This window comes from Neofelis nebulosa, chromosome 18 (assembly GCF_028018385.1).
Source record: "Neofelis nebulosa isolate mNeoNeb1 chromosome 18, mNeoNeb1.pri, whole genome shotgun sequence".
NCBI classification, from domain to species: domain Eukaryota; kingdom Metazoa; phylum Chordata; class Mammalia; order Carnivora; family Felidae; genus Neofelis; species Neofelis nebulosa.
In genome coordinates, this window is record NC_080799.1 from 29,126,531 (window position 1) to 29,414,888 (window position 288,358).

General features: G+C 42.9%; 5 protein-coding genes and 2 long non-coding RNA genes across 18 annotated transcripts; 4 read left to right on the forward strand and 3 right to left on the reverse strand.

The window, feature by feature from the left end:
* Positions 1-23,231: 23,231 nt before the first annotated feature.
* On the reverse strand, positions 23,232-31,728 carry LOC131501062 (uncharacterized). Of its 5 annotated transcripts, none has more exons than XR_009256621.1 (4): positions 30,913-31,728; positions 29,889-29,951; positions 25,492-29,761; positions 23,232-23,975 (listed from the first exon to the last, which is right to left on the reverse strand). It is a non-coding gene; the product is annotated as an uncharacterized LOC131501062 (long non-coding RNA). The 5 variants fall into 5 exon arrangements; XR_009256618.1 differs by having other exon boundaries at positions 29,889-30,237; XR_009256619.1 differs by having other exon boundaries at positions 25,492-26,664; positions 29,667-29,761; positions 29,889-31,728.
* A 15,621-nt stretch (positions 31,729-47,349) lies between these two features.
* Positions 47,350-94,154, reverse strand: LOC131500861 (acyl-coenzyme A synthetase ACSM1, mitochondrial-like). Of its 4 annotated transcripts, none has more exons than XM_058710396.1 (14): positions 94,012-94,154; positions 88,416-88,658; positions 73,097-73,307; positions 70,745-70,952; positions 68,592-68,732; positions 66,482-66,641; positions 62,396-62,475; positions 59,940-60,063; positions 57,609-57,689; positions 56,957-57,058; positions 51,536-51,663; positions 50,156-50,255; positions 49,151-49,270; positions 47,350-47,672 (listed from the first exon to the last, which is right to left on the reverse strand). In XM_058710396.1, the coding sequence occupies exons 2-14, from the start codon at positions 88,605-88,607 to the stop codon at positions 47,586-47,588; spliced, it is 1,734 nt and encodes a 577-aa protein (XP_058566379.1). In that variant the 5' UTR covers positions 88,608-88,658; positions 94,012-94,154; the 3' UTR covers positions 47,350-47,585. The 4 variants fall into 4 exon arrangements, with proteins under 4 accessions (XP_058566379.1, XP_058566378.1, XP_058566380.1 ...); XM_058710395.1 differs by lacking the exon at positions 94,012-94,154 and adding an exon at positions 92,923-93,053; XM_058710397.1 differs by lacking the exon at positions 94,012-94,154 and adding an exon at positions 92,923-92,946 and having other exon boundaries at positions 88,416-88,654.
* Positions 94,155-95,137: 983 nt separating this feature from the next.
* On the forward strand, positions 95,138-121,338 carry LOC131500636 (uncharacterized). Its single transcript, XR_009256394.1, has 3 exons — positions 95,138-95,444; positions 99,983-100,107; positions 120,229-121,338. It is a non-coding gene; the product is annotated as an uncharacterized LOC131500636 (long non-coding RNA).
* On the reverse strand, positions 119,545-234,911 carry ACSM5 (acyl-CoA synthetase medium chain family member 5). 3 transcript variants are annotated; one of them, XM_058709882.1, is made up of 16 exons: positions 234,843-234,911; positions 230,372-230,439; positions 228,536-228,679; positions 141,229-141,447; positions 138,913-139,123; positions 136,136-136,343; positions 134,028-134,171; positions 131,524-131,677; positions 129,072-129,151; positions 127,285-127,408; positions 126,607-126,687; positions 126,363-126,464; positions 123,416-123,543; positions 123,232-123,331; positions 120,873-120,992; positions 119,545-120,478 (listed from the first exon to the last, which is right to left on the reverse strand). In XM_058709882.1, the coding sequence occupies exons 3-16, from the start codon at positions 228,593-228,595 to the stop codon at positions 120,368-120,370; spliced, it is 1,842 nt and encodes a 613-aa protein (XP_058565865.1). In that variant the 5' UTR covers positions 228,596-228,679; positions 230,372-230,439; positions 234,843-234,911; the 3' UTR covers positions 119,545-120,367. The 3 variants fall into 3 exon arrangements, with proteins under 3 accessions (XP_058565865.1, XP_058565867.1, XP_058565868.1); XM_058709884.1 differs by lacking the exons at positions 230,372-230,439; positions 234,843-234,911 and having other exon boundaries at positions 228,536-228,685; XM_058709885.1 differs by lacking the exons at positions 228,536-228,679; positions 230,372-230,439; positions 234,843-234,911 and adding an exon at positions 143,605-143,709.
* Positions 147,274-190,249, forward strand: PDILT (protein disulfide isomerase like, testis expressed). Of its 2 annotated transcripts, none has more exons than XM_058709887.1 (12): positions 147,274-147,382; positions 155,236-155,439; positions 167,749-167,955; positions 173,838-173,971; positions 174,809-174,946; positions 178,095-178,205; positions 178,287-178,412; positions 181,155-181,352; positions 184,421-184,541; positions 186,762-186,940; positions 188,359-188,448; positions 189,890-190,249. In XM_058709887.1, exons 2-12 carry the CDS (start codon positions 155,238-155,240, stop codon positions 190,124-190,126), a joined length of 1,743 nt encoding a protein of 580 aa, XP_058565870.1. In that variant the 5' UTR covers positions 147,274-147,382; positions 155,236-155,237; the 3' UTR covers positions 190,127-190,249. The 2 variants fall into 2 exon arrangements, with proteins under 2 accessions (XP_058565870.1, XP_058565869.1); XM_058709886.1 differs by lacking the exon at positions 147,274-147,382 and adding an exon at positions 153,442-153,460.
* Positions 195,890-210,450, forward strand: UMOD (uromodulin). Of its 2 annotated transcripts, XM_058709880.1 has the most exons (11): positions 195,894-196,035; positions 197,784-197,981; positions 199,133-199,906; positions 200,014-200,121; positions 201,286-201,494; positions 202,448-202,596; positions 204,460-204,705; positions 207,364-207,526; positions 208,123-208,204; positions 208,938-208,979; positions 210,127-210,450. In XM_058709880.1, the coding sequence occupies exons 2-11, from the start codon at positions 197,888-197,890 to the stop codon at positions 210,186-210,188; spliced, it is 1,929 nt and encodes a 642-aa protein (XP_058565863.1). In that variant the 5' UTR covers positions 195,894-196,035; positions 197,784-197,887; the 3' UTR covers positions 210,189-210,450. The 2 variants fall into 2 exon arrangements, with proteins under 2 accessions (XP_058565864.1, XP_058565863.1); XM_058709881.1 differs by lacking the exons at positions 207,364-207,526; positions 208,123-208,204; positions 208,938-208,979; positions 210,127-210,450 and adding an exon at positions 205,268-206,399 and having other exon boundaries at positions 195,890-196,035.
* GP2 (glycoprotein 2) lies at positions 215,049-231,325 on the forward strand. Its single transcript, XM_058709889.1, has 11 exons — positions 215,049-215,097; positions 216,352-216,481; positions 218,833-219,219; positions 220,077-220,187; positions 222,356-222,567; positions 223,065-223,213; positions 224,402-224,647; positions 225,517-225,679; positions 226,530-226,614; positions 228,091-228,135; positions 230,803-231,325. Exons 2-11 carry the CDS (start codon positions 216,400-216,402, stop codon positions 230,859-230,861), a joined length of 1,539 nt encoding a protein of 512 aa, XP_058565872.1. The 5' UTR covers positions 215,049-215,097; positions 216,352-216,399; the 3' UTR covers positions 230,862-231,325.
* Positions 234,912-288,358: the final 53,447 nt, after the last annotated feature.

Sequence of the window (288,358 nt, forward strand, 5' to 3'; positions counted from 1 at the left end):
AATAGGAGAGATAAAGAGTTTCCAAGACAAACAAAAACTAAAGGTGTTTGCGACCACTAAACCAGCCCTGCAAGAAATTTTAAGGGGGGCTATTTGAGTGGAGAAAGACAAACCAAAACAAAAGAGACCAAAATCAACAAAGACTAGGAAGGACCAGAGAACATCACCAGAAATACCAATTCAAAAGGCGACACAATGGTGCTAAAATCTTATCTTTTAGTACTCACTCTAGATGTCAATGGACTAAATGCTCCCATCAAAAGACATAGGGTATCAGAATGGATAAGAAAATAAGACCCATCTATATGCTGCTTACAAGAGACTCATTTTAGACCTAAAGACACATGCAGATTGAAAGTAAGGGGATGTAGAACCATCTATCATGCTAATGGTTGTCAAAAGAAAGCTGGTGTAGCCATACTTATATCAGACAAGCTAGATTTTAAAATAAAGACTGTAACAAGAGATTAAGAAGGGCATCATATAAAAATTAAGGGGTCTATCCAACAAGAAGATTTAACTATCATAAATATTTATGCCCCCAAAGTGGAGAAGCCAAATATATAAATCAGTTAATCACAAACATAAAGAAACTCATTGATAATAATACCATAAGAGGAGGGGACTTCCATACCCCACTTACAACAATGGACAGATCATTTAAGCAGAAAATCAACAAGGAAACAATGGCTTTGAATGACACACTGGACCAGATGGACTTAACAGATATATTCAGAAATTTTCATCCTAAAGCAGAAGAATACACATTCTTCTCGAGTGCACATGGAACATCCTCCAGAATAGATCACATACTGGGTCACAAATCAGCTCTCAACGAGTACAAAAAGACTCAGATCATACCTGACATATTTTCAGACCACAACACTACGAAACTCGAAATCAACCACAAGGAAAAATTTGTAAAGACCATGAATCCTTGGAGATTAAAGAACATCCTGCTAAAGAATGAATGGGCTAAGCAAGAAATTAAAGAGGAAATTAAAAGTACACGGAAGCCAAGAAAATGAAAACATGACAGCCCAAAACCTCTGGGATGCAGCAAAGGCGGTCTTAAGAGGGAAGTATATAGCAATCCAGCCCACGCTAAAGAAGGACTAAAGGTCTCAAATACACAACCTAACCTTACACCTAACAGAACTGGAAAAAGAACAGCAAATAAGGCCTAAAACTATCAGAAGGGAAATAATAAAGATTAGAGAAGAAATAAATGATATTGAAATTAAAAACAAACAAACAAACAAACAAAAAAGCAGAACAGATCAATTAGACCAGAAGTTGGTTCTTTGAAGGAATAACAAAACTGATAAATACCTAGCCAGATTGATTAAAAAGAAAAAGGAAAGGACCAAATAGATAAAATCATGAATGAAAGAGAAGAGGTCACAACCAATACTGCATAAATACAAACAATAATAAGAGAACATTATGAGCAATCATATGCTAACAAATTGGGCAATCTGGAAAAAATGGACAAATTTCTCAACATATATAAATTACCAAAATGAAAACAGGAATTTGAACAGACCCATCACCAGTACAGAAATTGAATCAGTAATCAAAAATCCCCCAACAAACAAGAGTTCAGGGCTGGATGGCTTTCCAGGGGAACGCTACCAAACATTTAAAGCGGAGTTAACATCTATTCTTTAGAAGCTGTTCCAAAAATATAAATGGAAGGAACACACCCAAACTCATTCTACAAGTCCAGAATTTTCTTGACTCTGAAACCAAAGACCTCACGAAAAAGAACGACAGACCAAATTCCCTAATGAACATGGATACAAAAATTCTCAACAAGATACTAGCAAACCGGATCCAACAATACATTAAAAGAATTATTCACCACAATCAAGTGGGATTTATTCCTGGGATACAGGGCTGGTTCAATAGGTACAAATCAATCAATGTGATACATCACATTAATAATAATAATAAAAAAAAAGGACAAGAACCACTTGATCCTCTCAATAGATGTTGAAAATGTATTTGACAAAATACAGTATTCTTTCTTGATAAAAAACCCTCAAAAAAGTAGGGAGAGAAGGATCAACCCTCAAGATCATCAAAGCCATATATGAGAGAACCACTACTAATGTCATCCTCAGTAGGGAAAGACTGAGAGCTTTCCTCATAAGTCAGAAACACGACAAGGCTGTCCACTCTCACCACTGTTATTTTATATAGTGTTGGAAGTCCTCGCCTCAGCCATAAGATAACACAATGAAATAGTAGTCATCCAAATCAGCAAGGAGGAAGTCAAACTTTCACTCTTTGCAGACAACACGATAGTGTATGTGGAAAACCCAAAAGACTCCACCAGAAAATTGCTAGAGCTAATCCATGGATTCAGGAAAGTTGCAGGATATAAAATCAATGTATGGAAATCAGTTGCATTTATATACACCGATAATGAAGCAGAAAGAGAAATCAAGGCATCGATCCCATTTACAATTGCACCAAAACCCATAAAATACCTAGGAATCACCTAAGCAAAGAGGTGATAAATCTATGCACTGAAAACTACAGAAAACTTATGAAAGAAATTGAAAACATAAAAAAATGGAAAAATATTCCATGCTCATGGATTGGAAGAATAAATATTGTTAAAATGTTGATACTACCCGAAGCAATCTACATATTCAATGCAATCCCTATCAAAATAACACCAGAATTCTTCACAGAGCTAGAACAAACAATTCTAAAATTTATATGGAACCAGAAAAGACCCCAAATAGCCAAAGAAACCCTGAAAAGAAAACCAAAGCTGGAGGTATCACAATGCTGGACTTCAAGCTGTATTACAGAGCTGTAATCATCAAGACGATACGGTACTGGCACAAGAACAGACACATCGATCAGTGGAACAGAATAGAGAACCCAGACATGGACCCACAAACATATGGCCAACTAATCTTTGACAAAGCAGGAAAGAATATCCAACGGAAAAAAGACGGTCTCTTTAGCAAATGGGGTGGGAAAACTGGACAGCAACATACAGAACCTGGACCACTTTCTTACACCATGCATAAAAATAAACTCAAAATGGATGAAAGACCTAGATGTAAACCAGGAAGCCATCAAAACCCTAGAGGAGAAAACAGGCAACAACCTTTGTGATCTCAGCCACAGCATCTTCCTACTTGACATGTTTCTAGAGGCAAGAGAAACAAAAACAAAAATAAACTCCTGGGACCTCATCAAGATAAAAAGGTTATGCACAGCAAAGGAAAGAATCAGGACAACTAAAAGGCAACCAACGGAATGGGAGAAGATATTTGCAAATGACATTATCAAATAAAGGGTTAATATCCAAAATCTGTAAGGAACTTATCAAACTCAACATTCAAAAAAACAAACAATCCATTGAAGAAATGGGAAAAAGATATGAACAGACACTTTTCCAAAGAAGACATTCAATGGCTAACAGACACATGAGAAAATGCTCAACACTACTCATCATCAGGGAAATAAAAACCAAAACCACAATCACATACCACCTCACACTGGTCAGGGTGGCTAAAATTAACAACTCGGGCAACAACAGATGTTATTGACGGTGTGGAGAAAGGGTAACCCTATTGTACTGTTGGTGGGAATGCAAATTGGTGCAGTCACTCTGGAAAACAGTATGGAGATTCCTCAAAAAATTAAACAACCCAGCAATTGCACTACTAGGAATTTATCCAATGGATACAAACATCCTGATTCAAAGGGGCACATGCACCCCAGTGTTTATAGCAGTGCTATCAACAAGAGTCAAATTATGGAAAGAGTCCAAATGTCCATCAACTGATTAATGGATACAGAAGATATGATACACACACACACACACACACACACACACACACACACACATATAGTGGAATATACTCAGCAATGAAAAAGAATGAAATCTTGCCATTTGCCACAACATGGATGGAACTGGAGGTTATTGTGATAAGTGAAATAAGACAGTCAGAGAAAAACAGATATCATATCATTTCACTCATACATGGAATTTGAGAAACTTAACAGATGGATATAGGGGAAGGGAAGGAAAAATAAGATAAAAAAAGAGAGGGAGACAAACCACAAGAAACTCTTATATACAGAGAACAAACAGGGTTGATGTGGGGCTGGGCTGGGGGTGGGTTAAATGGGTGACAGGCATTAAGGAAGGCTGTTTTCAGGATGAGCACTGTCATATGTCAGAGATGAATCACTGGGTTCCACTCCTAAAGCCAAAACTACACTGTATGTTAACTAATTTGAGAATAATAATAATAATAAAAAAGATACAATTCTGAAAAGTAATGAAGGTGAAAAGAAGATGGAAGGAAAACTATTAGATCACTTATATAAACTTAGAGAACTCAGCGATTCCATAAAGCACAATAATATCTGTTTCATAGGGATCCCAGAAGAGCTAAAGTAGGAAAAATGGGCAGAAGGTGTTTTTGAACTAATTATAGCTCAGAACTTCCCTAATCTGGGGATGGAAACAGGTATTCAAGTCCAAGAGGCACAGAGAACTCCCCTCAAAATCAACAAAAACAGGTCAACACCAAGACACATCATTGTGAAAATTACAAAATACAAAGATAAAAATAGAATCCTGAAAGCAGCGAGGGACAAAACGCCCTTAACCTATGAGGGGACACATGTAAGGTTAGCAACAGACCTGTCCACAGAAACTTGTCAGGCCACACAGGAGTGGCATAGTATATTCAATGCCCTAAATAAGAAAAATATGCAGCCAAGAATACTATATCCAGCAAGGCCATCATTCAGCATAGAAAGAAAGATACAGAGTTTCCAAGACAAGCAAACACTAAAGGATTTTGTGAACACTAAACCAGCTCTGCAAGTAATATTAAAGGAAACCCTTGAGCAGGAAAGAGAGACCAAAAGCAACAAAGACTAGAAAGGAACTGAGATAATCCAAGGGAACAGCAACTTTATAGATAATACAATGACACTAAATTCATATTTATCAATAATTACTGAATGTAAATAGACCAAATGTTCTAATCAAAAGGCATAGGGTACCAGAATGTAGTAAAAACAAAACCCATCGGGGCACCTGGGTGGCTCAGTTGGTGGAGCGTTCGACTTTGGCTTAGGTCATGATCTCACAGCTCATGAGTTTGAGGCCCACGTCGGGCTCTGTGCTGACAGCTCAGAGCCTGGAGCCTGCTTTGGATTCTGTGTCTCCCTCTCTCTCTGCCTCTCATCCACTCGTATTCTATCTCTGTCTCTCTCAAAAATAAACATTAAGAAAAAAATTTAAAAACCACACAAAACCCATCAATATGCTGCTTGCAAGAGACTAATTTTAGACCCAAAGACACCTTCAGATTGAAAGTGAGGCGGTGGAGAATCATTGATCCTGCAAATAGACATCAAAAGAAAGCTGGAGTAGCCATATTTCTATCAGACAAACTAGATTTTAAGCCAAAGACTGTAATAAGAGATGAAGAAACACACTATATCATAATAAAGGGGTCTGTCCAACAAGATCGAACAATTATAAATATTTATGCCCCCAACTTGAAAGAAGCCAAATATGTAAATCAATTAATCACAAACATAAAGAAACTAATTTATAATAATACAATAATAGTAGGGCTCTTTAACACCCCACTTATAGCAATGGACATATCTAAGCAGAAGATCAACAAGGAAACAATGGCTTTGAATGACACACTGGACAAGATGGGCTTAACAAATATATTCACAACATTCAATCACAAAGTAGCAGAATACACATTTTTCACTTGTGATAAATACCTGGTATTGTATGAAAGTGCTGAATCACTAAACACTAAATTGTACACCTGAAACTGATATTAAACTATATGTTAACTAATTTAAAGAAAAGCTTTTGTTAAAAAGTTCCATTTGCTCCACACCCTCACCAACACTTGTTGTTGTGAACCTTTTAAATTTTAGTCATTCTGGTACGTATGCCATAGTATTTCATTATAGTTTAATATAAATTTTTAAATGCTTATTTGAGAAAGAGAGAGAAAGAGAGTTTGAGCAGGGGAGGGTCAGAGAGAGAGAGGGAGACACAGAATCCCAAGTAGGCTCCAGGCTCTGAGCTGTCAGCACAGAACTCAATGTGGGGCTCAAACTCACAGACTGTGAGATCATGACCTGAGCCAAAGTTGGACATTCAATTGACTGAGCCACCCAGTCACCCCTATAGTTTAGTATGATTTTAAGGGCCATATAGTAGTTCATTCTGTCAAAATGGTAAAGTTTTTTACTTTACTAATCTCTTATTGTTGGACATTCAGAGGGCTTTTTTTTGTTTGTTTTTCTTTTTTAAAGTTTCTTTATTTTGAGAGAGAGAGCATGTGAGCAGAGGAAGGGCAGAGAGAGAGAGGGAGAGAGAGAGAGAATCCCAAGCAGGTCCCATGGTGTCAGTGCAGAGCCCAACTCCAGGCTCAAACTCATGAACCATGAAATCATGACTTGAGCTGAAACCAAGAGTCAGACACTTAACCAACTGAGCCACCCAGCACCCTTGTTTTGTTTTTCAATTTGTTTACTTGACAAACACTCAGATGATCATCCTTTACCATAAAATTTTGGTTTGCCAAAATCAGAAAAAAAGGGGTTATCACTACAGATATCACTTACACATATTAAAAAGATAATAAGAGGGGTGCCTGAGTGGCTCTGTCGGTTAAGCGTCTGACTTCGGCTCAGGTCATGATCCCACCGTTTGTGAGTTCAAGCCCCACGTCGGGCTCTGGGCTGATAGCTCAGAGCCTGGAGCCCACTTTGGATTCTGTGTCTCCCTCTATCTGGCCCTCCGCTGCTTGCACTCTGTCTCTTGCATTGTCTTAAAAATAAATAAACATTAAAAAAATTTTTTTAAGATACTAAGAAAATACTATGAACAGTCTTATGTCAACAAATTCAACAATATAGATGAAATGGAAAGATTCCTTAAAAAATTTATAACTTACCATACCAAATAAAACAAAAAGCCTGAAAAATCCAATATGTATTGTAATAACTGAAATATTTATTAACAAACTTACCAGAAGGAAAGCCCTAGTCCCAAGTGGTTTTACTGGTAAATCCTATCAAAAATTTATGGGAGAAATAACACCAAATTTACAAAAACTCTTTCAGACAGTAGAAGAGCAATTACACAGGATATTATCAGATTTTAAGTTTTTGCCAATGTGACAAGTGAAAAATATTTCATGCTAGTCCTATTTGTTCTTTGATTATTAGTAAGATTGAAATGTTTCTTATGTTTATTGGACTCTCTCTCATTTTAATATATGAATGTTTGTCTTTTTCCGATTGATTTTTAAGAGCTTGCTACAAGGTAAAGATACTATCCCATTAGCTATCAAATGTGCTACAAACAGAAGCTACTTTTTAAAACTCCATATAGTGTAATTCATATGAAAGCTATGTGTGCAAGAGGTAATAACATAGGGTGATGTGCTGATTATGAAATTAAAAGTCCTCAATATATAGTCCTTCCACTTACATGCTATGACCTAAAATACCTGCTCGCCATTAGAGAACTTTGAGTACAGGTATTATTACCTCACAGATCAAAACTGGGGGAGAAATGGATCATTAATCCAGTCATTTCTTTACACGATGAAATCACTTAGCAGATTTTCAGTAGTGCCCTGAGGCACAAGGAGACAGGATAGGTTGGTTTTGATGGAAAAGGAGACACGACATGAAAATCCAGAATATAAAAACCATAACACTCCCACAGGACAGAAGGAGGCCTTATGCAGCCACATAAGGGAGAGACAATGATGGGGCGCCTGGGTGGCGCAGTCGGTTAAGCGTCTGACTTCAGCCAGGTCACGATCTCGCGGTCCGTGAGTTCGAGCCCCGCGTCAGGCTCTGGGCTGATGGCTCGGAGCCTGGAGCCTGTTTCCGATTCTGTGTCTCCCTCTCTCTCTGCCCCTCCCCCGTTCATGCTCTGTCTCTCTCTGTCCAAAAATAAATAAAAAACGTTGAAAAAAAAATTAAAAAAAAAAAAAAAAGGGAGAGACAATGAAGTGAGACAACCCCCAAATGGGGAAATATTTCATTACAGACTAGGGCCTACAGCATATTTGTCTGGGGCTTAATCTATAAAGGGAACCAGAAATGTAATAAGACAAAGAAATATGTAGTATTATAATTCCTCTCAGAGAGACTGAGAGTGTGTGGCTGGAAGTAATATGGGATACTTTGTAAGAATCCTAATGTTTTCACTCTTATGTGAAACTTATCCTGAGAAACTTAACAGAAACCCATGGGGGAGGGGAAGGGGAAAAAAAAAGAGGTTAGAGTGGGAGAGAGCCAAAGCATAAGAGACTCTTAAAAACTGAGAACAAACTGAGGGTTGATGGGGGGTGGGAGGGAGGGGAGGGTGGGTGATGGGTATTGAGGAGGGCACCTTTTGGGATGAGCACTGGATGCTGTATGGAAACCAATTTGACAATAAACTTCATATATTGAAAAAAATGAACAAAAATGAAACAAAAATAAATAAACATTAAAACAAAGGGGAAAAAAAGAATCCTACAAAAGACACATGAGAAAAAGCAAGTAGTTGCAACACACCCAACTATGGAAAGTAGTTCAGACCAACTGCAGAGCTTCCATTCTGGCTAAGAGGGGCATGCAAGTCTGGCGGCACAGCTGATTTGCTTGGAACTCTGGGGATGAGGCTGCATGCTGTCACCTATGCCCTTCTTTTTCACCCTCCCCATACAGCAAACAGCCTTTCCCCCAAACAGATGTTGAGCACGTGTATAACGAATATTGGTTAAATGTTGGTTATAAAGAATACTGGGCTATCAGAGGGGCTACACATCTCAGTCTCACCCTGGCTGCAGGCGGGGGGAGGGAAGAGAAGTGGAGAGACACCACAGTTTTCATGGGATTCACTTGAATCCTCATGCTCTGAAGTTTGCTCCCTCCTCCCTGCCTTACAAAACAAAGAGAAAAAGAAGAAAAGGATAAAAGTCAGAGGATGTGTTTTGTTAACAAACAAACACCAAAATTCCTATCCCCTCCCTATAAAGAAAGGGTGATACAGGTCCAACATCTCTTACCTATCATTCCGAAATCTGAGAAGCTCTGAAAAACAAAAGTGCTTTTCATATCTCATTTGGCAACAAAACCCAACCTATCAGGAAGTGAAACCATGTATAGACTTTATTCGTTCTAATTAATAGGAATATTCACCAATGCAGAAATATTTATGAGTATGATCTCAAGATGCAGCATCCGATCCTGCAAGGGGAGTAGCATGGCTCTAGATAGCATTATCACCTTAATGAAAACTGAAAAATACTGAATTTTAAAACATGTTAGCCATAGAGATTTCAGGTAAGAAATAATATTCAAAGACATTTTATGAGCTGCAAATGAGAAAATGTTCAACCAGAACAGTGCCTGACAGCTGAAAAACAGGAGTTCCATTTTCTTCTGCCCATATTTTGCTTGTGTGAATAGGAGCCCTTCTTCAGAAGTTAGCTCCAGGCTGGTTAATGGGGGTCAGATATTACAAATGAAGTACTGAGTAAAAATATTGGCAAGTTATATAAAAAATATAGAGTTTATATCCCTGATATATCCAGAATTCTTTTTTTTTTTCAACGTGTTTTTTTTTTTATTTTTTTATTTTTTTATTTTTTTATTTTTGGGACAGAGAGAGACAGAGCATGAACGGGGGAGGGGCAGAGAGAGAGGGAGACACAGAATCGGAAACAGGCTCCAAGCCATCAGCCCAGAGCCCGACGCGGGGCTCGAACTCCCGGACCGCGAGATCGTGACCTGGCTGAAGTCGGACGCTTAACCGACTGCGCCACCCAGGCGCCCCTATCCAGAATTCTTAAAGAAGAAACATATCAAACTTGATAGGAAATTAGGCAAAATACATGAATAGACAGTTTACAGGAAAAGATAAACAAATGTTCCTTAAACATTAAAAAAAAAACCTGTAATGTTAATTTTGATTTGGAAATTGTTTTTCTCAGTTCTGTATGCTTAAAAGTTCCTCAAAACAATGGTGTCTAATAGTAATGAATCAACATAGAGCCTAGATCATGACTTCTAAAAAGCATTCCCTTTTCAAGGAGATCCTTTGAGAAATTGATGTTTCCAAGTGTAGAGCAGAGAAATACCAGGTAAGCCTGGGACCTCTTGTTATATCAGAAAGTAAAGAAGTAATCAAATAATGATGGGGGCATGTCAAAGGGCTGTCATTGACCTAACTTGATAAAATTTAGGCATCAAAAAGAATAATCATTGCAATTGGTTAAAAAAACATTGTAGTTTTGGACTGTCCTGGGTGGCTCAGTCAGTTAACTGTCCAACGTTCGGCTCAGGTCATGATCTCACAGTTTGTGGGTTTGAGACCACAGTTTGTGGGTTCAGGCTTTGTGCTGACAGCTCAGAACCTGGAGCCTGCTTTGGATTCTGTGTCTCCCTCTCTCTCTGCCTCTCCCCTGCTTGCATTCTGTCTCTCTATCTCTCTCAAAAATAAATAAATAAATAAATAAATAAATAAATAAATAATAAAAACTATTAGGTGGTCCCTAATAACCTCCCAAAGTCCCCACCTCCTAATATCATCTCCTTGGGGGATAGGATTTCAAAACAAATGTGGGATGGGGGATGCAAATATTCAGACCACAGCAGTGAGGAAACAATCACGCACATGCAGTATATGAGATATTCAACAAGATTACTCACCTGGATTCAAAGGCAATGGCATGGGAACAAAAGCAGAAGGATTCCTCGAGGACAGAAAAGACCAACAAAACATAACAACAAAATGCAACACATGGATCTTGTTTGGATCCTAGATATTAAAAAAAAAAAGACATTTTGAGACAATTGAGGAGATTTTAGTTTGGAATGGGTATAAATTGTATTAAGGAATTATGTTTAATTATTTTAGGTGTGAAACAGTATTATTGTTATACAGGAGAGTGTCCTTATGTTTCAAGGATGAATGCTGAAGAATTAATTAATTAAATTTGTTAGTTTAAATGTGAATGTCTTTGGTTTTATTTATTTTTATTTTTATTTTTTCAATATATGAAATTTATTGTCAAATTGGTTTCCATACAACACCCAGTGCTAATCCCAAAAGGTGCCCTCCTCAATACCCATCACCCACCCACCCCTCCCTCCCACCCCCCATCAACCCTCAGTTTGTTCTCAGTTTTTAAGAGTCTCTTATGCTTTGGCTCTCTCCCACTCTAACCTCTTTTTTTTTTTTTCCTTCCCCTCCTCCATGGGTTTCTGTTACGTTTCTCAGGATCCACATAAGAGTGAAAACATATGGTATCTGTCTTTCTCTGTATGGCTTATTTCACTTAGCATCACACTCTCCAGTTCCATCCACGTTGCTACAAAGGGCCATATTTCGTTCTTTCTCATTGCCATGTAGTACTCCATTGTGTATATAAACCACTATTTCTTTATCCATTCATCAGTTGATGGAAATTTAGGCTCTTTCCATCATTTGGCTATTGTTGAGAGTGCTGCTATAAACATTGGGGTACAAGTGCCCCTATGCATCAGTACTCCTGTATCCCTTGGGTCAATTCCTAGCAGTGCTATTGCTGGGTCATAGGGTAGGTCTATTTTTAATTTTCTGAGGAAACTCCACACTGCTTTCCAGAGTGGCTGCACCAATTTGCATTCCCACCAACAGTGCAAGAGGGTTCCCGTTTCTCCACATCCTCGCCAGCATCTATAGTCTTCTGATTTGTTCATTTTGGCCACTCTGACTGGCATGAGGTGATATCTGAGTGTGGTTTTGATTTGTATCTCCCTGATAAGGAGCGACGTTGGAATGCTGAAGAATTTAAATGTGAAGAGAGTAATGTCTGCAACTAACTTTCAAATGATTCAGAAAAAAATGTGCATATACATATATATGTGTATATTCATACGTGTGTATGTATGTCTGTGTATGTAAATAATGAGAGAAATAACGCAAATAGGGTAACAAGTTAAAGTACCCCCAAGTGACTCTGATTCTAAAGATCCCCAAAACATACTTTGAAAACTATTAAGCTAGGCAATGTTCAAACTGGATTCCCCAAATTAGTATTTCTGATGGTGGCTGGTGGAAGCTCCCAGAAGCCAAAGGATAATCCATATCCCCATGCATGTCTCTCTTAGTGCCTCAATTCAATCATGGTAATATCTGGGATTTCTTAATACACTTTCATGAATGGACTTGTTCCTACTGGTTTTCTTCTCTGGCTTTTATAATCTTATATTCTGCTTTTTTTTAAATCTTATAATACAAGGCTTTCCTCATCATGTATATCAATACAGACAACGTCTGATCTGCCTCAGAAATGTCTGTTTCAAGAGTCAGTAACTCTCAACTGAAATTGCAGTGTGGGAGCAGGTGACTTTTTCCTTTGATTTCACAACCTCTCAAGGCAAGTAGATATTATTTCCTTTTCTTTTGTTGGGTAAAGTGTCTGGAGCTCTATGGTGCCTTCTACTTCTAAAGCTCCATCCTTCAATACTGACTGCTCCAAGAGAAAATTGTACAATGTGAGAGCATGAACAACTTCCTAAAACATGAAAATAAAATGCACACATTTTTATATATTTATTTAGAAGAGTAGGCTGGTACAGTGGAAGAGGTCAGAATTTAGCACCAGAAGACTGATGAAGACTTTACCAGTATGATCCTAATTTTTACCAGTAGTGTGGCCTTGGACAACTTATACCTCAACTTCTAAGATTAGATAGATAACTTCTAAATGACCAAACTACGAGTTGACACCCTTACTTCTCACTTGAAACACAATTTCCTCCCTTAGAAGCAGAAGGCAACATGTAAGGCAGCTGGGTGTTCTCTTCCATAAACAGGTAATTATGACCACCTAGGTAATGTGGCATGTACAAAGGGATAGAAGGAGGTAACTTTCAAGCTCTGAGACTGCAAGGATGTTTTCACAAAAGGCATCCCACATGTTTTCTCACTCATTCTGCAAACACCTGTATGCACTGTGATTAGTCCCGTTTTAGAAATGAGAAAATTGAGTCTAAGTGAGATGAAGTAGAAGGCACAGAGTATTTATACTTGACTAAGGGGAGATTCTCATAGAAATACCTGTATAAAAGCAGTGACATTATTTCATCAAAATCCCAACTATTCATTTATTCAGGTGATCTGTCACCAAAAGCCTCAGTCATTTCTCAGTCACTGCAGCGATCATACACCGTGAACCATGAGGAAGCAAGAAGGACACTTTAAGGGAATTTGAGAAACAGACAGAGGAGTCTGGGGATGACAAGTAAAAGAGCCACCAGGTTCCCAAGGAGGGCAGAAATACAATGAACATGATTGCCTCAATAAGAGGCTTGGCTAGAGTATATTCATGGTCCAGAAGAGAGAAGGATGGAGGTAGGGAGACTGAGAAGGAGATCCCTTCCCTGATTCTTATACAATAGCAGGAGGGACAGAAAGAAATGGCAAAATTCTAAGTGGTATTTTGAATGGTACATCTTTTTAATGTATTTACTGAATCTTCACAAAATACAAGCTAATTTTACCTATAGTTTCTCATTTTATTTGATACAATTTTTTTTTTTTGCGATAGGAGCTATTAGTGTCCTGACTTCATTAATAGGCTCAGAGAGGTTATGTGGTTTCCCCTGATAAGTTTCTGGGTCAAAATTCAAACTCAATCCTTTGACTTCAAGTTCCATGCATTTTCTTCTTCTTAATGATCACTAGAGAGAGGAGTTTAGGGAAAAGCAACTTCAATGTTTTCCAACCCAAGAAATCTTTAGAATGATGGTAACCAGCAAGAGAAAAAAAGTAGGTTCAATGGAAAACTAAATAGGGCAAAGGTCATAGTATAAGATAGTAGTAACAATGGATATGTATCCAGATTGTTTCTTTTTTCTCCCTATAACAAAGAGTTAATATAAATTGTGTAAAGGAGCATGGGACATATAGAAGCTGCAAGACTTGCTTATAAGGAAATAATTGTTTTGTAAATACATCATAAGAATTTATTGTTAAAATGGTTTATATAATGATATCAGTGAACAGCAGACAAAAATAATTTATTGAACAAATGTTTATTTAAGTATCTCTTATGTGTCACATGCTGTTCTATGCCTTGGGCATACTATAGTGAATAAATCAGATAAAGTCTCTACCTTTGTAGATCTCATATAATAATGAAGAGATAGTCAAGGGCACCTGGGTGGCTCAGTCAGTTAAGCATAAGACTCTTGACATCAGCTCAGATCATGATCTCACGGTTGGTGGGATCAAGCCCTGTATCGGGTTCTCTGCCCCTCCCCTACTCACACTGTCTCTAAATAAATGAATAAATAAATAAATAAATAAATAAATAAATAAATAAATAAATAAATAAATAAATATTTTTTAAAAACTCATTAGGATAGTGGTACCTGGGTGGCTCAGTCGGTTTTGCATCTGACTTTGGCTCAGGTCATGATCTCGCAGTTGGTGGGTTTGAGGCCCGCGTTGGGCTCTGTGCTGACTGCTTGAAGCTTGGAGCCTACTTCAGATTCTCATTCTCTCTCTCTCTCTCTCTCTCTCTCTCTCTCTCTCTCCTGCTCTTCCTCTGTCTCTCTCTGTCTCAAAAATAAAAAATGTTAAAAAATTAAAAAAGAATAGCTAGGATATAGGCAGTAAACAAGCAAATTAATCAGCAATAGCTCAAATACCATGAAGTGTTAGAAAGGAAATAATAGGGGTGCCTGGGTAGCTCAGTCAGTTAAGCGTCCGACTTCCGCTCAGGTCATGATCTCACGGTCCGTGAGTTTGAGCCCTGCGTCGGGCTCTGTGCTGTCAGTTCAGAACATGGAGGCTCTTTCAGATTCTGTGTCTCCCTCTCTCTCTGCCCCTCCCCCACTCATGTTCTGTCTCTCTCTATCAAAAAAATGAATAAATGTTAAAAAAAATTGTAAAAAAGGAAATAATACAGGATGAGGGGTGATAATGTGACATTCTGAAAATGTGACATTTGAGTTGATACCTGGTGAACAAGAATCAGTTATATGAAAATTTGAGTTGAAAATTTGAGTTGATGTATTCCAGGCTAAGGGAACAGTGAATGCAAAGGCCCTGAAGTAGGAACAACTTTGGCATGTTCAATGAACAAAGAAGATGACTGGAGCATGGTGGGCAAGGGAGTGAAAAGTTGGAATAGATAAGGCTAGAGAGGTAGGCAAGAGCAAGGATATGTAGAGCAGTGGTTCTCAGTCCTCTCTGCTCATTAGAGTCACTAAGAAGTACTTTCTAAATGGGGCGCCTGGGTGGCTCAGTCGGTTGAGCATCTGACTTGGGCTCAGGTTATGATCTCACGGTCCAGAGTTTGAGCCCAAGGTCGGGCTCTGTGCTGACAGGTCAGAGCCTGGAGCATGCTTTGGATTCTGTCTCTGCCCCTCCCCCACTCACGCTCTGTCTCTATCAATAAATAAATAAACGTTAAAAATTTTTTTTAAAAAAAAGTACTTTCTAAAAATACAGATGACTGTGTCCCCTCTCTCAGAGAGCCTGATTTAATTGGTCTGAAGTGGGACTCAGACGTAGGTGCTTTGAAAATCTTCCTGGAGATTCTGATAGATATTTAAGGTTCAGACTCTCTAAAACTAAGACTTCTAGACAGTCTGAAGTAAGGAGAACATGTGTGGAAAGATTGTGGGTGGATGCAGAAAATTAATGAATTCTAAATGGAGTGAGCTTAAGAATCATTTCAAAAGAACTGCTCTTTCAAGAACATTCTCCCACAGAGAAATGTGAGCAATCTTAATTGCCAGCCCTCCAGAGAACATAAAAGCATTGCCTGCCAAGAACACTTAGCCCAAGAGGCACCAATTCATAAAATATCAAGACTTTTCCATCTCTCAAGCTAGCTAACAGGTATTGAATTGGTCCAAAGGTGTTGGACACCTTTGTACATAACTTCATTTTTTATTCACAACAATTTCATCCTGTTAAGCATTCTAGAAATTAGAATACTAATCTTAGAGACACTAAGGGGTTTTAGAGACACTAAAACCCCTAGTGTCTAGTTTAGAGACACTAAAACACTAAGACACTAAGTGTTTTAGAGACACTGTGGGGTTTTATATAATACCCCACAGCCACTATGCAGCAGAGCTGAAATTTGAACTTCATTGTCTCCGATTCCAAAAAGTCTACGGTTGTCACCACTCTATTGTATGTAAGATCTAGTTTGCTAGGTTTACAAAATGGTAAGTCTTTACTTTTTTAAGTATTGCTCCTCTGGAAAAGTTCTATTGGGTAATGTTATGAAAGACTTCCAAAAATAGAATGAAACTAACATATTCTTGTAAAAGGACAACTATGGTAGTCATTATACAGCTATTCATCCCCCAAGTAATGTGAGAATATGCACTCTGGCCAAGGGGCAAGTTCTGACCAATGAGTAGGAATGATGTCCATCTTTTCTAGGCTAGAACATATAATTGTTTACTCTTCCACATCTACTGGCAACCCTTCAAATAACTGTTGTTCCATCTGCCAGGTCACTGAAGACACATCATGGACAAGTAGCAAGAGCAAAAAAATAAAAATAGAAACAAAAAACAAACAAACAAAAACAAAAAAACAAAGCAAACCTTTGTTATGCCATACACCACCAAGATCTGAGTGATCATTTGATACATAGCATAGCATAGTTTATCCTGATACAAATTGGACCCTCTCTAAGTTTTACTAGGGATGACAAATTAATAGTTTTACTAGGAATGACAAATCACTGCTTCTATTTATGTAAGACACATGCCCACAGAAAACACTTGTATGTGTGTACATGTATGTGTATATGTGTATATATGTATGTTACTAATAAGTCCATTCAAAATTAAAAACTCCAAGTCCATTAGTGGAGCAAAACAAGCAAAACAGATCTCTTGGGGGTTTTAGATGCCTATCTTCTGGATTCTTCTTCTTCTTCTTCTTCTTCTTCTTCTTCTTCTCCTTCTTCTTCTTCTCCTTCTTCTTCTTCTCCTTCTCCTTCTTCTCCTTCTCCTTCTTCTCCTTCTCCTTCTTCTCCTTCTTCTCCTTCTCCTTCTTCTTCTTCTTCTCCTTCTTCTTCTTCTTCTTCTTCTTCTTCTTCTTCTTCTTCTTCTTCTCCTTCTTCTTCTCCTTCTTCTTCTCCTTCTTCTTCTTCAACTTCTTCTTCTTCTTCTTCTTCTTCTTCTTCTTCTTCTTCTTCTTCTTCTTATCCAACCCTGAGGAGTGATTCACAATTCTCAGCCTCTGATCCAATAAGTTTAGCTAAGGGGTTAAGTGTAGATTGTCTATTCTGATATAATTTGCAATCTCCCCCTCAAAACCTATGCTGGATTATAAGTACTACCTCTCATTGCCAGCGATGAAGTATGTTCCCAAAAGGCTTAGCTAATGGTGCAAGCTGCATGTCCATATACTCCCTGAGGTCTCCAGCATAACAAGGTCCCTGGTGATTGTCATCACTGGATGAAATCTTGGCCCTTCCAAAGGAACCATTAGAGGGCTGATGGCAATTTAACAGTGGTGGCTTGTTACCTTGCCTTCCTTGCTTAGGTAAAAAGCTCCCGTAGGACACTTGTGTAACCAAGTAAAAAAGCATAGAGTACATATTGCCCCTTGTAGGAAGGAGAATTCAGCTCTTACAATCCAAATGAAGCAAAGACGTCAGAGATGTTCAAAGAGACAAATGGATCCCAAGTGAACATGGTTGGATGACTGTGCCCCAAATTTTGAATGAAAGCAGTAAGGAGAGAAAATATCTGAGGAGTGGAATTCAAGAGCGAGTCGTCCAGGAATTAGTGATTGTTTTTCATGGCATCCTTGAGAGAGAATACTGAGTACTGTCTCACATCCCCAGCTCCTGGCCCCGAGACTTGTGTGTAAAAAAACATGTAATAAGTGAGGCAGATATCTAGGATCGTCTGCATAACAACCAACTTCTTAGAATAGCCTATCTCCTCAACTATATGACTATCATGACCGCATCCATGTGGAGAAACCTAAAAATCACTACCTCAGCCAGGTGATCAAGGTTAACATCATCAGCGACAGGTCAAGTTAATAGCAGGCACCCTTGATATGGCACTGCTGTGATCTTCTTCCCCAACAGCAGTGACCCCAGTCTAGCCAAGGAAAAAACATTCCCTGGAACTCTCTGTACTGTCTTTGCAAGTTTTCTGTAAATTGAAACTATTCTAAAATAAGAATTCTTACTAAAATTATATTCAGGGAAATAGAAGAAGGAATGGATTCAATCTCTTTTTTTGATAAGAACTGTGTGAAAATCATTGTGGAAGGGGATGATGGTGGCTATCACTAATACGATACCAAAGTGGAAAAGCTGTGCAGTGCCTAATCAGGAAATCATTGTGGTTATAGAGGTATGGAATAAAATATTTTTCTTTAGAAAAAGGAACTGGGGCGCCTGGGTGGCTCAGTCAGTTAAGCGTCTCGCTCTTGGTTTTGGCTCAGGTCATGGTCTCAACGTTCATGAGTTCAAGCCCCACATCAGACTCTGAACTGACATGTGGAGCCTGCTTGGGATTCTCTCTCTCCATCTCTCTGCCCCTACCCTGCTTACACTGCCTCTGTCTCTCTCAAAATAAATAAAACTTTTTTTAAAAACTTAAAAAAAAAACTGAGGAAATGAATACAAAATAGGGTAGGAAATGAATACATAATGAATACAAAATAGGGTAGAAAAGCCAGATCAAAAACCAGAGTGAGATGAGTATATAAAATGTATGCCACAAGGACCTATCCATTTTCCAGAAGTGTGCCAGAAATTTGGCTAGAGCTTTCCTCCATCCAGATGAAAGAGGGAAAGAGGCATGACTGGGCACATGTAGTGTCCATATGACAAATACAGACCAGGTGCCTAGAAAAAAATCCCACTTTTTCCTGATATTCAGGTCAGAGAGAAAGTTTTCTCTTGCATCTTCCTGTGAACATCATATTTGTCATTCCTACACTAAATTCAGCAATGAATTTCTCTTTGGTTCATTTCTGTGCCCAAGACAATATAGCATTTCAGCAATACACAGTTTGATAATAGCAAATTATATGAAGGTTTAGAAGCAGACACATAACAATAACACAGCCACTAAGTCAAGATAGTCCCTTGAGGTGGGAGTTGGACTGACATCCTCTTCAGAAATTCAAGGAGGCTGATAAGAACCATATCAACTCTACACAGAGATAAGCCAAAGGGGGGGGGCAAATAATTAGTGGACACTACAATATTTCAGGCTATGCAGTAGGAATAAAGGTGTCATGGATGAATAAGACATGGCACCTGTCCTGGAGGCCATTACATTCTGGGGAAGAGGTATTTAAAGAAGTTAGCCACCAAACTGTTGCATGTCATGTGACTAGTTTAAAGAGGGAGTAGTTGATTATACCCTAGTGGTGGTAAGGAAAGTGATGTGTGAGATAAGAAATGTTTTTTAAAGAAGAGGTATTTAGGATGGCTACCTGGTGATGTTGTAGTGGATCTATAGGAAGTGAAGATTCTGGGGCAGACAGGAGTTGGGGGTGCCACCCAAGTGAAATAGAAAGATTGGTTGACTTCTAACTCTGTTTCTAGCCCACAAACTGGAAGGAACCAAAACTATACTAGTCAATAACTTTTTTGATGGTAAGTAACTGAATCCCAAACTATATTGCTTGAGGGGAGAAAAGAATGTTCTGGCTTGGTGAATCAAGAATGTATGGATCAGCCAAACCATGGAAGATCCAGGTAGAGCTGGGCCTTCTCCATGTTGTGGTCCCTTTCTGAGATGCCTGCCTGCTCTCTTTTCCACCTACTCATAGTCTTGCCATCCTCCAAAGCCCAACTCAAGTTTCATCTCCTCTAGGAACCTCTCTACACACACACCCTTACCCAGGGGGATGGAATGTGCAAGGGAGGAGATTGCCACCTCCTAATGAGCACTGTTATTGGTTGAACCAGTGCTATTTTCCAGGTGCTGTGCCAGCTGCTATCAGCCTCTTATATTACATCACGCCCACCCAGATAAGCTAGGATAATCACCCCATCTCAAGATCCTTAACACCTGCAAATTCCCTTTTGCTGTATTAGGTAACATACAGTTTCTGGGGATTAGGACATGGATATCTTTGGAGTGCCTTTATTCAGTCTACCACCTTGGGCTTGGCCTTGGCCTTCATTCCTTAAAGGACCAAGGAGCCCTGTTGATGTCTGAGCACATGAGAGATACTCTCTTCTGCATATCATGTGGGGTAACAATGAACTCTGAAGGTGAAAAATGTCACTGTTTGATCATTGTCATCAGCAAGCAACTTTTAGCCACAGACTTCATGAAACCCAATCCTTGTTGCCAGCAACTGACATCCACAAAGGTACAAGCAGGCAAAGTTTATATTCAAACCAGTCAGCAACATTCTCTCAAAATTCTTTCCAAGTGAGATAATGTCAGGACAGTCACCTAGTAGTGAGGTGAGACTTCCGATATGATTCCTTTAGCTGTCCTTTTCCAGGTTTGCCAAGCTACATCCAGCTATATCACAATAGTCAAGCATGCCAATGTTCTAGACTGTTTGGAAATCATGCCGTGAGGCTCCGATTATAGGTCATCGAAGCACAATGGATCTTGATATTATCAACTCCATGGACAAGAATAATCCACTAATGTGCTGGGGCTTAGCACTGAATCATAAAGGGAAGTTGTTCCTGCATTTCCTCTCTCCCCTCCTAGGTGTCTCTTATAAGCTGCTGTCCCTTTAACCACAGGTTGTCCAGAGAAACGTCAACTCCCCTCCCAAGGGATTATGATCCTCCCAATTGTGCACCAGAGTCTCAGGACTACAATGGAACAGATGCCACCAAAAGAAAAGAAGGAAGGAACCAATTTCCTGGCTGATGCAGAGCTGAGTGTTATGAAGGAGTTGAAGGCCTTTCTGGAACAATAATACCATCTTTGGGTAAGAGAAATAATGCATGTGGTAACATGGAAGTAACTCTAATAATGAGAACTTGTGCAAGTGTGTTTAAATGTATAGAACAGCGGTAAGAGAGGTCACACTGCCTTGCTGTAATTGGATAAGTGCCGATCCAACACTGAATAAAAGTCTCTTTGATGGGAAAATTGACTCTTCTACTTTACAAAGATTGATAGAAATATAACAAATATTTATGATAGCATTTCCTTGCATTGCCTTTGGAGACAAGAAATGCAGGCTAGAATTGACGCTGCTCGCTAGATGAATAGCTTTTGGTAAATCACTTACCTCTCAGTGCCTTGGTCACTTTATATGTAAAACAAAATGCCTGCGTCCAAGAGGTGTTAAGAGAATGAAACAAGATAGTGCATAAAAATACTTCACAGTGCTGAGTGCACACCAATTGCCTAAACATCTTTCCACTGTTAAAGTTTCCCTTAACACTTTGGAAATCACTAACACTTTAAAAATCACCTATTTCGAATCTCTCACTTCTAGAGATATCTTCTGGAAATATTTTGTTAAACATGTGTATGTACAAATTTCTACGTAGATAATGTCTTGACCGAAAAAACTCAGTGATTCTCATATTTGACCCTGGAATCATATGGACTTCCCACAGGATCCAAAGCCAGGAAATGGCTATGTTCAATGCAAAATGGCGGCTCCTCGGAGATTCGTGGTCTCCTTAAAGGCCTATCCATACAAATCTCAGAAAATCAAAAGCAGACCAAAGAGATAGAAAGAAGAAATGTTACTGGCAAAACAATTGTACAGTTTAACTGAAAAATCCTACTCTGTGATATCTTGATTTGTATTTTATTAGTAATGATTATGTTTGCATATGCAAGACCTATTTCACTGATTAGGCACATAACATGGGTAATGCTAAAGTGTATATTCAGATCAAATCTGTTTTATGATATTTAGTTTTTGATTTATTGCTAGTTTTTGATTTAGTTTTGATTTGTTGTTGCAATGCATAGCCTCTATCCACACCATCTAGGTAGGTTGCAGACATATGGGAAATCAGAACAATTCATGAAAAATCATTTTTCAATTTGGAGGAGAAGATGAAGGAGATTTGCTTTAAAAACTATCTGCTCTATTATCGGCACTATTCTTCTTAGGAAGCAAGAATGTTCCAAGTATCTCATGTCTTGAGAATCTTTCCAATTCATCATTAAACTAGGACCAAGAAAGGTCAAAATGATGGAAATGAAGGCTAGAATGCTTCAGACTGATGGGGGCTCAGTTCAGCACCAAGAGCCTGGAGCACAGTGACAGGGCATAAAAGAGGCAAAATAAGCCACCAAAATGTTGATAGCTTCAATCCAACAGCTTTTCTAGTTTGGGTTTTTTTGTTTTTTTTGTTTTTTTGTCTTATTGTTTGTTTGTTTTTTTGGATATCAAACAGCTAAAGCCTTCTGCCATAAATAATTTTGAAGTTTGATTCTTAATGTGAAGCATTTACTGAGTCCAAGCCACCCACCAGACACTGTGCTAGAGTGCTCATTTTAACCCCACAGCCAGCCAGTGAAGAAGGTACTTCCATTACTCTCAATGCACAAATGTGATGAAACTTGGAAATGCTAAGCAATTTGCAAAGGGCATGCAGAGAGACAAGCGTGGATGCAAGCATGTGTGGTGTACGTGTGTGTGTGTGTGTGTGTGTGTGTGTGTGTGTGTGTGTGAGAGAGTTTAGGGGAGAAGTGGGGCCTCACTTTCAGTAAAATGCTAAATCATAAACATGGCCCCCAATACTCTCCCTCTCCCTGCTCTTCTCTACTCTTGTTACCTCCACCACACTTGCCCAGGTGATCCCTCGTCTGTCTTCCTGGACATAGTGGAGAGTTTAATACCAATGGTATTGCCATAATTAGCTCTTCCTGGGATACAGTAAATTGCATTTGCACCAAATGGGCTTTCGCTTCTCCAGACGTCTCTCTGAACAGCAAAGAAGGCTTGGCAACAATGAAGGGATGGTACACCCTACACCCTTTGTTCTACTATTTATGTTATCACCATGTGGCAGACTCAGGCACCCTTTGCACCTGCAGATTTTTCTACTCCATACAAGGCAACCAAGTAGGACTGAAAGGCATATTCACATTTAGCCTTACTGTGACATACAAACTTAGGCAGACAAGCATTTCCTAAGACCAAGTTTAATTTCCCAAATCTCCAGCACATTCCTTTCATACATGCAAAAGGCCCTAGAAGGGATGGAAGTTTATTCTGATTTGAGGAGATTGTGCAGAGATTAAAAAAACAAACCCTCCCCTCATTCCTCAAGCATCTTAAACTCTTTGGCCCAGTCAGATCCCAAGTCACATGCAGAGGGTAGCCCCACATGCTTCAGGTGATCCCAAGGCAAAGGGGAGAACCACCCCTTAAACCTTGATGAAGACCCATAAACGCCCTGGTTCAGGTGTTTTCATAACTCATCAAACAACTACGGATGGCTGGTGGCTCACCTGGACAGATACACATTAGGCTGAGCCTCATGCCTCCCATAGCCCAGCACATGGACTGTGTACAGCACACATCTGCTGAAGCCCTATGTCTGCTTTTGTGTCTACAGCCCCATTCCATCTCCACAAGAGACACCTGTACCAACACAGGGTGTGGGAAATGACACAAAGATGATATGTCGATCAAGAGAACCTCAAGGAATGTGGTTATGGCGGCAAACGTTTTTCCCTCGCATTGCAATGGTCTGTGGTACCACCTCTGCACCTTGTCCAAGACTCAACAACAACAAAAATTAGATGAAGGTGCTTTGCAAGTCAACTCATACTGCTCAGATCATCTTACCACGCGGTGTAGGTAGAGAGGTCCGGGGTGGTCCCCAGGGCCACCAAGGTTCAGGAGGTGGACATGCCCTATAGCCCATGGGGGGACCTCTAGGGTAGGGTGTGCAGAATCTTCCAGTTAACAGAGGAGGTCCCCATGGATCCACACTGCCCTGCAGAAGAGAAGTGACAGCTATGTGCATATAGCAGACAAGACAACCAATACCAAAAGCAGCTGAAACCCAGAGAAGAATATGTCAGCACCTGCCAACTTCTCAGCCACCAGGATCCAAGGGAGTAGCATCAGTACCTGAAAACCCCATCTCTCCCACTGGGTACCGTCTACAGCTTAGGCAAATAAATGCTGGAGGTTAAACTACTGTCACCACATGTCCCTGCCCATGTCTTAGAATGTAGAACAAAATGATGCCATTTTAGAGGAATCAAAGAAGTAATTCCAATCTAATGAAGTAGCATATTCCAGACAGTCAGACATCTATGTCCAGGATCACCCTGCATCCCTCCACTACAGTGACTATAGAAGCTCTGGTTTTGGAATATTCCAAACCAAAAAAAAAATTGAGTGCAAATAACCACTTGATTCTCTGCACCCGAAATCACAGCTACTACTGGGGAAAAGTTCTGCCTGCCAGCCCCTCACTTTGCCTGCTCTGCTTCCCTCCCTGAGAAAGACCTCTTCCCCCTCTTTAGTAGTGCTTTCAAAGACCAAGAGGCCACTGGGGAGTTGGAGATGTCTGGAGTCTTGCAGGAAACTGAGAAAGTGTTTGCTGTGAGGAACATATTACTTATCAATGACTACTAAACCCACATGCGTTTATCTGAATTCATAAGGAATTTTGATATTGAACACACCACAAGACACAGAGTAATACATCCTATGGAAAAAAAAGAGGCAGAAATTCATGTAACAGAATTAATGAAAATGTATTTTGATATTGGTATAAATTCCTAGGGATGTGTCAGCTCTAACACTGACTGGAGACACAACAGAACCTGTTCATATGAACTTGTGTTCAGAATATATTTACCTAAGATACAGCTTAAAAGGATTCCACTGAGGAGGGCACCTTTTGGGATGAGCACTGGGTGTTGTATGGAAACCAATTTGACAATAAATTTCATATATTGAAAAAAAAAAAAAGGATTCCAAACAGCTCATTTACCAACAAAGATGTGAAGGTGGTGAGTTATGACAATGACTTTGTCTAAGACCATTCTGAACTGTACAAGACACACAATATAAAAATGGAGAGACGTCTTTTCGAATTCCCAGTTAACAAACAGTCTTAACATGCTAATCACATAACCAGAAAGAGGAAAATAACAACAACACTGATCCCACAGAGAGGCAGTATAGTAGGAGTCAACAAGCCTAGATACTTTAGTATGGACTGCAGTGTATCTTACTGGTGTTATCTCCAGAACACATGGGAAAAGCCATAAGGTCCTCAATCTCTAAGTTCCTTTGGCTACTAAACGTACCAGAAAATGATGACAGGCTGAAAAGAGAGAAACCCGTAGACTCTTGGGTTAAGGCTGTGCCTTTGGAAAATAGAAACAGGCAGACATATCACACAACACACAAAACAGGGAAAAGGCCACAGCATGCTGTACTGCAAATGAGGGTTTCCCGACAGACTTACAACTGAAAATGGCCCCAGCATTTACCTTGTCCTTTTCAGCATTTTTGGTAAAGTGCTTGTTGTGACTTATGGGAGCGACACCAGCTTCTGGATTGGCTAAAGGCTCTGGAAGGAGTGGAGGTTTTTTTTAAATTTCGGTAGACACTGCAGAATTCAAACAAACACCACATTTTGTGACATCTTAAACTTTTCTCCACACTCAGGACCATAAGGAAAGGCAGAGAATATCCCACAAGCCTCAGGTGACCCCAACGATAAGGGGGAGACCCACCCCATCATTTTAATCAAGAAATCATAGGGCCCTGGTTCATGTCCTTCATAACTAGTGAAATAATTATCGACAGGTCAGCTCAAATACAAATCTGGAAATCGTCACCAAAACAACCATTTCTCAATATACATTAGGGGCAATAACTTACCATCTCATTACAGATAAAAATTAAAATGAGAGTGTCAATTGGTAGATAACATCAATAAATCCTCAACAAAAGAGCATGAATGTGTTTCTTCTGGCTCCAGGTGAATTGTTCAATCTTTCAGCTTATATATAGGCTGCCTTCCATATGTGAGTAGGTATCACATAACTAATTTCAAATAAAAATGTACTTAGACTAATATTATAGTCAAGAGAAAAGATCTGACCCTGTCCCTTGAGGACGTTTCCACAGGACCCTGGTTCAGGTGTTTTCATAACTGATCAAGCAACAGATCTCAACTAGCTAGAAATAAAGTTAGGGGTATGTCTCATCCCTCAGTGAGCCCAACACATGGTCTCTATACAAGCTACATCATAAGAAGTGGTATGTATGTCAGCTAAACAAGGCCTGTTTCTTCTGTATAAGAGACATGTGCTTCCCAGCTCACTATGTGGAAATGACAGCCCATTTCATGCATGTCCTGAGAAACTTAGAGAATGTTACAATGTCCTCAGTCCAGCTGACCTGAAAGACCTGTGGTGCCATCACTGCATCTTCTACAAAATACTCAACAAGAAAAAAGATGAAAAATGTTTTATAAGTCAACTTCTACTATTCATATCATCTTACCAAATGGTGGAGGTGGAGGTGGAGGGTAAGGTCCCAGAGGCCACCAGGGTGCAGAAGGGGTGGGTGGCTATGAATGGAGATAAAGTGCAGCCCATGGGGTACAGAATGGAGGGCACCTCTGGGAAATGAAATTTTCTTGAAGCCACATTGATCTGCTGGACAGGAATTAAACTTTTGAGATATGTTAGTGTAAAAGGTGAAAAATCCAACACTGACACCAACATAGCTGAACCCCAATGAAGCAGAAACAGTGCCTATCTCCTTCCCTTCCTCCTGGTTTCAATAAGGCAGGATTAGTGCCACAAAACCCCACCCTTCCCACTGTGTCCCTCCTAGAGCTTCTAGGAGTTTGAGGAGCCAAGACAGTAAATTTCTGGCAGCATGCATGGTACTGGCTGTGCCTCCAAATGTAGGAAGGAAGTGGCCGGCCGTAGAGGATCAGAGAGATAATTCTGGAGTATTAAAGCAAGTTTGTTCTACACACACAGGCATCTATTTCCAGGACTACTCTCTGCTCAGCCTTTCACCACCTCAATAGTTCCATTTTGGCATATTAAGAGCAGAAATAAGTAAGGGGAATTATGATTTCATATCATTCATTTAAATCTTTAATCCATCTCCAGTTAATTCTTGTGAGTGGTTTAACCCCAGTGACTCATGAGAGAACCTTCTACAGGCCTTTCATGTCCGAGCTCTGATTCTCAGAACTCTGCAAGGTAAGTATGGCCACCTGCTCTAAATGTAAGCAAACAGGTTCTAAGAGGAATGAGGGTCAAAAGGCTTGCAAAATGTGAAGCAGGAGTTGATACCAGCTCTGCCTGCAAGGTCCTGCTGGCAGCCTCTGCTCACCTGGCTGCGTCTTTGGACCTGCTGTCCTAAGGCACAAAGATCTATGGGGAGATGGCATCCTAGAGCCCTCAGGGGAATTGGGAAAGTGTTTTCTGCATGAACAATACAGGAGTTAGTTAAGAAAAGTTATAGATATATGTGAATTCACAGGTAATGACAAAGTTTACGTACACTATGACATACAGGCTAATTTTGTCCCATGGAAAAATATGTTTGGAATTTGAAATGACAATTAAAATGAATATGTTCTGATATCAAGGTGGAAAATACAGATAAGGTATGAAGAGAAGATGCCAGCTATGACAGCTGCACAGGCCATAAAAGAACCTGGTTACATGAACATGGCATCAGCTCTTTTCCAGAAACTGGCACATCAGACCTGACTTTCACTCTCTATTCCTTCAGTTCCAGTGTACTTTTTCTACTGCAAATATGTCTTTCCTGATAATTCATAATATTTTGACTGCTTAAACAGCTGCAGTGACTCTACAAAAGCACGTTTCAAAAAGAGATGGGACAACTGATGAATTATTAAAGTTAAAAAAAGATGAACTTTGAATAAGAACATTCAAGATGGCTAAGCACTCCTCAGAAAGTTGGGCTTCTCATGTTTTTCAGTTAGTGAAGATTACAATCGATGTTCTAAACAGGTTAATGACTAACTCTGGACAGAAAAGGAGTAAAATAACAACAATAATTCTGTTTCAGTTTCCAGGTACATTCCCATGAAAGGAGGTCTGGAAGAAGTGAGCCAGGCCAGGAGACATAAGGGTAGAGTGAGGAGTCATCCTCCTCATGTTATTTCCACACACACACAGTGACTGCCCTGTGGTCCTCAGCCTCTAAGCACTTATGGCTTCTGGAGGCACCACCAAAGATGACAAGCTAAGAACAGAGAGGCCCTTAGGCTCTTGGGAAAGAGTTTTACTCTTTGTAAAGTAAATAACACCATAGAAATATCTCAAAATACACAAACTAGAGACAAGACCCGGAGAGAGTGCTGTATAAAGAGTTAAAAGATTCCAGAGAAAGAATTACAACTGAAAATGTGACAACGTTTACTTTGACCTTCTCTGTGTCCATAGTAAGGACAGAATTCTTGTTCTTCACAGAAGCTGCACCAGGTTCTACATTTGATAGAGGCCAAAGAAGGGGTGGAGGTTTATTCTGACTTGCATAGACTGGACGGAAAAAAAAACCCTCCATGCCTTCCTCCACCATCTTACACTGCTTCCTATAATCAGGTCCCTTACCAGAGACAGAGGGTTTCCCACAAGGCACAGGTGACCCCTTGGGACTCAGGGGAGCCTTGAGGAAGGCACCAGAAGGCCTTGGTTGGATACTTGATAATCAACCAACTATGGACAGCTCAGGGCTCAATTCATTGGAAATCAACACTAAAATAAGGGTTTCCTAATACACATCATGGGAAATGACAATTTATCACAGATTAAAAATTAAAAGAATGGTTTAGGATAATGTCAGTAAACCGTCAGCATGAACAGCAACCTGTCCTTTTCTACAAGGCATGGGTGGGATTTTTCAAATGTTTTACTGTATATATCATTTGCCTTATGTATCTGACAAGGGATTATGTAAGTATTCATGAACAGAAATTGCCTTGACGAGACTAATACTATACTAATGAGGAAAGAAAAGGTTAATTCCATGTGGAACGACCTGCAAAGTTTTAGAGTTACACTAATAAAATAACATTAGAGGAGTGAAATTTCACAAGGATTTACTTTACTAATAGGGTACTATAGTTCACAATACACACAAAAAACTTTAAAGAATTAAGGGACTCCAAACAGAGAAAACAAATGTCTGCTTTCTTATAGAAAGCATGTTTTCTATGGAGTATTTATCCAAAAGCCAAATAAAGGAAGCTCATCAGGATATACAGCCTACAATTCTTGCTGTTGTTCATGTTGTTCATGTTATTCATGTGAAACAAAAGAAAAAGCCTTCAACATTGCCTCAAGGTGGAAGGGGGGGATGACCCACATCCGTTCTAGCACCCACTCTCCAGTTAAGTGTAACTGGGAGGTTGCAGAGGGGCCCACAGTCGGTGGAGGGGCGTGAGCTCCACCACTCACAAAGGACAGACCCAAAGAGCCCTGCTGACTGGGGGCATCTGAGGGAAACAGTGTCCTGTCATCACTGTGAGACAACCTGTGCCCTCTAGTAACCACTTGGGACTGTTTGCAGGAGACCAAACAATTATACCCACTGGAACAAGAAACCGATTGTGTGGATGTTGCCCCAGAAGTTAAGCTACTGCATTTCACAACGTGCTCCTTACCTCTCCATGGAGGTATCTCTCTGTCAGGTCCTGCTGCCATTGGTTTGTGCCTCCTGGATTCCTCTGGAAGCCTCTGTTTGTGGATGACTTCCAGTCTTGAAGATCGAGATGAACCAGTTTCACTAAGAGTTACCACACCCAGGCCCCCACTGAACACCAAACAGTTTAGCCTTTTTAAAAACCTCACAATACCCTTAAAAGAAATATGTCAAAATCCTGTACCTGCATTTCAAGTAGGCGACCTCCCTGCTCTGCTCTGCCATCACCTTCTCCAGCTCACAAGCCCTGAGCGGGGAGAAACACATCCACGTTCAGCTGTGGCAGAGTACACACAAGAGGAGGAGAGAAAAACATTCTTACCCAGTTGTCCTGAGACACTTTCTCACAAAGAGCAATCTGAAAGAGTCAGCACATCAATAAAAACCCATGTGGAGGGATTCAGTGTCCCGTTATGATCATCTGCATTAGGTGCTGGAGGACTCAGGAACTACTGGGCAGCGTGCAGGCTACCTGGTGTCCGAAGGTGAGCTCTGACTGCTGCAGCTGTTCTTGTGTTTCTTCTACTCTTCTCCTGGGAGTGCCATTGCTTTCATCAGATGAAGCACCATGTTGAGGGTGATGTTAATTGGCCCAGGTTCCCATTATAAGAACTGAACTCTCATACACACGATCCAATCATATAAGACACATTTCACATGAGGAGGAAGAGTACAGAAAACTCAAAGCCATTGCTACATCATCTTGGATTTATTATTTAATGCCTGTGGGGTTCTGCGTTGACATGGTCTTCTTACCAGTGGCGACAGCTCCCTAATCCTGCAATGAGTATCTTTCATCATAAAATTCAAGTCTTCTTTCCCTTATATCCTTACCAATTTCTCACAGCTACTACAAGTGGGTCTCTAAAATGGGATGGTCATACTTGTCCATGTGATTCGTCCTCCACCAAACTGCTTCCTGAGGTTTGTGATAATTTCCAGCACCTCCAGAAACGTGTGCGGGAACCACATTTCCACACAGTCTGGCCAACAATGGGGATCAGGAAATCTTTAGTGGCTTAACTGGTTTAGAATAATATTTTTAATTTAACATCTGGAAAATGTCACATTCTTCTTGAAGTCTCTATAAAAATAAATGTCTCCTGAATATTTGTATATATTTGTGTGCTACTTGGGTCTAAACCCTGTACAAAGTTTCAAGATAATCCAATGGACGTGTGTGAGCTGCTGGTAGGAGCTGAACTCACTTGTAGTTCCATAGCTCTTCTGCAGCTAATTTCAGTTTCTCCTCTGCAGCTGACAGCTGCTTCTCCCCTTCCACCTGCTCCCGCTCTTTCAATCCCAGCTTCCTACGAGGGGAAAGAAACATAGATTACCTGGTAGCCCATGTGAAATTCTGCCTTTCTTCTCTCCCCCAAATCTGAAGGCAGGACTCAAATGTCCCCTCTCCCTTTCCCCATAAATGTACAGATCCACAAACACAACCGGGGGAAGCATTGATGCCCCCCCATTAAGGGACTAAACAAACTCAAACTCCAGCATGCTGGCAAGTCTTTGGAAACTCTGAGCTTCTCTTCACAGCTCTCTATTCCTACTCATCAATACATCACATAAATATAAAAAAGCCCACATGAGATGCACTAAGTGCCCTCCCAGGCTCAAGCTCCTGTGATTGGGACTGCATAAGCGTATTTCTTTTCAATGTACAAAACCAAGCCTGACCAGCCCATCACAATTAAGCACATAAGGATGAAGCAGGGGTTCCTGACTTGTCTGGTTTCTCCAAAGAGCCCTGAATTTTCAATCAAGGCTGGGGCCATGACATTGCCATAGAGACATCTTTCTTGGACATGGTGTCATTCACACTATACCATGACCTACTGGAAATTTCAACAGTTCACAAGGCAACTCCTGACACCTGCCTCAAAGACACCAGTTGAGAAGAATGCAAAATACACTGATGAAAAGAAAATGATGTGAATTGGCCCACCTTCAGAATATTGTCTTCCAGAAAAGGATTGCAGGGAAGGGAAAGGAAGGGAAGGGAAGGGAAGGGAAGGGAAGGGAAGGGAAGGGAAGGGAAGGGAAGGGAAGGAAGGGGAGGGGAGGGGAGGGGAGGGGAGGGGAGGGGAGGGGAGGGGAGGGAAGGGAAGGGAAGGGAAGGGAAGGGAAGGGAAGGGAAGGGAAGGGAAGGGAAGGGAAGGGAAGGGAAGGGGAAGGGAAAAGAAAGAGGAAAAGGAAGGAAAACTGAATTCACAGGATTCAGTACTGCTGGTGCCCCTGATCTCCTACCAGACATAAACTCCCATCTCATCTGCAGAAAGATACCATCATAGTATACCTGAATTCTTCTCCAAATATTTCCTATCCAATGTCTAGAGTTTAACAAAAAATTATAGACATATGGCAGTCATGTTGCTATGATGTGACTGAAATGTAAAGGACAATGAAAATGAACCCTGAGGTTTCCACAAAGTGAAGGAAGATGCAGATCACAGAAATCAAGGCAGAAGGGAGAAACACAGTTCTTTACTGATTACTATGGTAAAAGTATGGTTGGTGTTAAATGTGCTCAAAGAAAGTATAATTATCCCCATTGTCTCACACATTTGTTCTTACAATAGTGTTTGTAACAATTAACTCCTGAAGGTCTCACTCTTCTGTAAGCTTCTGTCTTTGTCCACACATTCCATCAAGAACATCTACATTCTTCTTCCACGTTTCCCGTTCGGCTTCCTTTGCCTCTTCCACACATCTCAATGTATCACAGTTGTTTCCCTGTTCCCTTTTGCTGCCTGTCAAGCATAAAACAGTTTACTTCTGTGTGTGCATCTGTTCTCATGAGTGTGGCCGTGAGGGGGGAGAGGAGAAAGGACAGAATTCCAAAGGCAGGAAGCCACTTTTTACCTTCCCAGAACAAACTCATTCTACTAAATGCAGTTTTCTTCCCTCCAAGCAAAACCTATTCCAGGTTACATTTATTAGATGTCAAGACTCCCTGCATCAAATCCTTGATGCATGCACTGGTATCTCCTGACTTTAAGACAGATTTGAGAAAGATGTAATGATTATAGAAGAATGTGAATGTACTTAGCACTACTAAAATGTACACTTAAATGTTTATGATGGGAAACTTTCTAATGTATGTATTTTACCACAATTAAAGAAGAGAAACTTAAAAAGGAAGTAATGATGTTCAATTCTCTGGTTTATATAACGTTTGATAGTAAATTTTGTTACCTGATTCTTTCAGATCTTAAGCTGAGCATTTTGTTTCTGCACAGGATGTTCTTCAGCCTTCCGTTTCACTTCGCTGGTCTGAATTTCATTAAGGGGGAGGTGAACCTGAGCAAAACCCTCTCTTTAGTAACTTGGTTCCCAAGAAGATCACTCAGTAGATAACATATAAATCTAATGTTCTAAGGCATGAAAGATTTGTTTTTCTTCAAAGCTAAAGTGTACAATGGAAATCCTGCAGGAAGTAGAGGGAATTTACTTCTGAAACTTCTGAAGTGTTTACTAAAATAGCACCTTTCAAGTTCTTTGTAGGTTTTTCTTTCCCCAGCTTGCAAGTAGGATAGAAACAAAATGTGTACTAGGCTTTCCAAACAAACACTGGACAATGTGTCACAAAGAAGCATTGTCAATAGAACATACCCCACAGTCAGTCCCTGTATCATTAAAAACAGTTGAGGGGTGCCTGGGTGGCTTGGTCGGTTAAGCGTCTGACTTCGGCTCAGGTCATGATCTCACGGTCCGTGAGTTTGAGCCCTGCGTCGGGCTCTGTGCTGACAGCTCAGAGCCTGGAGCCTGTTTTGGATTCTGTGTCTCCCTCTCTCTCTGCTCCTTCCCTGTTCATGCTCTGTCTCTCTCTGTCTCAAAAATAAATAAACGTTAAAAAAAACAAAAACAAAAACAAAAACAGTTGATCCAGTTTGGGCCAAAGAGAAAAGTGAGACACATTAAAAAAATGAAGGGTGAAGAGAATAGTGGAAGGTGTAAATTTTTCAGAGCAACTATCTTGCTTTTGAGACAATGGGACTGTCACCGGATAACAAAGAAAAAGGGAAGAAAGTGTAAAATCTTTCAAGCCAAACAGCTCAAATGAATGACTTTTCTTTATGGAAGATAAATATTGTAACCAGATTCACTTTCAAAACTCTCTGCTCTGCATTAAGAGGAACATAACTGGGGCGCCTGGGTGGCTTGGTCGGTTAAGCGTCCGACTTCGGCTCAGGTCATAATCTCACGGTCCGTGAGTTCGAGCCCCGCGTCGGGCTCTGTGCTGACAGCTCAGAGCCTGGAGCCTGCTTCCGATTCTGTGTCTCCCTCTCTCTCTGACCCTCCCCCATTCATGCTCTGTCTCAAAAATAAATAAACGTTAAAAAAAAATTAAAAAAAAAAGAGGAACATAACTGTTCAACATGGCTAGAAACCTCTAGTGCTCTCTCCCAGCAGCACTGAATGATATAAAAATTAAGCCAGGGTTATGAAAACAAATTCTGCCTAACTCTTAAGTAAAGTGCTATTTTTTTAATATAATAAATAAATAATTAATAAAACCTATTTATTTAGGCACTGTGATGTTACTGCTTGAAACAGCAGTGAACAGCATGGAAGGTTGAGGGGCTCAATGCATCCAATGACCAAAAGGGCTCAAACATCAAATTATGCTAACTCTCAGTAGCAAAACACTCAGGAAGTCCCAATTCTTGACATTCTGATTTACCTCAGATTGCCACAAATCATGCACACTTTGGATGATATCATTAAAAAATTCATTAGTGTGCTCAAGTGCCTCACTGTTATTCTTCAACAAAACATAGTCATCAGGAATACTTATTCATTACTTTTACTTCCATTTTTAAAGGACAAAGAAGGGATTTTAATACTTTTTTTAAATTTATTTTTTGAGAGAGAGAGAGCAAATGTACAGGGGAGGGACAGAGAGAGACAGAGAGAATCCCAAGCAGACTGACTCCAAGCAGACTCCCCACAGTCAGCACAGAGCCCGACGTGGGGCTTGAACTCATGAACCATGAGATCAGGATCTGAGTCGAAACCAAGAGTTGGGTGGTTAACTGAATGAGCCACCCAGGCGCCCCAGGACAAAGAAGGGATTTTTATCTTCATCTATGTGCCTCGTAAGAGGGAAACTTATTTTGCCACATGGTTTCTTGAGCACATTTCTTTGCTCCATTGATCTACACAAATATGTAACAGAAGATTCAGAATTCAAAAATATTAATTATGGTGACATAAAAACCTGCCTCTGGTGGGTAAGTCATTACAGAAATAAAGAATGTGGTATTTTACATATGTGATGATTGCTTTGAATTTAGCCTGGTATAGAATGGAATGAAACGGGACATCAGGATGAAAGAGGAGACAGCAAAATCAGTGAACCAGAAGTGAACACAATTCCAGGTGAAATCATGAAAATGAAAAAAAAAAAAAAGGCGGGGGGGGGGGGAGGATGATTATACCTTCTGTGCACAAATGGATATTTTTTCTGCAAGGTTTGCATTTTCCTTCATGGAGTACTTAATCTTCTCATAAATTTGATCTAAATTAACCAAAAAGATAAAAAAGCAATCTCTTAAGATTAGTACCAAAGCCAGTAAAATCAAATTACCCACTGTGTCAACACCAAAGGCACATGATCTGGCACTGTGGTCACATAAAACATTTGGCATTACTGTGGTCCCTGAAGAAAGCAAGTTTTAATTAGTGGCATTTTATTTTTCTTTCTCTTTTTCTCTCCTTTCTCTTCCCCCCCCCCCTATTTCTTTTTCTTTTAGAGAGAGAGACCACATGAGTGGGTGATGGGTAGAGGGAGAGAGAGAATCCTAAGCAGACTCCATGCTCAGTGTGGAGTCCAACACTGGGCTTGATCCCATGACCCTGCAATCATTACCTGAGCCAAAATCAGAAGTCAGATGCACAACCGACTGAGTCACCCAGGAGCCCCCTAATATCCCATCATTAAGCAACATTCCTCTTAGAATATATGAACAGTTCAAATTGTGCTGACATCACCAGAGGAGAAATGAAGAAAAGTCAAGTATCCTACATACATATATTCCGTCCTTCATGATCAAATAAACAAATCAGTGCAATTACTTTAAAAACAAAAGTCAAAAAGAAAATATAACCCACCTAATTTCTTCCAGGTTTTCCCCCACCTTCACCCACCCTTTAAAAATAATGAAAGAGGCACCTGGGTGGCTCAGACAGTTGAGATCCAACTTCAGCTCAGGTCATTATCTTACTGCTGATGAGTTCGAGTCCCACATCAGGCTCACTGCTGTCAACATAGAGCCCACTTTGGATCTTCTGTCCCTCTCTCCCTCTGCCCCCTCCCCACTTACAGTCTGTTTCTCAAAAAGAAGTAAGTCTTTTAAATAAATAGATTAATTAATTAATTTATTAACAATAACAAGAGAGGTGGGCGCCTGGGCACCTAGTTGGTTGATTTTGGCTCAGGTCATGATCTTACGGTTGGTGAGATTGAGCCCCATGTAAGGCTCTATGTTGACAGCATGGATCCTGCTTAGGATTCTCTCTCATTCCCTCTCTCTCTGCCCCTCCCCCACTCATGCACACACTTTCTCTCAAAATATGTAAATAAACATTTAAAGAAATACTGAGAGAGAAATTATTCTAAATGTCACTTGGCACTCAGAGGCCTCCAATGTCTTTCTGCTGCTCCACAGGGTCCCTTCATGAGAACCAGGGCAGGATGCTCAGGTGGGTATGGTCTTGGAATCAAACACACTTGGGTAAAATCTCAGCTTTACTACGTAGTGGCTAGGACCCTGGATAACTCCTCATCTCCCCAAATCACAAGGTGGTGAAAACCAAAGATGCAAACATTACCACCTGCATTACTGGTAAACGCCATGCAGGAAACACTCACCTTACACGTAGATAGCACATGGAAAGCACCTAGAACAGAGCCCAGGACTCCAGAGTCTTCTGATAGGTGTTTAATTCTATTCGGTCCCAAACTACAAACTTACCTTCTATCTGTATAATGTGAGAGCTCTGCTGCCCTGAGGTCACCCTTCTCTATACCAGCAGTGTTGTATTCCCCATAGTAACACTAGCATTTGAGGACACACTATGTGCCAAGTCACTTAATCAGCAAAGTCCATGAAGCCCATACACAATCCATTAGCCCCATTTTGCATATTGCTCACTTTCACTCACTCTCCACTAGCATTAGAGGCTCCCTCCACCCAGGACTCATAACACATGTTTTAAACCTCTCTAGTGACACACAGCCTGACAATATCTGACTTCTTCTCTAAGCCTTGAGCTTCTTGATAGGCTCAGATAGTGCCTTAATCTGTACATTTCCCCCAATAGGTAGGTCATGCCAAAATACTCCTGTCACTGGCTTCTTAAACATTTCTGTCCAGAATTAAACTCATCCACTTCTCCCTAATTATCTGATTTTTTTTCTACCTGGTCACGTGTCTCAGCTGGGGGCAACTCAATCTGTGCTGTTGCTTAGGATGCAAACAAGGAAAACTAACTGTAAAGAGTTAACGGGCTAACTAGACCAGATAAATCAATGTTTTTACCTCTAGCTGAATTAGAAACCACATTGAACAGCTGTATTAAGAAAAGATTACAGGACACCTGGGTGGTTCAGTTGGTTGAGCATCTGACTCTTGATTTTGGTTCAGGTCATGATCTCATAGTTTGTGAGATCAAGCCCCGCATCAGGATTTTGAATCTTTTTAAAAAAAGATTTAAAAAGAAAAGATTACAAGGAAGATAGAAGCCTGAAATGTTACCTTCATATACTCGAGTCTTTACCTAGATGAGCGATAAACAAAATTAAATTTGATGTAGAAACAATATTTTTTATAAAAGTATAGCTCGTGACAAAAAGTCAAAATCATAATCCAATGTGGTATTATAATAAAGGTGTGGGTCAGCAAAATAAATTATTTTTTAAGTTTTGCAATTCTAGTATAGTTAATATACAGTGTTACATTCGATTCAGGTACACATATAGTGATTCAACAATGCTGTACATTACTCAGGGTTCATCATGGAAAGTGTACTCTTTAATCCCCATCACCCACTTCTCCCATCCCCCCGCCCACCTCCCCTCTGGTAACCATCACTTTATTCTCTAAAATTAGGAATCTGTTTTTTGGTACATCTCTCTTTTTTCCCCTTTGTTCATTTGTTTTGTTTCTTAAATTCCACATATGAGTGAAATCATATGGTATTTACCTTTCACTTAGCATTATATCCTCTCTATCAATCCATGTTGTTGCAAATGGTAAGATTTCATTCCTTTTTATGGCTGACTAATATTCATGTGTGTGTGTGTGTGTGTGTGTGTGTGTAGATATATAGATATAGATATACAGATATAGATATAGATGTCACCTCTTCTTTATCCATTCATCTATGGATGGACACTTGGGCTGCTTCCATAATTTGGCTATTATAAATAATGCTGCAGTAAACACAGGGGTGCATATATCCTTTAGTAGTAGTTTTTTGTTCTGTATCCTTTGGGTAAATACCCAGTAGTGCAATCACTGCCTCATAGGTTAGTTCTATTTTCAATTATCTGAGGAAATTCCATACTGTTTTTCAAAATGGCTGCAGCAATTTGCATTCCCACCAAAAGTGCATGAGGGTTCCTTTTTCTCCACATCCTTGCCAACACTAGTTTTTTCTTGTTTTTTGATTTTAGCCATTCTGACAGGTGTAAGGTGATATCACATTGTAGTTTTGATTTGCATTTCCCTGACCACGAATGATGTTGAGCATCTGTTCATCTGTCTGTTGGCCATCTTCTTTGTGGAAATGCCTATTCAGGACTTCGGCCCATTTGTAAATTGTATTATTTGTTTTCTGGCTGTTGAGTTGTATAATTTCTTCATATATTTTGGGTACTAACCCTTTATCAGTTATGTCATTTGCAAATATCTTCTCCCATTTAGTAACTTGTCTTTCAGTTTTGTTGTTTGTTTCCATTGCTGAGCAGGAGCTATTTATTTTGATATAGTCCCAATAATTTAATTTTGTTTTTATTTCCTCTGCCTCAGGAGACATTCTAGAAAAATGTAGCCATGGCCTAGTATAATAAAAATTTAGAACTATAACAAACTATAGAAAGAATTTCTTTTCTACTTGGTGATATTTCAACAACCATTTCTAAGGAAGAGAATTAAGGTAGATATCTTATTTTTGACCAAAAGTTATGTTTCCATTCTATTAAACAGATACAAAACTACCAATCTTCAATAATGGAAATGACAGACTTATTTTAAATTAATAACTAATGCTCCATTTACTTGCAATTATTTTTTGTAAAGTCCAATAGCCATAATAAAGTCCAGGATCACTCTGTTTCAGAGTTTCAGACAAAACAAAAGTAAAGGCAAAATCTTGGGACTAAAATATGCCTCTGACTCACCAGAAACACTGTAGAAATGTCTTATGCATTCAGCTATTTCCTGAACTGACAATGCCATCAAATCAGGTCCTATGATTTTTCCCACATCACCACCAAGAAAGGTTTTCAAATCAGAAAGGAAGTGGGAGATGGCTAGAGAAAACACACAAGCAGCAACATAAATGACCACGAACATTTCCAGAAAGTGCAAAAAGTGCTTCCTTGACCAGAGTCATTCCCTGAAGACATTATAAAATTATAGCAGGTACTTGAGATGTCACAGAGAGATCTGAACAAAGTAAACAAAATCATACAATGTTCTCAGACCACAGATGGCTCAAACTAGACATCAAGAACAAAGTTATTAGTTGGAGAATGACCAAAAAAATGAGATTAAACAACAAGCTTCTCAAAAACACATGGATTAGAGAGGAGTCGGGTGGGGGGATGGGTGAAAGAGAAGTAGATCAAGAGTACACTATGATGAGCAACTGACAAGTGCATGAAATCACTGAATCATATTGAACACATGAAACTAATATTACACTGTATGTTAATTACAGTTGAATTTTTTAAAAAGCCCATATAGGTCAAAGAAGACATTTCTACAGAAATTGTAAAGTATTTCAATCTAAATGATAATGAAAATTGAATGTAGTAGAGGGAAATTTATAATACTGAGTGCATATAAAAGGTCCCGTGGCTATAATATTTTCTGCTTACTTATGACTACAATTCTATCTATAAGGTACTTGAGTATACTCACAGTGAAAACAGTTCTCCAGAGGTAAATTAGACAAGCACAAGTTCCCATGGAGGCAGTATTAATGTTACGTTTCCACAGAATTTCAAACATATCAGAGCCAAGGGGGAAATGGTCAGGCAAAATATGGACAGGCTGAGATAATATTGGAGACAATAAGGATTCTTAAAGATATTTACAATATATCTGTCACAAAGAATCATCTTTATGAACCCTCTACCAGCCTCCAGGAAGTTATAAGCACACCTCTCAAATGTCTCCTCATAGAGGATCAAGAGGACAGATGGCTTACAAAGGAGCAGGAACAAACTTTTGGGGGTGATTACTGTGTTTGCTATCTTACTGTGGTGATGGTCTCATTGCTACTTACATATGTCCAATATCAACAAACTATGTTCTTTAAAAAGGTGTTGTTATTATATACAAATTATACGACAATGAAGCTGTAGGAAAAATAGACAACACTTAGAAATTTTACTTTGCTGACAAACACATTGCAACTGTGTTTTAATAGTAAGAATTTATAAGCCAATGTAAAACAGAAAAAGTAAGAAAATGCAAATTTATAGTAGATAAGAAGTCAATGACTTCTACTGTACATTCATGAATTATGTGGATAAAATCCTTTGGAACATCTCCAAAATATGCCCCAAATTCATGGAAGAATGGGAGAAAGAAAAACAAAAAATGTACTAGAGATACAAATGAGATTGTTCTATAGAAAGAGGTTTACAGATACAGATATATCTGAGAGAGATGGGCAGCTGTTATCATAATAATATGGGATTATTATTCCAAAAAATAAATAAATTACACATTATTGTTCACTTCTTGATGTTTTCTTTCATTGTTCACTTGATTCTGAATCATAGCTCAAAATGTCAGATTTCTGAGGTACATAAAGATTTGCATAATCAGGTGATCTTGTATATTTTGATAATATCTGTGGGATTTTAAGTTAGTTGAACACACATCTCCAAATAGCCAATGAAAGGAATTCATGTTTCTATTTCATGGTATTGTGCCATAATTAATTGACAGCAACTCTGAAAATTAATTTGTAAAAGATTACAAAATTCCTGGATATGGTCACCAAAAGAGCAGAACACATATCATTCTACAAAAATTGTACTTAGAAGTCTTTTAGGAGCAAAACACTCGTGATGCAATTCATACTAATTCACATACCAAGCTTAATTTTGGCACATAAACCTGTCTAGAAAGTAGCCTCTGAAATCTATAACATTTTTGTATTCAGCTCTCAGAGATGAGGTCATGAAAATGTGTAATGGTGGGAAATATACACTGTCTTTGAGTAGCCACTGTCTGAAAGAAAGCAATAGCTGTCAGCACAATAGTTGGTCATGGGGCTCAAATGCACCAAGGACAGAGGCCATCTTGTCATGAAGGTAAAACATCTTCAGCCATGGGCACTCTTGGTGCATCTGGCAGCTGTCTGGCTGCTGATATCAGTAGATGCTTCTTAACTAGATTAGATCCAATGGGGCCAGTAACGCTAGGTTCTCACAGTCAATGGCCATGAGTAGGTGGAGGTGGGAAATGCAAGACAAGTTAGTTTATGGAAGAATTCAAAGATGATGTAGGGAATGAGCTGATCTCTGAGAGGCAGGCTAGGTACAGGGGAAAAATCCTAATAAAGACGATCAAGAATTTTCCTCCTTCATAGTCTCAAAGGAAAGAGAATAGATTCTATTTAGATTGGGGGCATTCATGTGGAATGATCCTGCCTCAATGCAAGGGTTATTCCTGACTAATGGGACTTTCCAGATCCCACTCTAAGGATCTGGCACATGTCAATCTAAAGAAATCTACTTATCTCTATGGTGTTCCCTGTCTGTCTGTCTGCCTCTCTCACTCTCCTAGGGGTACAAGTTTTGCTTTTCAGTGAAAGAGTGAAATAGTCATACTGGGAACCAGGTATTTCATTATATTTGGGACAATCCTAAGGACATTCAGAACCCTTCTTGCTTTGAGTAAATCAACACTTTGCACATACTTAGCTAAAGAAAGGACAACAATTCATTCACTTCCTGATCATGTTGCTCCTAGTGATTTTCCTATGGTAAATGTCCAAGCAAGATGCAGCCACTTAGTTTCTGCTGGGCTTATGAGGCTCCTATCAACACAGTTGGACACAGAGTCCCTGGGGGCAGCCTCCAAGACCAGAGGCAAAGGGATGATTCAGAAGTTGCTAAAAGTCAACAAACCAGGAAGCACAGAGCTCAAAGACATTTCACTTTTTAACACTCTAGTACTAACACCAATGCTCCAGTTACCACTGTTCCCAGGGCTTCCAAAATTCACAAATATGAACAATGTGCTGATAGGAAAACGAACTACATATAAGATGGACCCTAAGCTTACAAAGCTTGAAGCAGGGTCTTAACATGGCTTCCAGGAGCCAGTCTAATACCCATAGTTCCTATTAAATAAGAGTTCTTGACATTTTTAAAAACAGCTTTAATGAAATAATTCACACATCATAGAAACACCTATTTAAGTCAATCAGCTCAATAGCTTTTTTAGTATCTTCACAAATCTTTCCTTCTTGACACTATAAACCTACTATGTTCGGGTTTACATCCTGTCAACATTGCTCTTTCTGGACCAAGCAGCACAGACAGGACCCAGAATTTGATGTGGACAGCTGTAGCCACAACCACTTCAGGCTGGTGGAGAAACCTGTCCTGTGGTCCTCAGTGTTCAGGAAGAAATGAAGTTCTTCTGAAGGTCCTATCAAAAGCCCCATGGAAAAGCTGTTGTTTAACCACAGTGTGAAAGAACCCAATAGGAAGGAAGAATCCACCAATGTCCCATGTTTACTCACATTTGTGTTTGGGTAACTGGGACACCCAAACACAAGAAAAACAGCCTCTGCACCTTGCTGTCCTGGTCCTTTAAGGGGACTCTAGGGTTCCAGGCAGGAGGTGGAGATGGGGGATGGGGTGTAGGTGGGCAAGGGAGGAGTGGGGAGGGGTGGGAAAGGGGGGAGGAGTATAAAAAGGGGGTGGGGTTAGGGAAGGGGTGTGTCAGGAGAAGAAGGGGGTTAGCAACAGGACCAGGATCAGATCAAGTACAAGAGGGGAGGGGGGAGGGTTCAGACAGGTTAATAGGTCAGCAGGTCAGTAAATCACTAGGTGAGCAGGACACAAACAGCAGGTTAAGTGGACTCTCAGGAGCAGGTGGAGCAGAGGAAGATCCTTCTTCTTCCAAGCCCTCACCAGACTGTCTGGGTGTTGCCTTAGCAACCCAGAACCTTTATATTCTCTCTCGGCCAGTCAGCTGCCCTCACCCCTGGTAGAACAATATGGACACCGCATGTGACCTCATTTTTAAAAAGCCACTTCCCACCTGGTACACCACCACATGCCATCCCAATGACAGTTCCTCTCTGGAAACTTGGCCAACCTTCTGGTTTCTGGGCCCTCCCAGCCCAGCTCCCTGTCACCTCTTCTGAGTGTTCTCTCCTTCCTTTCTGAACTCCCATCTCCCATGGGCAATAGCTGAACAACAGAGAAAGCAAAGGAGGACAGAACTGCAAGAACAATCAAATACACAAGCAGACAGGAAGGTTTAACCCTTTCTCAGCAAGTCAAAGCAGAGAGAACATCCACAAGATAGAGATCTTGATAGCAAACCATCTGAATCCCACAGCTATATCCATATATGTGTCCACATGTACATAACACTGTAGAGGACACATTCACTTTAGGAACAGAGGATACAGTTACAAAAATTCACCCTATTTATTATGGCCATAAGGGAAATTTCAAAGGAATGAAATGATTTCAGAGGAAGGAAATCACACAAAGCATGTTTTGGTAATAGAATGTGCTAGAAATCACTAATAAAGAGGTAACTAGAAATTCCCATATGTTTACAAATTGAGAAGTTCCTCTAGAAGTAGAATATGAATTAAGAAATCCCAAAGAAAAAGAGCTATATTTGAACTGAATGATAGGAGCATGATAAAAATGTAATCAAAAATGTCTCCTGGCCTGGAATATCCTGGAATTTTGGTGTGAGAAGACTGTCTGGTCCCCACATCAGCTCTAATTGACCTAGACATTTTAACACCACAAACAGTGGTAGATCTTTCACTTATCTGTGTGACCCTCTGATCAATTAGCTTGGGCTGTACATTATGAACCTTACAGGGGGAGAATTCAACTGACTCACATGGGATCTCCTGAGGTCTCCAGGAATGAGAGCATTCTAAGAAAAATAGTTCATCAGCTTCCCTCCTGAGGGACCTGGGACAACACCCAGATTGTTGGCAGCACCAGCTGTGCTGGGCAGGGAGGGCCAAGCAGGTGGGCAGGGGCCAGGGACCCAGGTGACTAGACAAACCCACTGTGATCATCTCTCCTGGGCCCTGTCCTGAGCTGAGCTTCCTAAATAGTTCCCTACATGATTGACACAATGTTTCCCCAACTCATTCAGGCCCAAGGCAGCTGAAAATCATTGCTCTGAACCCCCTCACTTTTATTTTTATGTAAATGTATTGTAACAGGAACCATTCTGGCACTGCTAAATACCTAAATACAAAGAAACCATACAAAACAAGCAAAACCAAACCAGAACAGGTGTAAAAACCCAGTAGTGTTCAATTTCGTTTAGATGCTGCTGCCTGCCTAATGGGCCCCAGTGTTGGGCTGTCCTGGTCTCCTGGTCTCAAGGAGAGACCAGCTACAGAAGAGGTAGAGTCCGACTGGCCTAAAAGTGAATGGGAGAGAGGGCCCTGACTATAAGGGGGCCTAGGGAATTCCATGAAGCGTGGCCAGGGTCATCCCGAGTATAACTGCAGCAGGGATCAGGGAAAGAAGAAGCGGTTAACAGAGTTTGGGGGCCTTGAACAAGTGAGATCATTCATGGAGGTGAGGAAGTGTCCCCAAAGCCAAAGTCAGCCTCCCATCTGGGGAGTCCTTCGTGGTCCCTGGGGGTAGGGCCAGGAGCCTAGTGAGATCCAACTCTGCTGCTTACCAGCTGTGTGACCCTGGGCTGGTGTCCTTCAGTAAAATGGGAGTGGCCATGCCGGTGTCCAGAACTGTGCTGAGGACAAGAGAAAGCCACGTGCTGAGCACTAGTGGATATCAGTGTCATCACCTCCATGGGGCATGTGCCTTCCCAGTCTGATGCCTTATATTTGCACAGCTGTTAAAGGTAACACAGGTGGAAACCACAGTTCCCTCCAGTTTCAGGCCTGTGCTAAGCCTTTTCCTTTGCAGACATCATCTCTCAGGACCCAGTGGTCAGTACCATCTCCAACCCCTTGCACAGATGGGGAACCGGGCTCAGAGCCCCACAGGGTGTACCCAGGCTGAGAAAAGGTTCACTGCTGACTTGGGTCTGGGAGGGGACGTTGGGAGAGGGGAAGCTGGGGCCTGGAGACTCCAGAGGGAGGAGGGCCCACGGAGATGCTTGGCACCACAACCCAGCTTTGCTCCAGGTCACCCTGTACAGAAGATGAGCCAAACCAGGCAGCAAGGTCACAGCCTGGCTCCTCCACCTCAGGATGACAGCCATTCATCTGTGTGGTGACCATAATGCTGTCATATACTAGTCCTGATGATGCCATTAGTGCTATTGTTGTGGGAGAGGGCACAGCCCACTCTGACACACCCCAAGGGTCCTGGGGAGACTCACCTCACTTGACCTGGCCCCATGAAGCACTCTCACCTAAGTGTACCCTGTCCCTACCCTGTGCCCCTATCCCTGTGGCCACCATACCCTGGCCACTCTCTGGAGTCTAGGCCTAGGCACAACCCTCAATAAGGCACTGACATGGGGCAGATGCCCAGCAGTGGGTTGGATCCATGAAAACACCCCTTCAATGACAACTTAGATGGGCAGGTCATGCCAGAGTCTGTGCACCCCTTCTTGTAGTGGCACTGGAGTGCCAGAGCTGTCCTGGATGGTGTGTGTGTGTGTGTGTGTGTGTGTGTGTGTAATCTGCATTGCCCCTGTGAGTTCTGTGTCTGTGGGTATAGTGACTGTGGACATGAGTTTTCTGCCTTTCGACTACCCAAGTGTCTTCTGTGTATGCATGTGTATCTGTGTCTGTGTCTCTGAATGAGGGTATGTTTGCTGTGTAATTCTCTGTCTGTGGCTATATTATGTTGTTGGGTCACATGTATCCCTGAGGGAGTGTATCTGTATGTATCTGTGCTTCCTGTCTGTGTGTGTATTGGTTGCATGTGTGTGAATCTGTGGCTCCTTTTGGTGTTCCTGATCATATCTGTATGTGTATGTGTGTGTGTTTTCCGTGTGTGTGTGTGTGTGTGTGTGTGTATGTGTGTGTCTAGTGTGTGCTGAGGTTGTTTCATGGGGCTATTTCATGTGACCCTGAAGGAGTGTGTGTACCCCTTTGTGTGTGTGTATCCCTCTGTGTGTATCTGTGTGTGTGTGTGTGTGTGTGTGTGTGTGTGTGTATTCCTCTCAGGGTGTCATTGGCTATGTCTGCAGTCTGGGTCTGTCTGTGAGCCTGTCCATGAGCCCCATACCTGAGTCCCAGATGATGCTGTGGGTGGTTCCATGCCTGTGTGTATCTGTGCTTGCGGTGTCTGTTTTTTTCCTCTGTGCATGTGTGTGTCTGTGCACCTCAGAAGTAAGTAGCTACAGAGGGAACCCTTCAAGGGCGATCCTGGGGTGGGTGAGCAAAAGACAATATGTGCTTCCCCCACCCTCAGGCTCAGCTCCCTCTGCCCATTTTTCTCCCATCCTCCAGTGCCCCCCATTTCGGGTGCCATCTCGGTCTCCAAGGATGGATGGAGTGAAGGGCAGCTCACAGGACCACAGGCCAGCAGCTGGGAAGGCTGCAGATGGCAGGAGGAGGTTATAAAGTGTGGGGAGGGCTCCTAGACCCTGGTGAGGCTGAGAGATACCTAGGCCCTGGGAAGGGTGAGTGAGTGGGGGCCCCAAGGCAGGGCTGGGGAAACAGAGCTCCTGGACCCCATGGAAGGAATGCAGGATTGGGCACCCCAGAAAAGAGCTGGAGGAGTCCTGCAGGACTCCTGAGTCCCCAAAGGGCAGATCCTTCACTCATCTGTGCTGGTGCAGGCTAGGGCCAGGAAGCAGCAGCAGCAGCCGCAGCATTCAGAGGCAGTGGCAGCAGATCCATGGAATGGTGGATGGAGCAGGGAGCCATGGTCTTGCGAACAAGTGGAATCACCACGCTGGGCTGCCCTCGGCCCTTTCCCCCTTCCCCGGCCACCTCACTAGCTCTGACCCTGGCCTCATCCTCAGCAGAGCATGGTCAAGCCAGACAGAGATGGACACCTGGGGCCACAGGAATGTCCCCCTGACCTCTGTGTCCTAGTTGTTGAATGGGCATAAGGAGTCACCCAGGGTCCCTGGAACCAGGAGGGAGAATCTGGCACCAGAGTTTTCTCTGATGGAACTTGGGAAGAATTATGGAGGGATAGCATTTAGTGCCAGTTTATTCACAGAATAAAACAACACAAGGTCGCCTCGGATGCTGATGTCAATGTTTTATTACCAGACCACATTTGGAGCACTTACCCAGGGATGTGGAGGGAAGACAATTAACATATTAACTTAAGAGAACAAAAATGCTAGAACATGGGCACTCCTGATGCTACAAAACAGTGGTCTACATTCCCCTCCTCACCCTCTCCATAGTGGGGAAACTGAGGCAGCCAAGGATGTGGTCAAGATTACAGAGTGGTTTCTGAGTGTTTTGCTGATTACATCTGACCAAACTCCTTTTTCCGAAGTTCACTTCTCTTAATCTTGCCAGTGATGGTTTTGGGCAGCTCTGGGACAAATTCCACCTGGTTGAGGATGAAGCAAACCCATCCTGACTTAGTCCTGCTATCATTTACTACCAATGCCCCACCTCCCTTCTTTGCCTTTGCACAGTCCCCCAGACAGGCTGGCACCATGTAGTGGCCTCACTAGGCTCCACCAAGTATGTCACATTGTCCTTTGACCCACTAAGCTGGACGTAGCCCTGTGACATGCTCTGACCAGTGAAATGTGAGTGGGAGTGAAGTGTGCCACCTTGAACACAACACTTGGGAACAACTGAGTCTGGTCACCTCTCTGTCCATCTCTTATAGCATCTAGTAGTCACCTATGGTGGGTACTCTTTTATCCTGGTCCCAGGAGGACCATGGTGGACATGTGGTATGAGCAAGGAAGAAACTTCCCTTATTATAAGGTTCTAAGATTTTGGGGCTATTTGTTACCCACAATAACCTCTAGTCCATCCTAACTTTCATGCATCCTCTGTTTTCCTCCTAAGAGGCAGGACAGCCCAACATTCAAAGCATGATCTCTTGTCAGATACACGTGGGTCTGAGTTCCAGCTCCATCCTTTTATTAACTCCAACCTCAGGCAATTTACTGGGAGTCTCTGAGCCTCCGTTTCTGCTCTGTAAAATGGGTGGTTACAGCATCTCAAGTTTGAAGAGGATTAAATCAAATAGTAAAAATGTAAATCTTTGAGTCCAGGACCTGGTACACATAGTGAATGCCAATAAATGTTAGCTGTATAGCTTTATGTCCTGATTGTACACATTCAGAAAATGCAGCAACGTATTATTACAAAAGAAGGAAATGTTAATTTGCGGCACATGTATCCTTTCAAACTGTTGTTTTCCAACAAATATGATATTAGGTATATTCATTTACAGCCTGCTTTTTTCTCTTAATAAGATACTGTGATGTTTTCAAGTTACAAATAAAAGATCTGCATTGTCTTTTTAAATTATAGGACTACATTAAATACCATAAATAATGTAATCATTTCTCTATTCCTGAACACTTCCATAGGTTGCACATGGCCTTGAAAACAAATGAAGTAGAATAAAAACTCTCAGAATGTATTGTATGTTAGAATTAATATTACTTTGTTAGCCTTTATTTGTTATGTATCTATACATGTACTGGGTTGCAATTTAGAATGTATTTCTTACTACGAATAATGTTTTTAAAATGTGTAGCAGTTATTGATTGGAATTTCTTTTCCAAATGTTCAAAGATTACAAATAATCTTGATGTCTCTGGGCACTTGTCTCAATTTATTTCTTTACGTTGACCTGCCAGCCATGTTTTTGACACAGGACAAATGTTCCCTCTGATTAAGTTGGTTCCCCATATCCCTGAGTTGAACTGCTTCTTCTGCTTAGGAAAATGTTCATTCTATTGGCTACATAAGCTTCTCCTTGGCCACCCTAGAGGATTTGGGGCAGCAGAGCCCCAGGAACCACTGGAGGGGAGCACATCCCATCCATCTGCCCTCACTCACCTTCCTCGGGTACTTATATGGGGCTGTCACTGACTTCACATGCTGCTGCAGCTCCTGGGTGAGCTGGTCCTGGTCACGGGAGAGGAATTCCGGGGTCAGGACAATAAATGCCTTCACCACCTGTAGCGCAGAACCAGAGTGAAGGCTCAGGCTGAGTGGCAACCAATTGTATAGTTTAAAAAGTAAATGTTTATTAAGTAAATGGAAAAACAAGGGGAGAGTTGAGCCTTTGCAGAAGAACATGACCAGTTTCCATGCTTCCAATTTCTACTCTTTGTCTTATAAAATAACCTCTCGGCCTCCATTTCCTTCTCAGTGATGTGGGGATAGCATAGCTTCACCCCTCGTTGCATTTATGTCAAGATTCATTGAGATATTACATGCAAAACATGAAGCCAGTTTAAATAATTTGTATTCCTATCATTATCATCACCATTTTTACTATTATTGTAGATAGAGTTCTGTGGGCATGAAATAAATGTTGGTAATTAAATAGTTTTATATTACTTATGTCCCTATTACAGGGCACAGGGCCTTGTACATAGTAGGTAGTCAGCACACACCTGTTGAATCAATGAATGCATGATCCAGAGAAGGATTACTCAAATTCCCATTCCACCTCCACCACTTAAGAGCTTTGTGATCAGGCAAGTTACTTAATCTCTTTATGCTTGTTTCTTTACTGTAAAAAAGGATATCAGAATCCTTAAAGAATTAGGCTGTTATGAGGGGGAAATGAGTTGGCACAGAGCAAGGGCTCATTCAACAGCAGATCGGAGGCCTCAGTGTGCAGGATTCATTCACAAGCACCATTTTGTCACAGTTTTGGCCCAGTGCCCTCTGGTGACCACACAGTGTAAATGCACATGCACATGCACATGCTCTCTGCCCTCCCTTCACCTTAGGTGGGAGACTGGGAAAATAGGGCCTGGGGGATGTCTTTCTTGCACTGGCCTTCCAGGTGCGCACACACAGACAAGATGACCTCTGTGTCCTCCTCCTTACCTCCTTTCGAATCGGGTCTGGGCTGCTCACCACAGCTGATTCAGCCACTGCTGGATGTTCAGCCAGGGCATTCTCCACCTCTGCTGGCCCGATTCGGTACCTGGAGGATCAATGACTCCTTCTTGGTTTCTGAGCAGCTGGCAGGGCTGGGTGACCCAGGCCTTCAAGTGTCATATTTTGCAGAGTCACATCTTCCTTTGCCATGTAGGATAACTGTCTCAGGGAGCCCAGATACCTGTGACCTTCCTCTGTCTTGCACTTCATGTACACAATACAACACTCACATGCTCCCCAGGGTTTCTCACCTCACTGCTGCTGGTCTGGGAAGAGGGCCCAGGTTTAGTCCTCCCTGGGTTCCAGGGCTTGGCTCAAGCAGCTTCCCCTGGCATGAAACCTATTGGCAGCCTCAACTTTTACCTTAAACATTCATGTAAACTCTGTATCCTATTTCCCACTATATTAGCATGTTTTAGAAATTAAAAAAGGAAACAAACTCACTCCCTGAAATCTCCAAGAGGACTTGTTACTCTAGTGTAATATGCCAAAAATCTTTTAAATCACATAAGTGTTAGGGACAACAGACTTAGAGCCAGATAACTAGTTCAAATCTGGGTTGCAGCCTGCTCCCTTTGAAACTTTAGGAAACTTTCTTCACTGGTAACTCAGTTTCCTCATATGCAAAATGGGCATAATTGCATGTACCTTCTAGCATTGAGAGCTGGATTATATAAAGCACTGCAGAGCGTGCCTCCACATAGGAAGTGCTCCATAGAGTTTAATTGCTATTACTTATTATTAAGTTTTTCTGTGAAATGCTGTGTCCGATCAGAGAAGCCAAGCATAGAATAAGCTTCCTCAACCAGTAGGGGTCAAAGTAAAGTTTCCCTTCCAAATCCTTTAAATTGTATAATGTCTTTTTTTTATGTTTATTTATTTTGGGGAGAGAGAGACAGACAGACAGACAGACAAAGTGCAAGAGGGGAAGAGACAGAGAGAGAGGAAGACAGGGAATCTGAAGCAGGATCCAGACTCTGAGCTGTCATTACAGTGTCCGACATAGGGCTTGAACTCAAAGACTGCGAGATCATGACACAAGCAGAAGTTGGATGCTTAACCAGCTGAGCCACCCAGGTGCCCCTAAATTGTATAATGTCTTATGTTCCTCTTGAAGACCTTGTTGAACTTCATTTTGATTGATTCTTCTGGATGCAGGGCTTGGGGAAGATACACAGATAGCCCCAGAAAAGGACCTTATAGACAAAGCTTGTTCAGAATTAGCCTGAGGATCAAATCACCAATGCATGGACAAATGTATGGACAAGCTAGATCCCATCAGGCATGTGAGAGTGATGCTTCCTGGCTCAGATCAATCATACCTACCCAGAGGAATTGATGATGTCATCATTCCTCCCAAGGAACCATATGTAGCCCTCTTCATCCATAGTTGCTCTATCCCCAGTGTTGTAAAAGTCCCCACACTCCACTTCTGCAGTCTTTAGTGGGCTGTCCTGAAAAGATAACAGCACCCGTTTGTTGAAGACAATTAGTTTAAATTAAAAAAAATTTTTTTTACTGTTATTTTTGAGAGAGAGAGAGGAAGGGGCAGACACACACACACACACACACACACACACACACACACAGAATCTGATGCATGCTTCAGGCTCTGAGCTGTCAGCACAGAGCCTGATGCAGGGCTTGAACTCACAAAGTGTGAGATCCTGACTTGAGCTGAAGTCAGATGCCCAACCGACTGAGCCACCCAGGCATCCCTGGAGGCAATTAGTTTAGCGATGATGACCCACAACCTGGTACTCAGATCTGGGTTCAAATTCTGCTTCTTGTTCTACCTGGCACTGAGACAAGTTTTGTAATCTTTCTGAGTCTATTTTCACTACATCCAAGTACTCAATGCACACTACTTGCCAATTAGTGGACAATATTGAGCCAATTTTAAGGACAAATTTTTGTGTGGAGCTCTAGTAGAATAAAATTTCCACTAGAGCATGGACCCTTTTATTTATTGTTCTCAACTTAGCATTCACAGTGTGTCTGAAAAAATGAGAGGTGTCAAAAACTTTTGTTAAAAGAATTTCCTTCCCCCAATACTATCTCACCCGATCCTCCCAGAAAGCCTGTAAGGCTGGTATTTTTCAAATTAAACTGTTTACTTTAAGATAATTGTATACTTGCATGCAGTTATAAGAAATAACACAGAGATCCTGTGTACCATTTACCCAGTTTCCCCCATGGTAGCATCTTGCAAAACTGTACTTCAATATCACAACCAGGATATTGACATTGCTACAATCCACCAATCTCAGATTTCCCAGTGGTTTATTTGTACTTATGTATGTGTGTCTGGTGTATTCAGTACTTTGCAACTTTATCACATGTGCAGGTTCCTGCATCCACCGCCGTGGTCAAGACACAGAAGGCTCCTACAGTCCCAAGGATCATTGCTCTTTTGTATCACACCGACCTTCCTCCTGCTTTCCCTCCCTCCTCCCTCCAAATCCCAAACCCCTTGACAGTGGCTAATCTATTCCCCAGTTTTATAATTTTGTCATTTTAAGAATGTTACATAAATGGAATCCTGTAATGGTATGCAACCTTTTGGGTCTAGCTCTTTTTTTTTTTTTAATTTTTTCATTCCGTATAATTTTCTGCAAATTCATCCAGTTTCTTGCATTCATCAGTACTTTGATCCTATTTATTGCTAAATGGTATTTCATGTTATGGACGAACTCCAGTTTGGATGTCCACCTATTGAAGGGCATTTGGCTTGTTTCTGGTTTGAAGCTGTTGTGAATAGAACTGCTCTGAACATGCATGTACAGGTTTCATGTGGGGCTAGATTTTTACAGCCCATTTAGTAGAAGAAATGAGTGTTCAGAAAAGCACAATAACTTGCTCAAAGTCACTCAGCTGGTCAGTGGAAGGGCTGGTATTTGAATTTAAAATTCTTACTCTTCAGCCTCTGCACTCAACCACTAAGCAGTGTGTTAGCATCATCCCTCACGTGGAACATAAAATGATTTTAAGAGGTTCCAGAAAAAAAAAAGTTTTATTGTTTTACTTTGAGCTTATTTTTTTTTCAGAGAGAGAGAGAGAGAGGCAGAAGGAGAGAGAGTGAACAAGATAGCAGGGACAGAGGGGGAGAGAGAGAGAGAGAGAGAGAGAGAGAGAGAGAGAGAGAGAGAGAAACCTATGTAGGCTCCTCGCCCAGAGTGGAGCCTGAAGCAGGGCTCAATCTTACAACCATAAGATCATGATGAGCCAAAATCAAGAGTTGGACTGAGCCACCCAGGTGCCCCCTAAAAAAACCATTTTAAAAACATTGAATGACATCTCTTTTTAGGTTCCCTTCCAACTGGATTTTAGGCAAGAATGCCAAGACCATTCAGTGGGAAAGTTAATCATTTCAACAAATGGCACTGAGAAACTAGGATGTCCACATGCAAATGAATGAAATTACCATATGCCATACACAGAAATTAACTCAAAATGGGTCAAGAACCTAAACAGAAGAACTGAAATTCTGGAACTCTTAGAAGAAAACATAGGGGAAAGTCTTCATGACTTTGTTTTTGGCAATTATTTATTGACTATGACACCAAAAGCACATGAAACAAAAAAAAAATAGATAAAATGTTCCTTATCAAATTTTTAAAATTTTACATCAAAGGATACTATCAAGAGAGTAAAAGGACAATGCACTGAATGGAAGTAATATATGTGATATATTGGAAGCATATATCTGATAGGAGATTCATATCCAAAATGAATAAAGAGCTCTTACAAATCAACAACAACAGAAACCCCAATTGTAAAAATAGGCAAAGGACTTCAACAGACAATTGGCCAGAGAAGATACACAAATGATCAATGAGAATATGAAGGGGTGCCTGAGTGGCTCAGTCGGTTAAGTGTCTGACTCTTGGTTTCAGCTCAGATCATGATCTCACAGCTTGTGAGTTCAAGCCCAGCATCAGGCTCCACGCTGACAGTGCAGGACCTGCTTGGGATTCTCTCTCTCTCTCTGCCCTCCCCTGCTTGTTCTCTCTCTCTCTCTCTCTCTCTCTCTCTCTCTCTCTCTCTCTCTCAAAAATAAATAAATAAACTTAAAAAATAGTTTAAAAAAGAATATGAATATGGAAAGATGCTCAACATCATTAGCCATTAGGGAAATGCAAATCAAAACCACAATGACATACTATATCACTTCCCACCCATTAGAATGACCATTGTATTTTTTTAAATTTTTTTAATGTTTATTTAGTTTTGAGAGACAGAGAAACAGAACCTGAGTGGGGGAGGAGCAGAGAGAGAGGGAGACACAGAATCTGAAGCAGGCTCCAGACTCTGAGCTGTCAGCACAGAGCCCGATGCGGGGCTCGAACCCACGAACTGTGAGATCATGACCTGAGCCGAAGTTGGATGCTTAACCAACTGAGCCACCCAGGCGCCCCTAGAATGACCATTGTATACACAACAACAAACCTGAAAATTTAACAAATATTGGCAAGGATATGGAGAAACTGGAACACTTGTGCATTGCTGATGGAAATAGAAAATGGTATAGCCACTTGTGGAAAACATTTTGACAATTCCTCAAAAAGTAAATATAGAATTACCATATGATCCAGGAATTCCACTTTTGAGTATACACTCAAAAGAAGTGAAAGCAGGAACTCAAACAGATACTTGCACACCAATGTTCATTGCAGCATTATTCACAGTAGCCAAAAGGTGGAAATAACCCAAATGTCTATTAAGAAATTGATGGATATACAAAACATAGTACATACATATAATGGAATATCATTTAGCCTTAAAAAATGACATTTGGTACATGCTACAACATGAGGGAGCCTTGAAAACATGTGTTAGGTGAAATGAAACCAGACACAAAAAGGCAAATGTTGCACAATTCCACTTAATTGACGTGCCTAAAATAGGTATATTTTTTTTTTTACATTTTTTAAATGTCTGTTTATTTTTGAGAGAGAGAGAGACAGAGCAGGAGCAGAGGAGGGGTAGAGAGAGACGGAGACACAGAATCTGAAGCAGGCTCCAGGCTCTGAGCTGTCAGCACAGAGTCTAACACGGGGCTCAAACTCACAAACCGTGAGATCATGACCTGAGTGGAAGTTGGACGCTTATCTGACTGATCCTCCCAGGTGCCCCTAAAAGAGGCATATTCTTAAAGACAAAAAGTATATTAAAGGTTACCAACACTAGGAATATGAGGAAGAGGGAGTTGTTCAATGAGAACAGAGTTTCTGTTTGGGATGAAAGAAATTTTCTGCAGATGCATGGTGGTAATTATTGCACAATATTGTGAATTTACTCAATGCCACTGAATTGTGTGCTTAAAAATGGTGAAAAGGATAAATTTCATATTATATATATTTTATCTCAATAAAAAAATGAAAGGAAAAAAGCAAACAAATCTCAGTGGAGGGGTGACAACATATAGTCATGAGAGCATGTGAAATGACATACATATATATACAGGTTTGGGCATAGACTGAGGAGATCTTTGTAAAACGAAATATATAATTTCCAATTAAGAAAAAACTGTCATTGCTCTGGACTTTCCCAGTTTAATTTAACCAGAATCTCTGTGGTTGGATCCAAAATTTAATATTTTTAAATCTCTTCAAATGCAGGGTTGAGAACCACTGAAGTATATACGTGTTACTCTGTGTTTACAATTTTCTCTTTTACACACATTTAAAATTGTGCTACAGTGAATAAAGGCTAGGGTCTGCATATTTGCTTTTGGGCAATAATATCTCAAAAGAACCAGTGCCCCGCTTCCCCTGCCATAGGCCATAGAGTGACAACAGTGATACGAATGGCTGTTACTGTGGAGAAAGGAGATGGGTCTGAGGTAAATTTCAAGGTCTGTCCACCCTCCCCTGGCCAATCTTGGAAGCTGAGAATTTCTTCTTAGTGGCCACTACTAACCAGGCTAGGGTTTGTCTGGTTAAGAGTTTCAGGTATCCTTAGAATCTGTCACAGTTTTATGTAATCCCTCAATTTCTTATATAGGTGCTGGGGACCAAAAAGATGTGGGATTGAATCCTAGAGCGGCCATTTATTTGACATGCAGAAGACATACAACTCTTCCAATCTGCAGTTTCTTTCTCTGTGAAGTGCAGACAAAAGTGACCCTTGGAGGCTCAGCATTGTTAACAGATTTGTGGTTGGTAAGTGGAACTGTAGGATGTGAACCCAGTTAAAGCTTGCACTCTCAAACACAAAAGATCATTGTTACCCAAGTATGCTGCTTCTGAAACCAGACTTCTTTCTACCCCATCAGCACTTAAATGCCAGATGGCTTAGGACAGGAAGGGATGTGGGAACACGGGAGATTAATTAGAAGAGGCTTCATTGGGGGCACCTGGGTGGCTCAATTGGGTAAGCTTCTGACTTTGGCTCAGGTCATAAGATCACGATTTGTGAGTTCGAGCCCCTTCATGGGGCTCTGTGTGGACAGCTCAGAGCCTGGAGCCTGCTTCGGATTCTGTGTCTCCCTCTCTCTCTGCCCCTCCACCTCTCTCTCTCTCTCTCTCTCTCTCTCTCTCTCTCTCTCTCTCTCTCTCTCTCTTTCAAATGAACACTGAAAAAAGTTTTTTAAAGAAGAGGCTTCACTGAGTTGGAGTGAATGACAGGAGGTATGAAGAAGGCTCAGGGTGCAAAGCTGATTCACCCCCACTCACTCAGCACCCACACAGCTCCCTGCAGGGATTTTCAGGGCCTGGAAGGGGTCAGGTGAGGGTCACCACTTACCTCATAGCACATGAAGAGGCCAATGGGCTTGGTTGGCTTGATCCTGATGCCAATGTTGCCTTCAGTGTTGAGCGGCAGGATGTTGCCCTTCTCATCAATGATCTGGAGCAAGAGGCCTGTGAATCCCGCCCTGCAGGGCCACCCCAACACACCTGCCACACCCAAACGTTAGCTGACTATTCCTGTGACACCAGTGAGAATAAATGGGGGGGAGAAGCCCTGTCAGAAAATAAATTAAAACTGCCAAAAGTGTTTGAATTCAGCAAATGGTGAAATCCCAGTCATGGGTGTATTTGTTTCATGGATATAGAAGCATTGCAAATGCATCGTCAAGCTGGAAGACACAGGTGAGGAAAAACTAGAAGCACCAGCTGATGGAGAGAGATGCCAGGGTGCTCCAGGTGCTCTGGTCCCATCTGTTGTGTGTGAGGCCTCCAGCTGCCAGGCTCAGCTGCATTCCTGCCCAGGATACTGCAGTTCTCAAACGAAGCCTCCCAAGGAAATCAGAGGGAAAATAGGAGGAGAGGAGGAAGGACGGCAACTGGGGCAGGGGAGTGGGGTGGGAACAGCTGGCTCTGTCACCTGTTGTCACACAATTGTCCAATCCCAGCTAAGCCCTAACTATTCCTGGCCAATGTCTTTAGGACCAAACCTGGATGTCGAAGGGGGGGATACTTATCCCCATGGAACCTGGCTTGATCTTCATTCCCCGTAAAGTGCCACAACTTATTCCCTGTTTACAAAAGAAAGAAAATGGGGTTGGTCAAAGAGTCCTGGCTGATTCTTGATGTATACATCAAGAACCATACACAGCATCCTGGCTCACCAATGTCATTTGACGCTGTGCAAAGAGCTCTTATGAGAAAGCTAGAAGGCCCAGATTCAAGGTAAGGTGCAAGGCATTGACCCAACTCTGGTCTACAGATGTTCACAGCACGTGTGGGCATGTAATATCAGGTGTGGTGGGCCCACTATATGTCAGACATGTGTCCATTTGCTGGAGGAAGGCCATGAAACCATTAATGTTTACTTGGGGCTGTTGTACAGTGACAGGAACCTAGTCGTAATTATTCAGAGCTGTGTTGAGAGTATTCATATTGTTTGTGTTGTCTCTTCTGCTAGAGAACTGCCCCACCCCCTTTATCTTCCTGATGCACCATATTCCTCCTTTATGGTACTCTAAAATATCATTGTTTCTAAAGTTAAGTCAGACTAAGATCTGTTTCATGGATGTGAATCTTCACTCCAGTTGTGTGCCAATTAATCCTCTTTGATTTCTCTTCTGTAAAGGTGGGTAATTATAACACATACCTCCCAGAGTACCTGGGTGTATGGAAAACCCTTCACCCAGTGCCAGGCACACCAGGTTATGTTCAATAAACAACTACTACCTGCTATTATTCAGCCCCCAAGAAAAGTCAGTTGGGAGACTCTTCTGTAGTATTTTCCCCTCATACTTCCATTGTAGCCAACAGAGCATCATACTTATTTTTGCTTGTCTGTTCCTCTCAGTGGATAACAAGCATCCTGAGAATAGAGACTGCCCCCATTCATTTCTATATCCCACCCCCCAGCATTCTAGTGCAACCCCTGCTTAAATACAAGAGTAACTGCAAGGTGAGTATGTACAAGCGGTTGGACACTGTAGCCAGAGCTTTATATACATCCTTTCATCTCCCTTATTACAACCCAGAAAGACTGGATAATATTTCCATTTTGGAGATGGCGAAGCAGAGACTCTGGAAGGTTCAATGCTATGCCTATGGTCTCGAAGCCTGTGATTGGCAAGGCTGAGATCTGAACTTGTGTCTGAGTTCCTGGGAGGGGAAGCTCTTTCCCCTTTGCTATGCTGTTGCTCACAGTACAGACATATGGAAAATGTTCCATAGACGAGGCAGTAGGTATGAAAGTACATTGAGAAATACAGCACCGTCAAGTATAAGGGAGTATTCTGTCTATTGTTGCAAATAATTGTTGTAAAGGGATGTCATGGGTGTAGGTAGTTCCCATTCCACCACCCTCCACCTTGTCTAAATATAAACTATGAACCATACAAGGACAAACTTGAAATCTTAATATATCTCACCCTGAAGCAGACCAATTTACTGATTATTTAAAAGAATTTTTTTTCCAAAAAAAAAGTCAGTGAAGTATATTAATTGAGGCTAAAATAGCCATTTTGCTGCAGCTCCTGAGATGGCAGCCAACCCTCTGTCAGCCTCGGGGATAATAAGGAGGTTGGGGAAGTGGCTCTGTCCAGCAATAGAAGTGGCTTGAGAATGTGTAGGACGAGGGATACCTGCCCCCACTATCATTGATAAAGTTGTTGTGGTTTACAACATGCATGATACTCTGAATGCCCCACCACATGGTTGCTCAGTGACACCTTTGAGAATCACACTGTGTGTGTGTGTGTGTATGTGTGCGTGTGTGTGTATGTGTGTGTGTGTGTGCTTGTGTGTGTGCATGTGTGTTTGGTATATACAGAAAGTCTCTGCTCCCTCCTCCACTCCAGCTAGTGTCCCACAATCAAACCTGTGTGCTGTTCACCTAAACCCCCAGAAATGAACTTCTGGGGCCAACTCCTGGCTGTTGTGGTTGTTACCCTAGGAAGGGATGGTGAAGTGGGCAGAACTTGTGGATGGTGGCCTCCTTGTTACTGGAAAGAACCTCCCATCCCTCCACCCTTGATGAGCTCCATAGAGCTTAATGATCACAGGGACAGTGGCATCATGTCCTTAGACCACTTTCAAAGTCCTCACCCAATAGTTTTCAGCACACTGGCCTCTTGACACATTGATTAGCTGTGAATTATCTTTGTGCAAACTGATTTGGGGCAAACTAGCCTAAAACTCTGAAGCCCCATCATCTTCAGGCAATGCTGTGAGCAGAGTGGGGCCTCTGCACACACATGATTCAGCTCCTCTGCTGGGCTCCATGGCTAAGCACATCCTGACTGGCCCAGAAAGGACTGTCTACCTACTGTTTCTGACTGTCCATAGACCTCGTAGAGCAGAACGCCTGTCCGTCTTCTCCACTCCTCTTGCTCCTCTGGCAGCAGAGCCTCCCCACCAGTAATGCAGTGCTCCAGGGCAGGGAACCTGAGACTAAGGGAAAGGCAAGGTATCAACAGAACTGTGGTCAGGTCTTGGATGTTCTGTCCCAGGCCCAGAGTGTTAAGAGCTCACTCATAGCCTTGCCGTCTGGATCATTTATCCTCCTGCTTCCTCATGTTCTTACTTGCCTTTGGGGCAATTTACTGGAGGTCAAAGCCAAGGGAAAGTCACTCATTTCCTGGTGGTTCATATTAACTCTTCTGGCAAGGGGTGGGTGGTGGTGGTGAGGCTAATGGGTTTGGTCAAAAGTTTGGACCAAATTTGGAAGTTGATGTAAAAAGATGGCAAAGACGTATTTTTCAGGCCTTGTCTTAACATCCTCTGTGGCTAAGAAGGATATTTTATAAACCATAATGGGTGGAAGATAAGACTCCCCAAAAGCTTGTTAGGATGATAACAGAACTGCACTGCCTTCTATGAAGAGTGGAGTCATCCCAAAAATAAATTGAAAAAAAAAAAAAAAAAAAAAAGAGTGGAGTCATGTGAACTGAAGGGCTTTTGTATTTCTGAGCAGAAAATGCAAGTTAAGGGGTGGAAATGAATTGCTCAGGACATCAAGGAAGACCAGGATGAGTGTAGGAAGAGAGAGAAGGGTTGTAGGTAACAGCCCTGAGAGAAGGAATTTCAGAAAGAGCAGAAAAGTTGGCTGTCAACATTTGTAGTAGGCACACTGTGTGACATAAATCCTCTTCATTTTCCTCATCAAATTTTCCATAAATGAGACAAAAACAGACATAAAATAATAATGCATTCCTTGAAAGACATGGGGAGAAGCGACTGAGATCTGATTACCAGCTGGCCTGGGGCTGGACTAGATCAGCTGTTGGGGATGAGAGAGGCAGCAGACATCTTGTCCACCTTTCCATCCTCATCACACTGTCCTGGTACCTTTAGAGTTAGGGGTGATGGACGGGAGGGCTGGTTTTACTGAGGTGTTTTCTTCATTCTTCAGCTTTATTCAAAATAGATAAAATGGGCAGAGTGTGATGCAGTCACTAGTTATGACATGGTTGGATTTTACTGGATTTGGACAAAGATAATCATCTGATGAACACTTCAAAAAGTTGCTAATTATGAGTTTTGAAACACAAACGGAGTCCAACCAGCATGAGGCTTCATGAATAAAATCAAGTTGTGTTTCAGAATTAGCTTTGTAAGGGTAGTCATTAAACACCTTAATATTTTAATTCTATATTTAAAACATGTTACTCTGATTTTTGGAGCAATATTTTAATTTCAGAGTCTTTAAAAGATTCATAAACGCCCATATGTTTCAAAGAGCAGATTCCAGTTTAGCTAAAATTAACTCACAAACATGGGAAAATGCAAAAAGAAAACTATAGGAAGAGAAAACTATGCATCCATCAGATTGAGAAAAATGAAAAACTCTGACAATAACAGATGATGCCAATGTGATGGAACAATGGGAATTCTCCTACCTTGCTAGTGGGAGCATAGATGGGTTCAATATCTTGAAAAATTGGGTTGTAGAATGTAGTGTCAGTGTGAACTAGCAATTCTTATTCCAGAAAAATGTGACAGAAATGCATGCTTATATGCACCAGGGTACATGTGCAATAATTCAAAGTAGCACTTATCATTAATAACCCCAAAATAAAAACTACCTGAGTGTCCATTAATGGTAGAACTGAAAAAAATATGCAATGTTTTAATACAATGGGATATTATACAGCAATGAAAATTAACTACAGCAACATGCAGCAACATAGACATCTTAAAAACATAATGTTGAAAAAAGAAGCCAGATATTCCAGAATAATGTATGAGTACATGCATAAAGTTCAAAGGAAAGTAAAATATAATAATTTGTTTAGGGTTATTTCCTTAGGAGGTTATCTGTAAGGGAAAATAAGGAAATTAACACGATAAAAGTCAAGATATGAGTTCCTTTAGTGGAGATAGGGAGTCATGAAGATATCTCTGGGGTGTGGGCAATATTCTGTTTTTGTGACTCATGTGAGTGGTGACATAGGTGTTTTGTTTTCAACAATTCATTAATCTATAAATTTATGTGTTATGTATTTTTCTGTATGTTTGTCCTTTCATAAGAAAAATGTTCAAAAAATAATAAACCTACAATAATGCAAGACTCACTTAGCATCTCATTTGGATCTCTTAGTCCTGCTTTAAGGAATCAATTAGACTGACTAATGATAATTAGCCAACACTTAACTTAGCACACACACACCTGCACACCCCTCAAAGAACCACAGTTAAAAAGTCAGATCACAGTAGGTTGGATTCCTTAAATTCCTACCCAAAGATTGTTATGACCAGCCAGCCACCACCACTTCTACCATACCTGGTAGGAATCTGCTGTAGAATCATTCGATACACAGCTGGCGCAGCAAGGCACTGGGTGATGGGGTATTTGAACAATGTCTAGAAAGTGAGGAGAGAAGGAATTTTATTCTTATAGTAAGGATTTAAAATATCGGCTATTAACATTTTAATTCGGATCTCCCCTGTAGGACAGCCCAGTAGTCATTTGTTACTTCTTTCAATATACCTATATTGAGCATGAATTTTGTGCATAGCATGTATCAGGCACTGTTGGGGGGAATGAAAAAAGAGTTAGATAATATTCCAACTGGGAGTTTGTACTAATAATAGAGGAGATAAAACAGGACTCAAATGGTAAGACAGAAATTGGTAGATGTCATAAGAGATACTGGAAGGAGAACTTAGCAGAGGGAAATACTCCTTCTGATTGGGTGATCCAGGGACCTCATGGAACAGGTGGCATTTAGTTGCGGTATTTAACAAATGGATATGGTCTCTATAGGCAGAGGAATGGAGGAGGTTCTTGCAGGTAGAACGAGTAACAGGAGCAAAGTCTCCAGGATTGAAGAAACACTTAGGTATAGTCAAAAGATGGTTTATTTAGACAGGAGAGGCACAAGAAGTAACTTTAGGAAGACTGAGGTTAGATTTAGACAGGTGAAGGGCAGGAAGTAAATTGAGGATGATTGACCTTAGCTGGAGATCAGATAGAGTCTAAAATGTCTGGTATTCACCATGGTTTTGCTAGAAGTGGGAGTCTTTCAGTTTCAGGTCAGAGTGGAGGTACCCTGGGAGGGCAAGAACACTGAAGAGGAGAGAATGTGGGTTTGGGGTCTGCCTGCCTGACTTCAATCCTGTTACTTAATTCCTCTGCAACTCTGTTCCCTTATTTGTAAAATGGGAATATATATACCTTCCATGCAGAACCATAGGGAAGAGGAATGGGCACAGAGAGAGAGAATCTCAAGCAGCTTCTCTGCTCAGTGTGGAGCCTGACACAGAGCTTGATCCCAGAACCCTGGGATCATGACCTGAGCCAACATCAAGAGTCAGTCACTCAGCCAACTGAGCCACCTAGGGGCGCCAGTCCCTCTCTTTCTGAGTCCAATCAACTTCCTTCCTTCCTTCCTTCTTTCTTTCCTTCCTTCCTTCCTTCCTTCCTTCCTTCCTTCCATCCATCTGTCCTTCCTTCCTCCCTCCCTCCCTTCCTTTGTTCATTTATTCCTTTCTTTCTTGTCTCTCTCTTTCTTTCCAGTATAATTAACATACAGTGTTATATTAGTTTCAGATGTACAATATACTGATTCAACAATTCTATGTATGACTCATTGCTCATCACGAGAAGTATATTCTTAATCCCCTTCACCTATTTCACCCATCCCCCCCACTTCCCCTCTGGTAACCATCAGTTTATTCTATATAGTTAAGAGTCTGTTTTTTGGTTGGTCTCTTTTTTCTCTTTGTTCCTTTTGTTTCTTAAATTCTGTATGAGTAAAATCATATGGTATTTGTCTTTCTCTTACTGATTTAGCATTATACCCTCTAGATCCATCCAAGGTGTTGAAAATGGCAAGATTTCATTATTTTTTATGGCTGAGTAATATTCCATCATATATATAGACACACATACATATACCACATCTTCTTTATCCATTTATCTATGGATGAACACTTGATCTGCTTTCATAATGTGGCTATTGTAAATAATGCTGCAATAAATATGGGGGTGCATATATCCTTTGGAAAGAGTGTTTGCATATTATTTGAGTAGATACTCACTAGTACAATTAATGAGTCATGTGGTAATTCTATTTTTAATTTTTTGAGGAACTCCATACTGTTTTCCACAGTGGCTGCACCAGCTTGCACTCCTACTAAACAGTGCATGATGGTTGCTTTTTTTCCACATCCTCGCCAACACCTGTTGTTTGTTGTCTTTTTGATTTTAGCCATTCTGACAGGTGTTGGTTTATATCTCCTTGTGGTTTTTATTTATATTTCCCTGACAAGGAGTGATGGTGAGCATCTTTTCATGTGTCTGCTGTCCATCCGGATGTCTTCTTCAGAGAAATGTCTGCTCATGTCCTGCTCATTTTTTTAAGTAGGTTTCATTCCCAGCATGGAGCCCAATGTGGGGCTTGAACTCACAACCCTGACATCAAGACCTGAGCTGAAATCAAGAGTAGGACACTTAACTGACTAGGCCACTGAGGCACCCCACAAGTGAAAAATAAATCAAAATAATTAAACTTTCAAATGCTGCTGTTTGTGTCTTCGTGTGTGTGTGTGTGTATGTGTGTATGTAAATTTGTGTAATTAATAATTTGAACTAATTCAAGCTTAAAACACACTGAGACCTTGGAGACACCCATGTACTAGTGGAGGAGGGGAGGGGAAAGGTGGATTCGGCGTTCTTTGTGCAACTTTAAGCCTCAGGGACTGGCAGGATGTGAGCAGTGAACAATGATGGAGAGGCAGATATTGACATGAGGTGAGGAATGAGAAATGAGAAATGTAGTCTGATGTGCTGGAGGGATCATCAGATGGACCTGGGGTAGAACAACAAGGGGGAATTTGCATGGAGGGAGAAGACTAGACCCAAGGTACAGTTTTGAGATCCCCTTGAATGGATGCCCATGCTGGTGAAATGGAAGTAGAGGAGATTTTTTAGAAGGAAGAGGAAGGGTGAGGACAGACACTTGTAGGGCTGCAGTGTTCAGGAGTAACGTGGGTGAAGAGGATGTGGCTGGAGCAAGCGGAGAATTGTCTATGGAGAAATTTGATACCAAGGGAGGAAAGACTGGGTTGGTCCAGTGTGTAGCCAGGTAAAGGGAAGGTACTTTTCAGGATGAGGAACTTTGAATATGTTTATGGACTAAGGGGGAGTACAGTTCATGAAGATGAAGAGGTTGAAAACATGGGAGAAAAGAGTTAATGGATGATAGATTAATGGAGACGGAGAAGTGAGGGGTTGAAAATACAGGAGAAAAGGTTTAATGGATGCAAGATTAATGAGAAGGGCTCCTAACAGAAGGACAGAGAAAAGAACAAGATCTGCAGGGGCTGTGGGGAGGGGACTTTGAGAGGTGGAGGGGCAGGTGTACCTCTGAGATGGAAAACACATTTTCGGGTGAATGGAAGTACAATGAGAGGGTTCACACGGGTGACTTGAGTTATTACTGTGAGATACACCTAACAGGAACAGCAGCCACCACTGCATGCCGGGTGCCTCTGTATGCCAACTCAGGGCTAAGCACTTCACCCACTTCTCCTGTACCATCTCATTTATATTTCAACAATTTTGTGACATAGGAATTATTAAAACTCCCATTTTACAGATGAGGAAACTGAGGCTCACAGTAGCAAGTAAACCACAAGTAAATGTCAAATGTGGCATGAGAAGCCAGATTTGTCATTTTCTAGGGGCTCTGTTTTTAAGCACTTCATTAAATTGAGCAACAGCAATAACAACAACAAAACACGTACACACACACACACACACACACACACACACACACACACACCAGCTATATGGTCTGGCAGATACAGGGTCCAGGATCCAGGAGACATGAGCTTTCTCTGGTTGGTTTAATCTCTTAAAATGTTTATTCAGGGGGCGCCTGGGTGGCTCAGTCGGTTAAGCGGCCGACTTTGGCTCAGGTCATGATCTCACGGTCCGTGGGTTTGAGCCCTGCGTTGGGCTCTGTGCTGACGGCTCGGAGCCTGGAGCCTGTTTCAGATTCTGTGTCTCCCTCTCTCTGACCCTCCCCTGTTCATGCTCTGTCTCTCCCTGTCTCAAAAATGAATAAAAATGTATTAAAAAAAATTTTTTTTTAAATGTTTATTCAGGGTTCCAAGCCCCAAAATCTGATCCATAGCCCTGGGGAAGGGCTTGGAATATGTATTTTCTTCAAGGTTTCATGTAGTGTTATTCTTATACAGTAACTAATTCAGTGTTCTGCACTTTGAGAAACCCAGAACCAGGGTTATATTATGCTAATGAGACTTTTTGCTACATAAAATATTTCTCAGCAGGCCAGCTTTTGAGTTTGAAACATGAGTTTCTTCTAGGAGTTTGTTGATAGTGGAAGGTTTGTCTTCTTACCTCTTGAATGACCTTGGGGTCAAACTGGGGCAGATGATGGATGAAGAGTGTAGACCCTGATGTCCATGGTTCAAACAGGCACCCCAAGACAGCCAGAATCCAGCCTGGGTCCGAAATGCACCACAAGACATCAGATGTCTTCAGTTGTAGACATTTCCTGCTAACTCCAAAATACAGTGACCTCAGCTAGGTGATCATGAGAATGTGATCAAGGGCTGGGGACTCTGATTTTCAGGGGTGACCCACCTCTCATTCTCAGTGCATGTGGTTTGAGTGGGCTCCAGACACACTGCCACCCCAGGTCCCTAAAGCATGCCAAATCCTATTTTCTGGTCATGTGTGATTTCAATGGGTTTAGTTATAATGATCCTTAAGGCTGGGAATTGACTCTGTTACTTATATAGTCCTAGGTAATGCTGGCAGCCATTTGGGCATAACAAGGGATAAGCCTTTCTTAGAAGAGCAACAAAACACATCAGATGGAGAGATAAAAACCTGATCCAGAGACTCTAGCTATGTCTGAAGCCAAACCCTGGAGTGCCCTGCCTCATGATCCAATAAATTCCTTTATTCACTTTTAGGCTTAAAGAGGTTGAGATTGGGCTTTCTGTCATTTATGATGGAGAAAGAGAGAGAGGGAGAGAGAGATAGAAATAAAGAAAGAGAGAGAAAGACCCCTAATTAATACCCCACCTAATTAATAATCCTATCTTAGTGATTCTGAGGGATGTCTGTGTGCATAATTCCTTGAGAAAACACAATCCTCCCATAGCTATGGGAGCTTTACTAACTATTTACTATTAGTAATAGTTTACTTTTTACTAAACTATGGCTTTGAGGAGCTTTACTATTAACAGGAGCTTTACTATTTACTATTAACTTTAATAAACAACCCACCCTCCCTCATCCCAGCCCTCTTAGGATTGTGGCTCACCCACAGAATACTACTAGCTGGGAAGACCTGTCTTCTCAGTTTCAGACCCAACTACCCACTGAACATCTCTTCTGCAGTGTCCCTCAGGCACCTCAAACCCAGCAGATCCTAACCCCTTCTGCTTCCCTTCATCTTGCAGCCACAGTGATCTTTTCAAAACACAAATCTTATCAGGTCTTTCCCTTGCTAAAATACATCCCATTACTCCAATACCTCTCCATCATCTGCCTAAAAAACTCTAAACTCTACACCAAGGCCCACAAGATCCTGAGCCCTGCTCACTGGTTCCCAACTCCTCCCATATGTCTCTCACCCCACACCCTGAGCACCAGCTATCCTCAAGTGTCTGTAGTTCTATAATGTTACTTTTAATATCTTTGTGCCTGTGCTCTTGTTATTCAGACTGCACAGAAAGCCTTTGCCTTCTTTCCACCCCTATTCCTCCAGGGTTTCGCTACTCAGTTGCTACCATTGCAAACTGCTGCATCTGCACAGATAGCCACTGTCCACAAAAAGCCTTGTCTGCCCTCTGGTCTGGTTAGTAAGTTAGAAAATATATAGAACTTGATCTGGTGTGAATATTACTATCTGAGGTAGGGACAGATGGGAGAAGAGGCTCAGTTAAACGTTGATTAAGTGATTAACCCAAGGCTTCAGCCTCTATGTTCTAGGTTATGGGGAGTGGCGTGTTGTGGCTTGGTCCCAGGTATTCTTTTTCCTGAGAGCTCACGACTGGGTAACTCCAAGTTTCATGTGTTCATAACTGGGAAGAGGAAAGGACCTGCCACTTCAGGTGGCATTGTTCAAACATTGTGTCTTTTACCACCAAACCCTGAGTCAATTGAGAGGGACACAATGGCTTGTCATTTGTGTGGTTTGCTGAATGTGGGCACACATTTCCTACACACCTCTTGTAAAGGTGCTCAGGCAGGACCTAAATGTGTCTCCTTTGTCATCAGAGGCCTCTGTCAGCAAACCGTTAGCATTCCAAGTGTCTACATCTCAAGACTCTCAGGAGTCTGAACCAAAGAGCCCAGAGGGAAGAAACAGGATGGAGTCAATTCTACTTAGAGGTCTTTTCCCAACCCACACGTGTGCTCACACACACGCATGCACACATACACACACCACTCCAGATCTGTGGCCCAGCATCTAAGTCAATGCCTTCTTTCCTACCATGAAGGCAAAAAGGATCGCAAGGCAAGTCCATGACTGTGTTTCGCCATCTTGGGAAAGCCTGTTGTCCCACTGGTGAAGAAGATGGCCATTGGGTCCAGCGTCTTTGACTTAATACAGGTGTGATCTGGGGATGCTGATCTGCAAAGGGATTCAGTACAATAGGGGAGAAGTCACGTTTCCTGCTTTGGGATCCCTGGGGATCCAATATGAGGGGCTTGGAGTCAGAAAAATGGAGGTTTACAACACTGGAGGAAAAACCAGTTCTCCTTGTATTAGGAATCAAACGGAATTTGTAAGTGACTTGGATAAGTAGACTGACATTTATTCATTTACAAAAGGGGGGAAATATAGTGGAATATTTTTTTTTTAATTTTTTTTTCAACGTTTTAAATTTATTTTTGGGACAGAGAGAGACAGAGCATGAACGGGGGAGGGGCAGAGAGAGAGGGAGACACAGAATCGGAAACAGGCTCCAGGCTCCGAGCCATCAGCCCAGAGCCTGACGCGGGGCTCGAACTCACGGACCGCAAGATCGTGACCTGGCTGAAGTCGGACGCCCAACCGACTGCGCCACCCAGGCGCCCCTAGTGGAATATTTTTAACGTAACAAACATTGAAATAGCACTTACTATCTTTCAGGCACTGCTCTAAGTGACTTACAAATAAGAACTCATTCAATCTTCAGAGCAACCCTAAAAGAGAAGTACTGCTTTTATTGTGCCCATTTTGTGGAGGAGGAAACTGAGGCTCAGAAAGGTTACATTACTTGCCTGAAGACATTTGGCCAGCATGTGGCACAGTCAGGATTCAAATTCAGTCTGATCCACAGACTGTGCTCTTAACCACACTGCTAAGCTTGTTATATATATATATATATATATATATATATATATATATATATATATGAAGTAGCTTTATAGGAATTTAACCCCATAACCTTGGCTGTGAGGGGCAGGGAAAAGAAAATGAGGGAGAGTAAAAGAAACATAAATGCACATCTGTCCTGGTGTAAACTTGAGATGGTAGGTAAGCCTGGAGTCCCCCCAGTGTGCCTTGATTCTTGGGGGCTTCAGAATTGACAGTTTCTCCTTTGGGTCTATGCTTATAAATGCCAATTCCCTATGGTGTTCAATCATAGTAACTGCAAATGATCCCAAGGCTGCCAGTAACACCAACTCTTGCTGAGAAATGGTACCATATTGACTTTCGGCAATTTAAGGGAATCTAAAGAATATCCTTTTTTAAGTTTTTTTATTTTAAAGACAGAGAGAGACAGAGAAACAGAATCTTAAGCAGGCTTCACGTTCAGCACAGAGCCCAGTGCGGGGCTCAGTACCACAACCCTGGGATCATGACCTGAGCTGATATCAAGAGTTAGATGCTCAACTGTCTGGGTCACCCAGGCACCCCAAGAATATTCTTTATTTAAGCCATTTTCTTTTAGTTCTCTGACTTTAAAATCCAGTGTAAGATATGACTTCACCCTAATATTTGCTTTTTGAGGCTGAAGTAAAGAACTTTAAAAACTGAGGGGTTACTTTAAGAAAACAAACACAGCATGGTTTTCAGGTGATAGAAAAAATGTCTAAAGGTTTACAGAGTCAGAGTTGTGGGTGGAAGGGGTCTTTCTTACTTCCAACACTTCCCTAACTTTCCCTGGGAGGTGTCCTTAAAGCTATGCAGCACCTAAAAGATGGAAATTGTTTGTTCCCCCAGCTGACTACCAGCCACAGCCTCAATTTTTCTTGCAGTCTCAAGTTTCCCTTAAAAATTCATCTTATACGTTCATTCAACCTCTTCATATATTTGTTTGTTATATAAAAATAATATTTCAGATTCCCTACCTACAAGGAAGATTCAACACAATAACCCTCTGACTCATCTCACTTGCACTAAAGTGTTTAGACTGTAGTGACAGAGGCATAGAAGTTCAATACTCTTATTTTACAAATAAAGCAATTGCATCCAAGAGAGGGGAAGGAACCAGCCCAGGGTCACAAAACAAATCAGGGGCACAGCTGGGAAGAGAAGTCTTCTGGCATCAGTCCAGGTGACCTTCTCCCACTGAATGTTTGTCTACCAGCACTTGGGAGTGAATGGTCTTCTCTTGCCCTTCCTTAGAAAACACATTCATCAGATCTGAAACTTACTTAATCAGTGATCGGAAGTCCAGCCACCCGTGACGGCTATGGTCAGACACCAGGAGCTTTGTTTTCAGAGCAGGACACTCAGAAACTAGGGAATCCACCTCTGGGGCAAGGGTATCTGTGGTCATGATGCCCTGGGCTTTAGACACTTGTAATCGGTAGAGAATGTCCTTGGCTTTCATCTGGGTGGTTCCTGGCATGAAGATTATTCCTGGGGATGAAAAAAGGAACTTTGGGGTTTCAGGCCTGGCTTATCTGCATAGAAATCTGCTAGCTTCTTGCTGTGCAAAGTATGGTCCATGGACCAGTACCATCAGCACCACAAAAATCTCATGCCCCATCACAAACTACTGAATCAGAATTTGCACTTTAAGAAACTCTCCAAGGGATTCCTATGTATATTGAAATTTGAAAAGCCTGACCTAACCTTCTTCTACTCTAGGTGGATCAAGCCAGTAGACAGGTGAATCCTACTTTAGGACTGGGACTACAGACTATGGACGCAAGTAGCACAGTGTCTTTGACACCAGGTTTAGCTGTATCCCTGCCTCCATTTTTCTCCTCTCACTTCCTCCTCTTTCAGTCCCTTGTGTCATCTTGAATCTCCTCTCTTTTCTTCATTCCTCATACCCAAATTTAACTACATTATCCTTTTAACTTTCCTACACTCCCTTCCATCTTCCATCACCAACAGTTTGTTCAGGTCTTTGTGTGCCTCTACTGGGTTCTAATCTCTCCACCAGATGGCTCATCCTGAATCTTGCTACTACCTACCTTCCATTTTATTACCTGTTCAGGTTCCACAGAACACTGACTTCCCCCTCTGCTTTTCTTCTCTTCACCAGCACCTGTGCCCTCTCTCCAGGAAAGCACCATACTCTGAACACCCAACAGTGAAGGCACTGCCCACCCTCCACCTTTTCCTCTTACAAATCTATTCCCTATTTCAAGATGCCTATTCTTCACACAGACTTCTCCTGACTAAGTTTGTGCATGTCTTATGCCCATTCTTGGACTCTCCTTCCTTTACTTCTATTCTTCTTTTATTCTATCCCAGAGCACTCAGCTCTTGTCTTGGATTTCCCATGTGCCATCTCTCAGCTCTACAGATGACATGGCTTCTCTGTACTCTCTCTGCTGTTGCTGTTAATTCTTGATTCCACATGACCTTGATGGATTAATGTAGTATTCTATTCGTGAGGAAATATATGACCATGCATTTTAAAGCAATTAAAAAAAAATTCTGGAGTCCCATACAAATTCTACATTATATAGATACATAAATATGCAATTAAAAGGGGGAAGGGAAATCTCCACAGAATAAATGTGTAGGGAATAACACAATTAGAAAATTCTCATATAAAACCACCATAATAATATTCAATTCAATCAACAATCATCAATGGATTCTCATGTAATAGGGTGAAAGACAGTTGGGGAACAGGATATTCACACAGTCTCAAAAGTATTACAGTACAGATTACTTAATAATTACAAAGGGAAATTGTGCCTTACAAAAGTGTTTGTAAATAATATCATCGATGATAGGATAAACCGACTTCATGTATCTCCTGATGTAAAGCATTGAGATAAGCATGTTGTCCTTTTAGTACTCCTACTAAAAATGTTTATCTGAATATAATCTTGAAAAAAGAGTCAGAAATACAAATTTTGTGGGACCTTCTGAAAAACAAATGGCTTAGACATTTCCAAGATGTTGTCATGCAGAAAAGTTTAGATTAACGGAGATTGAGGAGACCTTACAATGTAATGCAATGCATGACCTTCTATCAGATTTTGGATTTAAACAAACAAAAAATGGGTATAAAATACACTGTTGGGACAATTAAAGAATTCTGGCCACGGATATATACATATATCAAAGTTATACTTCTGGTGTGATAACTCTGTTGTGGTTATGTGAGGAGAATGTCATGGATCATAGCAGATGCATGCTCCAGTGTTTATGGGTATTTATCTGGTATTTATGGATGCCACAATGTCTGCAACTGATACTTAAATGTCTCAGTGTGGGAGGGGAGCAAAATGTTAACAATTGATGTTTTTTAAAAAAAAAAAATGAAACTGTGCAAGAGAAAGTGTGTGTGTGTGTGTGTGTGTGTGTGTGTGTGTATGTGTCTGTGTCTGTGTATGAATTAGAGAGTGATGACATTGTGTTTGAGGGTGTATAAGTTGAGGAAGACAGTGAGAAGTAGCAAAAGAATATTTGAAGGAGTCTGAGAAAGAAAAAGACTATGAAGAATAAGAAAAAAGGGCAGGGAAATGTTAATATTTCAGGACCCATTGGCTCCAGGCTAGACCTAAAGTCTGTTGGGGTCTCTTTGGGTCACTGACCTGCTCGGATGCAGCCTATGACCACCAGCCACCACTCGGGCACTCGAGGCAGGATCAAGGCTAGACGGTCTCCCTGCTGCAGGCCGCAGGTCTGGGTGAAGACGTTGGCTGCACGGCGGGATAAGTCTGTCATCTCTCTGAAACTCCACTTCACTTCATCACCTTGATTATTCACCCACCACAGGGCTGGGTTTGGACCTCTCTTGCCCTCCTGGTCAAGATCATACATCATGTGTTATTTCCTATGTTAAAGGAAAAGGGCACTTATTTGGCCAACCCACTACCTTACCTACATGAAAATGTAGCTCAAGAACTGATATCCAATTTTAAAGCATTTATAGAATGGAAAGTGGGTAGGGTATGATCCAGCCAACTTCTTCTGGTCTACTGTAACTACCTCCTCTCAAGTCACATGAAACCAGTAATAGTTCCATGTTACCTATTAAAACCTTAAAATTGCATTCCCCATGTGTCTGTCTTAGTTCCACATAGATGGTATGTTTCCTCTGTGCTTCAGTTTTATCATCTATGAAATGGGTACAATACTACCTAGAAAGTAGTAAAGTTTAAATTAGTTATTTAAAGAGGTGAAATGTATATGATAGTGCCTGGGAACATAGTAGGTACTCAATGAAATTATTATCATTATTGGGGCACTTGGGTGGCTCAGTCAGTTGAGCGCCCGACTTCGGCTCAGGTCATGATCTCATGGTTCATGAGTTGGAACCCCGCATTAGGCTCACTGCTATCAGCGCACAACTGGCTGCTTCGGATGCTCTGTCTGCCTCTCTCTCTGCTCCTCCCCAACATGTACTCTCTCTCTCTCTCTGTCTCTCTCTCTCTCTCAGTCTCTCTCTCTCTCTCTCTCTCTCAAAAACAAACATTAAAATAAATTACTATCATTATTACCATTATTACAACAAAAGAAGAGACTAATTTAATTCCTGAATATTTGGGGGAATTTATTTTTAAAATTAACATACCTCTGGAGGTGAAATAAGCAAGAAGGCAGACCTGGGAGCTCCAAGGTAGACCTTGTTTCCTCACAGAAACGTCAAGTAAACAACAGACTACAATAGCTGTGTAGAAACTCTAGAAATAGTCAAGGACCTGCAGCAAACGAATGCCCAAACAATAAAAAATCCCTACTCTAAATGGTAAGAAATTCTAGGTTGTTTTCTGCTGCTTACCCTTGTCCCATCCCCTCTCTTGTGTTGTACAGTATGGTCAGGAGGAAGCCACCCAATTTGCAGCCCCTGCCTTGGAATTTGTTTCAGTATTCTGCCCTGTGTGGAGGCTGCCTGAGAGACTGGTTTCTGCCTCATCTGAATCAGAGCTCAGATCGGAATTGTGACATAGTTTGAATATCAGACTGGAGGTGGGTGAAAGCAGTGGCAGATGCCACACTGAGTGGAAACTGTAGAACTGTGGCCACCTCGGAGGGAGACTACAGGCAGAGGAGGACAATAAAACATTTGAGCCCCAAGAAGAAGCAGATATAAGACTTTTAATGCAGTTAAAACATATAAAAGCAGTATTATGTCCAGGAAATTTGAGAAAAAAACACACATGCACAGGCCTAGGAAAGACACATGCCCAAGACCTGAAGATCTAAGAAGACCTTAAGTTTTCATACTGGTCAGATTACTGGAGGGCTTTCTCTGCATGAAGTTAGGCTGCAAAGACAGAGGTGGCTACTTTTTTCAAATGTCCAGTTTTCAACAACAGATCACAAGGCCATGTTGCCCATTCAAAGGAACAAAACAAATTTCCAGAAACTTGCCCTAAAGAGACACAGGTTTCAGTTATTAGACAGACACTTTAAAATGATCGTCTTAACTATCCTGAAAGTGCTGAAGGAAAACAGACAAAGAACCAAAGCAAATCAGAAAAGCAATATATGAACACAATGAGAATACCAACAAAGAGATAGAAATTATAAAAGAGAACCAAACAGAAACTGCGGATCTGAAAAATACAATAACTGAATTGAAAACTTTACGAGAAGGATTCAACAGCAGATCCAAGCAGGAAGAAGAAAGAGTCAGTAAACTTGAACACAAGTCATTTTAAATTATGGAGTCAGAGAAGCAAAGAGAAAAAAAAACAATAAAGAAAAGTAAACAGAGCCCAAAGCACATAGTATACAAACAAGCAGACCAACATACACATTATGGGAGTCCTAGAAGAAGAGACAAAAGGAGCCATCAGCTTATTTGAAGAAAGAATGGCTGAAAAAAAGCAAAACCTTATTTGTATTAAATACAAATTTATATAGTAGTGTTCATTCATTCATTCATTCATTATATGGATGTACAAATACAAGAGGCTCAAACAATTCCAAGAAAACCCAGAGAAATCCATATAGAGACACATAATCAAACGAAAAAGCCAACGACAGAATCCTGAAAGCAGCAAAAAAAAAAAAAAAAAAAGTGACTCATTATGCATAAGGAATCCTCAATAAGATTATTAGTGGCAGGCCAGAAGACCCGCCAAATAAGTGGGATTACATATTTGACATGATGGGTAAAAAGGTGTCAATCAACAACTCCTATATTTGGCAATCCCCATGAAAATAACACCAGCATTCTTCAGAGAGCTCGGACAAAAATCCTAAAATTTGTATGGAACCAGGAAAGACCCCAAATAGCCAAAGCAATCCTGAAAAAGAAAACCAAAACTGGAGGTATCACAATTCCAGACTTCAAAATGTATTACAAATCTGTAATCATCAAGACAGTATGGTACTGGCACAAAAACAGACACTCAGATGAACTGAATGCTATAGAAAACCCAAAAATGGACCCACAAACATATGGCCAACTAATCTTTGACAAAGCAGGAAAGTATATCCAAGGGAAAAAAGACAATCTCTTCAGCAAATGTTGCTGGGAAAACTGGACAGTGACATGCAGAAAAATGAACCTGGACCACTTTTGTACACCATACACAAAACTAAACTCAAAATGGATAAAAGACCCAAACATAAGACAGGAAGCCATCAAAATCCTCAAGGAGAAAGCAGGCAAAAACCTTTTTGACCTAAGTCGCAGCAACTTCTTACTCAACATGTCTCCGGAGGCAAGGGAAACAAAAACAAAAATGAACTATTGGGAACTCATCAAAATAAAAAGCTTCTGCACAGTGAAGGAAACAATCAGCAAAACTAAAAGGCAACTGACAGAATGGGAGAAGATATTTGCAAATGACATATCAGATAAAGGGTTAGTATCCAAAATCTATAAAGAACTTCTCAAACTCAACACCCAAAAAACAAAGAATCCAGTGAAGAAATGGGCAAAAGACATGAATAGACACTTTTCCAAAGAAGACATCCAGATGGCCAACCAACACATGAAAAAATGCTCAACATCACTCATCATCAGGGAAATACAAATCAAAACCACAATGAGATACCACCTCACACCTGTCAGAAGGGCTAACATTAACAACTCAGGCAACAACAGATGTTGGTGAGGATGTGGAGAAAGAGGATCTCTTTTGCACTGCTGGTGGGAATGTAAACTGGTGCAGCCATTCTGGAAAACAGTCTGGAGGTTCCTCAAAAAATTAAAAATAGAACTACCCTACAACCCAGTCATTGCACTACTAGGTATTTATCCAAGGGATATAGGTGTTTTGAAAGGGCACACGCACCCCAATGTTTACGGTAGTGCTATCAACAATAGCCAAAGTACGGAAAGAGCCCAAATGTCCATTGATGGATGAATGGATAAAGAAGATGTGGTATGTATGTATATATATATATATATATATATATATATATATATATATATATATACAGTGGAGTATTACTTGGCAATCAAAAAGAATGAAATCTTGCCATTTGAAATTACATGGATAGAACTAGAGAGTATTATGCTAAGTGAAATTAGCCAGTCATAGAAAGACAAATATCATATGACTTCACTCATATGATGATTTAAGATTCAAAACAGATGAACAAAAGGAAGGGAAGCAAAAATAATATAAAAACAGGGAGGGGGCAAAACATAAGAGATTCTTAAATATAGAGACCAACAAAAAATTGCTGGAGGGGTTGTGGGAGGGGGGATGGGCTAAATGTGTAAGGGGCATTAAGGAATCTACTCCTGAAATCGTTGCTCTATTTGCTAACTAACTTGAATGTAAATTTAAAAATAATTAATTAATTTTAAAAAAGAAGAAATTCTCTATTTGGCAAAACGGTCCTTCAAAAATGAGGGAGAAATTAGGTCATTCTCAGATAAACAAAAATTGAGGGAGTTCATTATGGTTAAACTTTGTCTATAAGAAATACTAAAAGGGGACACCTGGGTAACTCAATTGGTTAAGCAAACAATTTTGGCTCAGGTAACGATGTCACGGTCCATGAGTTTGAGCCCTGAGTCAGGCTCTGTGCTGACAGCTCAGAGCCTGGAGCCTACTTCAGATTCTGTGTCTCCCTCTCACTTTTACCCTCCCCTGCTCGTACTCTGTCTCTCTCTCTCTCTCAAAAATAAAACATTAAAACATTTTTTAATTTAGGGGCGCCTGGGTGGCGCAGTCGGTTAAGCGTCCGACTTCAGCCAGGTCACGATCTCGCGGTCCGTGAGTTCGAGCCCCGCGTCAGGCTCTGGGCTGATGGCTCAGAGCCTGGAGCCTGTTTCCGATTCTGTGTCTCCCTCTCTCTCTGCCCCTCCCCCGTTCATGCTCTGTCTCTCTCTGTCCCAAAAATAAATAAAAAACGTTGAAAAAAAAAAACAAAAACAAACAAACAAAAAAAAAAAACCATTTTTTAATTTAAAAAAAAAGCCTAAAAGGAGTCCAATTTGAAATAAAAGGATGTTACAGAGTAGCCTGAATACAAAAACATAAAGTTCTTTGATAAAATACATGGACAAATATAAATTTTTTTTTCAACATTTTTTATTTATTTTTGGGACAGAGAGAGACAGAGCATGAACAGGGGAGGGGCAGAGAGAGAGGGAGACACAGAATCGGAAACAGGCTCCAGGCTCCGAGCCATCGGCCCAGAACCTGACGCGGGGCTCGAACTCACGGACCGCGAGATCGTGACCTGGCTGAAGTCGGACGCTTAACCGACTGCGCCACCCAGGCGCCCCAACATGGACAAATATAAAAACAAGTATTATTATAATTTTGACTTGAAACTCCATTTTTTATTCTTTCACAGTATATAAAAGACAAAAGCATAAAAAATAATTATGTCTATGTTAATGAGTACACAATATATAAATATCTAATTTGTGATATCAATAAAACAACATGGAGGGGTAAGAGGGAGCTGGAAAAAATTAGGATTTCTGTATGCAAATAAAGTTGTTACTAGTTTAAAATAGATTGTTATAACTTTAGGATGTTATATGTACTCCTCATAATAACCACAGAAATTATCTACAGTATATATACAAAAGGAAATGAGAAGGGACTGAAAGCATATTACAAAAAAATTAACTAAAGACAAAGAAAGGCAGTAAGGGAGGAAATGAGGAACCAAAAGCTATGACATCAAGAAAACAATTAACAATATAGCAATAGTAAGTTCTTCCTTATCAGCAATAACTTTAAATGGATGTGCACTAAACTCCCCAGTGTAAAGACATAAACTGGCAGAATGTATTAAAAATGAAAAAAGAATCCAACTATATTCTGTCTACAAAATTGCTATTTCCACATGATAGATTATGATAAAACCATCAAAAAACTTGCAGAAATTGTTTTGGAATAATAATTTCACAATACAATATTAATTAAAAAGAGCAAAACCATATTTACATTATAATCCAAATGTATATAGTAGTAACCATTCATTTGTTCAATTAATATATATATATATATTTTTTTTTTCAATATATGAAATTTATTGTCAAATTGGTTTCCATACAACACCCAGTGCTCATCCCAAAAGGTGCCCTCCTCAATACGCATCACCCACCCTCCTCTCCCTCCGATCCCCCATCAACCCTCAGTTTGTTCTCAGTTCATTTGTTCAATTAATATATATTTACTAAATTCTCATTATTTGTTAGGGACTATTCTTAGACCAAAGGATACAATGGGGAACAAGACATACATGTACATACATGGTTTTAATATTTATTGCCAATTTTCATTTTCTTGTTTAAATACACTTTCTTATTTTCCCCCAAACTTTCTATAATGAGATGTTTTTTAAAAAGATTTCATTTTTAAGCTAATTTATTTATTTTGAGAGAGAGAGACAGAGACAGAGAGACAGAGACAGAGAAAGAGAGACAGAGACAGAGAGAGCACAAATGGGGGAGGGGCAGAGAGAGAGGGAGAGAGAGAGAGAATCCCAAACAGGCTGTGCACTGTCATTGGGGAGCCCGATGTAGGGTTCAAACTCACAAACTGTGAGATCATGATCTGAGCCAAAGTTGGACACTTAACTGACTGAGCCACCCAGGCACCCCAAAAGATTTCATTTTTTAAAAATTAATTTCCAAAAACTGTCCAGAGTAAAAGTTCAGGCAATGCAGAATCTTATGAACAGAAACATTTCTTATAAATAGAAAAATGTCTTCAAATATCTCTTCACATTTTCACTCTCTGAAGGTCAGCACTGATAATTATCTGGCGTATATTCTTCCAGCAATCTTTTTCCACATATGTGCAAACATGATCCTACCACCTTTGTCCCATATGATCGGAACAAAAGAGTGTATCTCACTTGAGAAAAGATAAGATTAATATATATGTATATGCATATGTAAGTATTCAGATCTATGAAAAAAGCAGTATGAAAACGTTCTTGCCCAACAGATGGAAGAATATTAGCAAGTGTAATCACTAGTTATGCACTGCTTATATAAAGGGAGCAGAGTATGTAATAGTCTTGTAGGAGTTTGAAAAATGATGGAAAAGCTTGTGTATCAAGGTGGAAAACATTTGCTGCTCGGAACTCTGTTTTAGACCTTACCTTTGCAACTTGAAGAAGATACTGCTTAAATAATTATAGATTTTTGTGTTAAAGATTAACCTGATAATGTGATGTTGAGATAAAACTGTTTTCAAGAAGAGAAAAACAGCTCCTAAACTTAGATTTGAAATTTAAATTTTTATGAGATAAAGTTTGAAGCCAAAGGAAATTGAGAAACAGTTTCAAAACATAAAATGTTTATGGGGCTCCTGGGTGGCTCAGTTGGTTAAGTGACTGACTTCGGCTCAGGTCATGATCTCATGGTTTGAGTTTGAGCCCCAAATCTGGCTCTGTGTAGACAGTCTGGAGCTTGGGATTCTGCCTCCCTCTCTCTCTCTGCCCCTCCCCTGCTTGTACTCTCTCTTTCTCAAAATAAATAAATAAACTTAAAAAAAAGAAATCAGATAAAAAAGGGCACATCCTGCATTATTCCATTTCTATGAAATTCTAGGAAAGAGAAATATAATCTGCAAGGCAGCATATCAGTGGTTCCCTGGGGCTCAGAGTGGGGGTAGGGGCCAAGAGAAAACAAAAGGAAACTTCTTAGATGATGGAAATGTTCTAAAACTCAAACTTTACACTAAAAAGGTGTGCATTTTATTCTATGTCAATTACATATCAACATAGTTACTCTTTGCTAATACCTAACTAAAATATACTTTGAAGAAGGAAAATTGGAAAAGTTTGCAAGATCAAGCCCCATGTTGGGCTCTACATTGACAGCTTGGAGCCTGCTTAGGATTCTCTCTTCCTCTCTCTCTCTCTCACTCTCTCTCTCTCTGTTCCCTGTTCCTCCCCTGATCATGCACTCTCTTTCTCTGTCAAAATAAATTATATATATATCTACACATACATATACATAAATATATAAGAGTTTATGGCCTATAGAAAAAATTTGCCTCAATCTTATTTCCAATGAATTTTAAGTTGAAATTCAAAGAGTTCTGTAAATTAATGCTAGAATATGATAGACTAATAGAATTTATATCCTAACTGACATAGATAGAACACTTTACCCAATGATGATATAATTCTAATTCTTTTCCATTGCATTTGGAACATTTATCAATCTCAAGAAATCTCAAAAGTTTAAAACAGAGTATGTTTTCTAACCACAGTGGAATTAAGCTAGGAATCATTAACAATAAGATAATGAGAAAACCATCCCCAACTATCTGGAAAATAACTAGTACACTTCTATATAATCTAGAGGTCAGAGAAGGATCAAAAAGGCAAATAGAAACTATTTCCAACAGAATGATAATAAAATACAACATGTCAAAATTTGTGTGGTGCACCTAAAAGGAATGCTTACTGGAAAATATATACTTTTAAATACATACATTAGAAAAGAAGGCAGGCCAAAAAGTAAGAACATAAGTTTGCATCAAGAAGCTGAAAAAGGAAAAGCCAATCAAATCAAAGGAAACTAGGAAGAAGGTAATAATAAAGATAAGAGCATGCATCCGTGGAATGGAAAATAAATATGCAATTGAGAATATCAGTAAAGCCAAAGCTGGTTTTGAGAAGATGTATCAGATTGATAAACTCTTATAAAGACTTACCCAGGGAAAAAAAGAAAAATAACATAGTAACAATATTAGGAATGAAAAAGTGCACACAAATGCAATTCTTACAGACATTGAAATAGCAACAAGAGAAAATTATGAATAATTTTATGACAATAAATATGCAATTTGGATGAAATTAACAAATTACTAAAAAAGCAACTTGCTAAAACTGATAGAATCAAAATCTATTTTTTAAATTTTATTTTCTATTTTTTTAAATTTACATCCAAATTAGCATATAGTACAATGATTTCAGGAGTAGATTCCTTAGTGCCCCTTACCCATTTAGCCCATCCCCCCTCCCACAACCCCTTCAGTAACCCTCTGTTTGTTCTCCATATTTATGAGTCTCTTCTGTTTTGTCCCCCTCCCTGTTTTTATATTACTTTTGTTTCCCTTCCCTTATGTTCATTTGTTTTGTCTCTTAAAGTCTTCATATGAGTGAAACTATATGATTTTTGTCTTTCTCTGACTAATTTCACTTAGCATAATACCTTCCAGTTCCATCCACGTAGTTGCAAATGGCAAGATTTCATTCTTTTTGATAGCCAAGTAATACTCCATTGTATATATATACCACATTTTCTTTATCCATTCATCCATCGATGGACATTTGGGCTCTTTCCATACTTTGGTTATTGTTGACAGTGCTGCTATAAACATGGGGTTGCATGTGTCCCTTCGAAACAGCACACCTGAATCCTGTGGATAAATGCCTAGTATTACAACAGCTGGGTCATAGGGTAGTTCTGTTTTCAGTTTTTTGAGGAACCTTCATACTGTTCTCCAGAGTGGCTGCACCAGTTTGCATTCCCACCAACAATGCAAAAGAGATCCTCTTTCTCCACACCCTCGCCAACATCTGTTGTTGCCTGAGCTGTTAATGTTAGCCCTTCTAACAGGTGTAAGATGGTATTTCATTGTGGTTTTGATTTATATTTCCCTGATGATGAGTGATGTGGAGCATTTTTTCATGTGTCTGCTGGTCATCTGGATGTCTTCTTTGGAAAAATGTCTATTCATGTCTTTTGCCCATTTCTTCACCGGATTATTTGTTTTTTGGGTGTTGAGTTTGAGAAGTTCTTTATAGATTTTGGATACTAACCCTTTATCTGATATGTCATTTGCAAATACCTTCTCCCATTCTGTCAGTTGCCTTTGAGTATTGCTGATTGTTTCCTTCGCTGTGCAGAAGGTTTTTATTTTTATTTATTTATTTATTTATTTATTTATTTATTTATTTATTTTTAATGTTTTTATTTATTTTTGAGACAGAGAGAGACAGAGCATGATCAGGGGAGGGGCAGAGAGAGAGGGAGAGACAGAATCTGAAGCAGGCTCCAGGCTCTGAGCTGCCAGCACACAGCCCGACGTGGGGCTCAAACTCATGGACTGTGAGATCATGACCTGAGCTGAAGTTGGACACTTAACCAACTGAGCCACCCAGGCACCCCAGAAGCTTTTTATTTTGATGAAGTCCTAGTAGTTCATTTTTGCTTTTGTCTCCCTTGCCTCTGGTGATGTGCTGAGTAAGAAGTTGCTGTGGCCAAGATCAAAAAACCATATAATACCAAGGAATAAATCTCTTAAAAAAATTTTTTTTTACACTTATTTAATTTTTGAGAGACATAGAGAGAGCACAAGTTGGGGAGGGGCAGAGAGAGAAGGAGACACAGAATCCAAAGCAGGCTCCAGGCTCCGAGCTGTCAGCACAGAGCCCGATGTGGGGCTCGAACTCACAAACTATGAGATCATGACCTGAGCCGAAGTTGGAGCTTAACAGACAGAGCCACCCAGGTACCCCAGAATAAATCTAACCAAAGAGGTAAAAAGTCTATATGCTGAAAACTATAGAAATCTTATGAAAGAAAGTGAAGAAGACACAAAAAAAATGGAAAAATATTCCATGCTCCTGGATAGGAAGAACAAATATTGTTAAGATGTCAATACTACCCAAAGCAATCTACATATTCAATGCAGTCCCTATCAAAATAACACCAGTATTCTTCACAGAGCTAGAACAAAGAACAAATAATCCTCAAATTGGTATGAAACCAGAAAAGACCCCGAATAGCCAAAGTAATCTTGAAAAAGAAAACCAAAGCAAGAGGCATCACAATCCCAGAGTTCAAGCTATACTAAAAGCTGTAACCATCAAGACAGTATGGTACTGGCACAAAAACAGACACTCAGATCAATGGAACAGAATAGAGAACCCAGAAAAGGACCCACAAACGTATGGCCAACTAATCTTTGACAAAGCAGGAAAGAGTATCCAATGGAATAAAGACAGTCTCTTCAGCAAGTGGTGCTGGGAAAACAGGACAGAGACATACAGAAGAATGAACCTGGACCACTTTCTTACACCATACACAAAAAATAAACTCAAAATGAATGAAAGACCTAAATGTAAGACAGGAAGCCATCAAAATCCTTGAGCAGAAAGCAGGCAAAAACCTCTTTGATCAAAATCTTTTTTTTTTTAAGTTTATTTTCTGAGAGAGAGTGTGCAAGTGGGAGAGGGGCAAAGAGAGAGAGAGAGAAGGACAGAGGATCTAAAGCAGGTTCTGTGCTGACAGCAGAGAGCATGATGTGGGGTCCAAACTCATGAACTGCAAAACCATGACCTGAGCTTAAGTTGGACACTTAAGCGACTGAGTCATCCACGTGCCCCTAGAATCAAAATCTTAATAACCTTGTATCTATCAAAGAAATTAAATCCATTACTAAGAGCTTCCCTACAATGAAAACCCCATATTTTATGCCTAAAAATTTTGGTATGCATTCTAGTGTGTTAAGAATTTGACTTGAGGGGCGCCTGGGTGGCGCAGTCGGTTAAGCGTCCGACTTCAGCCAGGTCACGATCTCGCGGTCCGTGAGTTCGAGCCCCGCGTCAGGCTCTGGGCTGATGGCTCGGAGCCTGGAGCCTGTTTCCGATTCTGTGTCTCCCTCTCTCTCTGCCCCTCCCCCGTTCATGCTCTGTCTCTCTCTGTCCCAAAAATAAATAAAAAAAAAAAAAAAAAAAAAAAAGAATTTGACTTGAAAAACAGATGCTTTTAGATAAGTTGGGATAATCTTGTTTTTATACCAGTGGTTGTAAACTCAGAGGTTACAGGGGACAGGCAAGTAAAATAAATGAGAGAAGCCTGCCATGTTCTTCTGGGGTAAACTGGAGAGCCATGAGTCTCTCAACAGAGAGCTACCATTCAACTCTACCGACTGCTTCGGTAGAGGAATGCTTGTTTAGTATTATGAGGCATGACTTTACAAAAGAAGCACCACAGACTGATTCTGGTTTCTGTACTCTAGATTTCTCCACATGAAGCCACCCTGTGCCAAAGCTTCCCTTCTTCCCATGTACATATTTACAACACATCCACGAGAAAGTTAATGGTTCATTGTTAAAATACAACCATGTTATGGCCATCAACATTGCTGACCTTGTGCTGGTTGTGCTGCTGCTCAGGGTGCATGCATTCAAATTCAATCAACAACTAGTTGAATGTACCAGCATGTTCTACATGCTGGGGATACAACAGTTAACATAACAGTAAAAATTCCCCTAGCTCATGGAACTGACATTCCAGTGCCAAAGACACTATATGTGTATTAGAATTACAAAAGATAAACACTTTTTGTGAATATCATGAAGGATTCCTTTATGGGATACTGGGACAAAAGTCTAATAGTTTCAAAAGAACACAAAGACCCTTTTAAACTGTACCAGTCCTCAGATTGTTATTAATTTCTTACATAAAACTATAGAATTAAATTCAGGAGCCACTAAACACAGACACGCTGACTCAGAGAAATCTCAGCAGATCTGACTGTTAAATGTTAAGGAACTTGGAATGTTTGGCAGCACATAATTTATTTGGGCAAATATTATGGGACAAAGAGCCAGGCAAATGTGGGGCAAGGGCATTCAGCTGTTGTTGTTTTTTGTGCTTTGTGATTAACTGTGACGAATCAGCTTAGGAATTCTCTGAGTCTGCACTGATGGCATGAAGAATTAGAAAGGCATGAAGAAATTAGAAACTATACACACCCAAGTTTAGGTAAACTTGAGTAGATAAATAAGATTAGGTAAAGTGGGGCAAAAGTCCCAGTATAGAACAAAGGTATAGGAATAGGGAATCTCAGGATGAAAACATCCCAGATGAGGTAAACAAGATTAGGTATTCAGGGTGGAAATGCCCCCCAACTTAGTACTATAGCAGAAAGGAAGGAATAAATTAGATAAATAGGTAAATAGGGCTATAGACCACTGCAGGGCGAAGTTGCCCAAAGTGGAGCTAATTAGCAAAAGAAAGGTGCCTTGTTGACCCTGAGGTAGAATGCTCTGTCTTTCTTGTCCCATAGACCAGTTTAGGTAAACAGAGGTGGTGACTCATGTCTACTATAAACAACCTTCAGCCCAGCACCAGGATTCTGTTTTGTATTAACCCAAACCCCTAACACCGAGTATCTTCAAAATCCCATTTCCCTCACATCCATGAATTAATGTTCATGATTTCATTGTCTTTTTGTGCACACCCATCACCATGTTTGTAAGCCTTCTGATCCTAATAAAAACAGAACGAGGACCCTTACTCGGGATTCTTGTCTTCCCCTGGACATTAGCCACTCTCGCATTTTTAATCCTGCGTCCCGCTTTCTTGATGGATAAGAAAGAACACCAGATCCAGAGTTTAGAATTAATATCTATTTGACTATATGTATTAAGCAATGTTTAATATAAAATTGCATCAGGGGTTGATAGGAAGAAATTGTTTGTCATGAGTTTCACCAAAACAAACAAAACGTAAGGTTGCTGACGCTGTTTTCACCTCTCCTAGGACATGAAGTGGGGAATCACACTGTCTATAGAGGAAAAATAAAGAGCTGCACATTTTGTCTACTTTCCTATCTCCATTACCTAGAATAGTAATTGGCACATGTTAGGGGCTCACTAAGTTTTAGCGGAATGGATGAATGGATGGATGGATGGATGGATGGATGGATGTAGTATCAAAGGGAGAGAATGAATGAATTTGGACAGAATGCAACCTCTCATGAACAGATTTGGGAGGCTTCTCTAGGAATCAAATCTAGTTGTGTGTACTATGTTAGGAGTCTAGAGTAACAAAGGGTTTAATTTCTAAGATGAGTCAGGGGTTATAAGTTGGTGGCCTGTATTCCACCTCTGGACATAGGTTGTCTGGCTTACCAGGTACTTTCTTTTGTTTTATAACCAATTCTTTGCCGGGGCACTGGGCGGCTCAGTTGAGGGAACACTAGGGGAGAGGCCCCATGCATCACTAGAGACACAATGACCATGATCAAGGCAATTAGCAAAGTGGCAACAGACAGATGAGAAGTGTTGGCAGAATAAATATTATTGGCATGAGGACGCTGGGGGTGGGGAGAACTTGGAAACATGGATAAATGGGCAAGGTTCAACAAGGATGATATAAAACGCAACAAAGATGAGGCATCCTGAGGTCATATTTACTTGGTGGTTCCCTCCATGGGTTGATGTGTTAACTACCTATAAGGAATATAAATCAAGGGGAAAGTGAAGGCATCACTTCTTGCTCTCTCCACCTCCTCCCTCTCCAGCCAATCTCATGGTTCAAAAGTTCTTAACTAGATTACTGGTCAGGGCAGTGATGAAAGTCAGTTTAGAATCTGAGGGAAGAGATGTTTGGCATCATCAAATTGTGAGACCAGGTTAAATAATGTATTGCAGAATTAGATAGCCTGGACCCAAATCCTGTTCTTTCCCTTATTAGGCATGTGCTGGTTTCTGTGTGTTATTTAAACCCTTGACACCTCAGTTCCCTCATCTAGAAAATGGGGGTGATGAAAATGCTCACCTACTCATAGTATTAAATGCCAAGTGCACTTTAAAAAGTGCCTATGCCCTCCCTTGGCATTATTATGGAAATTCAGGAAAAGGAAAAAGAAGGAGGTGGGGAAGAGGCCCACATGTTAGTTGAATACTAACATATAATGCAGGTGCATGGGAAATTTAAAAATTATATTAACTCTCTGACTCCATCTCAGGTAAATTCTGTCCAAAGACAGTGTTGGGTGAGTTTTCTCACTGTGGACATCACCACCTAGGACTTAGTAGCTGGAGCACCATGAACTGTCTATCTCAACTCCTAATGTCCCTACTTCACCTCTCTTGGTCTGTCTCTTGGAGAGAGATAAACTGAACACTTGGGTTTTTCTGCAGACATGTGTAATCTCTAGGGGCCATATGGACTATTTTCCCTGTACATACCCTAAAGACACACTCAAGTAGGTAGTTGATAGGGAGGAATCCAGTTACACATGCCATCCTCAAAGAATGACAGATGACATGACCTAGCTACATGTGTCAGATGCTCATGTGTACAGTCAGGTGATCTGTCCCTTCCCTCTGAGTGTAGCCTGAAGTGAAGACCAAGTGTAATGAGACAAATTCCTATTAGGCTCATAGTCTCATTAGTTGAAGGTAAGAATTCAGACTAAGGTCAACTTACCGACCTTAGAAACTTTGGTCACATTATGTGACTGTGTACCAGATATTTTCACCTGCTATCTTGTTTCCAAAATGAGATCATCACCATTTCATAGATAAAACCACTGAGGCTCAGAGGATTGAGAACATGACTAGGCTGAGAATTGAACCCCCAAATGTAAGCTTTTCCCACAACACTTCTAAGCTGAGGCAGAAGCCATTTCTGGTTCTGTGCCCCTCAGTCTACTAGGATCATGATAAGGTCAATGAGGCCATTCTTGTTCTCACCTCCCATCATGAGTGCCTCCTTACCTGCTCCATTTGAGTCCAATAGTCCAAGACATCACTTGCAAAGTTAAATTCCTTAGGTCTATCGTAGTCATTCCATCTCAGGGTTCCAGCTCCTGATAAAGACCGGCAGCAAAGGTACCAAGGGGCAGGGTGAAAGCCATGGTAGGATTTGCGAATGCCCCAGAGGACTTGGAGACTCATCAGCCTCTGCATGGTGGAAGAGGCCTCAGGAAGCCGACACAGAATTCTCAGGTCAACACCTGCCTTGGGAAGAGATGGTACTAGATTGGCCATGGAATAGTAATTTCCTCCACAAAATGAAGGCAATAGCTTTGTGAGAGAAATAGCTTTGTTTCAGATCACCAGAATGTGGACGACACAAGACCCATCTGCATCGCTACCCCTCTCTTGTTAATATTTTCTCCTGGATTCTGTGAGCCAACAATTTTTCCTGCCTGAGATTGCATTTCTGTCACTTGAGACTATAAGAATATTGACAAATATACAGCACCATACTCAGGAATGATGAGGCTAATATCACAACACCTGTGCTAGTGGACTGATATCTGGCCAGACGGGGGGCAGGGAACTTTCCCAGGACATCATTCCAGGCAGCTATCACCAACCCATCAGAGTTGACCCATGAAATGAAACTTTTTGCCACTCCAGATCCCAACAAAGACCCTTCACGTGGAAGCAGAAACTTCATTTATTATTATTGATGACTGTGAAAAACTGCCTTAAGCTAGAACTATCTTTCCATGAGAATGCTGGCTGAAGGAAACCATTTCACAAGCAGTTTTGCGATCCAAGCACTTTATGTCTGCAAACAATAAAGTCTCCTCCCCCTTGGATTCAGCAATCATGATGACAGACCACAGAATAGATGGATAAAACCTGGCTCAATTTACTTTAAGGTGCTTTAGACCAATAATAATCTAACCCCAATTTTGAGGCTGCCCCCAGAGCCCCACTTTGCATTCCTAGGTGGGGAGGCACTGCTATATATGCAATAGAGTGAATGTCTGCATAAAATAGGATACTTGAAAAGTTCATCCCTTAGAGTTTGCTTGTCAGCATGGATCCTTGGGCCACATGAACTAAATAAAGTATGCCCCTTTCTTTTTACCTCCTGTCAATCAACAGTACCATCTTTTGTTTTATCAGAGCACTTTTGGGCTAGAAAGACCCTAAGATATCAGCTGAGCCAGACCTGGCCCTTAGACATACTCCTGTTGGCTCTTGGTCTTTGTAGGGAAATTTAAAAGTTTTTTTTAAAGTTTAATTATTTATTAATTTGAGAGGGGGGGGGAGAGAGAAAGAGGAGAGAATGAATGAGTTTGAGTGGCGAAGGGGCAGAGAGAGAGGGAGCGAGAGAGAGAGAGAGAGAGAATTCCAAGCAGGCTCTACACTGTCAGAACAGAATCCAACATGGGGCTTGGACTCATGAGCTGTGAGAGCATGACCTGAGCTGAAACCAAGAGCTAGATGCTTAACTGACTAAGCGTCCTGGAGGGAAATTTTAAATGGTCAACAGTTAAACCTTGGGAGGTTTCATTTAAAAGCCCGGAAGGTTTCTCTTGAAAATGTAGGAGGTCTGGCAATACTGGGCCTTTATTTCAAACTGGCACTGACTGAAGCTGAGAATTGTATGCTTCATTTACATGGAATGTTCTCCAATTTGACATGGTTTTCACCATGCTTTTTTTCCCACACCAGCTTGCTTCTCCACTTACTGTACCTGTCAAGCCTCTGTGCATATTTGAGCTTAAAATCGTTCATTTGGGCCAACATCTCCAAAGGGACAGGGATTTCCCCAAGGTTGCAAGGCAAGTGTAGTAGCAGAGCTGGTTCTAGAAACATGCCTTTCATGTTCTTTTGTCCAACACATACCTGCCTCCACAAATGTGAACTGATTCAGAGCAGGAATACCAGATTCATCTGCGATTTTTATGCATGGTTATATAAATGGCCTCAGGAATCTTCCTTAAAGTGCTCAGGGTCAGTGCAAATGACCCCTGAGTAAGTGGCTAAAGACAACAACAAAAGCAAGAGAAATAAGGAGGAAATTAATTCATCCCTTATTAGGGGCTAATTGCATCTCCTTAAAATTCATATGTTGAAGTCCTAAGCTCCCAGTACCTCAGAATGTGACTATATTTGGAGACAGAATCTTTTCAGAGCTGATTAAGCTAAAATGAGGCCAGTAGATGGACTCAAATCCAGTATGACTGGTGGCATTAAAAGAAGAGGAGATTAGGACACAGACACACATAGCAAGGAAAATGACATGCAAACATGAAAATAGGTATCCAAAACCCAAGGAATGAGGCCTCAGAAAAACCAACCCTGCAGACAGCTTGATCTCAGGCTTCTCACCTCCAGAACTATGAGAAAAGACATTTGTGTTTGGAGCCCCCACAGTCTATGGTACTTTGTTATGGCAGTCCCAGCAAATGAACACACCTCTCTTAATCAAATAAAAAGAAATTACTTTGGCATCATCTTATAAATGTGTTTTCAACTCTAATTTAATCTCCACGAGAAGACCAAACACAGTGCCCAGTGAGGACTGTGGTAGCCGAGAGTGTGCCCTTAGGAGTCAAACATCATAGCTTCAAATTCCAGCCACTTCACTCACCACCTAGGTAAATGGGCAATTTTCTTAACCTCTGTGTAAAATATGGAAATACTGGCCGCACCTGTTTCCTACACTTGTGGTGATGAATGGCTGACATCCCACCTAAAGCATTTAGGCATGGACTCAGTGCAGATGAGTGCTCCAGAATCAGGAGCTATTATTAGTTGTTACTGTCTCTGGGGAAACTCTCACATGCTTAATCTTTGGAATTAGAGTCTAAAGAGAAGGAACAGGAATAAATTAATGAACAATCTTTTGAAGTGCTTTAAAGTAAATGAACAAATCAGGAGACTATAGATGCTGGAGAGGATGTGGAGAAACGGGAACCCTCTGGCACTGTTGGTGGGAATGCAAACTGGTGCAGCCACTCTGGAAAACAGTGTGGAGGTTCCTCCAAAAATTAAAATAGATCTACCCTATGACCCAGCAATAGCACTGCTAGGAATTTACCCAAGGGATACAGGAGTGCTGACGCATAGGGGCACTTGTACCCCAATGTTTATAGCAGCACTTTCAACAATAGCCAAATTATGGAAAGAGCCTAAATGTCCATCAACTGATGAATGGATAAAGAAATTGTGGTTTATATACACAATGGAATACTACGTGGCAATGAGAAAGAATGAAATATGGCCTTTTGTAGCAACGTGGATGGAACTGGAGAGTGTTATGCTAAGTGGAATAAGTCATACAGAGAAAGACAGATACCATATGTTTTTACTCTTATGTGGATCCTGAGAAACTTAACAGAAGACCATGGGGGAGGGGAAGGAAAAAAAAGTTAGAGAGGGAGGGAGCCAAACCATAAGAGACTCTTAAAAACTGAGAATAAACTGAGGGTTGATGGGGGTGGGAGGGGGAAGAGGGTGGTGATGGGCATTGAGGAGGGCACCTGTTAGGATGAGCACTGGATGTTGTATGGAAACCAATTTGACAATAAATTTCATATTAAAAAAAATGAAAATTGAATAAAGGTCAAATCTATCCATAAAAAAAAGAAGTGCTTTAAAGTATATTTTGAAGTCACTATGGAATTGTGGCTTTGAAAGGTGGCTAAGCCCACCATTATTTGCCTAGGTACACAGTGCTTGAAGAGTTCCTGGAACTGACCTTTGATTTCACAAGATTTTGGACTGAAAAAGCTATTTATTTTATGAGGCAACACACTTAGCATGGCAAAGGAGATCCTGGAGTTACAGAGCCACGTTTAGTTCCACTGCCTACCAGCTCAGTAAACTTGGCCACTGTTTTTATGTCTCTGGAATTAAGGGCACACTAGTAATATCTACCTTGGGGCTTCCTGCAAGGATTAGTGATATAATATGTATACACTATCTTGCCAGCATTGTGCCTAATATACAATAAGTGCTAAATAAATATTGAAGTGCTAATTCCCAGCAAATTCTGAATCCAACTCCCCATTAGATATTAAAAATATTTTTTAAATGAAAGACATTCACTTTATACAATATGAACTAACTTCTGCATAGTGGAGTTTTCTTTCACTTGTTCACTTTCTGGGTCATTCTTACTTCTCTATGTACCCTCCTTCACAGCCCATCACATTCACATTTGCCTAACATGAAACAGATCACACTCTATGCCAGCCACTGCACTTGGCCTATCCCATGTATAATCTCCTTTATCCTTCTCACTCGATACCCCCATTCTCCTTTTGCAATTAAGGAAATTAAATGTGAAAAGAGTTAAGAGCCTTGCCCAAAGTCAGCCAACCTATAAGTGACACAGTCAGAACTTGAAATTTGGTCTTCATATTTTAAACTATGAAAATACTTTCCTGCCCTACGTACATAGACACACACACACACACACACACACACACACACACACACACCTCACAAAGATGCTATCGTTCATCTGTCTTACCTGGTACTCTCTAGGCAAGAGGTGGGCTTGGTCCTGGACTAGTATAGAAATGGGAACTTGGCATATTCAGTTCTCTCTGATCAGAAAAGTCCCCAACACTGTACACACAAAAGAACTTTCCACCTCTGGGGCGGAGAACTTGGCAAGAATTGGATGATTTAGAAATAGGAGGAGATGCTCAGATAGAAAAGGGCAGAAAACAATCACAGTCCTCCATGGGAGCTAAACAGTTGGGTAAAGAAAGTATTTGAAGTCATCCCAGTTCTTATGGGATGATGACCTGTGGTGTGAATAAATAAATAAAGTCAAATGGAGAACTCTCACTAGCTCTCTGTGGCTAACCTGCTCTCTGTCCCAACCCTGTACCTCCAATGCTCACATTTAAGTGACAGCCAAGTGGCACAAAGCCTGTGCTCTGGAAGCAGAAAGGTCTGAGTTTAAGTCTCCAGTCTGCCACCTACCATCTCTTTGACTTTCACTGACCTCCTTTATCTACCCTTGTTTCCTTATGTGCAAAATGGGAATGATAATAAGGATACCTGTCTCTTAGGGTTGTCTTGTCTTTGTTGCCTTTGTTAGGATTAGAGAATAATTTATGATGAGCATGTAGCACAGTGCTTGGCATAATCAATGGTGGCTGTTTTTATTAATTTGGGATTTGGAGAGAAATACTTTGGTGTACTAGCAAAATGCAGGGTCTTTGGAATCCCAAGGCCTGAGCTGAAATTCTGGCTCAACCTCTTACAAAATGGCTGATGGACAAGTCATTTGCTTCTTCTAACCGTTGACGTTCTCATCTGAAAAACAGAGGAGTGGGGTTGTTAATCAGATTTGTCCCTTGAGATCTTTGAAAGGACTGCACCTGGTAAAGTTTGTACAGCACTTGGCTGAGGCATGTAGATGCTGGATTGATATTGATGCTGTATTGAATAAGCCCAAATTGCTGCATGAAGTGGCTTGCACTGTTAGTTTTCTACTAGAGACATTTTTGGGGTGTTGTGGGGGGATGGGGATCTCCAGAACCTTGACCCAACTTTCCCAGACCCTTTTTTACCCTCCCACCCTCCAATGAACCAAGGACAAAAATACCTCTGCTTGAAGTCACCACAAAGATTGCTGGAGACACGCAGAATATCCCTGCCAGGGCTGACAGGCAAGCCTGGTTTCTGAAAGGTGAGTTGTCCTCCTCCTGGCTGATTCACTCATGATGAATTCTCAGCTCAAGATAGGCTTTTCTACAGAGAAGAGTGGATGAGAAGGCAGTGATAGTTGACTGGGCATAGATTAAAAATTAAACAGCCAAAGTATCAGAGCATAAGAGACCTTGATATTCAAGCAGAAGATGCAGTCACTTTTGGGAAAATGGTGGGGACAGGAGGAAAAGTCCACAATACACACTCTGGATCTCAGTGGATCTCCTATATGGAAATGTAACACTGGTGTTGTGGTCAAGAAGACCAACTCTGGAGCCCGGCAGCCTGGGTTTTGGTCCTGCTTTACCAGTTACCAGTTCTGTGACACTAACCAGCCTTCCTATCCCCATGTGCCTTAGTTTGCTAACCTGCAACAACGGGTCGATGGTACAGATAGGGGAATTCTCTAAAGATTCCATGCACACTTCTCTTTTCATTTTGAAGCCTCTCTCACAGTCAGAATAAGGCCATTGAATTCCAGGTCTTGGACAATGAACACTAGGCAGACACTAGTCACGTCTGGTCTAGGAAGTTCTCTATATTCTCTTCCCCTGACTCAGTAGTCCCAGAAACCCCGTATAGAGATAATAACATCAAAATATGTCAATCAGCCTCATTCTCTCTCGGGCCCATTCTGCATTACAGCTTTTAGATACCACATTGTCTTACCTCTCTGTACAGTTTGCTGGGATTTCTGGACCTCCCAAAACCAATTGTGAGATAGGCTCTGCATCCAGCTCACAGCCCAAGGGGTCTCTGTATCTCTTACCCCAGGATCCCCTTCTTTTCAGAGTAACCAGACCCTAGAGGCATGCGAGAGATGGAATGTTACCCACACGTGTGTAGAGAAGAATGACTGAAAAAGAAAAAACAAAAATCATGAGGGCATCAAAAAGCTGGATCTTAGTTTCTGTAAATTAAACAGAAACTTTTCTAAGCAAACACCCCCTTCCTGCTCAGGCTCAATCCTTCCCCTCTATCCCTCCTTCTGTGGCTGACTGGCTCTGTTGGCCACCTGCAGGTTTAATTGAAGGTAACTAAAATTAAGTAAGAGGTTACTTCTGATCCGAACTCTCAGAGCCGGTTTGCCACGCCCAAGCTGACTGTGCCTCTGATTGCTGAGACAGCATTTATTCTCTTGGCACCCACTCTGCCCCTCACACTGCACCTCTCCTAGTGGTTTTCCTGAACCCCGCCAGGTGCCTCCACAGGCCTCATCTCCGCGGATCTCTATTGTACTCGTGTAGTGATACTAGAGTACAACCGGTTCCCGATGAGTTGTCCGCTGCAGCAATGGACCAACTCACGCTGGTGCCTTCAACTCTAAAGGTTGGCTCCTTTCTGGTAACCATCAGTTAGTTCTCTATAGTTAAGTCCGTTTCTTGGTGAGAGGGGGTGAAGGGTGAAATAGATAAATGGGGATTAAGGAGGGCCCTTGTGAGGAGAACCTGATGTTATATTTAAATAATGAATCACTAAATTGTACACCTGCAACTAATATTACAATGTATGTTAAATAACTGGAATTTAAATTTAAAAAACTTAAAAATATATATTCTTTAAATAGAAAAAAAAAAGAAAATTTGGCTCTTTTCCCCACCGATCCTTGGCTAGCTACTTCCTTGTAGGTAGGTGACACTACTTGCCTTTTCTCTCAGGTTTTCATTTTGGTCTCATCCTTTTCTTCTTCTCTGCAATCCTGCCCCATTCTTACTGTATCTCAGACTTAGCCATACCTTGCCTTCCTTTCTTCCCTCTTTCTTTACTTCTTTGTTTCTTTCCTTCCTTCCCTCCTTTCTTCCTTCTTGTTTACTATAACCATGCACTATTACCTCTATTCTTATTTATTCAGTATTTTTCTTTACATCAATTCCCTTTAAAAATTAAACGAACAAGAAAAAGCCCAGAGTAATCCAAACAAAACTCTGTACCACTACTATAATTAAGCAATTATTTTACTTGTCACAGGCAGGAAACTAAAAATGAATACAATGAAAGCAAAAATTGTTGCTGTTATTAAGCCCCATTTCCAGTACAGTTCCCTGCCAAATATTTGAGACCAGTCTTGTTCTCTTTTGTTAGAAAAGGGAGAAATTAAGGTTTGATCAGTTATTTATTGCTATGATAATATTACATAATAAACAGTGGCACACATTTATTTAACATACATTTACTGCTTTCTCTCTAGTCTCAGACCAGTGGCTCTTTTTATAGTGGATAGCAGAAGCACCCCAAAATCAAGCAAAACCCCGTAAGAGCATTTAAAACTTCTGTTTGTGTCCTTTCTGTTAATGTTCCATTGGCCAAAGCAAGCCACAGGACCAAGCTCAACCTCATCAAGCAGAGAACCATTTTCCTTCCTGAATACGGTGTGTGGGAGTAGGGAGTGAGTACAGAGTGAATATTTGCTGAATAATAAATCTACTCTACCACCATAGAGTAGAGGACAGAGAAGTAGCAAACTGAGACTTTCTCTTTTTTTAATTAATTAATTAATTTTAAAAATCTTTCTATGTCTTTTATTTTTTGTTATTTATTTTTTTTAATTCTCAGTTTAGTTGACATACAGTGTATTCTTGGCTTTAGGAGTAGAACCCAGTGATTCATCACTTACATATAACACCCAGTGCTCATCCCAATAAGTTCCCTCCTTAATGCCCATCACCCATTTCCCCCACCCCATCAACCCTCACTTTGTTCTCTGTATTTAAGAGTCTCTGTGGTTTGCCTCCCTCTCTGTTTTTATCTTATTTTTCCTTTCCTTCCCCTATGATCATCTGTTAAATTTCTCAAATTACACATGAGTGAAGTCATATAATGTCTTTCTCTGACTGACTTGTTTTGCTTAGCATAATACCTTCCAGTTCCATTCACATTATTGCAAATAGCAAGATTTCATTCTTTTTCATCACCAAGTAGTATTCCATTGTATATGTATACCACAGCTTCTTTATCTATTCATCAGTTGATGAAAATTTGAGCTCTTTCCATAATTTGGCTATTGTTGATAGTGCTGCTATAAACATTGGGGTGTATGTGCCCCTTCGAATCAGCATTTTTGTATCCTTTGGATAAATTCTTGGTAGCAGAATTGCTGGGTCCTTGGGTAGTTCTATTTTTTTTGAGGAACCTCCAGTTTTCCAGAATGGCTGCACCAGTTTGCATTCTCTCCAACAGTGCAAAAGAGATCCTCTTTCTCTGCATCCTTGCCAGCATCTGTTGTTTCCTGAGTTGTTAATTTTAGCAATGCTGACCAGTGTGAGGTATCTCATTGTGGTTTTGATTTGCATTTTCCTGATGATGAGCAATGTTGAACATCTTTTCATGTAACTGAGACCTTCTAGTTGACTTAGTTGAAGAGAAATGGACAGGGTGAGCTCACTCTGGTTCTGGACAAAATCAAGGTTCCTTTAGCAAGGAACAAGGTGGTGTAGAGGTGATTGTGCGGAAGGCCACTGAGTGGGTCAATTAGCCTGCTAGGACTGCTGTAACAAAACCCTACACACTGGGTGGTTTAAACAACAGACATTTATTTTCTCACAATTCTGGAGGCTGGATGTCCAAGATCATGGTGCTGGCAGAGTTGGATTCCTCTTGGCTTGCAGATGGCCAGCCTCTTGCTACCTCTTCACATGGTCATCTGTCTATGCATGCACTTCTGGTACCTTTCTATGTCCCCTAATCTGCTCTTCTTTTGAAGACACCAATCAAGTTGCATGAGGGCACTCTCTAATGCCTTCCTTTTAACTTAATTGCATCTTTAATTTTTTTTTTAATTTGATAGAGAAAGAGAACATGAGCCAGGGAGAGAGGCAGATGGAGGAGAGAATATTATGCAGGCTCCATGCTCAGCACAGAGCCTGATGCAGGACTCAATCCCAAGGCCCTGGGATTGTGACCTGAGCTGAAATCAGGAGTCAGACACTCAACTGACTGAGCACCCCAAGCACCCCTTAACTGCCTCTTTCAATGTCTTATCTCCAAATACAGTCACGTTCTGAGGTAATGGGGGCTAGGGCTTCAGCATACAAAATTTGGGGGACACAATTCAGCCCATAACAGCAGGAGAAAAGCTATGTTGGCCACACTTGTTGAAGTCCCTCCCTCCTCCAAAAGTTGCTTCTTTGATTCTGTATCTTTTCTTCTGTTCCTTCCCCTTCCAATTAATGTTTATTGGATATAGTAGACTACATTAGCTGTTTCCATCTTTTTTATCTGCTACTGATAATCCAAAGCTAATTTTTTCTCACTTAATCACTCACCAAAACTGCTTGGGTTTTGCTTGTTTATTGTTTGTTTTCTGGAAACATGTTTTCTAATGTGCTTGCTACCAAATGCAATAGGTCCTTTTCAGTTCTGACTCATGGCCATTCTGGGTGATGTCAAGAAACTCTTCAACTGCTCTCTTCTTTATGCTATCACATCCTGTCTTTTCTGAGTCTTCTTTGTCAATATTGTCCACAGGGCCCCCTTTCTATTTCTTCTCTTTAGATATTCTTGTTCTCCAAGGACCCATCCTCAGCAAGTAGCTCCTCTCATTCCCTATGAACTTTCCATCTCATTCTTCCTTTGTCTGGGTAATTTCCTAAACCACATTTAAAATCATGACCTTTCCCCTGAGTTCAAACTTAAATATTCAATTGATTACTAAATACATACCAACCTCGGTATGACCTATATTAACATGACCACAACTGAAATCAATGTCCCCACCTTCAAACCTGTTCCTCTCAGAAAGTTTTACAGTCACCTACCCCAGTATAAGTAATCAAAAACCTAGACATCATCCTTAAGCGCCTGTTTTCCCTTAACTCCATTTGCCTTATGTAGTCACAAAGTCACCAGGTTCCAAGAAGAAATTCTTCTGATAATTTCTCAAATTTGGGGTGCCTGGCTGGCTCTGTTGGAAGAGTGTGCAGCTCTTGATTTCGGGGTTGTGAGTTCAAGTCCCATATTCGGTATAAATATTAATAAACAAATATTTAAGAAAACAGTTTCTCAAACTTACCTTTAATACATTCACCTCTCACCTATCAAGGTAATCATTTAGACTTACGTTGTTGACTGAATTCATTATTCTCCAGATGAAGTCCAAACCCTTTATCATGTGTTACAATGACCACTCCTGTCATTTCAAAACTTGAACTTGATGTTGAAATAATATTGAGTGCACCTTCCCAAGGCTAAGTACAAATAATGGCAGCAATCTTGGGACATATTATGTCACCAACACATATGCAAATTGGTTAGTCTGGGAATCTCCTAGAGCTATTGATTGCCCAGGGAAATTATACACCTCCAATACTTGGCCACTGGGACTTGGCAATCCTTACTTCTTAATTCCTGGGATTACGGGGGTATCATACAGGCTTTTACTAGATAAGGACAGGAAGGATGAGGTTATCTATCTTTATCTCATCCTGAAAAAGACGATATTTGGTGATTTCATTATAAACCCAGGAAGCCAATCTTTGTGAAAAGGACAGGCTAAATATTATGACTACATTTTCCAAGCCATACAGAGAAGGGGATGGAGTGAAGGGAGGAGATGCAGATTGCTGATTTTGGGTAGGTCAGACATTTCCCCTAAAGATATGGGTTCCCATCATCAATCATTCCTGAGCATTGAGAAGATAAGGAGATTGTGGGCTGGGCAGTGAGGAAGGGGAAATGATAAAAAACAATAAAGATAGCAGTGAAAGTGTCAAAATGAACAATCTGCCAAATTTAAAATTTTTGGAAGCTGTCAATTAAATGATATTCCCTTAAACCTGGATAAATCCAGATTAAGAAAGACAAAGTTGTGCTATTTGATTAACAGATTGTGTTTCTCTACTAGCCCAAACATAAACTCTGGTGTCTTTCAGTGGATTGCAGGATATCACAGTATGTACACATTGGAGTGGGAATTTTAAGATGACTGCAAGAGAAGTACTTTGTCAGGGGCTGGAAGAGATGGCAAGTGAAACAAAAGGGTGCATGGGTGTTGTAGGTATGTTTGAACCTTCTGCTGTCATTTACCAGCTATGTGGTTTTGGGGGTTATCACTTAATCTCTCCAAGTCTTTGTTTTCTTCTCTGTAAAATGGGGAACATAATATTACCCGAATCAGGGGTGTCTGGGTGGCTCAGTTGGTTGAGCGTCTGACTCTTGGTTTCAGTTCAGGTCATGATCTCGCGGCTTCATGGGTTTGAGACCTGCATCAGGCTCTGCACTGGCAGTGCAGAGCCTGCTTGGGATTCTCTCTCTCTCTCTGCCCCTCCCTCACTTGCACTGTCTCTGTTTCTTCCAAAATAAATAAATAAACTTTCAGAACAACAACAAAAATAGTACCTGAATCAAAGGGTGACTATGAATTTTAAGTGGGATCATTATCTGTATTTTCTCGGTATAGAGCCTGACACTTGGCAAGAACTTGATAAGCGAGTGATATTCTAACTACTGCTGTTGCTGTTATTACTAAGTATTCTTAAGGAGAAGAATCTAGACTCTCTGAGGTCCTTTGCTTGCTTCTCCAACTCACTTGAAACTGCTACGAAGGTTTATCCTCCATCTCTGGGTTCGAAACAAAGCCCCCCAGAGGCCCCAGAAACTGAGTCTGTGGTTCATCATTCAACAATGCCCCTCTCCCCTTCTTTATTGTCTCCAAAGACAATCCCCATGGTCTTGATTTAAAAATGATTTTAGGGGGCACTTGGGTGGCTCAGTTGGTTAAGCATCTGACTTCAGCTCAGGTCACAGTCTCACAGTCCGTGAGTTCAAGCCCCATGTCAGGCTCTGTGCTGACAGCTCAGAGCCTGGAGCCTGCTCTGTGTCTCCCTCTCTCTCTGCCCCTCCCCTGCTCATGCTCTCTCTCTGTCTCAAAAATAAATAAAAACATTAAAAAATTTTTGAAAAATGATTTCATTACTTGATTCTAGGAACACTCGATATCCCCACAAACACGAGCCATGAGGAAGGGACACTTCTTTGGAGGTGCCTACACTGTTCTCATACCTACGTTCTAAGGTCTGTAGATGCCACAGGACAGACAAAATCCCTAGGCCAGTGTCTGGCATGTGGCAAATACTCAATAAATGGAGATTCCCCTCCTCTGATCAAGCCTGCCCTGAGGTTTGGGGTGACTTGGGGAGGCCTCCAATGTCCCAACCACGTGCACATGCCTCTCTGTATAGAGGCCGGTCCAGGGGTGAGATGGAGGGTCTTGACCTTTCATTTCCTTCCTAAGATCCAGGATTCTGCTGGACTCTGCCACTGTCTGTTTATCTGCCTATCTGTGGGAGTCATTATCAGTCCCCCTCCCTCCTCCCTTTCTCCTACTTTTCCAGTCTTCCATCATTTTTCTTCATCAGTCTCTCTTATGTTTATCAAGTGTTTTATTTCCTTTCTCCCTCCCTTCCTCCCTCCCTCCCTTCCTTCTCACCTCCCTTCCTCCCTTCCTCCCTCCCTTTCTTCCTTCTTTCTTTCGCTCTAATTCTTTCTTCCATCCCACCTTCCCTCCCTCCCTCCCTTTCTTTCTCAATTGCTTTCTTTTGCTGTTTTATTTTTCTCTCTTATTTTTCTTTTTTCTCTGTTCCCCTCTCCTTCCCTCTCTTTCATTCCCTCGCTTTATTCTTTCAATATCTAACATGAGATTTTATGCTAGTAGGCAGGGAAAGACAAATATTGGATGTCTTGTCATAAGGAATCTCATATACCCAGAAGAAGGCAGAAGGCCCAAAGGGAAATGGAAGTAAATAGAAGAAGGGCAGGGCCCAAAAGGGTGTCCTTGCAGGTCTCACTGGGCCCCAGCTTGCCCAGAATTCTACCACTCCTGTTCTCGAAGCTTCTTCTGCTGGATTTTCCCTGTGACAGTTTTGGGCAAGTCTGAGACAAACTCCCCTGTTGGGAGAGGTCAATCCAGTGTGGGCCATCTGTGACCCCAGTGGGGCTGAATTTTTCAGAAGAACTGCTCAGGGGAAGCTCTTGAGGCTGGAGGCTGTAGGTGAGTGAGGGCAGCCTCTAGAGAATAAGGAGCTTCAGAAAGTGTTCTGGGACAAGGACAAGAAGAGAATGACTGGAACAGTACATAAAGGTCTACTCCATGGTGTCTGACATACTCTAGAACAGGGGAGAGCAGCACAGCAAACACAACACTGCACAGTCAGACACCTGAGCTTTGACCTCACACTCTCTGGGCTGCAGTCTCTCCCCTACAACCCACCTGACTTTGGACAGGTCACTTGACTTTTCTGAGACAATTTCCCCACTGACTTAACTGGAGGATAGTGACAACTTTGTTGGGTTGTTGTGAGGATAAAATAAATTTACACAGGCTAAGTTCTTAGCATGAGTAAACACTAGAAATATCTTAGCTGTAGTAATTAGCTTGGACTAGGGACACTAGATATTTAAGAGTTACAAAACCCAACTTTGAATTCCAGCTCAGCCATTTCTTGTTGGTGTGCCCTTGGCAGAACTATAAAATCTCTCCAATTTCATTTTTCTTACCTGTAGGGGAAAACATGTTTGATGTCGGGACCCTTCCATCTCTAACATTCCTGAATCCTAGGACAGGGGTGATGAAGACAGTTCACAGAGACTTCCTGTTACAAGGCTCAGCTTTGCCAGGGCTTTGGTCTTAGAGTCAGATGGCCTTAGGTCTGATAAATAACAACAGGGATACTGATATGGAAAAAGTTACCTTCTTAACAGCTGATGTGGGAAATTTCCAGAGCCAAGACTGACTTTGTGGATGAAGGAGTTTGTTAAAATCACAATGGGATGGAGCAGAGATTGGCAAACTATAGCCTGTGGGCAAAATCCAGCCCTCCTCCTGTGTTTGTAAATAAAGTTTTATTGAAACACAGCTATACCCATTCATTTCCAATGGTCTCTGGTGGCTTTAGCACTACAAGGGCTGAGTTGAGTTCCTAAAATATTTACTAGTTGGCCCCTGGGGTGTAGGTAGATAGAGGGTAGAGAGTAGCCTCACAGGAGACTCGGGGAGTTTTTGGTCCCTGGAAGGAGGGAAGAGGTAGAAAGAATGCTGCCCAAACATTCTAGAGGAGAGACTTGTAAAAACACACATCTATTGAGTAATATGACTGTGGATCCACTGGAGCCTCCAAAATATTCATTTATAACTCAAAATTCATAATATATTGGGTATGATTGGATTTTTAGTTTCCTTTTAAAATACTTACTACATGCTTAGTATGTGCTAGTCTTCTAAGTGCCTTATGTCTTACAAATATTAGCTCTTCTTAACAACCTGTGAAGGAGTAACATCATTATCCCCATTTCACAGATAAGGGAGCTGAGGCACAGTGAGATTGTTAAGTAGGCAATGGAGATAAATTTTGGATGCAACTGTCTAATTCCAGAGGCTGTGCTAGGACTGACTGCCTCACAATGAATTTGAGGCTGAAAGTCTGTGGTAGGCTCTTTGATGTGCTGCCCACTCCCCCCCCAACCCCCCCCCCACCCCCGTAAGAATGATTTAACCCTCCCACCCCACTGCCAGACCTCTTAGGGGAGTGCTGCAGCCAAAGAAAGCTTCTTCTCCCAGGGCCATATTCCCATCCCAGTGCAGCCTGCAACCATGCCTGATCTACATAGGGCTATAAAGCACCCTCCCAACCTTGCCTGAAGCTCAGAAAACTCTGAAAGGTCATCCTACCTGCAGAACTCCCCATGGGGGTGTTTGAGGTCCCCAGTGTGACTACATCACAGTGCACCTTCGCCTGTTGCCCAATCCTGCTCCTTCCCTTCCTTTCATTTCCCTTCCCTTCCTTTCTCTTTCTTTCTTCAAGTGTTGATCCCAAAGCACTCCCTAATAAACCTCTTGCATGTTAATCTCCTTCCCAGAGTTGATTTCTCAGAAAATCCACGTAGGACAATTAGCCTGTGGTGACAAAGCATCAGTGAGCTTCTGGATTATGTACAGATTTCATTAGCTTTAGGCTTAACATAGCTGCTCTCATCTCTACCCTAGACTCAAAAATACTTTTTTTTTCCCTTTCCCTGGGGCAAACTCCTATCTTGCGCCCACTTCCAAAAACTGGGTCCCCCTTCAGTGTCAACCACCATGCTTTAGTTCCCTGCCCTAGAGTGAACACAGGTATATAGTGGACTCTGTGCTTTTTGCCTTTTCTGGTAAGAGCACCCCTGTTTTCCTGTGGAGAACTATGCCTCTCTCCCTCAGTCCATATCATGGGTGTAAGTCTGTCTTTTCTCCATCTTTCCTGCACTTGCTTCAGAGGTGATCACATGACCCAGAACTGGCCAATCAGAGTGTTCCATCACCCTGCTTAAGGGATTGATTTAATGATGGGCCCATGACTTAAAATGGTCCAATGAGAATCAACCTGAAGACTTTTGCTGGTGCCTTTAGGGGAAAAGATGCTCTTGTATTATGTGATTTGCTAAACTGCTAAAAACCTATATTTGGAGCCTATATTGGTAGCCATCACAAAGGGGGAATATATATACCTTGTGCTAATCCTGTTAGATACATGGCTCCAAACACTGAAGAGGTTAGGAGATCCCAAGTTATCTGAAACAAAAATGTCCCACCAAAGGTCACTTGACATCCAGCTTGCTAAGTCATGCTCCCTCTTGCCTCCCTTCCCAACTGTCTTTCTCAAAAACACCAGTGGTAGTCCATCCAAAGAGAAATGGATTTGAGCTCCAAAAAGTCTCAAGCCCTGATCATGTACCTCTGTAGAGAGAGGAAGGGCTTTTCTTACCCAGCATTCATCTTGGCCTTGATGCCCAGGCTTGAGTGGGAGTGTTCTGCCACCTTGGGAAGGCCACTAGTCCCACTGGTGAAATAGATGGCAGCTGCTTCTTGGCTTCCAGTCTCAACACAGCAATGAGTGGTAGACGCTTCTCTGACAAAGACACAAACTGTCCAGTTTTCAGTTCTGCCCTGGACACCAGAGGTCCTGGAGACTCATCTCTTTCCACTTTCCTCCATGCTGGCAAGGGCAAGTCAAGCCAGCCCACTTCAAAAGGGGAGCTTATGAATGGTTAAGATCAAGAGATCCAGTCAGGCTTGGACTCAAAAACCACTCGGATTTGGCACTTTGTTAACTATGGGACTCTGGACTATTTATTTAACTTCTCTGAGTTCCATTTTCTGTATCTGTGAAATGGCATCAATAATTCTCATAGAGTTAATGAGAAAAGGAAATTAATTGTAACACAAAGAAAGAACAAAGAAAATGAGCAACTTGCTCAGCACAAACTCAATAAACGTTAACCTGATTGTTGTTGGGAGCCCTTGCACAATACAAGGTAAACAATATGTGCTCACTTAGTATCAGTTCTCGCAGTACAGCCTCTTCTATTTTCCCTTGACTTCCCTCTTTCAAACATCTCGTGTAGTGCCTCGATTTCTTTTTTAACGTTTTTTTTTTTTGTTTTGTTTTTTTATTTTATTTTTGGGACAGAGAGAGACAGAGCATGAACAGGGGAGGGGCAGAGAGAGAGAGGGAGACACAGAATTGGAAACAGGCTCCAGGCTCCGAGCCATCAGCCCAGAGCCTGACGCGGGGCTCGAACTCACGGACCGCGAGATCGTGACCTGGCTGAAGTCGGACGCTTAACCGACTGCGCCACCCAGGCGCCCCTGTAGTGTCTCAATTTCAAGTCTCTCAAAGCTGGTCACATGTTGCCTCTTTCTTTGACAGTTAGGAAACCCATAGGGAGAACAAAAGCTTTTGTCATGTCATGCTTGTGAAATTAGAAAAAGCTTTTGTTCTTCCTATGGGCATCCTAAGAGATGTGTCTCTAGTGGAGGGAGTCCAAACATGTGACAGGGAAACACATTCTTCCAACCAATCCTGCCATCCACTGTTGGAAGGACACATAGCGTTAGAAGCCTTGCATAGAGATACAGAGGGTAGGGAGAAGACACTCAGTATATCAGCATCCTCTTGTATTTTACCTTATATGCTCTTGGCCTCACCTCTGATTCCTGCCAGGTTTGCAGTAACCAGCTCTCGGGATTTCAATCCAGTTGGTGCTGCTCTTGGTGTGGACCATTGGTGACTCCCTTTTGTGCCCAGGACTTCTCTGTTACCACCATGGCATGGGACTCTGAGCCTGCTCTGCATGCATGCATGTGCAGCCCTCAAGTGTGGCGTATATGATGCCCTGCCCAGTACAACCCTCCACCAATAGGAGTCAGATGGCTCAATGCTTGTCAGTCCTTGAGTGGACAATCCTGGGAGGCATTCTGTGAGGTCCCTGCAGATCAAGCCCACTTACCCCATGCAGTGACCCAATAACAAACTCTTAAATTATCTTTTCCTTCTTCCCTGCTTCACACTCCCCAGTCTCACACTCTGCTCCCTGGACCTCCCAAATAAAGCACCTGCTCGTAAGTGCTTTGTTCAGTTTCCACTTTTGGCAAAAACGCAGGATGAGACATGTAGATACTCACCATAGGAGTGTCCAGAAATCCAGCCACCCATTCCAGCTTTTCTCAGATACCAGTAGCTTCGTTTTCAGGAAAGGGCAGTCAGGGGTCACAGCATCCACTGCCTGGGCCACTTTGTTGCCAGCCATGATGGCCCTGGCCTTAGACATCTGCGGCATACACAGAACGTCCTTGGCTTTCATTTGGATAGTCCCGGGCATGAAGATGAGGCCTGGAGAAGCCAAAAGTCCTAGAGAGAACTGGGAGTGAGGGTTATCTTCTCCCCTAGAGAAACATGATGTAAAACAGCCAGTAGGGAGCAAATGGGAGAGGAGGGGGTGAGGAAGGGATGGCCACTGGGGAATATCAGTAACAAGCCACTGAGGATCAGAGAGTGATTGTAACACAGATTTCCTGGTGGTGTTGAACTTCAAGAGGTGTACTGGGACTAAGGAGAGAAACTAATCTCACACCATGGACAGTCTAATCCTTCTTCCCCCCCACCCCCTGAACACACACATACACTGCCCCACAGGAGTTTCCTGTATCCAAAGACTCTCATATCGGATCTAAACTAAGGAAAGACATTTAGAATTTTTCTAGTCCTGCAACACAGGTCCTAATCTAGACCCTGGTGACTTCTCCCAAACCTGGGACACTGAATTTTCACCGGCGAGAGTGCTCTTAGTTTTCTTCGTTTTTGTTTTCTATCTTGATGAGACTGTCGTGATTTTGTTTATTCTTCTAAAGTTTCTTTATTGTGGAAGGAGAGGGAGACAGAGAGTGAGCAGGGGAGGGGCAGAGAGAGAGGGAGACACAGAATCTGAAGCAGGCTCCAGGCTCTGAGCTGTCAGCACAGAGCCCGATGCGGGGCTCGAACTCACAAGCTGTGAGTGACCTGAGCTGAAGTTGGACGCTTGACTGACTGAACCACCCAGGCGCCCCTGTTTATTCTTCTAGAGAATAACTAGACTTACAGTTCACCATTTACAAAGCTGATTTCGCACATTCCTCCTGATGAACAGCTTTTACCCCTGGCTCACTTTCTTCCCACTTGTAACACTTCAGGATCCACACTGCAGACCTGTTAACCACATCCAGTGTGTCTCCACCATAATGGCCATGTTGAGTCAGGCCCACAGAAAAGCAGACACATCTCCTCCGCTGAGTTCTCCTTCCCTTCAGACCATAATCTCTCACTCTGTCACCTTCCTCACATGGCCTGGAAGGGCCTCCATGCGACCCCAAGTTCCTACAATTGTTTCTACCTCCTCTGATTACTCCTGTGTTTTGACCACAATTACATCTTCCTCCTTATTGAGAGAATATCTGTTGCATGTGAGAGAGGCAAGGAAGGAAAGGGTGGGAACGAGGGAAGGTTGTGCAGGAGTTTCTGTGGCTCATTCTTAGACCTCTCCATTTGTCATCTCTCATCTCTAAAGGTTGATGATTCTAGAATTTCTGTCTCCATCCCAGCTGTTGTGCCCTTCAATGCAATTTCTTCTCACTTCCAATCCCTTCTTTTCTTTTTCCCATACATATTTTTGATTGAGATATAATTGATATATAACACTGTACTATTTTTAGGTGTCCCAAGTAATAATTTGCTATATGGATATATTACGAAATGCTTATCACACAAGTTAACATCCATCACCACACATAATTACAAGTATTCTTTCTGGTGATAACAACTTCTAAGATCTGCTCTCTTAGCGACTTTCAAATACACCAGACATTATCGTTAACTAGAGTCCCATGCTGTACATTACATCCCCAGGACCTACTTATCTTTTAATGGGAACTTCTCATCCCTTCTTGAACATCACATGAGCACCCCCAACACTTACCTAACTGAACCTGTCATCTTATCCCAACACCCCAATACCTGTTTCTCCCTATGGTCCTCACTGCAGGGAAAGCCTGTAGCATCCACCCAGCTGCCTGAGTGTCTGTGACTTCCCCATCTCCCTGGCTTTCTTCCACTACCATATGTCATTCATCAAAAAAGGGTGTTCTTGGGGCGCCTGGGTGGCTCAGTTGGTTAAGCGTCTGACTTGGCTCAGGTCATGATCTCATGGTTTGTAGGTTCGAGCCTTGCATTGGGCTCTGTGCTGACAGCTGAGAGCCTGGAACCTGCTTTGGATTCTGTGTCTCCCTCTCTCTCTGCCCCTCCCCTGCTCGCACTCTCTCACAAAAATAAACATAAAAAAGGGTGTTCTCAACTTCCTCCTAATTGCCTCTTAAATCCACTTACTTGTCTCTGTCTCAACCACCCCATCCAAGCTTGAAGCCACCATTATGCCTTGTCTCCTGTCCAGGTTTCCCACACCCACTCCTGCCCTCCTTCATCTCATCTCTATGCACCATCCAGCATGACCTTTTACAAACAGAATATGATCATGTCACTCAATCCATCCATGCTTTTCCATTCCTCACTGGATAAGGATGCAGAACCCTCCCCATGGCACCCAGGGTTCTGCCCATCTTTCCAGGCTCACTTGCCACTAGTTTCTCCTTGCTGTCTCCAAATACACAGACATCTTTTCAGTGTTTCCCATAATTTGCAAGCTTCTTTCCTGTCTGTTCTGTTCCTTCTGCTCGAGGCATCCCTCTCTGTCTCTTCTCCTGGCTGAATCCCACATATCCTTCAGATTCCAGCCCAAATATCACTCCACTGAGACTTCAGTGACCCTCTCAGATTAGTCAGTTCAGGTCTCCTTTTATAATAGGGAATGACAACATTTTTGTGCAAAGGGCCAAATAGTAAATATTTTCAGCCCTATGGGCCAGATGCTGTCTGTCCCAAATACTCAAGTCTGCCATTGTGGTGCAAAAGCAGCTACAGACTATATGTAAATAGGGCATGGCTATGTTCCAATAAAACTTTATTTACAAAAACAATCTGTGGACCAGATTTGGCCTATAGGTCATAGTTTGCCAACTTTTTTTTCATTAAGTTCTTATAAAATTCTCATGCCACTTATCAAAATTGTGATGAAATAATTATGTGTGCAATTAATAGTTGAATGGCCATCTTTCTCCAAAGATCTTTAAGTCCCATGAATGCACAGGCCATGTTTTGTTTACTCTGTATTAGCAACCTCTAGCATAGTGCTTGGTGCATAGCTTGCTTAAATAATTAGAAAAAAGGGTGGTATTTCCTTATGAGGAGAGACAGCATGCTATGGGGACAGGACATCTTTTGGGAGGGGCAGTTGAATTTCTCTGCCATCAGCTTCCTTCACAAGGGAGAGGGTGACCAGACCAGGTGGCCAATTACCAACCTCCTCGCATGCAGCCCAGGGTCACCAGCCCCCTCTCAGGCACTTGGGGCAGCACCACGGCCACAAGGTCCCCATGCTGCTGGCTGCATGCGCCCAAAAGGACATTGGCTGCCTGCTGGCTGAGTTCACTCAGTTCACTGAAGTTCATTATTTCATCCCCATCACTGCTCACTCACCACAGGGCTGGGTCTGTAGGTGGCTTGCCAGCCTGAAGAAAGAGACCAGCTTATCAGGGTGGGCCGGCACACATGCACAGAGAATAAATCCCCTGCCTTGCCTCGGAATTGTCACATCAACGCTTAGTAGACTTGTTGACATCAACCCCCCTATACACTTCAATGAGCTTATATTTCTATGGGTTCTATTTACTATACTAGAAATTAATTTTTTTTCAACGTTTTTTATTTATTTTTGGGACAGAGAGAGACAGAGCATGAATGGGGGAGGGGCAGAGAGAGAGGGAGACACAGAATCGGAAACAGGCTCCAGGCTCCGAGCCATCAGCCCAGAGCCTGACGCGGGGCTCGAACTCATGGACCGCGAGATCGTGACCTGGCTGAAGTCGGACGCTTAACCGACTGAGCCACCCAGGCGCCCCAGATTTCATTCTTTAAAAGGCTAAACAACATTCTATCATATGGATATACCATATTCTGTTTATCCATTCATCCCCTGACCCTACCTTCTGGCTACTGTGAATAATCCTATCATGAACAAATATCTCTTCAAGACCCTGCTTTTCATTTTTATTTGTTTCCATGTATTTTATTTCTTCTTTTATTTCCTGATTGACCCATTCATTGTTTAGTAGCATGCTGTTTAACCTTCATGTACTTGGTGGTCTTTCCAATTTTTTTCTTGTGGTTGACTTCTAGTTTCACAAGGGTGCGGTCAGAAAATATGCATGGTATGATCTCAATCTTTTTGAACCTGTTGAGGGCTGATTTGTGACCTAGTATGTGATCTATTCTGGAGAATCTCCCATGTGTATTTTGCTGCTTTAGGATGGAATGTTCTGAATATATCTGTTAAGTCCATCTGGTCCAGTGTGTCATTCAAAGTCATTGTTTCCTTGTTGATCTTCTGCTTAGATGATCTTTCCATTGCTATAAGTGGGGTGTTAAAGTCCCCTACTAGTATTGTATTATTATCAATGAGTTCCTTTATCTTTGCTATTAATTGTTTTATATATTTTGGTGTCTCATGTTAGGAGCCTGAATATTTACAATTGTTAGATCTTCCTGGAGAGTCCCTTATATTATGATAAAGTGCCCTTCTTTAGCTCTTGTTACAGTCTTTGGTTTAAAAATCTAGTTTGTCTTGGCGCGCCTGGGTGGCTCAGTCGGTTGGGCATCTGACTTCGGCTCAGGTCATGATCTCACGGTGTGTGGGTTTGAGCCCCACGTCAGGCTCTGTGCTGACAGCTCACAGCCTGAAGCCTGCTTCGAATTCTGTGTCTCCCTCTCTCTCTGCCCTTCCCTACTCATGCTCTCTCTGTGTCTCAAACATTGAAAAAAAATGTTTTAAAATAATCTAGTTTGTCTGATACAAGTATGGCTACTCTGGCCCTCTTTTGTTATCCATTTGCATGACAAATGTTTCTACATCGCCTCACTTTCAATCTGCAGGTATCATTAGGTCCAAATTGAGTCTTTTGTAGGCAGCATATAGATGGGTCTTGGTTTTTTATCCATTCTGATGCACTATGTCTTTTGATTGGAGCATTTAGTCTATTCACATCCAGAGCAATTATCAATTGATATGTGTTTATTGCCATTTAAGTAGTTGTTTTGTCTTTGTTTCTGGAGGTTTTCTCTGTTCCTTTCTTGTCTTCCTCATCTTTGGTCTTTCTGTTCCGCTCAAAGAATCCCCTTTAATATTTCTTGCAGAGCTGGGTTAGTGGTCATGAAATCCTTCAGATTTTGTTCGTCTGGGAAACTATTTCTCCTTCTAATCTGAATGATAGCCTTGCTGTATAGAGAATTCTTGGTTGCAGACATTTCCTATTAAGACATTGAACATATCATGCCACTCCCTTCTGGCTTGCCAAGTTTCTTTTGAGAGATCTGCAGCTAGCCTTATGGATCTTCCCTTGTAAGTTAGGGACTTCTTTTGTCTTGCTGCTTCTAGGATTTTTCTTTATCACTATATTTTGCAATTTTAATTAAATATGCCTCGGCGTTGGCTGCTTTTGTTTATTTTGATGGGAGTTAGTACCTCCTGGATTTGGATGTCTGTTTCTGTCCCCAGAACAGGGAAGTTTTCAGCTATGATTTCCTCAAACAAACTTTCTGCCCCCTTTTCTCTCTTCTTCTTCTTCTGAGACTCTTATAATACAAATGTTATTATGTTTGATGGAGTCACTGAGTCTTCTCAGCAAGACCCCACTTTTTCATTCTTTGGGGTATATACTCAAGAGTGAAATTGCTAGTAATTCTATTCTATTCTATTTTATTTTATTTTATTTATTATTTTTTTAGAGAGGGATAGAGTAAGTGCACAAGTTGGGGGAGGGGGAGAGGGAGAGGGGGAGGGAGAGGGAGAGGGGGAGGGAGAGGGAGAAAGAGAAGCTCATCCAGGCTCTATGCCCAGCGCAGAGCTCAATGCAGGGCTTGATCTTACGAACTGGGAATCATGACCTGAGCTGATATCAAGACGCTTAACTGACTGAGCCACCTGGGTGCTCCAAATACTAATTCTATTTTAAATATTTTTGAGGAGCTGCCATAGTGTTTTTCAGAGAAGCTGTACCTTTCTACATACCTACCAGCGATGCACAAGGATTCCCATTTGTCTTAGTTTTGTTTTGAAATAGTTTTGATTTCATGGATTACTCTGAAAGAGTCTCAGGTATCATCAGGGGTTCCCATATCATAGTTTGAGATCAGTAACACAAAGACAAAGGAAAAATCCACTCCTGCTCCCTGCTACTCTCCCTGCTTTGTACATCTCTTTTCTGAAGTCTGGATTTGTGCTTTCTCCTGCACCTGTTACCCCCTCTTCCCTGTGCAAATACCCTCTGGTTCCTCAGCTCCAGTGTTAGGAACCTCTTTACCCATGACTATATAGTACAGCTATATACGAGCTATAGAAGCTCATGATTAAGGACGAAGGACCTGAAGTCTGCCTGGATTTGAATTTGGCTTCCACTGCTACTGCATTGTGTGCTCTTGAAGAAGTTGTTACTCTTTCCCCGAGTCTCAGTCTTATTTGAAAATGGGGGACAGTCCTAGAAAACCATTTAGACGAGTAAGGATTGAACTTGATAGTGCATATCAAGCACACAGCCACAATAAAATGTTTAGAATACCTCTGGTAGGGACCACTAGAAACTGGTAACCTCAGTTGCTTCTGGAGAGGGGAGCTAGTTTGACTTTGAATTGGATCCAGTGGGCTTTTTTATTAACTTATTCAAATTAAAGTTTTATTTATTAAAAAGGATTTCAACCATCTCCACTTTGACCACAGTCTGTACTTTCTAACTGATTAAACTCTTTCCAGCTTACCTTTTAATTCGGACAAAAGACCCTGCCAGCAAAGCATCCTCTGCCAGAAATGAAACTACTCCCTCAAGCAAGAATAACTGCCCTGATTTAGCAAGACCCTGGGGGACTGACCAAGGCAAAGACCCACCTGACCTTTACTGCCCCTCTGCCCATAGCCACCAACCTTTGTGCCACATTTTCCTTACAAAAGCCTGGAAATACGTTCACCACTTTGGAGACAGTGTTTGAGATGCTAGTCTGCTGTCTTCCCGGTGTTGACCTCACTGAAATGCATTCCTTTCTTGTTCACCACCACTTGCCTGTTTGCCTTTGAATTTTGTCAGTGGTGAGTGGCCAAACCTGATCTGGTTGGGACCCCAGAGCCAGGTGCTCTTGCATTCCTTCACCCCAGCTACAATTCCTTTTTCAGAGTAAATAGGTAAATTGTTTTCTTAAAAAAAAATGCATTCTCATACAACGAACAGTAAATTATAGCAAGACTAGAACGGGAGACTTGGAGAACTATCTTTGGACTCAAATTCACACACCTGCATGGATCGAGGGTCTGGGAGTCATGGCTCCTTCCTGTTGATCACCTGGATGCAGCAGATTTGGGGAATGAGGGTTGTGGTCCTGGAACAGCAGTTGGGGCCTCCCAAATGGAAGGAAGTTCAAGAGAAAGTAATTCATCCTCCCCTTTTCTGGGAGAACCCCCAGACCTGTGTGGTCCGGACGTTCTGGAGCCAGGTTCCCCTAGATAAGCCATGGAATACCACCTTCCCTGGATATATCTGGTTTTGCCAAATAGTCAACAAATATTTACTGACTGCTTCTCTCAGATGGACACAAAGATGACTAAGACAGATCTCTCTCAGTTTGGAGTTGAGATAGCTAAAAGCATGGAAAATGATTAGGTTCATTTTAGATACTGGTAAGGGTTGTCAGAGGTCAAATCATGTCACACCTCTGCTCAGTGCCACGACTGAATCCCAATTTCATGTAAAAGGAATATCCAAGTGTTTACCACATTATCCAAGTTCCTGCATGGTCTTCACCCACATTTCCATCCTCTCTGGCTTGATGTCCTGCCCACTTACCACATACTCACTGTCCATTCAGATCCACTGGCACACCCTGCCTCGGGACCAGTGACTTTGTGGTTTCTTCTCAGACCACTTTCCCCCATGTGTCTAGGGATAACCCCCTCTCCTCCTTCAAATCTTTGCCAAAGACTTTTCTCACCTTCTCAGGGAAGCTTACCTTTACCACATACTCCAAATGGTAATCCACCTCAAAAATGGTTCTGCCTTCCATCCCCTCTATGAAGTACTCCATTTTCCTTAATACTCAATACTTTCTAACATATTATAGAATTTACTTATTCATAATTTTTTGCCTCTGTCTCCTTCCATTAGAATCTAAGTGTATGAGGGAAGAGATCTTTGCCTGTTTTGGAGATGATTTACCTTGAGAACTTAGAACAGTATGTAGCACACAGTGGGTACTCAGTAAACATTACAGTGAATGAATGAGGTCTATGAAGAAAAACACAGACTGTGGAAGTAAGAAAAAAACCCACCACACACACCCTGGGTAAGGCTGGGCTGGGGAAGAGGCGTAGCTCTAAGCTGGATTTAAGTTTAGATTTAGATTGGACTAAACATCTTAATGCCTGAAAATGAGGTGTGAAAAGGAATAAAAACATAAGGAATCTGTCCCAGGGCATATAGTCTTTTGGGTGAGGCAGAGAGGATGGACATAGTGGGTCTGGATATCAGTAGCAGGAGGAAAAAATCTACAAATCTATTGTCTGACTATAGACCATCAAGCCCAGCCCACTCATTATCTCCATTATTTCTGCCACCATATGGTTAGGGGGTGTCCTGGGATTCCCCCCAAAAGATCCTTAACATGGGCTCAGGGAAAGCTTTGCACAATAAATGACTTAAAAGCTGAGCCTCAGTATAGTTGAGACCTCTGGCCAGGGATAGGCAAAGTGAGTGAACAAAGATACTACTTTCTTACACCATACACAAGAATAAATTCAAAATGGATTAACAACCTAAATGTGAGACCTGAAACCATAAAAAGCCTAGAAGAGAACATAGGCAGTAATCTCTGACATTGGCCACAGCAACTTTTTTCTAGATATGTGTCCAGAGGCAAAGGAAAGAAAAGCAAAAATCAACTATTGGGACTTCATCAAAATAAATAGCTTCTGGGGTGCCTGGGTGGCTCAGTCAGTTAAGCGTCCGACCTCAGCTCAGGTCATGATCTCATGATTCATGAGTTCAAGCTCCGCATCGGGCTCTGTGCTGACAGCTGAGAGCCTGAAGCCTGCCTTGGATTCTGTGTGTGTGTAGCTCTCTGCGCCTCCCCCACTCACGCTATGTTTCCCTGTCAAAAAAAAATAAACATTTATAAATAAATAAATAAATAAATAAATAAATAAATAAATAAATAAAGCTTCTGCACAGTGAAGGCAACAATCAAAAAACTAAAAGTCAACCTATGGAATGGGAGAAGATATTTGCAAATGACCTATCAGATAAAGGGTTTGTATCCAAAATATATAAAGAACTTATCAAACTCAACACTCAAAAAACAAATAATCTGATTAAAAATGGGCAGAAGACATGAACAGACATTTCTCCAAAGAAGACATCCAGATGGCCAACAGACACATGAAAAGATACTTATCATCAGGGAAATGCAAATCAAAACCACAATGAGATATCACCTCACACCTGTCAGAATGATTAGAAACAACAACACAAGAAACAACAGGTATTAGTAAGGATGTGGAAAAAAAGGAACCCTAGTGCACTGTTGGTGGCAATGTACAGTGGAGCAGCCACTTTGAAAAACAATGTGGAGGTTCCCTTAAAAAAAATTAAAAATAGAACGACTCTAGGGGCGCCTGGGTGGCTCAGTCGGCTGAGTATCTGATTTCAGCTCAGGTCATGATTTCATCATTCGTGGGTTCCAGCCCTGCGTCAGACTCTGTGCTGACAGCTTGGAACCTGGAATCTGCTTCAGATTCTCTCTCTCTCTCTCTCTCTCTCTCTGCCCTTCCCCTGTTCATGCTCTGTATCTCTTTGTCTCCATCTCTCTCTCTAAAACTGAATAAAACATTTAAAATTTTTTTTAAAAAACCAAGAACTACTCAGCCATCAAAAATAATGAAATCTTGCCATTTGCAATGACATGGATGGAGCTAGAGAGTGCATTTCTAAGTGAAATAAATCTGTCAGAGAAAGACAAATACCATGATTTCACTCATAAGTGGAATTTAAGGAACAAAACAAAGAAGCAAAGGAAAAAGAGAAAGAAATAAACCAAGAAACAGACTCTCACTATAGTGATCAAACTGGTGGTTACCAGAGGGGAGGGGGGTGGGGAGATGGGTGAAATAGGCGATGGGGATTAAGGGGTGCACTTGGCATGATGAGCCCTGGGTACTGTATGGAATTGTTGAATCACTAATATCGTATCCCTGAAACTAATACAACACTGTATGTTAACGAACTGGAATTAAAATAAAAACTAAAAGAAATAATAATAAGAAAAGGAACAGGGTGAAGAGTGTGAGGAGAAAGAGATGGGAACCTGGAAAAGGTGGGCAGGGGTCTTGGCAGAGAAAGGACAGAGGTGGAGACTCAGGGAGGGGCTGCTGTGCAAAATGTCCCCAGCTTCAGTCGTTCCATTTGTTAAATAGTGATTTTAATGCTCTCTTCTCAGGATTTGAGTGGGAAACTGCTCGGATCCGTTTTCCCCAAGATGGCTCTTGCAAGATGATTTTGCTTGAGCAGTGTTCACGTTCACTTTTTTTTTTTTTTTTTTTGATGCACAAATGCATGAGGGAAAAAATGAACAGGACTCCGGACTCATCCTCTAACATATATATATTGCTTAGGGTGAAGATACTTTTGTTTAAATGTGAGTTGATTTATAGCACAGATGGTGTGTGGAGACAGCCACATTTCTGAAGGTAACATGGGAGTGAGTGAAGGTGAGAAATAACAGAGTTAGAGGACTTGAGCAGAGCATCTAGCACAATGCCTGGCACAGAATAAATAGTCAACAGAGGGATGGTAGCAGTTCTTGTGGCTGTTGTGATTACAATGACTTCTAAGGCTGGGGCTGCTGGTGGGGAAGTGTGGGGTGCTGGTGCCTGGCTCCCAAGGGTGCAGCTGCAGCTGAGTTTTGCCTTTTTCGTTTTGGAGACAAGCTGGGCTGGGGCGACTGTGGGAGAAATGGCTGAAGGGGGGAGGGGCTGTCAAGGGTATCAGTTTGGGAGGGTTCTTGGGGGAGGGTGAGTGGGCCTCCCCATGCCTCCACCCCTGCCCTTCATCATCCTTGGCTTATACTGACTGAAGTCTGGACAAAGGACCCTGGGTGGGGAGCTCTGATTACCGCTAGAGAACAGACTGGCTCAGCCAAGGGGCTTAGAGGAGAAGACTCCAGTTCCAAGTCCCTGGCTTTTAAGGAACTGACAATTTGCGGGGCTCATTAGGAATTCCAGCAGTGTCTTATACATGACTCCAAACCCCTGCTAAGAGCACTAATGGGGTTGCAAAGTCAGACCTGTTGGGTTGGGGTAAATCACCAAAGCCCTCTGAATTTCCACCTTTAAAATTAAGAGAATTAAAAAAAAAATTAAATTAAATTAAATTAAATTAAGAGAATTTGTCCATGCCATAAAGGCAAAAGACTTAAAAACAAGTAAATCACTTTTGACAAGTTTTTTTTTTTTTTTTCTTTTTAAGAGCTAGTGAAACTTTAAGAGGATTATTTCATGCCATAAACCTTCAGGGGCTTCTTAGCACTCGTTGAAGACAAAATTCCTAACAAGCCATCCTGAACTACAAATTGCATAACCTCTTTGTTCTACCTGTAAAATGCAGGTATGTTATCAGTACCGATGCAAAAAGATGGTTGAGAGTTAAGACATTTGGAATTGTGTCTGGACATAGCTGGTGCTGAGTGTGAGCTGTTCTTAGAAACACAAACCTATCTCTCCCACCTCAGGGCCTTTGCACATGCTATATCCTTTATTCAGAACACTGGGTCCCAATCTTTTTACTTAGTTTCCTTCCACCTTTCAATCTCAGTTCACCAGGGACTTCCTTATGGAAGGCTGTCCTGATATCCTGAGTCCTCCCATAGATTGATCAATCCCCTCAATCTATGGGGATCTAAACTCTAATCTAAACTCTTTCCCTCGTGGCATTTATCACAGTTGTGCATTATGTGCCTTATTCTTTTGATGAATAACATCAATGTCCCCACTAGACTGTAAGGCTAGAGTCATGGGCTGAATTGTGTCCCCCAAATTCATATGCTAAAGTACTAATCCCCAATACCTCAAGTTGTATTTGGAGATGGAGCCTTTAACGTGGTGATTAGATTAAACTGGGGTCACCAGGCCCTCATCTAACCTGACTGTTCTTATAAGAAGAGGATATTAGAACATAGACACATACAAAAGAAGGAGGAACATGTGAGGACATAGGAGAGGATGGCCATACAACCAAGGAGAGAAGTCTCAGAATTAAATTAACCCCACTGACACCTTGAACTTGGACTTCCAGCCTCCAGGACTGTGGAAATAAATTTCTGTTGTTAAAGCCACACAGTCTGTGGTACTTGTTATGAAAGCCCAAACAGACTCACATAGGTATCAACTGAGTTGGATTTTGCTTCTTATTGTATTCCCAGAACCCAGCACTGAGCAGGTGCTCCATAAATATTGACTGGTAGGTGAATGGAGGTTCTGGGGGTCAGGCAAACAGCACTAAAGATCACTTTGAGCGTTTATCTGCTTTGCTGCACATGGCTGGTCTCAGCTGCCTAGAACCACCTCTTTCTGTTTCTGGGCCTGGGACACGGCTTTGGGTCTTTATGTCTTTCCTGGGCACAATGTAATACACTAGCACTTGGGGGATGATGTGTTGGTCTGTGGAGGCAGATTGTGGCTTGGGGGAGTTGTTTCTTTAAAATAATTTTTTCATTAAAATAGTTAACACAAACTCACTGAGAAAGCCAGGAAAATAAAGAAACACACAGAAAGGAAAGAACTATTGTCCACTATTTTCAATCCCCAGGAATATTGCTCTTAGCACAAGTATTTCCTTTCAGGCATTTTTCCATAGTTTTCCCTTTCCCTTTCAAAGTTTTGGTTCTCCACTATACATATACTGTTTTCATTCTGATTTAAAATTAATTTAGCTCAAGTTTTCCCCAAGGCATATTTTTTAAAGCCTCAACATTTATTGAGTTAATCTATTACACTTGAGTTAATCATTGCCTTATTGGTTGGACACTGAATTTTTCAATTTTTTTCAGTTTTAACACAATGCTCCAGAAATGTCCTTTGAATTCCTTCCTTTTTTTTTCTCCCTAAGTTTATTTATTTATTTTGAGACAGAACATGAGCAGGGGAGGGGCACAGAGAGAGAGAGACAGAGAGACAGAGAGAATCCCAAGCAGGCTCCGAGCTGTCAGCACAGAGCCCAGTGCGGGTCTCTATCTCATGAACCGTGAAATCATGACCTGAGCTGAAACCAAGATTTGGACGCTTCACCAACTGAGCCGCCCTGGCACCCTGACTCCTTTCTTTTATAATGACTGCTAAACAGAATTTCTGAGCTAAAGGATATGACCAATTTTTTATGACCCTGGATGTGATTACCAAATGGCTTTATCAAAAGGGTCGAGTGGTTATACTCCAACGGCCAGTGAATGAGATCACAGGTGCCCTGACTCTGTGATGACCTGTCCTTCAGAGAGCCGGCTGGAAGGAAGACCAGTGGGCAGCTGCTGAGGATGCCTCCAGACAGAGGAGGGGGAAGTCAAGCCACCAAACACCGCCACTAGACTGGTGGTGGATGTGCACTCTGGGTTAGTGATGTTCTTCTGCTCTCTTCCTCCAGGGTACTCCAGGTTCCTCCATTGATTCTGTAGATGCCCATGTGGAACTGAAAGCCTCTGATACTGTAAGGTGGAAGGGATGATGCTCCAAACAAGGACTAACCAGTGATTGCACCAGCTCCTCTTAGAAGCTTCTGAGGCCTATGGGGCCTTTCGTGGGCTGCCTCTCGTCTCCCCCCACTCTTGGCTTCTCAATTTACTCCTTTGGATCTTTCCAGAAACCGTCTTGGGCAGTTCTGAAACAAAGGTCACCTAGTGGCCATAAACAAAAACATTTTGAAATCATCATTTCCCAGAAAGACTTCTGTCTTGAGTCATTACCCTCTGCCGCTTCATTGGAAAACTTCCATGATTCATAGATTGCTCCAAATGGCAAAGACCAAAATGGCTAGGGCCTGGGGCATATGACCTTGCCAGCAGCAATTCAGCACCATCCCCCCCAAACCTGGTTTATGCCACTTTTTAGGGTCAGAACAAACTGTAGTTTGGGGTGGGCCCGATGGGGAAATAGGGAGAAAAGGCTGAAGCAGCAGGTAGAGTTATTTGTATCTTCATCCCCCCAGCACCTGACCCTGAGAGAGAATCCACCTAGTGTGTGCTTGGGTGATTTCCCAGCTCATCATGTCCTAGAACCCCCGATGTTTACCTTCCTGGGGTACTTGTATGGAGCAGTCACCCTCTTCACATGCTCCTGGAGCTCCCGAGTTAGTTTCTCTGGATCTTGAGAGGAGTAAGTTGGAGAAAGGACTATAAAAGCCTTCACCACCTGCCAGAAAAAAAAAATCCAAAAACAAAACCCCCCAAACCAGAAAGAATCAGGCCCTGTATAACAACTCTTTTCTCCTTAACCTAGCCTTGTAAATAAGTGCTTACACTTGCCAGCCCAGCACGAAAATCCTGCCAGCAGGATTCAGCCAGCGAAATGGACATCATTTTTTTTGCCCTGTTGCCTCCTTTCCATGAACAACTATTGGAAGCACTGGCTTTTATGGAATGATTCCAGGATCCTACCTGTTTCCCAAACTTCTCTCCTTTCCTAAAATGACACCATTAGCAGTCAATGGGCTTCTCTTCCAATGGAAATACTTTGGAGTAAAGAGCTTCACAAACTCCTTAGGGTCCATACCTTCCAGGTCTTCCTGACTAGAAAGGTAACTGGCAATGCCCCAGATAGGCAGGATTCGGAAAAATGCAGACCACTCTCCCAAGGGGAGATGGGTCTTTCTGAGCCCGCATATATGAGTGTTTACAATCAGCAAACGTTTTGCTGCACAGCTTCCATGCCAGGCATCCTGAGAGACATTCTGCACCTTGGTAGTTTCTGCCTGAGTCTTTCTTTGCAGGCTGCCTCCTGCCATGGAGGAGGAGTCCTGAATTCAGGCACAACAGAACATGGTTTCTGATAGGAATGGAAGAGTTCAAAGGCCAGTAGGTTGCTTATCCACCCCAGCATATAGCTCAGTCAACAACATCCTGTTAGGTGGTGGTTCACCATCCTTGCATACTTCCCAAAGGCGGGCATCTCACTACCATTCCAAGTTCAAACAGATCTGGTTATTAGGAAGGGCTTTCTCTGGCTGTTAAAACTACCAAACATTTATTGAGTACCTTCTACACGCCAGGCTCTGTTCTGAGTACTATAAGCAGATTAACTGTGCACACAGCCATTTGTCAAACCCCAGTTAATTTGTGGCATACAAAACTAGCTGTACTTTTCCAGCTGTGATTTCTCCAACACAGACATGGGGTTCCCACCTCCCTTTTTCCAAATTAGTGGCCTCAAAGTTTTTTTTTCATGTTAACTGATTTATTTTAAGATGGCAGGGAGCGGCAGAGAGTGATGGAGAGAGAGAATCCCAAACAGACTGCGCTGTCATGAACTGTGAGATCGTGACCTGAGCTGATTCAAGAGTCAGATGCTTAACCAAATGAGCCACCCAGGTGCCCGTGGCCTAAAAGTTTAATGGGCACCAGGATCACTTGGATAGGGGCTTCTGGTCAAAATGAAGATGCCTTGGGCTGCATCCCCAATCGCTCTGATTCAGCAAGACTGACTTCAGGTCTAGAAATCTGTAGTAAAAAAAAATTTTTTTAAACGTTTATTTATTTTTGAGAGGGACAGAAAGACAGACCATGAGTGGGGGAGGGGCAGAGAGAGAGAGGGAGACACAGAATCTGAGGCAGGCTCCAGGCTCTGAGCTGTCAGTACAGAGCCTGACGTGGGGCTTGAACTTACCGCGAGATCATGACCTGAGCCAAAGCTGGACAGTTAACTGACTGAGCTACACAGACACCCCTACAAATTTTGTATTTTAAACAAAATGATGCAGCTGTGAGTAGTCCAGGGCCCAGATGAGAATCACTCTTGTGGCCCTGGTGCTTCTGAGAACAGAGCCCGATTTTGCACTAACTTTCATAAGGTAACTACACTATAAGTAGGATTACGTTGCATTTACAGCCAGTGAAAAACACATAGGTCTGCCTATGGGCTTAATCCTCCCATTCTATTCTGCTGGGACCCATGGGAAGAAATTTTCATTTCTCCTAAGAAAGGTCAGCTTATTAAACTTGGCCCATCCTTCCGCTATATCAAGGTCACTTTGGATACTTTCTGTGTCTTCCCTCAAGTTGGATATTCCTCAGCAGTCATGTCTGGCATGCTTGCTATATCCTCACCTGAAAACAGGAAAGTACTCTTTATTGGCCAGGATGGATGACAGAGCCTGCATTCACCAAGATTTCCTGCCCAACAGTCCACCTCTTTTGGACCCAGTTCTATGTTCACTTGACAGCAAAGCGTTGGTATCTTCTTATCATGTCCCTCTAGACAGTCTGTCTCTAAATACATGAGGGTAATGCTTAACCAAAGAATGTGTGCCTGATGGTGACACTCAGACTTTGTAATATCTGGAGTCAGGGGAAGATATGGGGGAGTTTCCATCTTACTCTGCTGGGTGCTAACAGGTACACAACCAGAAGGAAATATTCTTGGATGGACTAGTTACCTCCCCTCTGATGGGGTCTGGACTGCTGACCACAGCAGCCTCCAGGACAGCTGGGTGCTCGGCAAGGGCACTTTCCACTTCAACAGGCCCAATCCGGTAGCTGGAAGAGAAAAGCAAATTCTTCTAAGTAACCTACCCGCCCCACCAAGCTTCAAAGAGAGAAGGAAAGAGCAGACAGCTTGACCTTGAGGAATTGATCACATCGTCATTTCGTCCCATGAACCAAAAGTAGCCATCCTTGTCCTTGTGGGCTCGGTCCCCTGTGATGTAAAAGTCCCCTCGTTCTGATGCCTCTGTCTTCTCAGGATTGTCCTGGAAGACAAAAGAAGTCCATGAAGGGCCATCTCAGCACAGCCACTAAAGCCAGCTATGGCCCTAGCAGCCCCATGCAGGAGACCAGGGACCCCTAACAGGAAGTCCACAAGTTCCCAAAGACCAAGCTGGCCAGAATTTCACACTGGACAAGGAGCTATGAAATGTGTGCATTTTCTCTCTTTTAGATGGAAGTGTCAGGAAATGATTAAGGACAGCCCCTCGCTACCATTTTTAGAAGGGTCCAAGGAAACATAGTTGGAACACAGGAAGGTGGCCACAGGGCCACTGGCTCTGGGTTTTGTTTTGTTTTTGTTTTTTTGCATAAAAGAACACACTCTTTGTGCTCAGAAATCACTAAAGGTAGAAAGTGAGGGCTTGGCCACAAAGCAGGGGTAGAGGAAAGATGAAAAACTAAAAATCAAACTCTGATTCTTAAAGATTTAAAGAAGCTACTACCCAACAAGAAAAATAAACAAATTAATTACTGTTGTATGCAACTATCTGGATTCATGTCAAAAACATTATGCTGAGTGACAGAAACCAGACACACAAAAATGAGTACTCTGTGATTCCATTTATATAAAGTTCTTTAAAAAAAAAAAAAAAAAAGGTGAGGCACCTGGGTGGCTCAGTCAGTTAAGTGTCTGACTTCTGCTCAGGTCATGATCTCATTATTCGTGGGTTCTGGCCCCGCATTGGGCTCTGCGCTGACAGCTCAGGGCCTGGAGCCTGCTTCTGATTCTGTGTCTCCCTTTCTCTCTGCCCCTTACCTGGTCTCACTCTGTCTCTCTCAAAAATAAATAAACATTAACAAAGAAAATTTTTTAAAAAATAGGCAAAATTTTTCTATAGCAACAACAAATAATTTAGCAATTGCCTATGGCTTGGGGATTGACTGCAAAGGGGCACAAGGGAACTTTCTGGGGGGATAAAAATGTTCTATATCTTGATTCTGGTGGTAGTTACCTAAGTGCATACATTTGTCAAAAGTCATTGACCTGTACACGTAACATAGGTTACATACATTTTATTGTATGTAAATTATGCCTCAATTTAAAAACTGCATTCTGAGAAAAAAGAAAAAAGCTAAGCTGTCAATACCTAAAAATAAATTTCATACAAAACCTGAAAGAAGTATACAGAGAAAAAACTCTTTAGAACATTTAAGAAGATACATTTAAATGGAAAGCTAGAAAGACTGAATTTCATAAATATGTTAATTCTCTCCCAAACTGATCTAGAGATGTAGTGACACTCATTAGAATACTAACAAACATTTTCCATGGAATTTGACAAGTTGATTCTACAATGTATATGAGAGAGTAGAGAGCTAAGAGTAGGTAAAACATGTGTAAAGAAGCTGAGGAAGAAAGAGCTTACTCTACTAAATATTAAAATTTGGGGGAATGTTTTCCTGGATAAAGCTCTATGGTATCAGCACCAGAATAAAACACATGGCCAATTAAATAGAAGGATCTGCCAAAACTTAGCTATCTATGGATATATCAAACTTTTATTTCTGACCAAGCTGACATGACAGATCACTTTTCTTTGAGATTTAATTTTTGTCCTTAGTTGAAAAGGACTCAAGAAGAAAACTAACAGTTGGTGCTGCAAAGAAAAAGTTGAAACAAGTAAAGATTCTTGTGCAGCAAGTAACTTTACAAATTACTTGACTCCCTCAATGGGCTGATCACAGACCCAGAAAGGTCCTGTATGTGAGCGCTGTGAGGACCAGGGTCATGTCTTCCCTGCCATTGCTGGATACTTAGCGGTATGAAGTAGCCACTTGATAAATAATGAATGTATAAATTATTCAGGAAAGTCAAGGATTTGCTGTTGTTTACAAAAATGATTAGAAGGAAATACATTAAAAATTTTAAATTATCTCTGATTGGTGTATTACTGTTTTATTGTTGGGAGGCTTTTTTGGGGTTTTTTTTTTTTTTTTTTTTTTGGTTTATTCTGGTAGGTAAGCTTCTGTGACTTTAAATGAAACACCATGCCATGAAAGACTATTTCTCTTGTAGTCACAGAAGCCACTAAAACACATATACACCACTCTAAAGACAAATGGACTGATTTTTATGTGTTCCTCCCGGTGTAGCAGACTGGCAGCTTCGCATACAGCCAGATAGAGTTTCTACTAAAGCCGTGGTTCTTAACCTTGGTTGCACATCTGAATCACCAGGGGAGCTGATCCACATCCTCAGAAAGGTTGATCTCATTCAGTGGGGCTTGAGTATCCGTAGTGTTTTAAAGCTTCCAAGGTGTTTCTAATGTGCAACCAGGGTTGAGAACCATGTCAATAGAGCTTTATAGAGGAGTCTCACAAAAAGAAAGCCCATCATAAACACCAACAAAAGTGGGCACAAGAGAGAGGTAATTACTGGGTTATCACAGAAACTTAGACTAGAATTTTTGGGCACAAGCCCTGCCAGTAAGCCCCTCTTGCACACAAGACTCAAGACAAAAAGAATTCTGAAAATTAGGCTCTGACACAAATTGCAGTTTGACTTTTGTGAAGTCCCTTCCTTTCTCTGAACTGCAATTTTTCATCACTGAAATGATGGGGTCTCCCCTGTGTTTTAAATTTACACTCTCAGACATACCCATGCTCACATCCATGTCCTGTACATACTAGGTGCTTGACATTGGATAAGTCACTTCATCTTTCCAACTTCTTTATCAATAATAATACCAACTTACCTCATGCAGTTATCGCAAGGGTTAAACAAACAGGTGTTTATAAATCTTGGAACACAATGCTCAGCACACAGAAATCATTGTGAAAATGGCCATCCCCTGCCACTTACCAAATAGCAACTGAAGAAACAGAAGGGCCGGGCAGGCCTGACTCGGACAGCAACATTTCCCTCTTCTCCCGGAGACAGGATGTTGCCCTCATCATCCACAATCTGGCAGAGAGATCATAGGGCAGTGTCTGGATATCTGCACAGCCAGGCCACCCCCCCAGCTAAGCCTGCTGTCGCTAACCCAGAACATGCATTGTGTTCTCTTTGAACCAAGCTTCAGCAGCAGTTAGGGGAGGCTGCCTACCTGCACATCGTAAGGTGGGGACGCTTTCCCCATGGATCCAGATTTTATTTTCATGCCTTTTGAATTGGCACAGATTACAACCTGGAGAGAAAGTAGTACCAATAAGGAGGAAGCTTATCCCCTTCGCTTCCTTCCTGGTGCCCATCTTTTCTCCCACTTTGCCTTCTAACTCTCCTCCCCTCTCTCCTCTCCTCCCCCCTCTTCCTTTCTGTCTCTTCCTCATCCCTTCCTTCCTTCTCTTCTTTCCATAGTCACCACACATTTACTGAACGCCTACTGGGCACTCACACATAAAGAACCAAATGTGTCGCTAAGCCAAAAGACTCAGTTGACCACCAACTCTCTGCTGCCCAGATGGCTGTGGGGAATAGTGTCTAAGATAGTGAGCGCTGACCGGAGACAGAGGTAGGCTGTCCTAGTGGACACAAACAGCACCCTTGGCCATGAGAGTTGGTTTGCTGGCTGTGGTGTCACTGTGAAGTCACTTCAAATTATCTTTAAACCAAAAGGGAAGAAAAGCTGACGGGATTTTGTTATCAGCTTCTCCCAGTGGGCAGGGCAGTCCCTGACAGGTGTCTGGAAGGCAGGAGGCTCGGTGGGTTGGCCATCTCCCCCTACTGGCCAAGAGCCCAGGTGGAGGTGACCTGTGGCAGGGACCCAGGCCCCAGCAGCACTCACTGTTTCAGACTGGCCATAGCCTTCATGCAGCTCCAGGCCCACTTGGCTCTTCCATTTCTCTCTCACGTCAGGATTCAGGGCCTCTCCTCCGGTCAGACAGTGCTTCAGGCTCTGAAACTGGTACCTTTCTCAGTTGGAAAATAAGGCCACCTATGTCAGGAGTTCCCCATCCCCCACCTCACCCTCCAGTACTGCTGCTCAGGTCTAGACATCTAAAGGCACTGGAGGGTAAAAGGCAGGCTTTATAATCTGTCCCAACTACCCTATCCTCTGGCTTTGCAGGCATGTTCCTCAGGGGCAGGTAATTTTTTTAAAAACCAATCCTGTCTGATTCTGAAAAATCAGAACCTCATATAGTAGGTTTTGGCATAACATAGTCAATTGGCCAAAATAACTTCGTTGAAAACAAACAGACAGTAAATTGCTTAGGACAGCCACCTGGTTATAAATCGATTACAAATTTAAACAGTAGAAAGTAGCCCTCTAGGAATATGAAAATTGTCAAGAATGGGCCAAAATTCCTACAGATATTAAATACATTGCAAATCTACCCTTCCATTGAACAAGTTAGGCAAAATGTGAACAACTGGTGGTTGCAAATACAGTTTCAACCATTTTTCCCCCTTTGGATAAACTCGGTTTGCGTATTAATTACTATTACCTAGTATCTTTCAACCAAATTGCTCTTGAAAAAAATCATTCAGAGTCTGCTTTCTGTTAAAACCATGATATAGAGGTATACACAACGGGTCAGTGAATGGGATGAATTCTTACATTAGGAAAGAATTCCCCAGGAGAGACATGCAAGAGCTCCCTTGGTGCTTCACAGACAGATACATGGGATGAGGGAAGATGTGGGGAGGGTGGGGACAACTCCCCACGACTTGGGAAAGAATAGAAGAGGCAGACATAGATCAGAGTCAGTAAGGACAACAGATGTGTCTCCACATAGCCCAGCAACTAGACTTGTCCTGCTAGCACATGTCACTTTGGATTCACCCAGGATGGGAGCCATAGGCACACAGTGTCTTGTTGCCTTCCGTGGGATACCCAAGGCATTCACTCAGAGGGCGGCTGAATGGGCTTAATCTGGGGCTGAGGCATGGAACATCGATTGTGGTGGGCTTGCTAGTCCTTGGCCTTGGCCACAAATCCCATTCCACGGGTGGCTAACAGGTATCCAATAATTCCTCCAACCTCACAGAAGTAGCAGACATATTGATGAGGGAATGGCCTATGGGTATACGATGGAGAGACAGCCCACCTCAAGTACTAAAATTCCAGACTATCTTAAATCTATCCAATTCCATCTGGATGCAAATTCCTGGGTGGGGGGAGGGGCAAGAATTTCATTTATGTGGGGCATCTGCAAAGGATATAGATGCTTATGTGCTTGAGTGTGTGTGCATGAGAGAAACACAGATATATATATAATATTCTAGATATATATTCTCTATATAGAGAATCACAGATGTATGTGTGTATATTATATATACATATATATATGTATACACATATACATATGTATACATACACACACACACATATATATATATATATATATATATATATATATATATATGCATATACACAGAGAGAGAGAGAGAAGGAGAGGGAGAGAGGGGAGAGAGATAGGAGAGGGACAGAGATGAGACAGAGACAAAGAGACAGAAACACAGACAGAGGTGGTATGACAGCATAGGTGTGCATGTGTACATGTACTGTATGTATATGTACTGTACATTCGCATACTTAGGTCCCCAAAGCACCTAACAGTTGGGCTGTACCTGGTCAGATCCTCCTGTACAAGCAACCGGAAGATGGTGGGGACACAGCAGAGGGTGGTGATCGGGAAACTGGAGAGAGTCTAAACAAAAACAATTAGAGGTATTGGGGTGGGCCTTTGTGCAGATGGAGCAGGTGAACTGGGTCTTCATACTCTCATTACCAGAGCAGAGAAGTTGAAAACTACACATGGCATCCAGCCTCCAAGGTGACTCCAGATGACTTCACTTCCTGGTATTTTACTCTTGTGGGGTGCCTTCCCACACTGAACCAAGTTTGGTCTGTGTGTCCAAAAGCATTCGGCACAGGTGACAGATGCCACTTTTGAGATTAGATTGTACAAAGACTACAGCTTCTTTCTGGGGTACCATCCCTCTCTCCCCCTATCTTAAGTCACTTGCTCTGGGGAAAACAGGCCACCATGTCATGAGTATACTCGAGTGTATACAGTCAGAAACTGAAACCTTTGGCCAATAGCCAGTAAGAAACTGAAGTCCTCTAAAAACCACGAGTGGGTTTTTAAAGAGATTCTCTAGTCCCAGTCAAGCCTCAAGGTAATTGCAGTCCTGGCAGATGTCTTTCTTTTATTATGGTAAAATACACATCACATAAAATGTATCATTTTAACCATTTTTAAATGTATAGTCTAATGCCATTAAATACATTCACATTGTTGTACAACCATCACCACCATCCATCTCCAGAACTTTAAAAATCTTCCCAAACTGAAACTCTGTACCCATTACAAAATATTGCCCCATTTCTCCTTTCCTCCAGCTCCTGACCATTTCACTTTCTGTCTCCATGATTTTAACTACTCTAGATACATCATATAAGTGAACCATACAGTATTTATTCTTTTGTGGCTGGCTTATTATTTCACTTAACATAATGTCTTCAAGATTCATCCATGATATAGCACGGGTTATTCCTTCTTTTTTTTTTTTTTAACATTTATTTATTTTTGAGAGACAGCATGAGCAGGGGAGGAGCAGAGAGAGAGGGAGACACAGCACAGGGCCTAATGCAGGGCTCCAACTCAGGAACCATGAGATCATGACCTGAGCCGAAGTTGGAAGCTCAACCGATGGAGTTACCCAGGTGCCCTAAGCGTCATTCCTTCTTTTTAAAGGCTGAATAATATTCCACTGTATGCATGTATCACATCTTGTTTATTCATTTATCTGCCAATGGGAGTTGGTTGCTTCTACCTTTGGGCTATTAGGAATAATGCTGCTATGAACATGGATATACCTAGCTGACAGCTTGACTGCAACCTCATGAGAGGCCCTGATTCAGAACCACCTGTTAGACTGCTCCCAGACTCCTGACCACCAGAAACTGTGAGATACTAAATGTTGGTTTTAAGCTGCTAAGTTTAGGGGTAACTTACTACAATAGATAACTAATATACTAGGTAAGGGCTAGAGGCAGTAGAGGGACAAGGTACACACTGGCTGATCAAGCCCTAAGTGAAAAATGATCATGGTGAGCTTGGTAATGGCAATAATAGTCAATATGTGTTAGCAGCCCACTCTGTGCCAGGACCCATGCCTAGGATTGTTTCATCCTCCATAGGACTGTATTATCCCTTTCTTTCTTACAGATGAAGAAACTGAGGTTCAATTTCCTCATCTCAAGGAAAGAAGTTAGGTACCTTTCCCAAGGACACACAGCTAGCAAATGGAAGATGTAGGATCAGAGGTCAGGTCTGACTGATGGCATGGTCTATGCTATTAGCCACCAGGTGACACAGCTTACCTCAATGCAAAGAGCACGCACCCGCAGATGGCCCCTCAGATGTTTTAAGGAATGGTGGTTAGGATGTAGAGGGCAGAAGGAAGGTGCCCTATGTCAATAATTATGGGGTCAATAATTATGACAAAACCCGGGGAAAATGGGCAGGAGTCATCAGGATACTCCAGCTAGGTGAAATATTCACACTAAGCACCATGGATAGTAGCACATGGAATTGAGGAGTAGACTATGGCTTTCCCCAAGGTTTTGAAAAGTAACTAGGGTTTTGACAGGAGCACAGGAAGAAATTGGTGGAGGGAGAGGCACCCAATGCAGAAAACATAAAATATGAAAATGTTCAGAGATATTAAATGGTCTTGTCCAGGAATCTAGTTATAGGACAGGCAATAACTGAAGGTAGCCAGGTGGGCAGGAGTCAGATATGGATGGTCCTGGGAGCCATTTTGTTTAATATCAGCACCAAAGAGGCCTTGTGGTCACTTATGCCTTTTCTCCTGCAAATTCAAAACCTGTATTCCTTTTTTTAAAAAGCTTTATTTCTTTAAGTAATCTCAACCCCCAATGTGGTGCTTGAACTCACAACCCTGAGATCAAGAGCTGCATGCTCTACTGACTCAGCCAGCCAGGCATCCCCAATGCCTATACTCCACTCATTTCATTTACACCCAACACATAAGCCATATTTTTGTTTCTTACATTCAGAATAACCTTGGCATCAACTCGGGGCAGTTCATGCACAAAAATGCAAGATCCATTAGGCCAGGCAGAGAAGAGGGTCCAGGCTGCCTTCACCCAGCCCGTGTCTGAGGTGTTCCAGAAGATGTCTGATTTGGTCAAGTCCACCCACTGCCTGCCAAAAATTAGAGAAAGTCAGAACCTCCAGCAGTGCTTCTTCTTTTAAAAAGGATTACAGTATCAATGTTACCTTATTTGGAGCCTTGACCAAGGTTCACTTATAACTCACTTGTAGTTATCAAATTGGTACAAGAACCCTAAAGCCACTCTTTCTCTCAACAAGCATTTATGGAGCATATTCTGTGTATTTATGCCATAGGCGAAGGATACAGAATTAAACAGACAGATCCCATGCTTTCAAGAGTTCACAATCTAGTGGGAGTGATCTGTAAAGGAACACATAATCTCAGTACAGTGTGATGAGGAAACTTCTTGATTCAGTCAAAGTTTATTCAGCACTTATTCTACACTTGGCATTAGAGTGTAGCAAAGAATGATCAGTCTTGCTTTGAGGAGCCTACAGTTTAGTAAGTTTAAACATCTAGGAAGACCCTGAAGAACAAGCTTTCAAAGAGTTAAACACAGAGCCATTTTACAATTATGCAATTCTGGAGAATGGGCACCCAACCCAGAGAAAGGATGGAGACGGATCTGAGAAATGGTTCCCCAGAGGAGGTGAGGGCTGCGTGAGATGTAAATGATGTGCAGGAACTACACAGGGGAGGCAGAGAAGGAAGGACATCCAAGGAAGGGGAGGCGGTGCCTGTGAGCATAGAAAATACACAAGTGGTCATATTCTGCACTTGGATTCTAGGACACACGGTCTTCCTGGTCCTCAACCTTGGCTGCTCCTTCTTGGTCTCCTCCTCCTAGTTCTCCTTGCTTACCACTTCATTGCAGAAATGCCTCAGGCATTCAGTGCCCAGGCCTCTTCCCTTCCCAGTATCATTTACTCTTTGCTGATCTCATCCAATTTCATGGCATTAAGTACCACCTTGCTGACAATTCCATCATGAATATTTCCCACTAACTCTACACATGTATCTCCAAATACCTCCCAATATCTCCTTTCTTAACTCAGGGTATGGAGATGTCTACTAAGCATCTCAAACTTAGGACGCTGAAAATGAGCTCCTCGTGTTCCTCCCACCAAACCGCTCAACATAGTCTTCCCACTGCCAGTTAACGCTTCTAATTGTTCAGGCCATAAAACGAGGCCTCTCTCACTTCACATCAAACCTGTCTTATTAGGCCTATGTTCAAACTACATTCAGAATCTTGCCTCCTCTCACTTCCCCTGCGGAAGCCTCCCTCCACCTTTGCCTCAATGCACTGGCTTCTGAAGTGGGCCTCTGCTTCATCCTTTGCCCCCTACAGGTTATTCTCAACCCAAACTCCTGACAGATCCTTTAAAAAAGCAAATCAGGTCACATCACTCCTCTGCTCAAAATACGCCAATGTTCCTCAGAAAATTAAACATAGAATCACTGTATGATCCAGCAATTCCACTTCTGGATATATACACCCAAAAGAATTTGGGTTTGAATAGATGTTTATATACCCATGTTAATAGCAGCACTAGTGATAACAGCCAAAAAGCAGAAGCAACCCAAGTGTCCATCTTTGGGTGACTGGATAAACAACACTGATATGTTACATACGTTGCAATATTCATTAATGAGCCTTAAAAAGAAAGGAAATTCTGACACATGCTGCAACATGGATGAAACCCGAGGACATTTTGCTAAGTGAAATGAGTTAGACATGAAGGGAAAAATACTGTATGATTCCACTTATAGGTGATTCCCAGAGTAGTCAAATTCATAGAGACAGAAAGTAGAATGGTGGGTGTCAGGGTTGAGGAGGGAGTAAATGGGCATAGAGTTTCAGATTTACAAAACAGAAAAGTTCCAGAGATGGATGGTGGGGATGATTGTATAACAATGTGACCGTCCTTAATAACACTAATTCTACACTTAAAAAGGTTAAGATAGTAAATTTTATGTTATATATCTCTTACCACAATTAAAAACAAAAACAAAAAATCTCCAATGGCTTCTCACCTTGCTCAAGGTAAAGCCCAGGCAAGGTCTTCTGATTCTACCTGAGTTCACACTTTGTTAGCTCTCTGACTTCATTCTTCTTTTTTTTTTTATTTATTTTGAGAGAGAGAGAGAGAGAGAGAGAGAGAGAGAGAGAGAATGAGCAGAGGAGAGGCAGAGAGAGAGAGAATCCCAAGCAGGTTCTACACTGTCAGCTCAGAGCCCAATGCGGGACTCGATCTCACAAACTGTGGAGATCATGACCTGACCCGAAACCAAGAGTCAGACGCTCAACTGACTGAACCACCCAGGTGCCCCATGTTAGTTCTCTGACCTCACTTTTGCCAATGTGCCTCTTAGGTTTCTCTGGCTCATTCCCTACTTTCTGTTACTTGACCTGCCAGATGAGCTGTCCCCTGGTACCTTCCACTGGCCACAAAACCCAGTCCATAGCTGGCCTGGGAGTGCTCAACCATCTTGGGGGCCCCAGTAGTGCCACTTGTGAAGTAGATGGCCAGTGGGTCTTGACTCTTGGTCCTCACACAGTTGTGCTCTGTGGATGCCTCGCTGTAAAATATAAAAATCCTAGGTGGTATTACAAGTAGTAAAAATAGTCATAATAACAATAATATTTATAACAACAATACTGGCTACCATCTTATTAAATACTACCTGTGAGGCACTGTGCTGGAAGCTCCAGTTGGCATTGTCTCTGAGCCCTACAATCACCTCATGGGGTAGGTACTATCATTATAACCCTTTGCAAATAAGGAAATTGAGGCTCAAAACTGGTGAAGCAACTCACTCAAAAGAGCCTGTGCTCCTCCACCTGGGCATGAGGACTCTCTGGTGAATAAGCACGTTTCTGTGTCTATGCCTCTGCACATTTAAGGCACAGCTTTGCCCTCACCCCAATTCCAGGTAATTTAGGGCTGAAGGATTCCCTAAACTTGTGGGTTTGAGATCTGGGTAACTCCTAAAGTTCTGTGATCTGGCAAATCTTCTCACCCACTGGTTCTCAATCCTGGCTGGACCACAGGGGCATCTGGTGAGTTTTTAAAAGAAATCCCATTGCCCAGGCTCCACCTAGAGAAAAACAGAAGCTTTGATGGTGGGCCTGGGGCACTAGGATTTTCTTTTTTTTTTTGGTATATTTTGGTTTTTTTAAAAGCTCCTCGGGTAATTCTAATGACAGCCAAAATTGAGAATTCCTGGTCTAGGCCAACCCGACAGCTCATCAATATCATCTGGGCAGATCTCTTACAATACAGATTCCCAGGGCCTTTGCTCAGGTACATCTGGTTAAGTAAGTCAGATGTGGGAATCTGAACTTAAAACAGTACCCAAAGATAGATGGCCAAATAAATAAGTAAAACAAAATAAACAGAATTTTCCATAATTTTTAGTAGAAGTTTGCATTCTAATATAGGCAAGAACAATCTAAAGATTATTTACCATGTCCTCAAACTTCTAAATATATCTTTTTTACTTTACTACCTACACGTGCTGAGTATTTTCTGTTCAAGTTTCTGCTGATAATCATTGCAATGAAATATAACGTAATAATATATTATAAAAAAGTCACATATTGGAAATATAATATTTTTGAAAATACAAGATAAATTACTTGCAATGCATGCTTGTGGGTCTTATAATCCTAAAAATCTGTAACACATTTAAGTGAATGTGGCACATAGTTCTTTTTCAAATAAAGCTACTGATAAGAGACAAATGTTAATATTAGTAAGAAAACTAAAATAAAGTGAAACAACACCCAGGTGAATGGGTGGTAGTTGGTCTGTGGAATGTGCATGTGTGACTTCATGGTACAGGCCTCTGACAGGGCCCCTTTTTGTTTCTGCCTCTGATCAGGACAAAATCTCAAATGCCAAGGTAGGCTTCCACCAGGGCGTTGCTCAAAGGCAGATGGCTTTTGGTTCTGTCCCAACCATCACGTAACTACTTGTTAGCATCTTGCATAAGTCACTTTACTTTTCCAGTGTCAGTTTCCTTACCTGTAAAATTGGGTTAAAGGGTATTTCAAAGGGTTTTTTTCCAAGTATTAAATAAGAGCACCAAACACAATGCTTACACAAAATAGATATTCATTACATCTTTGGTGCATGAATGAATGTAGGTAAATGCTTACCGAGCACAATGCCTAGCATACACCAAGCAGTCAATGCATGGCAGCTATTATTATATTACTAATTGACCACCCACTATGTCCTAAGTGCATCATAGGGGTTATCTAGTTTACTCTGGCTACCAGTTCTGTAACCACTAGCACCATGACAGAAGCAAAAGACACCCAGAAAAGCTAATGACAATTCTAGTACTGAAAAGTGAGTGACTTTGAAGGATCTTAAGGCTGGGATTAGGTCTCAGGTCCACGTGATCTCCACAGTTGAGTGCTCCTTCCTGGTTCACTCTCTTCATGTACAATCAGCAATACACTCCATCCCCTATTACTTAAAGGGGGAAAACCTTGGCCTCATCTTTATGCTGTTCTCTGGAAAACCCCAACTTACCGGAGGAGTTCCCTAAAGTTCATCCAGCCTGGCCGACTGCTGTCTGACACCAGCAGCTTGGTCTGAAGGGAGGGGCAGTCAGCACTAATGGCGTCGACCCGTGGAGCCAGGGAGTCACTGGTGATAATGGACTTGGCCCTGGATGCCTGCAGCCTGTATTTGAGGTCCTTCTCCGTCAGCTGAGAGACACCCGGAATCATGACAGCCCCTGGCACCACACAGAGAGGGGATGTTGACTGGGCAGCAGGGGAAGAGCCCTGTGAAGAAGTCCAGGCCCTGATAGTCACATCAGAGAAAGGAACAGGAAGGGACTGGACAGGGTTGGAATGCCTGAACTGGAAAAGGTAACAATAATGACAATAATGGAATCCAGAATATGTTTATGGAGCACTTACATGTGCTAAGAATTTACATGCATTATTTCATTTAATTCTCACAACCCTGATGAGTAGGTGCTATTTTTATACCCATTTTGCAGATTCAAACAACAACAACAACAAAAACAACAACTAAGACTTAGACACTTATGCCTTAATTAAATGAAATAACTTGCCCAAGATCACACAGCTAACATGTGGTAGAACTGGGATTGTGAGTCTAAGAGGTAGTAAACCTAAGGGTCCAAGATCTCAAATACTGTTTTAGAAATGACCTAGCTCCTTGGTTTGCCATGCCTTCACACAAAAGGCTACAATAAATCCTAGTGTTGAGAGTGGATCTCTTGGGGTGGGTGGTGGGAGGGTAGGTACAGTAGGTGGGAGCTTGTATAACATCAACCAAAACCACTTCTGAATGCAGCTGAGTCCATCTCTTCCCAAGGGGAAGGGATGTGGAAGCATAAAACATGGACAAATTTTATCAGACACCTGAAAAGCCACCTGAGTATCTCAGAATGGAGGTTGTAAACACCCACTGAGCCCAGCACTCTCATTTCACAGATGAGAAGAAAGAGATCCTAAAAGAATGGGTCATCCTGCCATGGCCAGTGAGTGAGGACAGTAGACAGAGGAAGGGGCCAATCCCAAATGGTGTTGGAGCCAAACCAAAGTTCTCATTACACTTCGCTTTATCTCCTAAGCTTTTACAGGTTTTAAAACCCAGCATGAACACTTTGGGAGGTGAATGGTATCTCTTTACTTCATCCCTCTGCTTTAGCTATTTCCAGAAGTCTGTCCCACCTGGAGTTGTGTGTGCTGTTTTGGGGGCCCAAGCAGATGGTGGACAGCTAGGGATGTCAGCAAGAGAAATGAGCCTAACACCATAGACTAGAAGACCAGTAATAAGTGCATACCAGGAGAACATGGCAATGTGAGAATATAAGGACATCCAGCTTGGGGATCCTCTAAAATGTTGGAGATGATGTTGGACTTGACATGGTCATGTATGATGTAGTCTTGAACTATTTTATTTGGACATCAAAGAAATGGGTGAATCTGCACAATTGGGGGAACTGGAGACATTTAGATAACAGGAAAAATAATGAAAATAATACCCCAAAAAGAAGTTTTGATCATGCAAAGTGCCCAACACACTGCCGGGCACATAGTAGGTCCTCAAGAAAAGAATAAGGAAGGGCTCCTTTACCTAGGCTCTCATTTAAATAAACCTTATATGCCATGGCAGGATATGGAGAACTCCCAAAACCTGTGGGCCTGTTTCTTTTCCTCAAGCTGGATGTACTATAATGGTGCTTATTTTTATATTTTGTGCAAGAGTATATAAAAATAAAAGTAAAGTTCCTGCCTTTTTTTTTTTGACAATCCATTCACAAAATGGTTGACTAAACTTGTTTGTATAGAAAAGCTAATTCTCTGGTATGAGTTTGTATCCCCCTCTGTTTTGCAAACATTTTTTGTAAAAACATCCATATTTCAGACAGTGTTCTATGGACAGGGTTGGAGGGCATGGACAACCTTTCAAGTGGTGGAAAGTTCCCAGTGGGTGGAGAAACCAGCTCTCCACCAAAAGTAGTTGTCTTGCTTTTGTAAAGTCAGCATAAAAACTCCAGCCCTTTCAATAAGAGCATCAGAGGGTCAGCAGAGGCCCTCTGGGTTCTATTGATGGTGTCCTTTTTCTGCCTCTGCTCCTGTGCTGGAAGAATCACCCCAAGAAGATCAATGGCCCATTGCCTTGGCCATTCATAACAGCAGGAGGAGGAATCCTCAAGGGCTAATCTTATGGCTTTGATTATTTTGTCCTTCTCTTTCTTCCCTTGGCAGCTGGTAGATGCTGTGGTGGTGAGAGCCATAAAGTCTAAGAGTGAAAGTAATGTAGATTGACTAGGAAGGTCTCTCACACATACTTGCATTACTCTCCACACGCTCACAGCTCCCAAACCATGACCAGCAAAAAATATGTTCGGTTTGTTCCACTCAGATTTTTTCTAAAGTTTATTTCATTCTCAACAGTTTTTCTTCCCCCATAAAAATCCAGAGTTTTCTATTACAAAGTCAGAAGTGCTGGAAACACTGGCCCTCATTCACACACGGAAACATCTGGCTGGAGTTGAGAAGCAGTTGCCCCCTTTTGATGAGCCATGTGAGCTCTGCTATCCGGCAGTCACTAGTGCTCCCTACCGCCACACACCGACCTGCTTTCCTCAATTACATTACTACCTGGCCCCCGTGCTCAATCAAGTTTGTGACTGTTAGGCAAAGGGGAAGTAAACAAAACTCCACGTAAAGTTCACTTTGCTCTATCTCCCAAACCATGTGGACTCTGCAAAACTCTGGCAGGTGTGTCGGCCCCAAGTGGTAGCCTCAGCCCTGCTCACTGACCTGTCCGTATACATGCCACGCTGACCAGCCACCATTCCGGGAGCCGCGGGAGCACCAGCATCATCCTGTCCCCAGGCTGAAGGCTACATGTGTCCCTCAGCACATTCGCTGCCCTCCTGGACTGCTGCCCCAGCTGCTCAAAGTTCCACTTGACTTCTGCTCCCGCACCATTGACCCACCAGAATGCAGGGATCGGGGGCCTGTGTCCAGCCTAGATGGCAGTGTAGGCAGAAAAGAAAAGGAAAACATTTGTTGATGACTTTTGTTTGCTTGTTACTGTTTTATTTGATTTTGTTGCAATAGTGTTTAAATTCAACACAGTGTTCAACAGTGTTCAAATTCAAAACAATATGGAAAGATGCATTGAGAGGCTTCCTCCCATCCTTATGCCCATCTATGTTGCTCCTCACTTCACCTGCCTCAATGAGTAACCAGTATTATTAGTTTCTTGCATATCTGTTCGGTGTTTCTTTAGGCAAACATTAAGTATATTCTGTTTTCCATACCACTTTTTTTAATGCAAAAGGCAGCATATGATTCCTACTGTTTTGTGTCCCCTTTTTTTGAGATATAATTCTCATGCCATAAACTTCACTATTCTGAAGTGCACAATTCAGTGGTTTTTAGTATATTCCCAAAGTGCTGTGATCATTGCCACTATCTAATTCCAGAACATTTTCATCATCCCAAAAAGAAACACTGTACAGATTAGCAGTCACTTCCTATTCTCCCCTCTCCCCAGCCCTTGGCAACCACTCATCTACTCTGTCTCTATGGATTTGCCTGTTTTGGATATTTCATATGGATGGAATCATAATATGTGCCAGCACCACTAGTTGGAAAGATTATTCTTTCCCCACTGAATTTCCTTGGCACTTGTGTTGAAATCAACTGACCATAGATTTATGGGTTTATTTCTGGACTCTCAATTCTATTCCATCCATCCATCCAGATCTATCCCTATACCAGTGTTACAATGTCTTTTTTTTTTCCTCACACAGGAAAAAAAATACAGTTATTACTATAACTCTGTAGCAGGTTTGAGTCCTCCAGGGTTGTATTTCTTTTTCAAGGCTGCTGAGGTTATTAAGGGTCCCTTGTGTTTCCACATCAATTTTTGGAGAAGATTTCAGCAAAGAAGTCCCCTGGGATTTTGATAAAGATTACATTGAGTATCTAGATTAATTAGAGATGTGTTATCATTTTTTTGAAACATTATACTTTCTGCTTCAAGGGCAATTAAGTTTAAAAAACGTACAATTCAACTTTGAAAAGTCAGACTTCAGGTAATCTGCTAAGTGCATACATAACGTAGAGGGAACATTTTCTGGCAGTCCTTGTTTCCCTAAAGTTGGAGTTCATCAGATGTGTTTTAAAATTCTCCCAAAATTGTCAAGAGGCACACGTTATTTTTACATAATGAAGTAATATCTCAGGGGAATTCTTACGGAGATTCATCCGAATCTTTAATGAGTGTTTCTTTAAGAAACACTCCCTGATCTATTCCAGCCTTTGGTAAGTCTCCAGAATTTTAAAAAGTAGATTCTGACAATTTTCCCAAGGTTTTTCATTGCTGTTGCTTTTATAGAGGATAAAATTATAGCAAATCCTGATTCCACCATTTTTGCTGATGTAACCCTGTTTGTATTTATCATTGAGAGAAATCTTCTAAGGACAATGCCAGGTTGGAAAAAGAGCTCAGACTCTGTAGACAGAAACAGGCCCCAGCTCCATCTTCTACATATGCTTCCCAGGTGGCAGATGGTATGACTCCCATTTGATACATGTGAAAACTAAAGATGAAAAAAAATGGGTGAAAAAAATCCAAAGAGCTTGGTGCATTTATCCAAGGTCACACTTCAAGTGGATGAACCATGTCTAACTGCAACCACCTTCATACTTTACTATACCCACAAAAAGTATACTTTTAGTGAATCCACTAATGGTGTTAGTTCCCTCATTGTTTTTCTTTAAACAAGCTCTTCTTAAAGTTAACATAAACAAATTGCTTTGAGATAGTTTATATTCTCCTGCTCTAAATACAAAGTTAGCACCTTTAACATAAATAAAAAGCGAACTATAACATGCAGACAGAGGCACAACAGACACATAAGGAAGGGAAAATAAAGAAGGAAGCATATGAACACAAACACAAAAAGAAATCCAGATAATCAGTTCCTAAAACAATTTAAATTTTAGGACTTGCAAAACTCCTAGGTCAAAATGTCCACCTATCTTGTAGCTCTGAGTCACAGTGGGGTTCCAGAGGGCAGACTTTGATGCCCAAGCTGGACACTAGGACACAGTGCGCCTCACCTTTTCTAGCTGGCTCCACGTGTCCAGTACATCGTGAGCAAAGTTGAAGTACTCAGGCACTGGCTGCCTCCCCAGGCTGATTGCTTCCCAGGTGGCCACAATGTCCTGAGGGTCAAGTAGAGGTGGTGGTTGTCCATGAGGCCCGCAGAATCCCCGCGCACTTCTCAGCACCTTGAGGACTCGTCCTCTTAGCCATGGCATCATGTTATTGCTTCTGGTCTGTCACCAAAGAGAAGAGATAGAGCATCATGCTGAATTCTGGGCTTTGTGGACAGACTGAGCTTGAGAAGAAACCTGTGGTCAGCCCTGATGGTGACTACAGTGCACACCGACCTGTAAACAGAGTCTTGGAACTCAGTCTTAGTACCACCATGTGATTTTGGCCATTTTTTTCTGAGTCTGAGGTCCATCTCTTCCACCTCTCACCGCCTGTGGACCTCTGGGGGTCTGAGGTCAGTAACTCAGAACCCACTTCCCAAGTCTTCCCAAGCCCACTTTCCCAAGATAAACCCTGAACTAGCTGACAAAGACAAGAAAAGCTTTAGAGCAACACTGCACAATAGAAATATATTGTGAGCTACACCTGTAATGTACAATTTTCTAGTAGCTTCATTCAAAAACATAAAAAGAAAGGGGTGAAATGAATTACAATAATATTTTATTTAATCCATGTGAAAGGTGAAATAAGATGGGGTCATTATGTCAAGGGGTTTTAAAATGAGTCTGGAGGCCATTCAGGAGGTGGGCCTTAATGTTCACACCTCACCAGTGGAACCATGAACTTTTGAACTGGGCCAAACCACAAATATTCCAAGGACTCAGCCTGAATACCTGTTACAGTAAGAGACTTTGTTTAGCCTTAGCAATCAATTATATTCAGTCAAGATCAGTTTTCTTCCGCCAACATCAATCAAAATTCGTTGTAAGCAATATATAGAAGCATTCCCTTTTGTCTTTAAAAATCCTTGCCTGTTGCTCCCTGGAGTGGGGGTGGGGCACTATTTGGGTTCCAGCCCTAATCTGTGTTCTCTGAATTGTAATTCTGAGACACCAAATAAACTTTTTTTTTTTTAGCTTTGCTCTTTTTTTTGGTCAACACCAGCTGTATCCTATAATTTCAACATGTAATCAATGTAAAAAGAAATTACTAAAGAGATAATTTACATTTTTGGGGGGTGGAGGTGGAGGATTGTAAATCCTCACAATCCAGTATGTATTTTACACTTACAAACACTCCTCACTTTGGACAAGCCACATTTCAAGGGCTCAACAGCTGCAAGTGGCTGTGGCTACCATATTGGACAGGGCAATTTTCAGTGTCTTGCTACTCAAAATCGGTCTATGGGACAGCAGCATCAGCACTCCTGGGAGCTTGGGACAACTGCAGAACCATAGACTGCACCCTAGACATGTGGAATTAGACTCTGCACTTAAAGGGAGCCCGAGTGAGGTGTGTGCACTTGGAAGTTTAAGAAGCAGTGGCCTAGAGACTGCATCCCCAGATGCAGTTTCTTTCCACCAAATTCCTTTTGGTCATTATAATAGTAACAGAATATGGTAATGTAACTGCCAGAGACTAAAAGTTTGAGCTTCCCACCCCCAGATTCTTTTATTAAGTTCTAACCTCCAATGTGATGGTAGCAGGAGGTGGGGGCCTTTGGGAGGTGATTAGGTCCTGAGACCCCAGAGAGCTGGCTTGCCCCTTCTGCTTGTTGTGGAGAATGCAGACCCACTTTGCCAGACCCGCTTTGTCAGACCTGCCTGGTCTGTGAACCAGGAAGGGGGCTCTCACCACACTTGGAATCTGACTGCTGCACTTTGATCTTGGACTTCCCAGTCCCCAGAACCATGAGAAATAAATGTTGTTTGAACCACAGCTGCCAAAGAGACTAAGACAATAACCAACAATAATAATGTATCACAATTCCAAGAAGAATGATTATAATTGCCATCTACAGAAGACTTACTGTGTACCAAGCAAGCATTTGGAAGGCGCTTTGTAGATGTTATTTCCTTAAATCCTTACAACTCTAGGATCTAACTGTTCCTTTCTCTGTTTTACAGATAAAGAAAGTGAGGCTTAGAGATGACAGACAAGTGACTTGAAGGTCTCAACTCCCAGAGATGCCCAGGCCCCAGCCTCTGTTGTGGCCGCCAGCCCTGGGGCCTCAGACTCCCCTCCTCTGACCCTCTCCCCCCATTCCTCAGCTCTCCTGAACTCTGCCCCAAGCCTTTTCCTCTGCCTTCCACACCTGGATTCCTCCACCCCTTGACAGCTGATAATTACAGTTCCCAGGCCTCCTTTCCCAGGGCACAAGGCCATTTCAGGCAGGCCTCTTCTGATACCTGTCCTTAAAAGATTTCTCTCTATAGTACCTTGCTCTTGAACCCAGGAAATGCAAAAGGGCTTCGGTGTTCTGCTTCAGCTGAATACAGGCTTTAATGCCTATAAACATTCAGGTTCCTCCAGGACTGCTGGAGAAGGCAATCTGCTGACTCAGCCTCCCACAGCGAAGTTTGGCCCCAGATGCAGCCAAGACAGAGCAGAGCCTGAAGCCAGCAGAGGACAAGGTAACTTCCACTGGCCAGCAAGCTTGAAGCCTGTGAGTGTGGCTCCACCAAGTTTTTCTCAGAGCTCGCAGGGCTGGGAGATTAAACTCTAGCTCTGGTGGAACGTCTTCCCTGAAAATTCAGGTCACCACGTCATCTGAAAAGAGAACAGGAACTTTATTATGTTTTAGCAGAAAGAATACAATAGTGACAATAATGTAAGTCAAACAATGTTCCTTTTCTGCTCCAAACCCTCCAAAGCACAGAGACAAGAAAGTACATCAGTAGTTGCCTGGGGCTGGGTATGTGAACAGGGAATGACTGCAAATGGACACAAGGGATGTCTTTGAGGTGATAGAAATTTTTTATATCAGACTGTGATCACGGCTGCACAAATCTGTAAATAACTAAAAATAATAGCAATAGTAACAACAATGGCATACTTGAATGAATTTTATGGTATGTAAAATTAAATCTAAAAAAAAGAAAAAAAAAGCTTTTTTTGTTTTGTGTTGTTTTGAAACCTCCTGTGTCTCCCTGTCTGGCTTGAAGTCCAAGTCAAAGTCCTGCCAGCAGCTGCAAGGCCCCACATGATTTCCTGGCTCTACCCTCCGGCCCCCTGCTAGCTCCATTCCAGCCACACTGGCCTGCCTGCCCTTTGTTCTCCCTGCTGCTGGTTAACTGGATCTCTGAGAACAAGAGCAAAAAACATCTTGTCTCATAGTGTTTGCCAATATCTGTGGTTAAATATTCCCACCACGGCCAATTTCAATCAACCAAAGTTTTAAAAACCGGCTTGCAAAGTTCCTGATTATTAACTGTCTCTGGCACACCCCTGAGAACTGGCTCCAGCCCTGCTTCCTTCCTTCCTTGTGCTCGCTGGCTTCTCTGCCATGAATTTCCTTTCACAGGGTTCACTCACTGTCTCACCACTCACACACAGGCCCCTGCTCAGCATGCCTTCTGCCATGGCCCTAACCCCAACTGGAACCTTCTCCCATCTGACACTTCCCACCTTCCTTCTCTGCTTGATTTTCCTTCTTAGTGTTTATCACTTTCTTTTTTAAATGTTTTTTTTTTAATGTTTATTTATTTCTGAGAGAGAGCGCGAGCGCGCGCGCGCAAATGGGGGAGGGGCAGGAGGGAGGCACAGAATCCCAAGCAGACTCCAGGTTCAAAGCTGTTAGCACAGAGCCGGACATGGGGCTCAAACCCGTGAACCATGAGATCATGACCTGAGCTGAAGTTGGCCACTCAACTGACCAAACCACCCAGGCGCCCCAGTGTTTATCACTTTCTAACATTCAATGTATTTTATAAAAAACATTTTTTTCCAGTTTTAATATGAAATGATTGACAGATAAAATTCTATATATTTAAGGTATGTGGCATATGCATTACATAAATGGTTACTACAGTTAAGCTAATTAATACAGCCATCACTTCACCTACCTGCCATTCAATATTTTCTACTCATTCACTTTTGCTGTCTGTCCCCTCCCCCAATCCACACATGCACACTAGAATATCAACTCCACCAGAACATGGATTTTAGATGTTCAGCCGTTTCCTCAGGACTTATAACAGTGCCCTGCCACACTTTAAGAGTTTAATAAATACTTGTTGAATCAATGAAGAGTAAATGAGAATTAATATTTAGTGAACATTTTTTGTCTGCCAGTCATTGCTATGTGCAGCAAGTACAAATTGACCTCTGATGTTCTCTGACCTCAGATCCCTTTCTTCCTTAGCACTAGAAGTGGTTCAAAGTCCTTCCGATGGAAAAGGGGCTATGAGTGCCTCCTGGAGAGGATGCTTAGGCGCCAGCTGCCTTGCTTTGCAGTGGTTAGCATCACACTGGGTGTTCATCCTCCACTGTGTTTTGTTCCCTGAGGCTCTGGCTTATTTCCTGGCCAGGCTGCTGTTGCCCCTTCCCATGGAGGCAGCTCCTCTTCCTCCCTGCCAAGCATGGCCATAGCAAATCATCTCTTTGACCTTCAAATTCCACTTCCTCAGTGCCTAGGCCTCTCATGGGTCCCAGGCAACCGCTCTTATCTGCAAATCTGCAGCCAGATCTAAACATACATTCTCTAGTCTCAGGAAGGTGGATGGTCAGAAGACCTGCTTTTCAGAGGACCTGAAGTCAATTTCACTGCTATCCATCAGTATTTGATAAGAATCCAGCCACACAGAACTGGAGGCTACGAACTCTGACAATAATTCTGCTGCTACTGCTAATAATAACTGCCTTTCATTTAGTCATTCAACAAACATCTTTAAGCACCTATTAGCTGCTAGGCAAAGTAAAGTATAAGGAATTTAAAAGGTGATTACTACTGTGATGAAAACTAAAGCCTAGAAAGAGACAGAAAGTACCTAAGAGGATTGGGGAGGTTAACGGTTTTAAACAAAGTGATGGGGAAAAGGCCCAGGCTGAGAAAGTGATGTTTGAGCAAAGACTTACAGGAGATAAGACAGTAAACCTGGGTGAAGAGCCGACTATAGAAGAAACTGATATGGGAAACAAAGGCAGAAGGAAATGGCAGATAAAATTGAATTTCCTTATAACCTGCAGCCTGTTGACAAATACTTAAGGCAGGCAGAGTAAAAGTTTCTCAGGGAACTCCCTGCTGTCTTAATGCTAATGCTTTGCTGGAGGGAAAAACAACCTTAGAGTGACAGTAGCTAGGCCTCCAGTATCCTGGGAGTCTTCTTTAGCATATGAACTCCCAAGTATATAACCAGTCTATCCACAGGGTCCTGGGCAGCTCTTTCTGCCCAAGGGTTTTGTCCCCTGGCTTTAATACAATCACCTTTTTGCACCAAAGACATCTTCAAGAATTCTTTCCTGGCTGTCAGCTCCAAACCCCATGAACCCCCCATCACCCCAAAACCTCATCAGAAACCACGAGTGCCCCTGAGGTGGGAGAGTGACTGTCATATTGGAGGAGCAACAAGAAGGCCAGTGTGGCTACAGCAGGGAGTGGGAGAGAGGCTAGGAGGAGACAAGGGCCAGCTTTCTGCCTTCCAGGTCCCTTGCAGCTCACTTTGGCCAGTCAGCTCCGTTAACTCTTCCAACAGCTCTGTGAGTTCTATGCCATTTTACACGTGACAAAACTGAGCCTCAGAAAGGGTGAGCAACATGCCCAAGGCCACCCAGCTATTCAGGGACAGAGCTGGGATTCCAATTCCAATGTTTAGACACTTCTGTGCCACCCTGTGCCACTCTTGGCAGGGATGTATTTTGTTTCTGGTGCTCCCTGTGACCTCCAGCCCCACCCCTGTGCTTGGGCAAGCTCCTCTCAGCAAGGGCAGGGCCTTCTTACCCAACAATGGCCATTCTTCTCCAGGGCCACCCTGGTCTCCAGAACCCCAGAATGTGGAACACTGCTGCTCAGGCTGCTGTGGTTCCCGTGTGTCTGGGAAGGGTCTTCATTTCTGCCTCTGGATTTCTTTAGGAAACTCGGCGGCCTCCGGGTCCTACTCTGTCACAAAGGGAAACCAGGAGTCTGTTCTTCAGACCACGACTTCCCTCCTCAAGTGCCCCGGAGTTTGCTGCCCCAGCTCGGCCTAGTGGGCCTGCGTGTAACCAGACTTCCTACAGGTATGGGCTTGAATGAAATGGCAATTCTGATGGATAGGTCCTGCCCTGGCCACATTCCTTCTGCCAGGATGGTTAAAATTTAAGTGTGGTTTACTGCGAAGATGGCTACACATTAGTATCACCTAAAGAAACTCACCGCACCCCATACAGACCAATGAAATTACACCTAGTATATTTGGGTTCAAACATCAGTATTTTCTTGAGGTTCCCCAAGAGATTCCAATGGGTGGTAATGGTTGAGAATCACTGAAATACACTGTGGGGTTTGTGTGAGAATTAAATTAGATCATTTGTTTATTCATTCATTAAAAAACATTCACTGAGTTCCAGATCTGGACAAGGCACTGTTCTAGGAGGTGGGAAAACAGCTGTGAACAAAGGCACTTACAGGAAAAAGTTTAGAAATAAAAACTGTGGAGCCCCTGGATGGCTCAGTGGGTTAATCGTCCAACTTCAGCTCAGGTCATCACCTCACAGTTAGTGAGTTCAAGCCCCATGTCGGGCTCTGTGCTGACAGCTCAGAGCCTGGAGCCTGTTTCGGAGTCTGTGTCTCCCTCTCTCTCTCTCTGTCCCTCCCCTGCTCATGCCCTGTCTCTGTCTCTCAAAAATGAATAAACGTTAAAAAAAATTTTTTTTAATAAAAAAATAAAGCACGTACACTCAGAAATAATAATACAGGATTTGAAGCAAATGGGGGTGATGTGGCCGAGAATGCTGGAGGCAAAGGTAGTGGGGAGACAGAGTGGCTTGGGAAGACCCCCCTCAGAGGAGCTGGTGTTAGGGACCTGAATGACCAAAAAAGGTTACAGATCAGGAAAAGGGTGTTCCAGGCAGAGGCAAAGGTCCCAAGCAGTGTCTGCCTTAGGAGAGGGAAGGAACCGGCCTGGCTGACATGCTGACATAGGAGGGAGAGCACAGGGCTGAGGTCACAGGAAACGCGATGATGGAGTCCTGAGACACCACCATATTGGATGTGATGGCAGGCCCCTGGCTTCTCCATAAGACAGTGATGTGATCTAAGCTGTGTTTTAGAAGGAAATCTCTAAATTCTGTGTGATGAATGGATTGGGAGGAGAGCAAAAAGAATATAAGTAGAGAGGAGGCCACTGCTCCAGCTGGACCAGAGACAATGCTGGCTGGGACAGGAGGCTCTCAGTGTTGGAGACCAGGGACATTTAGTGCTCAGAGCAGTGGTAACTGGTAGCAAGGCCCTCTGCATTAAATACTCTTATTCTTATTTATTCTTATTCATAAGAGTTTTCTATGATGGCACTCCTCCCTGTGTGGGGGTGGAGGGTAGAGGCTGGATCTAGGCTTGGAATTGGCTGTGGCTGGGGCTGAGGATTCCCCAGAGGGACACAGAGGAGCCACCAGGATTATCAGGCCAGAGTGGTGGGTGCAGGGAGAACTGGGGTTCCGGGCAGGAGCAGGGGTCTGGGTGGGGTTGAGGGTACAGTGTCAGAGGTTGAGTCACAATGGGGTCCAGAGTTTGAGGAGGAGCTCTGTGATGAATCAAGGCTGAGCTGTGGTCAGAGAGGGTCACAGGAAAGAGTAAAGGGTGTGGTGTGGAAGGTGGAAGGTGGAAGGTGGGGGAAGAGAAAGAGAAACGGGGCGGGGGGAGACAGACAGACACACACACACACACACACACACACACACACACACACACACGCACAACCTGCCCCCCTCCCACTCTTTTCCTGGAAATGTATACAGTTCACTTTTTTGCTCCCTTCAGTTGCTAAACAAACTTCAACTGAGTAAATTTTAAAGATCTTATTGGCTTTATTCAATGATTAATGAATCAGGCAGTATTCCATGTAGCAGATGTTTGTTTGCTTTCATGTTTATTTATTTTGAGAGAGAGAGAGCATTCATGAGCACAAGCGGCAGGAGGATTAGAGAGAGAGGGAGAGAGAGAATCCCAAGTAGGCTCCCCTCTGGCAGCGCAGAACCCAACTGGGGGCTCGATCCCATGAACCATGAGATCATGACCTGAGCTGAAATCAAAAGTCAGACACTTAATGGACTGAGCCACCTAGGCACCTCTTTGCTGGTTTCTTTTTTTTTTTTTTTAACAAGTATTCCTCAGCTTTGTTATTTGTATATTCGTTTATTCTTACTGATTACCTACAGTATTATATTAGTGTCTTGTGTGCAATACGATTCAACATTTCTATGCATTACTCAGAGCTCATCACAATAAGTGTACCCTTAATCCCCTTCATCTGTTTCACCCATCCACCCACCCACCCACCTCCCCTCTGGTAAACACCAGTTTGTTCTCTGTATTTAAGATTCTGTTTTTTTGTTTGTCTCTTTTTTTTTCTTTGTTTATTCATTTGTTTTGTTTCTTAAATTCCACATATGAATGAAATCATATGGTGTTTGTCTTTGTCTTACTTATTTCATTTAGCATTATACTCTCTAGTTGTATCCATTGCAAATGGCAAGATTTCATTCTTTTTTTATGGCTGAATAATATTCTGTTGTATGTATACACCACATCTTCTTTACCCATTCATCTATGGATGTACACGTAGGTTGCTTTCATCTCTTGGCTATTGTAAATAATGCTATAATAAACATAGCGTTACTTTATTTTTTCAGATTAGTGTTTTTGTTTTCTTTGGGTAAATATCCATCAGTGGCATTACTGGATCATATGGTAATTTCAGTTTTAATTTTTTGAGAAAACTCCACCCTGTTTTCCACACTGGCTGCATTCCTACCACACAGGATTCCTATCCACACAGTTTGCATTCCTACCAATAGTGCAAGAGGATTTCTTTTTCTCCACATCCTTGCCAACACTTGTTATTTCCTGTCTTTTTGAGTCTAACCATTCTGACAGGTATGAGGTGGTATCTCATCATGGTTTTGATTTGCATTTCCTTGACAGTGAGTGATATTGAGCATCTTTCCATGTGTCTTCTGGCCATTAACATGCAGGAATACTCTTGTCAAAGGTCTTTGAGGGAGCCCACCATAGCCCTGATCAGCCTGGCCTGCACTCCGATGCTCTGCCATCCACTCAGGCCAAATGACTCGCTTTGGTTGATTTCATTTGACTGCGTGGTTCTCTCTCTCTTTTTTTTTTTAACGTTTATTTTTGAGAGAGAGTGTGTGAGCAGGGGAGGGGCAAAGAGAGGGAGAGACAGAATCCAAAGCAGGCTCCAGGCTCCATGCTGTCAGCACAGAGCCTGATGCAGGGCTCAAACCCACGAACCTCAGGATCATGACCTGATCCAAAGTCAGGCACTTAACCAACTGAGCCACCCAGATGCCCCAATCGCATGGTTCTCAACCTACAGATTGCAAGACAGAATTATCTGTGACTATCAATGGCAACACATGGCTCTCATTTGGACCCCAATTCAATCAAACTTTAAATTATGAGATAACTGGGTTAATTTTCACACTGTTTGGATATTTGATAAGAAGTTATTGTTCATTCTGTTAAGTAGGATAATAGTATTGTGGTTATGTTTTATTTTTTAAAAAAATACCTTTTAACGATTCATAATTCATTATTTATGGATGAAATAATGTTAAGATATGGGACTAGCTTCAAAACAGTTCAGGGCAGGAAGTGATAAGAATGTAAACAAGATTGGTAGTGACAGTAAACCTAGTTGAATGATGCTGGAGGCACACCAACCAGTTTACTTTTGCATATATTCAAAATTTTCCAAATAGAAAGTTAAAAATAAAAGAATCATTTGGGGAGCTTTTAAAACATACAGATATCTGGGCACTACTCTAGTGATTCTGAATTATTCGGTCTGGGTGGAGGCCTAGCATAAGTACTGTTTAAACAGCTCCATGTGAATTTCAGGATAAGAAGTGCTAACGGAGCACAGGTTCTTTATCATATGCCCACAACTACCTTGGGAGGCAGGCACTACTCACTCATTCTACAGATGGAGATGCTAAGCTCTAATAGGGGACTTACAAATCTGAGGAGTCCAAGATCTAAGGTGTGAGTGAAGTGTAGGGGCATGGGCAGCATGGTGATTTACACGCTAAGTTTGAGAACTTTTCAGGCAGAGAGGCAGATAATAAATACTTTTGGTGTCATTGGCCACATACAGTCTCTGTTGCAACTACTGAACTTGGCCATTATAGTTAAAGCAGCCAGACAATAGCAAAAGAATGGATGTGGCTGTGATCCAATAACACTGAATTTACAAGAACAGGCAGGGAGTCAGTTTGCTGAACGTTGGTTTACACCACAGGCATTGGGCTTAGATGTACCTGAGCCCACGTGCTCCTTCATCTACCTGTTGGGTGGTTTTGTATGAGTCTCCACCTTGGTGAAGGGGGCATCATAACTGTACCTACCTCATAGACATGCTGTAAGGGCTAACAAGATGGTGAAGGTAAAGCTCATACTAGCTTAATACATAATGATGTTACTTAGTATTATGGGCTAGCCTGGTACCGGGTACTGGGACTGCAATGGTCAGCTAAGAGTCAGGGTTGGGGTTTCAGTGCAAAGGAGAAACAGGGTAGGGTCCCTGTGATACTGTGATTTGTAAGTGTTACACAAAACTCAGCCTAGGAAATTTGAAGATCTAATTGGTTTTATTAAGCAATTCATGACTCAGGCAGCATCCAATCTAGCAAGTAGAGAGATGCTCCCAGGGGTTGTACAAAATGGAAGGTTTTTATAGGCACGAGAATGGGGCAACATGTTATTAGCCAACAAATGAAAGGATTGTTTCAGGCCAGAGCATCTTTTGTTGGGAAGGGAAAAGCATGGTTTTTTTTGTTGTTTCTGTTGTTTTTGTTTTTTTTAATCATGCAGATTATCTTACTACTGCTGATCAGGAAATTTCAGGTTGACTTTTAAAAGGCCACATTCCTATGTATACAATGGAATATCACCCAGCCATCAAAAAGAATGAAATCTTGCCATTTGTAACTACTTGGACGGAGCTAGAGTGTATTATGCTAAGCAAAATAAGTCAGTCAGAGAAAGACAAATACCATATAATCTCACTCATATGTGGAATTAAGAAACAAAACAGATGAACATGTGGGAAGGAGAAAAAAAGAGAGAGAAGGAAACAAACCATGAGAGACTCTTAAAGATAGAGTACAAACTGGGTGTTGATGGAGGGAGGTGGGTGGGGGATGGGCTAGATGGGGGATAGGTACTAAGGAGGGCACTTGTTATGATGAGCACTGGGTGTTGTATGGAAGTGATGAATCACTGAATTCTGTTCTGAAACCAATGCTGCACTGTATGTTAACTGACTAGAATTCAAATAAAAATTTTAAAGAAAAAAATTACAAATAGAAGGTCACATTCCTGGGGTAGGTTGAAACTGCAATTAAGTCTTGCTTCCTATGGGGGGTGCAAATTACTCTCTTGGGGCTTGTTTTTCTTTTTTAACATAAATATATATATTTGGGCATTCAGATGACCAGATACATTCTGATATTTATTTGGTCTTCATCCATAGTTCCTGGACCAAAACCCTTGGAATTTCCTGAGCAATAAAAGCAAAGGAGCATCTTTTGTTACAACATTTGGTCTCTTGTCTTCAGTTCCTAAAAAAAATGCTTCAGAGCATAAACCACAGGGTACTCAGAACCCCTTTCTTTAAAAAACAAAACAAACCAAAAAAACCCATTCTTACAATTTGAGTCCTGGCTTGCAAGTGCCTGGTCCCTGCTGTGAGTTTCAAAGGCCTGCTTTGCAACCCCAAATCAAAAATCTGTCTCTGTTCTCTGTTGCAGCCTCAGCCCTCCCCTCCAAGGCAGGACTTGATTGAATGATGGAAGGTACAGGGTATCAGGGTGGGGGAGCCTCAGTTAATGTCTCAAAATATTGTCCACTGCACCCATTTTGCAGTGGGTCACTAGAGAGACAGTATATCATTTTGGTTAGGGGCATGGATTCTGTAGCTAGATTGCCTGGGTCTGTGACCTATGAGCTGTGTGACCTTTCTGTGCCTTGTTTTATAGTCATTAAATGAGGATTATAATAATGCTATTCCTACCTCATAGGGTTGTCATAAGAGATGTGATGGCATGGAAGGCACTGGAACAGTGCCTGGCACATGACAAGTATGTTAAGTACCTTTTTACTCATAACATTTAGAGCTAGAGTTGGTCACATTCTCTATATTTTAGGCCGAAAAATTACATTAGATCTATTTTTTAAAACCCTTCAGATAGTCTGACAAACCTATTTCCCAGGCAAAAATCATTTATTCATTCTTTCATGTATTTATTCTCACCACTTGTCCATTTTCCTACCATAAATACCAGGTGCTAGGACTACAGCAGTCAACAAAGAAGTTAAAATACTTATAAATTTAATCCGAAGGTGTGACGTAGAATACACCTGCTATAGGTCATTTCCTTTTCTTTCTTTCTTTCTTTTTTTTAAGTTTATTTATTTTGAGAGAAGAGAGAGCATGAGCAGAGCAGGACCAGAGACAGAGAATCTCAAGCAGGTTCTGTGCTGGCAGTGCTGAGTCCAACACAGGGCTCCATCCCACAAACCATGATATAATGTCCTGAGCCAAAACCAAGAGCTGGACGTTTAACTGACTCAACCACCCAGGCACCCACTCCTACCTGCTATAGGTCTTCTTCTTCAAGACACTCAGGTAGTCCACGCTACACAGAGAAATAGCTCTATGCTTGAGGAGTACTTACAAAGATCTGAAGAGGTGATTCTATCCTCTAAATTGTTAGGGAAGACAGGAAGACATAATTAGGGAAAGTGGAACTTACAGAAAGGAAGCTTCTGATCCAGACCATTCTACCATTCTAACAATTAAAAAATGAAGAAAGAAAGAAAGAAAGAAAGAAAGAAAGAAAGAAAGAAAGAAAGAAAGAAAGAAAGAAAAGAAAGAAAATGAAAAAAAAGGAAAGGAAAAGAAAAAAAGGAATGTACTTTTATAGGAAAGTACCTAGGATATATTTCACATTATGGAGTAAGAAAATCAGAACACTGAACAATATGCATAGCTGACTCCATTTATGTTTAAAATTGTACATTCAAATGTGCATTTATATAGGAATTTTCAATATGTATAAGGATCCATTCCAAACTGTTAATAGTAGCTTTCTCAGAGGTGGGACTATGAGAGACATTTTTATTTTCTACTTAACATGTTTTTATTGTATTGCTTGGAATTTTTACAAGTGTGACCTACAATTATGACTTAAAAATGTTTATTTATTTATTTTGAAAGAGAGAGAGAGGGAGGCAGAGGGAGAAAGAGAATTCCAAGCTGACTCCATGCTGTCAGCACAGAGCCCAACAAGGGGCTCAATTCCTGGCACCTCATGACGTTTAAAAGAAATATTTACAGTTGAGAAAAATTGTTCAAAAATCAAATGGGATACATGAATGAGAAGCGAGGTCACGAGCTTCCCATTATAAGGGGCATTCAAGCAGGAGCTGGAGGAGTGTGAAGCAGAAGCTGTGATGGGGAATTTACCCCTTATTTCTGGGGTCCAGAGGCTCATCCCAGGACTCTGGAGTGGGACTCATCTCTACAATAGTCTCACCTATTGCCTGGGAAGCCAGTGGGCTCAAATGCTGGCGTGTGATTTGGCTTCGTGGAGCTCTGAGCAGGGTCCTGCTGCTCTGAACTATCCCCGCACAGTTTACGTAGGGGCTGAGGTTAGGCTAACACTTTGCATCTCTTCCAGTGCTACTGCCATGTGTGGGCACTGCTAGGGAGCAGTGGGCCATGGTCGGGCCGTGTTCTCCATAAACAAACTGGCTAGGCGGGGAAGGAGAGTCAGGGAGGGAATGATGACGTGGTGCCCTGCCACCTGTGTTGATAAGGGCTCCTGTTCCTCCTTGTGGCCCTACAAAATAGCCATGGAGCTGCTATGGATCTCCCTGCTGCTGGCTGCCTCTCGCGGCTCCACTGTCCAGGGCTTCCCAGAGGAGGACGTCAAGGAAGCCAGCATCAACATATCCCGGCCTTTGCATATTGTGGAGGAAGGCAACCTGCTGGTGCTAACACCTGCTGGCCTGACCCAGATGCTGAACCAGACCCGCTTCCTCATGGTACTCTTCCGTGAGTGTCCCCCACTCCTGGGTGATGGGTGATGGGTAGGGTGAGATCTATCTCTTTGCTCCTGGAAGCCAGCGAAGTTTTATATATTGCTGAACAGATGAGAACACATATTATTAACATATTTAAAATTAATATGGATATACTATCATTCCCGATTTCCAGATGAGAATGCTGAGGTCCAGGGATGTTAAGCAATTTGCAAAATACTACGCTCGATTTAGTCTTGATTTGTATGTTGCTCCTCTGTACCACTGAAGGTAAAAAGCCAACTTTTACTCATCAGTGTCTTTATATTCTGAAATTCAACTTTCCCCTCTGTTACGAGGGCAGGAGCATCCCGACCATACTGTATTGTTGTAAAGATTAAATGAGATAATATGTTAAGTGGCTAGAACACAAGCAGAGGGCAATAAATGGTGGCAGCTATGGGCAAGCTCTTGAGCAAAGATTTGCAGACCATCACCTTTATCTGAACTCTGCCTGTCCACTTTTGTTCTTTGGACTGTTGTTCTTCATTTCAGTGGACATTTCTTCTTTTCCCTGGGGCACTGGGCACAGAGCTGTGCCCTTGGGAGGGATTTTCATAACAGCTTTCACATAGTCAGTACTAACTGTGTGCTGGGCACTGTCCTTAGTGCCCCACAAAACGTTAAGTTAGTTGATCTTCACAACAACCCAGCATGGTGGCACCATTTGTCTCCCTATTTTATAGCTGAGGAAACAGAAGCTCAGAGAGGCCAAGCGATTTGCCCAAGGTCACAGAGCTCACAAGTGGGGACTACAAACCCTGTGCCACACCACTTCCCACGTGCAAGGATTGGGAGGATACAGAAAGTAGATGTCAACACTGGATTCCAGAATCCTGCCTCCAAAGCCACTCCTGGGAAATGTCAGTCCCCAAAGACCTGCTGCTGGGCTGTACCTGGGCTGACTAGCATCCAGATTCCCTGAAGCCTGGCAAGGACTCAGGTTCCAGAGCTGGGCAGTGAGGTACAAGTGCTGCCCCTTCTTGGTTTCTGCCCCTTTCCATGCACCCCCTCCCCCTAAATTCTCTTCTCCTCCTCTTGGTTGCTGCTGTGGCATAGCCCTTTCTCCCTTCTGTCAGTTTGCCTTCCACTAACCCTGATGCCTCACAGGCTTCCTTTTCTCTCCAGTGTGACCAGTGCATGTCCTGGGATGAAGTTCAGTGCTTAGAGGTTCACGGTCCTAGGCTCAAACGCAGGACTCTGCCACTTACTGTTCAGATGACCTTGAGCAGGTGACCTGGATCACTCTGAGCCTCTCTTTACTTGGCTGTGAAATAGGGAATTTAGCAATAGGATATAATTCCTAGTGTGCTTCTCACAGTGCCTAGTGCATAATAAGAGCTTAAGAAATGTTTTGGCTGCCATTCTCTTTATCATTATTATTAGATTCCTCTGCACAAACATGCTAATAATTTCTCCCTTGCAGGTTGCTGTGGTGATGAAAATGGGTTCAAGTATGCAGTCATGAGTGCCTAGTGAGCACCCATTAGGCACAACTATTATTATTGCATTCTGATTCATCCTACTTTTACTCAGCTCTGCTCAGTGCCAGGCCTTGGGTGGGTCCGACGGGAGCCCCAGAGAAAAGAGGCCTTGGTTGCTGCTCTCCAAGACTTTGTAGTTGAAGCCATACTCATGCCATTAGAATAGTCTGAACTGTATACACTGAGTGTCTCATGGAGAAGTGACAGCTTGGAATTGTCCTCAGAAATGGTTCTCCAAGCTGCAAACCAGCTGAGCAGCCTCCTCTGGCTTAACTCCTGCATTCTTGCATCCTAGAATGTGCTAGGGTCTCCAGTCCAATTCAAATGCATCTTGAAACTTGAAGGTTGGCCTGAAGTGAGAGAAATCTTCACTATTTGGCCTCCCAGTGATGCCCAGTGATGGGCAATCTTTAGCCAGAGCAGTGGAGTGAACCTTTTGGAATCTATTGTTACTGACATCAGTATTTACCAAAGACCACATGCCAAGCACTGGTAAATCCTAAAGTGTTTTTTGTTGTTGTTGTTGTTGTTGTTGTTGTTGTTTTTTATAACTTGACTCATCCACACACTTTGTCTATAGATGACATCAAGGTTTGGAGTAAAGTACACAAGTTTGGGAGCCAGGCAAGCCTGAGTGTAAAGTTCACTGCCATAAACTAGATATGTGGCCTTAGGTACATTTCTTTGTGTCTCACCTTCTTTATCTGTGAAGTGGGAATAATGAAAGTGGTAGAGTCATTATAGGGATTGACTAAATATCTATGAAGGATCTGGCACATGGAAAATGCTCAGTAAATAAGTCTTCATCCTCCCGTGGCCCCAAACACATGATCAACTTTCTATCAGTTAGGACTGGGTTCAGCTTCAAGGAATAAAAAAAAAATCTGCTAATGATGACTTAAATCCAAGATTTATCTCATATTCTCATATGTAGACCAGGGATAGGCAATCAATGGCTGTCCTAGCAGCTTCACAGTATCAAGGACCCAGGCTCCTATCTTCTTGCTCCATCGCCCCTGATATATTGTATGTAGCTTGTGGTCACAAGATGGTTGTGGCACTTCTTGCATTGCACTGCACATTTTGCTAGGGAAAAAGAGGGACAGGCAAATAGCAAAAGGACAAAATACATGTCAGCCAAGTATGTTCCTTGAAAAAAACAAAAACAAAAAAAAACTTTTTCAGAAGCTCCACCAGTGACTCTTGTTATATCTTATGGGCTAGAACTCTGCCATGGCTATTCCCAAATGAGGAGTCTGAGATGGTGAATATTTTAGGTTTCTGTCCTCAATGGTTCAGGAAGCAAAGAGCTTGGGAATGGCTGATTCACAGTATTTGCCACAAGATCCAAGGTTGTAGGCTAATTTAAGTGTGCCAAACATCTTACTAGTTCTTTGTACATTGTGGCTCGATTTTTTTTTTTAATTTTTTTTTTTTCAACATTTTTAATTTATTTTTGGGACAGAGAGAGACAGAGCATGAACGGGGGAGGGGCAGAGAGAGAGGGAGACACAGAATCGGAAACAGGCTCCAGGCTCCGAGCCGTCAGCCCAGAGCCTGACGCGGGGCTCGAACTCACGGACCGCGAGATCGTGACCTGGCTGAAGTCGGACGCTTAACCGACTGCGCCACCCAGGCGCCCCTGTGGCTCGATTTTTAATGCTAGATGAATGAAGTCCTTTAATGAAACGAATTCTAAAAATGATTGCCCACCTTTGTACCCAAACTCTTTCATTGTTCTGATTTTGATTAGATATTTTAAAGATCACTGTGTTCGGGAAAGCTAACTGCTATAACAAATCCCAAATCTAGTTTTGTAAAGGTTGATTTATTAAATCTTAGTCTCAGGCAGGTCTGCAGAGAAACTTTGCTCCATACAGTCATTCAAGTGCCCAGGGTCCTTCCATCTAGTGACCCAAGCATCCCTTAGGGTCTAGGGTACTCCACTGAATCCTCTGCCTCCAGCCAGGAAATGGATTGAGAGACACAGGACATGCTTCTGGGCCAGGCCAGCCCTGGAAATGGTGCACATCAGTGTTATTCAAAGTGTGGTCTATGGACCAGTAATGCCAGCATCACATAGGAGCTTGTCAGAATTGCAAAATACCAGGCCTTGCTCCAGACCTACTGAGTCAGAGTCCCAGGTGATTCACATTCATATTACAGGGTGAGAAGCACTGTTTAACACCACTTCTGCCTGCATTCCAATGGCCACAGCTCTGCAAGAGAGGCTGGGAGACAAATTCCAGCAGTATAAATGAAGAGGCAAAAGAAACAGGTTTTCGGGAACACGTGGCATTATCTGTCTTAATCACATTATGTAAAAGCCTTGAAACGGCTTTTGACCAAATGCAACCTGAAGCTGGGGTGGCTGAGAGGCAGCCGGGTGGTATAAGATCTTCTAGACATTGAACCACCAGGAATAGTTTTCTCTTCTGGGCAGGAATGTCAGCAACTGTTTCCAACATAGGGTTGGCTTTATGGGCTATTTGGCTCAGGTTAAGTTTCCAAGGACAACTCATTCCCAAATCCAATAGGCGCTTGCCAGTCCTCACCTTCCTTGACCTAGAGTACTCCAATCTGAGACCCAACCTGAGTCCCTTCGCTCCTTGGTGCCCATGAGCCCATTCCCTTCTGGTTCCCTTTGATCTCTCTGGCGCACTTCTCAGTTCTTTATGGCTCCTCTTCTTTCCTGTTATCCTGAAATCAAGGATGTAACAGGCAGCCCATAGACACAAGATGGCCAGCAGGTGGGTTATGTTTGGGCCACACAGTGTTTTAATTTTTTTTTAAATGTTTATATATTTTTGAGAGAGAGGCACAAGTGGGGTTGGGGCAGAGACAGAGAGGGAGACACAAAATCCGAAGCAGGATCTAGGCTCTGAGCTGTCAGCACAGAGCCTGACACAGGGCTCAAACCCACAAAGTGTGAGATCATGACCTGAGCTGAAGTCAGAACCTCAACCAACTGAGCCATCTAGGTGCCCCTAGGCCACACAATGTTTTAAAAATCGAGAGATTTCACAATTATAATTGAATTTACATCTGCTTTTAAAGAAATAGAAGATCTGGAGGCACAGGCCCACATTCTTGCAATGTGACAACTGGCTTAAGCTGAGTAGAGATTTTCCTTTTGGATCAGAAAACATGCCTGTTAGTTCGCCACATCTCTATCCAGCCAACCCCACACAGTCACACTCCCTGCCTCACCCCTGTAGCATTTGAGTCTGTGTCACCCCATCTGAAATTCAGGTCCCGGTCTCTTCTTATTTGGTGTGGTCTGAGGGATGTTACTTGAATCAGGAAATTCGGGCATGTGACGGTATCAGCTGCCCTGGGTCCCAGAGCCTCCTCAGCTGGCTTGTGCAGCCACTTCATAGCACCGTGGAACAAAAACACTCTTTTTTATGCCTTTAACCTTGATAGTTCCCAGAAGGGAAAATGTGATTGTGTCATTTTTGCTTCCATCCAATGTGGAGCATTCCTGATGTGTAAAATTCCATCAAAATAGTTCTGAGACTCTGATCTCCATCTAGCCCAGGCTGTTAATGGTTTCCTTCAACCTTGGCACCAGGGTACATGCTGGGTTTTACTTCGAGCCCATGGAGTAAGATCTTGTAGGGGAGATCCAGTATGGGCTATTTGCACAAGCCTGCGAGCAGGGCAGGCATTTCCACTTTGTTGATTGACTCCTCCAGCCGGTTCCCCACATCTCTCATCCACCCCAGAATGTGGGCCAGCACTTACACATCTGTTTTATGGTTCCTTTCAGGGAAGAACTGAGAACCCTGCAGCTCTATTCCACCTGAAGTAGAACTGTAAGCTAATGGTTTGCACAGCTCAGACATCCAAGAAGAAGACCTCTGTCTTTTCTTTTTTGCAGTGGCCCTAATCTCTGATCCTGGACTCTCAATGTTGAGCCATACACTTTGCATGACACAACACACATCTCAACACACATTTACCCTTCCAAAAATGGTGCAGCAGACACAAAGAAAAGGAAACTGTCCTGCCCACATAAGAACACAAATCTCTGCCCAAGTGACTGCTCTGTTTTAATCAGGCAGAAGGGGGAGTCCATGGTTCTTCGGGGCTTTAACTGACATCTTATAATTCAGGGATTGACACTGAACCTGGGGCTACAGACAGAGTCAATCAATTTTACATTCCTTAATTACATTTAATGACAACCAATTTGAATACTTTAAACTTAAAGCATTCCCACCAGCAGGTATTTCAAAGCAGTAAACACCAGCAGAGATGTTGTTATCCAAAAGAGACAGTCAAGCTCATTACATCTGAATATTTGACTCCTTCCAATACTCAGTTTAAGTCAAAATGAGTTTTCAAAACCTGCCAGGCCTTCTAAAGTGACCTTTGGAAAATCTAATCCCTTGGGGAAAGTATGATAAACAGTTTTTTCTAGGAATAAATGGCTCTTTACAACAAAATATTTTTCCAATATTGTCCCAGGGACATACTATATAGTAAGTCTCAAATCCTTAGTTGTTGCTCACTTCTTCATCTCTCTGAGGACTCCAGGCTCAAGAGTCAATTGTCAGTAGGACCCTTGTTCTTGCATGTCCCTCACATGTCTCAAATGCCACATGTGTTCAAAACAGGCCTCAGCATCTTTGATTTGCTCCCTACAACTTGCTTTTTCTTAACTGATAGCACCACTATCCACCCAATGTCAAAATCATGAATCTCAAGGTCATTCTTGACTCTTCTCTTTTCTCACATCCAACCCATCACCCGCCAGGTCCTGTTAATACCACCTCCTAAAGCCCTCTGCACTCTCCAGATTTCGCATCCCCCTGCCATTGCCTTAGTTCAGGTCACTGTGTTCCCCACCTAAAACACTGCAGTAGCCTTCTCAAGGGTCTCCCTGCCCCCTCCAGTGCTGTCCCTACAGCACACCCAGAGGTATTTTTTTTTTCTGAAATCCAAGTCTGATTGGGTCACTTCCTGATTAAAAACCCTCAGTGATTCTCTAAGACCTCAAACTCCTTAACATGGCTACAGTGTCCTCTGCTTGGTCTAGACTTGGCCAACTTCCCCACTTCATCTGAGAGCTATGCTCTAGTCCCTGAATAATTTGTGGTCCTCAGGTAGGCCACACTGGCTCAAGCTTCAGGGCCTTTGCATTTACAATTTCCTGTGCCCACAGTGTCCTTCTTATACTACCTCATCTGGATTGTGAGGTTTAAGTTCATGAAGCCACCTTCTCAGGAGGCCGTGTCCACCCTTACTCCCACCTACACTGACTGGCAGGCCCTCCCATGCCGACACAATCCTGTGTACTCACCCTTTCATAGCATTTGCAAAACTGTATTGAAACGGCTTTTAAACTTGTGGGCTCCATGGGGGGGCAGAGGCCAAATCTCATTCATCTCTTGATTAGTAACATCTGGCATTGTACATGGTAGGCCTGCATGAAATGTTGAATGAATGAGTGAATGAACTGAACTTGCCTTTGGCCATAATGTTCTGCATGAATGAGGCAAGGAGAGAAGGGTAGGCTACCTTTAGTGGGGAGAGGCCAAAATGAGATTCATCAGGAGCTGTGTCTAGGGTCATTTAGGAAGTGCCTCTAAAGCAGAGATGGCAAGAGTCCTGGGAACAGGTTAGACGATGATAATGATGATGAAGATGGCAATATGGATAAAGGATGGTGATGAAGATGAAGAAGATGATGATAATGGCCATTTATTGAGCATATGTATTCCAGGCACTGTACTTGGTCTCATCATCTCCATCTTACATTATGAGGTAAAGACTTCTTAGAAAGGCTGGAAAATTTGTTCAAAGTCATACAATTGATAAGTGGTACAGCCTGAATTTTAGACGAGGCCTGACACCAAATGTATAATCCATCTTACAAAACTGTGCTGTAACTGAAATATTTATTTAGCGACTTACTTATTTTTCATTCATTCATTCATTCATTCATTCAATATTTATCAAATACCTGTTATGTGCCAGATAGACTTCTAGGCACAAAACAGATGGACATCCTTGCTTCGTGGCACTTAGGTCCTAAAGAGGGGAGACCCAAGATAAACAAATAAGTAAAAAATATAGTATGTCTTATGGTTAAAAGTGTTATGGAGAAAAACAGAAGAGCAACAGGAAGTGCAAAAAGTTAGTGGAAGTGACGCTGCAAGTTTATTTAGGGTGGTCTGGGAAGGTAAAAATTCAGCAAGGAACTGAAGGCAGGAAGGCAGCAACCCATGCAGATAGCTGGGAGGAGTGCATTTCAGGCAGAGGGCACAGCAAGTGTGAAGGTCCTGGGTGGGAATGTGCCAGGATGGCTAAAGCTGAGGTGCTAAAGAAAGTGGGAGATCAGATCAGAAAGGAAGTACAGTCCTTTAGGGCCTTAAAGGCCATTATGATGGTCAGAGGAATTTGTTGGCTGACCCTTGAGGAACTAAAAGGGACGGATTACCATCCCGAAGTTCCTATCATCTGTGAGCACTTCTATACACTATACTGGCCCTATGGAATGGGAGAGGATTATTCTCAGAATACTTCTCCATGCTTGATCTGGAGCTCGGTCTAAAGTAGGGTTTCTCATCCTCAGCACTACTGACACTTTGGCTGGATCATTCTTTGTTGTGTGTGTGTGGTGGGCGGGGGATGCACTGTAGGATGTTTAGTGGTATCCTTCACCTCTATCCACTGGATTCCAGCAGCACTCTAGTTGTAACAACCAGAAATGTCTCCAGATATGGCCAAATGTCCCCCATTGAGAACCACCATCTAAAGAAAGGCAGACTCCAGTTGCCTGTGTTGGGAGCTAATCTCCAGTCTCTACATTCACATTTCCCCATCCACCAGCCCCTTCCCTGATTCACACTGGCTTCTCAGAAAAAGGGAACCCAGGGTTATCTACTAAAAACCCAGGAAAATATTGATCCTAGGTCCATTAGCCATTAACACATCTACACATCACACAGACATTCAGAGACCAATTCCCTATTGTAACATGACCCTGGGTCTCATTTGCTTACACTAAAATCAATGTGAGAGCCACAGAATAGGCCCAGGCTTATACTGGATGACTTGGTGCTAGTCACCCTTGTGTCTCTTTCCCCAAGAACCAGAAGATCTGCTGAGGATCCTGACATTTCTATAAGACTCCCCCTTCCCAGAGAGAACCTAGTCAGAGCAAGATCAAGGGTTCCCCCACCTATGTCATCAAAATAGTTAATGTTTTTCAGGCACTTTTGTGCCAGAGCTTTGAACACCTTGTCTTACTGTGTAGGATCATCTTAAGGTATAGGATCTATTAGTATCACCATTCTGTAGATGAGGAAACACAGGCACAGAGATATTTAAAAAAACAACCTCCCTGAACTGCAGGTGCTGTAAACCACCATAACTGTCTCTGTTTTATGAAACAACTTAATGAAGTTCAATGAGTGCCATACAGTAGTATGTGTCAGACAATGAACTGTCTCTAGGTAGAGCTTAGGACCCAAAGAAGTCTGTACTTGCAAGAAGTCTCAGCCTCCCAGCAGAGGGCTCCCTACACACCCACAGCCCACTGGGCTCCACTCTGCCCAAGCAACAATGTACATCTGAATTGTTACCATACCCCAGCCAAACTGGCATTTCCAGTTGGCCAGGGCAGGACATAGGCACCAAGACCTGAGGAGTGTACACATTGATTTCATCTTTACAAGCTTGGAATTCAAGGTTCCAGAACCACAGGGGTAAAACTGATTTGCAAATTTTAAAAAGAAACCAGAAGACAGGACTGTAAATCATAAAGAGTGGATTTGGCTCTACAGATACTCTCTGTTCTGATGGAAACCACCTAGAGCAGGGGAGATAGAAAATGCATCCCATTCCTCCTTCCAGGAAAAGAAATCTTTTTCAGATCAGCTAACCTATATGGTCAGTTAGAGCATGAATCTGGGAGTCATCCAGTCTTGGAGCTGAATCTCAGCCTAACTGTGTACCAGCCATAAGACCTCTGGATTTCCATCTCTTGTCTGTAACATTCCTCACCTGGAATGGTAGATAACTCAGAGGTTGTTATGAGGATTAACCAGGATAAAGCATGTAACATTTAGCAAAGTGATTGGCACAGTGAGTGCTCAATAACTTGTAGTTGTTGTTACCTTGTTATCATTACTGTCATCACCATCATCACCATCACCATCACCACCATCATCATCATCAGTGGAGTCATCCTTGACCTCTTTTCTTCACTCACACTCTACATCCAATCTATCATCTCCTCCCGCTTCTCTCATCTATCTCCAGTCACCTCCTCCTTCAAAATGTCTCCAGACTTTGACCAGTTCTTACCCCCTCCATTGCTATCACTCTGGCTCAAGTCATTATCACCTCTCACCTGGATTGTTACAGAGGCCTCCCACTGGTCTCCCTGGATCCACCCCTTTCCCCTTCAGTCTAATGTTCATATAACATTCAGTACAATCCAGTTAAAAATAAGTAGGATCATATCTAACTCTGCCCCAAACCTTCCAGTATCTTTCTACAACCCTCAGAGAAGGGGTTATTCAGGGGCCAACAAGGTTCTATGTTATCTGACCCTGACACCTGTCATTCTGCTCCAGGCCAGACTCCTTGTCATTCCTCAAACATGCTGCACATACTCCCACCTCAGGGCCTTTGCACTTATGGTTCCCTGCCTGGAAGCTCTCTCTCTCCAGATATCCACATAGCCTGCTTCTTCACCTCCTTCAGTCTTTATTAAAATGTTGTTTCTCAGTGAGGCCTCCCTTAGCCTCCCTACTTAAACTTAATCCCCCTGACACTCCCAACGTCCAGCTGCGCTTTTTTTTCCACTTAGCACTTAGCATCTAATATAGCGTATATTTTATTTCTTTACTTGTTTATTTTCTGTCTTCCCCAACAAGAGCAGGGATTTTTATCTATTGGTTGTTAAATCTCCAGTACCTAGAACAGTGTCTGACACATGGCAGATCCTAAAAAGGATTTGCCAAATGAATTGTGAATGACTGGATGAATGGACAGATGAATGGGTGGATGAATCTCCAAGGCTATTATTGTTAGATCCTGTCCAGCTAGCTTTCAGATCCCAGCATTCCAGCTATTATAGACTACTTCTCTCATTTCTTCCATTCCGGATACTCAAGAGCACTGGGCTGTGGGTGGAACTTCTAAAAGCTCCATCATTTGGACAATCCTTCCATGTGTTTCCCTTGCCCTGAGCTGCTTCCCTTAGAGACTCAGATTTGGACAGGAAGTCAATCAGCAACCCTGAGCCAGGCAGGGCCAAATCCACAAGGAAGCCAGGGGAGAGGCCTGAGGGCCTGAGCAGCTGGCAACAGGCCAGGACCTGTTGGTGGTGATGGATTGGGGGCAGTGGGTATCGAAGGCAATGACGGTGACAGAGCAGGCAGTGGAGAGGCGAAAAGTCCCACTTCCTGTTCACTGATTGGGAATTTAATGAAAACCATCATTCACTTTCGGGTTCCATCACAGGAGCAGGTGTGCTGACTGATAGCGGGGCGTGTTCCAGTTGTCCTGAAGCAGGCTTTCTGGGTTTTGCTTTACAAAAGACCTCTCTGTTGGGCTTGGAATTTGCCCAGGCAGTGGAGGTCACTTGCACTTTTTCCAAGTGCTCCAGATGGACAGGAGAGAGGTGTGGGGGCTGAAAAGGGGAATGTGTTCTGACTTGAAAGGGAATCAATGACCCCCCTGCCCTGGCTCAGTCCATCTGCCGCAGACATCAGGGCACTGAGGGGCCTGCAATCTCAGTGTTATCAGGAAGAAGGAAGGCAAGTGTGAGTGCCTTTTCGTCCCCTCTCATTTAGGCCAGGAAGGCCTTCTTCTGCCAGGATCACATTCCAGCTCCCTGCGGCCATTTTCCAGAAAAGGGCTCCCTACTCCTAAACCCCCACCCCCACTGCCCAGCAATATGAGGGGCCAAGGAATCTTAATTGAGAGTGTGAGGTCTCTTTGACACCACCAACCCCAAAGGACAGGATCAGAAAGAGTAGGGGAGCATCATAACCTCTCCCCACCCCCATCTTTCTCACACCTGACCTTGCTTGCTTCAGAGTCCCCTGCAATATTACATGCAGCTATAGGGCAAATGGAGGGGCTCAATTTGGCCTGTAACTCCAGGATTTTCTACCAGATAGTGCGCATGTCCCCTCATTCTTTTCCCTAGAATTTCTGACCATAGAAACTGCTCAATAATAATGGTAGTAATAATAATGCATTAGGTCCTTACCATGTGCCAAGCATTGTGCTAAGGGTTTAACATGCCAATATTGGTTACAGAGCTGATTTAGTGGTTCCAAATCCTGGCTATATCTCACTGCCATGTGGCCCTGGGCAAGTAGGACATTTTGCTGCCAATCAGTTTCCTCACCTATAAAATTCATATAATAACCATACCTACCCCATAGGATTAGATGGCTCAATCCATGGAAATCTCTTAGAAATTAATAGGCAACATATAATTGATTGCTAAATAAGTCTTATTTGACTGACAACTCTATGGGGTCATCACAATTATTTTTTTCATTTTACCCATGAGGGAAGTGAGACTCACAGAGTTGGAATGAATTGCCCAAAGTTGTATTAATTCCAGTGTTGTTGAGCCCACAGAACCCTGATGCACCTCCCAAATGACCAATTTCACAAAATATGTGTCTCCCATCCTGTCATGTTTCTGAAAATTTACCTATTACAGCACAGCGTGAGGAAGGCCCAGGAGCTAAGCAAGTGAAACCGAGCCTCCTCCCTGAGAGATAAGTCTAGCAACTTCTGACTTATACTGGCTTTTTCAGATAACCCATCGTCCAAGCAATCCAGGAGCCTGGCTGAAGAGCTGGGCAAAGCGGTGGAGATCATGGGCAAAGGCAAGAATGGGCTTGGCTTTGGCAAAGCGGACATCACAGTTGAGAAGGAACTTCAAACGGAGTTTAACGTTAAGGAGGCCCCAGAGTTGAAGCTGTTTTTTGAGGGCAACAGGTCAGAACCCATCAGTTGCAAAGGTAATAGTGGTTGTGTGTCAATCAAGGCAATGCTAGCTGTGGAAACACAAACACCAGCATTTCAGTGGTGTGAAAGAATTACAAGTTTACTCCTTGCTCATGTAGAGCCCAGTTGGCAGTCAGAGGGTGGAGGTGGGGAGTTCTGCTCCCCAAGTCTTTCAAGGACCAAGGTTCCTTCCAGCTTGTGGCTCTGCCCTCCCTTAGGGCCCCTGAGGCCTCCACCATTTTCTCTCTATCTAATAGTTGGGGCAAGGAGCCAGAGGGTTGCCAATGGTAGTGTTGGTGACCCAAGCTTGGAAGTGGCAAACATCATATCTCTTTCCATTGACCAAAATTCTATTACATGGTCCCAGTCAACTGAAAGGCTGGGCAATATGGCCCTGATCTGTGTCCATAAGGAAAATAAGTTTTGGTGAATCCATAGCTGCCTCCACCACAGTTGTATCTCAGCTGGTGGGTTCTAGAAGTACCATGAGGTGGGATAGTGACATGCATAGCTCATAAACTCCCAGAGACCAGAGAGTGAGTTCCTAACTCCACTACCTACCTACTATCCCAATCTTCTACTTTAGAATGATTTTGACAGGGTCCCAGGACAAGGAAGCACTGGTTGACCAAAAGGGAGACTGGGAGATGATGAAACAAGACAGATTTGGGACAGAGTGACTACCAACCACTTTAGTTTCTATCATCATCCACTTTGTTCATTAACTTGTTCATTCACATAAACAATGATCTTACTGAGAAACTACCATGTGTTAAGACATATATTGGTGTTAAGGATGCCTGAAGATTTATATGTCTCAGTGTGGTACATGGTAGGTCCTAATTTTTTTAATGCTAAATATATAAATGCATAAATGTGTGCAAAATTGATGGATGGATGGATGGATGGATGGATGGATGGATGGAATGAAACTGAGGAATGCCAATGTGCCCAAGACAGCCTGTACTATGTTGGGAGAATGCTCCCCTTATATGTATGAATGACTGAGTCAGGAAACTGAGATAGTCTTTTGCAGGGTCTGACATTTAGCAGGTCTGCAATAAGCCTGTTTCAGTTTTGTTGACAAAAACCAAAAGGGCCCAGAGAGTGCCATCACCTCCAGGAGCTGCAGGATACCTTGCGGTTCTCAGAGTGGACACAAGGAGGAATGAGACACAGACTAGACTTTCAGGGGAAGGTGCAGCAAAAGCACCTACCTCAGGGCAGATTAGAAATAAGACCCAACAAGACCCAGCAGTGTAGTGGCTCATAGCCGGCCTATGGGATAATGAAGAGGCAGGGGGAGGGCAGAGAAGAGATGGAGAGAGTAGACAGGAGCAGTGAGAAAAGAAACACGGTGACTGCTGCTTCCTAGGGATATACTGAGTGACAACTGTCAACAATGGTGACTCAATGATCCCAAGACAGGAATCTTTTGTGATGTGTTGGCTTTGGGGAAGGTGGTGAAAAAATAAGAGACACTGGTTATTTTGTTGAAGTCTATATCTGCTTATGGAGTGGCTTAGGTTCTGGGGTGCCCTCACCTCCTAAAGGCCAGGTGAGGTCTGACTTTTTTTGAGGCAATAAAGGTGACGATGTGGCGACTTCCAGACTGTCTGAGCCCCTTTTGCTAGAAGCCAGTGCCTGGGACCTCCTCTGCCATACAGAAAGCTGCATCACCACCTCCCCCAGGAAGTCTCCTTTGACTGCCCAGGTCAGGGTGCCTGCCCTCCTCTGGGCTCCCACAGCACCTGTGCTTCCTCCTTCAAGGCCTTTACTTCACAGAACTGTATTTGTACTTAGTTGTCTGGTGAGAGCACAGGGTCAGGAGCTGATCTCACTTCCTTTCCCGGGTCCTCTGAAGAGGCTGCCAGAACTGGCACACACCAGCTGGCTTTAAATCCTTACTACATGCCTGAAGATCAATCACTTCCTCTTGTCAAATTTTAATTTCCTCATCTGTAAAATGGGGATGGTGCAAGTATCTACATCCAGGGGTTGCTGGTTAGATGAAACAAGTTTATAAGGCACAAGCCCTGACACATATCTGAACCATTTACTGTGTTCCACCACTGTTCTGGCCCCCTTTTCAAATGTCACAGCCCAGTGTAGGGGCTGGGGAATCCGAGGCTTAGAGAAGTGGAACAACAACTTTCTCAACAATCCCCAGCTAATAAGCACTGCAGAAAACAAATGTTTTCTGTGAGGGGCCAGACAATCTCTTTCACAACTACTTAACTCTGCTGATGCAGTGGAAAAGCAGTTCCACATAAATAAATGGGTGTGGCTGTGTTCCAATAAAACTTTATTTATAAAGGCAACTGGCAGGTCAGATTTGGCCCATGGGCTGCGGTTGACCAACCCCTGCTGTGCATTGTGCTGTACTCTTAAGTAAATGGCAGATGTGGTCCTTATTATTATCAAACCATTAGTTTCCTGACCCTTGTGCAGTGCAGGGACACTTAGGTTCTTCATGAATAGTTTTTGAGTTTGAATGGGATGGAATTGCAATTGCCCCACTGCAGGCAGACTTGGAACAAGGAGCCAGCCCATATTTCTACTAGGTTTGCCCACCCCTCTTCTTCTTCAGTATTACCCCCAACCAGGGAAAGAGTCAGTGGGATACTGGGAGGGAACCAGGGCCTAGACTTAGGACAAACACTAGTTATGAGAATTTGAGCCAGCCTTCCAATTCCTCATTTCCTAAATAGGATGAATACTGTCAGTTCTGCCAACTTGACAGGGCTTCCCTGAGCTAAGACGGGCAACAGAGCTCTGCTAGTCTCCTGCCCCAACTTTTATGAAAACTTCCCCATGTGGGGGTTAGTCCTTATTGGGTCAAAGCTATAGTTCTGGTTCTCTTCTAGTCTCCCAAGGATTAATGGTGGGAGACTTGGCCATGGCCTCCTCACTGGAGGGAGGGAAACTCAGGTTGGCTTCAGGGCCTCAGTTAATGATGCATTCATAGCTTGTGCTTGGAAATATGCAGTGGAACGACAGCCCCAGTCAATCATTAACATAACATTCACACCTCAGTTGTTACCATGTCCTCTGGCTCAGAGTCAAGAGTCAGGGGAGACATATGGCCAGTGGGGCAGTGACTGATCTGCAGATACTCAGGAACAAACTATTTATCAAGTTAAGAGCTACCTCAGTCCCATGGGATCCAGAGGGGCAAAGAGAACTCAGACATCCCAGAGAAGATGATCTGAGATCAAATTCCTTTAAGCTAGCTTATTTTATAATTCATTCACCTCATTCATCCATTCTGTAATTATTTCTTGAGCACCTAGTATGAGCCAGATGGTTACAGGAGCTAGCGAGCAAGCTAGACAAAAATTGTAGTTTCAGAAAAAGGTAGACTCAATGAAGAAAATGTAATAGATCATAAAATAGAAAATGATATGATGGGGAGGAGAGTGGCGGTAAGAAAAGTCCAAATCTAGGACTAATAAGCCAGAGGAGATGCCCTGATTGCTGAGGAAAAGGCAGCACAGGTGGAGGGACTGGTGGGTGCCAAGGCCCAATGTCCGAGGGAAGAGGGCATGGCTGCCGTACAGACAGCAGGAGACAGTGGCACATGAGATCAGCACTATGGTTCTGATGACCTGAAATTCAAATGGACTCGGAGGGCTTTTTGTTCACCTTTTTTGGTATTTTCGGGACTTTGAAACCAGTTCCTTTCAGAGCACTTACAACATTTTTTTTTTTCAGACAAATGCCTGTAAGAGAAACTATTTCCATAATTTGTGCCTGCTTCTTTCTGAAAGATGGCTTAGAACATAGAATAGTCTACATGAATGTGAAAATAGAAACTCAGCCTTGGGGCTGAATCCAGGAGGAGAGGGGGACTGCCACAGGGTGGAGTGCCGTGGTCTGAGGCTGGCATGAAGCCTCCCCCCTCTCTCTCTGTCCCTTGAGGCCAGCACATCGTCCTTCTATGAACTTCTATAGGCCTGACTCATTGTGGCTTTTAAAATGGCCTAATTGGTATCTACTAAAGCTGAACGCAGCATCCCTTATGACCAGAAATTCTACTCCTGGGCATGTACCCAACAGAAGTGCATACAACGTGCCCCCAGAGACATGCATGAAAATTAATTAACAGCCCCAAATTTGGAAACAACCCAAATGCTTACCAACAGAGGATGGATAAATTATAGAATATTCACAAAACACAATGCTACACAGCCCGTGCAACAGCCCATGAATCTCACAAATGTAACAAAGCCAGACCCCAAAACACACACTGTGATTCCATTTATACGAAGTTCAAGAGCAGGCAGACTAATGCATGTTGTTGGAAGTTAGAATGGTGGTTACCCTTAGGTAGGGGTGTGTCAGGGGCTAGGAGGGGGCCCAGTGGAGACTTGTGAGAGCCTGGCAATGATCTATCTCTTGATCTGGGTAGTACGCAAGTGTGTTCATTCTGCAAAAATTCCTAAGACTATACATTATAATTTGTACACCTTTCTGTATGCAAATATACTCCACTGTAAGTTTTTTAAACTTCTATTGTTTATATTTATATAAACATATGTATTTATATGTAAGCAAAGATGTTGAAAATAGAGTCCTTTCCAGTCGATTTACCACCTGACATGCATTCATCAAGCTGCATGCAGCAATTTGTCCTGCACAGACTGCTTGCTCTGCCTGGAAGCCTCTCCCTCTCCTTCCTTATCCAATTTCCTTCTTATTGTTGCCTTCTTATTGACTCATTTGCATCCTTCAGTTTTCAGCTCATAAGTGATTTCCTCCAGGAAACCCTCCTTGAATACACAGTCTAGGTCATGTATCTTTGCTACAGGCTCATAGAACTTTGCTTTTGAATACCTACTTTGAGTGTGATTATATGCTTGTTTGTGTAATTATTTGACAATTGTCCTAGTCAACAGAACGAGAGCTGCAAAACAGTGTGATTGCGTTTGTTTCTGCTCACCATTATATCCCCAGGACCAAGCACAGCACTCAATAACATAATAGGTACTCAGCACATATCTGTCAAATGAACAAATGAGTGAAGGAATGAATGCTGAGTGAAGGAATATGGGCCTATAGATGTAGTCCAAAGCTACTTAAAATAAACACTGCTTTATCTCATAAACTCAATTTAAATGCTTCATTTTATTCTATAGTAATCTTTGATAGAAAATAGTATTTTATGGTATCTACCATCATGTGGAATTGATGACTCTAGCAAACATATGTCTATAGCTTCATGCACATTTTGGCACACTATTAAGTCTCCCCAGACATGGTATATGTGTCCCAATTTTAGAAGCTAAGATTTTGCTGTGCTTAGCACCTCCCATATGATAGCTGAGAAATGGAAGTCATGACCTATGACCTTCATGAGAAGATCTCAATGAGAAGTTGGAGGCATAGGCAATAATGGAATTTTCCCAAAGTCACAAAGCTAGCTGCTATTTTTATTTACATTTCATTCATTTATTTTTTTTTAAATAAATCTATCTTCCTGTCACTTTGGAAGTTAGGTAAGAAAAGAAGAGAAGGCATGCTTCCTCTTGGGTTTGATTCCCAGGTGCACTAGTAGAATGGCCATTGGAAAGTCAAACCTCAGTTTTCTCTTCTGCAAAATGGGGAGGGTAAGAGTATCTATCCCATATGGTAGTGTTGTTTTGGGGATATAATATATGCAAATTGCTCAGCAGAGTGCCTTGTCCTTGGTAAGTGCTCAATGAAGTTTAGCTGCTGCTGTTAATGTTCATGCCTTGGTACTGGGGTGGGAAGGAGTAGAAGGACTGACCTTGGCCTTTAGTGTGTGGGAGTCCAAGACTGAGATGCTTCTGCTCATTAAACTTGGAAAAAACAAGTCTTGCTCCAGTTTAAGAGGAAACTGCTATGAGATCCACTTAACTGTCTCTGTTTCCAGGAGTGGTTGAATCTACTGCCTTGGTCGTTTGGTTGAGAAGACAAATTAGCCAAAAAGCATTTTTGTTCAATAACACCCAGCAGGTGTTAGATTTTGTGAAATCCAGGCCCTTGGTCATCATTGGCTTCTTCCAGGTACTGGGGTCAAGAGGTGGGAGGTGACTTTTCAACTGGTAAGGATCCTGTGTCTGGGAAGGGGGGGTGAGGAGAGGTCTTCCACTTGGGTTAATCCCATGCCCATTCTTCCTTTTCCAACAAGCTGTTTTTCCAGGGTTAAAATGAAGAAGGAAAGAATGGAAGGTGAAGTAGTAGGAGATGCTAACCAGAAAGGTGGACAGGAATGCAGAGAGAGGAGAGGAGACTGACATTTATTAAATTGGTTTTGATAGTATAACTGATCTTTTGGAGGCCCATTTAGAACATCACTGAATAATAAATAATTTGCAAATTGTTTTTCCTTGTGCAGAATGAGTTTCTTATATGTCTCTACTCATGTCCTGTAACTCTGATGATTCTTTCCTTCCCCCAGTAGAAGTCAGAACTTTGGCATTATATTTTTACATAGGAAGAGTATGTGCCTCTTTCTGTCTCATTTCACTTTTCAGCCCCAAGTTTCTCATATTTGGTGATCCATGTGGCCAGATCAGTCGCCTCTTCTGAAAGCGATTAAGGAATAAATGTTTAAGTCTAAACCTGTGTGTTTAGAACAACCTTATTATAAATAATTGGAAAAAATCAAGTTTATCAATTCTCTTCATTAATCTCTGTGGAGTTGTCTATTTTGGGCTTAGTCATAGCCATATAAGTATTCTGAGTATGAAATATCCATGAAAAGGGATTTAGGGGACCCAGGAAAACCCCAGAACTTGGAAAGGTGAGGAGACAAATTGGTCACCATTTCCACCTTGACCTTAAATAAGCCAGGTATTTTGCTTTCTACCAAAGCCTTACCCAACATCCTTCCCCAAACAGGATTTAGAGGAAGAAGTAGCAGAGTTGTTCTATGATGTGATCAAAGACTTCCCAGAGCTAACGTTTGGAGTGATATCAATTAGCAATGCCATTGGGCGTTTCCACGTCACCCTTGACAGTCTTCTGGTGTTCAAAAAGGTAAGATTTTGATTCTATTGCTAGTGAAGTGTCTCCAGTTCAAAATAGTGTACAATGCATGTATCTATAGGCTTTGGGCACAAATTCTAGTTCTGCCACTTGTGAACTAAGTGGCATTGGACTAGGCAGCTGCTGTGAGATCACACAGTCTCCTGGAGTTTCTCTGGCCTTTCTAGACATTTTATTTTTTTTTAAATTTTTTTTTTAACGTTTATTTATTTTTGAGACAGGAAGAGACACAGCATGAACAGGGGAGGGTCAGAAAGAGGGAGACACAGAATATGAAGCAGGCTCCAGGCTCTGAGCTGTCAGCACAGAGCCCGTCGCAGGGCTAGAACTCACGGACCGCAAGATCATGACCTGAGCCGAAGTCGGCCGCCTAACCGACTGAGCCACCCAGGCGCCCCTAGACATTTTCTATTTTAAGCTCCTCCTCCTCTTCTTGATCAGTAAATGCCATTCATTAAGGCTCAGTCCTCTACCTTGTGTTTTCTTCTGGTCCATCCTCTCCCACCCACCCTCCAACAGCAAATATTGTTCATACAATCATGACTTACAAATCTCCATCTCCACCCAGACTTCTCTATCTCCAGACTTTCATATCCATCACCAACTGTCTCAATATGACCAAGCCTAACACAATCTCCCCTCCAAATCCTCTTACAGTGTTTTCTCCCCTCTCAATGAATGGTGTCACCATTTCTCCCATATGAGCAAAGTCAGAATATCCAGGCATTATTCTAAAACCTCCCTCTTCTCCACCCTTCACAACCAGTCCATCACTCCAATCCTATTTATTTTAAGTCTAAAATATCCCTTGAATCTATCTATTTAGCTATATTACTACTATCCTAAGTCAAGGACCATGATCTCCTATACCCTAATACAACATCTACCCAACTGGTCTACCACAATCTCTCTTGTACTGTAAAGAACAATCTTTCCAAAACTCCCACTGATGGCCACCTGCCTCCTTCCCACTGGAAAGCCTTTTAATGGCTTCCTATTATTCTTGGGATAAAGACTCAAGTCTCCAATAAGACCTACATGGCCTTTCACAGCCTAGCCTCTATTACACATCTTCCCCTTCTTCCTCTCTAGGATCTAGATCTGAGCTGCCCAATATGGCAGCTACTTGTCACATATGACTGTTTACATTAAAATTAGTTAAATTAACATTCTAGTTCCCCAAACTAGCTACATGTGGATAGTGGCTACTGTATTGGACAGCATAGATATACAGAGCATTTCCATCATCACAGAATGTTCTATTGAACAGTGTTACTCTAAACACTGTAGTCTGGTTCCTGAAACATGCCTTACTCCCTCCCCACACAAAGCCAAATCCTTACAGTAATCATGTTATTTATAGATAAGGCTCAGAGTGGTTAGTTTACTTGCCCAAGGCCACATAGGAGGTGGGTGAAGTGATACCCAGATCTGCTTAAGACTGTGAGCCACTACATTTTTACTTGGGCTCTTGGAAGTCATTAAAAAGTGTTCAGTCAGAGAATAAAATAACCTGATTTATGTATCTGAATGGGACAACATAGAGTCTAAAAATAGATCCAAATACATATGGAAATCTAGTATATAATAAAGGTGATATTTTAGATCAGTAGGGAAAATATGTTATTCAATGATTAGTGTTGAGAGAATTGGGTAGCCATTTAGAAAAAAAAAAAATAAAGCTAAATCTATATATTCTCCTTCCACCAAATTAAATTCCAGATTGATTTCTTATTGATTTAAAAATATAACGATGAAACCATGGAAACACTAGAAGATGTCATGGAGGATTTTGTTTCTAAACTTGTAGTGGGAAAGCCCTTTTATGAAGCATTGACAGAAACCCCAAAATCTATGAAAAGAAATACTGATAAACTTGGACCACATAAAAAAATTATTGACAGTTCCACAGAACAAACCTCATCACAATATCAAAAGCCAAAGAGCAAATTTGAAAAATTCAGTTAGGACAAAGTTGGTCTATTTTTATGGTTAAGAGCATGAGTTCTAGAGTCAGACAGCCTGGGGTGGAATCTTGGCTCTACCTCTCACTAGCTTAGCAACCCTGGGCAAGTCACTTCATTTTTCTGTACCTTGATTTCCTCAACTGTACAATGGAAGAAATAATGATTCACAGCTCAGTGAGATGTTATGAGGATTAAAACAGTTCTTGAATATGGCATATTTAGAACTGTGTGACCGGTACAATATGATCTCTTGATAAGTCTGATTAGTATTATCAGACTATTACTACGACCAGAATAGGGTTTTGGTTCTGTCCAAAGGACAACAGGGGCTGTGCAGTATTTGAGCAAGAGAATGACATAAGTGCTTTTTAACCGCATCACTCTGGCTGAAGGTAGGGAATGGGTTGGAGGGAAACAAGGGGAGAAATTGGAAGACCATTAGAAGGCTTTTGCAGGAGTCCAGGGAAGGGATTTGGACTAGAGCATAGGATTGGTGGATGCAAAGAGAAGGAGATGGAGTAGAGAGAAACCAATGAAGAGAGCCATCTCTTTGTTCTCCTTCCCCTGCAGACTTTGATCGTGGGCTACAGGGAATTATTTCCTTCTCTATGTTAATTGCAGTCCTTCTGAGAAGCAGTCATCAAACAGGATTAGATATGCAAAAGATTGGGGAAAATGCCTATGAAGGGGAACAAAGGGAGCTGATGTGGGGGGAGGGGCAGGGAGAACTCATCAGGCCAGGATGTAGGTCTGACCCTTTGGAAATAAAGAAGGTCCTTGATTGCAGTTCTAAGAAAGTTGGCCAAAGTTGCCTACCAGAGAAGTCCTGCATCTCCCAGAAATGAGCTTGCCTTAGTATCCCTGAAACAGTGCATCGGTTAGGAGCAGTGTGTAAGATACTGCTCAGCATCAGTACAACTATGTGGATGGATTTCAAAGCACAGCAGCTGGTTACACCCCCTGCTTTGTAGATTGGAGATTTTCACGGCTGCCACAGACCCATGTTTCACCCACAGGCTGGCCATTCCTATTTATGAAGTAAAGATTATGGATTACACTTGTCATGATGGTATTCTCCTTTTGTCCAAGGGGAAAATTTTGCTATTTATATTTATTAAGTGTCTATATTACGGAAGCTACTCCTCTCTAATGTTTTTCTCCTTTTGTCCAAGGGAAAAATTGTGAACCGTGAGGAGCTTATTAATGACAGTACCAACAAACAGGTCCTCAATCAAGTCATAAAGCAGCACCTTACAGATTTTGTTATTGAATACAACACCGAGGTCAGTGAGCCAAAAGGTCCCTGGGAGAAGGGCAGCTGGGGCAGCTTGTGCCTGGATGACCTATTTCCCTGGTAATTTCAGAGTAAGGATCTGATTTATGAATTGCACATCCTGAATCACATGCTGCTCTTCGCCTCTAAAAGATCCGAGTCATTTGGTATGATAATGCAGCATTACAAGTTGGCATCGAAGGAATTTACAAACAAGGTTTGTGGAAAGTGGTATTGCCCTTGTTGAATGGGGATCCAGAACCTGTAGACCCTAATGCTATTTGCCTGCCAGGCTGGTTATAAATTAAGCCAGGGAGAACTTGCATATTCATTTCCATACCAGCTTCCTTATTTGCATATTGATACTACATATTATTTACTACTTAATTTTAAACCAGCCTCCTCCCTTCTTCCTGTCCAGTGTCTCTTCCTTTCTTGCTATACCTATGCTTCTTCTTCCCTCATCTTTTTGAGAAGTCTACCATGGGAATGTGAGGTTTGGCTGCTTTTTGATGGACCATGCTCCAGCAAGGGTGAGTGGCTGCACTGTGGGTGGTTTTTGGCCTGCAGGTGACGAGGAGGAGAGACCACCCCTGTCTGAGGTCAGGGAATAGGAACAGCCTGAAGGTGTGAAGCAGAAAGGTTTAAACTTTACACAACTTTTCTTCCTCTTACAAGGGATTTTTTTCACTGAGTTTCTAAGCCTCTCAGTTTCAATCACCTCATGTAAAATGGAGAACTGTGTGTAAGAATTAGAAGCATCATATGTAGAGCAATGAGCAATGTACAGTGAACACTGCTATCATCATCATTAGAAACAAATCTGTTTTTCTTAAGACCTATACCTGTATTTATGTAGTTACCACCACCTGGACTATGGAGGCAATTAGTTTCTTTTTTTCTCTTTATTTTTTTATAAGAAGTATGGTAATGGCAGGCTTTTTTTCCTTTTCAAGAAAATTACTCTAAAATTCAAGTGAAACAATTAAAAAGCTTAAACCCCAAAATAAATACAAGTAAAGCCACTAGGGCATGAACATATTTAATGTTTGTGCTACATCCCACCATATTCTCCAGGAAGTTTGTTCCAATTACAGAAATGTCTCTGGTTAATATTTTTCCTGGTTTATTCAATTTTAAAATATAGATTTTTGATGTAATTCAGTTGATCACAATCTGATTGCTTCCCTCTATTTCTCTTATGTTATGATAGTCAGTACTTAGCCATATTTCTTCCAGATTATTTTTTAAAATTTAGCTCTTTAATCTGGGTGGAGTTTATTTTGGCATATATTGTTAGACAGGGTTCTTTTTTCTTTTTTAATGTTTATTTATTTTTGAGAAAGACAGACAGGTAGAGTGCATGAGCAGGGGAGGGGGAGAGAGAGAGAGAGAGGGAGAGAGAAAATCCCAAGCAGGCTCTATGCTGTCAGCTCAGAGACCCACCTGGGGTTCCATCTCACTGTGAGTTCATAACCTGAGCCGAAATCAAGAATTAGACGCTTAACCAGTTGACTGAGTCACCCAGGTGCCCCTGAGATAAGGTTCTAAATGCCCTTTATCCCAACTATCTAGGTTCCTGAATGCCATTTATTGATTGTGATCCATTTTAGAGCCAAAGACAATGGATGAATACTATTCAGACAGGTCATACCCCCATATCTTATCCTGTTCACATCTAGCCAATATTTGTTGAAAGTATACAAGGATGGTTCTAATACGTTGCTCTGTTTTCACAGTCTCCCCAGCACCCGGAAGAATGTCAGGCACATAACAGGGCCCTTAATATTTTGACAGATGAATGACCTGAGGGTATCAGTGTTTGCTGTGGCCTCTAAGTGGCCTCCCCATTTCCAATCTTACTGCTTCTCTGCAACAAGAGTAATTTTTCACAAATTATTGTAGCACTCTCTGGCTTATTATTCTTCAGTGGCCCTCTATCTTATTCAGCTAAAACTCAACCTCGTTATTAGAGCTCTGATCTCATCTCTGACATGTCTCTAACCTTGTCCCCCGTGACTCTGTCCTTCATGATGCTGAAGCCACACCGGCCTTTCCTTTCTATTCAAGAACACTTTATGTTCCCTGACCCCAGGCTTTTGCATTAACAATTTCCACTGCCTGGTTCAGTGTTGTCCTGACTTGTTAACTCATCACCCATGTCCCTGCTAAGATGTCACCTCCTCAGATACTCCTCCTGACCTTCCTACCTAACACTGAGCTCTGACCTGACTTCACCTATATGGTCATGCTCTATCACAGTGCCCTTTTTACTGTCTAATTGGCACTCATTGCTATATGAATTTATTAATTTATTCACTCCTTTGTTGTCTGTTTTTTCCACTAGAACATAAACTCAAAGAGGGCAGATCTTATGTCCCCAGTAGGTAGCAAAATGCCTAGTAGGCACTCCACTAATATTTGTTCAATGATGAGTAAATGAAGTCATGAATTCCCTTGACAGAAGAATAATTTAGAACAAAAAATGCTGACATATGAGCATTTTCTACCTCCCAGTTATTGAACTAAGCCATTGTCCTGTTTAATTCTCTCAACAACCCTGTAAGGTGGGTACTCTTATAATCTCTACAGATAAGGAAGGAAATAGAAGCACAGAGAGGGTCAGTTATGGTTTTGCCCAAGGACCTGGATGAAAGTCCAGGACCTCCTGACTTCCTGTGGTTGTGTGGATGGTACCCTGCACAAGGATGGTGAAACCAGGCAGACGGACAACATCAGCCTGTGCCCTGGGGCACGGGGCTACCCTGCCTGATGGAAAGGGGCCCTGTTCTATCTTTCAGAGGCACTCCATAGACCCTGCTATTTGCATTCTGTTAGTGATCTCCCATGGCTTCTGGAGTTTCTTTCCCTCAGTAAGGGATTCCTTAGCCAGTTTTAATCTTTAACCTTCTCATGGCCTCCAATCCTAGAGGGACACAGGTTTTATTTGATTTGGCAGATCCTTTTCATCATTGTGGATGCAGATGAACCCAGAAATGGACATATATTCAAATACTTCAGGATTACAGAGGTTAATATCCCATGTGTCCAAATCCTAAACTTAAGCTCTGATGCGAGGTACAAAATGCCTTCTGAGGAGATAACCTACGAAAATCTCAAGAAATTTGGCCGCAGCTTTCTGAATAGAAGTGCCAAGGTAGGTTTGTTGTTGGACAAACTTTACCCTGAACCTCAAAATTTCATAATTTTGCTGGCTTTGGTCATCTGAACAGGGAGGCAGAATAAAGGTCAATCTCATGGTTCAAAATGGGGAAATACCCTTATCTCTCCACCTCCAATCTTTTCAACTTTTGACTTGTCCTGACACTATGATTCCACCATTAATTCTTTATTCTGAAAGGCATTTCCTTTGCAGATACTCTCAACTGAAATGCAGGAGTTCCCAGGGCCAACATCCTATGAAAGGAGACACTTTTCCTCCTTTTGGACTCTCCTGTGAAAGATTTAAGGATAGATGGATTTTGGGGGAGAGGGGGGTGGGGATGTATTAAGCCATCAGGATTTAGCCCTAAAGGTTTTAGGGACCTCTTGTCTGGGAGGTTAAAAATGAGCCTGTTTTGCTATAAAAGGAAGGAGAAGGTGCAGAAGGATCATACATAACACAACATCTCCTGCTGTTTATGTAGCACTTGTGAAGTCCTTCAGCCACCCTGCTGCATTAGGTGACCATATTTTTTATTTACCAAATGGAAACACTTTTGAGAATAATAGGGGTTGGGGGCATGCAATCTTTAAAATATTCTGAAACAGAATAAATTGGAACTTTCCAGGCAAACCAGAATATTTGGTCCCTTTCCCTCTGAGGGTTCCCATTACCTTCTGTCCATTCCCACACAGACACTCCTTCTCAAGTGAAAGCTGTTTTTTTTTTTCTCTCCTATGCACATCATCATCACAGGCCAAGTAGTGAGGCTGGTGTCCTCCATGACATTTCCTCCTACCTTCAAAATGCCAGACCCCATGCATTTGGACTTTTAGATCATCTGCTCCTACCTTCCATTGCTGTCCTCTGATCATGTCCCTTTCACTCTCTGAGGACTTAAGCTCATTGCAGACTTGCTTTCCATCCCTTCTCTGCCATTACCTCCAGAAATGTCAGTATGCAAAACCCTGGTCTCTCTCTTCTCTAATTACTGTTTGCCATTCCAGCCACCTGCTCTTGTGGCCACACTTTAGAGATGGCAGCCCCTCTGAAAACCTGATTTCAAGCTTCCCATCCCTTTAGTTCCTTTTTCTAGTATCCATATTGTTGTAAATCCTTACCCTTCTCATGGCTTCCAGTCTCCTGATCCCATGTCACAATCTCTCTACTGCCTTCATGAACTTGGATTCCATAGTTCATCGCTCTGGTGATGATTCCCTTAATTCCTATATCCCTTTATTTCTTTATCTATCTTCAACTTCTTTATACCCTGTAGAATTTACAAGGCAAAATCACAACCCTGGTTGAACCCACTTCATGTCCCTACTGCTTCCAGGCCAATGCTAGAGAAAAAGAACACCACCCTGAGGCAGGCTGGTTTCACTGAATCACAAACCTCCCATGGGCTCTTTGAAATGTCTTGACATATCTATAGAAATTTCTCTTAGTGTGTTCATTCTCTTCATCTCTGAGTCTCTTTGTCCTCATATCCCCTTCCTTCTTCCAGTTTCAGCTGAGCACGAGACCATGTATCGTTAAGACAAGGGCCCCTCATTTTCTGTCAACATATCTACAAACCTACCTGCAGCACTACCCATTCTCTCTCTCTCTTCCCTCCAGTTGAACCTCAGGAGGTGTCTGTCTCCTTGTCAAGGGCCAATACATCCACCAAACTCTTGCAATAGAGATGAGCATGCTTCACATGAAGTATGAGATGTCACATGCCTGGTCTGGCCCATTTCTAATTTCCATCTTTTTCACCATTTCCCACCTCTCATGTCCAGCCCCCACCCTCTTTATGCTTCCTCAGAAAGAATCTTCAAGTCCCTTCCAGAGGCTGGGGTCGGGACGAGGGAAGTATTGTAGGAGCTGGCAAACTGGGTAAAGGCCAGACAGCTATGCATATTAAGGACTTGGTGTCCTGAGAGCAATAGAAAGGAAAATTTGCATGGTGAAAATAAAACCCCACTGGTAGAATAAAAGTGTGAAGAAGATTAGGAGATGCAGAAAGAACTCTGTGGGGCTATTGCAGTGATCTAGGTGAGAGATGAAGGCTACCTTGGTTGGGGAGCAGCAGTGCAGATGGAGAGAAGGGTGTGGATTCAAGAAACTGCAGGAAGCAATGGTTGTAGAGAAAAATACATGTTGTGAGATTTATACCACTTCCTTCAAAAAGAAGCAGAGCTAAGTTCATTCTTTCATGCATTCTCTCACAGAATATTTACTGAGGTCCTATGATGTATCAGGCTGTGCATACTCAGTGATGAAGACAGAAAAATCCCTTGTGACATTCTGTCTAGTGTAGTAGAGACACATGAATCAAATAACCAGAAAAGAAAATAATGAGAAAAATAAGATATAAATGATAAACCTGAATAAGTGATACAAGGAAAAATATCAAATGTTATGAAAACTTACGGTAGCAGGATCTGACCTAGTTTGGGGAGAGTGAGGGAAGCCCTCCCTAGAGATCATTCTGAAGGGTAAATCTGAGTTAACTGGATAAAGAAAGAAGAGCAAGAATGGGGAGTGGGGAAGGCCCTCCAGACACAGGAATGGCATCAACAAAGGCCTGAGGTGGAAGAAAGCTAGCTAGCCCTTTGGTTAAACAGAAGACCAGTATGGTTGAAGAAAGCAAAGAAAGAATGGTAATGAGCTTGGTGAGGCTAATGGGAGCCAAAGGGTGATAAAGGTTTAACAGGTCATGTAAATTATCTTGGTTTTGATTCAGGAAGTAATTGGGAACAGATAAACTTTAGGGGGGAGGTCAGGACAAACTCGTTAAGATGTTAAAGACATGAACCCAACTCTCATCTGAGAACCTCACAAATTACATATTTGGAAGGCTAGAATTCATTCCAGCTTGAAGCCCTACCTCTTCCTTAGCCCTCTGATCTCAACTGGCCCTGAACAATCCAGGCTGAACATGAGCATTTCAAACTCTTTCCCAAGGCTCTTGTTAAGAACAAGAGAAAACTTCCCATTGTTTCCCACTGGGGCAGGGAGCCCCAACTGCCAACCCCTTTCTGGCGACTGTCAGATCTCTCAAATTTGCTTCCTAGAAACATCAATCCAGTGAAGAGATTCCAAAATATTGGGACCAGGGGCCAGTTAAGCAACTCGTTGGGAAGAACTTCAATGTGGTGGTCTTTGACAAGGAAAGGGATGTATTTGTGATGTTCTGTAAGTATCTCTGCAGAGGCCATAGAAAGCAGTGGCCCAGACATTACTTTTCAAGAGTTGCTCCTGAATTCTTGGGCCCCCAAAACTCAAAAATCTAGCAAAACACTATGTGAAGGATGATTTTCTAACATCCAAAGAGTTTGGATTAAGATGCTATCACCCACAGTGCAACTCTTCCTGAAAATCTAATTCTTGGAACATGTGGAATACTGTCCATATAATTCAGGCCTATGGCTTTTACAACAATAATAATGCTGATGGATAACACTGATTCAATGCTATGGTATACCAGGCCTTCTGCTGAGCCATTCTATACTTTATCTCATTTAATCCTCACGACACACTTTTGAAAGTAGCTACTACTATTGCTCTCACTTTGCATATGACTAAACAGAGTCTCAGGTGGGTGAAGAAACTTTTCCAAAGTCAGGCAGTGACTAAGTACTGAGAATAGGGATTGGAGCCTAGGCAGCCTGACCTCAGTGCCTTGGCTGGTAACTGCTGTACAGAAGAGCAGTTCTGACTTTAAGTAACTTATCAAATGGCCTGTATTTAACCTACCTGAGTTGGTGTGGCCAAACTGGAGACTCAAATCCTGTAGGAAGAGAGCTTAGCAGTGTGTGGCATATTGCAAGCACTTGATAAATAACAGCTATTATTGCTGCTATTATTGTTGTTGTAATTATTTCCAGTGCTTGCCTAAGGACTATTGCCCTTTCTCTACTCTTTCTGATTTGCATGTGAGAGTCCAAACTGGGGACTTCACTCCTACTCTGAGATACAGAGAAGGGTGATAATGAAGTTATTTCAGACATCTCTCTTATTTACTATTTACTGAGAACTTACAATGAGCCCGACATGAGTTGGCTGTTCACACACCTGCTCTTTTTTCCTCCTCAAAACAAGCCTCTTAGGAAGGTCCAGTGGATTTCTCCATGATACAGATCAGGGAACTTAGTCTCAGGAAGATTAACTACCTTACCCCAGGTCACACAGTAAATTCATTGCAAGGCAAAAAATTCAAATCAAGCTCTGATGCCATTACTTCCTGAGGGCTGGAATGCAATGTGCAGACCTTTAAAAATCTCACTGAAATGGACTCTCATCCACAGGGTGAGGTGTTTAAGGTCTGTGTGGTTGAATAACCATGATCTGTTCCCTTTACGTGAGAGGGTGGGCGGCTTTTCTATACTTACCTTACACTGGAGTTATGAGAATGCTCATTTGGCTCTGGTAAAAGGCAAGAGCAGCCTCATTTTCTTGGAGGCAGGCCTCTCAGATTGGCCCCCTAGGACTGTGACCATTATGCCCCCTCCTGTTCCAACCCAGGGCCCATTGGGCTCCAGGGGAGCTGCAGGGAGAGCAGATGGTCATGGAGGCACTTGGTTTGTAAATGGAGGGATGATCATCCAAATGTAGAGTGTCAGGGCCCTGAAAGCCACCCCTCCCACAGAGCCAGAAACTTTAATGCGACCACAAAGAGCAGGGAAGGTTCAGTTTCTTTCCATGCTGGAGCTGGTCCATGATTCTCTCCAGAGGGCTAGGTGCCTGGGCCAGACTCAAAGCTTAAAGGAACTGTCCCTAAGGAAGTCCTCTTTCCAGGGGTCATTGTACTTGTTACAACTTCCTGTTCAACCTCTTAGGTACATTCTCTACCACGGGACTAAAAGGCAGTGTACTATAATAGTCACAAGTCAAAGAAGCCTGACTTCAAATCCCACTTTCTGCTTAATTACCTGGGTGACCTTGAACTGTGAGCTTAACTTCTGTTGGAAAACTCTTGTGCTCTCACTCTCTCTCTCTCTCTCATATTCACACACACACACACACACACACACACACACACACACACACATGATTTCTGGTAGAACATGAGGAATCATCTAGCATAAATATTTTTCTTGTTTTTTTTTTTTTTTCTCTTCAACTGGAGTGGAAAGCTATATCAAAGGAGAAACAAAGAATAGAAGAAAATGTCCCAGCATGCTTAAAGTGTTAGTGTCTGGGTGGAAGGGGACTATATCAGTTTTTTTCTAATGTATTTAATAATGACCAGGTGCTGTGATTGAAATGTAAAATAATGTAATACAGTGTTAAAAGAAAGAGTGAAATCTGCAAAGCAACAGAACCATTAGTAAAATATGGTGATGGTGTTTATGGGGGTAGTATTGACTTTCAGTTTTATTAGTGTGAACTTGAGCAATGGCCCTTCTCTTTCAGATGCACCCTGGTCAGAAAAGTGTAAGGAACTCTTCCCAGTGTTGCAGGAGTTGGGCAGAAAGTATCAAAACCACTCAACAGTCACCATTGCCAAGATTGACATTACGGCAAATGACATTCAGCTGATGTACTTGGACCGGTACCCCTTCTTCAGGCTTTTCCCCACCGACTCTCAACAAGTGAGGAGCACTTGGGAACCACATACCTGGAAATGCCATTATGTCATTATCAGAGAACCAGTTTCTCCCTATCTCCAGCTCTGCCTTCTACCCAAACAGCTTCATCCTCAGATCAAGCCCCTATTATCCTCTCATGTTCAGGTTGAAGAGTGTTTTCCATTAGCTTCCCCACAAGTCCCAAGACTTGCTGTAATTGGGTCCAGCTTGGGTTAGCTGCTCTTCCCTTACCCAGTCAGTGTAGTCAGGCTGATGTGAGTGTCTTGATTAGTCAGGCCCAGTTTCCTCTGGTACTGGGGCTGAGCTCTACCCAGACTATATGGAATAAGGTGGGGGGAATTTCCACGTGAATATTGAGGGTGGGGTGCTATGAGAAGAAGGAAAATCACATGATAGAAAAGCAGTTAATGTCTTTTACACTTCAGTATTATAATCAGCAAGCATCATCAATGTCATGGAACATACTCTCCATGCTGCTCTGCTTTGGCACCTGGAGAAGGGTGTCCATCAAAACAAAGCAAGCCAAGATTCCTGCTCCCAAGAAGAGTATGACTGAGTGTGGGAGAGAAGTCATGATGTAGGCCCACCTCTACATGCAATTGGAATTGAAGGGGACAGATTCTGGAAGGCAGATATTTCATGGAGACATGAGATTTTGAAGAATGCTGAGTATTTAAATCAGATTAGAAGAGGGATGTGAACTACACGTAGGAAGTATAATATGCACGAGGATGTGGGCAGAAGGGTGGCCATAGCACTCTGAAGGAGATGCCATCCTTCTGGTACAGAAGATGCATGTGGAGGAGTGATACAAAATGAGGCTGAGTTGAGAGGGTGGAGCTACCTTAAGTCTTTAGTTATATGAAAGGGAGTTTAGACAACCAGTGGGTAGTAAACAGCTTCATAATCTTCTTAAAGACTAAAAGAGGAAAGGGAACTAGTGTTGACTGAGCAATGATCATGGGTCAGATGCTTTGTAAAATAAGAACTATTCTTATTCTTCTTGTTATGATAATAATGTCAACTATATGTAGTACTCACTATGAGTCAGGTACTGTTTTAAGTGCTTTTCATATAGTAATTCATATAGAAATTCTTATAACAACATATGTGGTAGGTACTATTGTTATCTTCACATTACAGATAGAAAAACTTAGTCATAGAGAGATTAAACAGGGTTTGAACCCTGACAGTATGCTCCGAGGTCCGTGCTCTGAAGCACTACATTATAGCCCTATGGTGGAAGAGTTTTTATTATTCTTATGTTAGAGCCATAGTAATGGAGGCTCAGAGAGGTTAAAGAACCTACTCCCTGTACTCAGGTTGTTAGGAATTTGACCCTGGACTTATCTTACATAGCAATCCCTGAATATTTTGCAAGAAGAGGATATTGTCTTGACCTTGTTCCATTTTCTTCCTAGGCTGTATTGTATAAGGGAGAACATACCCTGAAGGGCTTTTCTGACTTCCTGGAAACTCAAATCAAGACCAGGATTGAGGATGAAGATGGGGTAAGGTGAAACAGCAGTACCTGGATTATTCTGTCTCACATAGAACACCAAGAACTCAAAGGACTAGGAGAGGGTGTGCCAAGAGTCCCATAATCTTGTACTCTGGAGATCATTGACGACTCGGTGAACAACTACCCATTTTGGATGACTTTATTTCAAGGGCACTTATTTCAAGGAAGTAGAAATGGCAGACTTTAGAAATGAAGGGAAAGACAAAGGCTCTGAGGTCTCCCACGGTTGCTTCCCTGGCCTCTGTTCCTGAGTCAGTAACCAGATGTCTTGACAGGATCCAGCTCTCTGGCATTATTTTCCTAATGGATGAGATGACAATCCCATTCTCTCTGAATCCTGTTCCTGCCTCAGTGAGGCCATCTGCAGGAAGGTGCCATCTCTATTAGTTAGGACCCTTTTGTTTGCAAATATCAGAAACACGATTCTTTCGTTTAGGCAACAATGGGAACTTAATCCATATAAGTGCTAGGACATCAGGTAGATTCAGAAGCTCAGACTCATTTTCTGTCTCCCCATCTCTGTTTTACCTTTGTTGGCCTTATTCCCCAGCAGTCACTTCCCCATGGAGGGTCAAAGATTTCCCCACAGCTCTAAACTAATATCTTCCCAGCTTAAAAAGCAAGTGCCTAGGGCTGCCTGGGTGGCTCATTTGGTTGAGCATCCGACTTCGGTTCAGGTCATGATCTCATGGTTTGTGAGTTCGAGCCCCACATCAGGCTTTGTGCTGACAGCTCAGAGCCTGGAGCCTGCTTTGGATTCTGGGTCTCAGTCTCTCTCTGCCCCTTGCCCACTTGTTCTTGTTCTCTCTCTCTCTCTCTCTCTCTCTCTCTCCATCAATCAAAAATAAGTAATCATTAAAAAATTTTTTTAAAAAAAGAAAGAAAAGGGGTGCCTGGGTAGCTCAGTCGGTTAAGCACTTGACTTCAGCTCAGGTCATGATCTCACTGCTCGTGAGTTCAAGCCCCGTGTCGGGCTCTGTGCTGAAAGCTCAGAGCCTGGAGCCTGCTTCCAGTTCTGTATCTCTCTCTGCCCCTCTCCCACTCATGCTCTGTCTCTTTCTCTCAAAAATAAATAAACATTAAAAAAAATTAAAAAAAAAAAAGCAAGCAGGCACCTACTTCTTAGTAGTCCTAGGAAATGTCCTGGATAGGGATTCATGATAGGCCTGGGTCACATGCCCAGCCCTGGAGTTAGAGCTGGGGCAGCCACACGTGTGGCCTTAGAGTGGAGGAAGGAGGTTCCACAAGGGCTTTCTTTCCAGAGGGGCAAAACCACAGTTGGGCTCTGGCATCTATGAGGATGCTCCAAGTGCCTCTCTCTGGGCATTTCCAGAAAAAGAAGACTTGGTAATTATAATCACAATTACCACATATGTCTTGCCTCTTTATTTCTTTATCCTACTTCTTCCCTCCCTTCTTTTCCTGAATAGCTGTTGTCTACTGAGCAAAGTAAAGTGACAGAAGAGGAGGCATTAGCTGAAGAAAAGGAAGTACCTATTATCAAGAAAGAGTTACGTGACCAGAAGTTGCCTGGGATAGAGAATGTGACAAAGCTGGAAGAACCAGCTGGGCAAAAGGAACCAGCCAAGGAGGAGGAGGAGAAAGTGGCTAAGCCAAAGGGACCTCCAAAAGAAGAGAAGAAACCAAAAGTGAAGGAAGAACTGTAGCTTCTCCAAAGCTAAGAGCCATTTTCCAGGTCCTGGCATCATTTTCTAAGTGGATCTGCTCTAAAAAAAATGATATATCATTGCAGTGGGTGGAGGCTGGATAATTAAAAACTCCTGAAAGTCTTTGGCCCTGTTCTTTGCATTACCTCTTTTTTGTGGTTGGTGCTGCCTTAGAAAAGCTGTTTGACCTGGAATTCAGGGTTGCAAGCAAAGCCATAACTGAAACATTTAATGAGTGTTTACAACATGCCACACAGTCATGTAATTCTCACATTACTTTCATTATCCCCATTTTACAGATGAGAGATCTGAGGCAAAGAGAGGTTAAGCAACCAGTCAGGACCACATAGCCAGAAAGCCCTTGAGATATGATCCCAGGCACTCTCACTCCAGAGACTACATTTAACCACTCTACACACCACCTTCACTAGGTTGGAGTCCCCAGAGTTTGGCTAAAACTTACAAATGAAGTGGACTGATTTGCTTAGGCTGTATTTTAGCACAGTAAGAAAGAGATCCAGCCCCAAACATGTCCCCAGTCTACTATATTTCAGTAAGTGACCCACTATCTTAAGCAGCAAGGCGCTAGGATAATCCTCAAGCCCCTTTGTTTACTACCCTAAAAGTAACTCTACCAACGCATGTGACTCCACCCACTTGCACTGATTCCATCCACTTCTGTCCACTGACACGTGCCACTTATCTCCATGTGACTCCACCCACTTCCCTCCACCTCCACCCACCATTCTCAGCCAAGGAAGTCTCTCCAATGGTGCTTCTATTGCCATTCTGTAGTTCCTTGCCCACCCCCCACCCCTATTCCATAAAGCTGCTGAAATTCTTTTAAAAAGCCATATTCTTGAAAGCTTGCAACACTACCTTTTTTTAACTCTGTAATGGCATCTTTATCCCTTTTAGAATAAGATTGGTCTGCTCACCATGTCTTCCAGGCCTAGAAATTTCTGGCCCCACAGATCTCTTCTGTTCCCTTCTCTCTCCCTGTCATTTTCTAGGCTCCAGTCATACTTCCTGTCTATTCTTGAACAGTTCAAGTGCTTTCTCTCCTTACGGCTGTTCCTTCTGCCTAAATGCACACATGATGCACTCCCATAGATCTTCATGCAGATGTCTTTTTTATCCTTCAAACCTCAGTTCAAATGCCACCACCTCAAAGAGGGCTTCCTAGATACCAACATTTGAAAGCACCTTGTTTTGCTGTGCACTAATATACTGCTTGATTCCCCCACTGTTGGGTAAGTCCCTGGAGAGCAGATATGTCTATTCCCTTCCCCACTGTATTCCTAATGCCTAGAATGCTGCTTGGATACAGTAGGTGCTCAGGTAATAAATATCCATGGATCAAATGAAATTTGATTTCAGCCAGCACCCTATCTCTGAGATACATGATTTCACTGTCATCCCAAAAGGGGCAGGTGCCGACACAGTGTTGCCTGGAGACCCAAATTAGATTCTATATTAGTTTCCTATTATTGCTCTGAAAAATTACCACAAATTTAGTGGCTCGAAAAGTACCAACTTACTCTCTTACGGCTCTGGAAGCCAGAAATCAGAAGTTAATTTCACTGAGCCAAAGTCAAGGTGTCATGAGGGTTAGTCCCCTCTGGAAGAATCCCTTGACTTGCCTTTTCTAGCTTCTGGGGGCTGCCTGCATCCCTTAGCTCATGGGCCTGCCCAGATAACCTCATATCAAAGTCTTAAACTTAATGGTACTGCAAAGTCCCCTTTGCGATGTAAGGTAACATTCACAGATTCTGGGGACTAGGACACAAACATCTTGGGAAGTCATTATTCTGCTGACCACAGACTCATGCTGCTAATTTGTGTTAATCATTTTGGCCAAGTGGCAACAGAGCTCCTCTTGAAAAAGGGGGCATATTATTTTACCGACCAAAGTCTCTGCAAGCCATCTAGGCCTTTCTACTTGCCACCTATCATGTGAGGGAAAGGCTGTTTATACTTCTTCAGGCTCCTGAACCAGCTTCTCTACCTCCTTCTCCCACCCCCAAACCTGGCGTGTCCACATCCAGACTAAGCAGGGAACAGCCTGGGGCCCTGGAATTCACCTGAGCCAGACTGCCCCAACAGGAGCAGGTGTTAGTATTCAGGACATGGTGTGAAACTCACCTGCCTCAGCCTTAAGGCTATGTGGCTGCTGGTCAAAGGAGGGGTTCATGGAGGCTGCTAGGAATAAATCACATGCAACAGAGTTCCTAACTGGCCACCAGCCAGAGAATGGATGTGCTACCTGCAAGTCCCCCACGTGTATTTGGGGCCTCATGAAGTGGGGGCTCAGATTGGGATAAGCAGTTATAGGTAAGGCTGGTGGTGACCCTCTCTTGGAAAGGCTTTCCCCCTTGACTCATTTTCTACTCCCTCCCAATACACAGCACTCTCACAAAAATCCTTTGTATTCTGTTTAATCAAATTTTCAAATTTCTTCACACTTTAGCTTCATTACCTGAAAAAAGGACCCAAAACCACCTACCTTTCATTGCTAAGCATGGAATGTTTTTTATCCCCAAGGAGTGCAATGCATCACAGGAGTAAATCTGAATAAGATATGCACTTTAGTATGGATTTAACACAGGCTAGCTGGGTAATCTCAGGGAAGCAACTTAATCTTTCTGACCTACAGTCTTATTGGTAATATGTGTTGTAACAATTATTGTATGACACAATAAACATAAAAGCATTCAGTACAGTGTCTGGCCCAAGAGAGGCACTCAGTAAGTGACAGCTGTCAAGATTATTAAGATCAAGTCTCCTACCCATGCTTAAAAGTTGAGAGAAGAGCATTCCAAGAAAATGGGAACTTCTGATAAATTGAGTAAGGTTTGTTCAAAAACAAATATTTTTGACTACTCTTCCGGAAGCAAGATAAAAAAAAAAAAGTGATTGAATTTGGCAACATGGATGTGTTTGGTGATCTTGATGAGCAAAGTCAATGGAGCTGGCAGATCAGGAAGCATATCAGTGTGAATTTGAGTGGAAAGTGTGCAGATAAATCTTTTGTGAAGTTTGCCTATGAAAGGTTGGAAAATAGGATGGTGGCTGGAGGGAGTGTGGGGTCAAAGGAAGGTTTCTATAGAAGGGACTAGCAGATGAGAATACTCTCAAGTGACTCCAAGAAGAGGAAGTTACAGGAGGAAGGAGTAAGCGAAGGTGAGGAAAAATGCTTATCAGTGCAGGAAGAAGGATGCTGCCTCCATCATGACAGGAGAGGAGATGTGGAAGATGAGTCCAGAGACAGGAAGACGGAGAAGATAAGGGAGGCATTGCTTACTGGCTCCCATGAGTACACTGTGATGTCATTAAATGTGTGGGGCTGAGAAAGGGTGGGAATTTTGAAGAAAGAGTGGAAAAACATCCAACTAGAGAAACACCACAGGACGATCCAGCTGCACTGAGTGCAGGTGATGCTTATTGTTTTAAAATGTAGGTTTTATTATTATTCAGGTATTGCAAGGCCAATAGATGAGAAAACAGATGCCATTGAAAACACAGTTTATTATATTCACAGATCCCAACAGGAGGGGGCACCCAAGGTCAATCAGGAGGTCAAGGGAGAGGAGGGGAAGATGAGCAAGAGCCTTTCTTGTGGTTTCCATGGGAAGGAAGAGGAGAGGCAGGGTAAGCAGGTTTAGGACTGGCTAGTTTGAATAAATTTCAGTGGGCCCTGGGAAGTGGGAATTGGGAATCCTGGGAATCATCCCTGGTTGTCTGGTGTCTGGCACTGGGGTGATTAGGGCAAGGGAATAGTGGCCCTGAAAGTGAGGGGTCCTGGCAAAGGAGGGTGTGGGGGTGGACTCTGGGTGATTGGTTTGTATATGAAAAGCAGATCTCAGGCCAGCCCATTGCTATCTGTAGGAATTAGTTAGCTTGGGAGGGGCAGTCCCTCCACGGTCAGCAAAGCCCCAAGATGTAAAAGCATCAGAGAAACTAGAAAAATATGGTTATTGGACTTATGAATAGTCTCCAACACAAAGGTCCTGCCCGTGGCCTTTGCCCAGACAACTCCAGGAGCCACCCAGAGCCTCCATTTTAATGTTTTGGATATCTTTTAGATCTTTTAGATAATCTTTTAGATAATCTTAAAGATACCTGGATGTGGGTTTAGACAGGGCCTCATTTGCACCAACCAGAAATGATATTCCCAATCCAAAATGGAGAAAAAGATTATTTTCTTCTTAAGCAATAGGAGGAAAAAAAAAAGGAAAGGACACAAACAAACTGCCAGTTTAGAAAAGAATAAATAACCAACAAATGAAGAGACAATGACTTCTCCTTTCATTGAAGAATTGCAAAAGTAAATAATGAGATTTCTCACTTATTTTTTTGACAAAGATAGAAGAAAGTGTACAATGTTCAGGGTTGGTACTATGGTGGGACCATAAAATAATTTTTAAAAATCTCTCTGGGGTGCTGTTTGGGAAGAAGTATCAAAATTCGTAAAACTGCACCACTTCTTTGACCCAGAAATTTCACTCCTACAAAATTATCCTGTGGAGATGAGTGCACAGTGCTGATGGTTACCCTGCCACTAAATGAGACAGGATGAAAAAGATCCTGAAAAAGTACATGCAGTGGGTCATTGTTCTATTTCCTACTCAGCCCAAGTTCACACATATTCAATTTTTCTCAGTGGGACTGACTCTTAAGACTGAACCGTCATCTACATGGGCCTGGGTCAGGAGTCATGGAGTCGAGCCCGGGCTCTCCCTTTGCCTACCCCTGTGACTGTCCATCAGCAAAGCAGCATTGGCAGTGACTTCCGCGGGTAGAATTGTTACTACATGTCTGTCCTTACATCTTCTCCTCTAATCACCATAACTACTCTAGGAGATGAGCACTTTCCCTTTACAGACAATAAAAATGACCTCAGAAAGATTAAGAAATGAGCCCTCTGGCACACTATAAATGGCTGATCAAGAGCCAGAACAACTGACTCAAAAGTCAGTCTACCCAGTCACGAAGTTATCCACCTCCCAAGGGGCCTGTCCTCATGGGAACTCAGAATCTTTGTTTCACAGAGTGGGTCTGGTGCAGTGATGTCTGAATTATCTTCTGGCTCTGACCTTCAAGTATTTTCAGCTCCTCTCCTGCCATGCCTAGACCATCGAAGACCTTGCTGAGCCCGTAAGGATGGAGTGTGCTTCTAAAGGGTGCCTTCTCCAGGGTAGGGAACCCAAATGGCCACAGGTACATGTCCTAATGGGGACAATAAACACCCCTTTTTTAGGTCTCCTGGGTCACTCAGTAGGTTGGGCATTTGACTCTTGATTTTGGCTCAGGTCATGAACCCAGGGTCGTGGGAACCAGCCCCATGTCGGGCTCTTTCTGAGCATGGAGCCTGCTTAGGATTTTCTCTCCCCAACCATCCACTCTCTGTCCTGCCTCCTCTCTCAAATAAAACAAAAACAAAAACAAAAACAAAAACAAAAACAAAAACGAAAACAAAAACACCTCTTTTCTTCCCAAGACAGCCTGGCTTGGGATACTGGCCTCTGCTTGGCTCCTTGAGTCCACCTTGTCCTTCTCATTGAGCAAGAAAAAGCCTAGTACCTTGGCACTGCTTTTCCAGTTAATTTCTAACTCAGGAATCTCTTTATGTCAAAAGGTACAAAACAGAGGCCTTGTATTTGCAGGCACAAGTTTGACCCCCAATGTCAATCATTTGGGGTGTCTACATATTAGGAAAAAGAACAACAACCTGGCAGCCTAGGAAAGGAAAAAACTGTGCCCAAAGGGGAAAATATTCCACCCTCAAGAAAACAATCTCAAGAAACAGAACCAGAGGATAATTGGAGGAAAGACTGCCAGCCAGGGGTAGATGTATATATAGGAGGCACATACTTGTAAACAGATTAATTCTACCTTTCTGGCTTCAGGTAAGGCTATCTACAGCTCTCTCTTCTTCTAGCCACTTCTTCCCACCTACCTGTCTTCTAATTCCCATTCTGCTTGGGAAAAGGGAGAAGAAAATCAAAAAATTAGACACTAAGGTCAGACCTAGAGTGAGTCCTTCCTCTGTTGATAATTGGCTTCATTATCTCTGGTTGGCCAGTCTCCCTCTCTTTGAGGCTGTGCTCTGTGCTTTTCTAATAACAATGACTACTATTTCTTCATTCATTCAATGCATGTTAGTTAAGTGTCTGCTATGTACCAGGCACTGGGAATATAGCAGTGAACAATAGCATTGTCTCTGTGCTAGGTCCTGCTTTGAATATATCATCTTAGTTAATACCCATGACAATATGCAGTCAGTTATTACCCACCACAGTGTTTTCAAAGTATAGATCACAACCCATTAGTGGATCATGAAATAATTTGTGGATTATATCCAAAATCTTCTTTTAACTAAATACTATAGACAATGTCAACAAGCAACATACACAGTAACGATAAGAATTTTTTTTATAAAACTTCTAGTGTGTGTGTGTGTGTGTGTGTGTGTGCGCAGGCACATACACAAGCAACTGCACCAATTTAACTTTTTATAACATTTTTTAAAATATATTTTTGTGAGACAGAGCGTGAGCAGGGGAGGGGCAGAGAGAGAAGGAGACACAGAATCTGAAGCAGGATCCAGGCTCTAAGCTGTCAGCACAGAGCGTGACATGGGGATCGAACTCACAAACTGTGAGATCATGACCTGAGCTGAAGTCAGATGCTTAACTGACTGAGCCACCCAGGTGCCCCAACAACTGTACCAATTTATGGCAAAAAATATTTTCTTTATAGCAGATCCTAGTCATAAAGGCTTGGAAAATACCACTCTAGAACACAAGTTCTTTGATCACAGGGACTTCAGACTAAGCCTGGCACATCACAGGCACTCAGTTTGTGGAAGCAATGATCCATATTTCATAGATGAGAAAACAAATTCTTCCCGAAATGAAATACCTTGCCGAAAGTCACACTATTAGTGGTTGGTAAAACAGGGATTTGGATCCCTGTTACAGGCTCCAAGTCCCGCACATTTAACCACCATGCTACCCTACTTTGCTGCTGGAAAAATTAGGGTAGTATTAGTAGTATCCACCTAGGATTATTTCACCAATTGAGTGAAATAATAAGTGACTGCTCTGGAAACATTAAAATCCATTGTGAGGGTTAATCGCCTCTCGAGTTTCTTATCTCAAGCTATTTCTTTGTGATATGTGAGTTGCATGGGGTCAGGGATCTTGCCTATCCCGTTCATTGTTTTCTTTGGTGTGTAGCTCCCTGTTTGGCACAAGGTAGCTACTCAATAAATGTTTGTTGAATAAATAAATGGATCTGGGCAAGCTGAAAGTTTCCCAGCAGGGATCAGCAGTTGGTTGTTAAAACCCAAAGCTGCCTCCTATGATGGTGAGTCCAGAACATTTTACCCTATCTTGCTGCTTCCTGTTCCAAATGAGACTCAGTTCTTCCAGATGCACTGAGACTTGGGGAGCAGAGGATGGCATGCGGGTGGGAGTAAGGGTGGGGTCACAAATGAGAAAACTACCAAAGCAAGGGCCACAGCACTGCACACTTTTTGTAGTTCATATAAATGGCATCTTCTGGAGCTGTGTAGTGCACAACCAAAGCACTCCTCCCAACTGTGGGGAGGGGAGTTAGATCATGCATTTATCCCATCCATCTCTGTTCACAGGACTCCAGGCATCAGAGACTGGGAGGAAAACCCAGGGGGTCAACCTGTCCTTGTTTTTGGGCAGGTCTTCCCCAGATCAGAAGTAGCTGTGAAGAGCAGAAGGAATGGGGCGGCTTTCTTCTCTGACCCTGATGCGGATGGTAGTGGTGGTAACCTCTTGGGTCATAACAGCTGTCACCATTGAAACCTCAGAAGCAAGTAAGTGTGTGTGTGTGTGTGTGTGTGTGTGTAGGGAACAATGCCACTGTTAGCAGAGGAGGTCATGCTCTCTCTCCTGTCATGATTGGAATTTGATTTATTCTAAATACATTTTGATACTTTAATGTATATAGCACTCAGATGGGAATTTTGCTAAAATGCAGGCTCTGATTCAGTGGGTTCTGGGTAGGGCCTGAAATTCAGCGTTTCTGACAAGCTCTCAGGTGATGCTAATGCTGTGGTTCTTAGATCACACATTGAGACGCAAGAGTCTGGAATATCACTAAGGTCCCCTGCCACTTTACTGGAAAGTCAGGAACATACTTAACCACACAGGGGGTTTGAAACACCTAAGTGGCTCCCAAATACCTCCCCTTGCATTCTTAAGAGGTCATTCCATTGGGTCTTACATCACCCTCATCTAGCTTTCAGCTTCTCCATGGAAAAGGGAGCTGGGCACCACCCATGAGCTGGAGTACTCGAGGGCACAGTAAATGCCATTTCAGTGTCCTGGTTAAGAGCATATAGTCTGTGGTCCTGCCACCTGGGTTTTTGTCCTGGCTTTTACCAACAGAGCACGTGGCTTAAACCCTCTGAACCTCAGTTTGCTCATCTTTAAAATAAGGGTAAACACAGAAGCAATCCCCTAGGGGCCATTGGGGAGGATTCAATGAGATAATGAGTGAAAAGCACACATCCCAATTTAAGTGCTTAATAAACAACAACTCATTATCTTTATGGCTTTTATTGTCATGGAGGATGTCACACAAAGTGTGACTGCCCCTGTCAGGGAGAGTTGGGGAAGTCTTCAGGGAGGAGGCAGGGAAGATCTGAGCAAAAGGCATTAAATGTTCAAAAGTGGGGAAGGGGTGACAGGGTCACCTAAATCCTACCAAAGTGTCAAGAACTCTGTATTATTCCTCTGGATGTAGAAACATGGATATTTTAAAAGAAGACACAGTTTGAAAGCAATGCTTAACACAGAAGAATGAACAGTGGAATCATAAGGGGAGTTTTGTTTATTTGTTTAGGAGGGAGTCCTCCAGGGACCAAGTCTAAAGAACATGGTACCCAAAGGGATATAGGAGGACTCTCTTGGTCACCACTGGTCCAGCTGTCCCTACTCTGAGGCTGGGCTCTTCTGTCCGCAGTAAGCTGCTCTGAATGTCACAGCAATGCCACCTGCCTGGAGGAAGGGGTTGCCACAACCTGCTCCTGCCAGGTGGGTTTCACCGGCGACGGCCTTATGTGCGTGGACCTGGACGAATGTGCCATTTCTGGGGCACACAACTGCTCCGAGGACAGCATCTGTGTGAACATGCTGGGCTCCTACTTGTGCACCTGCCCTGACGGCTTCCGCCTGATGCCTGGGCTGGGTTGCACCGACGTGGACGAGTGTGCTGAGCCGGGACTCAGCCGCTGCCACGCCCTGGCCACCTGCATCAACCACAAAGGCAACTACTCATGCGTGTGCCCCGCTGGCTACTGGGGTGATGGGTGGCACTGTGAGTGTTCCCCAGGCTCCTGCGGGCCAGGACTGGACTGCGTGCCTGAGGGCGACACGCTTGTGTGCGTGGACCCATGCCAGGTGCACCACATCCTGGATGAGTACTGGCGCAGCTCTGAGTATGGGGCAGGCTACACCTGTGACTCAGGCCTGAGCGGCTGGTACCGCTTTGTGGGGCAGGGCGGTGTGCGCCTGGCCGAGACCTGCGTGCCGGTCCTGAGCTGCAATACAGCTGCGCCCATGTGGCTCAACGGCACACACCCGTCCAGTGATGAGGGCATCGTGAGCCGCACAGCCTGCGCCCACTGGAGGGGCCACTGCTGCCTGTGGGATGCACCTGTCCAAGTGAAGGCCTGTGCTGGCTACTACGTCTACAACCTGACCGCGCCCCCCGAGTGCTATCTGGCCTACTGCACAGGTGAGTGGGCGTCTTCCCCCCACCCCCACCTCCACTCCAGGCCTGGGTGGGCACCACAGGAGCCTGGGGAGCATCCCTGCTGACTGTCTGTGTCTGTGACTCTGCAGACCCCAGCTCTGTGTTGGGGACGTGTGAGGAGTGCAGTATAGACGAGGACTGCAAAACGGATGATGGCACATGGAGCTGCCAGTGCAAACAGGACTTCAACATCACTGGTGAGGCCAGTGGGAGGAGGCAAGGGGTTGAGAAATGTCAGCAACTGGGGGAGGGACATAGTCCTATGTGATACATATCATCCAATTTGAGTGAAAAGAAGGTCCAGTAATATCTATTAAAACCAGCAGAAGCTCTCTAGGCTCCTGGTCTCATTTTAGTTGGCCCCAAAGCTCCCAGAGCTTGAGGGACCTCCTTACCCCCACCTTCTTTCTGAGGCTCCCACACCACAGCAGGACAGGGGAAGCTGCTACCTGTTGGCCAAAGACTACGTAAGCCAAAGTTCTGCAGCCCAAGAACACAGGACTGGTGACCAGCCTGTGGTTTCTTCCACTGACCCCTGGAAGACCCATAGCAGGGCTCTGGCCATCTCTGAGCCTCAGATTCCCCATACGTACAATGATTGAAGCAGGAAAGTATCTCCCAAACTTCAGTCATGATTTTAGTCACATCCAAGTTCCAATTTTACAATTTTTCTTTATGCAAGTACTAGCTTATACTGGGATTTTTATTAGTAACTTGTTTTTCTTTAAATTGATTGAATCCTTCTTCTTTGAAATAAACTTGGGACATTGATGGTCACTACTGCATCTATCTGTGGCAAGTAACACCTTCGATAGAAGGTAACAGTAAAAATGAATACAAGAAAAGAAAATTATTAAATTCTAGCAGCTGTGTAATACTTCAATTTTAAAGTAAAAAAAAAATCCAGCTAGATGTTATTTTGTTCCCCAAACACTTAGCCTGATATCTGCACTCTGTTGTTTTGAAAGGGAAATTAGTAAGTGCAGAGCATTAAAAACAGTAACTAGTGAGGACTATCTCTTTGATACAGAAAGGATGGAAAGATACTATAATTAATGTGTTGTTTTGTTTTGTCTTACTGAGATTCAATGTATTTAATGCTGGGGGGTGAATGGATCAAAACACATAGAGGGTTAACAAGGGGCTGATGGATGGCCACTTGAATCCACCCAGAGATACTGAGTCCAATCTTGTGTCTCAGTCCCTCTGATAGGGAAGACCACAGCAAGAACAGACAGAGGCTAATCTGAGTGCCCTCCAGGTGGTGGATAGCCCAACCAACTGGGCCCAGGGCCTGGAGATGTGGTGGACCCCGAATTGTGGTCACTGGCTTCCAATCCCACCTTCCCTGCCTATTTCAGATCTCTCCCACCTGGAGCGCAGGCTGGAGTGTGGGGCCAATGACATCAAGGTGTCCCTGAGCAAGTGCCAGCTGAAGAGCCTGGGCTTTGAGAAAGTTTTCATGTACCTGCATGACAGCCAGTGCTCAGGCTTCATTGAGAGGGGAGACCGGGACTGGATATCTGTGGTGACCCCAGCCAGGGATGGCCCCTGTGGGACAGTGATGACGGTATGTGCTGGTCAGTGTGAGACAGGGTGAGAGCACTGCCTGGTTCAAGCCCTAGCTTTATCATTTCCCAGTTGTATGAGCCTGGCTGTGCCTCAGTTTCCTCAACCATAAAATGGGATAATAGTACCTACTTCATAGGATTTTTAAGAGGATTAAATGAGTTATTGTATGTGAAGTGATTAGGACAGTGACTGGCACAGTGTAAGTGCTTAATAAATGTTAGCTTCAAATAAAGAGAATGATCCTGATGACAGTTCCCCATTTTACAGATGGGAACAGAAGGGCCTCTACAGGAAAGAAATTCTTCTCAGCCAGTAGGTATTGGCACTGGGCTCAGAAGCAGGTCTGTCTATCTTGGGTGATCCTGGGAGGCAAGGTCTGCACCACTGGTGTCTAGAGAACCAGGACTTCACCTACAGAAACCTCCTCAAAAGGGACCCAGAGGTCAATGTTTGAGTGAACACTGCTTCCCCAACTCCCTCATCCCCTGGAAAGAAAAGGAAAGAAGACAAAAGAAAGGAAGAAGGAAGTTGTCATTTGCTGCATGTAGCGTTTAAAATTCCAGCATTAACAATGAGTCAGGACATGGTTTTTAGTCTTTTTAGTGTATGAGAGAGGAAACATGGCCTAAGTGGAAGAGCCCAGGCTTATTAGATCCCACGTCTTGTGGGCAAGTTACTCAGTTAGTCGGTTTCTATGAAGCCCCATCTCCTCATCATGAGGCAGGAGATAGTAGAGCTTAGGGTCATTGAAGGGGCCAATACAGTGATGCCGGAGGAACATTTCGCTGAGGACCTAGCACGTGATGCATGCTCATAGATGGCTGCTGTTGTTATAACTTTTGATTATGACAGCTGGGAGGACAGCTCACAGGTAGCTAGAGAAACCCATTTGGTTTTGAATCCTACTCAGATTCTCATGCCCCTTTCTCCCACTCCCACCCCCCAACACAGAGGAATGAAACCCATGCCACGTACAGCAACACCCTCTACCTGGCAGATGAGATCGTCATCCGTGACCTCAACATCAAAATCAACTTTGCGTGCTCCTACCCTCTGGACATGAAAGTCAGCTTGAAGACCTCCCTGCAGCCAATGGTCAGGTGTGGCCAGAGAGGGTCCCCGGTGTCCCTGGCTGGCTCCACCCCACGACCCCTTAACCACCAGGTCCTCAGTTTCCCTGTCAACTGCCAGCCATAAGGAGCTGGGTGGGGGTACTGGGAGCCAGCATTCCCAATGGAATACAGCCCAACTGGGAATACTGGAGCCCAGATTCAAATCCAGGCTCTGTCACATACTAACAAGATGGCTTTGGAAATTGATAGCCCCACCCTGGGTGATGGTCTTCAGTGAAATGGACTTAGCAGTACTTTATTAGAAGCACAATAGTGCTTTGCATATGTAAATCAAATATTAGGGCCTCTGGCTTATCAGAGGGGCAGGGTGGTTGGACCAGACGGAAGGAGAGAGGGCTCCTGGTCCAGACCTGCTATTTATATGATATATAAATCATATGCCATATTTGAATCTGTTTCCTTCCTTCTCTGTACAAAGAAGGAGTTGACTAAAGAGGGATTTAAAATTATGCCTCTTGGGGTTTCAGGGTCTTTAAGGAAGTGCCTTTGGGGATGCCTACAAGGTGAACCAGAGACGTTCCACCTATAATGGGTGCCACATGTGGTTTTATTATTTAAAAAAATAATGAAAGGATCCTGTTGCCAAACAAAACTGAAAATCTCTGAGTAGGATGACTCACAAGCCAATGATGCTGATGTTGGAAAAATTACAGTTGTAATTAGAACAAGCATTTATCAAGAGCTGACTATATGTCAGGCATTGTGCCAACAGCTCTACAGGAAATCTCAGTGAAATCTTAGAGCACCTTAAGAGGTATAGGTATTACTATTATTATTATTATTCCCATTATACAGATGTGGAAATTGAGGCTCAGAGAAGGTTGAGGAACTTGTCCGAAAGTAGAGTTTAGTAAGTAACAGAGCTGGGATTCAAACCCAGGCCATCAGGCCCAGAGTCCCCACTCTACCATGGCCTTAATTATGAAGCTCACCCATGGTTACATGCTCTTTGGGCACTAGGCACTGATGAGGGTGCCTGGCTTACTCGGGGGAAGAAGGTTGCTCATTGTCTGCCTTTGGATGGGTCATCATCTGGTCAAGCAGTTCACTGAAGCAATGTGGTGGCCATGTCTCAGCCTGACAGACTTCAGGGAGCAAAACATCTGTGTGCAGATGTGTCTCTGCTTTGAGCTGGGAATCTTGCCTTACTCCAAATTTGAGTCCAAGCCAACAACCCACTTCTCACTTATAACATGGACTTCTGCATTACTGCGTTTTTATCATACACCTTGTTTCTAGGGTATCAGTCTTACAATGTCCTTTATTGGCTCATCCTGTGAAGTCTACATCAGTGTAGCTATTTTCAATGTGGTTTATTTGTAACCACAAATAAATTTACAAATTTACAAAACCCCTGTCTTCTGCTGTAGATAGAACCAGAACTCTGACTTAAGCCTGTAGGACTCATAGTCTCCCTTTTAACGGTTCCAGGTTGAGACCAAAGAAGAAATGTAGGTGACTCCCTTGAGAATTTGTTTATTGCACTTCTTAAAGGCAAGGGCTACCATGTGAGGGGGGTAGACATGTTATAAAAAATGTGATCTATGGATCAGCAGCAACAGCAACATGTGGGAGCTTGTTAAAAATGTAGAACCTTCAGCCCGACCCAAACCTACCAAACCAGAACCTGCATTTTAACAAGATCCTCAGGTGACCCATGTCTGCTCATTGCAGTTTGCAACCATTGCAGTGATGGTGGGTTCCAGTCCTACTGCTGGATAAAAATGCAGAGAGCTACCAGGGACTGCCCAGGACTACAGACCATAAAGGGTGGGCCATGTGTTGCTGTTCTCAGATCTGGTTTTCTCACCAGCCCCTCTCTCCCTGTAGCACCCTAAACATCAGCGTGGGTGGGACAGGCATGTTCACCGTGCGGATGGCACTCTTCCAGAGCCCTGCCTACACACAGCCCTACCAAGGCTCCTCCGTGACCCTGGCCACAGAGGCCTTTCTTTACGTGGGCACCATGCTGGATGGGGGTGACTTGTCCCGGTTTGCACTGCTGATGACCAACTGCTATGCCACACCCAGCGGCAATGCCACAGACCCCTTGAGGTACTTCATCATCCAGGACAGGTGAGGCTCCTGGATGGAATTCCAGGGCAGAACGGGGCAATCTCTGGATTGGGATTTGGGGAAAAGTACATCTTTATATTTGTTCATCTCTAGCTGAAAATCTAACATTACCATCCACTATGAACATAGGCAACAAATCATGAAAGTATTAGCAGGACATTTGCACATGTTAATACTTTTCAGTTACTAAAATATTACAGTTTCTACTAGAAATTATTTAATTATCAGTATGTATTTATATATAATAGATATGTAAAAGGGCACCTGGATGGCTCAGTCGGTTAAGCATCCTGACCAGCTCAGGTCATGATCTCACAGTTCCTGAGTTTGAGCCCCACGTCGGGCTCTGTGCTGACAGCTCAGAGCCGGGAGCCTGCTTTGAATTCTGTGTCTCCCTTTCTCTCTGCCCCTCCCCCACTCACATTCTGTTTCTCAAAAATAAATAAAAAATAAACGTTAAAAAATTGTTATAATAGATATGTAAATATATAATATATATATCAAATATTTTAATATTTTGAGAACTACACTTCAATTTAACTGGTTTCCTTTATAATCTTAGGTACTTTATGTGTTTAAAACATTATTTTTGAGGAGGGATGCATGGGCTTTACCAGAAGGCTGGAGGTGTCCAGGACGCAAGAAAAGGTTAAGAAACCTGACTGAAAGGTGCACCCACCCAAGGCAGGAAACAAGCAAGCAGGACTTGGCTGGGAGGAGTGCACTGGAGACAGTTAATCAAGGGCCAGTTGTAAAAGGGAGGACACAGAAGTGCTGCTTTTTACTCCAGAGGCATTGGAGAACCATGGGCCACACTGTGAGAAAGTAATTCACACTGTCATTCAAAATGGAACAGATGTTTCTGGAAGCTTACTGTGTACCAGGCTCTGTGGATAACACAGTGCATAGAACAGACAAACCTCTATGCCCTCATACAGCTGATATTCCAAGGGGTGGGGGGAGACCAATAATTAACCAAGATGAAATCCATAGCATGTCAGTGGTAATGGAGCTACAGGAAAAACCCAAAGCAGGAAAAGGGGAGAGGCATTTGCAATTTTAGTAGCACAGTCAGGAAGACAGTGACCTATTCCTGATTCAGTTCTTAGAATGTGTCTAATTACATCAAGGGAAAAGTCTCAGTTGGGTGCTCATCTGACATTTACACTTCTCTGTTATTTGCTAATCCCCTTTGCAGCAGAAAGAAAGCAGAAGTCTGTTTTAGGGCCTTTAGCTGTGACAGTAGCTAACTAAAATTTAATAGCACTGTTTTACTTTGTATTTATCTGTAAATGGTCATGTTTTGCTTATGGCAAGCGATACTGGTTTGCCATTTGTGGTCAGGATCTGAAGATTCTTCTGAAAAAACTGATGTATTCCAATAAAAATTTACATGTATTTGATGAAAATAGTAAGTAGATAATAATACAGATGTTGGGAAACACAGGAAAGCATACATGAAGGTGGTTTCTAGGTAAGGCAAAAAAAAATTGGGAAAGGGTTGGCATGATCTTGATTGGGCCATCATGGAGACTTGGGTTCACATCTTGGCTTTGCTGTTTCTTTGTCCAGAGACACAAGCCATCTCATCTGTCTGACTATTCATGTTCTCATATATGAAATGAGCATATGTGCAGTTGAATATGTACGCTGTGGAACGCTTGGAAAGTTTTGAAAAAGATGCAGGAAGAAATGCTGGATGTGCCTTTGTTTTTCTGTCTGGGCATGTGTGGGAGCTGGATTGGGGACCACCAGTCTGAGAGAGATGTCAAACATCTCAGGATGTGTAAGGAGGAGCCGGCTGGGGAGACAGAGGGGCTGGATGCCCTGCTCAGGTTGTATGTATGGGTCTTTCAGGCAGTGGGTCCCCTTAACCTCAGGGCCTTTATTTTGCCAAGTGGAGTGTGCACTTTTGCAATCAGATCTGAATTGTGGGGGACACAAAGCAAAGAGGTCCCTTCTCAGTTCTTCCTCTGTGCAATCAGCATTCAGCCCCTCTCCTAAATCAATTCTGAGCAAATCATGTAAAATAGCAGAGAAGATGCCCAGTTTGTCTGCCCATGTGTCCTGATCCAGCCCAGCACATACATGAGTCATTGCAGGTGCAGTTTTGAGTTTAGGTGCCATTGTGTGCATTTACAGATGGGCATACACACATACACACACACTCCCATTTGGTCATTGCCCCTCAGGACTTGGAAGTTGGCCACTGTTATAGTTAGAGCCACCTACATAAAAGATAGCAAAGGAATGGTAGCTAAGGATCCTGAATGTCATTTCCTAGGAAACCAAGCTGACTTCATTACATAGTTTCAACTCTGTGCTGACCACAGTTTTACTTCACCATCATATATATGTAGCATCTACTATGTGTCATATACTATAGTGAGCACTTTGAAAAGTTAACTGGCTTAATTTTCACAGCTATCTTATGAAATGGGTTACAAATAGTACTCCCTGTATACAGACCGGGAGACTGGGACACAGAGAGGTTAAGTTGCTCAAGGACACACAGCAAATAATAGGGGGAGGAGTGAGAGTTGAACCCAGAAGTTTGGCCAAAATTGCTTCTTGGCCTTTTGGCTAAGATCAAGTGCAGGAAGTTTGGCCATAGAGTACTTGTTTAACCAACCATGTTTTATGACTTAAATCTCCCAGATGTCCACGCACTAAGGACTCAACCATCCAGGTGGTGGAGAATGGGGAGTCCCCTCAGGGCCGATTTTCTGTCCAGATGTTCCGTTTTGCTGGGAACTACGACCTGGTCTATCTGCACTGTGAAGTCTATCTGTGCGACACTGTTGATGAAAAATGCAAACCTGTGAGTTGCCTTTTCCTCCCTCAGGCTGCTTGCCATGACCTCCCCCTCGCCCATCTCCAATAACCAAAGACATCTGGCCACAAGGTCTAAAAGAAAATAAACATTTTGGCTGTGTTTCTCTTTTAGTCCAGGAATAGAATGAGCAGTAAGACGGGGTGGGCGTGGCCAGGTAAGAGACCTAAGCTGTTGGGAAATCAGGCGAGATCAGTGCATTGCAACTGGCTGGTAAATGCTCTGGCTTATCTGCAGGCTTGTGTTCTGATAACAGAAGCTGACATTTTAAAGCACCAGGTGCACCTTATCTGTGTTAATTTTTTAATTCTTTGCAGTAACTAAAGGGGAGGAATTTTATTAGTTCCTTATATGAGCCACTCAGAGAACTTTGGTAACTTGCTTAAGATCATATACCTAACAAATGGTAGAGGTGGGGCATGAGCCCAGGTATGCAGATTTCCTGACAACCCCTGCTTTGACCATCCTCAAGCCCCAGACTGAGGCAGGAGGATGCCCTTGTGAGGAGTGGAACCCATTCCCCACGGCAGGACCACATTCAGTCTCCCTCATGGAAGGGTTTCCTTGTTGCCCTCTTCCTGCAGACCTGCTCTGGGACCAGATTCCGCAGCGGGGGCATCATAGACCAAACCCATGTCCTGAACCTGGGTCCCATCACACGGAAAAGTAAGAAAGATACTCCCTCCTCCCATGCTCCTGGTGGGGAATATTCTCTGGAGATGAGGAGGAATGACAGAACTCAACATGTGGATCTTACTATGTTCAGAACTGGAGCAAGTCAATTCTGTGGGGCAAGGTGGACTATAAGCTGCCTTCCTTTTACCAGTTCCGAGTCATGTGTTCTTTCTGTTGCACAAATTTGTTCTTGTGCCTCCTGTGTACTAGGCCCTATACTAGTGGTTGGGGATCCTGTGGTGAGCAAAAGCAGACACAGATCTGGTTCACATGGAACTTAGAGACCACTGGAGCAGACATTATTCAACTGAGGAGGGATTAACTAAGAGGGGTCAGGGAAAAGGGGTGAGGGGAAGGGAATCTCAGGGTACAGAGGGTACAGCATGGGCAAAGGGCCTGTAGTGGGACGTAGCTCAGCCTGCTAGAGGAACTGAGAAAAGGCCAGGCAGGCTGGAAAGAAGAGGATGTTGGTATAGGATAAGCTGATGTAGTGGGGTCCAGACCATGTGGGGACTTACAGTTGTTGCTAAGTTTTGGTGCCTTTCTCCTGAAAGTAGTGGGGAACCCCTGAAAGTTCAAAAGCAGGGAAATGACATGATCAGGCCCGGGTTTTAAAAAGACTACTCTGGCTGCAAGGAGAAGAGCAAATTGAAGGGCTTTCTCTCAGGATTTTTGCCAACTGCATGCCTTCTCCTCACACTGATCCTTCTCTTTCCATCTACAGATGTCCAGGCTGTAGTCTCAAGGGCTGCTTCCAGCAGCCTGGGTAAGTTCAGGTCCCCTTTTCAGGGGACATCCACGAGAACCTTCCTCTGGGGCTTTTATCTATAAGCCCAGGATGTGCTGGAGCACCTGGCCTGGTTGGCCTGAGCTCTGAAGAGGTGACTGCACCTGTGGAAATGCCTGGTCCTGGGGATGTACATATGCACATATATGTATGCTGTCCCCCACTAGTGCACATGTGCACACAGACACAGGCATGCATAGACAGGCACCCCAGAATGTACATCACCCAGACATGTTTGCACACACACAGACACACACACACCAGGTCACATGCATATATTCATATTTGTACACACAGATGCACAGACAGCTAGAGTTGCACGCATGCATATTTGCAGGTACAGACACACACACAGTTAAACAAACTTATACCTAGTAGACATGCACACACTAGATCTGCATCCTGGGCACTTCCTGAAGCTTTGTGATTTATCTCTAACACTATTTTCAGGATTCACTCAGCAGGTAACAAATATATGTTCAGTGCTACTACATGCCAAAGACAATGCTTAGTCCCAGGATGAACACAATAGACAAACAAGAAACCCTGTTTCTCTGCTTCTCTGATGACAAAGGCCAGGGACAGGTGGCATTTTATGGCCTTTGACTGACTTGTCTGAAAATATGGATGAAAAGTGAATTAATGTAACTGTTGCCCTTCTTGGCTCCTGGTATCTAGATCTGAAGGAGTTGTTACACCAACCTAGTGTTTTACCTGAGCTAGTCCAACCCTGTACCAGTGACCTTGGAGCTGGAGATCTAAGGTGTTCCTAAGAGGCTTCTCCTCTGTGAATATCTCAAGGTTACAAAGGATGCTTGAGTAGGTTGGGCCCTGCACATCAGTGTCCTTTTGAGGGGCTACCAATGCCATTCCTAATGCCAGAGGAAAGACTGTCTTCTTCAATCTGGTCCACCTGAGAGGGCACCTTTCTCTATTTTTCTACTCTGGCACCTTTCTCTAATTGGATTTCAGAGCAGATCAAGAGAAAGAAGCTTCCTTTTTCTAACTGATCAGCCCAGAGAGGGTATCCTTTCCTAACTGGTCAGTCTAGAGGAGGCACCTAATGTTAGTTTTGCACAAAAACACATCCGTGTTAGCAGCAGCCCTATAATTGCTTTCTTTGCAGGGTTCCTGAAGGTCTGGCTGCCTCTGCTTCTGTTGGCCTCCTTGACCCTGATGTCTCAGTGATAGGCAGCTGGAAACCCTGTGCTCTGCGGCTCTCACTTCCTGATGGCTGTAGGTGATGCAGTTTAGTGCTCCAGCCACAGAAAAGGGAGCTCACACTTCAATCAACCTGCTCCTCTTGCCCTGCCTTTGATCCTTGCTATTGCAAAATGGCCTGTATCTTTAAATTCTGCCATCTCTCAAAATGGGACTTGTGATGTGTCTGCACATAAGGTCCCATGTCTCTTAAAAAGTGTGGCAAAATAATAGTAATTTTAAAAGCTCAGTCTTTGAAGTCATTCATTCATTATTTTTCATTGAGCATCTACTATATGTAGGAACTGGTCATAGTGCCAAGGATCCTGTGGTAAAAAAAACCAGGACTCATGGAGTTCACATCCTGGTTGGAGAGACTGGGTTTAACTGGTTCTGCTGTGTAATCTTAGACAAAATACATGATGTGACTGAGCTTCATCCATCCATCTCTCCATCCATCCATTTATTCAAGAAATATTTGCTGAGCATCTCCTCTGTGCCAGGCACTTCTGGGGATACAGAACTGAGCAAGTAAAACACAATCCCTGCACTCCTGGAGTTTACAGTCTGGCAAGAAACGGAGTGAACCTAAACGGTGATTACAAGTGTGGCAGACATGGTAGAAATGGAAGGTATAACTGGGGGCTGCTGCTGCTGTATAATGGGACCAATAATGATGCCCTCACAGGGTCTATTCAGCTTTGCAAAAACATTTATGTGAGCACCCAGTACGTGCCAGGTGCCATGATGGGAGCTGGGGAAAGACCAGTGAATAGGATAGATGCAGTCCCTGTGTTCAGGAGTCTCACAATCTTTAGAGGTGATGCACTGACACAGCCTACAGACTTCCTTCCTTCACTGCACTTGTCCCTCTCCATCTAGAAGATGTAGGCCTGTTTACACAGCCACAGCAGCAGCAGCAGTGGAGAGAAGACCCACTACCCCCACTGGCCAGGGAGGCTTCACAAGGCAGGGTTTGGTGGGGTGGGGGGCTCCAGGAGTCTCACTGAAGGCACAACCAGAAATAAAGAGGCTCTTGGGCCCAGGAGACCCAGATATTCCAAGGACTCTGGACTTGAGTGTCAAGTGGGCCAGTAGAAGCCAATGTGATGGGAAATGTCTGCCCTGACACCAGCTGCTTCCTGGAAGTCCAGCTGTGGCTTTTCAGGACAGACCAAGGCCCTGTTGCTTTATTAGAAACTTCTGACCTCAGGGAAAACCACACGTGTGTATCAGCAAACAGGGCTATGGGGACAGTGTATCTTGAGCTAAAAGATCTCACATGCAGGCACACAGACATGCACTGAATCCCCAGGCCTGCTGCCTTTGCAGAAGGGCTTTATGTAGGAGGACTTCAGTGCTGAGCCTGGCCCTGTCTGTGGTCAATCCATGCTTAGCGGAGCCTGGTTGGATCGTGTGCAGATTTACTTTGACTCAGGTACAACCAAACATGAAGAAAAATAAAAATGCCAAAGGCAAGAGCCAGGGAAAAGAAAACACATCAGAATTAATCCTTTCATCCCTCCGCTCCTTTTTTCTTTTCCTTTCTTTTCTTTTTCTTTACTTTGCTGTTGTTTATTTATTTATTTTTTTTTTAACAATGAAGGAGCAGACTTCTGTTTATTTATTTTGAGAGAGAAAGAACAAGAGAGCATAGCATGAGCAGGGGAGGGGCAGAAAGAGAATCCCAAGCAGGTTCCACATAGTGTGGAGCCCGATGCAGGGCTCAATCCCAGGACCACAAGACCATTACCTGAGCCAATATCAAGAGTCAGATGACTAATCAACTAAGTCACCCGGGTGCCCCTACTTTATGTTTTTTTTTTAATCAGTTAGGTATTCAACTGCAACATTCAGTAGATACTTTAAGCATAAATTAAATGCTAGGCACTTTTATAGGCACCACAGTAATAGCAAGTAATCAAAACAGAGTCCTTGCTGGTAAAGAGCTTAAGTTTAAAAGGGGGATACAATTAAACAATAACTACGTGAAATGCCAGTGACATGCACTTTGCTGTAAAAAACAAGGAAAAGAGAATAGAGCTATGGGAGTGTTATTTTATATAGGATGGTCAGGGAAAGTCTCTCTGATAAGCAGAAGCTGAGACAAGAGAATGAACTAGGGGGATATCTGAGGAAGAACATTACAGGCAAGTGCAAAGGCTCGATTTTGTGTCTTCTCAACAAGGTTTCACTAAGAGTTGAACAGCCATAAATTTTGAGGCATGATTTGCAGGAGAGGCTCTGAAGCATGCATGTTGTGATTTTTTTTTTCCATTTGTTTACCCAACAAGTACTTACAAGGTGCTGGTTACAACTGCAAAGACAGAATCCCTGTCCACAAAGATCTTAAAGCCTTCAAGGGAGACAAATAAGTTAGCGGATAATTGAATGGAACTGGAATCATCCCAGACAGGCACAGGGGCAGAGAAGAGAAACACTGGCAAGCCTGTGGTGTTCAGGAGTCTTCCTGGTGAAGGTGGACTTAAATATGTAGTAGGAACAGTATGGGAACAGTATGATCTAGGCAGAGGGAATAGTATATGCAAAGAGCTGGAGGTAGATAAGAGCTCAGAGAGCCACAGATTGGCTGAAGCATAGAATGTGTGGAGAGGAAGCTGTAGACGAGGTAGGAGCTGTGGCCAGCTGTCAGATCCCAGGAAGCAGGAAGTTATAGGAGTGGGGGAAAATGCCAAGATGTGATACTATGGCATTTGGCCGCAGGGGAGGTAACAGAATCAAAGGAGGCAAGAAAGAAAGCAGGGAGACCCACTAGGCAGCTATTAAAATCACCCTTATCAGATGATGTTGGCCTGAAGTAGGGTTGGTGAAATGGGGCTGAAGAAGGAAAGACCGATTCAAGAAATATTTGAAAAGTGAATGACAAGTTGTGGTAATTACCAGAAATATGAGCCTGAGGGAGAAAGGAAGGAGCCAGGCAGGTCTCCAGCTTGGGTGACCAGATGCATAGTAGTGTCACTGATTAAGACAGACAATGGGGGCACCTGGGTGGCCCAGGTGGTTAAGTGTCAGATTCTTGGTTTCAGCTCAGGTCACGATCTCACAGTTCATGGGTTCAAGCCCTGCATCCGGCTCTGTGCTGACAGCATAGAGCCTGCTTGGGATACTCTCTCTCCCTCTTTCTCTGCCCACCCCCTGCTTGTTCGTTCTCTCTCTCTCTCTCTCTCTCTCTCTCTCTCTCTCAAAATAAATAAATTAAACACACAAACTTAAAAAAAATAAGACAGGCAATGCAATGAAATGGAGAGATCTGAGTGATGGATGAGTTCAGATTTGAGCCTGCTGAGGTGAAAGTGCCTCAAGCACCTCAGCCCAAAGAGAGAGGTCTGGCAGGAGCTGGGTAGAGAGACAGTTATGATTGGAATGGAGGGGTCAGAAGAGGGATGGAGTAAATGACTGTTTTGTGGGCCCAGATGAATTTTGGAACTCTGCATTTGTGGTGGTTGTAAGTTCCATATTTAGGGGATTTTTCTCCAAATGCAAGAGGAGTAGAGAAGGTGGCTTACAGCACCTTTCTTTGCCCAGGTTGGGGTTTTACTGGAAGATGCTACCAATGCCAGGACGTCTGTACTCCCTGCCCCCAATAGCCTTGGCTCCTTAAAGAGTCCCAAAGAAACACAGAAGAGGCAGTGACCATTTGTTCTGCAAAAGCTTTGACTCCCTTATTTAAAAAAAAATTTTTTAATGTTTTTATTTATTTATTTTTTAATTTTTTTTTTAACGTTTATTTATTTTTGAGACAGAGAGAGACAGAGCATGAACGGGGGAGGGGCAGAGAGAGAGAGAGACACAGAATCGGAAGCAGGCTCCAAGCTCCGAGCCATCAGCCCAGAGCCCGACGCAGGGCTCGAACTCACGGACTCACAGACTGTGAGATCGTGACCTGAGCTGAAGTCGGACGCTTAACCAACTGAGCCACCCAGGCGCCCCTGTTTTTATTTATTTTTGAGACAGAGAGAGACAAAGCATGAGCAGGGGAGGGGCAGAGAGAGAGGGAGACACAGAATCTGAAGCAAGCTCCAGACATCAGGGCTGAAGCAGGACTCAAACTCACAGACTGTGAGATCATGACATGAGCTGAAGTCAGACGCTTAACTGACTGAGTCACCCAGGCACCCCTTGACTCCCTTATTAATGCCACAATACCATGCCACAAAAGCCGGGTCCAAGCCTAATGCTTCAAAGTCCAAGATCTATGGCTTCCTCTCCCTTCCATACCTTCCAATCTCTAGCGTAGCCCACATATCAGAAGGGATTGGAGAAGAGGTGATTCTGACACTTATTTTGCCTTGGGGCCTTGTCTGTCCTTTGATATTCCATAATTCACCATCCCCAAATTGGCCCTTCCCAGGCTCTTCAACACTGAGTATCTAAAAGTGTATAAAGTCTATGGGCCAAAAATTGGAAACACCCATTCCCCACTTCCTTATTTATTCCCTTGCTCTAACTGGCCCTGAGTGGAATGGCATCCAGACAGAAGCAGAAGTGTTTTAAGGTGATTAGCTAAGAACACAAGGTACAATTGGAAATCCATTGTGCAAACAAGTGCTGTTTGGTTACTCTCACTTCCCTTTGGGTATTAAGCTCCCTTTTGATTAGTGTTTGGTTTCTGGTAATAAATATGGCACCAGCTTCATTGGTTTATTTGGGGGGTTGGGGAGCACATACGCTTCTTCCACTATTTTCTGTGGTAAATCACTTATCTTACCTACATACACCCAACAAGATCAATGTATACCTGGGAGATTAACTCCAGTCCTACCTCAGCACCAATCACAGATAGCCACGTGGGTGGGGAAATACAATAAAAGGATGGTCCACAGTAGGCTTTCCCAGAGCTGGACAGACGAGGGCCACCCTGTGTTCTTACCCCAAGGTAAGTCCTACTTCAAGACCCAGCAGGCTTTCTCCTGATTTGGTAGGCGCTCCCCTATCATCTCTGACCCACTGGATGTGCTAGGGTTGTTTATTTCTGGCAACTTTCAGAAACAGCAAGGACTTTGGATCCTGGCCCTATCAAGTATTCCAGATATCACTCTGTGTCCAACTCAACCACAATTCCAGCTACCTGCTGGCTACTCCAGGTCTACAGATGCCTCCTGCCTCCTCACCCTGCCCGTCCTCCAGGAACGTAGGCCCCTACTTGGGATCTCATCCCTAAGAACTGCCAGACCTGCGTGCTCTCTAACATATTCATGATATCCCTTCCAGAAACAGATCTCTAGCTTCAACCTGAGTCTTCCAGAGGCTTTAAGAAGTCATCAGAAATTTGTCCATCCGAGCAAAGTTTTCCAGAAAAGGGAATGTTGCTAATTTGAATGTTGGCAGGCTCTTCATAGCTCTTTGTTTCTGCCCTCCCTCCCCCCCATTTACTTTTTCATTTACTGCTCAGACCTTTAGTGAGCCCCCTTGTGTGTCAGACACTGTGCTAGGAGCAAGCTATGTGGGGCTCAGTCTGACATGGTCCCACACTCACAGAAACCTACATGTATATAGGGTGCTTCAGGAGTCTCTTAGCACAGCACCTGATACACAGAACTAAGAAAGCAGCTGCTACTTTTGTCTGTAGATACTCACAGCACTTTAACTTTCTCCTCCATCCAGTCTTCCAGAGTCTCTACCTGTACCTGAGCAAGAACCAACCTGGGGCATTCTAGGACGTCCTACAGCACCAGCCACCTCTAAGCTTGCCTTTGGTTCTCTTGATGCCAACCTCATCCCTTTGGCAAGCCACCTACTCTCATTACCCCCACCTCCTTTCTGCAAGTCACGCCTGCTTTAAAACAACACAGTCCTTCATGAAGGAAGTCATAGGTCCGTTTCTGAGAACGTGGGCCTGTGGTTTTAAACAAGCTATTTAATTTCCAGCACAGTGCCTGCATGCAGGAGGAGCTCAGTAAATATTTCTGTGATAAATATGTTCTGAGTCCCATCTCCCTCTTCATCCATAAAAGGGAACAATAATAGTACCTTCCCTGGATGGTGGTTCAGAGCCTTAAATGAGCTAAGGTATGCAAGGGGCTGAGTACAAGCCATGGTGCTGAACTGATGTGAATTTCTTTCTAACCCTTATACCCAGAGGAATGACTTCTGTCACCCTGATTGTATCTGGGTCTTTCCCTCCCCCTAGCTGCATGGAGAGTCTGCATGCTGCTGAGTAACCTACACATCTCAGCTTATGGAAATGATGGTGGGCCCTTATGTCTTGTGGCTGGCCTTGGCCTCCTGCATTCTGACTCTGGCATCTACAGAACAGCAAGGTATGTGCTCTGTTCATCTGGCATCTCAGATGGCCCACCAAACCTGGGGAGAGGGGGAGTGCAGAGAAAGCAGTTCAGGGTCAGTGAGGAGAACAGGGACATGTCTAAAGCAAAGACTCAGCAGCTGGAAGTCAAGGGGAACAAGATGAGAGAAACCAGAATGCAGCCATAATCTCTCAAAGACTCAAATCAGAAATCCCCACTGTGAGGACCATGGAGCCAGTTAATATAACTTCCTATGCCCAGATATGTGGAGCTCAGATAGCAGATTCATGGGGACATGAATCGCCCAGTCACTCTGTGCCCTTGCTTTGGCAAGTACCTTCTCCTTCCTCTGTATGTTTGCTCATCTGTAGAAAGAAAGGATTGCAGGTAGTGATTTCTGGGGGTCCATTGAAAGATCTGTGGATTGGGCACCTTAGATGGTTGTAGGAAATGTCCTCAGGCTCAACACCAGGGTGAAAAATCTGCCTGTATCAACTGTGGAGGGGGCTGTGGGGAGGGGAGAGGAGGGACGCAGCTCATGGTCTCCCTTGGGAAAACACAGCGTGTGGGAGGGAAATAATCCAAGAACAGCAAGTGCAGTGACTTATTTCCTTAAAACAAGCACATACATAAGCAAGGCTTGAAAATCTTTTTTTCTAAAAACCCCCTCTACTGTGTATTACAAGAATGCAATCCTGTGTGTGTTCTTAGTCCATAATTCAGGCTCTCACACCGTTCAGTAAATCAGAACTGGAGGAGAGAACCAGCCTCAACTCCTCTTAGGACTCAGGTGCTGTGTTTGGCATTTTACACTTATTACCTCATTTAATCCTCTAGCAATGCTTTAGGGTTTTATTTCTTCAAAACAGGGGACATATTCCAGGAAGACTACAGCAGTGCATGGCAAACTCTTAAAAATTCTTTTGATGGCTATGTATATTTTTTCATGTGTATTAAAAATCTGTAACTAGTACAACATACCTATGGTATCACAGATATTATTCCTTAGGATGAAACAACTTTACAAAGAGAAGCATTAAAAGAAACATATTAAGTAGATAATTGGACAGGGGGACACAGATGTGGCAAACACCATGACTCAAGGCATGAGAATGGAGGGAGTTTGGGAACCACTAGCTACAGGTGTTGTTTTGCAGATTCGTCTCAGGGGAGTTGAACCACCTGTCAAGGTCATCCAGCCAGCAGGTGTGGAGCTTATTTAAACTCAGAATGACCAGCCCACCCCTTCACTTCTCAGTCTCTTCACACATCATAGTTCTGAATCTGCTAAAAACAGATCAGCAAAATCAGAAAGGGTCATGTTAGACCAATGGTTCTCCATTGGGGGTGATTTAAGCAATATCTAGAGACAACTTCCAGGAGGAAGGAGCTACTGAAAGCTAGTGAGAAGAGCCCAGGGAAGCTGCTGAACATCCTATAATGCACAGGATGCCCCCACACCCGCCTGCCCCAACACAGAACTAACCATCCTCAAATATCAGTAGTGCCAAGGTTGAAAAACCTTGTGTTAGATCTGTATCTACTGATAATGTCTATGATATATTAAATAATGTCTATGATATATTAAATAAAAAATGTAAGTGTAAAAAAAAGGGGTGCCTGCGTGGCTCAGTCGGTTAGGTATCCAACTTCAGCTCAGGTCATGATCTCACAGTTTGTGGGTTCGAGCCTCGCATTGGGCTGGGTGCTGACGGCTCAGGGCCTGGAGCCTGCTTCAGATTCTGTGTCTCCCTCTCTCTGTGCCTCTCCCCTGCTCACACTCTGTCTCTCTCTCTCTCAAAAATAAATAAACATTAAAAAAATTTTTTTAAAGCTGTACAGCATTAAACCCATTAAAAAAACCCTATAGTTTAAACATATGCATAGAAAGAGTCTGAAGACTATACAATAAATTTATGGATATTTCTGGGGATGGAATGGACTTGTGACAACTTTCATTACTACTTTATTTTAATGACATTTGAAGTTTTTTCCAATCAGCCTGTATTGCATTTATAATACATAGTCAGACAGGACCATAGTATATGGTTGCACAGGGGAGCACTGCACAACTCTAGAGACTGGGGGAGGGCACCACGCTCAATGTGAAGGATGCCCCTTGGAACTGTGCAGGGTGGAGACCTTAGTGTTCTTAATGCCTATAAAATACCACACAAAGTCCTCATTATTATTCTGACTCCAAGGTGATGAAGGCTAATGTTTAATGAATGGGTTGTGTGCCTCATGTCCTCATTAGGGTCCTTAAGCATATTGAAAACAGAGTGTGTTGGGGGGAGGTGAGGGGGATAAAAATCCTGTGGGCTCTGAGGATGCTCAGTAAACCTAAGCACACTGTTACTTTCCAGGTGACAGATACTTCACCAACAGTAGTTCCTATGACCCCTGCCAGAATTACACCCGCCTGGACGAACCCTCCCGAAGCACAGAGAACACGAGAGAAAGCCGGGTGTGTGACAGGGACAAGCATGGCTGGTACCGCTTTGTGGGAGATGGAGGAGTAAGGATGCCAGAGACCTGTGTCCCAATGCACCGCTGCCAGACAGATGCTCCTATGTGGCTGAATGGGACCCACCCCACGCTTGGGGAGGGCATTGTCACCCGCACCGCCTGTGCCCACTGGAGCGGCAACTGCTGTCTCTGGAAGACCCAGGTGCTGGTGAAGGCCTGCCCGGGCGAGTTCCACGTATACCAGCTGGAGGGCACCCCCAAGTGTAATGTGAGATACTGCACAGGTGAGCTGCAGAGAGATGGGGGCAGCTGTGGGGCGGGGCCACCAGCTACCGGGTGACTTGCCAGGCCTCAGCAGAGTGAGTGGAGCAGGCCAGGAGACTAAGCAGAGCGGCCTGGATTCAACTCCTGCCAGTTACCGCCCAGTGGGGATGTCACCCAAGGTTGCCAGCCTTCCAACATTTCAAGTACGGCCAGAAATTCAGATTGGAGGGTGAAATACCCCTGATATACCATATGTGTAGCATAATACGAAGAACTCAGGCTCACTCAGATTTAGATTCCATTTGGGCAGTTCAATTTATCTTTCTGAACTTGGGTTTTCTGATCTGAAAAAATGGATAATGGCAAAAGTAACAGCCAGTGCATAGTGTTTCTGCTCCTATCCAAAGCCCTTTAGACTACTAACTCATTTAATCCTCACACCAGTCTCATGAGATAGAGATACTGTATAACTATACCTGATGAGAGGTCTGGGGTGTTAAGCAGCTCTCCCAATGTCACAGAGCAGAAACATGACAGAGCTGAAATTTGAATCCAAACACTCTCGTTCTGTGATCTATATGCCTAACCACTATGCTACTTAGTCAAACAGTTACCATGAGAATTGAATGAGCTCATGTGTGGAAAATACTTGAACAGTGTCTGCCACGCAGTAAGCATTAGGATGGCAGCCTCTGGGTTCTCATTTCACTGGATTGGGGGTCAGAAAATCTAAGTTTGAGGCTTGACCCTTCCACTATATATTGCACATCCTTGGATGTGACTTCTGTGTCCTGGTAGAATGACAAAGTTGGCCCTGATAGCCTCAGATGGCCCTGCTCTGCATTCTGATCCTCTTCCTCTGTGCCTCACTCCCTAGACCCCTCCACTGCAAAGGCCAAGTGTGAGAAGGCCTGCCGCCCGGAGGAGGAGTGCCGCTTTCTCAACGGCACATGGGACTGTTTGTGCAGACAGGACCTCAACAGCTCTGGTAAGTGGCTTGGTGGGGCTGGGATGTGGGAACAGTGCCACCGGTGGAGGCTGACTGAGGCAGCAGGGAGGGAGCCTCAGAGGGTCAGGACAGGTATAGACCAGAGTCAGTGGGGATGGAACTGAGGTCAGGGAATGAAAGTTCTCAAAGCCATTTGCAAGGATGGGAGAGCAGGGACACAACAAATTGCCAGGTCAGTCTTCGGACCATGGTCTCAGAAAGCAGCTCTGGCATGAGCCAGCTTGACCCACAAGGGTGAAAGGTACTACGGACAAGCACCCTGCTAGTGTGGAACCTGTATTCAAATATCTGCATGTGAGAAACAAGGGCAGACTCTTTTGCTAGTCCTGGATTTGTGACTTAGTAGCTCTCTGGGGCCTGAGACAAGGCATCTATACTTTCTGAGCCTTAATGTCATCATCTGTAAAAGAGGAATAAGAGAATAGTAAAAATAGCCACCATACAGGGTAATTGTGAACATTAAATCAGAGCAGTCCAAATGGGCAGGATTGTCAGGCGATGAGGTTCTTGTCCCAGGAGGTAAGCAAGCAGAGGCAGATGACCCATGAGAAAAAATGCCATAAACAAGCCCTAAACCCTGGATGGGGGATGGATGAGCTTCCCATTATTTCCTTCCTTCCTAGGATTCTAATGAGGGCCTTAGACTCTTGCCCTTGCCACAAGCATGCCTTCCTTTGAGCACACTCCCAGCACACTTCCAATTTCTCTGTGGAAGAGAAAGTGTTCTAGACAGAGGGGAAAGCACAAGCATATGTTTGGAAAACTGGGCTGGAGTGTGGATCAGGTGGTGCATGAGTGTGCCTAGCAGGAGTGGGGTAGGGATGAGGGGCAGGAAACTGAAAGGAAACAACCCTGCTCTCCATGAAGTCTCTCTCTGCTCATTGGGTAGACGAGCCCCCAGAGGGTCAGAGCTGTTTCCTGGGATGTGGGCCATCACACAATCAGATGTTGGGCTTCAAGGAAGCCCTCCCTGTACCTGGAGACTCCTGGCGCATCCTTGGCAGGTCCTGTCAGGTGACTGGGTGAGCAGGTGGACTGCCCTTGAGTCTTCAATGGTGGCTACTTAGCAAGTCCCTTTGCTTCCAGGAATAACCCCTTTGTGATCTGGCGTTTTTGCTTACTTCTCCATCTCTTGCACTCCACCCCCAACCATTCTAAGTTCCTGTACCTCTGAGCTCCGCATGTTTGTAAACACACCATCCTCTCCCATCACCTCTGCTGTGGTGCCCTCACTTGCCTTATACACCTGCAAAGCTCCTACTCTCTACTAAGTTTCAGCCCTCTGTGAATCTTTCCTGACTTAACAGAAAGACTCAGATATACCTTCTTGTGTGCTCCCTCTGCACCTAGCACACACTTCAGTTAGTACTTTCCCCATATTGCATTATAATAAGCTATTGACATGTTGGTTCTTAGGTAAGACCAAGGAATCCTCTCGGGCTGTGTCCATGTTTATTTTTGTGTTGAATGTGCCACCCACATGGAGAAAGTGGTTAGTAAATGTATTTGAATCAATGCATTCATAAATATAATAGAAATGGTATTTCTCTTAATTTACTATCCATCTCCCCTATGAGAATGTTAGCTCTCTATATAAGAGTGGGGATTTTGTCAGTTTTGACAAACACTGTGTCCCCAGTACCTATAACGGTGCAGAAGGTAATTGCTCAAGCAGTATTTGTTGAATAAATGTTGAATGAATGAATGAATGAATGAATGAAATGAAATGAATGAGTGAATGAACAAATGAATGAAATACAGTGGTTGTGAACCTGTCAGATGTACTGGCTTCACAAAGCCAGGCAATCAGAGTAGTGTGTGTCTAGTTTTGATTCTAGTCTGAAAGGCAGGATAGTCCTGCTTCCCCAAAGACCCCAATCCCCAGAAACCCCGATTCCTGATCCCTGAGATATGAAAGCTCTCCCCACACCTGCACATAGGATGCTTAGAAATCTTGGGCCAGGGGCCTTGCCAACCTCATCTGCCACAAGCCTGGGTGTGAATCCCACCTTGGTCCCAAGTACCTACTAGTCTACCCTCTACTCCCTGGTGGATATGGGGGCTTTTCCAAAGGGCAGAGAATGTGGGCTCTGCCCATTGCTTCCAGAGCCCTGTCCACTCCACCAATCCTCTTCTCAACTTTCCAGATGTTCACGGTTTGCAGCCTCAGCTGGACTGTGGGGCCAAGGAGATCAAGGTGTCACTGGACAAGTGTCTGCTGGGAGGCCTAGGTTTTGGGGATAAGGTCATTACCTACCTGCGTGACGGGAACTGCAGCAGTACCATGCAAAGACAGGACAGAAACTGGATGTCTGTGACCAGCCCTACCCAGGCTAGGGCCTGCGGAAACATCCTGGAGGTGAGTGGTGTTTATACCACAGCTACCAGAGGGTGGGAGCTGGGCTGTGAAGCCCAGCTCAGTAGCTGTAAGACCTTGGACAAGTCACTTAGCCTCTCTGGGCCTCTGGTCGAAGGCGAGATTACACATTCGTGAACGTGTTCATTCACGTGAAGAGTTTAGAACATGTTTGCTGATTGAGCTCAATAAATGTAAGCTACAATTATGATTACTCTAATCAGGGGTGATGTGGAGGGGTCAACATGGGAGCAAGCATGGTGGTTGCTGGTTCTCCCCATGGGCCAAAAACTACTATTCCAGTTCTTGATCTGGGATCCTCACACCCTTTCCCATAAAGTGTCATAGCCACTGGGGCAAGAGGCCCCTGTGCTTCCTTGCAATCAGAAGGCAGGGTGGCAGTGTGATTGAGAGCATCAACCTTGCAGTCAGGCAGGCATGAGTTCCAGATACATCTATATACACATAAGCATATATGTGGTCTTGTTTTTATGTCAAAGAGAAATGGAACCCATGCCATCTACAAAAACACCCTCTCCTTGGTCAATGCTTTCATCATCAGAGACACCATCCTCAACATCAATTTCCAGTGTGCCTACCCACTGGACATGAAAGTCAGCCTCCAAACTGCCCTGAATCCCATTGTAAGGTAAGGCACTGACCCTCACTCTTTGACCCATAACCCTGACATTGATCATATTCACTTCAAGCACAGTTTATGATGTCCTTAGGATGCTGCCTACCTCCTTCAGGAGCTCTCACTCTTACCATCATTCATTCTGCAGATATTTACTGATCATAGATTAATGTTCAGCACGCACAAGGCAGAAGTAGAATATTTTGTGGCTGTTAAAGATTATTATCATTAAATAATGTAGCAACATGAAATAATGTTAATTAAATATGCTAAGGAACAAAAAGGACACCATGGTTTCATTAATCTTGGGGAAGAAAGGAATTAAGCAACTAATTATATCAATCATTACTCACAAGTGACATGAATGCAATGTGGGAGAAGCACAGGGCACTGTGGGCTCAGGGAGCAAGGGCCCCTGACCTAGCTTTGGTGGGTTGGGGATGGTGGGAGCAGGAAGGCTTCCCTGTAGATGTGGGATCTAAGCCAGGATCAGCTTTGATTGGATAAGCACATCAAATTCACTAGAAAGAGAACCAAATAGCAATTTGGGTGGGGGTCCATTTGGGAAGAGGCTTTCATCTATTGTGTCACTGCTGTCTCACTATGCCTGGAATGGTGCCCTGCAGAATGGATTCCTCAGCATTTCTAGACTCGCTGGGGGACTTTCTGAGGGTGTCGGAACTCCAGGGTGCCCTTTCTATCCACTCATTGCCTCCTGGGCTCACAGAGGAGCAGGATTAGGACTAGAGATTTTTTAGTTCAATGGTTTTCAGACTGTATTGTGTTGGGGCCCCAAGTTTCATAAGAAATTAAAATTAAAGTCGTTTCTATTTTAAAATGGATGTTTCACTGGTGACTGTGGGGTGGAGACAGGAAATCTGCTGTTAAAAATGGTGAATCCACATTTTTGTCCCATTGTACAGGGGGGAAGACAGAGGTGTAAACTTGCAGTTACTCTCTGAGTGAAGGAGATATGAGTGATCTGTGAGGTGGGGAGAAATGGTGGAGATCCTGGAGACACACTCATGTACTTGCCAAGTTTAGTGCCTAGGGGATACTCAATGCTCAACTTAAATGGGTGATTGAATAGTTCCTTTAGGGATCAGAGATGTGCCTTTGCCTTCATAGCCTCAAGCAAGTGCAGGGCTAGATTTATCTTGTTCTCACTGACGGAAACTCTCATGGCTTTCCTTTTCTCAGTTCTCTGAACGTCAGTGTGGACGGGGCAGGAGAGTTCACTGTCAGGATGGCCCTGTTCCAAGACCCGAACTACACATCTCCTTACGAAGGGGCTGCAGTTGTGCTGGCTGTTGAATCTATGCTCTATGTGGGTGCCATCTTGGAGAGAGGGGACACCTCCCGGTTTAACCTGTTGTTGAGGAACTGCTATGCCACACCCACTGAAGACAAGAATGACCCTGTAAAATATTTCATTATCAGAAACAGGTGATGAGCAACTCTGAGTTATCTTTTGGCCTGAATAAGATTTGGGGGGAAAGTGATCACTTTGACCCTACCTGACAGTTAATTGGCTTACGTCTTTTGGAAGATAATTTGGTGTTACAGATCATGACCATCCCCTTTGACCCAGGAATATCAATATCACTCCTGAAATTTTAGCCTAAAGCATTAATACAAAATAGGACAAGGTTAAGAAATGCCAATTATTTTTCAGTTCAGTATCCTTTATAACTTTGGATATAGGCTCATAATTCAAAAATAGGGACTTATTAAGTAATGATGGACTATTATATAGGTATTAACACTGACTAATCAACATGAAAACACCAATGACAAGTGTTATGGGACAAAGTATCATAGAAATTGTTACCTGGAAAAAGCAAAGGGAAAATGCATACCCTATATCATGATTCAAACCATACTAGCTAATACTTATTGAGTTTAGCTAAGTGCTAAGCAGTGTACATGGACAGTGTCACTAAATGCTCACATCAACCCCAGGGGGTATGGATTATTGTCTCTGCTCTACAGATAGGAAAAGTGAGGCCCAGACAGGTTAAGTCATTTGCTCATGATCACTTAGTTAGAAAGTGGGTCTAGCTGGAATTGAAAGCAGTCTATCTCACTTCAGAGACTGTACCCTGCAGAACTGAAATCACATGCACTGATGGATAAACATCTTGGAGGAAACCCAGAGGAATAAAAGTCTATGTCAGGATTGACGGGGGGAAACAGGGAACTCTTTAATTCTTTGATGATGTTTTTATACTGGATACAGATTACAGATACAGCCAAGGGCCTCAGGTCCCCTGAATTGCTCTAGAATGTAGACCCTCACCCTGTCACCCTCACAGCTGTCCAAATCAACGTGATTCCACCATCCATGTGGAGGAGAATGGGGTGTCCTCAGAAAGTCGGTTCTCAGTTCAGATGTTCATGTTTGCTGGAAATTATGACCTAGTTTTTCTGCATTGTGAGATACATCTCTGCGATTCCCTTAATGAACAGTGCCAGCCGGTGAGTATCACTTTAGAGTGAACTATTCAGAGCTTGACAGGGGGCCTAATACCTAGTAGGCTCTCCATATGGATTTATTGGATTTATGAATGGATGGAAAGAAGGAAGGGAGGGAGGGGAAGAGAGAAGGAAGAGAAGAAAGAAAGAAGGATGAATGGATGGACATTCAGCCTCCAAAAAGCCCATGTGTAGGCAATTATTGTGTCCCTGGAAAGCAGAACAGATGAAGGAGCCTGTTGATGAGGTTTCCTTGGCACAAGACATATTTTGAATGATTTCATAATTGACTTTTTTAGTGCTTACTCCTTGTCAGGAATTACACTAAAACTTTCATATGCCTTGTCTAATTTAATTCTCATAACAGCCCTTCACATAGATTCTTTATTGACCTCATTGTACAGTGAGGAACCTGAGCTTCAGGTCTTGTGCCCAAGGGCAACACAGCTAGAAAGCATCAGAGCTGGGACGTACCCCCATTGTCCATGCTTTTAACCCCGATTTGGCAGTGCCTGCTAGCAGTTGGCATTTGGTGAGTGCTTTCTATGTGCCTCTGTGTTGTAGACACACTCATCTTAATCTTCACAACCAGGAAGGTATATTTCATAGTAGTAGGGAGGTGAAGTCATTAGTCCCAAATTAGAAAACTAAAGGGAGTGGAGATGAGATTCAAACTTGGGTTTGTGTGACATCACAGTGAGGATTCTCTAGACTAAGAAAACCACAGCCTCAGAGTTAGGGCCATAGGGCGGGTGGGGTCCCATCCTTGGGCCAGATATGCCCATTGCAGGGGCAGCCTGGATAGCAACTGTGCCTTTAAATGTTGGTATAATGAGATTTCTCCATCCCACAGTCTTGCTCAAGAAGTCACCTCCGTAGCAAAGTAGTGGCTATTAACCCAGCCCAGGTTCTAGATTTGGGACCCATCACTCGGAAAGGTAAGTGGCCAACTTCTGGCGGGAAGGCCAGCTGGTCAAGTGGTTTAACCACAGATAACTGGCGTCACCATCATAACAACCTAGAGCCTTTTTAGCCTCTTCACTGCAGCTCCCCCCGGCCCCACCAGTGAATCTATCTTTACATAAGGTCATTGGTAATAATAATAGCACTTGCCACTTGTGCTGGGCCTCCTGTGTGCTAGAGACCAGGCTAAGCTCTCAGTATCCATATTCTAACTTCATCCTCCTGACTGTGTCCATTTTATAGGCGAGAAATCAGAGCTCAGAGAGATTAAGTGGCTCACCCCAAATCATTCAGCTCATGAGCAGCGGGAGTTAGAACTGTACCCAGCTCAGACTGATTCCAAGGCTGTGTCCTTTCCCTTTTTCCTCCTGCCAGGTCCTCTTACCTCAGCCCCTTTTGGGTGAAGTCTAAGTCCTAACCCAACTTTGTTTTCTGGTGAATGACTATGTTTTTAAAATTCCAGTTATAATATTCTGGGGCATGATGTAGGGGAAGCTTTTCAAATGCTCCACAAATTTTCACCCATCCTACCCATGGGTTAGCAGTACTGTTATAGTTTTTATTACCCCTGGAAAGGAGGAGTCAAAAAACCTAGAAGAGTGAAAGCAATTTTTTTTTGTCCTAAAAAAATTAGGACACAGTAATGTTAATAACAACAACAACAGGGGCGCCTGGGTGGCGCAGTCGGTTAAGCGTCCGACTTCAGCCAGGTCACGATCTCACGGTCCGTGGGTTCGAGCCCCGCGTCAGGCTCTGGGCTGATGGCTCAGAGCCTGGAGCCTGTTTCCGATTCTGTGTCTCCCTCTCTCTCTGTCCCTCCCCCGTTCATGCTCTGTCTCTCTCTGTCCCAAAAATAAATAAACGTTGAAAAAAAAAAAATTAAAAAAAAAAAACAACAACAGTAATAATAATAACACACGTGGCAGGCACCATGCAAAACATTTACATGCATTGTCACATGGAATGCTCAGAGCAACTTAAGGAGGTAACCACTATTACCACTTCCTTTCTCCAGGTGAATAAACTGAGGCTATCTTGTAAAGAAGGCTCTGCCTTGAACTGTCCTGCCTCTTTACTGAGCCCTCAACTTGGAAAGCTTCATGTGGTACCACAGCGTAGTTGGAAGATTAGGAGCTTTCATTTTGGAATCAGATAGACTAGATTCAAATCCCAGCTTTGCTACCTACAACAAGGTCAACTTGGCCTTGGGCAACTAAGCCTCAGTCTTCTCATCTGTTGAATGGGGATACAATCCCTCTGCTGGAAGAATTAAGTTTCAAATGCATGAAATGTGCTTAGAAAGGGAACTGCTAAACAACAGATGTCTCAACAATGTGGGCTGTCGATGGCTGTGGTGACCAGGTCCAGAAGAACTTGGAGCAGCTACGGCCACAGTGCCACAGTCCCTGGCACATGACTGAGGAAACCTTCACCTCTGCTCTTGTCCCCAGGTGCTCCATCTCTTGGTGTCACGAATGGAACCCCCAGCACTGCAGGTACATCGTTTTCTCCTATGTCCCTGCCCTCCCTCCCAACCCTCTCTCCCCCCTCTTCAATTCGGTGCACATTGAGTTAGCCTGTGCTGACAACTGTGGACATGGAAATGAATCAGTCCCACATCTGGCTCCCAGTGCAGCACAGGGGCCAGTAGTTTAACAGCAAGTATGTATCACAATACCTGGTACCTGTCTACCATGTGCCAGGTGTTGTTTTACATGCTGAAGATATAATAATGAACAGGACAGGCCAGGTGCCTGCCCTCATGGAGCTTATATTAGAGTGTGGGAAAAGGCAATAAAAAGTTAGCGAGATAATTAAGAAAAGAGGGTGATGTGATAGAAAGTTACCAGCATGGGTAACAGCGTCTTAAATAAGATAGTTGTTTATTTTACTCACATGTAAATGAAGTCTAGATGCAAGAAATCCAGGACTAGCAGAGTGGCACCACAAGGTCATGAAGAATCCAAGTTCTTTTCAGCTCACCCCTCCACATTCTTCATCCTCATGGTCCAAGATGACAACCGGAGCTCCAATCATCATCTAGTCAGCAGGATGGAGGGAATATAGAAGAAATCACTGAGTGTTAAGGAACATTCCTGGAAGCTGGCACCTTATACTTCCACTTATATTTCATTGGCCACTGCTTAGTCACACCTGGTTGCAAAGGAAGCTGGGAAATGTAATCTTCATGCTGGGTAGCCGTGTCCCTAACCAATGTTTAATGGTTCTATTAATAAGGGAGGAAGGAAAAATAAATACCAGAATAGGTAAATGGATAAAAAAATGTCCACAGAAGGTGATATTTGAACCAAATAAAAAAAGAAGCCAGGTTTATAAATAATAAAGGAACAGCCCTATAGGCAGAATGAACAACAACTGCAAAAATGAGACAGTCAATAAGCAAATAAATCACAAACAAGTAGTGCAGAAGGAGAACAAAGAAGAGTAAATTAACTGCATTAGATAAGGTCAGGCAAGAATTTCAGCAGGTGGCAATATTTGAATGGGGTTTTTGTGGATGAACTGCAGTTCAACAGGGAGACCAATCCAAGAAATGTATTTTGGGCCAAAGGGAAAGCAATGCTATTAAGATTTTACTGCCTCGCCCTTCCCCAACACACAAATGACCTATATTGGTGAACCCAGACATGAAAAAGTTCTTTCTACCCTTAATTACCCAGCTAGGTAACAGTCTAAAAGTTTCCAGATAAGCTCAAGATGGCTTGCTTAATGCTAATATTCAGACAACATTCAGAAAAGTAGTGCTCATCAGAGAGAGGGGTTGGAGCTCAGGCTAAAGGCAGCTTGAGAGCAGACCTCAAGTCTCATTCATTTCTTCCAGTACTTCAGGTAAGCACAGTGCCTGGAGCAACCTGGCTTCCCAGTAGAGTCTTCCAGACTGACTAATTTCTAGGGTGGGCAATGGGTTCTGGAGCCTTCTGGAAGAGGAAGGGATCAATCTTATGTGGTATGAGACTGCCACAAGAGGGCACTTATGGCATTCATTGTTTGCTATCTCCCACAAACATTTCTGATGTTTTAGAATTAATTGAACTTCAGCCTGTTTCATAATTGCAAACTGGTTGTCATACACTAATATTTCTGAAAATTGTGATATTCTTCACCACCCTCCCTTCTAGGACATTAGCATGTTACTTTGAAATTTGTGGGATGGGGAGAGGTTATAATCTTGTGGTGGGAAGGGGTACACATGCCTCTCCCAGGCCCCCCAGTATAAGGCAACTATCATCTAGGATCCATGCCTTTCATTAACACTGAGTGTATGGTAACTTTCAGAGGAGATATGACCCCAATCTTCCCACATCTTAGGGTCTAATTTTCAAAACCAGTACTTATACGGTGTTTACCATGTATCAGGCACTGTTCTAAATGCTTGATATGAATTTACTCACTTTAACCTTAAAAAATCCCATGAGGTAATAGCTGCTAGTGATATTTCTGTTGTGCATACAGATGAACTCAGGCATGGAGAGACTCAGGAACTGGGCCTGTACAATTAGTTGTAGAGCTAGGATTCTAAGCTAAATAGTCAGGCCTCAGAGGCTTTGTAACCTCTGTTGTCTTTCTACTTCTTTAGTATTAGAGTAAGTAATGTTAGCTGCTGTGACAATCCTCAACTTACTGTGCCTTTACACAATAGTTTATTTCCCACTAGATCACTGAGGGGATACAGTTCTGTGCTTTGCAATCATTAGGAACTCAGGCTCTTACCTTCTGGTAACTTCTGGCAACTCCACTATCCCCAGCAAGTCCTCTGCTGGAGTCTTGGCTTCTGGTGCCTGGATGTGGATGAGAGAACATATAAAATCATGTAGGAGGTTTTAAGGACCACGCCTAGAAACAGCATATATGATTTTTACCCATATTCCACTGGCCAGATTCAATCACATGGTCCCACCTTCCTGAAAAGGAGGATGGAAGTAAAATGCCTTCCAATGTGCCCAAAGGAATATGAAAAAGTGATGATTTGATAGCTTTGCCTCTACCATATGACCCCTTTGCCATTTTCCAGGGGCTATAACCTAGAACAGATATTAATATACTTTGTCTTGTCCTTGTAAGGCAGAGGATAGAGAGGAAAGCTTGCTTTGGCTGTTGAGCTCCAAAGCCAACACTTGACAGGCATCTCTCTTCCATTTCAGGGTTCCTGGTGGCCTGGCCCATGCTTCTCCTGCCTGTCCTTCTGGCTGGGCTGTTCTGAGACCTCAGCTGGGCATGTGGCCTTAAAGCTCGTGTTCCTCCCTCTGGCGATGGCTTCCGGTTACCTTTTGGCTACGCTGGTTCTCTCTCTGAATCACATAGACAGTCTTGGTGTTCACACACTCCAGACAGGCTAGGTTTTGGGAGACAGAAGAGTTTTTCCTTGTTCAACACTCTCTGTGCCTTTATATTCCTCTTTTTCTCACAGTGGGGGCTCTGTTGGCCTGACCTGGCCTGACTTCCTCATTTATTAGCAGGATCTCAAGGCCAGACTTGCTACATGCCTCTGTGGCTCCAGCCTTTACTAGAAATGTAGCATGTCTATAACTCCAGGGAAGATGGGCTGTGTCACTGGGGGGAAGAGGAGGGGGATGGGTTTGTAAAGAAGGCACTTCCCCACAGTTCCTTCCCAAGTACCCCTTGTTCTTACTGCTGATGAATTGAACAGACTGATCCTTGCTTTCACCCGTGTCCTCTGATATATTTCCATCATGATCTCAACAGTCGCCATGGGAATAATTGTAAAGGGTCCACTTTTGGAGACTCTACTCCAGAGAAGACTGGGTCCCATTGCTCCTCTGTCCCCCACCATGCCGTAGACATGCTTTGACATGCCTAGGGCTAAGCAAAAACCTACCCTGGGACCCAAATGCTGGAGGGATTTCTTGGTTTGGATGCAGAGATGCTGTCACTCCAGAGTACAACTCTAGCTGTGAATAGTGGTGTGCTTATGAAGTCCCAGCAGTCCCCACGGTGTCGACCCTGCCATGGGGATATAGCAGCAGTACCTGGGGAATGAGTGAAGTCCCTTTCTTGAGACCTCTAATGGGCTCTCACAAAACACTCCACAAAGATACCACAAACAGAGAAGGCTTCCCTTTCCTGCAGCTACACACAGGGCCCCTCCAAGTTGGCCTCAGGGAAAAATGATCAGATCAGGGCCAAGCCACGGGCAGGGTGGGGTGGAGTGGAGCTGTTTATCTGCCAGGAGAAGACTTTCCAAAGTGTTCTCAAGTTCAGAGGTAGTGTGTTTGCAAGAAATAGAAACCCAATCCAATCAAATCAGGCAAAAGGAGAATCAGTTATAAGGATACAAGAGCAAAAAGTCCAAGGACAGAAGATACAACCTGGCTATATGAGAAAAACCACCAGAAACCAAAGTTTGTCTTTCCATCTGCCATTCTTCCTGAAACCACACAGCCTTTACATCTTTGGGTGTCTCCTTTATTCCCCCCTGTCCTGAAACTAGCTTTTCCTGTTCATTTACCATGTCTGAATTAAATATGGACATTGCAGCTTCACCTCACTTACTAATTCAGGGACCACAGAGACCAACTAGCACTTGGTACCCTACATCCAAATTGCACCAGGGGTAATGTGATTTCCCTGTTTCAGTCAGAGTGCTTCCCTTGGTCCAAACATCTGAGGCCAGGTGAGTGGTCTTATCTAATGCAAACATAGCCAAGGGGGCTGACAAGAAGGGGCAGGTCTCAAACACAGGGCAGCATTTCCTGGATTGACATCTCAAAAGGATGTTACTACTATAATAGTGGCTTCTTTAAAGGGGAATTTCTTGGGAGGAATTGCTTCTGTTTCCCGGTACTCAGAGAATTCATAGGTACTACATTTCAAGGGAGGAGGTGCACTGAGAATGCACCTGAAAGAGAGGTCAGGAGGTCCTAACCTTTTCCCTTCTCTGAGGCTCATCTTCTTCCTTCTGTAGAATAAAAGGGCTGGGCTAGAACAAGATTCTCTAACATTTATAGTGGAACTCTTTCTTTAAATACAAATCTACATGAGCATCCAATAGGCAGACATTAAATGCTAATAGACTCTTGTTGATGTTAGGTAGGGGGCTTAACTCTCCTGTCTGTGATTCCCTCTTCCTCTTTGATTGCGGACCATCAAAGAAACTCCATCATAACCCACAGGGTTACCAAAGACAAAGTTCTGTAACTTCCTGGTACATATCACCTCTAATAACTCTTCCAGTGTAAAGTACGTGGGATTCTACTTAACAAAAGTCAACCCTGGCTATTTGTCTATTTGTCTATGAATCTAGCTGGCTGGCTAGCTAGCTATCACAAACTCTCCTACTCTACCTGCCCCCCATATATCTACCTATATATCTGTCATCTATCTAGCTAGTAACAGCTTTTTGTTTTCCGCAAATGGGTATACTAAATGAATAACAATCTCTGAATGTCCAGCCTACTTTATTCATCTGATCAACACTAATCTGCTGAGCAACTGCTATGTCCCAGATCCAAGGGCCTAGGTAAAATAATGAATGAAACACAGTCCCTGACCTTAGAGGTTCACAATTTGGTGGAACACAAGCACACAAAGAGGCACTCACAGGCAGGTCACACTCAAGAATGCATACCCGCTGACCCTCAGGTACAGGGCTTATATACCCATACCAACATACAGATACACATATCAACCTCAGGTGCCCAAAGACACATTTCCATACATAGATCCTCACTTGGGCCCTCAAGCCCAGTCACTTACATATTTATTGTCATGAATAACTTAGTAACAGTCAATATTTTTAGCACATCCTATGCACCCGGCATTATTCTAAGTGCATTATGGACATTTCATCATTCCACCCTCACATTAGATATTGAAGGTAGGTACTATTATCCCTAGTTTAGAGATGAGTTAGGCAAGACTTAAAGAAGGCAATTATTCACTCAAGGAATTCAGGGCTTAGGTCTAGGTAGCCAAATACTTAGGCCTAGGTAGCCAAAATACTTTTAACAGACACTGTATTCTGCTTCCATTTATACACAAAGCCCCCCTACACACACAGAGGCACTCATTTTCATACATGTACCACCATACATACATGCACCCACTTGTATACAGGTACATGGGAACACATACATGTGTAGTGACATGTGTGGACATATAATTTGTTAATAGAGGCCCTCACACATACACAGGCTTTGACATTCACGGATGCACAGGTGCTAACATGCACACTAACCTATGCATGGTCATTTAGATGCTGACACATACACTTTAGTATAGAATAAAACACAGGGACACTCATATCCTATGCTACACACACACACAAACACACAAACACACACACACACACACTCACAGATACATAAACATATACGTATGTTCCTATAAAATACAGGACTTGAATCCCACTCCCCAAGGCCAAGACTCCACCCATGTCTCCTCTCCCATTTAGCTTTCCTCTCCTCTATCCCCTAGTCCTACCCAGCTGAGCACCAGGACAAGAAGTCCAAACCAGGGGGCACAGTGAAAATAGGCTCTGGATCCAGCATCTGGAAGATCTGGACTAGAAGGATGACAGAAACAGTGAGAAAGGACCTGACTCACATTCAGGGAAGGTGGCATCTCTGTCCTAGGGGAGCACCTAGAAGCAGCAGGTGGAGGATTCAAAGAGGGAAGGGCAGCCCTTCTCTCCAGAAGCTTCAGGTCTGCTTGGGAAACCAGGGCATATAAATTTGAGGCAGCCAAAGCTCAGTAGTGTGAGACCAAGACAGACACGGCTGCAAGATGTGGAGAAGGGACAAGAACTCCACCCGGCCTGAGAGAAGAGGGAAGGATCTGTCCACAGAGTTCCCTGTCTGAGAGAGGAATTAAGTTTCGTTCCATAAAATGCTTTGTATTGTGATTTGTGTTCACAAGGAAAGGACGGGTCTGGTTGTACATATTTTATTGCAATGCTGAAACCTAGCTCCAAATTCATTGAGAAGAGCTACAGTTTTAAAGGGCAGAACCCTTAGGCTCTGGGTCCCAAAATACCCATGCAAGCACTCCCACTCCTCACACTTCACCATGGGAGTAGCTGGTTGCTAGAGAAATAAAGGAGATAAAGGATGTGAAGTCACTTTGCAACACATGAAGCATCACACAGATGATAACATCAGCACTATCATGATTATCGTCATCACCTGTTATTTTTCCCATTGTAATGTATCAAGCTGCTTCTTACCTCTCTTCATTTGTCCTCTTACTGCCTAGATGTGACCAAAAGGAGACCATTTCTTAGAATCTTTGTGTTCGCCAGAAACAGGACTCCTTGGAGCAAGTGGAAGGAACCCATCTCCTTCCTTGGCACATAGAAAAATACTTTATGAACGCTTAATATGTATAAACCAGTGCACCAAACATTTTACATTTTTTTATCCAACTTAATCCTCACAATAATCCTTTGAGAAAGGTGATGTTGTTCCCACTTCACAAAAGAAAAAACTGAGGCATAGGGGTTTAAGACACTCCTCAATATCATATCAATAGCAAATGCCTGTCATCTATTCAGTGCATATAGGTCAGTCAGCACTTCAAATTTCACATTTTATAGATAAAGAAGGTGTGATTAAGGAACACTAGATAACTCGCTCAGACTGCACAGTGAGGTGACAGACTCCAAGACTGGAACTCAGATTTGCTTAAATTTAAAATATATGCTCTTCTTTATGCCACACAGCCTCCCTGCATGACCAGTGATGTTCTACAATGCTGACTGAAAACCTACCTCAGAATCATAGCAAGATCTATGCATGTGTATTTACATGTGTGTGTGCATGTATGTGTGCATGTGTGTAAGTCTGCGTGTGTGGTGGCAGCCACTAATTAACTATGGCAAGGCTAAATGATATAAAAACCACTTTTCCTGAGACATCCTCAAGCTCCTTCCACACTCAACAGGAACTCATAAGAGTCACAGAAACTAGGAGACCCCGAGGAGATTTACAGATGATCTAATCCTACCCCCTTTAATGTCCACAAGAAAACTGGTACCCAGAGTGCACTGAACCAGGAAGTAAGAAATTCCTGTTTCAGTCTGACTTCTGCTGATGTGAGAGTTTAAGAATGCTACTTAACTTCTCTTGGGCCATCTGTAAATTAAGATAGTAACATTCCCTCCACTACACTTAATGGTCTATGGCCCTGTCATTGACAGGTTGTGGCTGTCAAACCTTCTGGCCTCAGCATGGCCCTCTTTTATCCAGCCTGAGACTGTCTCAAGGCAGATTCCCATTGATAAACTCAGCCTCAACACCCTCGGATTGCTCAGAACCCAGGAGAGTGCCTCTCTGGTTCTGAACTGCCAAGCAGGAGGCAGCTCAGAACTCAAGAGATGACTGGGGAGCAAACTCTCCCTCCCTTGTTCCTCAAGCACTTTTCTGAAAAGCTTGGTGTGCCAGTTCCTTTGTCAGTCTTTTTTTCGCTCTCCAGGAACTCAGTGGAACTGGTAACCTTGTCAAGTGTTTCCCTCTGGTTGCAATTTCTCAGGTGGAAAAGTAGCACTTAGGGCCTTGTCCTCAAAATATTTGTGGCTGTGTTGCTCCTGCTGATGGTAACAGCAATGTGACTGTGATTAAAAAAAAAAAAAAAAAGGTAATGTCACTTTGTAGCCACAATAGTGCTTTTACTATATTTTATTGGAGCATAATACACGTATCATGCATTCATGTATATGACTTGATGAATTTTAACAAAAGGAACACCCCCCTACAACCAGTACCCAGTTAAAGAAATAGAACAGTACCCACTTCCTAAAAAGCCTCCTTCGTGCCGTCCAGTTACAATACCTTTCAAAGGCAACCACTATCCCAGCTACTAGCACCAAGGAACTTTGTTTTATTTATATGTAAATATAAACGTATATAAAAATACATTTATATTTATATTTATAAAAGAGGAATCACATATTAACTTTTTAGCTTGACTTATTTTTTTAAACTTTTTTAAATGTTTATTTATTTTTGAGAGAGAGAGAGAGAGAGAGAGAGAGAGAGAGAATCTGAAGCAGGTTCTGTGCTGACAGCAGAGAGCATGAGGCTGGGCTCAAAGTCACAAACCATGAGATCAGGATGTAAGCCAAAGTCTAATGCTTAACCTACTGAGCAACCCAGGCACCCCTCTTTTTTTTTTTTTTTTTTTGAGAGAGAGAGAGTGTGTGTGTGTGAGCAGGGTGGTAGGGAGAGGGAAGGAGAGAGAGAGGGAGGGAGAGAGGGAGGGAGGGAGGGAGACAGAGAGGGAGGGAGAGAGAGAGGGAGGGAGGGAGGGAGGGAGACAGAGAGGGAGGGAGGGAGGGAGGGAGACAGAGAGGGAGGGAGGGAGGGAGGGAGGGAGACAGAGAGGGAGGGAGGGAGGGAGGGGGAGAGGGAGGGAGGGAGAGAGAGAGAGAGAGAGAGAGAGAGAGAGAGGATATCAAGCAGGCTCCATGCTCAGTTCAGAGCCCAACATGAGCCTGACTGCTTATGTCTGTTATCTCTGTGAACTTCACCCATGTTGTTGTGTTTAATTACAGTTTGATGATTCTGACTGCTGACATTATTCTATTAGAAGAATATGACCTAATTTATTGATTCTTTCTATTGCTGGTGGACATATGGCTTGTTTCAGCTATTGTGAGGCATCCTACTTTCTTGTACATGCCTGTCAGTGAGCACAGGTACCTATTTCTGGTGATGTGTGTATACTCAGTTTTAGTAGATACTGTCAAGAAATTTTCCAAGGCAGCTGTACTTTGACCAGACATGTTTTTAACATTACAAGATGCTTTAGCCTCCAGTATCTAGTCACTATTGACACAGCTTCTTTTGGCTCTTTGAATACTCCTTCAGGGCCTCTGCACAATGCTCTGTTTTGCTGTCATAATCTCTGCCCAACCAAAGGATGGGCAAGAGCTCATCCTTTGGGTATCAATGCAATGTTGCCTCTTTTCAAGCAGGCCCTGTGCCTGTTATACTCACCACTTTACATATAGTATCTAGTCCATGCCTGGTAAATGTTTAGCACTAAACAAATGTTAGCTAACGTTGCTGTTGTTGCAATAAATAGTCTTTAAGTTTTGCTTCCCAAAAATCTGTGATTGTGGGAAGTCAGATTTCCTGACTCTTATCCTGTTGTACTGACCTGTATGTGCCCCTAAAGCTTCTAAATCTTCCACAGGGGAGTAGTTAGCAGGCCAAGTTTCCCCAGGCTCCTAATAGTGAGCACCTATCTTCCTGAGGATGTACAGTCCCTGTTCTCTACTAAATGGTCAAAAGAGGGCACTGTGGGAACACGTCTGCAGAAAGAAAGAAGGAGGTGTTCAGAATTAGAAAGAACTAGAAGGGAACTTCATTTTAAAGACCCAAACCTTCATTTTATAGATGCTTAGAAGACATGACTTGCCCAAGGTCACACAGCTACTGGATGGTGGGCAGAGATGACTCTTAGTCCCTTGGCATTCTCCACTCTGCAGGGGAGTCACCAAGCACTGAATGAAACAACTGCCCGCGGGAGCTGTAGCCTTGAGCCTGCCAAGGACCATTTGCCAAGCCTCTCATTTCCCCAAACTGTCTTCCTCCCTCCTATTCCATGAGAGAAAAGATCTAGATTTTGGAGGTGAGACAAAGCATGCTGCCCCTCTGATTCCACAATGATCTCTGAGGAAATATTTTACTTTTCTTAATAATAGCTACCAATTATTGGGCAGTTCCTAGATTCCAAATACGCTGAGTACATTGCATAAATTACCAGATTTAATCCTCAAACCAGGATGGTGTGAAGGTTCGATGTTTCTGTCTCTTCTGAGAGTCCTTTCCTGATCACTCTCCATTGAGACAGACTTTTCTCCACCTATTTCTACTTCATTGTATCACCCAGTTTGTTTCCTTCACAGCTTTTACAATTATGTTTGTAACAATTCTGCCTATTTCATTGTCTACTTACTTACTGTCTGCTTCAACTCCTCTACTCCTCCCAGCAGACTCTGTGAAAGACTCTGTGAAAGAAGGATTCTGGAGCCAGACAGGTCCGGGTTCAAGTCCCAGCTGGTTCATTTACTTGCATTAGTCACTTAAACTCTGTGAGCTTGTTTCTCCCTTTGTGAAATTGGGATTCGTGCATGTATTTCACAAGTACATAGAGGACTGTACCAGTCATCTGTTGATTAGATTTCCTCTCCAACTTTGCCAACATGTGGTCATCCACCCTATATTTGATTACCCTCGGTGATGAGGAACTCACTACTAAGCAGCCCAGAGAAGGCAACATGTTGGAGCATTCCAAGCTTGGTCAGTCATGAGTTACACATCTTTAGGAAAACCCAAACTTCCCTGAGCCTCAATTTCTTATTCTGTAAAGTAGGGATGGTGATGATAATACTTATCCCACAGTGATCCTATTGTTAACCTTAAAAGTATGTTATTTTACCAGCAAAAATGGGTTTATTTGGGAATAGCAGAAAATTGTAATTTGGGGCATGCAAGTTACACAAAACCACAGACAAGACTAACAAATAAAGGAGAGAAAACTTTATTTTATGGAGAAGAAGGAGGAGGCTGGGAGGGATTGTTTTGAAGGGAAGTCCCTTGGAGAAAAGCAGGACAGGAGTTCAGGGTGATGATGGTTTCTCATTGGCTGAGTCATAGGGGTGGTCAATTTTTGGTAGGAGATAGACTTCTTTTCTGTTGGGGTTTGCAATTAATGATTCTTTCCTATTGAGAATTGTTCTGTTGGAGTCTATAATTGACAATTCTTCCTATAATTGACATTGAGTGGTATGGCTCCCTCTTCTAGCCTCTGACTCTACTTAAATGAGGTTTCCCTGTATTAGTTTTCACACTTTGAAGATGAGATGAAATTGTATATGACTTAAGGGGCTTGCATATGGGAGGTACTTTCCTCACCTTGTTCCTCAGAAAGGGAAAATGACTCTAAAAAGCACATTTTTTTCACATTTAAGGATACCTAAAGTACTAACGTGTTTTATAATTAAATGGCATGTCATAGTTTAGAGGCAGCTTGGTGATATATAAAAAATGGTGTGTTTTATAACCAAAGCCATCTTAGAATCAGTGAGATGTGATAGTAGATGCCAGGGACAATATTCAAATTCAGGTTTGCCTAATTCCCAAAGGCCATTTTATATAACTCATTTCCGGGAAGAAGAGTCAGGTCATGGGGGAAGCCACTGAGAAGCAAACAGACAGTGGAAGACAGGGAGTATGTTCAAACTAAGACTTGTCTAAACACAGCTGCCTTCACTGCTCAGCTGGTAAATGAATTTGGAAAAGTTTCACCATACAGGTCTGTCTGCAGAAGACTCTCCTAACCACTGATGAATGGACTCCTCCACAACCCCAGCCCCAGCCAAGCCAAGCAAAACCTTAAAAACAGCTAGGGGTCATATTAATATGCTGTGCTTATGTGCCTGGGGCAAGGAGGAGAATCTGTAACTGAATTAAACAAAGATGTTCATCACCTGCTACTGTCAACAGATAAGTCTGGAGGTGGTACATGTGGCTGTTTCAAAGGACACAGCATTAACTGAGTTTCTACGGAGTTCAAGGCATTGGGCTAGGAATTCTGAGAAAGGCAAACAAGTTTAGCTCCTCACCTCAACTCTATGAGGAAGGTATTAATATTAATCAAGCTCATTTACAGACAAGGAAAATATAGACAAGTTTAAGAAATGCATCCAAGATCACATAGCTGGAACATGTCATAGAGCAGGGATTGGAACCCAGGGTTACTTAGAGGCTGGAACTTCAAAGAAATTGGTTGAAATTATTAATTATAAACCTTAAATGGGCTATCATCCCTCCTCTTGGCTCACAGTGATCCCCAAATTCTGACAATATTCTCTCTGCAACATATACCTTGCATTAAAAAAAAAAAAAAAAACTTGGCAAAGGGATGTGAACTCCAATATATAAGCATTCATCCACTTCACACTTTTCCAAGAATGGGCCTCTTTATTGGGTAGACTTTGTAGCAGAATGTACCAGCTGGACCTGCTTGGACCAAGTTCTTAAAAACTTAGTGTCCCAGTTACCAAATCTAAAGGAGGATGACAACCCTTCATCTGTCAGAAGAGCTTGATAGGATGCTCTGAGGTCCAGGACTAATGGTCAAAGGAGAACACACTGGCGATGCCTCAGCTATGGAGCCATGACTTTGAGCACATGGTTTTCCAGACCCAAATGGAATAAAAGAAGAGGAAATTGGAAGATTTGAGCTGAGGAGGTCAGGTTCCAGTAAGCACACTCAATCATTGTTGTATGCCTTTCTGATCCCCATGGCTTCTATTCCCTCAAGTTTGTCTGCTCTACTAACTATGGCCCAGTTGAACTTGGGCTTCAACTACTTTATACCAGGATTTCTTAAGCTCATCATTATTTATGACTTGAAAGTTAAACCAACTGGGCTCAGAGAAGTTAAATTACCTGCACACAGCTGAGTGGTTTGAAATAAGTCTGACTCCCAAACCTAAGCTTGTTGCACTACAGTATACTTTCTACCTACTGGAACATGGGGCAGGCAGAAGGACAGTCTTGGGAATAAGTAACAAGGTACTAGGAATAGGAAGTAAGGTCATTAGGGCAACCATTCCAAGGAGCTTTGGTTTAATGGAAGAAAGGTACAGGTTTCTGGCTGACCCAATACAACACCTGACATCAGCACATTCCATGGTTACCCCTGGGATGCAATTCCCAGGTCCCAGTCCCCTGGAAGCCTGGAGCACATGGTCTCACCCTGAAAGTCTGTCTACAGAGCTGAACGAAAGAAGTAAGGGCAGATTTTATTAACAAATACACATACAGTGTCTATCATGTTATAGGCACTGATCTAAGCACTGTAGCAATATTGTCTTTGAACCCTCACAAGGAAGGTACAATTCTTTTCTCCTGCAAGATGGGAAACTGAGTCACAAAGACATTAAATAACTTGCCAGGTTACACAGCTAGCAGGAAGTAGAGATAGAATTTGGATCCAGGCAGTTGGGTTGCAAAGCCTGCATCCTTGACCATGATACTGTACTACCTATCTGAACCCATCTGGTTTTGACCCCATGGTTTCTCTGTTCCCAGAACCCTGGCATCCTAGTTTGAAGGGTTTGTTTGATGCCTAAAGCAGAGATAGCCAGCCTTGCTCTCACTGACAGCCACTGGAGTCCAGCCAATAAATTACCAATGGGCCATCAAAAAGGAGGCTTCAAACTCATGCAGAAAGACCCTGTAGGATAAATTCATGGGAAAGCTCAATCTGTTCTGGATGTGTCTACTTCCTAGCTTCCCCTGGGATTTTTGTCTATTCTCAAGTCAAATTCCAAGGCTGTCAACTTCCCCTTGTTTTGCTGTTTCCCTCAAATGTGTTTATTTTACTATGGCCCAGAAAAGTCCTCACCCTTGACAACCGGGGTTGTGAATCACATTGTGGCTTTTCACCTCCCATTGGCACTAGGCAAACAGATCACCACTGGTAAGAGTCTCTTTCCACACCTCTTGCAACTCACTGCTATTATGGCCTGTGCTGAGCTGTAAGATTTGTTTATGTGTCTCTCTCTATCCTTTTAACTTATGAACTCCTGGAGGGAATAAGCCGTCTTATTCACCCAACACATCTAGTGTAGAACCTGGCACTTAGAGAGACACTTTATAAATGTTTCTTGAACAGGTAGGTGAGTGGATGGATGGATGTATAGGTGCATGGATGGATGGATGGGATGGATAAGTAGATGAATGGATGGACAGGTGGGTGGATGGATGGATGGACAGATAATGGATGGATGGATAGATGGATGGACGGATAACGGATGGATGGATAGATGGATGGATGGACGGATGGATGGATGGATTGATGGCTAAGTGGACTGATGCATGGATGGATGGGTGGGTGGTTGGGTGAATGTACCAGATAACTCTTAGTGAGATCACTTTTCTTCCCCATCCAAGCCCTGTTCAACTCCTGTTGACAGATACAATAGACTACTAAAGGGCTCTTCACCTCCACTCTGCCCCCCTCCAAATCTCTTATTCATAAAGCATCCAGAGGTTCTATAAAGATGCAGATTTGATTACGTCAGCCTTGTTCCATCTCTGCCTAAAATACATTAGTGACTTCCCCCTGTCCTTAGAATAAAATCCAAAATCCTTCCCAGAGCCTATGTGGTACTACAAGCTGTGATATCTACTGGCCACTCCATTCTCATTCCATGTCAGCCTCCTACTCACTGATAACAGTTGGATACCCTGGCCATCTTTCATTTCCTAGAATGAGCCCAGCTCTTTCCTGCCTCAGGGCCTGTGTCTGAACTTGCTGTTCTCTGTGTCTGGAATGCACTTCCTCTGACTTTTTGCATAACTGATTCCTTCTCCCTCTGGTCTCAGCTTCAAAATAAATTCTTGGGGAGATTTTCTCTGCCTCCTCCATCTAAACTATACCCCACATCTTCTTTATAGCATGCATGTAGTAATCCACTTTCATTATAGCACTTTATTGAACATTTGAACACAACATATTGGACACAAAGCATTATTAGTTAATGTCTGTCTTCTAGACAAACTGTAAGCTCTAAGAGGGCAAGAAGAGCATCAGTCTTATTCCCAGCTGAATCCTTAGTACTCAGCAGACAGCAGGTACTCAAAATACTTGTAATATATGTTTAGATGAATGGAGGGACAGGCACAAGATAGATTCTGACATTTCCTAAGAATGAGGACACCTGGAGTACTGCATGAGGGGAATGACCAGGCCTCTTTCTCTTTCCCTGAACATTACTGATAAATAAGTTTAGGTACAGAGTCATGATATCTGACTACCTTGGAATCTCTTTGATCAGTAAATCCAACTTCATTTTATATTTGCAGAGATGGAGCCCAAGAGTGGAAGTCATTTGCCCAAGATAACCATCATAGGGGCTGCTAGTTACCTGCACAATAGACATTTTCTTCTTCACTAAGAACAGAACCCAGATTTTCTTGATAATGATGATTAGCCCAACTTCTACCATTTTTTTAAGTTTGTTTGTTTGTTTGTTTATCTGCTGAGTACTAAGGATTCAGCTGGGAATAAGACAGATGCTCTTCTTGCCCTCTTGGAGCTTACAGTTTGTCTAGAAGACAGACATTAACTTATAATGCTTTGTGTCCAATATTTATTTATTTACTTACTTATTTGAGAGATAGAGTGAGCAGGGGAGGGGCAGAGAGAGAGAGAGAGAGAGAGAGAGAGAGAGAGAAAGAGAAAGAATATCGCAAACAGGCCCTGTGCTGTCAATGAGGAGCCCAGTGCAGGGCTCGAACTCAGGAAACATGAGATCATGACCTGGGCTGAAATCAAGAGTCAGATGTTTGACCCACTGAGCCACCCACACAGCCCAGAATCTGCATTTTAATAAGATCCATTCTGTGGTGGTTCATATAGATGTTCAGACTTGAATGTCCATCTTAGTGAAGACTGGGGCTAGGGACAGGACAAGGCAGCCTATGTCCTGATCCCTAAAGCACATTCAGGACATATTTGTAAGAAAATGGCATCCATGCCTGGTGCCACAGGAGATGGGGACACAAAGCTGACAACCAGCGTAGCTGCCCAAATGGAACTGATTAGCCCCCACCCACCATCCTTTCCATCTTGCTGTCTCTGATTTCCCCTTTTACACCCTTCTCTCCATCCACAGCATAGTGGTTAAGAGACTACTGGCGTCAGATCTGCCTTGATTCAACTTTTACAACTTTTTTGAAAATTTATTTACTCTCTCCAGAGCCTTGTACCAACTTCATAGCGTTGTCATTGGAAATTAAATGAGTTAATACTTCTAAAACAGAGACCAGAGCTTTGCAATCCTGGATTCATATTTGCATCGCCAAAGGAGCTGATGGCTGAGCTACCCCAGACCAATTAAATAAGAATCTCTAGGGATAGGGCTCAGCATTCATATTAAAACAGATCAAACACAAACCTCTGCAGGTTTTTGTTTTTTTTTAATGTGCAGCCAGGAGGGAGAACCACTGACCTAAAGTGATGCCCGGCACAGAGTAAATACTCCATAAACGCTGCTATTGCTAGTCACACTGTGTGTTCTTCCTCACACACACACTAGACTGCCTCATGCCTTTGCTCCGGATGAATCTCATGCCTTAGATAACCTGCTCTTCCTGGACTGCCTGGCAAACAGGTTCTTCCAAGATTCTGCAAGAGTCTCCCATCCTCATGTAGCCTTTCCTGATTCCTCCAAAGAGTACTGACCACTTCCTCCTCCTGGTTCTATTGTAACTGAGCTGCTAATAAAAATACTGACTTTGTCCTCTTATGGAGGATTTAGTCTATCCTGGGCCTTGTGCTGGGTCATGTGTACATTTCCTTTTTTGCTCTAAGGCAGGTTCCATTCAAAGCCGCATTGTATAGATGAGGAGACAAGGATCCAGAAAGGTGCAATGACATGCCTAAGATCATTCAGCTGGTACCCTGGGCGGATGATATTTGTACTCAAACTTAGTGGCTCCAGAGCCTGGGTTCAAACCCCTATACCACTTCACTGGTATTTGCACAACTGTCTCCTGCTATAGACTGTTAAGTCTTTCAAGGACAAAGACTGTGTGTAATTTATCATTGTACTTCTAACACCTGGGACATGTTAGGTGCATAACAAATGATGCAATTAATGGACTGCCAGGGTAGGGTGTGATAGATATCAACCACCTACTGTGTGCCAGGCAATCTGCTTGCCACATTCCTAATACTAGGTGCAAGAAAGCATAGAATTTGAACCAAGAGCCCTGGTTTCAGTCTCACTGGGATCAAAGACTGCCCACACAACTCCAGGCTAGTAACCATTGGTGAGTTACATGATCTTTCTAAGCTGTAACTTTTCATTTGTAAGTAGGGACAGCAAATATGGCTATTTCAGAGGACTGAGTGACACATACAAGGCACCTAGCATAGCGCCTGGTACATAGCCAGGGCTCAGCAAATGTGAGCTGCTACTGACATCTCATTGTACCCCACAAATACCTGTTGAGGTAGCTACTGTTATTGTACTGTTATTTTCTTTTTTAGCTGAGGAAACTGAATCTCTTGCCAGAAGATGCAAAGCTAGTAAGTGGCAGAGCAGGGACAAGAACCCAAGATGGTCTGACAGTAAGTCTGTGCTCCTTTCTCTCCAGATTCTCTCAGGCAGACAAAGTGGTTTAGTAATCATGCCTGCTCCCCTGGAGAAGGTTGCTGTCTGGGAGCAGTGGGGAGAGCAGCTTGCTGGAAGGAAGAGGCTGCCTCAAGCATCCAGGCTCAGAGGGAAACACCATCCTCTCTCACTCCCTGCATCTCTATGTGTGCCCAGGAGACAGGTGGCCCTAAGGACTGCAGGGGGTGATAGCTAGTGGGCAGAGTGCAGGGAGAGGAGAGATGAGAATGACAAGAGGGGAGGAGGAAGGGTGGGGGAGTGTGAAGGTAGGGAGAGGGCTGGTGGTAGCCCAGGATGACTGTCCAGAGCAGATGGAAAGGTGACTAGGATAGCTGAGGGCAGGGAGTTAGGAGGCTGAGGAGAGGGAAAAGTGGCCTGTCTCCTCATGGTGGTGAGCTGATCTCCCCCTAAGTGGAAAAGCTGTTGCCATGACAACGCCAAGAGCCAGATCAATGCTTGGCATTGGATGGAGCTCTCAGTCACTGCCATCTCCCTCTCCCTCTCTCTCCCCTGAAGTGGGGAACACGTGAGGGAGTGTGGGTGGGGGGAGGGTGGGGGATCATCTCTCGCTCCCCAGAGCCTCCTGGAGTCATGACAGGGATCCCCAGAGCCCCCAATCTAGTATAGGAGAGTGGGCTTAGTGGGGGACAGGAGGAGATACTCTGCCTACCTCCTAGCTCCTTTGAATATGGGGCAAGGAGGGAGGACAAGTTCTCCAGTTCCTGGAGAACTGGAGTAACTTCCTGGCCTCTATCACTGGGGCTCAAGGGTACAGAAACCAAGTGTCACCTTCTAACCTCAGTCATGCACAGAGACCTGCAGAGAGGATCACAAGGCATGAGTTCAAATTTCTTACTAGGCCTCCCCTTCGACATGTGGAAAATGCCGCCAGGGAATAGATTTTCTCTGAGGTTCCTTTCAGCTCTAAAAGCAGTGACTTTTGGGGGCGCCTGGGTGGCTCAGTCGTTTGAGCGTCCGACTTCAGCTCAGGTCATGATCTCATGGTCTGTGAGTTTGAGCCCCGCGTCGGGCTCTGTGCTGACAGCTAAGAGCCTGGAGCCTGCTTCTGATTCTGTGTCTCCCTCTCTCTCCCCTCCCCCACTTATGCTCTGCTCTGTCTCTCAAAATATGAATAATAAACATTAAAGAAAAAATAAAAGCAGTGACTTTTTTTTTTCCTGCTGGTTTTATGAGGCAGAGTCACCTTTCTGGTGTGACTGGAGGACCCCCATGGAATGCCTTCCTGCCTCAATGTAAGTCTCCTCACTGGCCAGTTAAGAAGATCTGACAGGCCACTAGAGGGTCCACTTTTTCTGAGCTTCTTATACAAAAGCAAATACCACAAGGCAGGATAATGTATTAGCATATTACCAGGAGACAGGCCAGAGGCTCTGGAGCTCTCAGATCTTGAGTGGAATGCTAAACCCACCAATGACTGACCCGTTGATGCGAGTCCAAGTTCAAGGGGATCCATCAGGGATGAGCAGTGTGTCACTGATTTCGGTTCAAGGAGGAAGAAAGGGAGGACAGAGAGAGGGGAAGGGAGGAGGAAGAAGAGAAAGAGAAGTAAAATAATGGTGAACAAGAAATTCTAGCTGCAAAACAATAAACTCCTTTCCCAAAGTCTAAAGGCCACAGGGTTTCACCAGAAGCCCCACCTGGATGGTGCAGAGAACCCCCACCCAGTCACCTCCACTTTCCCTCAAAGTCTGCCTCAGGGTAGTGCATGAGTAAGGGTGGAGGAAGCATTACAGAGCAAAGCAAGAAGCTGACAGACTGGGGCTTTCCAGGAGGGCAGGAGAGGGGAGGACGGCACCAGCCACTCGGGTGGCCCTTGAAGCCAGGAGATTTCAAGAAACTCCAAGCCTCTAAAAGCCTGGCAGTGGCTCCCCAGCATCCAGACTGGAGCTGTTAGTGTCCAGGAGCTGGCCCTGAAGGATAGAGACAGAGGCTAGGGAAAAGGCTGGCACTGAGGCGAAGGCATCAAGTTCTGCTCACTAACAGCAGCTGGAGATGCCAGCCTCCTGCTGTCTGCTTTGGTTTGGGAAATGAATACATTTTTTCAAAAGAGTGAGTTATGCTCTTACTTTGAAAGTGAGCAAATTTGCTGGCACATAGTAGTCATTTTGCCTGTTAGGAGCATGGTCTGTGCAGTCAGGCGATCCTGGATTCTGCTCCTGGTCTGGCCCCTCGTTAGCAGTACAACCCCCAAGTATCAGTGTCTCCCTCTGAAAATGGGGATAGGGGATGTCTATCCTGGAGTGCAGCTGTAGGGATTAAATGAGATGATGTGTGAATGTTAGTTTAAAACAGCTGTCTTCTAACTCTGGATGTGCAAAGTGACAGAGGGGAATTTCTTCTAGAATCTCTGGGTCCAGGGTGGGTGGGGGTGCTGGAATGGTCTCTGAGGGGCCGTAGGAGGACACATCACTGGAGCTGTGAGGAAGCCAGTGTGTGAGATGATGGAGACGGACATGGGGCCATGTAAGAGCAGAGCATTGCCTTTCTGTGGGGTGAGATTTTACAGAGAGCCCCATTTTACAGAGAGGCTAAGGCTTACAGAAGGGTTGATATTTACCCAAGTTCACCTGGTTACCAAGTCCCACCAAGTGATGGAACCAAAGGGCAAGTTCAGGTGTTTCTGCTTTCAGAGCCTAGGCCTTTCCCATAATCTCCTCAGAGAGGGCAGCACATAAACGCAGGTGGTACTGGCACCCACTCAGGCAAGGGACTTCACCTCTCTGAGCCTCAGTTCCCTATCTGTAAAGTAAGGGTTAGATATGCTAATGTATATGAAAGAGTCTAGCAATTTCAGGTACACAATAGTGTATGGAGAAGATGCTGTTCTAAGAGCCAGGAGTCCTGGGCTGTAGTCTTGCCTCTGTATCAGTGTGCTGTGTTGACCTTGAACAAATCACAACCTCTCTGGGCTTTACAAAGAGCATTACAATTTCCAAGGGAACTTTAATGTTTATTTATTTTTGAGAGAGAGAGAGAGAAAGAGAGCGAGCATGAGTAGGGGAGGGACAAAGAGAGAGGGAGATGCAGAATCTGAAGCAGGCTCCAGGCTCTGAGCTGTCAGCTCAGAGCCTGATACAGGGCTCGAACTCACAAACCGTGAGATCATGACCCGAGATGAAGTCGGCCACTTAACCGACTGAGCCACCCAGGAGCTCCCCCAAGGGAACTTTAACACAGGAGTGACTCAGCCTCCCCTCTAGAGATTCTGATTCATTTGGTCTGGGAGGAAGCCTACATATCTGGGTTCTTCTAAGCCCCCAGGTTCTTTGGATAAGCAAACAGGGTCCAGATGACAACAATGGTCCTCAGATGTACTCCCTGAACCAGCAGCATGGGCATCACCTGGGAACTTGTTAGGAATGCGAAATCTCAGGCCTCCCAGGGACCTACTGAATCAGAAACATGGGTGATCTGTTTTTACAACCCCCCTCCCACCTCTCCTGGTAATTCTGATGTACATTCAAGTTTGAGAGTCTCTGGGCTATAGGAGGATTCAACCCTAAAAGCCTACACTTTTTAGGTCGTGCATCAGAGGGACAAGATGAAAGAACTGGGTAAGAGCAGGGGAAAGTGTGGGCAAAATTGGGAAAACAAAGAGGGATGGGAGAAGAGACCCAAAGAATCCAGAGGCAACCTTGACTTTGTCCCTGGGTGAGCTAGCATCACAGCTATGAAATGTGCTAAGAAATTTAAAAGGCTTCCAAAGACATGCTTCTCAAAACAAGGCATGCAGTGGGGGTGGCTGAAGCCACAGAACCAAGATGGCGTGTCTTCCCGGAAAGTCAATTTACCAGAACATGTTTTAGGGGAAAAAGTTAAATTATTTCATCAATGAGTAACTGAAAACATGACTGTTAGATTAAAGCAAACAGATCTATGGTGCCACAGAATACCACCTGCTTGTACACTTCTTAGATAAAAGGAAAGCCTCAAAGACATTTTATACTTGCACTGGGGAGTTTTAGACAACAGCCTTGGACCCCTTGGGGACGAGTTCTCTTTTCCTTGCCTTTTGGTGGAAAACACAACGATTAATGAGTGAATTAATGGACTGATTGGTTAGATAAATGATTGGAGTCCCTACCTTGTGCCAAACATCCCACTGGACACCAGGGATGAACCAGTAACAAAAATGGGCAGAGTTTCTGCTCTAGAAAAGCTTACAGTATAACAAGGTGTGGTGAGCAGGCTCCAGCAGTAATGGGCCAGTCTGGAGTGAGGTCATGAAAGACTTCTACTGAGGAAGAGACACTGGAATTCAGATGGGGAGACCAGTGTGAGAAGCCTATTCCCAGGAGTTCTGAGGAAAGCATTCCATGTCTCTTGCTTCCCTTCCCTAGAACTCTTTTCTTTCTGCACCTTTAACCCCCAGATCATGCCCAACTCCCTCCAGGAAATGTTTCCTGACCCACTCCAGCAACTCTGACCATCCTCTGAATTTACATAATCTCATTCTTCCAGCACCTCTGGAATCAATACTCACTCACACTTTCTGTCATTTGGGTCCCATCTTCATGATGTTTTTCCATACCCAAATGATATCAACACCAGAGCTGACTTCATCTTTTATCCAATACCATTATTAAAAAACCATGAATAAATAATGTCATAAATATGCCATAGGAAAAGGGATAAAGGGATAAAGTATAAAGGTATAATTGTCTCTCTGTTATAGAGGGAGACTGGCAAATGTTACAAGCATGTTCAAGGCAAATCAGCACTCACTGAGACATTCTCCTTGAGACCCCAGGAAGACCAGAGAAGATACGAGAAGGGAAATGCAAGTGCTTTGTGATCTGATAGTTGTGTAGTTCCTGAAATAACTTCATGTTCCACTAATGGTACACAGTGTTGCTAATTATTATTATTATTTTTTGCATGTTTCATGTTTTGTTTTCAGGAGGATGTTAGAGCTCTGTAACAAAACTATAAAATCCGCAAGGATAAGGCTCCTTTACATTCCCCATAGCACCTATGGTAAGTGTTGGAATGTTTCTCTTTTTTTTTAAGTTTATTTATTTTGAGAGTGAGCAAGTGTGAGCAGGGGAGAGGGAGGGAGGGGGAGAGAGAGAGAGAGAGAGAGAGAGAGAGAGAGAGAGAGAGAATCCCAAGCAGGCTCTGCACTTTAATGCTGGCAGCGCATTAAGCATCCTTAATTTTTTCCTTGAACTGTGCTAAACCCTTTGCATGTGTGACCTTCTTTCTTTCCCACGATATCTCTGGTACAGAGGTAATATTGTCATCTCAACTCTACAGAGAAGAAACAGGCTCAAGAGACAGAAGGAAATGACTTGATTGGGTTCATCCAGGAAGTAAGAGGCAGAGGGGGAGCTGGACCAGGTGTGGCACTGAAGCACTCAGGGTCATTGCAGCCCATGGCTCAGACCATTTGGACACAATTGGGGTAGCTCAGGCCTGCGTCACAGATATTCTGATGAACAGTGCTTACTTTTGCAGAGGGGCCCAGCCCAAAAGATTCTTAGGAAAATAAAGTGAGAACATAAATGTAAAAAGGGGTGGAAGAAAAGAAATGAAGGGAGTTCCGGAAGATGGCGGCGTAGGAGGACGCTGGGCTCACCGCGCGTCCTGCTGATCACTTAGATTCCACCTACACCTGCCTAAAGAACCCAGAAAACCGCCAGAGGATTAGCAGAACGGAGTCTCCGGAGCCAAGCGCAGACGAGAGGCCCACGGAAGAGGGTAGGAAGGGCGGCGAGGCGGTGCGCACTCCACGGACTGGCGGGAGGGAGCCGGGGCGGAGGGGCGGCTCGCCGGCCAAGCAGAGCCCCCGAGTCGGGCTGGCAAAAGCGGAGGGGCCGGACGGACTGTGTTCCGACAGCAAGCGCGACTTAGCGTCTGGGAGGTCAGAAGTTAACAGCTCTGCTCAGAAAGCGGGAAGGCTGGAGGACAAAGGGAGGGAGAGCTGCTGAGCCCCCGGACGGCAGAGCTCAGCTTGGCGGGGAACAAAGGCGCTCGCCAGCGCCATCTCCCCTGCCCATCCCCCAGCCAAAATCCCAAAGAGAACCAGTTCCTGCCAGGGAACTTGCTCGCTCCGCGCAAACACCCAACTCTGTGCTTCTGCGGAGCCAAACCTCCGGCAGCGGATCTGACTCCCTCCCGCTGCCACAGGGCCCCTCCTGAAGTGGATCACCTAAGGAGAAGCGAGCTAAGCCTGCCCCTCCCGCCCCCGTGCACCTTGCCTACCCACCCCAGCTAATGCGCCAGCTCCCCAGCACCACAAGCCTGGCAGTGTGCAAGTAGACCAGACGGGCCACACCACCCCACAGTGAATCCCGCCCCTAGGAGAGGGGAAGAGAAGGCACACACCAGTCTGACTGTGGCCCCAGCGGTGGGCTGGGGGCAGACATCAGGTCGGACTGCGGCCCCGCCCACCAACTCCAGTTATACACCACAGCACAGGGGAAGTGCCCTGCGGGTCCTCACCACTCCAGGGACTGTCCAAAATGACCAAACGGAAGAATTCCCCTCAGAAGAATCTCCAGGAAATAACAACAGCTAATGAACTGATCAAAAAGGATTTAAATAATATAACAGAAAGTGAATTTAGAATAATAGTCATAAAATTAATCGCTGGGCTTGAAAACAGTATACAGGACAGCAGAGAATCTCTTGCTACAGAGATCAAGGGACTAAGGCACAGTCACGAGGAGCTGAAAAACGCTTTAAACGAAATGCAAAACAAAATGGAAACCACGACGGCTCGGACTGAAGAGGCAGAGGAGAGAATAGGTGAACTAGAAGATAAAGTTATGGAGAAAGAGGAAGCTGAAAGAAAGAGAGATAAAAAAATCCAGGAGTATGAGGGGAAAATTAGAGAACTAAGTGATACACTAAAAAGAAATAATATACGCATAATTGGTATCCCAGAGGAGGAAGAGAGAGGGAAAGGTGCTGAAGGGGTACTTGAAGAAATTATAGCTGAGAACTTCCCTGAACTGGGGAAGGAAAAAGGCATTGAAATCCAAGAGGCACAGAGAACTCCCTTCAGACGTAACTTGAATCGATCTTCTGCACGACATATCATAGTGAAACTGGCAAAATACAAGGATAAAGAGAAAATTCTGAAAGCAGCAAGGGATAAACGTGCCCTCACATATAAAGGGAGACCTATAAGACTCGTGACTGATCTCTCCTTTGAAACTTGGCAGGCCAGAAAGGCTTGGCACGATATCTTCAGTGTGCTAAACAGAAAAAATATGCAGCCGAGAATCCTTTATCCAGCAAGTCTGTCATTTAGAATAGAAGGAGAGATAAAGGTCTTCCCAAACAAACAAAAACTGAAGGAATTTGTCACCACGAAACCAGCCCTACAAGAGATCCTAAGGGGGATCCTGTGAGACAAAGTACCAGAGACATCACTACAAGCATAAAACATACAGACATCACAATGACTCTAAACCCGTATCTTTCTATAATAACACTGAATGTAAATGGATTAAATGCGCCAACCAAAAGACATAGGGTATCAGAATGGATAAAAAAACAAGACCCATCTATTTGCTGTCTACAAGAGACTCATTTTAGATCTGAGGACACCTTTAGATTGAGAGTGAGGGGATGGAGAACTATTTATCATGCTACTGGAAGCCAAAAGAAAGCTGGAGTAGCCATACTTATATCAGACAAACTAGACTTTAAATTAAAGGCTGTAACAAGAGATGAAGAAGGGCATTATATAATAATTACAGGGTCTATCCATCAGGAAGAGCTAACAATTATAAATGTCTATGCGCCAAATACCGGAGCCCCCAGATATATAAAACAGTTACTCATAAACATAAGCAACCTTATTGATAAGAATGTGGTCATTGCAGGGGACTTTAACACACCACTTACAGAAATGGATAGATCATCTAGACACACAGTCAATAAAGAAACAAGGGCCCTGAATGATACATTGGATCAGATGGACTTGACAGATATATTTAGAACTCTGCATCCCAAAGCAACAGAATATACTTTCTTCTCGAGTGCACATGGAACATTCTCCAAGATAGATCATATACTGGGTCACAAAACAGCCCTTCATAAGTTTACAAGAATTGAAATTATACCATGCATACTTTCAGACCACAATGCTATGAAGCTTGAAATCAACCACAGGAAAAAGTCTGGAAAACCTCCAAAAGCATGGAGGTTAAAGAACACCCTACTCACGAATGAGTGGGTCAACCAGGCAATTAGAGAAGAAATTAAAAAATATATGGAAACAAACGAAAATGAAAATACAACAATCCAAACGCTTTGGGACGCAGCGAAGGCAGTCCTGAGAGGAAAATACATTGCAATCCAGGCCTATCTCAAGAAACAAGAAAAATCCCAAATACAAAATCTAACAGCACACCTAAAGGAAATAGAAGCAGAACAGCAAAGGCAGCCTAAACCCAGCAGAAGAAGAGAAATCATAAAGATCAGAGCAGAAATAAACAATATAGAATCTAAAAAAACTGTAGAGCAGATCAACGAAACCAAGAGTTGGTTTTTTGAAAAAATAAACAAAATTGACAAACCTCTAGCCAGGCTTCTCAAAAAGAAAAGGGAGATGACCCAAATAGATAAAATCATGAATGAAAATGGAATTATTACAACCAATCCCTCAGAGATACAAACAATTATCAGGGAATACTATGAAAAATTATATGCCAACAAATTGGACAACCTGGAAGAAATGGACAAATTCCTAAACACCCACACTCTTCCAAAACTCAATCAGGAGGAAATAGAAAGCTTGAACAGACCCATAACCAGCGAAGAAATTGAATCAGTTATCAAAAATCTCCCAACAAATAAGAGTCCAGGACCAGATGGCTTCCCAGGGGAGTTCTACCAGACGTTTAAAGCAGAGATAATACCTATCCTTCTCAAGCTATTCCAAGAAATAGAAAGGGAAGGAAAACTTCCAGACTCATTCTATGAAGCCAGTATTACTTTGATTCCTAAACCAGACAGAGACCCAGTAAAAAAAGAGAACTACAGGCCAATATCCCTGATGAATATGGATGCAAAAATTCTCAATAAGATACTAGCAAATCGAATTCAACAGCATATAAAAAGAATTATTCACCATGATCAAGTGGGATTCATTCCTGGGATGCAGGGCTGGTTCAACATTCGCAAATCGATCAACGTGATACATCACATTAACAAAAAAAAAAGAGAAGAACCATATGATCCTGTCAATCGATGCAGAAAAGGCCTTTGACAAAATCCAGCACCCTTTCTTAATAAAAACCCTTGAGAAAGTCGGGATAGAAGGAACATACTTAAAGATCATAAAAGCCATTTATGAAAAGCCCACAGCTAACATCATCCTCAATGGGGAAAAACTGAGAGCTTTTTCCCTGAGATCAGGAACACGACAGGGATGCCCACTCTCACCGCTGCTGTTTAATATAGTGCTGGAAGTTCTAGCATCAGCAATCAGACAACAAAAGGAAATCAAAGGCATCCAAATTGGCAAAGATGAAGTCAAGCTTTCGCTTTTTGCAGATGACATGATATTATACATGGAAAATCCGATAGACTCCACCAAAAGTCTGCTAGAACTGATACATGAATTCAGCAAAGTTGCAGGATACAAAATCAATGTACAGAAATCAGTTGCATTCTTATACACTAACAATGAAGCAACAGAAAGACAAATAAAGAAACTGATCCCATTCACAATTGCACCAAGAAGCATAAAATACCTAGGAATAAATCTAACCAAAGATGTAAAAGATCTGTATGCTGAAAACTATAGAAAGCTTATGCAGGTAATTGAAGAAGATATAAAGAAATGGAAAGACATTCCCTGCTCATGGATTGGAAGAATAAATATTGTGAAAATGTCAATACTACCCAAAGCTATCTACACATTCAATGCAATCCCAATCAAAATTGCACCAGCATTCTTCTCGAAACTAGAACAAGCAATCCTAAAATTCATATGGAACCACAAAAGGCCCCGAATAGCCAAAGTAATTTTGAAGAAGAAGACCAAAGCAGGAGGCATCACAATCCCAGACTTTAGCCTCTACTACAAAGCTGTCATCATCAAGACAGCATGGTATTGGCATAAAAACAGACACATAGACCAATGGAATCGAATAGAAACCCCAGAACTAGACCCACAAACGTATGGCCAACTCATTTTTGACAAAGCAGGAAAGAACATCCAATGGAAAAAAGACAGTCTCTTTAACAAATGGTGCTGGGAGAACTGGACAGCAACATGCAGAAGGTTGAAACTAGACCACTTTCTCACACCATTCACAAAAATAAACTCAAAATGGATAAAGGACCTGAATGTGAGACAGGAAACCATCAAAACCTTAGAGGAGAAAGCAGGAAAAGACCTCTCTGACCTCAGCCGTAGCAATCTCTTACTCGGCACATCCCCAAAGGCAAGGGAATTAAAAGCAAAAGTGAATTACTGGGACCTTATGAAGATAAAAAGCTTCTGCACAGCAAAGGAAACAACCAACAAAACTAAAAGGCAACCAACGGAATGGGAAAAGATATTTGCAAATGACACATCGGACAAAGGGCTAGTATCCAAAATCTATAAAGAGCTCATCAAACTCCACACCCAAAAAACAAATAACCCAGTGAAGAAATGGGCAGAAAACATGAATAGACACTTCTCTAAAGAAGACATCCGGATGGCCAACAGGCACATGAAAAGATGTTCAACGTCGCTCCTCATCAGGGAAATACAAATCAAAACCACACTCAGATACCACCTCACGCCAGTCAGAGTGGCCAAAATGAAGAAATCAGGAGACTATAGATGCTGGAGAGGATGTGGAGAGACGGGAACCCTCTTGCACTGTTGGTGGGAATGCAAATTCGTGCAGCCGCTCTGGAAAGCAGTGTGGAGGTTCCTCAGAAAATTAAAAATAGACCTACCCTATGACCCAGCAATAGCACTGCTAGGAATTTATCCAAGGGATACAGGAGTACTGATGCATAGGGGCACTTGTACCCCAATGTTTATAGCAGCACTCTCAACAATCGCCAAATTATGGAAAGAGCCTAAATGTCCATCAACTGATGAATGGATAAAGAAATTGTGGTTTATATACACAATGGAATACTACGTGGCAATGAGAAAGAATGAAATATGGCCTTTTGTAGCAACGTGGATGGAACTGGAGAGTGTGATGCTAAGTGAAATAAGCCATACAGAGAAAGACAGATATCATATGGTTTCACTCTTATGTGGATCCTGAGAAACGTAACAGAAACCCATGGGGGAGGGGAAGGGAAAAAAAAAAAAAAGAGGTTAGAGTGGGAGAGAGCCAAAGCATAAGAGACTGTTAAAAACTGAGAACAAACTGAGGGTTGATGGGGGGTGGGAGGGAGGGCAGGGTGGGTGATGGGTATTGAGGAGGGCACCTTTTGGGATGAGCACTGGGTGTTGTATGGAAACCAATTTGACAGTAAATTTCATATATTAAAAAATAAATAAATAAATAAATAAATAAAAAAAAAAAAAAAAAAGAAATGAAGCCAAGTATTGCACACAACCGATTACTCAGTAAAACCCATTATGAAACTCTCCTCACCTGCTCAGTCCTTCTGTGACTCCCCACTGCCTCCCTATGGGACTCAGACACCCAACTTGCATGTTTTGCCATGATGATCTTCACCATATATACGACCTTCATGCATTGATATTAAGTAATTGAACTGTATTTTGCATGTGCTTGTATGGTTCAATGCAAAATTAAAAAATTATAAAAGGGAACATGGTAAAAACTCTCCCACCCTCTCCTTCCACCCAAGTTTGCTTCCCAGACACAACCACCACTGCTATGGTCTGAATGTTTGTGTCCCCCAACAAAATTCACAATTTGGAATCTTAACCTCCATCAAAATTCACAATTTGCAACCTTAACCTCAAATGGATGGTTAAAAGGCAGGGCCCTTTGGGAAGCAGTTAGGTCATGGGGGTGGAGTCTCCATGAACGGGATTGGTGCCCTGATAAAAGAGACCCCAGAGAGCTCCTTAACCCCTTCTGGGTTGTGAGGACATGGTGAGAAGGCACAAGCTATGAACCAGGAAGAGAGACTTCACCGGAGCGTAACCATGCTTGTACCTTGATCTTAGAATTCCCAGCCTTCAGAACTGTGAGAAATAAATTTCTGTGCTTTTAAGCCACCCTGTCTATGGTATCTTGCTACAGCCGACTGAGCAAACTAAGACAACCTGTATCTGTTTCTTGTGTGTCTACTAATATATAAGCAAACAGACACACACACACAGGCACACATATATACCCTTTTTAAACAAAAATGAAGCATATGGGGCATAATGCTCTTCCAACTGCTTTTATGACTTAACAATACACCTTAGAGCTTATTTTATATCATAATGTAAAAACTTCCTCATTTTTTAAGGCTGCTTTGTGTTTGTTTTCCCCATTCTTCAACCAGTCTCCAACTGATGAGCAATTAGGTGGTTCCTAATCTTTCGATATTGCAAACAATACAGCATGAATAATCTTCCAATTATTCTATTAATGACCTGGTATCTTCCTTTCAATCAACTGTTTCTAAAAACTTTTCTCACATCTTAAGCACTATCTATGAAAGCATAGATTTGATGAGCTAATGATATATGTTTCTAATTCACACTAATATAGATAGATAAGAAATCCACAACCATTTAAATCAAAGTGCTTGCCTGTGTATCACCTATAACAATTCTGCTTAGCACCTGTGCCAGGCATCTACTATCCTGGGAAACACCTGCTGCCCAGAAGTTCCAAACTCTTTGGCCAGACACAGGATGCCCTTGAGGATCTGCCTTCTACCTCACTCTCCAAACTCATTTCCCCTGTGTCCTATGCTCAAACCTTGTGGAATCATAGGTCTTTTTTATTTTATTTTTTAAGTGTATTTATTTTGGGGGGGGGGGTGCGGAGAGAGAATCCCAAGCAGGACCTGTGCTGTCAGCATAGAGCCCAACAGGGCTTAAACTCATGAACCGTGAGATCATGACCTGAGCTGAAATCAAGAGTTGGGTGCTTAACCGACTGAGCCACCCAGGTGCCCCTGTGGAATCACAGGCTGTTTTAGTTGCATGCCAAACTGGATCATGCCCCGGTAACTTTGCACATGCTCCTCCCATGCTTGGAACAGCATCTATGCCTTGTCCCCTGGAGAACTCCTGTTCTCTTCTCAAGTTGTAGTCCAAGTTCTCCCCCTCCAGGAAGCCCTCTCTGCCTTTTTCATCCAAACCTGCATCCACACACCTGGGACATGCTTGCTTCTACTTTAACCCTCAGCACACAGAGTTAGTATGGCAGAGTGGTTAAGAAAGTAGGGTCTGGGGGCACCTGGGTGGTTCAGTTGGTTACACATCCAACTTTGGCTAAGGTCATGATCTCACAGTTTGTGAGTTCCAGCCCCATTTTGGGATGTCAGCCCAGAGCCTGCTTTGGATCCTCTGTCCCCTTCTCTCTCTGCCCCTCCCCTGCTCATTCTCTCCTCTCCCTCTCTCAAAAAATAAATAAATGTTAAAAAAGAAAAGAAAAGAGAAAAAAAAAAAGAAATGGTCTGAACTGTGTTGCCTGGGTTCAAAGCCCAACTCCACCATATTAGAGACTTGACCTTGGGCAGATTGCTTAATCTCCTGGGAGTTTCAATATTCCCATTTGTAAAATGGTGATAATCATAACATTGACCCCGTAGTGAGGATTAAAAGATGTATTTAGCAGAGTAAATGCTCAGTAAATGTGCGTTATGGCTATTACCCTTACAGCTGTTTCCCCCGCTACATTATTAGCTCTTTTTAGCCTCCAAGCTCTTCAGTTTCTAATCCTGTCAGGCCTACCTTCAAAATAGATCTCATTTCTGAGCATATCTCACCCGGGCCACACCGCCAGCTGAGCACAAGCCACTGTCCTCTTCCACCCAAGCATCAGCCTCCTAATGGCCTCTGTGTACTGTTCCCAGCAGCCCCTTTAAGATAGAAGTCAGATGCGGTCGTATCCTGCTCTGAACCATCCTGAAGTTTCTATTCTTATTTTTATTCTTAAAATAAAGGTTTCTTATTCTTAAAATAAAACCCAAAGTCCTTACTATGGCAAAAGAGGCCCACCCCATCTGGCCCCTGCCTCCCTCCCTCTTCATGATGGCTCTCCCTTCTCCAGCCACACTCACCTCCTTGTTGTTCCTCCAGCACACTGAGTGAATCCCCACCTTAGAGGTCCACTCATTCCTCACTCTGTTCTTCCCGCAGGTAGCCACAGGGCTCACTCCCTCACTCCATTGAGGCCCTGATCTCTATCCAGAATGACTGCATACCATTCCTCTGTAGTCCTTCTCTGTTCAAAACACCCATGGCTTCTGGACATCCCAGTGGAATGGATGCTTCATAAAGACAAGGACTTCATTTTATTCCCCACTGTATCCCCAACCCCCCAACCAGTGCCTGGCACATAGTAGGTGCTCCATAAATACTTGCTGAGTGAATGGACAAATGAATGACTGCAGTGCCCAGAACAGGGCCAGCAACATTTCTGAGGATTAGCAAATGTTTGGAGAGGAATGGAGAGAGACAGGGAGAGAGAAGAAACAAGCAAGAAAGGAAGGAAGTAAGAAAGGAAGAAGAGATGGAAGCCCAGAGGATTTTGTTTTTTAGTTGTCATGTGTGTTTATTGAGATATAATTTACGTATCATGAAATGTACCCACTGCAAGTGTACAGGTCAGTACATTTCAGTAAATTTCCACACTGAGGAAACCATCACCACCACCCAGTTTTAGAACTGTCCCTCACTCTTCTGGCCCATTTGCTGTCAGTCCTGCTCAGAGCTCTAGTCCCAAACCACCACCAATCAGCTTCTGCACTCTCTAATTTTGCCTTTTCTAGAAATTTCATATAAATGGAATCATACATTATGTAGTCTTTTCTGTCTGGCTTTTTCTGCAACGTTTCATAATTATTTTTAGGTTCACCCATGCCATGCATGCATAGTAGCTCGCTCCTTCTTATTCCCGAGTAGCATTCCATGGTAGAGATATGCCACATTTTGTTTATCCATTTTCCAGTTGATGGACGTTTGTAGGGTTTCCTGTTTTAGGCTATTATGAAGAATGTTGCCATGACTTTCAGGCACACGTGTTTCCAAATGTCTAGGGTAGATACCTACGAATGGACTTGCTGGGCCATACAATAACAATATAAGTCCCGAAGATTTTGATGCCCTAAGACTTTTGGAATCTCCACTGAGGCTTGTAAGAAAATGCTCCAACTGTGGTAGAGAAAAATGCACGTAAAACTCAGTTTGCGCTGCAAGCCCAGCTCCAAGTCCTAAGTACGTGGCCAATTCATTATGCCTGTGTTTGAAGCCCATTTGCAGTTGTATTTGATGTATTGTCTGTGGGGAGACGGTGAAATTTGCCAGCCTTCAGACTAACAACTGAGCCTAATTTTTCACCCAGTGATTCTAAAGAAGTTTCTTCTTGGCAGAGGCTTGGGCTAGGAACAGTTGAAATTGATTGTGGCAAATGATGTGGGAAGAAGTGATACGGTGTTTACCACCTAAAGTGAAAGGTGAAGTGAACATCATCAGGCAGAAGAGTCTCTGCACCTCCCCACCCACGCCCTCCCATGAAATTTTGGACCCTGCCAAAGCATCCTGGACCCCCTGTCATCATTGCCAACCACAGAGGCCTTGAAACTTGAGTCTCCACCACCCCAGATCTCAGATCCTGCCAGGTTCATCCTGACAAATCCTCCATTCAGGTTTTATTACTTTTTAAATGTTTTATTCATTTCTGAGAGAGACAGAGAGAGAGAGAGCGCAAGGGAGGGGCAGACAGAGAGGAAGGCACAGAGTCCAAAGCAGGCTCCAGACTCTGAGGGGTCAGCACAGAGCCCTATGCAGGGCTTGAAGTCATGAAAGGAGAGATCATGACCTGAGGTGAAGTCGGACGCTTAACCCAGGCAACCCCTCCATTCAGTTTTTAAACCTCATTGTTATGATGATGAAAATCATCAGGAGCCCAAGCTTGCCTGGGCTGCGCTGGCATTTACAGAAAGCTTCCAGGCTTTCATCTCCTGCCTTGCCACACCCCCTGCTTCGCTCTGCTTTGCTCTGCTTTGCTTTAGTTTCAAAGACTTCACCCAGTAAGGGAATTGACATTCAGGTGAATGCCTCAAGGACTGGACCCCTTTAGCCTCTGTCCCCATCCTACCCCATGAGAAAATGAAATGCTTACCACAGCTTTCCTTAGAGATCTTTTGTAGCATAAAATCAGAGTTGGTCCTAGGATATAATTTGGGCTTCAAAAGTCAGTCTCTGATGTTCCCAATTGAACAAGGTAAAATGCCCATTTGACAAAGGTAAAATTAAAAAAAAAAGGTAAAAAAAAAAAAAAAGCAGACTGAATGCAGAAGCTCTCAGAGCTTTGGGTAAATAAATATTCTCTCTGATGGGCTCCAGCCTCCCTGCAAAGCGAGAGGACACTGGAAAATGATCGGTCAGGTGGGCAAATTTTGTAGGAGTTCTTCTTGTTGCTATTGTTTGTTTGATGCAACAGAGGTTCTATCTGAGAAGAAGGGACTACAGGCTTTCAGGTCCACTGTGTTGGGAGGCCAGCAGCCTCCAGGTGATCCACATGCAGGAGCTGACTGACATGGGTGGAAATGGAAGAAGTGAGGACACTGTTGGCCTCAAGCCCAGGGTCTGAACCCTGGCAAAAGATGCTGAAGGAGTGTCCATGAGACTCAAAGGCCCTGAAAACACAGCTTTGAGGGCCAGGGGACAAAGTGGGGCACATACAGGGGGAGGCAGCATTTGACTCATTTCAGCGCAGCATGGAGTGTGGCTTCTGCTCAGGAAAGAAGGTGAGAATGCAGCACCCCCAACCCCACTCTACCGAGTGAGGCATGCTACAGTATTGGGCTGGATGACCTGGTTTCAAATCCTGACTCTGCTTCTTTCTTACTGTCTTTGGACAAGTTGCTTCACCTGTCTGCACCTCAGTTTTGTCATCTGTAAACCGTATATATTAATAATAACTACCTCCTAAGTTTGCTATGAGGAATAAGCGAGTTAATACACAGAGAGGGCCTATAGACAGTATATAGAAATTGTTTGCTAAATGTGTTGGAGTTATTGCTGCTGTTATGGATTTCCAGGTTTGAGGAGCGCTGGGTGATACCACCCTGGCATATACATTAATGTCAAGATGATTCCAGCAGGAGCTACTGAAAAGAGGCCTGGAGCAAACAGACCCTGAAAGAATCATTTGAAAGCTCGCGTAAAACCCCCTTGGGACTCCTAGCAAAACCTGGGTGAGACTTTGAGGGAATGTGGGGGACCCCAAGGCCTTTTCAGGAGGTATGACCACTGTTAGTAATGACTTCGTTACACTCAGCTTTGGGAGCCTGGGAATATCTGAGTTACCCAAGAAGAGGCTGGCAGAAACATAGAGGAAACAGCTACTGAATGGTTTAGCAGCTGAAAGCACAGCCACCCACACTACCCAGGTTCAAATCCCAGATCTGCTACTTCCTAACTCGGTGTTTTGAGTGAGTGAATGAAATTTCCCTGGGCCACAGTTTGACTCAACTGTAAAATGAAAATAAAAATAGTAGTCCCTATTTCATAAGGAGTTTGTTGGGTTTTCAAGAGATCCTTACATGGTACAGTGCCCAATAAACATGAGTGATCCAAACTAGCAAGATTAGGAGCAAGAGGGCCTCATGTGGGGGGAACAATATGTGCAAAGGCCCAGAAGTGGAGAGAGAGCACAGGTGCAGGAATCAGTGAGGAGGCAAGGATGTGCGTGCAGCTGCCAGAGGCTTGTCCTGGGCTCACAGGCCTTCTCTTCACAAATGGAGTGATGATGAGCAAGAAAGAGATTTCTGGCACATTGGTAAATGACCTCGATTGTGTTTGTGTCTCGCCAGCTACATTTTAAACCCTTTGAGGGCTGAGACCTTGTTTTTCCATCTTTGTACCCATAGCACCTGCCACCATGCCCAGCACAGAGTGACTGCTAAGTTGGTGTTTATGAGACATTAAAAGCACTGGAAAAAGCTCCAGACCAGAATTCTGGTACAGCTTTGGCCTTTACTTATTCTCTCTAGGACCATGACCAAGTCATGCCATTGATGCTCAGCTTATGTTGGACCAACAGAGATTATGGAAGGGATTTTAGAGATGAAGAAACAGAAGTCTAGAGGACAGGAAGAACATAGTTAATGTGAAACATTAAGTTAATAATAGTGTAAGGGCTGCAACCATTCCCTCTGCTAAGTCCAGTGCCCATTTCCACCTGATTTCTCACGGGGAAGATTAATAATGGTTTTGCTGTGTAGTTGAACTTCATATTCTCGGTAAGCTTGCATATTTATTTTCAATGAGCTGGTCAATTCATCTCAAGACTCTATTCTTCCAAACCAACTTGGGAGTTAATAATAAGCACTTATAACACTGATATGAAAAAAATAATAACCCCATATTACTAATGAAGAAACCCAGCCTCAAAAGAGCTGAATTTACTTGCCCAAATTCACACACCTGGTAGGGAAGTTGTAGCTTCTAAATTCAAACTCAGAGCTTCCTGAATCAAAACCCCTGTGCTTCTCTCTAGGGAAAGTGGATTCTGGGTAGTAGTTAAGGCACTTTGCCTGGAGTGCAAGGCTTCTGTTGGAGGTCTGGGGTTCTGACCCCACAGAAAGGCCTCCAGCACAAAAGGCTGTGGCTCAACCATTCTAAAGGTTCAAGGCCACCTTGATGTGCTTGGCTACTTGGGAAAACCAATGAAAATCTGAAACTCTTCTCTAATTCTCTCCCTCTCTCCTTCTCTGAAGGGTAGCGAACCTGTAAGAATAACCTCATCTCTCACCACACCCCTTGCTGATTCAGATAAATAGGTCAAAGAGAAACGCAGCTTCACAGCTATATAACTTACAATCACTGGGAGGCAGTAGGGCAACAGTAGGGCAAGCTGTGAGTTCTGACATTAGGTGCAGCACAAATGACCCTGGTCACCTTCCAGTTAAACAGCCTCCAGAGTCTCTCCCCCATTTCCTCCCTTCCAGCCCTGATCCCCTTCAAGAGAATCAATGCTTTCATTTTGCTGGAACTGAAATTCACATTTAAATCCCTATTACATCATAAGAAATGTCCCGTGCATCTGCACAGACTTACCAAATGTATTAATGTCTTTTGCATTTTTTTCCATAAAGATCTATCTTAATCTAATATTGTTCCATCTCCATTAAGGCACCTCCTTTAAAGGCTATTCCTGTATGAAGACTCCTGAAGTGACCACAATTTTGTTCCCACTGTCAGCTGGAGAACTCTAGAAATAAACTAGCTACAATTTAGCAAGCACCTACTATGGGCCATGTATCTTATACAATGATAAATGATGTAACTTAGGCTGTAATTTTGGTTGATAAACAGAGACCCCCACATTACAGTGGTCAAATGATACTTAACTTTATCTCACTCTCATTCAACTAGGAGTAAACTGTTTCGGACTGGTGTGGGGGCTCCAGGATGTCAGAAATCCTAGGTTCTTATGTCTTTTTTCTCTGCCATCTTTGGCTGTTGCCATCATTCAACTTGTCCAAGACAATGCAATGCTACCTTCCATCCAGCTAAGAGGAAGGGAGAAAAGAAATTCCCTTTCCCCTTTAAAGACATGAACTTATGGGGCGCCTGGGTGGCTCAGTCGGTTGGGCGTCCGACTTCGGCTCAGGTCATGATCTCGCGGTCCGTGAGTTCAAGTCCCGCATCAGGCTCTGTGCTGATGGTTCAGAGCCTGAAGCCTGCTTTGGATTCTGTGTCTCCCTCTCTCTCTGACCCTCCCCTGTTCATCCTCTGTCTCTCTCTGTCTCAAAAATAAATAAACGTTAAAAAAAAATTTTAAAGACATGAACTTATGGATGACATAGCTACACATTTCCAATTAGCCAGAACTTAGTCAAGGACTATGCCCAGATGCAAAGGAGGCTAGGTATTGCAGTCTTTAATCCAGATTTCATGGACTCGGTTAGACATGAGAGGTTTCATTTCTATTGAAGAAGAAGATAATGGATACTAGCACATACTAGCATTATGTGCCACACAAGATGGTCCTAAATGAGACTAGACCCCAAGATTTTTTAACCTATTACAACAACAGGCTAAAAATAAAATTCTCTGACAAAAGAACAGCCTCATCTAGACTAGGGTGTCCATACCTCATTTCCAACTTTACTTAATATGAAATAACCTAAAATATTGGTTGTGAGATTGTTCTATCTGTGTGGCAGGGACATATTACACCACTATGGGTGGGGATAGGGTTTCCCCTGAAATGAAGCAATGTTCCCACAGTCAAACCTCTTTGGTGGGTGATCAATCCTAAAGCAAGAAATGAGGATTCTGATGGAAAATTGTCTCCTCTCTCAGAATTAAAGGCCAGTTTGGCCTCGATTGCACAGTATAGAGATGCCTAGAATATTTCTGGTGAAGGCAACAGAGACCCATCCATGGAGAAGCAGGCTAAAGACAGAACAAAGCCAGGCAGTAAAGGGAAGCTGTTCAGTCATTGAAAATAACTGAGGCTCCTAAGAGCCTCTCAGAAATACCCGAGGAGACACATTGGGACATAAGGGGCTTAACCTGATGGCTCTCATGTTTTTGTCATTTGGATTACACACACAGAAATAATGTCATTGAAGTCTCTAACCATACTACGAGGGGGATTTTATTTTTATCTCCAATTAACAGATACAAAAACTGAGTTTGAAAAATGTTTGGAAACCACTCAAGGTCACATAGTGAGTAAATGGAGGCTAAGTCTGCCCATCTTCAAAGACTACCCTCATTCCACATGCCTTCCAGAGGGGAAAAAAAAAAAAAGAAATGGGAAAAAACCCTCAAAAGTCAATTCACAGAAACAATTCCAATGGTAAATTTTTCCAGCTCATGGCTTCTCCATGAGGACTCTTCTGTTTGAATGTCTCCTTGGCTGAGCACTTCCAGGCTACCCTCCAAGAGCCTCCACCATTAAAATTGAACACTGATTACTTTTCATGAAGTTTGGTTTCCATTATGTCCTTTGGTTTCTGCAATCAGACTCTCAGGTTTCCAAATCTTTGAAGGCTGTTATTGGGGCTTCCCTGAACTGCCTATCAGCCTACATGGGATTTTTTTCTCTCTCCCTCTCTCTTTACTCACATAACAAGAGTGCTTTTGAGTTCTGTCCTCTGAAACATACAGCACTTTATCCATGACCCTCAAAAGTTAGCACCCCAAAAGGAACATGCTGAAATGGACCTAGTTTTTCCAAAGGGCAGTTTGGGTTTGTGTCTCCAAACCTTCTAAAATGTACATCTATTTCACCTAGTATTTCCACTTCAGAGTGTTTGTCTCAAGAAAAAATCAGACAGATGTGCAAAGATGTCAGATTATGCATTTTTTTATCGGCAGAAATATTTGCAATAGTAAAAATATGGCAACAACCAAATATCAATAATAGGTGATCGGTAAAATAAATGGAGATGCAATGATATGCAATGTAGCCATTAGAAATGATAATGCGGACTTTTACTGATGATGAATAATGTTCACAGGGAGAACATTAATTGTAGAATATGATTTCATTTCTGTTAAGATACAGATTGCTTATTTAACAAAATGTTCTGAGTGGTTGCTATTTATCAGGTGCTATGCTAGGAGCTGGGGATATAGTAACGAACAAAATAAAGGCTGGCTATGAGATGATCACCATCCACTGACCACTCTCTGTTGGTGATCACTGTGGTCAGTGGCTCAAACAGTCTGAGCCTCAGTCACCTCATCAATCAAAAATGGATAATAACAGTTAGTTACAGAGATGTGGGAAGGTCAAGCACGTATGGATATAAAGGTTCAATAAATGTAAGGTATATAGTATTTATCATGCCCAAACCTACTATTTCCTAATACTATCAACCCACCAGTGATTACTGTGATTTTATGTAAAGACCCTTAGGCCACATCTCAAATTCTAGTCTCAACACAACCATCAAATATCTATACTACCCAGGGGAAATCATTGCATTCAGTCACTTTAGTTAGTCAGTCATTCAACAAACCCTTATTGAGTAACAACTATGTGTCTTACCATAGCTTGTAGGATTCTTTTTTTTTTAATTTAAATGTTTTTATTTATTGCCTATAGGACTCTATACTCTCTAGCCCCCTCTGCCTTCTGCTCCTACCATTGGCCTACGAACACTGACCTTGAAGTTCCCCAAATATGTCAAGTTTGCTCCCATTTCAGGGATTCTGCTCTTGCTGTTTTCTTCTGCCTGGAATGTTCTCCCTTCTGTATATACTGGCTGGATCTTTCTATCTTACCAGTCTCAGCTTAAATATCTCCTCTCAGTAAAGTCCTGAGCATCCTAGGGCATCCAAGACCTTCTGCTCATGACCCTATTTTATCATCTTCATAGCATTTACCACTATCTGCTATGATAAAATTAATTTTCTTGTTTATTATCTGTCTTCCCCACTACAATGTAAGCTCCAGGAGAGCAGACACCTATTTTGTCTAGTTCGGTGCTGTACCCCAGCTCATAAAACTGTACCTGTCACATAGTAAATGTTTAATAAATTTTGTCAGATGAATGAATGAATGAATGGACATGCCTGGCCCCAGGCTAATGCAAAGGATATAGCAGGGAGCAATACACATACAATCTTTTATAATCATCACCTTGTGATGCCTGATTTCTCAGTCCTCCAGAAGGGAATTATTCTTGCCCCTGAATTACCTGAGGAATCTTTATAGTTATGAAACCAGCATTCATTTAGATATGCACGGCCCCCTATCAGATCCTTTTTCCAGGACACTCTTTTGCCAGAGTGCTGAGTAATTATCCTTTAGAATCTACAATGGCTCCAAATTTTGATTAAATGCTTTCTTGGCTTTTGAAATTCCAGGCCAGACTATTAGGTTATGCTCTGCTATGGCATTACCCAGTGCAGTGATTGACTGAGACAGACTTTGTCCCCCTCTTACTTTGCAGCTATTTCCTTGAGTATTTTGATCCGGGTGAGAAGTATGACATTATTGATTTGCTCTGCTCCACTCACCAACTGCCTCATCTGCAAGAGCAGGAATCTTTATGGCTTCAATAATTTCCCGGAGTGCAAAGACCTCTTTTATATTTTTGCTTGGTGCTTTGCAATTCTGTAAATTTTTTATGGACTCTGAGGTTAAGTTTCATCCCTTGCTCTCAAGCTCATTGGGACATCTGCTTGTGCTCCAAGAAAGAACCTGACCCTTTTGTACCCAGTCATGTCCCACCCCATTCTTATCTTTAGAGAGGGAGGGAGAGAAGAATAAGAAGAGAAAAAAGGAATAAATCAGAATTTGAGAGTTAAATCCTATACATTTTTTTGAACTCAAAAGAAAGAAAAAGCAGCTGACAAACGTCCAGCGACCTGTCTAAAATAACACAGCTAATCAGTAGGAAACCCTCTTCTGCTTCTGATGCGTTCATTGGTGATTGGTGGTCACCAATATTTTGGCTCTCTCCCTCCTGAGCACAAAGGAGAGGAGTCCTCTTCTCTGCCCCATAAGGACATATGACTTGCTGTAGCCAATGAAATGTTGAGTGGAAGTGAACTGTGCCAATTCCAGGTGGAAGTTACAAGAGCTGGCACATAATTCATCATGTCTTTCCCACCTCCAGATGGTAGAGGCTCCATCTACCTGCATCCCCAAATGAACCCAGTGACCAAGAGTGACATGTATTGTAAACAAGAAGCAAATCCTTGTCATTTTAAGCACGAGGATTTGGGGCTGTTTGCTGCTGCACATAACCTAGCTCATCTGAAGTGATACAGCCTCTAATTTTGGAGCCTCCCAGATAAGGCCATTTGGAAATCTTTGGAAAAGAATTTTGGCTGAATGATCTGGAAGATTTGGACAGAAAGAGGAACTAGAAAATGCAGTTGTTTTAACATCATGGATTTCTCTTGTATAGTTTTGTTCAACCCAAGAATTGGTAAAGCTATGAAACAAGCAACAGTCCAATTCATAAGAAAATATTCAAATCACTTCATAACTTTGACCCTATGCCTACTTTCCAGCCTTAACTCTATAAATCTACCCTCTAGACAACTATCTAGCTATTCATTCAAATATCTATGGGTTTCTGGTATGTTTAAAACATGTTACAGATTTTGGTGTATCAAAGCATTGCATATACTTCTCATTCTTTGAGTGTCCTTGCCACCAATCTCCAGCCTTTCTTTTCAATACGGTGAACTTTATTCATGCTACAAGATCCACATCACAATACTTTCTACTAGGAAGACTTGTCTGACACCACTTTTTCCAAAGCGCATTTAGCATACTCTATCTCTGTATGTTTAGGACACTTTGTTATGTCTTTGTTTTTACTGACTGAGCATATGGCACTATAATTGCTAGTTCACATATTTATCTTCAGCACTGGATTGTGAACTCTTTGAGGGCAGGGATCATGCCTCAGTCATTGCTGAAGCTCTAATGACTGGCTCCTTATCTATTCCCAATAAGTATTTGATGAATGAATGGATGAGTAGAGTGATTCAATCTCCCTATTCTTTCTGATTCAGCTTCCAACATCCCAGAATCTTAGCTTTCTATAGGGGAAAATGGTACCCAGAGTCCTAGAAACCAGGCTGAGCTGGAAGTCTGGGGAGGTGCTTAATTTATAAACATACCTGGGTGGGTTGGTGGGAAAGGGGAGCTCTTTAGTATCTTTGTGCCTGCTTGGCCTGGAAGAAGCAGAGATTCCATGGATATGTTAATATGTCGTAATGTGTTATTATGTGTTATATGTATAACTTACTGTGTTATTACGTGTTATTATATATTATATTATGTGTTAATATGTCTGTGATAGCTGCCAAGACTGGCTTGCTTAGGAAAGCAAATGTCACTTAATGAGCAGGAATCACCCTCTTAGAGGTCCCCCAACATAATTACACCAGTGGGGATATCCTCCTTCTCTGCTTGCATTTCAAACATAATAAATCATATGCTACCCTCATGAGCCCAAAGCTTGGATCTCAGTGATGGAGCATAAGAAGCCTCAAGCTGTGTAGCGAGGCCTGTCATTTCTGCAACAACATCAACACCACTGATCTGTCGAAGTAACCCCAAGTCAGCTGAGCCTTCAGATGGCCACCTCCCCTCTTAGTTACCCTCCTTCTCACGCTGTGTCTGCACAGAGCCTGGGCTTTCTGCATTGGTTTCCTCAACCACATTTGACATAATCCATATTTTCCACTTTAAGCATTTATAGCAAACTTGGAGGGAAAATATTCTCTTTTCAACAGGCCTTCTAATTTCATTTAACAGTGAAGGTCAGAGCAATGAATGCTCTGCAAAAGAATTCCTCTCCTGATTTTCAGCCCATGGCAACCAGAATTAAGGGCAGGAAATCTAGAATCCTTTTACCCAGTTTCATCCTCCATGCTCTCCACTATCCATCACCTGACTGCCCCTGTTAAGAAAAACAGCTGAGAAATCACTTTTTTAAAACAGATTTATAGTATTTTTCTGATTATGAAAATGCATCCCTTTTTTTTATTAATATGAAATTTATTGTCAAATTGGTTTCCATACAACACCCAGTGCTCATCCCAACAGGTGCCCTCCTCAATGCCCATCACCCACCCTCCCACCCCCCATCAACCCTCACTTATTTTCAGTTTTTAAGAGTCTCTTATGGTTGCACATCCCTTATAATAAGTTCAGGATACATATAAAAATATAGAGAAGAAAACAAAATCACCTTTACTCCACCACCCAGAAATAATGATTATTAACAATTTAGTGTCTAATCTTAGATCTTTCTTCCAAAAAATAGGATTATATTATTTCTTACTAAAATGGGTTGTATTATGGATACCATTTTGCAAGCTCCTTATGTTCTAATTATAATTATAATATGGAAGTCTTTCTGATGTGGGAGTCTCGTATGTTTGCCTAACATGTTTTTTAACAGCTGCATATCACTGGACACTCAGGCTGTTTCCACTTGTTCATTATTACTTGAAACATAATTTAAAGATGTTGTGACTGTCCTTCTACAGACAGATGAGTGCTCTTCTTATACTACCTCTTTCATAAAAATTTTTCGATGTGGAATTGCTCTTCCAAAGGATATAAGTCTCTCAAAGACTTTTTCAGAAAAATCCTAGAATATTATCATGTACCTATTCCTCCAGATGAATTTGAGTATTCTGTCAAGTAATTAAAAAATTCTGCTAATATTTTAATTAATATTGCATAACATTTATATAATTAGGGATAAATTGGTATGATTCCAATACTGAAAACACAGATTTCATTTATTTACCTCTTATAGCCTTCAATAAAGATTTGTAATGTCATACAACACAGCATATATATAATATTTATTAAGTTAATATCTAGATTACTTTACATTTTTACTGTGATCTGTATTTTATTCTAATTTTATTTTATTATTGATTTTTACTTATCTGTAGGAAAACTATTGGGGATTTTTACATATATTTTGTACCTGCAATTGTTTTTGAAGATGATTATTTGGTGGCTAAAGCCATCTCATTGTACTTCACAGTTTCAGTTTTATTACAAATAGGCATAAATCATGCAAACTCATTTGGAAACTTCATGGATATAAGAGTGGCTGTGTCATTTGGAAAGTTCACCAAGGATAGTTGTATTGATTGTGTTCTTTATTTTCTGTATTTTATGATCTTTGAAATTTTGAGGCCTTGTTAACCTGGGAAGACTGCCCTCCCAGGGCTAGCTAATTCCTAGAGATAGCAAACTACTAGACTTCAAGCAAGCACAGCTTTCATAAGCAAACCAACCAATCCAAAATCCTTGCCCCCCAACCACCTTCTTAAACTCCCAGTGATTCCCCTTTTCTCCCCATGGTCTGGTATGAGACAACTCAGGACAGCCCCAACACCACAGAGCCCAATGAAATTATTCAAACTAGCTAATCCTAAGCCTGCTTGTCATGCCTCACCTGTTTCTTCCCAATGAAACCACAATAAAGGCTCATGCCCATGCTTTCCTCCTGCTCCCCTGCCACCTGACCAAGCCTGGTCCTTCCCCATGTGGCCCTGGTGCTTCCCCATGGTATGGCATACCTCCTCCTCTTGGGAACTGAGTGACAAACTGTGTTTTCAGTGGCAGTTGTCTCCTGATCTGTTGGCCTCACCACAGCTGAATAAAAAAATCTAAATTTTAAAACAATAGTTTTAATAAACTGTCAGAAAGTTTGATATGGGAGCACGAGGCTGGGCTTTACAATCAGATTATCATGGGGTTGAATTAAACTGCTTGGCTCATTGCTGTCATGTCCTCAAACAAGTACCTCATTCCTCTGATCTTCCATTTCTCTCTGCAGGGTAGAGGTTCTGGGAAACAGAATGACTCACTGAAGTTCACCCAGGCAGTGGGTGGTCAAACTGGGATTCAAATCCACCTGAGTCTGAACCCAGGCCCATGCCACTAAATTACATATACTTCATCTCATTGTGATTATGAGTGTCCTGCAGGGCCAGAGCCACAATTTTGAGTCCCTGATATCATCATCCAGGTCAGAAGCCAGAGTCTAAGATGCAGAAGAGAAGGAGAAAAGACAGGTGCTTCCTTCCACAAGCTGAAGGCTACCACTCCCATTAAATGAGGGTTCTGGTAAGTTGGACTTTTTTTTAAAATGTTTTTTATGTTTATTTATTTTTGAGAGTGGGGGAGGGGCAGAGAGAGAGGGAGACACAGAACCTGAAGCAGGTTCCATGCTCCAAGCTGTCAGCACACAGCCAGACACGGGACCTGAACTCGTGAACCACGAGATCATGATCTGAGCCGAAGTCAGACACACAACTCACTGAGCCACCTAGGTGCCCAGGCTGGTAAGTTGGACTCTTATTGACTGAGTGGGGCTATTCTGAAGCCAAGACATGCTTTACATACCCACTGCATCGTGGAACACAATGGCACCTGAATACGTAGAAGAGCAATAGCAAAAGAGCTACCTGGATTAAAATGCCCACTCTGATTCATGAGCAGCTCTATGGTCCCACAGCCTCCCCTCAGCTCTTGTGAGATGTGCACAAAAGGAAGAACCATGCAGGTCCTTCTTTATATGCACTTAGCACCTACTGGGAGCTTACTTTCTGCCAAGACTACACTGAAGAATTCATAATCACAAATTCATGTAAACCACAAAACAGCTCTGTAAGAAAACAATTATCTCCACTTTACAGATTAGGAAACGAGGATTGAGAGAATAAAGAGTCCAACTCAAGGTCATAAATCTAAGAAGTAGAAGTCAGAATTTGAACCCAAGCCTACCTAGCTTTTCATCATTTTGCTCTACTGTGTCTGTTTTGGTATTCTTAGTGCCCATTCACATCATGATAATGATATTTTTCTGATTGGCTATTTGCTGGTGATTGTATCGGTCCAATAATGAACATCTGTAACAGTGCAGATGGCATGATCAGTAGTACTACAGAAACTTCATGTTGCATGGGTTTTACATTTTAACTATTATTGTTGGTTGCTCTCCTGCTTGTTCCAGATTGCTGTTGGCATGTCCCATGATGCACTGGGCATGCAAAGCATGTCTTGGCTTCAGGGCAGCTCTACCGTAATACACAGGAATTGATGCTGCTTGTAAGGAGACATCCAAAATTGTCCAGCACAATGTGTTCTGCAGATGAAATGCTCCCACACCCACAAATCCCCTATAAAATAACAGAGAGGATACGCATTGAATATTGGCCAGTGGGGGAAAAACATAATTGTGCAGAAACCTGTTGGCATACAACCCATAACTGAGTATTTCTCAATGGTATTTAGGCAGCAGGTGTTCAATGGGACTAAGCTGGGCCCTTTCACTAGAAGAGCTACTCTTACCAGCTAGCTCAGGGCTGCTCCCATCTGCCCACTTGTACTCATTGCCTCTAGGAGGCAGTGAGATCAGAAGAGCTGTTATGGGTCCAGATATTTCCAAGTGTCAGCCCCAGGAGCTCCAAGTTCCAGGCTCTGAGTTGGCTGCTCCTATATGGCTGGAGAACATCATCCTCCCTGGGAGGTTGCAGGAGCAGCACTGGAGTGAGCAGGAACAGAAAATCCCTCATGTGAAATGTTATGCATTAATGTGAGGACAACATCTGGCCCAGAAGCCAAGGACCCCAAAGCCTTTGGTTTGTGTGTGGCCTCAGGGAACCCAAGGCTGCTTAGGGAGGAGTGAGCCTTACTCATCACAGACACTGCCACAGAATCACGTCCAAAAGGACATTGGTCTCTGCTAAGGACACCAGGCCACAAAGCCTACAGAGCATATGGTGAAGCAGATTAAGAGGGCAAGAGAGATTTCCTGTGCCAAGACATCAGTCTCATTTACATGGATTACCACCTATGGCTGAAGTTACTTCCTCTCAAAGGCTGAGGAGCTTGGAAACCAGAGCAGGGATTAGGGCAAGATGTCAGGAGAGGGGGTGAGTCAGGTCTTGTGACTTCTCTGCTTTGGAGCGTTCTGATGAGCAAAAAACCATTTGTTCTGACAGTGCAAGAGAGAAAGGGATGTCTACATGTGGGTATGGCATCCAGTAGCCTTCTTTCAGATGTGGTTTGGACTTGACCATAGGGATTTTCTGACAAAGCCTCAAAAGCACTGATTTCTTTATTACCAGGTAATAGCACACAGCAGGAGTCACTGTGCCTCTTCCCAGACCCTGACCCCATCCATGAGTTCCCCACCTCTTACCTTCACCATGCTAAGGGTCTTTGGTGCACTATCTCATTCTTATCCTTAAAACTACCTGTGAGTGGCAGCCTAGAAGAACCAACATAGCACAGTGGTTAAGGATAGAGACTTTGAGCCAGGTCACTCTGCCACTTAATTCCTGTGTGATCCATAAAATGAGGTGCAGCGGGCTGAATGGTAACTCCCAAAGATGTCAGGTCTTCATCCTTGGGACTTTGACTATTACCTCATATGGCAGAGTTTTTGCATATATAATTAAGGATCTTGAGATAAGGAAATATCCTGGATTATCTGATGGGCCCTAAAGGTTATCACAGGTGTCCTAATATATAGGAGAAAGGCAGAGAGCTATCTGACACACAGAAGAGAAGGCAATGTGACCAAAAAAACAGAGATTGGAGTGACATTGGCCACAAGCCAAAGGATACCAGAAGCTAGCAAAATTGGAAGAGAAAAGGAAGAGATTCTGACCTGTAGCCTCTGGAAGGACTCCTTGATTTCAGACTCTGGCCTCCCTCCAGAACCACAAGAAAATACGTTTCTATTATTTTAAGCCACCAACTGTGTGGTGATTTGTTATAGCAGCTTCAGAAACTAATACATGGGGATTATACTTGCTATCTCTTAGGGTGTTGTAAGAATTAAATGATTCAGTATGTCTACAGCATTTGTAATAGTGCCTGGCACTCGGTAGAAACTATAAATAGCACTTACCAAGTAGGTATCAGCATAATATTTTTTTTAATTTTCTGTTTAATAAATTCACACCCCTTCACCCAATTCTCCACCCCTTGCCTCTGGCAAACACCAATCTGTTCTCTGTATCTATGTTCACTGAAGCTTTATTTATAATATCTAAAATATGGAAACAACCTAAGTGTCCATTGACACTTATATATATACTTATATATAGTTATGTATAATGGAATATTATTTAGCCATAAAAAAGAATGAAATCTTGCTATTTGCCACAATGTGGATGGGCCTCAAAGTAATCATGCTAAATGAAGTAAGTCAGAGAAAGACAAGTACTGTATGATCTCTCTTATATGTGGAACGTTTTTAAAAAATCAGTGCCATCATTTGTCAATGGAAAGAGAAACTGAGCCTTAGTGAGGCCAATGGGACATAAATGCCTGGGTGCTAAACCACAACACCACCACACTGTTTCTCCTCAAAGCCAGGCTGGAGGTCTGGGGCACAGAGCACAGCTCCAACCTCCTGCTCTTGTGTCACTGGTCCACCCATGTGAGCAGACCAATGGCTGGGACTTTTCTCTCCTTTAGATTGCCCACATCCTGCCATTTGTTCTGGTTACATCTGTGGCCTGCCACACTGAGGCTCATAATAATAATAAAAATAACAACTACTATCACTTTTTCTTTTACTTACAATGTTCCAGGCTTTGAACTAATTGCCTTAGACATTTTTCCATCCTTAACTATTGGTTTTTTTAATGTTTATTTTGATAGAGAGAGAGAGAAAGAGCATGCACACAGTGGGGGAGGGGCTGAGAGAGAGAGACAGAGACAGAGACAGAGACAGAGAGAGAATCCCAAGCAGACTCTGTGCTGTCAGCACAGGGCTGGACGCGGGGCTCAAACTCACAAACCATGAGATCATGACCTGAGCTGAGATAAAGAGTCAGACACTTAGCCTGCCACCCAGGCACCCCAATCCTTAATTATTGTACCCTCCTTATAGAAAAAGAATATGAGGTTCAGACGTGTTAAATGGCAGGCCCAAGGTCAATTGGAATTCAAATCCAGGTCCATCTGTCCCCATATCTTTAGTTCTAGCAGTCTTCCTCTCATGATAACAGCTTAATATGAGGCAGGCATTTTGCCAGGGCTTCCATGTACACTCTCTCTGAGTCCTAGTAGGATCCCTGTTTTATAGGTGTAGAAACACATGTGCTAATAGGGCAAAGTGCCCAAGGTCACCCAGAGAGCAAGCAGCTGAGCCAGGACTTGAACTCCAATCTCCTGACTCTAGAGCCTCAGCTCAGCCTCTGCGTGCCTCCTTCCTCCTCCATATGGCTCAGGCTCAGACTCACATGCAGACACCAGCAACTCAGAATTACAGAGGACATTAAATTCCCTCTCTACCCACCTTCTCCCATTAAGCTAGAGAGGAGGCCAGCCTGTGGGAAGCCATAAACCTGGGTGTGCACAGAGTATTTCTAAACTACACTGACATTAACTAAGTCCTTGAAATGCTCAAGGTCAGGGTCATATCATCTGCTGGAAAGCCAGGGGTGGCTTTACAGTAACCAGCAATAATGGGTTCTCCTAATGCTGGGTGGTGCAGTCTGATGAGGCTTTCCTTTTGTTGCAATCAAAGAGGCAGTTAGTGGTGACTGTCTCCATAGGAAACAGTCACTGCAGTCCCCTTCCAACAACATAAGCCCAACTGCTATGGGGACCCCGCAGCTCACTGAGATATCCTCTCTCCTGGGCTTGAAATGTGTGGCGTCTCTTCTCTTCAGCACTGAATTTCTGCTCCTGATTGAAACTTCTCTCAATCTTGCCCACACTTCTGTCTTTCCCAGGTAAGAGTCAAACAGCCTATGGGCAAAGACTGGGTCTTTCCCCCCTTCTTTTTATACCAGCAAGAGGCTTATAGAAATAGCTAGGAGAAGAGAGTTGGTAAGAGTTGGGGAGTCACCTTCAGGGTTGCTGAGCACTCACTATGTACTAAGCTTAATATGCTCTGCATACATTTTATCACTTTATTCTCACAAAACCCCTGTAAAACCCCTGTGAAGTAGGTCATTTTTTTAAGAGAGCACAAGTGCTCACAAGCACAAGTCAAGGAGGGGCAGAGGAAGAGGGGGGGAGGGGGGGGAGAGAGAGAGAGAGACAGGAGAATTTTAAGCAGACTCCATGCCTAGTGCAAAGCCCAATGCAGGGCTCGATCTAATGACTGTGAGATCATGACCCGAACCAAAATCAAGAGTCAGACACTTAACCAACTGAGCCACCCAAGTGTCCCTGTGAAGTAGGTCTTATTCCTATTTTACAGCTTCAAGTCCTTTCAGTGATGCTGAAGATGACGACGATGATGATGATGATGACGATGATGATGATAATGCCATTTGGCTGTGGCTTCTGACTTAAAGGCAGAGCTCATGCTTCAACTCACTTAATCCCTACAACTTTGTAAAGTATTACAATTATGATGGTTTTTATGAAGTACTATTATTACCATTTACAGATGAGGAAACTGAGGCATGGGGACTAAATAATGTCACAAAACTCATAATGGGAAAGGCTTGAGTCAAAACCAAGGGACTTACTGCAGAGATTGACTAATAATGGAATGCTCACTGACTGCCTGTTTTGGTAAACAAAGTTTATTGGAACACATGCCCATTTGTTCACCTACTGTCCATTGCTACTTTCATGTTAGAACTGCAGAGTTAAATAGTTGGAACAGAGATCATATGGCCTGCAAAACTTAAAATATTTACTCTATGGCTTTTTACAGAAAAAGCTCACCAAGCCCCGATCTAGCCCCTGAAGGAAATGGCATGTGGCATGAGCTGAGAAAGCCAAATGCCACCTCCCTCACCTTGTCTTCCCAAGCCCAAAGGTGGCGTGGTGGAAAACACCAAGGCTTCCACATCAGATACGGAAATCCCACACTGATATATCTGTAGCACCTTGAGTTCCTCACCTATGAATTTAAGGATAACCATTTCTTTCCTGGGAGGCCATGTGTGGAGACCACTGTGAGAGAGACCATATGTAAAAGTGCCAAGCAAACAGTAGGTATGCAACAAGTGATCAGAGGTCTGCAATGGCACAGGTGAAGTGGAAACTCCTTCTACTTCCCCTGCATCCCAACGGAAGAGAAGTGCCACCTCCATCCTCCACCATCCATGGAGAAATAACACCTGTTACCCACTGATGTGCAAAACACTTCCCATCTATTTCACATTTGCAGACCATCATCAATATGCTGCTTCAGCCAGGCAGATACTAAGAGAATTGCCAATCTCCAGCACAGCCAGATGCCTCCCTGGTGGGCAGGGAGAAGGGGGAAATAAGGAGCAGCAGGAGGGGGAAGGAAACAGGGAAAAGGAGGAGGAAAGGTGGAGGAAGGAAGGAGAAGAAGAGGAGGAAAAGTGAGAGAACAGGAATGGAGCCGAGGCGCAGTACCTTCTCAGACAATACGGGGCCTCCACCACCTCTCTGGCCCTTCTCAGTGTCCAAGTTGGACAAAGGACCTTTTAGAACCTGGAGGTGGAATTCTCAGAATCCCAGGAGCTGTGTGCGTCTGCAGAATGCTTTAATGATGAAAGCTTTGTATAGGACAAAAAGACCTGGAATCTGCCTACAGGGGCCAATACTCACCCATCTCATCTCTGGAAATGCCAGAGTGAGAGACAACTGGGGGGTGCTTTATCAGACTAGCTTCCCTGAATAGCTTCTAGCCACCACCAAAAGTAAGAACCAACATCCACTGGCCACCTACCATTTAACACAATAACCCAGTGAAGAAAATAACATAATCTCCATTTAACAAGTGAGCACACTGAGGCACAGAAAGGAAGATCCAGGACCATGAGAGAATAAACTTGTGTGGTTTTAAGTCACCTAGTTTGTGGCAATTTGTCACAGCAGCCACAGGAAACTAATAAAGGGCTTTGCACACGGTTTGACATGTGGCAGTCAAGGAGATGATTAGATCTCACCACACAACCAACTCAGATCAATCTGTAATGCCTGGTCTCCTTGAGAAAGAAGAGGGTAATTGATTAGTGATGTCTGCCATAGGTTAGGAAACCAGTGTGAACGCAATACTAGGTATCTGTACTTCCTATAAGAATGTTCAATAAAAAGCTATGAAATTAATCAACAAATGAGACTTCCACAAAGAGGGTCCTAATGAGGTAGACTATGTGAGATTGCCTAAATTACCAGAAGTCTCTAAACCAGCTCTGTCTCCAAGCATTCCAAGATCCAGGGAAACTCCAACAGAGATTAGGAGCTCAGTGTCCTCCCTCCCCACAGCTTCTTGTGGAGGAGGGGTAAAAGACCAGCATATTTTTTCAAATCCATGTCTTTCTTTCCTCACTGTTTCTACAGTCACCATCTCAGCCCCTGTCCTCATCACCTCATACTCACATTATGGCACCAGCTCTGTCCAGGTTTCTTTCTCCCAGCTGTTCCCACCAGCACCTCCCATGCAAGGCTGTAGCTCATCTCTGTGAAATACCACTGCCCTGCTTTTACTCTGTTCATAACCTCTTTAGGGTCTACCTTTGCCTTCAGTACAAAACCTAAACTTTTCTGCTTGACAATAAATATCTTCTTTCTCTCTTTTTCCTACTTCATGCCCACTTTAGACAAGCTGAGCTGGCAAAATTATTGTCTTGGGTGAAAGAACCCAGGTCTTTGGCCAAGGAAAGCCCTGGGGTGCTCAATATTTTTCTTGGTGTGTATTTGGGAAAACACCAATTATCATGATCTCAGCTGTGAGTAACAGAATTCAGGACTTCACCTAGCTTCAATGGTTGGAAAATGTCTCATCTCACCTACATGTTGTCCCAAAGACAGTGGGCTTCAGGAGTGGTTGATTCAGCCACTCAGTTGTTGTCAAGGACCCAGGTTCTTCCCAATTCTTCCCTTAGTCATCCTAGGGGCTGGTGTCCTCAGGTTGATGCTGCTTTATTTTTTGGATGATAAATATCTGAAACAAGAAGTGAGGCCACATCTTCCTGTTTCTCTCCTTTAGGAGCTGTGAGCTTTTCCTAGAAGTCCCTGGCAAATTCACTGCCATTTCCTATTGGCTGCTTTGGAGGGTCATATGTTCATTCTGAACCGTTCTCTGATTGGGGATTGGGATTACACTTGGGCCAGTCAGATTCACTCCTTGTGCTGGGGCTGAACCCTGATGCTCATGCCTGGGTCAGGCAGGGGAAGCTAATCAAAAGCAGGGGTCTGGGGGTGCCTGGATGGCTCAGTTGGTTAAGCCCCTCCCCACCCTCCTGATTTTAGCTCAGGTCCTGATCTCACAGTTGGTGAGACCAAGCCTTGCATCTGGCTCTGTGCTGACAGCAAGGAGCCAACTTGGGATTCTTTCTCTCCCTCTCTCTGCCCCTTGCCTGCTCACGTGCGTGCACGATCTCTCACTCTCAATAAATAAATAAACTTTTAAAAAAAAGCCGAGGTCTGCTTGAAAGAGGTAAATGGATGCTAGTGGGGGGTGGAAGGAGGGGATGGTGGGTGGGCAGCAGCCAATGGCACCCATTACAAAAGAGTTAAAGACACATCCTTGAATTTGACATCTTTTAGAAATTCCTGGAGGCTTACAAAGATGCTCCACTGCAGCCACCTCCACCCTATTGAAAGCACCATCATTTTTTGACATGACTGCTGTAGTAGCTTCCTCTATGTTCTCCACATCCTTTCTTGGCTCCTCCTGAGGCCCATTCTTTTTTTTTTTTTTTAATTTTTTTTTTAACGTTTATTTATTTTTGAGAAAGAGAGAGACAGAGCATGAACAGGGGAGGGTCAGAGAGAGAGAGGGAGACACAGAATCTGAAACAGGCTCCAGGCTCTGTGCTGGCAGCACAGAGCCCGATGCGGAGCTCGAACTCACGGATTGCGAGATCATGACCCGAGCCAAAGTCGGATGCCTAATCGACTGAGCCACCCAGGCACCCCCAAGCCCATTCTTGGCTGATATCTGGAGTCACCATTTTTTAAATGTACATTTGATCTTGCCTAAAAGTCCTCCATGGCTTCCCCCTTGCTCTTAAGATAAAATAAAAACTCTTTTAACATTGACTTAAATGGCCCTGCAGGATCTGGCCCCGTCCCCTCCCCCCCCCCTCCCCCACCCCGCAACATCACTTTGGGTCACTTGCTTCCCTCCATCACTTGTCATAACTTTAAGCTTTGAATCTTACTCTCTCAACTTATTTGAATCTTGAAGGAACTCCTTCCCTTCTGGGGGACTTTCATAGGCTGTTTCTTCTCTCAATCTGTTGTCTTTCCTTGACAAACTCTCACTGAATGAAATATTTTACGTCCAGAGTTAGTCAGCTTCTTCTGGTACTTGTTCTCAGAGTATCCTTTCCTTCATTGTACTGATCACAATTATAATTACAAAACTTTTTGTGTAATTAATTGACATCCATATCCCCTTGCTAAAATTTAACCATCAGGAAGGCAGGGACAAGATTAATTTTCTCTTTTACTGTATCCCTCTTAACCTGGCATGCAGTAGGTGCTCAATAAATAATGGAAATTTTCAGGACTTCTGAGTGGTGAGCAATAGCAACCCATGATATTGTTTAGAATATAATTCCAGGTCCTGTACCAGAGACCCAGAGTACTAGGGCTCAATGAAATAAGGCTTTCTTTTTCTGACATGTATTAGTCTTGGTGTAAGCATTCCCAGGCTGATGCAACAGCTCTATGATGTTAGGGATCCAGGCTCCCTTGTTGCTCCATTATCCCTTGGGCACTGCCATCATTATGATGCAAGGGAGCTTATGGCCACGTCAACACTCCTGTCAGCAGGAAGGGGGGAAAATAAAATGGGTAGGGGAAACTCCACCCTTTTTGTTCAAGGATCCAACCCTAAAATTACACACAAGCTTTCTGTTTAGCACCCACTGCCCAGAGCTTAGTCACAGCATCACTCAGATGTAAGGGGACAGGTGGAAAATACGGTCTTTATTTTGGGCAGCCCACATAGACAGCCAGAAAGCAGAGGTCTTAAAGAAGAAAGGAAGAATGGATATCAGGATAACATTATCACTACCTTGAACAAGGTTAGGCCATTTATTGCTTCGCATAATCCCTCAAACATGGTTAACAATCAAACCTCATGAAACGCAGGGACACTCTGGGCCTCAGAACAAGGAGAACTAGGACAGACTCTTCCTCTGTCTTCATTTCTGCTCTCTTTGCCTGTCATCTCTTTCTCATTGTGACAGCTCCTGAATTATACATCTTACAATATACACAGCTGGAGAGAGACTGGATCTCTTTATCAATTCCTGGAGAAGTCCAATGCCCACTTTGAATAAAGCAATCGTGGTGAGGGAGACAGGGCCCTACAAGAACATTCTACTCAAACTAAGTGGGTAAACACAGATGCCTCCTACATGACATAAAGACAGAATGAATGAATGAGTGAATTTGTACATCCTTACCCGTCATCTTGTATTTCTGGTTAACATTCATGTGCCAACACCTTAAAAGCCAAAGTCTCCATGTGACCCCATTCCTATCTCCCCAGATGCTGGGATCATTCAATGAACACGTGTTGAGACAGTCAAAGAATCAATACTTGACATTAATGTCAGACAGTACTATAAAGATGATCAATGGACTAAATATATAGTGAACCTGAGAGTGGGAAAACTTAGCAACTGTGCAATGGAAAATGTAACAGTGGACTTGGAAAAGCCCCAAGGCTGTGGTTTGCTGAGTCTGCTCTTTGTGTTCAGCTGATGGGAGGTCCTCGGGGTGCAATAAGGGCAGCACGTGCTAATTGAGGCCAGAAATCGTCTTCATTACCAGAGTGTTTCTGTTATCCTTTAGATCTAAACGAGACCCAGTGGGGTAAGTTTGGAACATGATTACCAGAGATATTGCAAGGTGGCTCATTAACATAATTCCCCTCATTAGAAACCAAAGAAGCTCTTGTTGAAAATTTTCCACTAAATATTACAGGGCCATAATTCCTGCATCATTAGGTGCATAGCTCTGAATTCTAATTGCAAACCTTCCCCTCTGATCTGTGAAAGACTCAGCTCTAGAGGGCCTTCTTTCTTTCACTCAATAAAAATTATTGAGCTCCTATGTATTGTGTACTGGATTAGGTGCTAAAGATAGAGATAAGAGAGAGTCCCTGACCTCAAGAAGCTCATAGTCTTATAGGTGGGACAGGGAAATAGAAGCATAATTGCAATGCAAAAGATACATGTGTGTATTTGTATGAAAGAGAGGGTGGGGGTGGGGTAGGGGTGGGAAGAATATGAGAAAGATATTTGGAAAAACCTAACAGCTTCTCAGCTTGGTGGAGAGAGTTGAGGTGGGAAAGAAGGGTCAGGGGAAGGTTTCCAAACTATGTAGTCCATTAGCTATTTTGAGGATCACTGTGTGAAAATTCAGAGAAAGGTATTTCTGGCTGGGGAACAACATGTACAAAGGCCTAGAGGCCTGAGGAACAAAATCAGGTCCAGGAACCTGCAGATAGGTAGTTCATTATGTCCAGAATTTAAGAGAGCAAATTGAGAAGTAGAGATAGGCATGTATTGGTGGATGGGAGTCATATCACAACATATTTTGGAAATCATGATAAGGAAGCATTTTCAAGGCTAAGAGAAGAGGGAAAGTGAGAGGTGAAGGAGGTCAGTGATAAAACACTTCACATGTGATACCTGGAGGATCACCCTCCTAGCAAAAGCCCCTTCTTCCCACCCTAGAAACTTTTCCACTCCCTCCAATCTCCACCATGTTAACATGGTGGCAGTCAGAGGCACCAGGTTACAATTTGACTGGACAGTTGACTGGGTTGGAAGAAGATCACCTCATTCATGTTGAACCAATCAGGCTTTAGGAATGTTCTGAAATGACGAATGCATTTTAGGGGAATGAGAGAGCTTTTCTCAACTTATCAGAAGATTACTCCAACCTCTTATTGACTAAGACCCAAACAAGATGGGGGGAGATGGTGACTTTCATAGGACCACACAGCAAGACACCCAGGCCCACCTTTTTCCCACTTGCTTGAGCAAAAAGGAGAAAGGTTTTTCAAAGCATAAGCTACTCTCATGCCTTGTGCTTCAAATTTTTCTACTAGTCTTTTCATTATTTCAGCCCACGCCCACCCCACTTATTTTTGTTTGACATGATACAGTATCTATCTTGTGAGAAATGGTGAAATGGACTATAATAAATATATTGCTTAAGCGAAGAAAGTTGACAGGAATATAAATATGGGGCATGATATATAAAGCCCCACACATCTCAATGGCCTCATTTATTAAAATCTTGCCATGCTAAATTTACAAAGAGTACTTGTCTCTCTATGGGTTCTCATAAAATACTGCTTACACCATTGCTCACATATAAAACCCTCCCCAATTTCACTATTAGCTGACCTTTCTCTATGTAAACCTCAAGGACTGGCTAGTCTACCAGGGGCTTGGCATTTAGGTGTGTTCAGTGTAGAATTTAGATTTAGATATAAAGTGAAGATATGAAGCTCTGGTCAAGGTTAAAAAATAAGAATTAAAATGGAATTTCTCAAGGAATCCTGCTCTCTGGGTCATTCCCATTACTAGCCATCCATCTAATTAATCTTGAGCCAGACTCCAAATAAACAAAGTTCATTTATCTAACTAATATTTATTGGACACCTACTATGTTCTAAGTATTGGCAGGACAGAAATAAATTATCTACAGCTCTTGCTCTTAAAGTATTCACAACAGAATGAATGAAAGAAAGAAAGAAACACACCGTTTGGATATATTGTGATAAGTGGTGTGACTGGAAAGTTGAGAGTCTGTGACTGGCCAGACACTGCCCTGCCCTTATACCACAGTCTTGTATTTACATATGAATCTCCACTTTATAATTATGGGAAATGAAGCTCAAGGAGGAACCTCCAAAAGTGAGGGATTTGAACCCAGGTCTGTCTGAATCTGAAGACTGTACTCATTCTCTGGTTCCTTTTGACCCTGGCCTTTAAGATGGGGAACAGGCTCCCCATGTGGGTTCAGCACTGGATCATAGCTAATGTACTTCAAGTTTCCCTGTTTCCCTGCTTTAAACTACTACTTCTTGTTCCTATTTCCCCACTCCCTAAATGCACACATGAAGGATTTGTTTGCTTTGCCCTTCGTCCATGCTGATACATATCCATTGCTTGCTGCCCACCATTCACTCCTTTTTCTTCTTTTAAATTTTTTTAACATTTATTTATTTTTGAGAGACAAAGGGAGACAGAGCAGGAGTGGGTGAGAGGCAGAGAGAGAGGGGGACACAGATTCCAAAGCAGGCTCCAAGCTCTGAGCTGTCAGCACAGAGCCTGACGTGGGGCTTGAACCCACGAACCATGAGATCATGACCTGAGCCGAAGTCGGATGCTTAACCAAATGAGCCACCCAGGTGCTCTCTTTATTCGTTTTTTAACAGAACCCTGGTATCCCTTTCCCTCTTTCCATTCACATGCTCAGACAGAGCCAATCCCACAAACATGGCGCAGGCCTAGCCAAGCAGTCACAGTGATATGTCCCAGCCCATTCAGAATGCATCTGGGGGTTTTTGCTGAAATTGTTGGGAAAGAGGGGCTGTCTGTTGGCTGAGGATGCTAAGTTGGGTAGTGTAAGCCTGAAGCTGTCCATAGCCACTCCTGCCTCCATTTGGGGAGAAGTTGCTATATAATGAAGTTAACAGAGGAAGCAGACCCAAGAGCTGGGGAGACACTGATCCTGGATTCCCTTTCCAGTTCATTTTAGCACTACGCACAGCCAGGCTTGAAACCTGCATTATCATAGATCATCAAGGTACATGAATCAGTAATGCCCCCCCTTTTTTTTTAGCCTAGCTTGAATTCAGTTTCTGTCATTTCCATCAAAAGAGTCCTAATTAATACATCCACTAGCCTTATTTCCTAGAACTCCTAGAGGCTAGAACTGAGACTTAGTAAAGTCTACCATGTCATCTAGCTCCTAAAATCCCCACCAACTAGCCAGCTCTCCACCCAGATAGCAAAGAATTGGGTTAATCTTAGACCCAGAATCCTGTCAATTCACTCCATCATCTTCCTCAGTGACACTTGGAAGAAATTTGAGAAATGTTCCCTTGCATGGTTTTGGGAGAAGACTATCTCACCATGTTGGGTATTTTTGAAGACATACTCCAATATGAGCTCTTAGGAGAAATGTGTGTAGTAGTAAGCTAGGTACCTGGCCTTGCAAAAAAACAAAACTCCCTCTCACAAAAAGTACTAAGTAAAAAAAAACAAAAAACAAAAACAAAAAGTAGACATAAAATTATAAACAAAGGATGATTTGAAATTTAAACCATGAGAAGATACATAGTGGAGTAAGCTGGGTTGGAACTTTAAAATGTAGTGTTAAGTACCAAAAAAAGAAGAAAACTTATGGAGATTTACACATAACACCACTTAAGTATAATAAAATCACATGCACATAGATAACAACCTTGCATATTTTATAAGCAAACTAGCATTAGGGTCATATATCAAAAACATTAGAGTCGGTGCCTATGAAGGAGGGGGTTGGAAATAGGGACTGGGGATGAACAGAGTAGGGAACGATAAGTAAAACAAGAGGGACATTGCCTAAACTGACGATGACTATGTGCTATGAACTGGAAAGTATAAGTAACTCTGTTCTCTGTATCTGAGGTAACAGACAAGAATGGAAGGAAGGAAATAGAAGGAAATACTCCAAGATGTTAATGACAGTTGTACTTTAGTCAGGGAGGATTTGGTTACCAGGAAGAGAAACTCACTCAAGGAACCTTAGATTAAAAGAGGGGTGACTGGGCACCTGGGTGGCTCAGTTGGCTAAGTGTCTGACTTTGGCTCAGGTCATGATCTTCCAGTTTGTGAGTTTGAGCCCTACATCGGGCTCTTCACTGGCATTATGGAGCCTGCTTGGGATTCTCTCTCCTTTCTCTCTGCCCTCCCCTGCTTGCACTCTCTCTCCCTCTTAGATAAGTGAATGAAAGAATACATAAATAAA

Bases quoted from the DNA above. Each gene is read 5' to 3' on its own strand.
- LOC131500861 (XM_058710396.1), bottom strand. From the start codon at position 88,607: ATGCAGAGGCTGATGAGTCTCCAAGTCCTCTGGGGCATTCGCAAATCC. The intron at 57,690-59,939 runs GTAGGTAGACAG...TTTTGTAAACAG, and splicing joins TCTATGGACAGTCAGAAACA to GGAATAAGTTGTGGCACTTT. The intron at 51,664-56,956 runs GTAAGTGGTGAC...TTATCTTTTCAG, and splicing joins GCCTCTTCATGTGCTATGAG to GACAGCCCACTAAAGACTGC.
- PDILT (XM_058709886.1), top strand. The intron at 155,440-167,748 runs GTGAGTGTCCCC...TGGCTTTTTCAG, and splicing joins CTTCCTCATGGTACTCTTCC to ATAACCCATCGTCCAAGCAA. The intron at 173,972-174,808 runs GTACTGGGGTCA...TTCCCCAAACAG, and splicing joins TCATCATTGGCTTCTTCCAG to GATTTAGAGGAAGAAGTAGC.
- UMOD (XM_058709880.1), top strand. From the start codon at position 197,888: ATGGGGCGGCTTTCTTCTCTGACCCTGATGCGGATGGTAGTGGTGGTA. The intron at 197,982-199,132 runs GTAAGTGTGTGT...TTCTGTCCGCAG, and splicing joins CATTGAAACCTCAGAAGCAA to TAAGCTGCTCTGAATGTCAC. The intron at 208,980-210,126 runs GTAAGTTCAGGT...CTTTCTTTGCAG, and splicing joins GGCTGCTTCCAGCAGCCTGG to GGTTCCTGAAGGTCTGGCTG.
- GP2 (XM_058709889.1), top strand. From the start codon at position 216,400: ATGGAAATGATGGTGGGCCCTTATGTCTTGTGGCTGGCCTTGGCCTCC. The intron at 223,214-224,401 runs GTAAGGCACTGA...TCCTTTTCTCAG, and splicing joins GCCCTGAATCCCATTGTAAG to TTCTCTGAACGTCAGTGTGG. The intron at 228,136-230,802 runs GTACATCGTTTT...CTTCCATTTCAG, and splicing joins TGGAACCCCCAGCACTGCAG to GGTTCCTGGTGGCCTGGCCC.
- ACSM5 (XM_058709882.1), bottom strand. From the start codon at position 228,595: ATGACCTTGTGGTGCCACTCTGCTAGTCCTGGATTTCTTGCATCTAGA. The intron at 141,448-228,535 runs GTGAGTAAAATA...CTTTGGTGACAG, and splicing joins CATCTAGACTTCATTTACAT to ACCAGAAGCAATAACATGAT. The intron at 139,124-141,228 runs GTGAGGCGCACT...ACTGCCATCTAG, and splicing joins CGTGGAGCCAGCTAGAAAAG to GCTGGACACAGGCCCCCGAT.